Source organism: Anabrus simplex, chromosome 1, assembly GCF_040414725.1.
Source record: "Anabrus simplex isolate iqAnaSimp1 chromosome 1, ASM4041472v1, whole genome shotgun sequence".
Classification (NCBI taxonomy): Eukaryota; Metazoa; Arthropoda; class Insecta; order Orthoptera; family Tettigoniidae; genus Anabrus; species Anabrus simplex.
This window is the reverse complement of record NC_090265.1, coordinates 109,966,594-110,254,951: the sequence shown is the minus strand read 5'-3', so window position 1 is coordinate 110,254,951 and position 288,358 is coordinate 109,966,594. Positions and strand designations below refer to the sequence as shown.

Here is a 288,358-nt window from a genome sequence, read left to right as displayed (position 1 = left end):
TGGGTAACACAAACAGCACGATTTTGTATTATTTATTCCATTCATTAAGGTCATCTGTGGAGTACGTTTACACATGTCACCAGATCATCTCTCTCCTAAACGTATTAACTTTCTTCTACACTTCTTCCAGATGTTCTTAGGTCTTTGACTTCTCCTTTGTCGCTCTTCAACCGAGGTGTTGCCTGACTTCACGAGTTTCTCCGATGCATCCCTCATTCCCGTAATTTTATTCCTAAAGGTTGTTCTTTCTTGTATATTCCCTTTGCTGATCCACACATTTTCCAAGTACTTGTGAACCTCCGTAAACAATAACATTTGTGCCTTCCAGTTTTCTTGTAGATTAAGTATCCTGTGTGCCAGTCTCTTTGGACTCATCCTCTTAATGTGCCCCATAAAATGATATAGTCTTCTTACCTCATAGTAGCTGTTTTCTTCTCAACTTTTTCATAAATTTCTCGAATCGGTCTCAATTGGACCACGGGCTGTGAATCTAGTGACTTCTTTGGACCTAAGATTTTGCTAAAGAATACTTTATCTTATTTCAATAATTCGCTCCGTTACTTTTGTCATGGTTTCCGACAAATATAGACACTGTGCTCTGACCAACATGCAGTCATCTTTAAATTTTTATGGATGGTTATAGACTTGGATTATGTATGTTATGAAACAAATAGTCCGCCTCTGTGGTGTAGTGGTTAGCGTGATTAGCTGCCACCCCCGGAGGTCCGGGTTCGATTCCCGGCTCTGCCATGAAATTTGAAAAGTGGTACGAGGGCTGGAACGGGGTCCACTCAGCCTCGGGAGGACAACTGAGTAGAGATGGGTTCGATTCCCACCTCAGCCATCCTGGAAGTGGTTTTCCGTGGTTTCCCACTTCACCTCCAGGCGAATGCCGGGATGGTACCTAACTTAAGGCCACGGCCGCTTCCTTCCCTCTTCCTTGCCTATCCCTTCCACTCTTCCCATCCCTCCACAAGGCCCCTGTTCAGCATAGCAGGTGAGGCCACCTGGGCGAAGTACTGGTCATACTCCCCAGTTGTATCCCCGACCAAGAGTCTGAAGCTCCAGGACACTGCCCTTGAGGCGGTAGAGGTGGGATCCCTCGCTAAGTCCGAAGGAAAAAGCGAACCTGGAGGGTAAACAGATGATGATGATGATGATGATGATGATGATGAAACAAATAAAATTTGTACCATTCCATCGATGAGGTGAGTCATATCTCGCCATGTATTCTTCACCATTTGGTAGTTTCGTATTATGCAGTCTGGACAGCTACACCAGTGCCAAAATTCGATGTGTCTTATGCGCACAATTGTGTACAACATGTCTTGAAGTGTCTAAATCATTACTACAGCAAAATACCAGTTTCAAAATCGATGTGCATAAGTATGCACATTAAAGTTCAAATTACAACGTATCTTGGCTATGCAATATATTTAATAGTAAAAGCTTGTAAGACTCAGAAAATACGGTAGGAAATATTTTTAAAGTAATGTGCTTAGCTCGGATGGAGTGGTCCGTCCTCGAATACGAGCCTAGGCCTAATATAGAAATATAAATATATTTCTATCAATAACAGAACGTCTGTTCTGATGTTATGATTATTCCCAGTATGGAACCATAATTAATTTCACCTTTTAAAAATATATTGTCAATATTCAACATTTTTGAATATATGAAAGCCGAAGGCACGCAATTTTCGCTAGAAAGGGTCCATTAGAACATATTTACTGAATTGAACTTCAAAGGAAGTTTACAGTGGGGTCTCAACGGTGAACTAGCCAGAACTTTGAGAGGTGCGTTATTCAAATGACACGCCGCCGACTGGATGGGATGCCACACTGTGGCAAAACACTGGTTATTTCTCAGTTTGAAGAAGCCTAAAAAGCTTGAATTTTAATATTATACTTGGATGCACGAGTCATATTGCTTATGAAACTGTGATAATAATGTATAACGGAAAATTATAAAGTGTGTGTGTAATCAATGCAATTCATGCTGCTGAAAGTACGGAAGATGTTGTAGGATACACTAAAAGCACCAACCTGTTTATGAGTTGATAAATAAACTAAGAAAACCGGGCTTATCACTGATAAATGAAACTACCTTTACTAACTGAGATCTTATAAGTACTTTAAAAACTGGATTAATGCACTGACTTCAAAACCGAAAACTGGGATTTGATGGGAATCAGTATAGAGCATAATTTTAGAAGAGGAAGTTTTGAAAAAGGAAAAATTGTGTGTGCAGGTGTAGAGGTATAATATGTTTTAAATTATTTAAGATAATAAGGAAAATGAACAATACAGAAAACATGTTTCACATCATTTTATATATTATGATATACGGTTGCATTATTATTATTATTATTATTATTATTATTATTATTATTATCATCATCATCATCATCATCATCTGTTTACCCTCCAGGTTCGGCTTTTCCCTCGGACTCAGCGAGGGATCCCACCTCTACCGCCTCAAGGGCAGTGTCCTGGAGCTTCAGACTCTTGGTCGGGGATACAACTGGGGAGTATGACCAGTACCTTGCCCAGGCGGCCTCACCTGCTATGGTGAACAGGGGCCTTGTAGGGGGATGGGAAGATTGGAAGGGATAGGCAAGGATGAGGGAAGGAAGCGGCCGTGGCCTTAAGTTAGATACCATCCCGGCATTCGCCTGGAGGTGAAGTGGGAAACCACGGAAAACCACTTCGAGGATGGCTGAGGTGGGAATCGAACCCACCTCTACTCAGTTGACCTCCCGAGGCTGAGTGGACCCCGTTCCAGCCCTCGTACCACTTTTCAAATTTCGTGGCAGAGCCGGGAATCGAACCCGGACCTCCGGGGGTGGCAGCTAATCACGCTAACCACTACACCACAGAGGCGGACATTATTATTATTATTATTTTTATTATTATTATTATTATTATTATTATTATTATTATTATTATTATTATTATTATTATTATTATTATTATTATTATTATTATTATTATTATTCATGGTGTGGGTTACTATAGTCACACCCTAGTTCGTCAACAACGGACAACGGCTGAGTGGCCTAGTAAGTGGTCCTGAGAGTCGGGGTACCAGTTGCTAGGGAATCTCTGAGGCATGGACTTCCTTGTACTCAGGCGGCTAGAGCTATACAATCCACCGGTGGTCCATAACCCGTTAGAGGAGAGATCCTCACTTGGACTATGTGTAAGTTGGGTAGCATCCTGCTTCATGAATTTACCGAGCTCAGAACATATTAAGCAAGCTTCGGACCTATGGAAATAACGGAGTCCCACTCCCATTTGGCAGGCGAGGGACTCCTTGGAAACAACTTGGCGAACAAAATGGAATTCGATAGGGAGATATATGGGGCTTATGGAAAAAAAATAGAGAAGAAGTCACTGATTCAGCGAAGAGGATGCATCTGGATGTGCAAGGAGTAAGTCATATTCGGATAAGGGGAGATACTGAGGAAGAGATAGGAGATTATAAAGTGTACTCGACGGGTGTTAAAAGGGAAGGGCAGAGTGTGGGGTAGGGCTGTTTATCAGGAATGCTCTTGCATGCAACATGGTTTCTGTTAGGCACTTAAACGAGCAAATGATATGGGTATATTTGGCAGTTGGAGGAATTAGGGCGAGCTGTCTCAGTGTATTCATCATGTGAGCGTGCAGATGAGGATGAAATTGACAAGTTTTATGAAGCATTCCGTGACATCGTAGTCAGGGTCAACAGCAAGGATAAGATGGTGTTAGTGAGCGATTTCAATGCGAGAGTTGGTAATAGAACTGAAGGATACAAAAGGGTGATTGGTAAATGTGGGTAAGATATGGAAGCTAAGAGGAATGGGAGGCATCTGCTGGACCTCTGTGCTAGTATAGGTTTAGCAGTTATGAATACATTCTTCAAGCTTATGGCTATTCAGCTCTACACATGGAAGGGTAGGGCTACAGATCCATAATAGACTATATCTTAACCGACTTCAAATTCAGGAAATCTGATAGGAATATACGGGTTTTTCGCGGATTTTTTCGATGAAACAGACCACTATGTGATCTGTAGTGAACTAAGTATCTCTAGGCACCTATCTATAAGTAAGGGAACAGGAAGGGTTGCAACAACTATCGAGGTATCTCATTGATTAGCATACCAGGCAAAGAATTAACTGGCATCTTGGAAGGGAGGGTGCGATCAGTTGTTGAGAGGAAGTTGGATGGAAACCAGAGTGGTTTCAGACCACAGAGGGGCAGTCAGGTTCAGACTTTCAGTATGCGCCATGTAATTGAAAAATGGTACGAGAGGAATAGACAGCTGTGTTTATGTTTTGTACATCTAGAGAAAGCATATGACAGCGTATCGTGGGAAAATGTGTTCACCATATAGGGGGACTATGGGATCAAGGGCAGATTATTAAAATCAATCAAAAACATTTATGTTGACAATTGGGCTGCAGTGGGAATCGATGGCAGAATTAGTCTTGGTTCAGGGTACTTGCAGGGTTTAGACAAGGCTGTAATCATTCACCTATGTTGTTCGTAGTTTACATGGATCATCTGTTGAAAGGTATAAAGTGGCAGAGAGGGATTCAGTTCAGTGCTGACGACTTGGTCTTAATGGCAGATTGTACCGAAAGCCTGCAGTCAAATATCTTGGAACTTGAAAATAGGTGCAATGAGTATGGTATGAAAATTAGCCTTTTAATACTAAACTGATCTCAGTAGGTATGAAATTGAACAGAATTGAACGACACATTGGTGATTAAAAGCTGTAACAGGTAGATAATTTTAAGTATTTAGGATGTGTGTTCTCCCAGGATGATAATATAGTAAGTGAGATTGAATCAAGTTGCAGTAAATCTAATGCAGTGAGCTCGCAGATGCGATCAACAGTATTCTGTAAGAAGGAAGTCAGCTCCGGGACGAAACTATGTTTACATCGGTCTGTTTTCAGAACAACTTTGCTTTACGGGAGCGAAAGCTGGGTGGACTCAGGATATTTCATTCATATGTTAGAAGTAACAGGCATGAGAGTAGCGATAATTATTGCTGGTACAAACAGGTGGGAACAACGACAGTAGGGTACTCGGAATGAGGAGATAAAGGATAAGTTAGGAATGAACTCGATGGCTTCGGTCATGGGTCCGTATGAGGCGAATGGAGGAGGATAGGTTACCTAGGAGAATAATGGACTCTGTTATGGAGGGTAAGAGAAGTAGAGGGAGACCAAGACGACGATGGTGCAAGTACTGCTTTTGTTCAATCTGAAGGTACCTTACCAACACTCTGTGCTAATTTTATTTTAATCTATGAAGCAGTTTCATCCCTGCATTCCCACTATACTTCACCATTTCAAGTGTAATTTCATCTATTCCTGCTGCTTTATTAAAATGGAGTATGTTTACCATCCTTTCCACTTCTTCAAACATAATTTTACCAACATCATTTTCCTCCTCCCTATGAGCTCCTTTGTTCGCATCACCAGCATGGACATTTCCTTTTACGTTCAAAAAATGTTCAAAATATTCCCTCCACCTGTCCAGTGATTTCCTGGGATCTATTGTGAGTTCACCTGATAGACTCAATTTCTAACAATTTAAAAAAGATAAGAGGTATAGAACTAAATGAGGCAACAGCACTAGTTGCAAATAAATAATTGGGGCGACAATTAGTGAATTCACAGAGGCTTGCAGACTGAACACTGAAAGGCATAACGGTCTATAATGATCTATTATTATTATTATTACATAAATAATATTATTTAATTGTTGCCGGCCCCGTGGTGTACGAGTATCGTGTCTGCGTCTTACCCGGAGGCCCCAGGTGCGATTTTCAGCCTGGCCAGAGAAATTTATTTGGATCTGAGGGCTGGTTCGAGGTCCCTTCACCCTACGTGATTATAATAGAGGAGCTGTCTAATGGTGAGATAGCGGTTCCGGTCTATAAAACCAAGAATAACGGCCGGGAAGATTCCTCCTGCTGACCATACACCAACTCGTAATCCGCTGGCCTTCAGATTGAGCAGTGGTCACTTGTCACTTGTTAGGCCAAGGCCTTTCGGTGTTTTTGCGCCATTGTGCGGAAGGGGGTGGGGAATTCAATAGTGTAATTTGGTGAATCTCGTCGAAATCAAATATTTTTTCTTAGCAGGGATCGATGTACTTATAACCAGTCAACTGCTCATTATTGTAATGTAGTAGAATAAGAATATTTCGCCTCTGTAGTGTAGTGCTAATTGTGATTAACTGCCACCCCCGGAGGCCAGGGTTCTATTTCCAGCTCTGCCACAAAATTTGAAAAGTGGTACAAGGGCTGGAACGGGGTCCATTCAGCCTCGGAAGGTCAACTGAGTAGAGGTGGGTTCGATTCCCACCTCAGCCGTCCTGGAAGTGGTTTTCCGTGGTTTCCCACTTCTCCTCCAATCAAATGCCGGGATGATACCTAACTTAAGGCCACGACCGCTTCGGGAGCTAATGAAGATTAAATGAATGATGGAGAATTAAATTGGGTAAGGAGCTGCAAGGAACGTTGCGTATGACCGGCACGAGAGCACCAATGGTAGAATCAAATTTCTCCCTGCGAGGGGGTTTGAATACAGACCGCCGAGCTGCCAGGATCGCGACGAAGCAAGAACGTTACAGTGACATTGGCGGAAACCTACGGTGTGTTTGTGTTTGATGCTGATTTCTCGGCATGACTGTCAAGACTCTCTTAAGTTAGGTAAAGATTTAGCAACACCACCACGCAAAGCCCATTTGAATTCACTCGCGAAGCGATCGGGTTGGGTGACTTGAGCAGCTGATGAAATGATAACGGTGCCAGACATCTAATTATTTCTTTCAAATTATTTATCAGCATGACGAACCTTCTAACACTCATATACCCGGTTCACGTTGTTTCCGACAACGAGCGCCGTACTTTCTACATATAAATGGCCCGCGTTCACAAATGATGAATGGGATGTCTACTAACTGATTTTCACAGGGGAAGTACTACCAGCAGGCAGGTTACGTCAGAATATGAAGAGATAACAACCGGACGGTAGCTCGCAGCATGTTCCTCAGCGCTACCCGTCTAATTCATCCCCTTGCATTAGTAAACCACGTTTTCGATCGTATAGTACTAGCCTTGTGTATAATACAGCACCACTACGTTCACTCTATGCATATCGGCAATGGCTAGTTTGTTCAGCAACGACGAATAAACAGACATCATTTTAATCTATGGAGAATCTGGTCGGAATGCATTCGAAGCTCGCAGGCGGTATGCACAGGATTTTACAAGGTACACGCGTATTTCGCCGAACAGTACTAGTTTCTGTTTCATACAAACAACTCTTTTATAGGGTGGAATGTCTGCCCCTGTAAAAATTAGTAACTTATTACATTTTATTTTCTGCATCTCTGACGTATTTACAAATGCACCCTGTTATGGAACGTGTGAAGTAAAATGACTGCTATTGGTTTCGCAACATTCGAAATAGAGCACATTGTAGCGCTCCTTCGAAAACAAGTGATTAGGCATCCCATGCATCACGACTGCATGCGGGCATTTTTAAGTAGGCAGTATTAAATTAGAAAATTATTGTTAATATTAATATTATTATCGTTTGATCTCAGCTACCGAGTTGCAGATCGTCCCAAGTGGGACCATTTAGGCAGTCTTGAGCTACTAACAACGGAAACGGAATTCTACTGGAATGCTTCTGTGCTCGAGTTAATTTTTACTTTTTCGGGTGGCGCTCAGTATGTCACTGGATATGTTGAACACGCGAAAAACTATAACATGGAGTACCATCTTTTTCACCACACCCTTTTTAAATTGACTGCCATAGACGAGATTGAACTCATTAACATGGGATGATGAATCGGATACACTACCACTGACCCATCGAGGGAACAGTAATTGATTAGTGGATATATTTAACACGCAGAGAATTGTAAATAGTATTGCATTGTCGCTTATGTCATTGTTGGAACTGATTCGCATGCTCCTTATTTTCCCTACATACAAGAACTCGTTTCATGACATGAATGAGAAACCAGTGATTTGGTAATAATAGGACGCGACAGATAGTCACATAGGATAACACAGCTGCTCACTGACTATGCAGGCCTAAGAGCTGAAGCCGAGAAAATGCTACGAATAACATTCACTCTGCATTTGGCGTTCTCCTCTGTAACATCTGACTGATTTAGACAGGAGCTATGATTTGAACATTACACTGTGATTGCTGAGTTACGTGTCGCTGCGTTTTATATACGATATAAATCCTGAAGCACAGTGATTTTATGACTTAGAAAGAATTTATCTGGAAATAACGCAACTTAAAGTCTGAAAATTGTTAGTAAAAGGGAATAATCATCCCTTCACATTTTCTCATGTATTTGTATACGTCATACTATTTAGCTTTCCCCATATCCCATTCCATCAGATTCTCCTTTGAATGTGTACCGTCCAATATCACCAATTTCATAGTTTGGTTGGATTTACTGAAGCAGGAAAAATAAATAGGAATGAAGGCAAGCAATTTTGTCAAATGCACTTGCTTGTCCCTTTATCTACAAACTACATTCGATTCTTTACATTGTCCCGTTGTACTCTGAGGGCATGCTATCAATTACAGGTGCCTTGTTCCTATTTTCTCTAAAATCTCTCTCGAATTCTGACCTCACAATTTGATCTTTCATTTGATCAGCATGAACAGCCTCTTCTTGTTCCAAAATCTTATCATCTAAGTCTTCCACATCACACAATTGTTTAATATGTTCCTTGTCATACTTCTGCCTCATCATCTTTCCCTAGAAGTGATTTTCCATCTGAGTTCTAATATTCATTCGCATAGTTTTCCTTACTCCACAGATTTTCATGGTTTTCCTATATGCAGCATCTAACTTTCCTACAACCACACAACCTTCAACATTCTTGTAATTCTCTTTCAGCCATTCTTCCTTAACTGCCTTGAACTTTCTATCAACTTCACTCCTTACTCGCCAGTGTTCTTTCCTGCCCTCCTCTACTTCTAATCGCTAAAATTTCGCCTTGCATCATTCGAGTCAAGTATCTCCGGAGTTATCCGCAGATTATTACTGATCTTGCCTTCATTCCAAAATTTTCTTCAGCAGCTCTACTGATCTCTTTCTTCACGCCTGTCTGCTCTTCATCTATTGTGTTTCGTTTAGCATTTTCATTTATTTCTTGTGCAACATGTCCTTGAAACAATCCCCAACATTATTTTCCTTCAACTTGCCAAGATCCCATCTCCTCGCATTCCTTTCTTCAATTTCCTCACCTTCAGATGGGATTCCATGACCACCAAGTTGGAGTTAGAATTGTGGGAAGGTCTTGCAATCTAACACCTGGTTTCTGAATCTCTGTCTGATCATAATGAAGTATATGTAATACCTTATAGTGTTTTCAGGTCTTGTCTGCGTATACAGACGAATTTCCTCTTTAACTCCCTTGTTCCAGCCCGAATTCTCCTACTACATTACGTTATCTTCCATTTCCTACCACTGTATTACACTCTCCCATTACAATTAGATTCCCATCTCCGTTTACATATTAAATCTTCACTTCATATATTCTTTCTATTTCTTCATCATTCTCTGAACTTGTGGGCATATAGACGTGAAATATTGTGGTAGGCATTGGCTACCTTGACAACAATAATACTTTCATTATGTCGGTCATAGTAGCTTACCCAAAACCTGCATTTACCGTGTTCGATTTTTTGTTGATAACTCTGTAGCTTAATATTATTTTAATAATTCAATATCGAAGACCTTACCATTACCACAATCATTGATGTGCCGGGCTGAGTGGCTCAGACGGTTAAGGCACTAGCCTTCTGACCCCTAATTGACGCTTTAATATCTCGGAAAGTACTGAAAAAGTCGCTAGGAGGAATATGTGAATTCCATTATCAAAATGTAACTTTGTGTTGAAAAGGATGTTTCCTTAGTTTATTAGAGTATGTTTGTTCTCTTGTGTTCTTAAAGGTAGAAAGTCAGCTTTTATTTCCATGCTTCATTGAACACTGAAGGTTATTGGTGTTGTTCTTGTCCGGTACTGGCTTATATTACATATTTTTAATAAATTGAACGGTTCATATACACGAAGTATTGAAATAGTTTGTGAGAATTAAGTGAACCTACAAATAAAAAAAATCCTTATATTTTCTTACACTCTCAACAATTAACCTAGACGGAATTATGTCATCTTTCGACTATGCCAACAAAGTCGAAGACTTGGGCCTTAAAGCAGTAAAATGAGATGAACACACTGACGTGTGCTGTGATTCTATAACTAATTTTTTTCTGTTGCTCTGCATTCATTACATCGACTTACTAAGTGTTGTTCAAGATGTGTTTCCTAACCATAATATGCTAAGATCAGGTTTCAGTAATTTCGTTGTTTCATTCTGTCTCTGGCTTTATTATTAAGAACTGGTAACGTGTAAACGAGATAGTTGACTTCAATTTACTACAGATATGAAAAGTGCTTGCAGAGATTTCTATCTTAGCATTCGCGTTGACGGGGTTAGTTTTTGTAATTACAGCAGTAATTCCTACCCGAGAAAAGTGGCTGCAGAAGATTAATCGCACCTCAACTAACAATAGTCAGTTAGTGGTGGTGGTGATTATTGTTTTAAGAGGAAGTACAACTGGGCAACTGTCCTCTATTAACACTAATCAGAAGGAAAATCGAAGGCGCCCGAGATTTCAAAAAAATAAGGTGTCTGTAAAAGAAAGGAAAGGGTATGAAAATGAAGAACTCCTTAGGACCTGCAAACCTAATACCGTACGAGTAGGAAGATAACAAGAGTTGAACAATTGAGTCATATAGTAAAGGTGAAAGTGAAGAGATAGACACAAGAAAGTGGAAACAATACCAGACTCATCTACGAGAATACTGATCATCAACCCACACCCCCCAAGATGAAAGCCCTTGGTGGCCCAATTCGTCGCTTCTTGGAGCACAGGTACTGGTATCGTTTTAATCTGGTCATAGGAGATCTGAACACTGGTAATCCTTCTATTTATGCGAAGTATTTGTATATTAGCCCGCCTCTGTGGTATAGTGGTTAGTGTGATTAGATGTCACCACCGAACACACGGATTCAATTCCCAGCTCTGCCACGAAATTTGAAAAGTGGTACGAGGGCTGGAACGGGGTCCACTCAGTCTCGGGAGGTCAACTGAGTAGACGGGGGTTCGGTTATCACCTCAGCCATCATCGAAGTGGTTTTCTGCAGTTTCTCACTTCTCGTCCAGGCAAATGCCGGAATGGTATCCAAATTAAGGCCACGGCCACTTCCTTCCCTCTTACTTGTCTATCGCTTCCGATTTTCCCATCCCTCCACAATGACCCTGTTCAGCTTAGCAGGTGAGGCCGTCTGGGCCAGGTACTGGTCCTGTTGTATCACCCGACCCAAAGTCTCATGCTCCAGAACACTGCTCTTGAGGCGGTAGAGGTGGGATCCCTCGCTGAGTCCGAGGGAAAATCCAACCCTGGAGGGTAAAGGATTAAGAAAGAAAGAAGGAAAGAACATAGGTATATGTGTATATATACAATATTTGTTTAACTTCTTCGGGGTATTACTGGAGTTAGCCCTGCTCATTTTCGGTTTTGGGTGGTTTTACGTATGTCTTTCTTCACTCCATCTGAAATTTAAGGAGGCATTCCCCCGTAGAATTGTTAGTGATTCGAACCTCCCTCATATCTGCGGAAAGCCAGCAACTAAGTCACTGTGATAACCACGCCAATAACTAGAAGAAAAGCTATGTTCAGTTTATTTGGCTTATTTGTTGAGTCACAGCAACTATCCTGGCTCATGTTTTTCATTTTAACTAGGGTGTAACTTCGAGTTCCCTTCGGGATATAATGCGATTTCCAGGTGATTATTCAACCCAAGATCTTTCAGGATTCGAGCCTCGATCATTTGTGTGTAAAGTTGCTGTTCTCAACACATTCCTAAAATAAATAGAGAAGCATTTGAGAACAGAAAATTATTAATAAATATTTTAAATTAATATCAAACCTCCGTGGATCAGGCGGCAGCACGCCGGCCTCTCACCGCTGGTTTCCGTGGTTCAAATCCCGGTCACCCCACATGAGATTTAAGCAGGACAAAGCGGAGGCGGGACAGGATTTTCTTCGTGTACTCGTACTTTGTTTTTTCCTGTCGTCTTTCATTCCAGCAACACTCTCCAATAACATTCCATTTCATATGTCAGTCATCAATCATTTCCCCGTCCGGCTCCATGGCTACATTGTTAGCGTGCTTACCTTTGGTCACGGGGGTCCTGGGTTCGATCCCTGGCAGGGTCGGGAATTTTAACCATCATTGGTTGATTTAGCTGGCACGGGGCCTGCATGTATGTGTCGTATTCATCACGACGCGCAGGTCGCCTACGAGCGTCAAATCAAAAGACCTGCACCTGGCGAGCCGAACATGTCCTCGGACACTCCCGGCACTAAAAGCCATACGCAATTCCAATCCCATTAATCATTGCCCCAGAGGAGTGCGAGAGGCTTCGACAGCCAGCACAACACATGTCCTCGCCACTAGATGGATGCTTCATTCATTCATTCATTCATTCATTCATTCATTCATTCATTCATTCATTGATTCATTCATTCATTCACTCCATTTCTGACCCGTTCGAATGACTGGAAACAGGCTGTGGATTTTCATTTGAAATAATGTCAGTTAATTCAATTTTCACTCAAATGGATTCTGCTTCGTGTCATGAAATGTTTTTACTGGTAAGAGGAAGTAAAAAACAAATGGGTATACAGTATCTTTTTAATATGCCTATGTCCATATCAAAGTGAGATTTACCAAAATGTTCATTTTCTCTTTTCTGATGTCAGGAATATTGTATGCATTTTTTTCAGAGAGTGATTAATTAATTTCTGTCCCCGAAACTGGATAAATAATGCTTATGATGCACTACCTGGAATTTTGTTTTAACAGTATGTTGTTTGCGCAGGACGGCAGGGACGCCGGGCGCCAAGTCCCCGGCCGGGTCCGGCGCCACTGCGTCGTCCCTGGTCGAGAGCAAGTCACCGCCCACCCTACAGGGCAAGCCCCAAGCCAAGGCCGACCAGCACCCCTCGGTGAGTAACCAGTGGACCCACTACCTGTTCCCAGCGAAGTCCAGGCGTTTACTACTTAAACGTCTGCGCTTCGTCCATTCCTACGTAATCTCTCAATTTTTTCAAGTCAAACGATCATCTTCATGTTCGATGTTCTTTGTCGTCTTACCATTATATGTGGAAGGGGTATCAATATGACACTCTTAACACAATATTTCTCAAGTTAGATAAACAGAAATTTCAGTTTTCAAAGTCATGTCATTGTGAATATTAATTTGAATGGGATAATTAATTTCTGTTTAATATGAGGTAGTATTAAAATAAATGAACAAGAACTCGCACGGAGAAAATTTCACTTACAGGATGTACAGTACAGTAGCAGGGCACTGACACGCATTACTATTCAATATAGTCACCATTCTTGTCCAATCTCTTGTTCCAGTGCTTAACCAAGGCATCGATGTCTGCATGGAAGATATCTGTGACTAATACCTGAAACCGCAAGATGGCGGCATACTGAACTGCCGTACCCTCGTTGAATCTCTTACTAGCCAGGTGCTCCTTCAACGGTCCAATCACTGGGTTCTATGTCAGGAAAGTAAGGAGGACAGTCCAGTAACTTCCGTCAGAATCCCCGTAAAATTTCACGCGTGATGTTGGCTGCGTGGTGGTCTGGCGTTACCATGCAACAACTCGACACCTGCTGAGAGAAGTCCAGGTCGTTTCCTGTGAATTGCTACCTCAGCAACCGGCACCATTCACTGCCGCTCCTATGGCGATGATATCAACCATCTGAACCATCCTCCCTACAACCCAAACCTGACACTCAGCGAGTTCCATCTCTTCGGAGCGTCGAGGAACACCTGGGTGGTAACATGATACGGCCGTTCAAAATGTCATGATTTGGCTTCAGGGACTGAATGCAGATTTCCTCCGTTGTAACAAGTTGTAACAAGTGCTTAGACAAGAATGGTGACTATACTGAACAGTAATGTGAATGAGTACCCTACTACTGTTTATCCTTATATCTGCCTTAAAATAAAGTTTGTTCGTGTTGAGTTCCTGTTAGCTTATTTTTGAAGCGTGTATGTACATGTAAGGAGAATTATGTTATCCAATACTCCTCATTTTTGTAGTCTTTGCTTTTACAGTGTATTACTGTAATTGGTAGGCCTAATTCTGTCTTCATTTTTTTAAATTTTGGGAATTTTCCTCATGGTAGTTTATTTCGCTCTCAGTGCGCTATATCACTTTGTTTCCATTTTCAAGTTCTAGATGTTAATTTATTTCCCTTACACTGAGACAATAGCAGTATTCTTATTCAGATTCATAAAGTATACAACAAATTTTATACTGATCGTACTGAAGGACCAAGCTGCTACCAAATTCATTAACACCGTGAGGCAGTCATTTGATTTTCGCATAATATTTTTTCACGTGTAGGATTGCATAAATTCGTAAATATTTCATTTCCAAGTGCTCAAAATTTGAAATAGTAATAATGAATTGGTGCATTCACTCTTGGTTGATACAACCTGACACACTAGTCTGGGCGTCTAAATAAATAACACACCGGGCGAGTTGGCCGTGCGCGTAGAGGCGCGCGGCTGTGAGCTTGCATCCGGGAGATAGTAGGTTCCAATCCCACTATCGGCAGCCCTGAAAATGGTTTTCCGTGGTTTCCCATTTTCACACCAGGCAAATGCTGGGGCTGTACCTTAATTAAGGCCACGGCCGCTTCCTTCCAACTCCTAGGCCTTTCCTATCCCATAGTCGCCATAAGACCTATCTGTGTCGGTGCGACGTAAAGCCCCTAGCAAAAAAAAAAATAACAAGTTATTGCTGCCGTGAGTAATGGCTATCAACATATGATTAACTTTGTCAAAAGTTAATCAATATTTCCTTCAATATCGTTGTAATTCATAGCTTGTTGTTTTATTATATATTCCACGCATTTTATCTGCGATTTATCTGGTGATCATGTGGGCCACGTCACAACTGGATTGTTGTTATTCCATAACACAAGACTTTGGTCACCTTTATAATCTTGGAAGAATAATATTTTCGAAATAGTCTATGGCTTGGAGTTAGCCTAGAAGAGCGGAAGACCTACTGGACTTATAACTTCAATTAAATAATGTGCTCTCGTAATGGTGGGGCGAATACGCACATGAGGTTATTTATTGTCATAGTAAGTAGAATCCCGGATCGTATTGCCTTACAATACTCACCAGGTCCTCGCGTCACAAGAACGCGCCCGTCACATTCGTCTAATCATACGCGTGAATAACCGGAAAATAGTCCGACTCGTTGGCTGAATGGTCAGCGTACTGGCCTTTGGCTCAGATGGTCCCGGGTTCGATTCCAGGCAGGGTTGGGGATTTCAAACTTCATTGGTTAATTCCAATGGCTCTGGGGCTGGGTGTTTGTGCTGTCCCCAACATTCCTGCAACTCACACACCACACATAACACTGTCCTCCACCACAATAACACGCAGTTACCTGCACATGGCAGATGCCGCCCACCCTCATCGGAGGGTCTGCCTAACAAGGAAAATACAAAGTTCCTTCATTTCTTCTTCTAGCCCTGCACCTTTGTGACGTTGCAGTGTCCTAGTTGTTTGCTTCGTTACCCTGTGAAGGTCGTGACGAGTACATAAAGTATCAATGGTGATGGACTGTTTCTCAGGCATTATTGAATATGTTAATGACCTCGAAAATGGCAGTAACGTAGTCAGTAAACATATACCGATGGTCCATAATATTTATCAGTCGACTTCCATAAATCTCTACCTAGCAGAGTGCTCGGTTCACTCTGTGGGAATTCAGTTTTCGTCACTGTCTGGAAGTCGATGAACAAGGTATCTACTTGGGGAGAGGTACGTATAACAGGTATTTATTATGCAATAGCCTAAATAAGTACCAGCTTAGTTATTGTCCGACTCGTTGGCTGAATGGTCAGCGTACTGGCCTTCGGTTCAGAGGGTCCCGGGTTTGATTCCCGGCCGGGTCAGGGATTTTAACCTTCATTGGTTAATTCCAGTGGCCCGGGGGCTGGATGTTTGTGCTGTCCCCAACATCCCTGCAACTCACACACCACACATAACACTATCCTCGACCACAATAACACGCAGTTACCTACACACGGCAGATACCGCCCACCCCCATCGGAGGGTCTGCCTTACAAGGGCTGCACTCGGCTAGAAATACCCACACGAAATTATTATTATAGCTTAGTTATTGGAGGAAATTTATTTATCGTATGGCTTTTAGTGCGGGAGTGTACGAGGACAAGTACGGCCCGCCTGGTGCAGGTCTTTCTATTTGGCACCCATGGGCGACCTGCGCGTATGGATGTGGGATTATTATTACAATGATGTAGAGAGAGGGTGAAACCCGCTGAGGGCACGTAGCCTACTCCTGTCGAATAACACCAAGGGATCTGCTCAAAGCAGACGGACGAAGTAGCATCAACAGCGCCATTGGTGGAAATGATGGCCAGGTATAATGCTAAATATTGCCGACTTGTCATACAGTGTAAAGGTTTACCTTCCACTCTTTGCAAAGAATGAACTGTATTGTGGTTCCATGTTGATTTACAAATTCTTGGAATTTTACAAAATTTTATATGTTGCTCCACCTTTCAATACACTACTTTATAAACATTTTTCTTATAATTGGCTTTACACCGACACAGATTAGTCTCATGATGACGAGGGGATAGGAATGGTATAGGTGTGGGAAGGAGGCGGTCGTGGCATTAATTAAGGTACAGCTCTATCATTTGTCTGGTGTAAAATGGGAAACCACGGAAAATCATCTTCAGGGCTGCCGACAGTGGTCTTTGAACCCACTGTATCCCGGATTAAAACTCAAAGCTGCGTGCTCCTAACCGCATGAGGAACACCATGGGTCTGCGTTGCTTGTGGCGGCACTCTTATGTGAGGAACACCATGGGCCTGTGTCACCTTTCAGTGGTACCATAATGTGACCATCGGTCTACATTGCCTATGATTAGTACCACTATGAGAGCAACACCATGAGTATGGGTGGCCCGTGATTAGTTCCACTAAGTGGGGAACACCATGGGTCTGTGTTACCTGCGAGTGGTGTCATTACATGTCATATACCATGGGTGTACATTACCTCTGATTAGTACCACTGTAGGAGGAAAACCATGGTTCTGCTTTACCAGTAATTAGTACAATTTTGAGGGGCCTGTGAGCTGGATTTTAGATCCCTTTGGACACCAAGCATCATCTCAGAATATAATGCACTGTGAATTTGATGCACTGATTTTTTTGTTTCATAGTAACTTATTGCCCGATTCGTTGGCTAAATGGTCAGCGTACTGGCCTTCGGTTCAGAGGGTCCCGGGTTCGATTCCCGTCCGGGTCGGTGATTTTAACCTTCATTGGTTAATTCCAATGGCCTGTGGGCTGGGTGTTTGTGCTGACCCCAACATTCCTGCAACTCACACACCACACATAACACTATCTTCCACCACAACAACACGCAATTACCTACACATGGCAGATGCCGCCCACCCTCATCGGAGGGTATGCCTTACAAAGGCTGCACTTGGCTAGAAATATCCACACGAAATTATTATTATAGTAATTTATTCATCATCATTCGTTTTAGATTTTAGTCAGTGGACACATTTTAATGTTTTAACTATGGTTTCATTTCGTTGCACCTTGTACCATTCGTGGCCAGTGATCTAGCTATTAGGGCCGTCTAAACAACAATCACATATCAAACAACAACGATGTCAGTTTATGTCTGCTTAAAATTATCTACGCTAAACTGGTGACGGTAATTTCAGATAGACCCCACCTCAAAATATATCGTCGCTTCACCGGTAAAACGTTGTATTCCACAAAGCTCTTTCTATCCATTATTCTCCTTAAGACTGGTCACGCCTCCCAGCCACATATGGATATACAGTCCATCAGAACAATGTCCGTTGTGTTCGTTTTCCTATGCCGACGAGTAACCGAAAATGAACCTTACATTCATTATACAATAGGAGTGCGTAAATGCGTAATGCAAGCATACATTCGTATAGTACGGTACAGTAAGGTTCATTTTCCTTCACACATGGGCATAGGAAAATGAACACAACAAAATTTGTTCTGATGGACTGCATAACCATATGTGGCTGGGAGGCGTGACCAGTCTAAAGGAGAATAATTGATAGGAAGAGCTTTGTGGAATACAACCTTTTACCGGTGAAGCGACGATATGTATCGATGGCTTTCTTTAAAAACCTCGTAAGTCCGAATACTCTTCCTATCCATTATATTCCTTAAGACTGGTCACGCCTCCCAGTCCCATATTTATATGCAGTCCAAAAGAATAATTTTCGTTATGGTCATTTTCCACTGCCAATTTGTAAATGAAAATGAACCTTAAATACATTATACTGTAGGAGTGTGTAAATTTGCCATGCAATCAACATCCCTACAATACGCTAAGTTAAGGTCCATTTTCCTTTAGAGTTTAGCAAAGGAAAATGAACACAGCGAAAATTATTCTGATGGACTGCATACAAATATATGACCGGGAGTCGTGGCCAGTCTTAAGGGATATAATAGGTAGGAAGAACATTTGGACATACGAGGTTTTAAAAGAAAGCCATCGATATGTATGTTAATAGTACTTGTGTCAATACTAACAAACATTCGTTTGAAATTAACGGTCTTGTCCTGGTGTGCAAATGTTAATGTAGCATTCATATTTACCTTCCTTCTGTTTGTGAGAATATTGTGTTTATCTTACTGATACCTCTTACACTCTTTATATGTGTCTTATGTTGTAGAAATGAATCATTCATGAGAGTTCGTCAGAAACGTACTCCATGAATGATCTGTTCTTGTTTTATGTGCATTGATGGTTAAGTGCTTTCCTAAATGTCATTAATATTGGTGTTATTTTTTTCTCTATCTAGTATGTACGTAAGGTGTGCTCGTTCAGAGTCAGTATTCTACTAATCAAGCTTCAAGTCTCTGTGAAGTTACCGCTGCTCTTTCTGTCTGCACACATACCAGAAATCATGTTCTCATCACAACAGCTGCATACAATACATCCATTCTCTCATTTCATAACCAGTACATGTCTTACTCATTCATTTGTCTTTTTCATAGTTTTTGTGGTTACATTCGATCGATGTGGTTCAACTTACAGCAACAGGTTGTGTGTAGTGACGTACTTGTTATATTATAATGTCTTATTACTCCCGAAATTTTAAACAACACTACGTTTTATTGTGCATTTCTGTACCCGAACATAATGCACTTTGTTCGACAGCGATCATCGTCATTCCGATCTCTATCACTAGAAAGTTGTTACCACTTTGCTTTACATACCAGCTAACGGCAAGAAATTATCTCTCTAATCCATTCAATTTCATTCGTATAACACATTTTATTAATCTATGATTCAATCTCTTATTGTGGGACTGGTTTCCCTGCGCCACACTCAAATACTCGAGATTACTTTCCCGGCATTTCAGAGTACGGTATTCGTAGTATGAGAGTTGTATCGCTGTTCGCTCACCCTTATGAGGTTAAGTAAGCAGCGGTAAGGTATGAGAAACAGATAAACTCGTCGTGAAATCTAATACGGCTAATAAATCGTCACGCCGACATATTCACTTGAACATCTTCCCTCGTGTGGATGGGTAGGAGTTGTCTTGGAAGCCCTGTAAAAGATTGATGGACGTTTTCGCAATTTTTTATATTTTTTGCTTTCTTTCATTTTCTTCTGGTCTCCTAAACATCGCGGTAGACATCTAAACGTCTGATTAAATTTTCTGATCGTGCCATATATATGTCTTCATTTGACATAGATTTTCATTCCCATAGGGAACGCGAAATATTTGTCCTGAATGAGTAAATTCACAATTTCAATATAATTGGCCCTTTACTGTAAATTATAAATTTTCCCGTTAACTCACTCTTGGTTGGCAGTATTTCGCCCCAGTTTGCCAATTTGGGCTTATTAGTTGATAACTAGCACACCTACCAAGACGCATGACTAGTGCATGTAGTGGAGGCCACTGCACGGGCTATTTTGAGCCCCAGCCGTGCCTCTTGGTAGGTGTGCTAGTTAACAACTGATGAACCTAAATTGGCACAATTGGGCGAAATTCTGTAAGCTGAATGAGTAAGCTCACAAATTTATAACTTCCAATAATGGACCAATTATATTGGAATTATATCTTCATTATTTCGGTTGAAATATTAACACGAGAAATCACAAATGGCTATTCTACAACACGCAATTGTTTAAACTCTTTTCCAAATGTCAACACTTCACAAGAAAAACCTACTCAAGCAAGTCCGCCTTAACTTCCTCCGTTAGGTTTATTAATGAATTTAACTATAGACTCTTTCTTTCAGTAGTTAATTGTTATTTTTTATATACAAACTTACCGCCCAGTACATCAGTCTCGCAGTGTGTTTATAATGTACCCTACACCGTTTCAGAACGAAATGAGCCAAGTTTAAGAAACGAATGCATTGTGTAGTGTCGAATTTATAAAGCGACTTCAATTACAGCCTATAATGCATTATATTCATGATTTTGCATAGAACAATATTTTCAGTGGATGATATCTAATATAAATCTTAAATTAATGTTGGATAGAAAATCATAGTTTTCAGTGTTCTACATCCATCATACATCAGACCTGAAGGAAATATATTGAGAACTATACCTACATAAGTTGATCTTTTCTTTATTCAGTACACTTGTAGGCACTTTCTACGACGAGACGATGGATTTTGTGGGGAAGAAAGATAAAGCTGAGTTGTTGAAAACTACATCTCCTTAATCCCATTTCTTAAAATCATTGATTATGAACATGCAAATCAATTATTTCTCTCAGAGAAGCAATTACGTACACCACTCTATTGTTTCTGAGATAATACAACGGCACATATATTTTTTCTTTAAAACATAGTATTTTCAACTTCTTCATTGTCATTGCACTACCTGAACTTATAAGAATACGTAATTTTATTATGTTTTACGAGGAAGAACGCATGGGATAAACTGGAAAGTTTCTACTACTTACCATTTTTCTTTGACCCATAGCAAATGACCTCGATGAAAAGTTACTATTTATGAAAATGGGTCTAACAATGGGGCTGTGATATCAGTAATGAAAAACAGTTCCTACTTATCTTATCAGTCATCCCTGTGTCACTGTGGAAAATCCTTTCCACGTCGAAGTATGATTTGTGTTTTAAGTTTCATAAAACAATATGAGCGGGTAACAACTAGTTCGGTTTGGTTAGATATGTTTTTTTCGCTAATCTTAAGTGATTGGAGACATGTTACTCATTCCCTTATATTTGCAAAAAATATATATTATAACTGAATCTGCAGTAAATAGCACACTGAACTAACAGTTTACACTTCGATTAATAGTTGAAATAATTTGATTCTTGAAAGGCGTTTGTACGTTTACATACCTCCTTGAGGATATAAAATATCAATATCCTTTACTGAAACCTACGGTATTACATCGTCGTTGAAGAAACAAAACCTAGTATGCCAAAATTGTATTCATATCCTTTATTTTCCTAAGGACTGGTCACGCCTCCCAGCCACATATGGATATGCAGTCCATCAGGACAATGTTCGTTGTGCTCATTTTACTATGCACGTGTGTAAAGTAAAATGAACCTTACCATACTGTGCTATATGTTTGTGTGAATTATTCACTCACTCCTACAGTATACTGTACTTGTGGTTCATTTTCCTTTACACCTCTGTACAGGAAAATGAACACAACTAACACTGTACTGGTGGACTGCATATCCATATGTGATTGGGAGGAGTGACCAGTATTAAGGGTAATAATGGATAGGAAAGGCATTGTGACACACGAGGTCTTGTTTCTTTACCTACGATATATGAGTTCGTATCATTTTTCAGCTATTTAAAATCTAGAGTGGCTAGTGAATACGCTAATTTTCGTAAAACGAACATTTACCTTATGCTCGACGTATCTTTTCAACTGTTTTCTTTCTTTATTGAAGATCTGTATAACAGTCTGTATCTCACATGACTGATAGAAAATACTCTGTGTACTAGTCTTTGCGCGATAGATGATCCCATTGGTAACAAATAAAACATCAGATTTTGAATTAAAACCATGTGAGCAGTAGCTTAAATCTGAGTTCTGTGCAAGCACAGTTGAACTAGATGTGCACTAGTAGGATTTTGAAATTTATACAGCCTTGTGAAAATATACGCAGTAGCATATTGCAGAGTTTTGCTTAGCAATAAAACATACACGCAGCAGCAGTAGCAGTAGTATGTGTTCTATGCAGCCCTTTTAGCTGATGGACGATAGCCTAATTTTGAGTTTCTTGGAGCAATATAGTTATATGTATAGAAGGCTGAGTAAGTTCTGAGCAATGCAGAGAGGTTCGATTCCTGGGCACAACAGTGTTTGATGTCTATTCTTAGTAACGTTTATTTGTTGCGTCAGTTACCACAATTACGGTCTGATGCCAGCAGTATGCTTAAGTCTTTTCCGGCCTCATTGGGAGATGGCGCCAGCGAACAGTACGCAGCGTACGTATTTGACACATACCTCAGTTTATTCGCCTGACATTAACCTACTAACACGCACCAGTTGAGTTCGCCAAACGCTAGCGTCTGTGTTGTATCGTTCAGTGATCATGTCGACGTTTGTGCCTGAAAAAGAACATCTGCGGCACGCATTGCTTTTCTTATTTAATCAAAAGTAAAATGCTGTGGATAGTCATCTTTTGCTTGTAGAAACATATGGTGAACACACTCCATCGATTAGAACATGAGATGGTTTGACCAATTTAATCGTGGTGATTACAATGTGAAAACAGTACGCGCTCTGAACTCAAACCCAGCAGCAATTGGTACAAGCATTCAGTGTGTCGCAGGAAACAATCATCAGACGTTTACGACCAACGGGGAAGATCAATAAACTCCGTAAACGGGTCCCACGCGATTTGAATGAACGGCAAATGGAAAATCGCAAAGTCACTTGTGAAATGCTGCTTCAACGCCACGAAAGAAAATCATTTCTGTACCGAATTGTGACGGGTGACTAAAAATAGATTTATTTTGGAAACACGAAACCGAGAAAATCGTGGCTGTCACCTGGCGTAGCCGGTCCTTCAACACCAAGGCCAAATCGCTTCGGCAAGAAGACCATGTCTGGTAGGACCAGAGAGGTATCGTGTAATACGAACTCTTGAAGCCCAGCGAAACCGTTAACACACAATGCTATGGCCAACAAATGATCCATTTAAATCACGCATTGATCGAAGGACGACCGTAATGGGCCAGAAGACATTGCAAAGTGATTTTGTTACACGACAATGCAACGTCTCCCACAGAGAAACCAGTGAAAGACACCTTGGAATCGCTTCGATGGGACATCCTTCCGCAACCGCCGTACTTCCCCGACCTGGCGCCATCTGACTATCGCACGCGCTCGCAGAACAGCACTTCAGCAATTTCTAGAAAGTTAAAATGGCTCGAAGAATAGTTTTCAGAAAAAGACAAGCAGTTTTTCTGGCATGGTATTCATAACTTCCCTGAAAGATGGGCGAACTGTGTAGAAGCCGATGGCCAATATTTTGAATTTAAAAAAATTTCCCTTAAAAGTATGTGTTTTCTTTACCAAGAAACAGCTAAAACGTATGCATACATCTGGTATATGTCTTGGAGAAATTTCACTGTCTTCTCACATGGAATGTTAAAACAACCTAAATCCGTTCTTAAACCGCACCTGATGAGAAGGTGAATCTCAAACACTAACAAATCGCTATTATAACAAATTCACTACGTTTCCTCACCTCTTAATGCCACCCGTGATTGGTGTTGATGCATCTTCCTCTGATCTCATATCATATCTAAAGAAATAATTTATGTTTATTGTGCAGTTAAATATCAACTAGATATAAGAATGAGATGAGTCATCCAGTTGTAATCAAGTTATATCATATGAAGAATTTCTAAACAAAACACTTATAAAATAAAAAATCTAACACCGTACTTCACAGAATATCCTCCACGAACAGATATTAAATATGTAATGTACTGTATCTCAACAAGCGTTCATCTGAGCTAAATTCATCAAATTCAGTGAGCGAGTAATGCTAGATATTTTCTGGATTTTAAGACCTATCTAAGAATTAAATTGATATTGCTGTTGATATTAGAAACTTTGCGTGATGGAACTTTTTCCTACAGAATTTCTTAGACGTACTATAATAATAATAATTTGGCTTGACTACTTTCTAGCGTCTGCCATATATATGCCTGTTATTGTGGTTGAGGATAGTGTTGTGTGTGGTGTGTGAGTTGTAGATATATTGGGGACAGTACAAACACCCAGTCCCCTGTCAATGGAATTAACCATTTAAGGTTAAAATCTCCAACCCAAGCGGGAGTCGGATCCAGGACCCACAGAATCGAACAGCACTACGCCTACCATGCAGCTAAGGAGCCGTACTTCGACGTACTGAAAACCGATGACCCGGATTTGTCGCATTAAATCATTCTCAAATGTCATCGCCCTCAGCTAGGATCGAACGCGTCATATTGGGAACATAGGAAGACGGTTAACCGACCATAGCACTGCAGTCAGTAATATTAAGTCCAAACAATCTCTGTCTAAATACCAAAATATATTGTATATAAGAAGTAAATTTGGGATGAAATATAATTATTTTTGCATGGGTGTTAATCTCGTGGAACTCCTATGATAAATTTCAACTGGAACATGAATCCAGGTTATCATAGAAATATCACGTAGTACGAAGGAAGAACACATGGTGAAATAAATTCTAAATAAATATTAATATTCATACAATTTCGACGCAGGATCTACAGGTTATAAAATAGCGAAATACGTCAATGTAAGATCGCGCTGCCGTAGACTATTAAACTGTGTATGTGTGTATGTTCAGTTAATGCGCTGCTGTGCAGTGATATCATTACCATTGATGATTATGAATATTTTCAGGCTCCATGGCTAATTCGTTAGCGTTCTGGATTTTGGTCACAGGGGTCCCGAGTTCGATTCCCGGTAGGGTCGGGAATTTTAACCATAATTGGTTAATTTCGCTGGCACGGGGGCTGGGTTTATGTGTAATCTTCATCATCATTTCATCCTCATCACGACCCGCAGGTCGCCCACGGGAATCAAATCACAAAGACCTGCATCTGGCGAGCCGAACTTGTCCTTGGACACTCCCGGCACTAAAAGCTATACGACATTTCATTTCATTATGAATATGATAGTCATAATTCCTCAATTGCTTCGCACAGATGTACTATCTATAATCACGCTGTCGTGTGTATCGATGTGAATACTGGCGATGTTATAACTCTGTGTATGTATATTGATTTTGAACCTCAGCCCAAACAATGGTTGGATTCCCACGAGTTTCACCGTCAGTTTCTATGTAAAAATGTGATTCCAGGCAAGACTTTTCAGTGCTTTCCTCTTTTGATCGTGAGATACTATCCACCAACTCCTCTAAAACTGGCCTTAAAAGCCGTAGTTTCGCAACTTTTGTTACCGGGATTGGCTGTATAAGAAAGTAAGTTACGAGCATTTCTTACAAGAGTAGTTGTTGTGCACCACGTAGAGCGCGTTGCGTCTAAGCAGCTGTATGAGGTCGTGAAATGTCCTGCTGAAAAATCACATCACCTTCCTGTCAAAAAAATGGCAGTAGCACGGAGACAATAACCTGTGCGATGTTGTGGGCACTGGCTGCCTTACCCTGAAGAAACACCGACTGTAACCACGAGTTGTAACTGATGGGCCCCGTAACCATGAAGCCTAGGGTGGTGCCTGAGTTTCGTGATTGAGTTTACTCTGGAATAGGCAGCTCACAAGATCTACGCCGTATACGTGTACGTCCATCACTTGCATACAGACAGAACGTACTCTCGTCACTGAAGACAACAGAGCACCATTCCCCTCTTCAGTCAACTTTCTCACGACACCAGAGTAGCCGTGCTTGCTGGTGTTGTGGTGTCAGGGGTACTCTGGCCAGAAGCACACGTGATCGTATGCAAGCAGACGGTTTCCAACGGTCCTTGCTGACACAGCAGGTGAAACATGTCACCGGATTTCATTCCTTGATGATGTTCAGTCGACCACCGCTGCTCGCACAATGCGTCAATCTTGACGTGTGTCCGTACTACGCGGACGTCCGGAGCCTGTCTATGGGTGTAGGAATATTGCACACACCACTGCTGAAAGCTGCGACACAGCACTGGTACGCTGTGCGCAAGATGTGCAGCAATCCTTTGATACGTCCATCCAGCTTCTCGCAAGCGCACAATGCGACAACGTTCAATATGCGGCAGTTGTTCAACAAGAACACGTACTCGTCGATGGAGCATGGTTGTATCCTATAATTTATATTGCAAACCCAGTTCACCTCTAAACGCAGCAAAGTTACTGCCTGCAAAACAGAGTGTGCACAGACAGGCCATCTGATCGCCGATGTCCGTGACAAATGAATCATTAACACAACAACCCCTCAATATGCACGCATTGTACCCTGGTGACACTGAAAACAGTCCTTGAGAATGTTGCAGTTTACTTTTCGGCATTTTATTAGAGATATGACGAACATTCGTATAATTCTTTTTTCTGGGTAGTAGAATTTCAGATACACTTGGTGCACTCCATTGTTCAATAGGACTAACCGTTTAGTCAGTGTATAAAATCATTATCGTGATAAGAGTATGGAAAAGTGGATCCAGTAACCATAAGAGTATCTCGGCAAATCAGCTCTGTCTATAAGTTGTAAGATATTTAAGCATAATCTCTTGTAAAAAGCTAAATAAAACTTTGGAGCTATTCAAAAGTATTATGCTGATAATAGTATGGAAATGTTGATCCAATAACCATAAGTATCTCGACAGATTAAGACTAGTTATAATCAGCCTTGTAATAGCTCTTTGGTCCTAATCACAATCATTACGCTAATAATAGTATGGAAATGTGGATCCAGAAACAATTAGTATCACGCAGATTAACGCTAGCTATGAGTTTAAAATATAGAAAGAGGATCTCTCCTTTGCCTTGCTTACACTCACGCACGTGCCTACTTCGAACACAAGCCTTTTATTCTAGAACCGTTAAGTTGACGTTGCCATGGTTACGGCCGATCACTTGTTCATACAATTCCTACAGCAGAGGAGTGTGGTACCGGTTAGATTTAGGGCCTTATAACGTGGTTTTTGGTGTCCTATAGGACTTACCATGTCTTGTTCTTCGCGTCGTGAGGCTTAAAATGAGGAACGACAAATTCGATATTGCGGCTATATTAGTCTATGGTAATGTGTCAAAAGGCCCAAATCACGAGAACCATTTGATATTCTGGGATATATTACCTGAAATGATGATATCTTTCAAATGGTGAAAGAAATTTCAAAATCGGTCTAATAGTTTCTGAAATTACCCGTTACATAGCCATAACTTTATATATATATATATATATTAGTGTAGGTTATGTGTGGGTGCTCTGGTAGAGTGCTCTGGGTACCCCCTCCCACAACCCGAGTGTCTCAGGTTTGAATTCCTGTGACTTCGGGCAATATTTTCAACAGTTTCTGTGAGAAAGCGGGCCTCTGTTTCAAACCTCGAAGCCCCTCGCCAAGTCTTAAACAGAGACTATATATTAAACCGAACGCAAATAAACGTGAGAATGTGGAGTAAAGAAGAAAAATAAATTATTTACTCATAATATTTTCCAAAATGTGTCCCGTATGTAGAAGTAACTTCTCGAAAATTACTCTGATTTTGGGTTCAACATGCCAAATGAGTGATTATTTCAATTGTGCAACGGAAGAGGGTCATTTTTATTAAATTAATATTGTATTGAATATTTTAAAATGGTAACTTATTTATTTCTCGATAATTAATTATTCAATTCTTTCGAACATCTATTTCATAAATTGGTAAGTAAGAAGGACTTTTATAATTGCCTTCATTATGAGACATGTGATTCCCTTTGACGCCGTATACCAACACTGTATATCATCGTCTTCCCATTCCCCTATGATATTTTTCCCACGCGTATCCAATATATCATTATTTTGCTTACATATCCAGCGGTTCACCGACTAACAACCTAAAATCACTGGCTTTATATTTCTATTTATTTTATTATTATTTCGTATGACAGTTACAGTGAATATATCGGTATAAATAAAAAAGCATTTAAGCAGTAACAAAAAAAAGACATAGACATGGGCTATATTTGGACATCCAGATCTTTTAGATACTTTTCTGCTTCTGGTGTAACTCGGTATAATTTCGGTAGTCCTCCAGCAAAGTTTCTGGAAATGATGAGTGGTCTGGTAAGCTTTTCCACAATCGCTGGATGGTGAATCACCCAGGTCCCAATTTTTTCACTAGGTACGCACATCTTTTCTGAGTTGTTCGGAAGCGATTTAGCATTTTCATTCACTACGCGTTACATTGTAGCCAGACACTTGTGCAGTTTGTTTCTGAATCAGATGTTCATTCATAGGTAAGGAATCATTCCAGATTCCTTCCAACCTCTCTTAAGTCACTTCCGTCAGCGCGGGGTCTACGGTACATGAAGTTTCCAGGAATATAACCTGAGGGGGTGGTAGGTCTTGTAGTTTTTCAAACAACAGTGAGTTTCTGTGGGAATGACAGTTTACAAATTCGTGAACAGCAGGGACCTATCGTAGCAGTGCAGGTGTGGCTAATTTACTGAGGAATGGGAGACAGTTGAGTTGATTACACCGTTCACGAAATCAGGGGTGTGACAGAGTTAACACAACATCTGTTTTATCTACGTTTGATTGTTTATCCTTTACAGGCATGAAATTTACGGCAATTCTGTATTATATTCCATGTTATCGAACATAAGTGAGATACTATAGACTAAATTGAAAACATTTCATTCCGATACAATCGTAGATCCTGAGCCGGTCAATGACTGGAAAACAGGTTGTAGGTTTTGATTTTCACTTTCTCAATCGTAGATTTTGCTACACATGCGATTTCAATAAACGATATCAGAATTTTGTAAATAATATTTCCAAACATTTAATAAATTAGACTTTGATCGGTAAGTGAGAGACCAAATTCATAAAACAGAGTTTCCGGAAGGATAGCATATCATTGGTGGTGATTATTGTTTTAAGTGGAAGTACAACTAGTAAACCATCCTTATATAACATTAATCAGAGAGAAAATTGTAAGGGATCCGACACTTCGAAAAATGAAGGCATAGGCGAAAAGTAAGATCCACGAAGGGCGTGAAAATGAAAGACTTCGTAGGCCTTGATACCTAATACCCCAGAGGTAGGAAAAGAACAAGTGTTGACCAACGCAGGTTGGATAGAATAGATGAAAGTGAGGAGCATGGCACAAGTAAGTGGAAGCAATGCCAGAACTCAGCCAAGGGTCCCGTGGTCGCAATCACGCTCCCAATGTCAGAGCTGCTGGGGCCCGTTTCAGTCACCTCTTATGACAGGCGGGGGACACCGTGGGTGTTATTCACTTCTTAATTGATTCTAAATACACTAATGATATTTAGAGGCTAGCATGTGGTTCTTAAATTGAACAACTAATATACACTAAATTGCAGTCCATAATCTCACTCATAAACCTTTTAAATATTCCGAAATGAATAACCCGTTCGGACACAGTAAATCAAATATTTCGAACAAAGAGGAAAGTATTAAAATAACGTAGCAAGAAAGAAGATTCTAACTGTTGAAAATTAGGATCATTATATTTTTGTGGGATCATTCTTACACTCTGTGGTACATTCGAGTGGCGCTTGTCCTCTATGAACACTTAAACAATGTCCTCCTTGAATTATTCAATGGTTGCAAATAAGCGTCGGCTACCATGTCTGCGTTCTTTTGTGACATGTTAGTCGTGAAAATGTGCGAGTGCTTTTAATTTCAATTAAGGCTCTGTGCTGTTATGGTTTTTATGGGTCTCCAGAGATGCGACAGTGCAGGCTTGAATTTACGTGGGGAAACAGTGCGAGCTCTTGCTGTGTTTCCAATTAAAATGCGGCTATAATTCCATTAGAGATGCATACCATCAGCCGCAAATAAACAACTGCATAGTTAACACATCCACTGAGTGAGATGACCGAGCAGCTGTGGGGCTTCGTTCGGGAGACAATGGGTTCTAATCCCACCGTCGGCAGCATTCCGGATGGTCTCCCGTGGTTTCCTATTTTCATACCAAACAAGTGCTGGTTCTGTACCTTCATTAAGGCACGGCCGCTATCTTTCCAACCCTACCTCTTTCCTATCCTTCCCTCACCGATAACCTTCGATGTGTTAGTGCGACGTTAAACAGGTAGCAAAGAAACAGTTAACGCAACCCACTTGTTTGTGAACACACACCTTCTGTTTGTCCGGCTCCATAGCTAAATGGTTAGCGTGCTGGCCTTTGGTCACAGGGGTCCCGGGTTCGATTCCCGGCAGGGTCGGGAATTTTAACCAGCATTGGTTAATTTCACTGGCACTGGGCCTGGGTGTATGTGTCGTATTCATCATCATTTCATCCTCATCACGACGCGCAGGTCACCTACGGATGTCAAATCGAAAGACCTGCACCTGGCGAGCCGAACATATCCTCGGACACTCCCGGCACTAAAAGCCATACGCCATTTCATTTTACCTTCAGTTTAACTCATACACCAGAACGTTCTTAGCTGTTTTCCAATATTTACGATTATTATTATTATTATTATTATTATTATTATTATTATTATTATTATTATTATTATTATTATTATTATTATTATTATTATTATTAATCACAAAACAGTCGTATCAGCACACTATTTTATTATATAGCCTGTTTCCGGACTCTAAAAGTCATCATCAGTGTTAATACTATTTACAACATTTAAGTCCACATGAGTGCGTCGTCATAATGAATTAAAAATGAGTTATTACGTTACGTTTTGGTGGAGTATTTACATCGACGTTTCCTTACACCGCTACTAAACGCAACACTATGTTAGTTAATAAAAATAAAACAATCCTTGCTCCACAAACTTTTAACTCATTTAAATTCGTTTTGACGACACACTCATGTGGACTTAAATGTTGTAAATAGTTTTATTAACGAAAAGGCGCACAATGTGCAAAATACAAACACTATATTACATTACTCTAGTCCTAGTTTTGTTATTGGTAGTTGTATCTTTCTGAAGATATTTGCATGATATCTTTCACAGTGTTCATTGCACAATTCGCACACACAATTTCGATTCAGGCGATGAAATCTCTTACTTTTGTAAATAGTTTTAACACTAGTTATTGACCTTAGAGTCCGAAAACCGGATATGTAATAAAACATTGTGCTGACAGGACTGTTTGTGATTAATTACTATCATCGGCACTGTTAATATGGCTTTAATATGTTGTAATTATTATAATTTGTTTTTCATTAGACTCGTTATTATGTTACTTTTGGATGGAATATTTACATGGACTTTTTTTACAGCGCTACTATACGCAGCACAGTCTTAGTTAATAAGAATGGAAATGAAATATTCCTTGCTCCACAAACGTGAGAAGGAACAGGATAGCTGCTCACTGAAGGCTTGTCTACATTTAGTAGCGCTAGCCGGGTGAATCGTGTACAGAAATGGCCACGAACTTCATGCATTTATCATTTGACATTCTGCCTGTCCTATAAAGCTCAAAGCTCATCCTTCTTTATAGCACAAGTTTAACAACACACTCTTCCTTTTAGCGTTAAAAGTATCGTGTAGTAGATCTGCAACGTGGGTTGAAAACTGATTTACCCACCTCTGAGAAAGATTTCGTGAACTAGAACTTGTTTCACTGATGTTGCATCGTATTGGAAAGAGTGCTTCAAGATCCTTGGTAATGATTGTACTGTAGTTGACTGCTCCGCGACCTCTAAGTAAAATCTGTTCATGAACTCTGAGAAATATACCATCGAGTTTAGTGTATTTTATCATCAACGTAGAAAGCTAATTTGATAGTCTAACATATCGTCGCTGCCGGGACAAAACCTCCTATGTGAAATATTTTGGCTTAGAACTTTGGCCGGTAAGGTTCTGTCATCTAAGGTGCAATATTGTGTGAGCGTCAAGGCATTCTCGCTCTTCATAATGTATGTCGATGGCTTTCTTTAAAAACCTCGTAAGTCCAAATACACTTCCTATCCATTATATTCCTTAAGACTGGTCACGCCTCCCAGTCCCATATTTATATGCAGTCCAAAAGAATAATTTTCGTTATGGTCATTTTCCTCTGCCAATTTGTAAAGGAAAATGAACCTTAAATACAGTATACTATAGGAGTGTGTAAATTTGCCAAGCAATCAACATCCCTAAAATACGGTACGTTAAGGCCCATTTTCCTTTAGACATCAGTAAAGGAAAATGAACACAGCGAAAATTATTCTGATGGACTGGATACAAATATATGACCGGGAGGCGTGGCCAGTCTTAAGGGATATAATAGGTAGGAAGAACATTTCGACATACGAGGTTTTTTGAAAGAAAGCCATCGGTGTGCTGCGGGTCAGTATATCTCCAAAAATATTATCGCATAGGAGGTTTTATCCCGACAACGACGATATGCTCTAACCAATGCATTGTAGAGATATAATGAGATCAAAACGTGTAATTTAATTATGTTATACACAAAACTGAGTTCTTGTAAGTTATTGATGCGAAAATTTCCGAAATTTGCCTCAGAATTTAAAAGTTATGGAAATGTAGCCACTAGGCTTTGAACTTCTCATTTAAATCTTCCCAACAACTCAACTTGCGGTCAAGTGCTTTTGATGATGAATTCAATATTTTACATGTGCATAGACAAATGATCACCTTATGTTTAATTTATAATTGTGTTGTTAATATTATTATTATTATTATTATTATTATTATTATTATTATTATGAGCCAATTGTTTTAATTCACCATGAAATATCCATAATCCAGCGTCTTATATTCAATTCTACGTCCTCCAAGTAACATTATGGATTACGAGGTGTACTTGGTCAACAAAGCGACAACCGATAGCCGTTAATCTAGTGCTGGTGACCATGGATACCATTTATGTAGCCTATCAACTTCCCCGATCAACCTTCTAATGCCATAAGTGGTGGTGGTGGTGATTATTGTTTTAAGAGGAAGTATAACTAGGCAACAATCCTTTATATAGCACTAATCAGAAGGAAAAATGGAAGGGATCCGACAGAAAATGAAGATATCGGCCAAAGAAAGACAAGGGCCACGAAGGGCGTGAAAATGAAAGACTTCCTAGCCCTCGCAAACCTAATAGCGTCGGGGTCGGAAAAGAACAAGAGTTGACCAAGGGAGGTCGGAAAGGATAGATAAAAGTCAGGAGCATGGCACAAGTAAGTGGAAGCAATGCCAGGACTCAGCTGAGGACCCCGTGGTCGCCAACCCACGCTCCAGAGTTCAGAGCCCCTAGGGACCCTTTTAGTTGCCATAACAAACCATGTATAAGAGTATTAATGATACGAGTATATTGGCCAGTAATCCAATCGTCCCGAGGTGGTGAAGCTCTTTTCAGGCACACCTCCAATGGATATGACTTGCATGTACAATTTCAACCACATAGCAGCCCTCCTGCCATTCTTGAATTTCTGGCAGTACCGGGAATCGAACCCGAGACCCCGAGGATGGCGGCTAATAACACTACCCTTACGCTACGGTAGCAGTCTATTGACCAGTAATCCATTATGGCCGAAATTTAATTTTAAAAACCAGGTAATATCAAATCGTAGAAGAAACAGAAATTAACAAAAATATCAAAGAAGTATCACTTGCACGTTATTAAAATGTGATTCAAATAACATCCTTGGAATATAACTTACATTAACTAAGCGGTAATCCTTAGATAAATAATACTGCTAAGTTTGGATTCGTTTCCAACATAACACTTGAGTATAATTATTATACATACCGGTAGTTAAGTAATTATTACCTAACTTGCGACAACGCAGTAAACCCCCTTCAACATAGAACTAAGGCACACAAAGCAACAAATACTTCTCATCAGCGGCCTGAGTGTGCTTCGTCAGTGTTTTTCCACAGACCGAAGCACGTTAACGTATGTCTATTTTGTTCAAGGGGAAAACCAACCAAAGACGCCCACAACGCAATTTTGCATAAAATATGATCTGATGATAACACACTATATGACGTCGGCATGAAACATGTAGGCTGAGGAAAGGGTTATATCCTCGGATTCTAGATATTCATCTATCTATGATTACCGAGATGCCTTTGCTGGCAGGATCTAGTGTTTACAGTGCACTATGTCTTCTGGTATGGGCTAGAACAATTTTGTTACTTTCATTGATCTGTCTCAGTCTTATCCTTGGCTTTGACAATATGAAAGTGACTGAGGTATGAGCGATGCTAGTAATGCCATTACTTCTGCAGCCAGTCCCTGCTATGAAAATGTTGCTCATAGGGTCGGTTGGTGAATGCATTTCAGTGGGCTTGGCAGACTGATATGTAATAGTAACTTCTGGCTCGGTGAGGAAAGCAACGGGAAACTACCTCACTCCTCATTTCCTTAGTACGCCTCTTCCATGATGTCTTGACCATCTATGACAGCTGATGGCAGAGCTGTTGAGGATCCAACCAGCCTTAGGGCTGAAGACTGAACAAACTATGATTACCGAGGTTGGCGGACATATAAATCCGTAAAGAAAGAAATGTGCAATTAGGAAAGCTTGATTTATTAGAGGGAATTGAGGCATATCTGTAGGTCATGTCCGTAAGGCACCCATAATGAAACCCATGGAAGGTGTACAGGAGCCTTATATCCTTCAGCTACATACCAAGAAACCGTCATGTTCATCAAAAGACATTTTGCGTGACGTTCTCCTCTTTGTTCGCTCAGTCTGAATGATTTCAAATCTTATAGGAATAGACAAATCATACGACACTTTCATCTATCCTTAATCTGATTTAAGACAATCAATCATTCTTCTCGAACAAGATAATTAATTTCAGATCATACATACACCAGATTCATGAGCACTAAAATATACTTTATCTTATTCCCCTTGTCGCGTATGAGCGAGTGGATGTTTCAATAGCCACCTGATCCATATAGCTCGCCCAATGATGTGGTCTCTGCAAGTCTGCGATAAGCTTCAGTACAACATGCAGCCTGATTACTCCTTATACAACAGTAATTCAGTTTTAGTGCGCTCCAAGGCATCTGAATTATGTGCTGAACAGCGTATTTTCGTGTGTTGTAGATTTGTAAAGGCAATTCACACCAAAATATTGAAGACGCATGAGGCAGAATTGGAGAGAGTGAATCGAAATATCATCACAAGCTACAACACTTGTCTACACTGAAGGAACGCATTTTTAACACCTAGTGTACTGGGGAAGATTTAATTCTTTTTCTACCTAATTTCCAATATGATTTTCCATTCGTCGAATTTGATGAGTTTTCGTTGGCCATGTAGGAACGGTATGACGGCGACCGTACTCTCATTCACCGACACGCAGCATGCAGGATAAACGGTAAACTTTGCTGGACTCGCAGTGTATCTTCATTTGAACGCATCAAGTATACCTTTGAGGGGTGAAAATTATTCTAGGAACAGAGTACACGGTATATTTCAAAATATATATCTCCCACTATTCTCCCCATGAACAATGCCGAACAAAACTGACCATGTTTAATCTGCGAAATGAAATTTATTAACACAGTCGTATTGAAAATGAACATCTACAGCCTGTTTCCAGTCACTCGACCGGGTCAAGAACGGAATACATGAAGTCCCATCTAACGGCGAGGATGGGAACTTTGCCGGCTGCCAAAGCCTGTCGTATTCCTCTGGGGCAATGACTAATTACCGAAAAGTGAAATTATATTGGAGAGTGTTGCTGGATTGAAAGATGACAGGGGGTGGGGGGAACCGGATACCCGAATAAAACCTCTTCTGCCACCTCTTTGTCCATCGCAAATCTCACACCGAATGATCGGGATATGAACCATGGAACCCAGCAGTGAGAGGCCGCCGCCCTGCCGCCTGAGCCACGGAGGCTCCACTCTGCCATAATTGTAATGATAATTCAGTTTATACCGGGCGAGATGGCCGTGCGGTCAGGAGCATGTGGCTATGAGCTTGCATTCGGGAGATAGTGGGTTCGATTCCCACTGTCGGCAGCCCAGAAGATGATTTTAAGTTGTTTCCCATTTTCATACCAAGCAAATGCTGGGGTACTTTAATTAAGGCCACGGCCGCTTCCAACTCTTAGGCCCTTCCTACCCCATCGTCGCCATAAGACCTATCTCTGTCGGTGCGACGTAAAGCAACTAGCAAAAAAATTTCAATTTAATTTTTCTATTACTCTTCACCCCTGCTATACACCGAAGTTATAAGACTTTCTTGGAGTCCGATTCAGTAAAGATATCCATCTGTCTTAATCTGTTTACCCTCCAGAGTTGGCTTTTCCCTCGGACTCAGCGAGGGATCCAACCTCTACCGCCTCAAGGGCAGTGTCCTGGAGTTTCAGGCTCTGGGTCTGGGGATACAACTGGGTAGGATGACCAGTACCTCGCCCAGGCTGAACAGGGGCCTTGCGGGGGGGATGGGATGATTGGAAGTGATAGACAAGGAAGAGGGAAGGAAGCGGCCGTAGCCTTAAGTTAGGTACTTTTAAAATTTCGTAGGAGAAACGGGAATCGAACCCGGTCCTCTCGGGTTGGTAGCTAATCACACTAACCACTACGTCATATAGGCGTACTATTTATTTATTTATTTATTTATTTATTTATTTATTTATTTATTTATTTATTTATTTATTTATTTATTTATTTATTTGACTTTAGCTGTGGCGAAGTTAAGGCTCGTGTCCCTCTCTTAAACTTAACCACGTTAAAATGCAAGATAACACATGTATAGAAGAAATGTAATATTCTATTACAAAAATCAAGTGTAACTAAGCTAAATAACACATATAGAGAGCACATAAAGAATAATGAAAACAAATCTAAGCAAAATAAAAATAATATAAAAAGAAATCCGGAGCTTAAAAGTAAAGAAGAAGGGGGAAAGTCATAATGAAGAAGGTACATACAAACTAAAAAATATAATCAAAGCATAAACAAAACACAATGCATAATTGCCAGTACTGGCGAGTGATTTGTACTTAGGTGAGGCTAAATTTTGGATAAAATCGAAAGTGGTCTCTTCGCTCGGTTTCATCCCACGCTCTACCTACGCGTGTCAAAGTATTGAAAATCATCTTTAGAAATGTTAACATTCCTCTTGACTCCCTTTGGTTCCCGAGACTGGAAGTGCTTCGTTCCTGGTCCTCACGCTAGTGTTAAATTAATGGCGGAACCATGAATCGAAACCGAGAAACTAGATAATTTATTTAAAATATTATGGACATCGTCAATTATTTAATACTACTAAATGTCTTCGGATTAGAAACCTAAATGTTGGTATCAGCGATTAGGGGGAAGTACAAAGCATCCTAACCGCATGAGAAGGACGTCGTAAACTGTGAACAATAACCATGTGAGAAAGAGAAATGTTTGTGGGGAGGAAGGGTACACGAAATATGTATAAGTATATATAAGTATATAAGTATATAAGTATATGTATAAGATTCCATAAACGTCACAAATCTAATACCAGAGTAGTCGAAATGAAAAGATCGTTGACAAGACAGAGGTCGGTTAGATAAGATGAAAGTGAGGAAGTAAGCTCAAGTGATGAAAGTAATGCAAGACACAACTGAAGGCAAATTGGACGTCACTCTACGAATTTAAAAAAATCAAATAAACTTGTTAGACAGTATGGTTTAGGATATTTTCTTGAATAACCGGATAAGAGATAAAAAATTATATTCAGTATTGAATAAACAACGTGAAGTTTCCGAACACATTCCTGAAAAATTACTAATTAAATTTTAATATTTTAAATACTCATTCCATACGAATGCTGAGAATTCACACATATATTTGATACTGAATGGTCAGAAGTAACCAGGGTTTTAATATCACAAATTGTACAGCACCAAAATTGCCTCTGTTAAATGTACTTGCTAATAAAACAGCGTCTCTAATATATAAATATGATTCACGTCTATCGATACTGAACTTGTGTTGGTGAAGTTCCAACAGCCCAGTTGAATTCATCACATTAATTGGATTACTGAAATAAAATAATAGCGTTATCGTTTTATACTTCCTATCGTTTTATTGAAAACAATACCGACATCTTTTAATATTTTATAAATGAATCACTGCCTAAGAGTGCTGAAATTGCATCTGTATTGCTGGACCAGTTTACTCGTATGAGCACTAGATACATTACACATATTTCAACCTCAGTAGACTCACACACTCATTAATTCAGTCACCTTCCACGTCCACATAAAATACGATGTTTCCAAATTTCAGCAAACAAAATGGCCATCTCATTTGCTTCCATGGATCCCTGAACTCTTAAGGATTCACTAGCTTCCCACGGGCAATCAGACGTGGCTCTAAATTACCACTCGATGATGCCTCGATGTTAGGCCCTTTAAACAACAAGCCTCCTGCTTGAAATAATCCTCATTTTTGAAAATAATTCTGCACCTAGAAAAGACTGTTTTCAACCTGTTTATGGCTCTCCTGATGATATGAAGGAGGTCTCTTCCAGGCCCTAACTCATCATTGCCTTCTATTATCTAGTTCATTCCGTTCTTCCTTCAACCGAATAAATGGCTTGAGTCACGTAGCTCTCAGCTTGTAATCGGGAGATAATGGCTTCGAACCCCACTGTTGTTAGCCCTGAAGATGGCTTTCCGTGAGATCCCATTTTCAGACCAGCCAAATGCTGGAGTTGTACATTAATCATGGCCACGGTCGCTTCCTTCCCACTCCTATCGCTTTCCTGTTCCATCGTCACCATAAGACCTATCTACGTCAGTGCGACGTAATGCAAATTGTAAAAGAAAAAATCTCCCTTTCACTTATATTCGTAGATGGGTCTCTTCGGTTTCATGAAGAGACTGATATCGAGTGACGAAGCTCTTCTCAGATCTAAATAAATGATCACCTAAACATGTCTTCTACTTCAGTTTTGCTGTTCCTTTGTGGAAACCCGTGATGAGGCGAGCTCTTCCTTTCACAGCAACGCCAGACTGTATTGTGCAAGTCTTTGCTTCCCGAACTGAAGCTTTGTACTCAGTCACTGATGCGTCCAAACCCAGTGCTGATGTTCTTAGTATTACCGATTGCCTTCTCAAACAGAGTAAGAACTAATGCTATTCGAAGTTCAAAATTCTTGGGTGTAACGTGCTATTTGTGAAGCATACAGCTAATTGGCTTTTCCCATCCAAACTCTCTTGCACAACTGACAATCCCAATGATATTAAGTTTTGGAGACCTCAGAAGAATTTCAGTTCTCTCCCTTTTTACAGTCCCACCCTTTAATTTTCATTATCTGAAGGGCCAGACTTCCTCTTGCTTCGTCTCTGATCATTGTTGATATGAATCGCTAACACCTCTTTGTTTTTCACTTGAATCAGTACATAAAGCATTATTATTATTATTATTATTATTATTATTATTATTATTATTATTATTATTATTATTATTATTACTTCGTTATGCCCGACTAAGGATCTGATATCGTTGCCTTTATCTTCTCCCAAAATATGTTCTTCTTCTCGTTGTGGCTTTTCTTGTGATCTTATGACAAGTTTGTTTTAGTATTTTTTTTTGGTGGTACAACTTGGATGGTGCGTAAAGCGGTGACTGTCGACTAATTTTCTGAACTTTGATCTGTCTAATACAATATCATCCGTAATGCCCATTTCCTGGAGATCGTTTCCAACTTCGAGCAACCAGTTTTCTTTTTTAACTTTAATTGATAGGGCAGGGTTCCGAATTATTTTGGTCAACCTCCGATTACTAATTCTGAAAAAATAAATCCGTTAAATATCTTAAATGTGCCTGAGATTTTCTCTGAGTGTTGGAATAGGTCATAAGATTTCTTTAACATCCAGATTTTTCCCATACAGACTGGTCAAATAATTTATTATTATTATTATTATTTCTGTTATTATTATTGTTGTTGTTATTATTATTCTCTTTCATATTGCCTTTCTCACGCCTCACGTGGATCGTGGGTGAGAACTGTATCCCACTTGTGGACTTTTCCCTGTTGTACAGACAGATGCCCTTCCTGACGCTATGACGTTATGATTATTAGTGTGGCATGATGTGTGCATATGAATTGGAGTGTACTGGAAAAAATATAAATACCCAGTCCCCGAGACGGGAAAATTAACTAGTAAACTAGACACTTAAATTCCCCGGTCTAGTAGAGAATCGAATCTGGGATCCTTTGAACCAAAAGCGTAGTCGTTGACTATTCATCCAAGAAACCCTACAAAGGCAGTATATGGTGTAATTGTCTAAAAAAAGACTTCGAGGAAACAAGCTAGTCAGCGTTCAGAAGTCTATCTCATCAAATTAACAAGTCATCGATTCACCGTGAGGCCAACAACTGATGATAAGTGCGCCTCAAATATGCATGCACCTGACTGGTAGTACTCCTGTAAACAGCATGCATAATAAGTTACTGGTTAGTGAAACGGAAGATCTCATGTTTCAGTTTATCGATCACCTGCTTCTCTTCCAGTTCTTAAAGTCCATGAACCATTTAATATTGAAAGGAATCTACTCGTAACTCCTCTATTATTCATCGGATTTCTAAACGTTTCATGCTGGTGAAATCGTTCAAAATACAGAAACAACTGCAAAGTATTTGGTCACAAATATTTCTATTTGTAAAGGTTTTAATGTGGAAACATTTCTTAGCAGGCAATGCAGGTGTCCCCATACTACGAAGAAAGTCAAAATAAGCAATTTCCTCAATTTTGCCCAAAGTTGAGGGCTAAAAGGCTAGGAAAGGTTTCAAATTGTGAGTATTGAATATCTCTATCAAACTAAAGAAAACAATTCGAAAATCACTTCCGGTATAAATACAGTTCCGGATAAACTGCCTAAAATTACTTGTTTCTTTACTCGTATTCTTTTTTGCTCAAATCCTGGTGAAATTAACTTATTTAAATAATTATTTCTGTAATGCATTCCTTGGTTCAATACCCTTCGGAGTTTTTCAATTTTTTGAAAAATGTCCATACGGTGTGTAGTTATAAGGGCTTCAGTGAAACTCTGCATTGACTCACATTAGCGCTCGTAGTGGTAGGAAAAAGGTAAACCGCTGATCTAATTGACCTGATAACGACGATTAAGAAAAGGATTGTAATTTTTAGGAATAAATAAAGAACATATTCGCATATTTTTTATTATATTTAATATACCCAAAATTTGTAGCTCGTATCTCTACGATGTTTTCAACATTTAGTAGCTTGCCTGAAGGGCTAGAACTGTGGATTTTTATCCAAGAATAACTTCGCATTATTGGCCTTCTACGTCGGAACTACTCAGCTGGATCAAGCACTTCACCTGTTTATTCATGACGGCGAATCTGAGATCAAAGTTCGTTGGCATAGCGGGAAAGCCACGTCAATGTCCCATTGACTCAATCCCCTATGTTTGGCAGCCTCCTTCAGTAATAACATCAGGCTTTGCTTGTTGTTGGGAAGGAACATGATAGATCATCCAGCATTATTAGGAAGTTTGATGTTTACCATTACCGCTGCTTGCGACGTCCCCTGGGATTACAGTATATAGACTACGTTACAAACTGAAATGTTCTGCGGGTTGCCTACCATGCACGTTATTGTTTCTCGATTCGTTTGCTGACCTTGCCGTTCGTATGCCCCATCATCGTGTACGCCAAGTGACCTTAAACTGGGTCCCACCAGGAGCCAGACGAACCGGCCCAGGAACACCTGATCGTCAATCTCAATCTCGTTGGTGCAACATGTAACGAGGTATAATTGCTCACGGGGAACGATAGCTGTGAGAGACCTCGTTGCACGATGTGCTTTACAGTACGGGAGGATCTGAGACTGGGTCTGAGACTGAACTTTCCAAATCTATGATTACGCTCAGATAGTATTAAATGACGTCATAACACTGTCCCTAGTAAGTTCCTTTAAAAATTCGGCTATACCTACCACTTACAATTTTTATTGTTTGTATTTTTTTTGTTTTTTTTTTTTGCTAATTGCTTTACGTCGCACCGACACAGATAGGTCTTATAGGTCTTATGGCGACGATGGGATAGGATAGGCCTAGGAATTGGAAGGAAGCGGCCGTGGCCTTAATTAAGGTACAGCCCCGGGATTTGCCTGGTATTAAAATGGGAAACCACGAAAAACCATCTTCAGGGCTGCCGACAGTGGGGCTCGAACCCACTATCTCCCGATTACTGGGTACTGGCCGCACTTACGTACAGGGGATTTTCAGAGATCTGCATAGGTGATACTGTAATGACGTGTTGGATCGACTGGTAAGGACATGGATTTATTTACCTATCATGAAATCGAAACTTTAAAAGTGATATTTCCATTTCTTAAGAGACTTACGAGTCATGACCTTCGGTTCCATCCAGGCTACAATGAAAAGGTAACCACTCGATGGCACATGAAAGTCAGTAATGGTGAAAGCCTTTACTTTCCTTTCTTTCATGGGTTTTTATGGTTTTTTCGGAGGTTCCACTGGTAGTTCACCTAATGGAAATTCTTACCGTGACGTTTTGACTTCAATGTGATAAATATAGTATTAAGTATCTGAGGTAGTCGCAGATGCATTTCTGGAGAGAAATATTGTTTGTACAGGGTGTGCCGATAAACACCGCCAACGCTATACATGTTGTTCGGGAAAGCAAACTGATCGGTTTTCAAGAGGGAACCCATATCCAGAAACGCACGGCTTAGACGCTATAGCGTATCGAATTGTGATACGAGTGTGCGTTCCACATGTCGTCAATAAACCCTACATGATCAGCACTTTGGAATCATTACAAACGGGGTTCGAACTTTGTACCTCCTACGTCATTACAGAGCCTACATCGACGGTGCTAAGCCTAACGCACATGACCTGATACGTGAGGTTGTCTTTGAATAATTTCAATCGCTCCGTGGACTCAGGCAATAAGGTCCTCCGATGACGTTACAGGAGTGTCATACACCGTACTCTTGATACTACCCCTCAGAAAGTAGTCAAGAGGTGTCAAATGTGGTGGTCGTGCTGGCCATGGAACTAGTCCATCTCCACCAATCCGTAGATTTGGATATACGACGTTGAGAGGATTCAGCACATTTACATGAAATACTGCTGGAGCTCCGTCGTGTTGTAGGCACATTACCTGCCAAAAATTTAGTGACATTTCATACATGGAAGGCAAAATACCCCTAATAAATGTGAGGTAAATCTGTCCTGTCAGTCTGTCTGGCAGTAGATATTTCCCAATGATATGGTCACCAATTATTTCAGCCCAGATGTTAATACCGAACATGTGTTAGTGATTTCGAATCACCTGCGCACGCATATGTTCGTCCGCCCAAACAAGCATGTTGTGCAAGTTTAATACGCCGTCTCTGGTAAAAGTCCATTCACCCGTGAATAACACCAAGCTCGGGAATTATGGCTTGATTATGCATTGATGTAAATACCACTGCGCAAGCTGTACTCGTCGAGGGTAGTCTTCCTCCCTTAATGCCTGGACATTCTGAAGATGGATGGATGGTGCTGCTGTTCATGGACATCACGCCACACACTTTTACCTGTGTGCAGCGGCTGTGCCACTAGCCCAGTGCTGGTGGACGGGTCCTCTTCGAACATTGTCAGCACGTCCTCCTCAAACTTTAGTGTTCTAGCCGAGCATAGACAACCCGCATCACGTTTTGGCACCTAACAGAGGACAAACAGTAGAATGGGGATAGTACGTGTTCGTAGACATAACGTACCTACGTGGAACTGTCAGGCTTCTCTGAGTCGTCTATCGATGGACGCGAACGTGAAATGATGTAGGATGCGCCCGTTTGGAAAACGTTCCGCATTCAATTTTGCAACAGCTCTACCATTACAATCCTCTTTGCCGTATGCAAGCACCATGTCGGTAATTCCCGCAGCTGTGTACTGGTATATGTCGCACCGCTATTAACAACGTTACTGCACTGGCAAATTATAGTACACAAGTAACTCAGTAGGATGCGCGCCAAGGACTGTGTGGAGGAATGTAGCGCATTCACAGGAATGTTATTAGCCTGAGGTTGTCCATGCGCAGTACAGGGTTGCGTACCTTCCTATTAAGACATCAAATTGGAACAAATTGTCACAACCGTCCTTACACTTCGACGCTCTCCAGCGCCCAAACCGTACATTTCCGGACAGGGGCTCATTGTTTTAAAACGAACAGTTCGCCATCCTGCAAAACATACTAAGCCTTATCGGTGTTTTGGAGGTCACGCTGCAATGCACTACGTATTCTGGTATAGTCTAGAACAAATGTGCTACTTTTAATGACCTTTCCCATCCTCATCCCTGGCTTTGGCTATATGACAGTGAATAAGGTGTAAGCAATAGCAGTAAACTTAATGCTATTTCTCACCCAACTAGTCCCTATTATGAACAGTTGTGAAAATGTAATTCGTTGGTATGTGAATTGCAGTGGGCTTAGCAGAATGGTAGGCTACATAATAGGAACTATTGACTCAGTGAAGAAAACAATGAGAAACTACCTAACTCTCATTTTCACCTAAGCCTCGTATACTGTACCTAAGAACGGAGGTAGGTTACAAGCTGAAACTCAATACTAGCTGTTCAGGACAGGGAACAAAAGAAGTGGACCCAGATTTCTTTCAGACGTCAGACATGAATACAGACGAATGGAAACAAGCAGAATTTGCTCTCTGTCACTTGTAAACCAGGGCGACCGTTCATGGTTTCTGCTGTAGATTCTGTATCCAAAGAAGATATCACCAGTCATCAACTCATTGTTTGCATGCTGTCTGGGATCAGCTTTGCGATCAATGTCATATTTTCTCTTGGTGGGCTAGAAGAGGTTCTGTGCATATGACAGAAAATTTGAATGATCACTAATATTTACATATACAGTATCTTTAATTAATAAATAAATAATAAATAATAAGTATTGACTCATAATTTATGAAACAATTACTCGTCGGGCTTCGGAATGTTTCGTGCAATTACTAAACCTCTATTTAATAACTATTGTTCCAAGAAATAAAAGGTGAGCGTACACATTAGCACCATCTTTTGTGCAATCTAATCTCACATCGTTATCGCGAATTTCTGTTCTCATCAACCAAAAAGTCATTAACTCCGACGTACTGGATACAGTTTCTTTCCACTTTGATATACTTAAAATTTTCACCCTTCTAGTAGTCAGTCGGAAGTAAAGGACAAAATTCGTTATCAATTCACACTTTAATTAATCGATTATGGTGTGAATATCAAGTGAAGAAGAAGACGAAATGTTATACTGGTGTTCCTCCGTGGTTGAATAATTTACTTGCTTTCTCCTTCCCTTACACAGTCGATTTGTTTTGACAAAATCGGTTTGCTCTTATTGATGGCCACGCTGAGCAGCTCAGACGGTAAAGTGCTGGCCTTCTACCTCCCAACATGGGAGGCTCGATCCTGGGTCGACCAGGTGGTATTTGAAGGTACTTAAATACGTCAGCCTCGTGTCAAAATTCTGACACTTCGGTGTCTCCGAAAACAGTAAAAGTAGTTAATGGGACGTAAAATCAATAACAATATTTTATCTGATTAAATTAAATTTAATTTGTTTTTGATTTGATTTGATTTGATTTGATTTGATTTGATTTGATTTGATTTGATTTGATTTGATTTGATTTGATTTGATTTGATTTGATTTGATTTGATTTGATTTGATTTGATTTGATTTGATTTGATTTGATTTGATTTGATTTGATTTGATTTGATTTGATTTGATTTGATTTGATTTGATTTGATTTGATTTGATTTGATTTGATTTGATTTGATTTGATTTGATTTGATTTGATTTGATTTGATTTGATTTGATTTGATTTGATTTGATTTGATTTGATTTGATTTGATTTGATTTGATTTGATTTGATTTGATTTGATTTGATTTGATTTGATTTGATTTGATTTGATTTGATTTGATTTGATTTGATTTGATTTGATTTGATTTGATTTGATTTGATTTGATTTGATTTGATTTGATTTGATTTGATTTGATTTGATTTGATTTGATTTGATTTGATTTGATTTGATTTGATTTGATTTGATTTGATTTGATTTGATTTGATTTGATTTGATTTGATTTGATTTGATTTGATTTGATTTGATTTGATTTGATTTGATTTGATTTGATTTGATTTGATTTGATTTGATTTGATTTGATTTGATTTGATTTGATTTGATTTGATTTGATTTGATTCTATTCGATTTGATTCTGGGAAGTCAAGTAGGGTAACATTTTCCATTGCTGCAGAGGCTCAAGATTCACTCAGCCTGCACCAAGAATGAGTACTCGGTTAATTCCTGGAGGCAAAGTCAGCCGGGCTAACCACTCTATTCCACTTAATCCCGAGGTTACGGATAGTGGAAGCCTTTACTTTCCCTTTTCCAAGGATCTTCATGACCTGTTCGAAGATGGAGAAAAATAATATTCCCAACAATATTCTGGAGTTTGGAAACTACAGTCAAGCTGGAATAATGTGAGGATTGCAACTCTGAATACCCGAACCGAGTGTTATCTGGCTAGCGCCCTGCGCCATCTAGGCTATATACACGCACCTGTTTGATTTAATTTTATATCTAACGTTCCCTGTTAATATCCTTTTCCACATAAAATCAATAGACTTTTAATTAAGTTACTCAGCTTCATAAATTCACCGCCCTGATATGTCCTGATGAGAATAGCAAATTTTATTACTGTGAAGTGTCGACAAGTTCTTAGAAGTTGGTGAGGGGATGCAATCGGAGCAGTTAATGGAGCGTAGAAATCACCACTTGAAAGACGGAAAACCATTTCGAAGGTCACTTAATATTACTTTGTGTCATCGAGTGGAATATGAATGAAGGTATAATACTGTGATTACATTTGTAAGTGATCATCAGATAACTGAAATATGACATAGAAAATGTAATTTAATAAGTAATCAATGAGAATAATGGAGTAGCTGACAAAATATTTCAGTATTATTATTTAAGTAACTTAAGCAACTTAAAACGTAGCATGTTCTCTAAAATTAACTGAGGCCACAATTTAAATCACTCTACAATGATTTATAACGTATTTATCGCCCCTAAACTACTCGAAGATTTCGCTCGGCCCCACTCCCGCCAAAGAAATGAGCACAAGGCATACAGTACAGTACCTGAACGAGGAATGTGACGTTGAAGTTTACTCTCCTTGCATTTATCGGGAATTATGTACACGACTGCATTCAGGGTTGCCATTGAAAATCATGAAAGCACTGTCTCAATATATTCAACCTTCACTTCCGAGGCCTCTCATGTTACACTAGTGGTTCCTAACAAATTTTAAATGGTTTTAAAATTTTGGAAGTAAACATTTTTCTGATATAGATCGTCCAGTGAGCCAATTTCACACGTATTTAAGGTATTATTTCAGTAGGTAGGACGTAAATGGGGACAAAAGAGTATATTGAATGATGGTGAATCACTTTTTAAAAAAACATGGTGCAATTCCCTGGAAATTTTAAATCACACCTTACTTAGTTCGTACAATCGAAGACGTCTCATAGGTAGCTGTTGTTGAATACTTACGTGTTATGTCGAACATGTCGTTGATCATCTTATGAAGAGTTCTCTGTTCGAAATTGCACCCATATAGCGATAATATAGCATCCTTCTCTTTTTCTTTTTTTCCTTTATCGTAGCATAATCCCGATGAGAGACACTCATCAGTCCTCCTTACTCTTTAGGAATTTACTGTACATTCTGTAATATCCCTATAAAAGTTTCTGAAAAAGTAATACATATAATGCTACATTGTAATTTCCACTAGAACACATGATGTCGAAAAACGTACCCATGTCCTGACCCAACAAGAAGTCCTTTGTTGTATATAACGGAAATATGATATAATTTTAGGATTTTTTAAGCAGGAGCTGCCATTGTTTTGATACTGAATTGATATCTTGCATAGTGGCCATACATTTCCAGAGTGGATAGCCTTGGTAGTTGATGACCGTCATTACTCCGTGATGTAGAAGCATCCACTCTCTAACAAATAGCCCAGCACGTACTAACTGTTCCAGTGTCTAGTATGTCACAACGAGAATCTGAAATCTGCTTACGTAGTCATTCCTGACTTGCTAACTACAACAGTGAAATGAGATGAGACGGAGATCCTCCGGAATAGTAGCGAATGATCATTAGAAGGAAGGACATGGTTTTTGTATTATGTTGGCAGGAATGTAAACAGGAGGATATATAACATATAACATTGCAGGTATGAGTCCCAGCACAGTTCAGTAAACCGTTGTCCGTTTGTTTTAAGCACTAATATTATTACTCCTCAAACGGTCCATTTTTGTGCCTTAATATCTTCCTCCTTCCATTGGCATTATATATAATTCATTCACTTTAGGGTTAGCAGTAGGCCACTGGAGACATTTTGCGTAAAATATATTTCACTTGCTACTACTTCCGGCATATCCTGTGTAACCATTAACTTGTGCTATTGTGCAATATTTGGGATTAACATCTTGTATAATATCTGAATGAGCGGAAATGAAAACACATAGTTGTTCTCAGAGGTTTGCCATCAGGGATATCTGACACGCTATCTCCATTACAGTTGTGTATGGCCTGGGGAATTAGCTCGTTTTGTTTCCTCTTATCCTCGTCGCCTCATTACTCCGTGATGTAGAAGCATCCACTCTCTAACAAATAGCCCAGCACGTACTAACTGTTCCAGTGTCTAGTATGTCACAACGAGAATCTGAGATCTGCTTACGTAGTCATTCCTGACTTGCTAACTACAACAGTGAAATGAGGTGAGACGGAGATCCTCCGGAATACTAGCGAATGATCATTAGAGCAGCCTGTCTCACTGCCGTCTGAAGCCGCTCAGTAACAAGCGTGCTCCCGCTTTGATGCCACAGGAGGCTTTGGCGTGGAAGAAATGAATGCACAATTAGGTCAGCACACTCAGCGTCTACACAGTTTATTAAAACGTTATCTTGATTAGTAACATACGAATTATAAATTATAAATTACTGTATGGTTATAATGAATGGCTACTGAATGTGGTTATTATTATCCTTGAAACACAGTATGACAAGTTCTACTTAATTGAAGACCTCTCAGAATAAGGGTGTAACCAATACATTTTTAAATGAAATTTCTATGGAAATAGGATGTGTCATCACGCCTCTATGATGTGGTGTCATCTTATGTCCTGGTTTACAGCCAGCAGAACTTTGTGCTCCGTGGTATAAGGGTGGAACATCAGTTTGTTGACCATCAGGTGTAATAGATCATTCAAATAAAGGCTATAGGCGAAATCACACCAAATTTCCAAAATATTTTCTTGGCATTTTTTGTTACTGTTGTTATTTTTATTATTACACAAATATTATTTGCTATCATTTCAGTTCATACGTAAGACATACTTGAAGATTGTTTCCCACTAATAATAATAATTTCGTGTGGCTATTACTAGCCGAGTGCAGCCCTTGTAAGGCAGACCCTCCGATGAGAGTGGGCGGCATCTGCTATGTGTAGGTAACTGCGTGTTATTGTGGTGGAGGATAGTGTTATGTGTGGTGTGTGAGTTGGAGGGATGTTAGGGACAGCACAAACGCCCAGTCTCCGGGCCACTGGAATTAACCAATTAAGGTTAAAATCCCCGACCCACCCGGGAATCGAACCCGGGACCCTCTGAACCGAAGGCCAGTACGCTGACCATTCAGCCAACGAGTCGGACTGTTTTCCACTGCATTACTTCCAATTCATACATTATTTTTAGAACCTTAAGATATAACAATAAAATATTGTTTTTAATAGATGGACTCATCTGTACACTAGTATATGCAATTGGTTCAAGTAGTTAATACCATGAGCCGCTTCTGTGGTGTAGTGGTTAATGTGATTAGCTGCCACCCCCAGACCGGGGTTCAATTCCTGGCTCCGCCGCAAAATTTGAAAAGTAGTACGAGGACTGGAACGGGGTCCAGTCAGCTTCGAGAGGTCAACTGAGTAGAGAGGAGTTCGATTCCCATCTCAGCAATCCTCGAAGTTCCCACTTCTCCAGGCAAATACCGGAATGGAATCTAACCTAAGGCCACGGCCGCTTACTTCCCTCTTCCTTGTCTATCCTTTCCAATCTTCCCAACGCCCTGTTCAGTATAGCAGACAAGGCCGCCTGGCGATGTACTGATCTTCCTCCTCAGTTGTATCCCCAGCCCAAATTCTCACGCATCAAGACACTGCCCTTAAGGCGATAGAGGTGAGACCACTTGTTGAGTCCGAGGGAAAAAACAACCCTGGAGAGTAAACAGATTAAGAAAGAAGGTTAATACCATGAAATAAACCCAAAAAGTAAGTTTCCTCTCTCCTGAAGATTTACAGATTTTTGATTACATCCTTATCCCTTGTAGGTGTTCAATTAACGTAAATGAAGGGATTGAGCTTCGGTTCAGGTTCAAAAAAATAGGTGCTATGCTTGGCTCATACGCAAGACCAATGGGCAACCGCGGCGTATACATGGAGTAAAAGAGCATACTGAATGCATATGAATAATGATCCTTCCACTACTGTATTTCGAGTCTGGACATGTTTATCCACATCATGATAACGACGGAACGTGAGTCTTCCCAGCTAGTTCACACGTAGATCGGAGAAGTTCATTTGAGAAATTGATCCGTCCTAGCGACAGTGTGAGTCAGTATGTGAAAATGAAAACCTACAACCTGTTTTCCAGTCATTGACCGGGTCAGGGATAGAGTGAATGAAGCAGACATAGGGTATTAGTACGATGGGGTCGCCACTCCCAAAGTGATTTATTAATGAATGATAGCTGCTATGAAATGAGAATGGAGAGTGTTGCTGGAATGAAAGATGACAGGGAAAACCGCTTTGTCCAGCACAAATCTCACATGGAGTGACCGGGATTTGAACCACGGTATCCAGCGGTGAGAGGACGACGCACTGCCCTCTGAGCCACGGAGGTTCCCTGAGTCAGTATGTATCTGACCTTAAAACTATCACTCGATTAAGTGAAATTTGGGATCAAGTATTCATCTTTGTCTAGTATTGGCGTAGCAGACCCCTAATTTATAAAGTCACTTATTAGTTCTTCACACACTTAAGATCAATACTTAACATTTATTACACACGTTATAAATGTAGCTGAATGTTATAGTACCGTAGATCTGTAACAAGATGTACTACCTAAAAGGTACAGAAGTAATTACTTTCCAGAGATTCTGCTACATCCAGTACTCATCCACCACAAAGGGAGTTCTATACTTATTTTATAGCGATACATTTTTGATGAGATTCTATAGCTTTTACTCTGGACAATTCATTCCATAAAACGGGGAATAAATCTGTGTAAAGGCTTTCTAACTCATTTATCAAATACGTTTAAACAATTTTAAACATCTTCTATTGAAGTCAGTATTTCAAGTAAGGGAAATATTCTATCTACTGTAAGTGATAAATTAGTAAATGGAATATCCGCAGCTTAGCTGGCTAACATTGTGTTTAATTGGATAATATCGCCATTAAATGAAACCAAAGGGACTGAGTATTATTACAGGTATTTCGAGATCTAAGTACATCTGATGAGTCAGCAAGATCAATTTCTATCGCGTGTTAACAAGCATCCAATTCATTTGACTCCTACAAGAACTAGAAAAGGTCGCAATTTTTCGAAATATAAAGCTAGGAGTGGGAAGGAAGCGTCCATGGCTTTAATTAAGGTTTAGCCCCAGCATTTGCCTGGTGTGAAAATGAGAAACCACGGAAAACCATCTTCAGGACTGCCGACAGCGGGTTCGAACCCACTATCTCCAGAATGCAAGCTCACAACTGCGCACCCCTAACCGCACGGGCAACTCACCCGGTGACATTTTTCTTATCCCTACAACGAATATTCTCAAAAATTTAGGAATGTTTCAGTACGGAGAAAGATTTGAAACAACACATTGTACACAAGGTCTTTATCGGTTTCAAATTTAAAAAATCTATAAAACATGTTTCCTTTTTCAGCTGTAGACAAATTCTGGGGTGGAAAATCTCAGCGATATCCCTATTAAATACATTGAGGAAACTACTAGTTGTCATAGAAAAAGGTTCTGTTGGGAAAGATATTAATCAATGGAAGACAGGGAATTTTGTAAGATCAGGTCAAAGGAGGAAAAGACGTAGGAAGGCAATAAGAACAGAATGTAACAGCAAGATAACTCAGCATTCTGTAAAGTAAGTATAGACCTGTACGGTACATGACAATAAGAACCGAAATGTTAAAATCATACCAATCAATCAATACTGATCTGCATTTAGTGCAGTCGCCCAGGTGGCAGATTCCCTATTTGTCATTTTCCTAGCCTTTTCTTAAATGATTTCAAAGAAATTGGAAATTTATTGAACATCTCCCTTGGTAAGTTATTCCAATCCCTAACTCCCCTTCCTATAAATGAATATTTCCCCCATTTCTCCTCTTGAATTCCAGCGTTGTCTTCATATTGTGATATTTCCTACTATTAACTCAAACTTATTCGTCTACTAATGTCATTCCACGCCATCACTCCGCTGACAGCTCGGAACAAACACTAATTTCATAAGACCAATTTCATGTTTTTTCCGTATTGAACTTACTACTAATATAGTTAAAAATTCTTGGTTTTATATCCACCCCATTCAACACAGAAAACTCTTTATCGTCTCCTAAAAGACATCCACCACAATACAAACATTAAATGGGAGACGTCTCGCACGTTGTGTCGAGTATCCTCAGCTACTCCGCACAACTATCTCAAGGTTGAGTCACTATAATAAATCCCACCTTACAATTATTTGTTCACTAAAATGCCATTACACAATAAAACATCGCTACCATAAGAAAAGCAAGTGAGAAGAATACTTAGGTGATTAGCCCAAGTATATATATATATATATATAAGAAAAAGATATGAAAGTAGCTTCAGAGAAATCAAAGAAAAGTATATAAAAAATATAATTATGTAGGATACAAAATGAACTGAAACTTTGCCGAGTGAGTTGGCCGTGCGTTTAGGGGCGCGCAGCTGTGAGCATGAATCTGGGAGATAGTTGGTTCGAAACCCACTGTCGGTAGCCCTAAAGATGGTTTTCCACGGTTTCCCATATTCACACCAGTCAAATGCTGGGTCTGTACCTTAATTAAGGCCACGCCCACTTCCTTCCCACTCTTAAGACTTTGCTAAAGACCTGCCTGTGTCGGTGCGACGTAAAGCAAATTGTAAAATGTAAAGGAAATCATTTAAGCAGTAAAAATGTTTATAATCACAGTTTTTCTGTAAGCCCATCATGTAAAATCTGTTGAAAAGTGAACGAACATTTCATGAATCGAAGGCAATAATTTTCGGTTATAATGTTATATTTATACTGTAAATATCTCTGCACGCGTAGCAGTGACCCAGTGTGAAATACTTCGTATGTCAAGCAGCAACTGTTTACCATGACTGCTATGCTTGCCGCGACCTTCCCGTAACAGTCAGCGTTCTTGGTACGCCTGACCTAATCTGTTATATTTATGACAGTGTCTTCCGTTATTGTACTGATATTCTCAGTTCCCCCTTTGTCGCACACGTGTGTTACTTCAAACATTAAGCGACACATTTTGGTGCGACCTCTCCACAACGCGGTGAAATATACTGCAAACCGGGTGTCACCTGCCAGGATATAGCTGTACATAAAGCTCTTCTGCTTGCCCACCAATGCCAGTACGCTCTCCAAACACAACTACCAGATATCATTTTCATAACGTGGTCGATCCATTGTCACATATTTGACTGGATGGAAAGTTTAGATACTAACGACTTCTGAAAACTTGTACTTCGCAAAAATACTCCTTCCTTGCCCCAACAGCTTCAAGTACACACCTCCATACACGTATAGAACTAATGATTACCTTAATGATGCCCCATGCTTTGTTTTTGACTCGGATTACAAATTTAAGTTGAAAAATGTAATTACATTGTCGTATTTTTATATGCCTATCACAACTTCACTTGAAAACATGAGATCATATTTTTAACAAATTCAGTATTATAATATACTTGAAGAAAGAATGTAATTCAAGCTGTGCAATGCGAAGAAGTAATGTAATTTAAGTCGTACAGTATTTCGTTCGTGCAAGGATGATGGTATTTTGGACGTAGCATAAAAGAGAATTTGCATATATTTCCATTAATATTCGAATATATTCTAATATTCTAATATTTAGCGTATTGTATTCTTTTAAGTCGAACTATAGTTGATATTTAAACTATATTTAGTTTCTTAGTTCCACACTAGTATTTGTGAAAATTGCAGCACTATGAAAGTTAACGTGATGATCCAGTAGTTAGTAATTCTGAATCAGTTCCCATTAGTGCAAAATAATTACAAATTAGAGAACAACTTTATCTATTTTTAATAAATTTTAATCGAATTTTAGTGACGTTTAAAGGTAGAATTAAACATGAAAAATGGGCATGAATTAATGAGGTGGTTCCATAAGCATAATCGCGTTATGGGAGTTAGCATGACAAAATATGTGATGGTAGTGGTATCTCTAGCAACCGTGCACGCTATGTCTTATGACTGGTGGTCATCTGAAAATAGCAGCCGTTTATGGATGGTCATGACTGAGAGTCATATTCATTATCATTTGATTTTTGCAAAGGGAAAAGTGATTTCATTTGATTTGCATTTAGTAGTTCAATATTTAATTAGACTTCTTGCAATCACCTTATGATACGTCTGACACTAAGAAACAACCAATAAAACGATGCCATTGTTGTAATAAAATACATTATTATTACACTGTATGAATTTGTCTTATAACAATATAATGTGAAAAGCATTGAAAAATAAAAGTAAAATACTGCACTGTACATGATGTTACAAAAAGAATTCTAAGACAGTCATCAGAATCATTTTTCTTCAGTGAGTCTCTATTTATAATGCTACAGAAGCAATCTCACTGTGAATTTCACCACGTTTGTTATCATCTGTATCTAAAGAGCTATCGTCTAATTCGTCATCTAAATCAGTGATGTGAAGACTAGTTTCATCATCCAAATGAGCACGCTTAGCAATTATGTTCGAAAGAAAATGCAACGAAATATTGGCATGCAGTGTGGCGCAGCAAGTCTGGAACCGGTGGATGTCCATAAAGCGATAATAGAACAACAATCAGCAACAAAAGGAGACAAGATTACGCGTCCCACCAAGCAGATAACAGTTTTCGAAAGCTCTAGAAGAGTTAACTCGTCATTACACGGTTGATTAACAACTATTAGTATACGGCTTACCTCGGCATGACCGGTTAAGAGGTTAAGCACCCCTGATATGTTAGACTAGTGGGGTTTGTCACTAGCCATTCCTGGTATTGTCGTCAAATATTCGTAGCATTTTACGAGCATGTCCTGCATGTCGTATGTGTGCTGCTGTAGGCCCTCTCACGTTGCTAGTTCTACCACAAATTCTGAACTAAAGGAAAGTATATTTTCTTTTGTACTGTTCAGGAATAAAGCTCTGAATGGTTTCAGATGACACATAACAGGTTGGCTTCTTTGTGGATGAAACGTATGATTCTATAGGAACTATAGCACTGTAAATTGGTATCTTATTTTTCTAATAAGTATCCCATCCTGTCCAGGCAAAATTACAAGTTATTACACTCTGAAACTTTTCTGTCCGAAATTGTGGCCCTGAGATCAGAACAAGTTTGAAAACGTAAGCACATTTTTAACCAACTGGGAAACTCTATGTCTAAAGCGATGACATATTTTCATGGACATATAGTTTCCTTAAAATTCAAATCATTTTTTACAATCAAACCCCGAATTTCCAGTGAAGTGATCCCGTTTTTTGGCACTAGATGAGGGGGCCTGCTACAATTACAGTATAGACTAAAGTAAAAATGTAATCTGGTCCCGGCTGAGTGGCTGAGATAGTTAAGGCACTGGATTTCTGACTCAGTTCAGTAGTATTTGAAGGTGCTCAATTACGGCAGCCTCATGTTGGTAGGTTTATCGGAACATAAATTAACCACTGCAGGACAAAATTTCGGCACCTCTGCGCCTCCGAAAACCGTCAAAAATATTTAGTGGGGCGTAAAATATTAACATTATTATTATTTAATCTTGGATAAATGGTGATCGCCGCTGTCCGAATCAGTAAATGACAGAATCAATTAAAATAACCTAGTTCCATGATATAATGAACATTAAAACCACATGTTCATAAACAAAACATTCGCACTGATAGTTAAAATAATACGAATGTTACATAATTCTGTAGCAAAGAAAAAATGTATATGCATATCTTGAAAGTATTTTGGCACTTGAATTAAAAACGTTATGAACCTCATCGCCTGTTTATTAATATTATTTCATTGATAATGTGCGTTTATTTGTGAACATTTTTCTTAAAATTCAATGTGATTTGTTCATGCAACGAGTACCGTTAATGGTACTAGTCATTTGGAACGTTCTGCTATGCGCAGTGCAAACAAAGTGTTCTTTCTGTAAGTTACTCTCCCTTGTTCCATCAGTACCTAGCCGCTTGGAAGAGCTCCCAGAAGATGGATGGACCAGATCAAAGACGCAAGTCACACACCTCTTCGGGTGACAATCCAGAAAGTATAACACCGCAGACAGTGACGACTGCTAGTGGACTCAGTCGAATGGTAAAGTAAGCATGGAATTACGGTACTCTGCCATGTGTTACGCAACTGAGAAGATGATTTAGAGCGTTATAAAGTTTCATTCTTCACTGTCTTCCTTCGTCACTTCCTCAATTATTAGCGGTGAAGCTTTAATTTACCAACATAGTACGGGTCACTTGAGTTCCACAGCGAACATAGTGTTCTGTCATCCCGTAGCGGATAACCACTTGTTAGCTACAACAAATTTCTGCCTTACCCCCACCGCACTCCACGCACTTGTGTGGCGCCATAATTTGTTGAGCGTACTACTCCCCATAACTACTGGAACTATGTATACATGGGGCATGCCGGACTTCTCGTGGGAATTCTAGAAAAGTAATTACTCAGTAATTGTTAGATAGAAGTTAAAAAGAATAAGCAACAGTTGTAACAGAAGGGAATACTAAGCTGAAAATGCATTGTACACCTTCAGAGACCTCAGTTAAGGTAGAGAAGCAGAAAAAGTGACTAATACCGGAATTCGAAACCGAAATTCTCGTTCGCGGAGCAGATTAGCTAAACGACTTCACTAAGACTGTCTATATACGAGGGAAGAACATACAACTCCCTTGAAATATACCTATTAGTGAAAATATCCTCCGAGTTTTGTCATTTTGTTCGACTTTTTCCATTTTTAACATTCCACCTTCCCTTGTGTGAGCTTTTCGTTTCTAATTGTATGTTTAGTACTTATTTCGACACTATTATCTACACTCATACAGCCTCCGTGACTCAGACGGCAGCGCGTCGGCCTCTAACTACTGGATACCGTGGTTCAAATCCCGCTCACTCCATGTGAGATTTGTGCTGGACAAAGTGGAGGCGGGACAGGATTCTCTCCGGGTACTCCGGTTTTCCCTGTCATCCTTCATCCCAGCAACACTCTCCATTCTCATTTCATGGCATCCATCAGTCATTAATAAATCACTTTGGGAGTGGCAACCCCGTCGTAATAATAGCCTATATCTGCTTCATTCATTACATCCCTGACCCGATTAATGACTGGAAAACAGGTTGTAGGTTTTCATATCTACACTCATGTAAGTTTCCTGTCTACAAATCTATTTTAACACTTATTTGACCCTTTACACATTTTCCAGATTTTACTTGAAACCACTGTGTTTCTATCCCTTTCCAATCTGTTCTGGATCACGCTGTCCTGGTCCAGTGTGGTACTAGTAACTGATTGAAGTCGTCTTCCCATATTCTTCTTGGTCTTCCGCGGCTTCTCTTGCCTGTGTAGGCATCCCACATGGTTGTTCTTTGTGCCCATCTGTCCTGGTGTAACCACGCTACGTGCCCTGGCCATTTCCACTTTGCTCTTGCGGCCTGTTGCGCGACGTTCTCTGAGGATGTAATTTCTTGGAGTGTCTTGTTTAGAACTCTGTCTCTCAATGATATGCCTACTATTTTCCTTTCCATTTTCCTTTGACATACTTCTATTGCTCTCTTTTGCTTGACTGTTAGGTACCAAGCCTGACAGACGTACAACAGTACGGGAATGATGAATGAGTTGAGTACCTCAAGTCTGAGTTTCCTGTTTAATGTTCTATCCAGCAGTATTAATTTTAGAATAATACTGAAACATATAGCTTATGTAGCAAAACGTCCTTTTTTAAACTTCAACAAAAGAAATTAGACTGATAAAAGTAGCATTTCTCCAAGCAACCCTGTTTAATCAGAAGTACACAACCCCAAACACACACACTAACAAATTAATGTGTCAGTCTGTATGCCACAGCGTATGCAGCTGAATGTTTCAACTATTACTTTTAGACCAAAACAGGTAATTGGAGCTTGTCAGCAGTAGGCTCAGCGACGTGGGGAAGCACAAACCGACACAGGGGAAGCGACGCGCGCCTTCGTCCACAGGTATTTCTAACATGGGCACTGCGCTTACGGCAGGCAAGCCTTAACACCCGTGACGTAAAGGCTTAGCTTCTGGCTTTCCGCCCGGATGTCCGAGGTTCAATTCCCGGTCAATACTGGGTTGAAATTTACACCTGAACAACCGCGTAGTGTCAGGAAGGGCAAACATCTCTCCAAAAGCAAAAGTGAACCAGGGAACTCCATGAAGCCAGGAATGCGTGGAATAAGCTGAAGAAAGTTTTACTCTTGAGATAGTAGTTCATTGATAATTCTCGTCCGTTGTGCAGCCTTGCAGTATGTCACATCCTACGTGAAATGAGTGGGGAAAAAAAGACAGAGATGTGGACACAAAGTTGATTTACATGTGACAACACAGTGGCACATCGTTAACGATGTTCGTTTGATATGCTGGCAGTAAAGTGGCTTTTATGTATCAGTGTAATATTTGAGCTCATTAAATTAAATTCCAGTAGCATCAGCATTAATAACATCTGATTGACAGTGATCTGAAGTTATAATATTAAATAACCACTGGTTGACCTAGGGTTACCCTGTGTCCAGTTTGTAATGTTGATTTTCCATCGAAGATGGGTAGGCTGCATGGATCTCCCCACTGACTAGCGGGATTATCCCTGTTGGGAAAGAGATTTGTTTTGAGAGATTACACTCCTCTCCTCAGAATGGTTAGTACGTGGATTTAATGGAACAGGCTAACCATATCACCGTTTATGCTTGCTGAAATCAGTGTAATGAATCTTTCAAACAATGAGCTTGTTATATTGGAGTCCCGATCAAATTTAAGTATCTGGAAATACGCAACATTGGTCGAGATCGTTACTGAAAGATGACGTCGTACGTCTGGCTAATATAAGAGAAGAGAGTTAATTCTCCAAGTACATTTGAGCAATGGATGTATTTTTTTCTCTGTCATTCAATGTCCTATTAGTGGTTAGCGATGGTGAAATAACCGTAAAAATCTGGGTTTGCACGTGTTCTATTTCTATAAACTTATTACGTACAATAAACCATTTAGAGAATTCTATCGACCTTAATGTTGATGACTCACAAACACGTAGGCACATGTCTTCTAATATACAGTATGTACTTTAATTATCATTAATAGCTTCAAATTACTGTGTGAAACCTAAACACTCATATTTTTCTCACAAACATTACCAAATGACAGTTCCCATGATCAGTTATGTTTGGAAAAGGTTTACCTAATTAACATTCCAATTTATGTATGTACATGTTATCACCGTACTTCATACTCATTCACAAGCCGTCACAATAGATATTAATACATACAGAATAATAATAAGGTGAACGCGAAGTTTCATCGTCATGGTGCAGATCGATAGAAAATTACCTAGATAGGAAACTGGCGACGGCTAAGTGACCTCGGCATCACGCAGCGTCAGAGGAGCATTTGAAAGTGAATCTAACAATTCTTCCTTTCTTAATCTGATTATCCTCCAGGGTCGATTTTTTCCTCGGACTCAGCGAGGTATCCCAACTCTACCAACTCAAGGGCAGTGTTCTGGAGCGTGAGACTCTGGGTCTGGGGATAAAACTGGGAAGGAGAACCACTACCTCGCCCAGGCGGCCTCACCTGCTATGCTGAACAGGGCCTTGTGGGGGGATGGAAAGATCCGAACGGACAGACAACAAGGAAGAGGAAAGAAAGCAGTCATGGCCTTAAGATAGGTCCCATCCCGCCATTTGCCTGGAGGAGAAGTGGAAAACTACGGAAAAGCACTTCCATAATGGCTGAGGTGGAAATCAAACCCCCTCTACTCTGTTGACATCCCGAGGCCCGGTGGACCCCGTTCCAGCCCTCGTACCACTTTTCAAATTTCGTGGCAGAGCCGGAAATCGAACCGAAGCCTCCGCGGATGGCAGCTAATCACACTAACCACTACACCACAGAGGCGACGCAAGTGTTAACTAAGTGATTTAATTCTTTTGGGAGTATGGAAAATTCAACGAATTTAGTGCGACATTCTGTTAATTTCAACAAATTATTTATCTGCATTTTAACATGAATAATTGACTGTAATGTGGGGGGGGGGCGGATGATTAGCTCAGTGGCCTAACCGCTGGCTTACCACCTAGAAGGCTCAGGTTCGAATCTCGGTCGATCCTGGGTCGAGATTTTCATCTCAAGAATCACGTAGTGGACCGCCTCTGTGGTGTAGTTGTTAGTGTGATTAGCTACCAGCCCCGGAGGCAAGGGTTCGATTCCCGGCTCTGCCACGAAATTTGAAAGTGGTACGAGGGCTTGAACGGGGTCCACTCTGCCTGAGTAGAGGTGGGTTCCATTCCCACCTCAGCCATCCTGGAAGTGGTTTCCCACTTCTCCTCCAGGGAAATGCCGACATGGTACCTAACTTAAGGAAAAGGCCGCTTCCTTCCCCCTTCCTTGTCTATCCCTTACAATCTTCCCATACCCCGCTAGGCCCCTGCTCAGCGTAGTAGATGAGGCCACCTGCTCGAAGTACTGGTCATCCTCCCCAGTTTCATCCCCCGACCCAGAGTCTGAATCTCCAGGACACTGCCCTTGAGGCAGTAGAGGTGGGATCCCTCGCTGAGTCCGAGGGATAAACCGACTCTGGAGGGTGAACAGATAAGGAAAAAGAAGAAGAAGAAAAATAACGTGGTGGCGTCAGGTCCAGTCTTAAACCCGCGGCCAAAACCAAAATGAGCCTGGGAGGCTCCAGCGACCCTATGAATAACTGGGACAAGCTGAATAAGGTCTAATAATTGACTGTAACAATAATATAGGCTAAGGAAAATAAAACAAATAATAATAAATTAAATTAATAACAATTAGTGACAAGAACTCAAGTCAAGTTTCGTTTTTAGTTTAATTATGTCACTGAGCAAGAATTCAAAACATGAAAATTGCTTTTCAACACACAATGAATGTGTATTAAATAATGCTTGTCCTGGAACAGTAAAATTGTCATTACTTAACAGTGATCAAACCCGAAGCTCTTTATGTTTCAGAAACACTCAATTTACATCATAAAATTTTAAAGGAACAATTATAGTTTAAAGAAAGGAAGATTATGAGAAAAATCTTAGGAACAAGAATTAAAAACTGGAATACATTACCCCAAACCCAACGCGGAAATATATTTCAAATATCTAAACTTACTGATATAATGTGACTGCGACGAATTCAATTTTTAAGCCATTTCAAAAGAATGAATAACAAGAGCCTTACTTATCGAATACACAAATTTTTGCAAATCAAACGTACGAGATCAAAATGGTACAAGCAAGTAGAGAACAAATCTGTAGGATGGGTATATAATCAGGAAAATTGTTCACAAAAGGGGATTTGAGAAAGATGAGAAGGAACCAAGACGTACTTGGTAGGAGGGACAGAAATCACAGCTATCGTTGAAAATGAAGAACTATTGGGCAAGGAAGAAAGCTCCAAAATTGTTGATTCCTCGTGGGCCGAAGTGACCCATTCGCGCAGAAGAAGAAGAAGAAGTTATTGAGCATTAAACTATGATAATAAGTATTTTTAAATTCGTAAACTACTCAAAACTTGCTTCATTTAAACCCAGCTTACTCAGATTATACAGTCACGCAACACTACTACTCTATTAGCACTTTGCCTAGCCGCCTTTGCGCACGGGAATGTATCTAGTACATATGAGCCTCACGACCATACTGCATGTTTATTAAGCGTAGTAAGACTCGTTTCTAAACGTTTTGACTTTTTTACAGGAAAATAGAAGCCACATTCTCAAACTTGAAAGAAACATGCTTTCACACACCCTCGACTAGCCAGCTCCTACATTCAGCTACTATTAGTGTATACAGTATTTCCGTCTCACAATCCCAGATCCTTACAATGACCCGTCGAATGTTGAAGGTAACGATGAAAGAAGGACAAAGGCCATAAAAGAAGGGAAATAAAGGACTCTCTAGGCCCCTCAAAGTGAATCGGGATCGATGACAACAGTTGACCAAAAAGGATGTGCTGGTCGTTCGTGGGATTTTACTGGTGAAGATAGCTTTGACTGCGAAGACGCAGGTGAATACAAAGAATAGCGAGTCTTCTATTTCTGTTGTCATCTATGACTATGTCGTGTTATCTACGCGGAGAATTTATCCTAACCCACCGTTGTCTGATTCAATAAAATCTTTTTGCTTACTTTAATGAACATGTCATTATGAACAGAATATGAATGAATATAATTGAATATATTCATTATAGATAATAATCTATATAAATAAATCCAAGTCGGTTTGGAGCGATATATATGCAGATATAAAAATTAAAATAGACGTAAATTAATGGGGCACTTCCAGGCAACTCAGAAAATTACAACTTGGTACCAGAGAGACTGATGTAATCGGGATCCCTAGAAAAATCGAAAATTCTCGAAATTCCCTAAGGGAGGCATACTGGGGCGTTTCAAATCTGGAGCTCAGCAAAAGAATGCAGTCTGATATATACTGTATATCCAAAGCAATACAAACGTTCAGGATAGTCTTAATTGTTATCCCCAACCTTCCAAATCGTGAAGACGATGAAATGATGATGACGAAAAATATACCCAACCCGCGTGCCAGCGAGATTAGTTAATTATGGTTAAAATTTCCGATCCTGCCGGGAATCGAACCCGGGACCCCTGTGACCAAAGGCCGGCAAGCTAACCATTTAGCCATGGAGCCGGAACTTACTTTAATGAACAAGTCACAATGAACAGGCAATAAAAAATTCAGGTGGTCCATATTAATGATTAATTATTAGTTAATAATAATTAATACGAATTATTGGGTTTACGTCCCACTAACTACATTTTTTCGGAGACGTCACGGTGCCGGAATTTCGTCCGGCATGAGTTATTTTAGGTGCCATTACTGTAAATCTACCAACACGAGGCTGGCGTATTTGAGCACATTCAAATATCACCGGACTGAGCCAGGATCAATCGTGCCTAGTTGGGCAGAGAAGGCAAGCATCTCCTGAGCTACTCAGGCCGGCTATTAATTATTATTATGTATTCAAGTCTCATTTGTGCCAAGAAAATTACTTTCAGGTGTCTATTACCAATATCTCCACACTAATATTAGAATGGTAGTGATCACCTGAGTAGTATACTTAAGCTGTTGCACGAGCAATGCCCGGCGCAGCTAGTTGTCATTGAAGTGTACTTTACTTGCATTTTTTATTTTTATTTTTACAAGTTTATTTACGTCGCATTGACACAGGTAGGTCTTATGGTGACGATGGAGTAGGAAAGAGCTAGGAGTGGGATGGAAGCGGCCGTGGTTTGAAATGGAAAACCACAGAAAACCATCTTTAGGGCTGCCGACAGTGGGATTCGAACCCACTATCTCCCGAATTCAGGCTCACAACTGCGCTCACCTAACCGCACAGCCAACTAGCTCGGTAATTGTACCTTAATGTTGGTTTGTGGTTCGATACAATTACTGTGAAGACTCATCCGATTATTATTATTATTATTATTATTATTATTATTATTATTATTATTATTATTATTATTATTATTATTATTATTATTATTATCATTAAGACGAATCGGTTTACCGTAAGAAAACGATGTCTCGTGAACTTTTGAATTAATTACATTGTTTTAGTTTCTGTTATTACATGTACTGGTACAAGTTTTCAGTTGCAAGTTTTTCTTCCTTCATTCCTATAAATACTGGGAGAAAACATTTGTTTCTTTAGTTTCTTTTGGTTCAACTGCTAATGCATATCATTTAAGATACAGAGTGGTACGAGGGTAAAATAAATCATTGCATATACTGCTACGTTCTGTAAATTTTGCAAAATAAACACTGTAAAAAAATCATTTTCGAAGAGCGCAAATTATGGGTTTTATACGGTATTGATACTGGAGGCGTAATCAAGCAATGTGATAATAATTCTTTCAGAACTTTAATATAGAATGCCATAAATCTGATTTAAGTGGTATAATTATTCATTAGAAAAATGCCGAATAGCCAATAATGTATTCTCAGTTTTCTTCAGATACACTGTTTCACTTTCAAAAATGATCGGCCCCTCTCTCTCTCACACACACACACATACATACACATATATATACATACATACATACATACATACATACATGCATACATACATGCATACATAGATAAAACCCAGTTTATCTAAAAAGAAATAGGGAGCCTCCGTGACTCAGGCGACAGCACGACGGCCTCTCACCGCTGGGTCCGTGGTTAAAATCCCGGTCACTCCATGTGAGATTTCTGCTGGACAATGTGGAGGTGGTATATGGACATTTTTCTTCGGGGTCCTCATGTTTAATTCCAGTGGTACTCGCCAATTCTGTAGCATTTCATTTCATCTCTCAGTCATTAATTATTGCTCCAGAGGAGTGCGACAATTACAATACTTTCAGCCAACTTAAACGAACAACATTTTAAGACTAAGACAAGTAATGTATTTGTAAACTTAAATAACTTCAACCATTCCTTCTGGTCGTTACTAGGTTTAAAGTTTAAACTCAGGAAAGTCTGTCGCTTTTAATGTGAAGAAAGGAAGACTAACAGAAGGTTTCATTACAATTGAGAAAGGAATGGCCATCAAATGCATTTCTAAACTAGAGTGTTTTAAGTATTTAGAAGTAAATCATGCTGATGCAGTCTTGTTTGATTTATATATGTGTTGTGACAAGGATTTCTAGTCACCATTCCGAACTGCTCCGCTCCGGGAAAAGTACTGTGATAAGAACCTGTGATTTTGTCACAGTTGTGATTTTTTTTTTTGCTATTGGCTTTACGTCGCACTGACACAGATAGGTCTTATGGCGACGATGGAACAGGAAAGGGCTAGGACTGGGAAGGAAGCGCCCGTGGCCTTAATTAAGGTACAGCCCCAGCATTTGCCTGGTGTGAAAATGGGAAAACACGGAAAACCATCTTCAGGGCTGCCGACAGTGGGGTTCGAACCACCTATCTCCCGAATACTGGATACTGGCCGCACTTAAGCGACTGCAGCTATCGAGCTCGGTAGTTGTGATTTTACTTAACGTTGTTCCGTGTCCGTAAACACCTAGTTCTATACATCTATCTCAATCGACTAACGTGGGTGAAACTAAGAGAAGACTGTAAAACATTATCTTCTTCTTCTGTCGCTTTTTCCCACAACTTGTGGAGTCGCAGGTGCAAACTGTATCGTACATGTTGACTTGACCCTGTTTTACGGCCGAATGCTCTTCCTGACTCAACCCTATACGAAGGGATGTAATCACTGTTGCGTGTCCCTGTGAAGGTTGGTAGTGTGGTGTGTTATGCGAATATGAAGATGAGATTGTTGGGACAAACACAAACAACCAGTCCCCGAGCCAGAAGAATCAATCACACGAGATTAAAATACCCGACCAGGCCGGGAATAGAACCTGGTACCCTCTGAAGCTAAGGCCTCGACGCTGACCACTCAGCCAAAGAGTCAGACTCTGTAAAACATTAAACAAATCTGTAAAAAATCATATGTTCACAGGTTAGATTTTAAAAGTTTGAACATATTTATTAATAGGCTCTACATAATATAAATTACACATGAATAGGTTGTACGGTACATCGGAATACAAATTTTATGCAGAATGATTAGATGTTCGTATTATATAATTATTTAGCGTATAGTTATCAGCACCCACTCCAAAATTAGTCAACTAGTTTATAGTCATATTTTCATATATGCGTAGACTATAACATTAAAATGTTACTTCAAGTATTAACTATGCTATTTTGTGTCTATGTGTCCCTAAGCTTCAGATTGACATTCAAAAATAACAGTTGTCGAACATTTTCTGCAATGAGCCGGTTACGACGTTCAGCTTTTGAAAAGATCCGCTCGCATGGGACCAAAGTTCCTAGAGCACAATTTTTTTCCTTAAAAATGTCACTAAGATACGGTTATCATACCAATGAACATACAACCATTTCAACGGGTCTTCGTATTGATCGATAATGTCTTCTAGGTACCTCTGCATTTCAATAATAGCTCTTGATATTGTTGTACTCCTTGATTTTTTCGATTCCGTCTTCATTATAAAAGAAATAGAATTATCCGTTCACGTAAGTGGCTCTAAACTCTCATCGGAATATCAGCCTGTAGCATGTTCACAAGTTGTACCTACAGGTTGTGATGATCCTGCTATTTGTTGGTCCGCTATTTCATGTTCAGGTTGTGTCTGAAGATCTTTGGGCAAATTCATTTGCACCGTTGGGTGCTTCCTAATAATATGCCGCTTTAAATTAAATCCGACGTTTTGTAAGAAAAATGTCTGTTTACTCATATCGTATTTTGCCTTATTGCTGCACTAATTCATATTACCAAGAGGACTGCGGAGCTACAGCAGTAAATCACAGCAATCACAGCACTCAAGTTATTCAAATATTTGGAGATGTATACGATTGCGCCAGCAGCAGTGCCAAACGGTCTGGCTTCATACACAGACTGAAACACCTAACGCGGTGTTAGATTATTTTGAGATGTATAAGCATGCGCCAGCAGTAGTTCCACATGGTCTGGCCCCATACAGACTGGAACTAGAAAAGTACCGAGCGGATGTCTGTCGACTACAGCGATGCTAGTACCGATAGATCAGGGCTTCTCAGGGTGCATGCACCAGTGCATTGCACTGTGCACGGTGCAAAAGACGACTTCACTTGGTTGACCAGAGTGCAGACCCCCACTCCTCGATTTGAAGCAATAACGCTGTCTCTCACTTTCCTCACGCCTGTCTCGCTTACTCCGTCTGTCTCCCTCTTCCTCACTTGCTCCGTAGCGCTCCATATCCGAGCCGAGCTTAGCCGAGTAGCCGAGAGACGAAGCGTTGGTCCGAGCCGAGCTGAGTGGACCGATACACTGTGAACAGCATCTCTGCGCCTCAGTTTGTACGCGTGAGATTTGGGGCGTTCGAGAGACCCTGCGATAGATGATCGACTCTTGGAGGACACGCGCGCGCGTTGCACTCGTCACAGGGTCGGTCCTCGGAGCGGTGATTTCGTAAGCTCCGTCACAATTGTACACTGCTCAAACCAAATCACAGAGGTAAAATCACAAGTCGTGAAATCCATCCCTAGTTTAATTCGAAGCAAACAATGACACTCCTTCAAAAAAACACAGCTCATTATCATCTTCCTCATGGCTCCATCCAGATCAGAGATTTACCTTTCTCAATTCCGCAATATGTCCACGTTAACATATCAGTTCCTGAGCGTTCCTTTGCGGAAAGTCCCTCAGTGCTTCGTAGAAGATGCTTATAATGCAATAAAATGTACATTGAAGGAAATATTATCTCTTCCTACCGATGCTCCAGATTCAATTATCTACGCCGATAAACGGTATAGAGGTCATGGTGTGTTTCGAGCTAGCTGGGAGGCTGTGCTTCAACATATACTGTAAAGGGCTGCAATACATTGCAAAGGTCGGGAAACCAATATATTGAAGCCACAGAAATAAATGAAGAAATGAGCAACTCCGATAACATCAGCATTAAAGATAGGGATGGTACGTACAACGCCAAGAAAATTAGAACTGTACTCAGGGATCAGGAATTCGGAAAGTGGTTTCAGCTACAAAGTAAAGAGCAGGGCATTTGCTTTTATAAAGAATTCAATCCTTATAAACGTTGGATAACAAGGCATGAAGGTCTGGCTAGTTCAGAGTGGAGGGAAGCTCTGAAAAATGATATGATATGTTGTGCCTGTAAGAGCCTTATCAAGAAGATCCCATCACGATACCTACTACAACGAGATGTTGTGAGACCGAAATATGAGCTCAAATCCTGGGTTTCTGGGCTTTTGGTGAAACTCTTACATACACCCGCCATCGCACCATCAGGTTATCTATTGCATAGTCGCTCCGAAGCAAAGGCTTTCAAGTACATGCGGAGGTTCATGGTCTTGCAACAAATGTCAGCACGATCGCCATATTCTAGACCCCACTATAAGATACGAATCGTATCTACTGTAACTCAACCAGCCGAAGGTGACGAAGAATATAAACGTATATATCTGCCTACATTGCCATATAACACAAAAAGGAATACCAGCTAGAGGATATTCAAGTGATGGGTCTTATGATCGGGGTCAGCGGGACGATCCCTATGAAGGTGGTGGAAATCATGAGAGACTTCGGAATGGGCACTGATTAACATGTGGACTAGGGTATGAAAGTTCTCAGGGGTTATATCCTCATTTTGAGACATCACCTGTACTCATCGGATTAAGATCAACCCGCCCTCAAGCCCAAAGTTTGTTCTTGAAACCTTTCTAATGGTGTAAGTGGGTTTGTAGCGTTTCACTGATTTCTTTAATTAATTGTAACTAATTTAATTTTTCAGTATCGTTTGAATTTGTAGGTCTTCTTCATTTTCATTATAAACTTTTCTTAAATAAGTATTCACTGTATTGTGTCTTCTTTGTCTTCGGGCAGCCTGTAGGTGGAGGGAAAATTTATAATAAAATTATTTGATTAGTCATTACGTTTCTCTTCTTTCCGTCATATAATCATGGAATTTTCAGGTTATTTAATTACAATTATTTAATTGGACACAGCTCAATTCTTTTGTTATAAATAATGAATAGGAAATGGCCAAAATAGCGCAGCGACTTGGCTGAATGGTCAATGTTGTGGTCTTCAGTTTGATTCCTGATCGGGCCAAGGATTTTAACTGTATATGGTTCATTTTTGGTACTGGGACTGGGTGTTTGTGTTCGTCTCAGTACGCACAAAACACTACACTACTAACCACCACAGAAACGTGCAATAGCGAATATATTCCTCCGCATAGAGTTGGCATCAGGAAGGGCATTCGATCGTGAAACTAGGTCTGAAAGATAATTTAAATACTCAAAATGATTCCTTTCCCGTTTCTATATCCTTTGACATTAACATATCGTCGTTGCGGGGACGAAACCTCCTATGTGATAACATTTTTGGAGATATACTGACCCGCAGCACATACGTTATGAAGAGCGAGAATGCCTTGACAATATTCACACAATATTGCTCCTTAGATGACAGAACCTTACCGGCCGAAGTTCTAAGCTAAAATATTTCACATAGGAGGTTTTGTCTCGGTAGCGACGATAGTTCTTAACTAACATTAGCCACCTCTCAATGAGTTGTCAACAAGCCAAAAGAATTCCATTTCATCGACTTTTAGTTTCAACTCACGTTTCATAACTTCGAGTATGCTACTGAGAATTTAGAGATGATTTTAAGAAATCCGTTTCTACACTTCCTTCTTCAACACATTGGTTATTTCTTCTTTCAATAGGCGACAAACGTGACTAGGTTTTCTCAGGCGTTTTAGAAGCTATGTATCAGGAGCTTTACTTAGCTTTCAATAGACTGGCATTGGCTCGTAAGGAATAAAGAACTGGAATGGTAACTCACTTTAAGGCCAAATATTAAAGACGGTTCTACAGACATCATCAAATCATTATATATGTAGATCAACTGACTTTAAACTCCCGTCCTCTAATTGAAGAAACAATTTCATAAATTTTCAGCATTAAAGAAGCCAGTATAGCATCTTTAATTGAAACGGGCCCGGTTCACAATGTAATTTCTCAATATATAAGATGCACTTGATTGTCTGTACCAACACTTTCCCTAATATCAGGTAATATTCTTATCCTTGTCTACTTTTTCATGCATATCTACATGTATATACTGCGTCCGACTCGTTGGCTGAACGGTCAGCGTACTGGCCTTCGGTTCAGAGGGTCCCGGGTTCGATTCCCGGCCGGGTCGGGGATTTTAACCTTAATTGGTTAATTCCAATGGCACGGGGGCTGGGTGTATGTGTTGTCTTCATCATCATTTCATCCTCATCACGACGCGCAGGTCACCTACGGGTGTCGAATAGAAAGACCTGCACCTGGCGAGCCGAACCCGTCCTGGGATTTCCCGGCACTAAAAGCCATACGACATTTCATTGTATATACTGCGTACCTACAGTATAAATAACTTGGTGTTTAATAAATTTTACAGTCAGATTTACTTGGCATTTTTATCATTTAGCTGTACACATTTCCTCATCTGTCCTGGTGAACTATTGTCGTCTATTGCGAGGGTTAATCATGCATTGTCCTGCCCTTCACTGCCCTTAACTTTTCACGCCATGTTCTCATTATTCAAAAAATTAAATCCCTTCTTTCGCCTTCATTATTATTAATAACTATGTAATTATGGTACCCAGTTTATATCTCGTTCAATTTACTCCTCTGTGATACATTTTACATATACTTCAATTTTGCTCTGTTTCTAAGTAAATAGGGTTAACCCTTTACGATGGACTTGTGGTCTGTTTGAACGCAGCAGAAAAATAAACTAGACATTTCCCTCACTTATCCCTCTCAAGTCAAGTCTATCACTCTTGTTCATCTTGCTGCCGTTAGTATTAATGTTGCAGTTGCGTTTTATAGCGGTCCCAAAGCGACCGTGGTTTGTGGCTGGATACAGAGGGCAGCCAGACCCTATACCTAGTATCTATATAAAATAATCTTCATATGTTGTTTTGAAGACACAAATGCAACAAAAGTTCAATGGCTTTAATATTCAAATTAGGTAGAATAATAAAAGAAGAGACGAAGTGAGTTAGCCACGTGATCGGGGCTGTGTAGCTACCATATGTTAGAATGGCACACAGGCAAACTAAATGTTGCCAAATCGAAATGCCTTCATACGATAGCTCAGACCATATGATTATTGATTTATAGGTTTTCGGGCGAGAGGTGTATTAATAGACTTCAAAGAATTCAAAAAATTCAAGATTTGTCTTAAATCAACTGAATCGGTAATATTGCATAAATGAATATGAACTTAATTTGTACTTTTCGATTATTCTATAACTTAAGTTCATATAAGTTATTAAAAATGAGCTTGTATATTCAGTCTTTAGGACATGGGATAAATAAATGTTCTTGCTTCCGATAGAGAGGTAAAATTTTCGAGAAAAATAATACAAGCGCTCCTAAAATTTACAGTATAATCAAGAGGTTAACACTATTGGTACCCTATTGGTACACTATTGGACCTGACTTTTAAGTGCGATATTGAATACGAATTCGTGTAAATTTAATTAATTCCTTGTTTACTTCATAAAACAAATAACTGATATAAACTAGTAGCAAATTAATAAAGTATTATTTGCAATTCGTTGATATTAAATTGCAACTTTATGCATCACGAAGTTCGCTGAATGTTTGCAGTACCCCTTGCATTCATGTGTAACCTCTATGTGATTGTATGGTGGCCATTTAATTGTCTGTTTTTATTCTGTTATGGTTATTGTGGTTTCATTTAGAAAGTTGGACGAAACGTGATCATATAATTATAATTTCGTGTGGCTATTTCTAGCCGAGTGCAGCCCTTGTAAGGCAGACCCTCCGATGACGGTGGGAGGCATCTGCCATGTGTAGGTAACTGCGTGTTACTGTGGTGGAGGATAGTGTTATGTGTGGTGTGTGAGTTGCATGGATGGTGGAGACAGCACAAATACCCAGTCCCCGGGCTATTTGAATTAACCAATGAAGGTTCCCCGTGAGAGCAGGATCCCTGAATGAAACAGTTATTGTCTGTAGTTCTCCAGGGGATCACGCGAAAAAAATCCCTGACCCAGCCTGGAATCGAACCCGGGACCCTATGAACCGAAGGCCAGTACGCTGACTATTCAGCCAAACGAGTCGAGAGGAGGTGCTAAGGAAGATGTATAATCCGGTTCACTATTCGTTCTTTTTAAAATTTGCTTAGGGCGACGATGGGAGAGGAAAAGGCTAGTCTCTGGAAGAAAGCGACCTTGGCCTTAATTAAGGTACAGACCCAGTATTTTGAGGTGTGAAAATGGAAAACCACGGGAAACCATCTTCAGGGCTGCCGACAGTGGGGTTCGAATCTACTGTCTCCCGAATGCTGAACGCAAGCTAACAGCAACGTAACCCAAACCTTGCAACCACTCACTCACTTCACTATCGCTTTTGTACTACAACCGTATTCTGCTAACGACAGCAATTGCGCGTCCAGACCTGAAATTAAAGACGTTAGGACAACTGTCAGCCCTTAGTGACACTTATGACATGGTATGCACTTTAAGCGTAACAGTGAATAGTGGGTGTGTGTACGAACTTCTCGTACTGTAATGCGTAGGCAGACTGTTAATGAGAACAGGAGGAACGAAGGACCGGGCGAGAACGTCACAGCAATTGCTGTAGTGACTTCCGTCAGCACGCTAGAGGCAATGCAACACGATGCGTTTTCTCCTGCAACTTTGTTAAACTGTAATTAAGAAACAGTTGTGGTGTATTAAACCTTAATTCTTGGTTTGCTATCCTTCATATCATCATCCTAGTGACCTACCTGCGTTATGCCATATAGGAGAGACTCATCCTTTATACTTACTTCATGTTCAAACTCTTTTTACGGCTTTCTTTTTTTGTTCTTTTCCTACAACTTGCCTTTACGTCGCGCCGACACATAAGTTTTATGGTGACGATGGAATAGGAAAGGCCTAGGAGTGGGAAGGAAGCGGCCGTAGCCTTGATTAAGGTACATTCCCTGCATTTGCCTGGTGTGAAAATGGGAAACCACGGAAAACCATCTTCAAGGTGCCGACAGTTGGGTTCGAACCCACTATCTCCCGGATGCAAGCTCACAGCTGCGCGCACCTGACCTCATGGCCACCTCACCCGGTGGTCTAATAATTAACCCAATCACTTCGATATTTCCTAATCCATACTTTTGGTGGTAGAAGAGGGTGGTAGGTACATAGATCTTCTGTTATTCATTTAACTCATTTTGTTCGTTGGGGTTGGATTCAAGTATGACAGTTCGATCAATTATATAAGCATTAGAAGTATTGTCGGAGGCGATCATATCGATCCACGGGGAGCTTCCGTTGACCGACAGACCCTGCCTATACTTCCTCATGCACATTGTACCCGGAATCTCGCTGGGAATTAGCAATGACGCTAAGTATTTGATGGAGTCCAGTATACCGCAAAAGTTAGCCGTGAGGGCAGGATCCCAGAGTAAAACAGTTATTGTCTGGAGTTCTCCAGGGGATCACGCGAACAACTGCTATATTAGCTACCATTTTCAAGGCCTCCCGCCATTCACAGTGCGGTAGGCTTTTGTGGTGAATTATCCATCAGTTAGTAGGTGTGTACTCACTAATAAGACCTACGCCTTTTCATTTTAGGAAGAGCTGACATCATTTACTGTACTCAAGACCCCTAAGTTGATTTCTAATTTTCTTTGAGTCTAAGAATCCATCCATGGCGCTGTTCAAATTTTCAATACGACTTAAAGTATGTTTCTGTAGACATTAATTGCTCCCTTCTAGGAGATTTCTAGTTTGAAATATTGCGATAAGGATGTGTTGGTGATAGTGCCTGGAGATTTTGTAAACCCTTTCTGGTGATCACTGTAAGGCATTAACTCTCGCAATCTGCGATCTAGGGTCCGTTGCATGACTCCTTAATAAAGAACATAAATGGGTGTCTAGTTCGAGGCGTCAGTTTCATATTTTGACTTGTAAATTACAACGATTCTAGCAAGCTGAAGGTGACGACAAATATAAGATGTAGTGATGGGACATTCGATTCATTTTACTGAATCGATTCATTTGATTCCGTTCACGTTACTGAATCGATACAGTGATCCGATTCACGGCTCATTGGTCACCGCTCCTACTGCATCTGGTAAGACAGCAGCAACAGCATTCAGTGCTCGCAGCTGCCATCTGGTCTTCATACTATGAACTCATTTCTTAGAAAAAATGCTAGTTACTCTAATACATCGAAGGTTTCCGGCGAAGCAGGGTGGGAAAGGTTAGGATTAGGAAGGTAGCAGCCATGACCTGAATTAAGGTACAGTCCCAGCATTTCCTGGTGTGAAAACGGTGAAACTACGGAAAAACCATCTTAACGGCTGCCGACGGTGGGATTCGAACCCACCATCCCCCGAATGCAAGGGCATAGCCACGCGATATTAACCGCACGACAACTCGCTCAGTCATTTTTTAAAAAAAGTATTTTTCTATCAGCTGAGGATTTTTTTAATAGTCATATTTTGTATAGGCTACCCGAGATGTACAGTAGCCCGCTGGTTTTCTGATTCAACATACTGTTATTGCGTCTGTCCACATATGATTGAAGTCTTGTGCGACGATGTAACATATGAACTGAGAAAATACTGAGCCGTTCTTCCCAATATAAAACAGGTACTTTTGAGTGGTCATGAGCATGACTCATAGTCATAGGGCAGGCTAGAGTCGAGTTTAATTGTCAAATGTCAACTAAGTTATAATACTAAGATTCATTAAACTAATAAATAGTATAACCTAATAGCCTACCTACATACTAGCTACTTCAGAATTATGTTGTGACTACCTTTTTAACACTGCAAATAAATCCACCTATTATTTAAACCTCCCTGTAAGAAGAGGACAGTGAATGCAAATGGGTATTATTTTCAAATAAGCTGAGCTCGAGGGTCCATTATAGCATACGATTATTTCAGTGTAGCATGGCTCACTGTATTTCTCGCTGCACTGAGCCGATAAGGAGCCGTGTGTATCTTGTGTCTCACTGAGCCGCGCTCGTTCACGATTCTTTCGATGTGCTATGGCTCACTGTATGTCTCGCTGCAGCGGAAGCTCGGCTCTCCGCGTGTCCAGTGAGCCGATAAGGAGCCGTCTGTATCATGTGTCTCACTGAGCCGCGCTCGTTCACGATTCTTTCGATGTGCCATGATTCACTGCTCGCTGCAGCGGAAGCTCGGCTCCCCGTCAACGTCCAGTGAGTGCGCCACTCAGCACTGTCCGCTGGGAGTATGCTGAATCGTGTGCCGTGAGCTCGCCGTTCCTGTGAATCGATTCACTCGGACACTTGAATGAATCGATACACTGCTTCGAATCATACATTCAGTAGCCAACACTAATAAGATGACATAATGGTTCTTTTGGCAATGAGTGTAATTATTGCAGAGACACATTCGTCTTTCATAACCCGCAGAATAGCATGGTCTAGTCCAGGTTAGGTATCCACGACTACACCTTTATAGGCGTCGAATGCTTCTTCCCTGTAGTTTCTGAGAGGGTGGAATGCACCTAGATCACCATGATCGTTATTAGGTAAAGCCTTAGGATAGTCATCACTAGTACATGGGTTGTCGGTTGAAGTGGTTTTCAATGTGCTTAAAGGTAATTTACAGTGATTTTCCATCTTTACCGATAAATTTGTTTATTATAATTTTTCAAAATTTTTTGTTAATTTTTCGTGATATTTTTCTGTTTTGCAATGTGTATTATTGTACTATATTTTGTAGTGTCTGTTGTAAGTGGAGTGCAACTCTGTTACAGACATGTATCATAAAGAAATAAAATAAAATAAAATTTACACGTACTACTTTCTTTCTTTCAGTGATTATGAAAGTGGAACAGGGTCAACTGATAAAATATACTTAGCCTGCCTTCTGTTCCGAACTTTCTTGGGTCGTCTCTCAGGATTAGATAATTCAGCATATGTCCTCCAAACATTTAAAAGTTTCGATATTATTCCTAAGCTCGTAAAACCTAGTAGAGAGATATTTGGAACCAGTAACGTCATTAACTAACTTAGCTATGAATATCAGAAAGTCCTTCACTCTCCTCGAGAACTAAATTTCATCCATACCTTCCTCGAATAACCGTTTCCAGTTCTGAACATCTAATTTGAAATTATTGAATTGAGGATCACAGGAAGAGAGCAAAGTTGGAATTACAGGAATGAGTTCTAAAGGATGGCGGGTGGGTGGATTAAATTTCAAAGTCTTCCTAGAACTGACATCATTATAGAGGCACTCGCTGTTAGGTTGTCCTGAGACGATAATTTCTCGCTGATTGTCCGTGTTTGGCCCTGCTGATGTAAATAATCACCTCTCCTCTTACCGGAAAAAACATTTCCACAATGATCATAAGAAAGCTTGTTATCTTGTGAAGAAAACGGGGACACAGTAGGATGCTCCTCCACCTCCAACAGATAGTAGATTAAGAACAAGGGATGTGTAAGGAACAGAGAAATGTACAAATTAATGGTCATGATTTATTGATGTTTTAGTCAGAGCAGTATGAAAACACAAGCTTCGTAAGGAATATTTGTTGTCCAGATATAAGAACATGCTTATTAATAAGCCAAAGGACACACAATGAAGGGCGAAAGACATGGGTAGTCGGGTGTAGTGGTTTTCAATGTGCTTAAAATTAATTTACCGTGTTTCCCATCTTTAGCGATGCCACATGTTTTTATACTTGGTGGACGAATGATGAGGATTGTAAACCTGTTTCTCTGTGTACCTTCCTCTTCCCTTATCTAGTTTGACTTCGCACTGTCGGTTGGGTGGTCAGTTATAAAACCGAACATAATAGCTATTTGGGTCTGTCAGATTTGGCACCAGTATTCGTGTTACACATCTAAGTGTACGCACATTTCTATAAAATTACCTCTACGCGCATTGGGTTTTAAAAATAATGTTACAAATGTTGATTACTTACTGCTTGGTGGTTTTAGTGTGAAGTTTTACATTAATGTAATTTTATTTAGTGAACTATGGCCAGTGAAAAAGAAAGTGAGCGTATATTACTGGAGGAGATTTAGAATCAAACCCCGACGAATCAGGCAAGGAAGAGAAAGATAATGTGATTCGTGTTCAGAGTAGAAAGTAAAACCTTGTAAAAGGTTTTATGACTTCATCCATGCTGAATTTTCATGCTAGAGTTTTCCAGTTTCCAAATAGTTTATGAAGAGCAAATTTAATCATAGAATTTCAAACACAGAATGACTAATTTTGATGAAAATGTTTTGCATTCGGTGTTTTGCTATTTTTTTTTGCAAGTTGTTTTACGTCGCACCGACACAGAGAGGTCTTACGGCGACGATGGGACAGGAAAGGGCTAGGATTGGGATGGAAGCGGCCGTGGCCTTAGTTAAGGTACAGCCCCAGCATTTGCCTGGTGTGAAAATGGGAAACCACGGAAAACTATTTTCAGGGCTGCCGACAGTGGGGTTCGAACCTACTATCTCCCGAATGCTGGATACCTGCCGCACTTAAGCGACTGCAGCTATCGATCTCAGTGTTTTGCTATTTTAGAATATAATTTAATATCAAATAATTGCAAATGCTAGACACTAGTATCTCTTGTTATGTAACAGAAATACTAGCATTACACAAGTTTAGAGTAACATTTTGAATTTTAAGTGTGTCTGTAAAATGTAGCACAAGTGTTCGATTTATAATTTTGTCCGTCATTTACAAACCATTTAAACTATTAAAATAATTACAACAGTTTGTTGCCTATAATTTATAATAATAGTTTAAAAAGTTACAGAGTCTGTGAGACTAGGCGCCAGCACTCATGTCACAACGTAGAGCTGCAGTCCTGCAGGGTTAACCAAGAATTAAATAATATTAGCTCGCTTGTCATGACAACCGTACATCAAGAACGTAAACGGCCGAACTGAGTGGTTCAGACGGTTGAGGCACTGGCCTTCTGACCCCCAACTTGGCAGATTCGATCTTGGCTCTATCCGGTGGTATTTGAAGGTGCTCAAATACACCAGCCTCGTGTCGGTAGATTTACGTAAAAGAACTCCTACGGGACAAAATTTCGGCTCCTCGGCGTATCCGAAAACCGTAAAAGTAGATAGTGGGACCTTGTAGACCTTGAATACGAAGCAATTCACACAAAACGACTACATAAATTCACAGAAACCGTCATGAAGCACAGTAACAACAAAAAGAAACACTGTGGTGTATTTCCTAACCACAGTAACAAGTCGTAATAAGCATAAAGAACTATTACAATATCAAAGGCCGTAAATCATCTCAGTCCGTACTGTAATATCAGTCGGAAACAATAGAAAACCATAATTGTAAATAAAGCCATTGGAGGATCGTCTGTTCAAAAGGCGCTATTTCCACCATAAGAAAGTTATGGGAAAACTTAAGAATTGTATAATAAAAGGTGCATGAAACGTACCCGTGATCGGGTACGGTAGAACTTTTAAGAAATTAGAAAACATAATTTTAGTCTGGATTGACCCTGGCATTCAACAGTATGTAGCTCTGCAATGTTATTTACTTATTTAGAGTATGGCAACACATTCGAATATATAAACTATATACTGCAATGTATGTGGACGAAATCTTCTTCTTCTTCTTCTTCTTCTTCTTCTTCTTCTTCTTACTCTGTTTACCCGCCAGGGTTGGTTTTTCCCTTGGACACAGCGAGGGATCCCGCCTCTACCGCATCAAGGACAGTGTCCTGGAGCGTGAGACATTGACTCGGGGATACAACTGGGGAGAATGGCCAGTATCTCGCCCAGGTGGCCTCACCTGCTATGCTTAACAGGGGCCTTGTGAGGGGATGGGAAGATTGGAAGGAATAGACAAGGGAGAGGGAAGGAAGCGGCCATGGCCTTAAGTTAGGTACCATCCCGGCATTTGCCTGGAGGTGAAGTGGGAAACTACGGGAAACTACTTCCAGGATGGCTGAGGTGGAACTCGAATCCACCTCTACTCGTTTGACCTCCCGAGGCTGAGTGGACCCCGTTCCAGCCATCGTACCACTTTTCAAATATCATGGCAAAGCCGGAAATCGAACCCGGCCCCCGGGGGTGGTAGCTAATCTCACTAAATGTGGACGAAATAAGGAATATTTTTGAAGTCTAAATAGCACCTTTTGAACAGACATTCCTCATTCATAACAAAAGAGCAAAGAGAAAATATAGAAGAGTAAATTCACTAACACAATACGTCGTGAAAATTATCACGTATCTTCTCTACCTTTCTGTAACCCTACATCCATCCCACAGAGATCCTGGTATGTTTTCTCTTGAAATATTTCCGAGGTATTTCAAGTAATCAAGAAAATTAAAATGTACAGCACTGAACTTACAGTTGCTTATGATTGAGAACATTTACTAGACCATCACTATTACTGTGGAACATTTTGAATGGTTAACTGAAATCATATGTACAAGAAACGTTTCACGAATAAAATCAGAAATGTTCCAATGATATTTTTTATCCATCCAATAGTGCGAAGTTATTTTGAAAAGATTTTGCGAGTTTGTGCTAAAGAACTATCTATTAGAACAATAAAACGATCACCGTTCAAATTTCGTTCTGGTGATGGATAGCTCGTCGTTGTATTCTGAACGTCTTCACTGACACGTGGTGGCTTCAATGTCCCTACGATGATGGAAGAGTTGGCACGCCATCAGGTACGGTGTTCATTCAGTTCGGTAGCATGCCCCAGGTTGAAAGTGAACCCACCCCTGTGACCAAAGACCAGAACGCTAACCATTCAGCCACGGATACGGACATTTTTTGTGCTTGGCCACAAATACAACAACATCAAGAATGACTGTAGCAATCTTGTTCCTTATTTTAGATGACTTGACATTCTTACGTACATATTTAGATAATACCTTACTATATAATTCACACTAAATTTTAAGAAAACTTTGAACGGACCTTTAGTTGAATAATATTTATCACTTGGCTGCACTGCTGACGTGTGTTGAAGATATGAAGATGTGGCACTGAGCTAACGTTTGTGGCAGAAATACCCACATACAATATATAACTTGACCGGCATTGCCTGTTCTCGCCGTAATATTCTAGACTCCAATTCTTGTTGCCACAAGCCAAAGGTCTGTTTCCTCAATGACCTTTTCTCTCTAATGTATTATTTTTAGTTTCAAACAGAAATTTACACGTCCTTAACTGCCTAATTCTTAAGAACAATCGTAATTTTATCTCAATGCGTTGAATCTGACTGTGATTACCTTTCAGGAAATCTAGACCCGTGAAAATGTTCCTTGCAGGCTCAAATGAATGCCTATCAACTACCCGCATCAATTCATATTTAGGTCAAATCTTCCTTTAAAACGCTCACCAGTAAACGAAACCCCTCGATTGTAAAACGTCAACATGTGTCGTATGATTCATAAAAGTAGAATTTGTTCATTTAGCTACTTCACTGAATTGCACATAATTATTGGATCTGCCATCAGCTTGTGTCAGGATATGGTCAAATGATTCCAATTATTCCTATTTCTACATACTCGGCCGTATATTTGAGAGATAATGATTAAACTAGATATGTGTTACTGATAGTTCTGATTTACCTATTTACGTGGTTCCTGTTTATCCCGATGAATATCTGATATCTGCGACAACGTTGAATGTTGATGCTATTGCAGTTGTTGCTGCTACTGTTGCTACTGCTGCTACTGTTGTTGTTGCTGCTGCTACTGCTGCTTCAGCTGCTGCTTCCACTGCACAGTTTTCGTAAAGACTAGCGTATATTTAATATGCGTGAACTTGGCCTGGCATAACTTGTTGTTATGTTTATCTCAAATGCGATTTCTCGAATGCCTCGTGACATAATATGTAGGCTACGACCAAGAATGTCTGTGTTCCAATATTTCTTCTTAGTCTGCCGAAGTACTAAAATCGCTACGTTACGCTTTACAACTCAGTCTTACACATAATGCTGAGCACGCGTTAGAATTTTATATACGTTTATCACAAACTGTAAGTTACATACAGAATGAATCATAATAAATTAGTTGTATTATAATAATAGTCCATATTAACAATATATCAAGATACCTAATTGGTCTATGGGACGGGAATACAAACAAATTGTTGGAGGGTCAACTATTTTACGTTTCTTGCAGTCATTGCAATGACAAAGGAAAGAGGATACCAGTACAAAGAACAAATTACATACACATTTGACACTATGAGGGAAGAGCAGGTCACAGTCGGTCTGCAACCTACAGTGAACGTCCAAGAGCATATTAAGCAAGCTTCCTATCCATTGTCTTCCGAAGTCTGAGAATACCTTTCTTTGACATAAACATAAGCCTGTGAAATTCAAGAAAAATAAACCCCAGGAAACCGGAAAGTAGTTTGTATTTTCATGTCTGTGTTTTCTTTCTTTTTTCTCTATCTGTCTCTCTGTCTGTCTGTCTTCAAGGTGGCCAGGGGAGGGAGAGCCGGCGCTTCCCTTCAGCCAGCCGAGCAGAAGTTAGATACGGAGGTAATCTCCATTCATAACGAGGAAGGTTGTCTGTTTAGTTTCTCGATCGCCTGTACGCCCATGACGACTAAAGCAGGAATATCACTTAATGATCATACAGCAATTTCTAAATTGGGAACTTTCTAGATTACCAAAGCACTTGACACTGCTAGTGTTAGCAAAACAAGCATCGCATAAGGGGTTGCGGTCGTCATGTGCTGCACGGGTCGAACGAGGAAGTAATTTGGTCCCTCGAGCAAACACCGTAGTGGCACTTGGGTCTTGGTCTGGCTGGCCTCACTGAAACTAGAATGGCTCATTATTCGATAATGGCAAACTTCCCCAACTCGATCCCACTAGATGCCAATACATAATAGAAGATTACTTTATTCCATACCAACTTATATATTAATTCAATTTCTTCTCTTTGTTTAAATGTGATATGTAAAAGTGCTATTTCTATTATATTTATTCCAAACAAAATGTTAACAAGAATGTGTTAAAGTAAATAGTTTAAGTAACTATGAATGTTCTACTTTGAATTATAATACGTATTCAACCTTAATTCCAAAAAGCAAATCGGAAGATATAAAACTATTTAAATACTCTTCCTTAACTAATTGATTATAATTTATTGTTGTTACTACAAAAACCAACATCACAAAACCTTCAGTAAAATTGGAAATTGCTTATAGTGGATTTTGTGAGTCTTGTCAAGATTCTGAATTTCGTACTAATTTTTTGCTCATTTATTAATAACAAGGTCCTAGTTTCAGTACCAGTACTAATATTAGAAGTAACAACTTTCTACAACTCTATTTAAATAACTACAAGACTGGGGTCATTTATTATCTGATGCATTTTTCTTCCTTGACTGCTTTATCTATACTTACCGTGCTGTAACTAAAGTATCTTATGTGACCTTTTGTTTCAATTGAAATTGTTTTTGGTATTGTCTGATGCCTTGACATATTGTGTGATATTTGCTAATATAATTTAAAATAGGATCATTTTTACATTGCAGTGACAAATTAATTCCCATATACAGGGTGAAGCGAAATTCGCGCACTCGGGCGTCGCAGCGCGACTCCTCACATGCCAGCAATAAAAAAATGTCTCTCACAAAAGTTCGTCCTGCGAGTATATCCGGGAGGAAAAGGTCGTTTAAGAATGGCAATCTGGCAACACTGTAACCACATGTAAGGTAACTACCTCTGTCAGCACATGTTAGTCGTGCTGTACAGTTGGTGCAGTGGTTTTAGGTTAGCATGCAGGAGGTCGAGGGGTCGATCCTGGGTTGAGGCGTATGGTTTTTATTTCGTAAATGTAGTCCAGGTGGTATGGTATCTGGCATCTTAATCGTCAACAGCGATTGCAGCGGGTTTTCTAGAAAACATATGTTTTCATTGGTCAGCTTTGAAAGACGCCCTTTCCACGTCGTGGGCGTGAATTTATTCGCACCACTTCATCTACTAGATGCGTTACAACGTGTTCAACGTTACTAAATTTTGTAAATGTAAGGTACATGTGACCTAAGAAACGGTGTCTTACTGGATTACAGTATTAATTTCCGATGGAAATTAGCAAATAAAAAAGCGCCTCAACCCAGGATCGAACCCTCCACCTCCTGCATGCTAACCCAAAACTCCATCCACTGCACCAACTGCACAGCAGGGCTGACACGTGCTGACAGAGTTAGTTACCCTACATGTGGTTACAGTGTTGCCAGATTGCCACTCTTCAATGTTCTTTTTCTGCCGGATATACTCGCAGGACGATCTTTTGTGAGAGACATTTTTTTATTGCTGGCATGTGAGGAGTCGCGCTGCGACGCCCGAGTGCGCGAATTTCGCTTCACCCTGTATAAGAACATGACGAGTCATGATAGCAGTACTCATTCATCTCTCTTTAAACACTTATTTGAATTATCTATCTGAAAATATTGTATTTCCTTTTTGGCGAGGTTTCTATTTTGTATATTTTATCCATATGAGTGGTGTAGAATTTCATATTCATTTTACTGGCAGTGTCGTTAAAGTGTATGTTATTCTCTTATCATTCATATCACATCATTCACATATTAGCTGAGTTCCCATGAATAACTCTTAATGATCAGAAGAAACATCTGGACAAATTTTAATTAATTACTCTTTCAGCAAACTTTCATTTTTAAATCTTAAATCATTAGAAGAAAACACTCATAGTAAATTATACACTCTTAAATAACATTAAGATAATTTTATACCAATGATGATTTTATCACATTCTCAAAGCACCTTCAGAAATGAAAAATTTCAAATTCAACGCTCGTTTATCATCATATTTAAGATATATATTGAACAATTAGACCTAGCCATCTTATCAATGAAATCTTGTTGCTAATAACACCCTGTTCAAGTAATACCCCGTTCATATTTGCGGTATGGCGATAAGAGTTCTTATTCTTAACTGAGGTAAGTTAAACATTTATTTTCAGACCAATAATTTGACAGAAATATAAATAAATTTATTGCTTTAATTTCTTTGTTTATATTTTCCAATCCTCTGCTACTTAGTTATTGTCCAGCACGATACATCAAATTATTACACTTTATATTGTTTGATTACATAAGCAGTAGGACGATATCTTTGTAATTAACCCATTTTCGGCTGAATTTTTAAAAGTTATGGTATCTCAGAACATCTATTTTTCGTTTATAATGATCATTGAATTTCAAAGTTAAATACTGATTAATGAAAATAATACATGGAGTCGTCTTGAAAGAAACCTATAATATTGAAAACTACGTGTTCCTACAAAGAACGTCCAGAGCTAGTTTGGCGGGAATAAATAGTCCACCGATCGGCTGTAGGCTGTTGTATGTACAAAGCTTAAATTTCACACGTAGTTGTGCAAACACATTTTCTCTTATAAAAATTAAATTTAAGTCCGGTTAATTAAAAATTGTTATGATGCATAGTGATTTCCTTTCAAGAAGGGTGTGATTTATTCGACATATTTAAGAATTTACCATTTAATAATTACACGCCATGTCAAACACACACTACTGGTGAATCAAACTAAACAATTTTTGATACAATCATAAATGTTTGGACAGTGATTAGTTAGATGATCTATTACAAATATATTTTATATACAATATTGTTTGCAGAGTAACACGTTATATTGGTATAACAAATAAGGTTCGAAGGCCCTTGACTCGGACAATTGATTGACTATAACCGTATATTACATCATGTTAGGAATATTATGAAATATTCCAGTTTCAGTGAGCATACGGAGCCTATAAAGCCATTTCCTCTAAGAATATGAATGTGTACGTAGGTTGCACATAGTTTTAATTTTGAAGTGAAACAGAAGTGATTATATGTCTATTCTATTGGGGTACATTCCTCTCTGTATAGCTATTTCCACTTTAAATTCAATTTTCAAGTCCGAAATATCTCAATTTATGATATACTGAAGGTTAATTCTACATAGATAAATTCTAAATTATATCATTTCATAACAAATATATTTCTCTCATTAAAAATTATTTTCATCCTCTGGTCTTCTCTAATACACTTGTCTGTGTCAATGTTCTCTCTTTCTTTCCACCGCTACCTTGATCGTCTGGGTATGTTCACTTATACATGAAACACAATTTTACCCGAAGCTTGCAAATGGCTGAACGGTAGACTAGAGCCGTAGAGCTTGTATCACAGTCATATGTGAATAATATGAATGACATTCTGTAGATTGAGCGTAGTGGTGCCAGCTTGCTATCAATACACAATGAAAAATAACATATTTTGCTATGCAATATTTCTGCGCACATTCACAGTAAGTCAAACAATGACATGTTGATCTGTTCGCAAGGAATAAAAGGGTAAGTTATGTCTTGACTGAGCACCGCACGATTCAGTAAGTTAAAAATATATTTATTTTATTTTATGAGGGCTTTGCTTGTCGCATTTCACTTGTAGCATTATGAATACTCTGTCCCAAGATGGTGGCACTATACTTTGTTGGTAATTGCTATTGAGGCACTATTAATTATATGCACCATATTAAAATGCAAAAGTAAAATTACCACTGTCTGCCATATTGGGATGTTAGACTTAAGCACTTCACTAATTATTCGCATACTTTATGCCCATTTATATAGTTTAATATAAAAATTATCAACCATATTTTGAATATTTTAATGAAATTTACAATTTTTGACCTATTTTGCCAATATATTCAGTATTTCTTTCAAATTAACTAGTATGGTAAATAGTAAGTAAAATATGAACATATAGCATGCATGGGAGCATAGTGAAATAGCTTCAATGCTTGCTTCACAATTTGCATGAATCATGCCTGGCACTAATATGCATTCTCAAACATCAAACGCGGCATACAGTCCGCGACGTTTAGTCAAATATTATTTAACTGTATTGGTACTGTACAGCTGTTATATTATAACATTTAAAACCCAGTCATAATCTCCAGTAAATTTTTAGCTGAAATTATGATATTTGTACATTATATATGAAGTGCACGCATACTATCGTGTAGACCAAATGTTTATAGTTGAGACATGCACTCCTTAATAGGATTAAGACTGGGTTTCTTGTAGCAATATATAAGATATTCTCGTCATCGCAGTACCTTGGTTGCAGATGGCGTTCCTGCAGAATCGCTCCATTTCCTTGGTGGATATGTACATTGATAACTCGGAGCCGTCGGAAAATGTAGGCCAGATCCACTTCAGCCTAGAGTACGACTTCCAAAATACGACCCTCATCTTAAGGATACTCACGGTAAGTCACTTTATTCCTAATTATTTATTTATTTTATTTACACTTTATTCCTAATTAATTTTACACCCGCCAAATTAAATTTATATGTCAAAAGTTATTCTATAACATAAATATTGTGAATTCACGTGGCTATGCAGTATCATTAAAACTAACAGAAAATTACATACATCAAGTGACATATCACTAATCTCGGCATGCTCAATCTCTCTTTATGCTGTCCATTATTTTTGAAAATATATTTTAAAAATATATATATTTAGGGAAGGGTATCCCAAAATAAAATGCATTATAGTTCATTGCCATTCCATGACATAACTCAAGCATTCCTATAACAAGTAAATTTTATGAGAAAGCAATACTGTAGAAGTGTCAATGCACGCGTAAGTTAACGTTTTTGACACCGAAGTAAATGTATTGAAGAAACTGTGGAGTATCAATCACTCCGTTGACTGACTTACATAAAAATATCTGTTTCTACTTTAGTTTATTGCTTTTCTTATACTGTCGGTCTCAGGCTATGAAGCCTGCTATTATGCCAGACCATATTATATAACACAGTTATGCAATTTATAGAATAATATGAATACTATACATATAATCATTCGTTAAACATCATATTTCTATCACTAAAATTAATGTATTTAACCTCTATAATTCTGTACCCTTATTTATGATTAAGAATTCAATGTTCGTTTTGTTACGTTAAAGAGATCTACTTTCTACAGGTCTGAGTACCACATTAAACATTTCCTCTTTATATCTTCGGATTTCCTATGTCTCTAATTTCAGAAGGGAGTGAGTACCAAGAACGTATGGCAGCAGGTATAAATGAGTTGTTATATGAGTTACTATGAACAAGAGGGATCGAATGGAAGACCTTGAAGGAGCTCTATCAGAAAGGGAGAGGTATTTAAAGTCTGTTCTGAGATAGTTTGGTTTCCTTGTTTGCAAAACGCTATGGAGGAGGGAAACGGCGTGGTATTTACGTTGTTCGGTCAATCTTAGCCATGACAACTGAGAGAGGAAAGGGTTAATATGAGTATGGACTCGGATATTTAATACGAATCGAGCAGAAGCATTGTAGAGTAGCTGTAGTCGACATAAAAGTGTTTTGCTCATACTATTATAAACTACATATCCTTAGTAAAATATTGAGAAAATTATACTCTGAATTAATAATATTCTTGTTTTTCTTGGGAGGAAGTCCCTCGTCCTACGATATTTAAATGACATGTAATCAAACTTAGTTTATAGACGACGATAGGAAGTTATTTCGATAATTATGATTAACGCTTGTATTTTTATAATGCTAATACTGTAGAAATGTATATTTTAGTCTTTCTCCGTATTAACTGTATTCAAGAAGTTGGGATTCCAGAATACACGTATTTATTCTAGCTTTCTTCTTATGAGATAATGATTTTTTTTTTATAGAATATACATTATTACGTTCATGTGAATTCCTGATCACAAAACCGAACTCTGCGAGTCACTACATACTGAAGCACTTAATGATATCATTACGAAATATATCAATTTGTATCTCCAAATAGTATAACTTAAAAGTTATTTGAATAAACAGACTCCATAGGTGAGTAGCTGCGCAAAAATTAATAAATATTGCTACATTTTAAAAAATGCCAATGAAAATTAAATAAATGTATTTGCTTATTGTCCTTACGGATTAATCAGTAGGATGAACCGTTGTGATTTTCCTATTATTAGGGCAGCTATCCTAAGTGAACTTTCTCCCTCTGATGGATGCAGTAATTTTTCATCCGCCACTTGATAGAGGCCAGAGTAAAATGTAACTTCCACCGGTCTCAGTCTCATTTATGGCTGTGACTGTACCTATGCTTCTGAAATGTGGGTGGTGTATAATAATGACATTTAGAGCACGAATAGTGCGTCTGGATATTATGATAAATGTTACACATAAAGCCAGTCGTGCTGCAGTAAGATTTTCCAACACAGTGAGGAAAGCAATGGTAAATTATCTCTCTCTCTCTCTCTCTCTCTCTCTCTCTCTCTCTCTTCAGCATGCATTATTCGCACATTTATGGCACAGCCATCGATTTTTGTAGTTTCACTGCACCTTTGGTGGTGCTACTTGAGGATCCAAGCAGCCTTCGGGCTTAAGTCTAAGAAATAAAGTGAAAATTGCTGTAGGCAAATAGAATGATGTAAATTTGGTACTGCCGTAGTCATGGTTTAGATTTACACTTTGATAAGCGTATGCCTTAATTATTACTGCAAAAGTGAGTTATTCTTTATAAATAATTAAATCCGTTACCAGTCACAATTTTTATTGAATCTTCTTCACTAGGCGTTTCAGAGTCTAAGTTCCATCATCAGATGGCAAAATGATGACGTTCAATTGTTGATCTACCCGATGCACAACTGATTCCAAAGAGTATTAACCGATTTCATTTAGCGTATCGGCTATGTGCATTATGAATGCACAACATCAGTTATGTGTGTATGTCGTCTATACAATATACAGTAGTTGCTAAGGTTAATATTCGTTTTCAATTTTATCATTGAGCATCTGTTGAGGATCTATTAATTGATGTCTATACTTTTCTAGTGTTTCTAAAATATTCAATGTTATCACTTTTGGATGTGTGTGTAAACCTGTGAGAGAATTTTGAATATTTTAAATACACCAATCTGCTTGAATTTATCTGGTGCATTGACTGAGTGTGATACTCACAGAGTCTTACCCAAGTTATTTATGGTTGTGAAGTTGATGAATATAGTCGCTGTTCAGACAGAAGGTCATATCTCACAATGGTCTTTGTATCCATTATTTTCCTTAAGACTGGTCACTCCGAGCCACATATGGATATGCCGTCCATCAGAACAATTTTCGTTGTGTTTATTTTCGTATGCTTACGTGTAAATGAAAATATCCGTATGTGGCAGGGATACGTGACCAGTGTTAAGCCAAATAATAGATATAAAGAGCCTTGTGAGATATAACCTCTTGCCCCAACAGCGATGATATTATGTTTCATGAAGTAACAAATATTTGAAATTCTCACACAATTTTACACACACACATTGAAAACGGATAAAATTAAATATTGTAGAAACTCTAGAATTTACATACATCAGTTAATAGATCCTGAACACATTCTCAATGATAAGACTGAAAATGAATGTTTAAACAATATTTCACTTCAGCAGCTACAGGTACTGTACATTTTACAGACGACGTACACACATGATTGATATTGTAAATTCATAAAGCACATAGCCACTCCTCTTAAATGAAATAGGTTAATACTCTCTGGAAACATGTGTGTATCGGGTATAATAACAATTGAATGCCATCATTTAGCCACCTGATGATGTAGCCTAGACTTTGAAATGCGTTGTGAAGAAGATTAAAAAATTGTGACTGGTAACGAATTTAATTATTTATAAAGAATTACTTCACAGTCACGGCCAAGGTCTAAACAAAACGTGTTGATGTGTAAAACTGAGTTATATTTTCCAAACAAATGGGATGAGTAAAATTGTGTAAATTTAGTTGAAGAGATGTTCTTTTACTGAATTAATCAATTTTTCCACTTATTTTCTCCCATCACTTAGATTATAATCCAATGGCTGAGAAAATGCGAAGAACAATTTCCACCACAGTAGTCGATTAAGCTATGACAAGTGTATTATTTATTTATTTATTTATTTATTTATTTATTTATTTATTTATTTATTTATTTATCTTCATGAAGCCCAAGTCGGCCCCGCGGTCAAGGATTTGATTGTCTACGTCTCACCAAGAGGCTCCCGGTTCGATTCCCGACCAGATCAGGGATTTTTACCTGGATCTGAGGGTTGGTTTGAGGTCTACTCAGCCTACGTGATTACAATCCAGGAGTGGAAAGCCAAGGATAATGACCGATAGGATACATCGCATTTATCACTTTTTATCAGGGAGAATGTACAAAGACTTCCAAATTGATCGTCGAAGATAATTTATGATATGAACAAAAAGTTACGACATATGAACTAAAATTGAAAATAATATAATCAGACAGTTACATCAATCAAATGGACACCCTCGGTTTCCTTAAACGATTAAAACTAAAAGTCATGTTGGAAAATATCTACAGACAGCCAGCCTCATAAGGGTTGGCGTCCCTGTCTCACATCCGAAAATTCTGCGTTTGATTTTCGGCTAGTCAAGGGATTTGAATTCCTTATGAGAGCTGAAACTGTATTCACTTAGCCTCGCAAAACCAACTGAGAGGCTGAAACGATAGACTGCGGACTCAGTGAAGAAAGCTTCGGCTGAAGATGCTGTTAGACAGACTACGTATCACTCCGGTACCCACAGTCCATCTCGATGGGCAGTAGTCAATTTGTCAGGCCAAGGTCCTGATAGGTTATTGTGCCCATACAGATAGATTTGAAAATTATAAACTTACAAATGTGCTATAAAAGGAAATGACTAAATGATTGTAAAGTAATTAAACATGTGCAAATGCGTGCTGTAGACATCTTATTCCACATTTTCTGTAGTATATCCTTCTGTCACCGGTGAATATTGTCCGCCTCCATGGCTAAATGGTTAGCGTTCTGGCCTTTGGTCACAGGGATCCCGGGTTCTATTCTCGGCAGGGTCAAGAATTTTAACCATCATTGGCTAATTTCGCTGGCACGGGGGCTGGGTGTAATGTGTCGTCTTCATCATCATTTCATCCTCAACACGACGCGCATGTCGCCGACGGGCATCAAATCAAAATACCTGCACCTGGCGAGCCGAACATGTCCTTGGACACTCCCGGCACTAAAAGCCATACGCCATTTCATTACCGGTGATTATTGTTTTAATAGTAAGTAGGTCTACGTGTGTAGAGTTCAATCAGACGCAAAAAAAAAATAAGATGAAGAAGTCTGTTCCTTGGAAAAATGAATATAATATTGAATAATATTCAGTTGTTATCATCAAGTAAGGACAGGAAACTCTGTAAGATGTCGCCTGTCTGTTAGGTCATCAGCCCAGAGGCTGGTTGGAACATCAAATAGCACCACCAAAGGCTATGCAGTTATAGGGAAACTGCAAAAACCAATGGCAGAGCCCAAAGATGAGGAGTGAGGTAGTTTGCCATTGCCATCGCATCTACATTTAACACAAATATTTTATATTGTTGTCTAAAATAATAAAATATTTAGATAATCTGCTCCTTAAAAATTATTAATGTGTACTTGATATACTGTAGAAACTCATAACTGATATCTTGGAATTTGGATCAGAACAATATTTCTAGGGGCCGATGACCTAGCTGTTACGCCCCTCTAAATAACAAACATCATCATCATCATCAACAACAACAATATTTCGCACTGTAGTGAGTCTTCAGCTTTAATTATTACGTTCTCATCTTTTTTTTTTTTTTAATAGTTGCTTTACGTCGCACCGACACAGATAGGTCTTATGGCGACAATAGGACAGGGAAGGGCTAGGACTGGGAAGGAGGCGGCCGTGGCCTTAATTAAGGTACAGCCCCAGCATTTGCCTGGTGTGAAAATGGGAAACCACGGAAAACCATTTTCAGGGCTGCCGCGTTCTCATCTTGCCGGATGTGTGCGTCTCTGCATGGCTGAGTAATCTAAGCATATTACTCCCATTAATTGTGTCGTCGTGCTATATGGAGACTGGAATGTGCCTTGGTATTGTCTCCTACCTGGTAACTTAGCAACTGTGCTTGTCGCTGATAAGGCAAGGCTTGAGACGTAAGAAGCGTTCTGCTAATTCTAGGTTTGGTATGTATGGACGTGCAGTTTCCTATAACAGATTTTCACGGCACGGTAGTGCCTTGATACTGTTACAAAGCTGTAAATGAATAATGTCAGATTTTCAGGCCAAATTTTGTATCCGTGAGTTATATTTACATTTGTGGAGTATAATGAGTATAATGACACTATAATTGAAAACAACACATTCTACCTTACTTTCCTCTCGATTATATAGTTTACTGTTTCCATTGTTGCGGCACTAGTGGAGCTTCGGTCGCTCAGGTGGCAGCGCGCCGGCCTCTAACCGATAGGTTCCGTGATTCAAATCCCGGTCAATCTACGTGAGTTTTGTGCTGGACAAAGTGGAAGAAGGACAGGTTTTTCTCCGGGTACTCCGGTTTTCCCTCCAGTTTCATTCCACCAACACTCTCCAATATTATTTCATTTCATCTGGCAGTCATTAATCACTGCTCCAGAGGAGTGCGACAGGCACCCGGTACAATTCCTAATCCTCACCGCTAGGTGGAGGCTTCATTCATTTTATTCCTGACTCGGACAAAGGACTGGAAACAGACTGTGGATTTTCATTTTTCGGCACTCTATATTTAACTTCCTTAATGGAGGACAGGAGTATTATCAAATTTCCTTTTACTATTTAACAAGTGGCCAGAAGTACAGACATTACTCCCAATGTTACTTGATCTTACTTTGTAGTACTATTATATTCGGTTTTGGAACACTTTCGTGTGGGCGATTTTGTGTTTTTCTTGTTGTTAAAATTTGCTATACGCAGCACCGATACAGATAGGTCTTATAGTGACGATGGAATAGGAAAGAGCTAGGATCGGGAAAGTAGCGACCATGGCCTTCATTGACATACAACCCTAGCATTTGACTGGTGTGAAAGTGGAAAACTACGGAAACGCATCTTCAGTGCTGCCGATAGTTCGGTTCGAACCCGCTATCTCCCGAATGCAAGCTCACAGCTGCGCGTTCCTAACCGCATGGCCAACTCGCTCGGTATAATTACTAATTTAACATACCCTTGCAAATGCTCGTGTTAGCAGCATGGGTGGGAAATATGTAGGGTAATATTGGCACTTCTTTTAACAGTGACATACATACCTATAAGAGGCAAAGGATCGTCAATAATACAGTAAAATGAAGTGTCATGTACATAGTAGGAATTATTTCGTGAAATACACAATATATTTCTCTGAAATTTTTGTTATTTATAACATGTTTTAATATAGACTTTGTAGTTCTACATTATATCTTCAGATAACATGTCAAATTAAACAACGTCCTGCTCATGAAGGGCCACACGTTTTTTATAAGTATGCCATCGTTTTTAGCGTTCATTTCATACCCTTCTGAAAGCCATCTATTCGAACACTTACTGCGCTAACATACTGTTGCTCAGTCAAGCGGAATAATTAATTAATTAACCCACGACGTTAGGTCATTCGGATACATTGGCTCTGGGAATGATTCTCGAAGTACAAAATGCTAAACAAATTCACAGGCTCAAGTGGGATTCGAACCCACCTAGCAAACACAGCCGTATTAACAGCACCCCACTTAACCTATGACACCACGACGACTCCAGCGAGTAGGTTTCCTAGAACGCCACAAATGACCACACGTTTTTTATAAGTATGCCATCGTTTTTAGCGTTCATTTCATACCCTTCTGAAAGCTCATAAAAGGAACGTACTTTTAACACAGTCCGCCTCTGTTGTGTAGTAGTTAGTGTGATTATCTGCCACACCAGGAGGCCCAGGTTCGATTCCCGGCTCTGCCAAGACATTTGAAAAGTGGTACGAGAGCTGGAACGGGATCCACTCAGCCTCAGGAGGTCAACTGAGTAGAGGTGAGTTCAATTCCCACCTCAGCCATCCTGGAAGTGGTTTTGCGTGGTCTCCCACTTCTCCTCCAGGCAAATGCCGGGATGGTACCTAACGTAAGGCCACGGCCGCTTCCTTCCCTCTTCCTTGTCTATCCGTTCCAATCTTCCCATCTCCCCTCCATGGCTAAATGGTTAGCGTGCTGGCGTTTGGTCACAGGGGTCCCGGGTTCTATTCCCGGCAGGGTCGGGAATTTTAACCATAATTGGTTAATTTCGCTGGCACGGGGGCCGGGTGTATGTGTCGTCTTCATCATCATTTCATCCTCATCACGATGCGCAGGTCGCCTACGGGGGTCAAGTCAAAAGACCTGCACCTGGCGAGCCAAAGTCCTCGGACACATCGCGGTACTAAAAGCCATACGCCATTTCCATTTCATTTCCCATCCCCCAGCAATGCTCCTTTTCAGCATAGCAGGTGAGGCCGCCTGGGCGAGGTACTTGTCATCCTCCTCAGTTGTATCCCCGACCCAGAGTCTGAAGCTCCAGAACACTGCGCGTGAGGCGGTAGAAGTGAGAACCCTCACTGAGGGAAAAACCGACCCTGGAGGGTAAACAGATAACGAACACACTTTTTACATAGGCCCTAACCGTATGACAGTTCGATGCATTGTGCAAATGCCTGTCGCATACGGTACCGGTTTTTTTAGTGGCTTTACGTCGTGCCGACACAGATAGGTCTTATGGCGACGATTGGATAGGCCTAGGAGTGTGACGGAAGCGGCCGTGGCCTTAATTAAGGTACAGCCCCAGCATTTACATGGTGTGAAAATGGGAAACCGGAAAACAATATTCAGCGCTGCCGACAGTGGGATTCGAACCCACTATCTCCCGCATGCAAGCACGCAACCGCGCGCCCCTAACCGTACGGACTACTCGCCGGTTGGTACCTGTTTTTGCAAAGGTAATGGTGCAGGAGTGATTAAAGGCGATTGTTGCTTGGTATACCGTAGGAGAATAGACCGTAACGACACCAGTGACGTTCGGTGGGATACTTAACAAGGATAAAACGTCAGGCGTCGCTGACTCACCCGGTATAAAAGGATTCCCTGGCCATTTCATAAGTTAGTCTGGACGTCATGTAAAATAAGTCCTGCGGGACTAAATTCCGGCACCTCGGCGTCTCCAAAAACCGTAAAAAACAGTTAGTGGGGCGTAAAGCTAACAACATTATTCTTCTTCTTAATCTGCTTACCCTCCAGGGTCGGTTTTTCCCACGGACTCAGCGAGGGATCCCACCTCTACCGCCTCAAGGGTAGTGTCTTGGAGCTTCAGACTCTGGGTCGGGGATACAACTGGGGAGGATGACCAGTAATTCGCCCAGGCGGCCTCACCTGCTATGCTGAACAGGGGCCTTGTGGAGATGGAAAGATTGGATGGGACAGGCAAGGAAGAGGGAGGGAAGCGGCCGTGGCCTTAAGTTAGGTACCATCGCGGCATTTGCCTGGAGGAGAAGTGAGAAACCACGGAAAACCACTTCCAGGATGGCTGAGGTGGGAATCAAACCCACCTATACTCAGTTGACCTCCCGAGGCTGAGTGGACCCCGTTCCAGCCCTCGTATTACTTTTCAAATTTCGTGGCAGAGCAGGGAATCGAACCCGGACCTCCGGGGTTGGCAGCTAATCACGCTAACCACTACACCACAGAGGCGGACTAATAACATTATTACTATTATTAAATCTTGATACTTGCACCATTATGACAATCTCACTTCTCTCAATGATAATCATTTTAATGAGGAAAAACGGAGCTTGTGGTATTTCACCTTGCCCACATCAGATCTTTGCCATGCAAATACCTGTGAGTATAATGTCGTTTCTACACCAGACTGGTAAATATGATGCACTTATTTCACTGATAAAAGGTATTTTTCGCTAAAAAGTTCAAACACGACGGTAATCATTGTATTATTCTTGTAATCTACTCGTATATCTGGTACCAGTTTCAGGTGTCTAAACGTTCTCTTTTTTCTCAGTATCGCTGTTGAAGGTGACAAAACTAGGGGATGGACGTACGAAGAAAATTCAGTATATAATGGAACACATCTTTTCTAAAAGTAGGTTAGTTTCATTGAGGATTAAAATACACCATGTTATTCCCCAGTCCGTTTGCTACAATACCCTCTTTTTCAACATAACTTCCGATGAATGCTACGGCCTTACGCCAAAGTAATATGAGGGCCTGTATGCCTGCAAGGTGCCGCTCTAATGGTCCATGTCGGAGCTAACGCTGTGGTAACTTCCCCATCATCCATGTAGTGCTTCCCGCGGAGTGCATCCTTCACTGGGCCAAACAGATGGAAGTCAGGAAGTCAGAAGGCACGACAGACGGGCTGTACATTGGATGAGGAAGAACAGTCTCTTGTCGAGTGCGCAGACTTGTGTGAAGTCTTGCGTTGTTGTGAAGAAGGCTCGCCATGCTTTTATCCACTCTAAGTCTCCCTAGACATTCTGCAAGCGCCTTTGAATATCTATAATGCCATTGTTTTCAGCCAAAATGAAAGACAATGTCTGTTCTCTGTATGGTACGCACTTCCGTTACAGAGGACATTTTGAAGGCTAGTTAGAGCGCTGCCACCTACCGAAAATTAATTTATCGAGCTCGATAGCTGCAGTCGCTTAAGTGCGGTCAGTATCCAGTATTCGGGAGATAGTCTCACGACATAAAATACTAAGGTAGAGCGTATAGCACGACCAGGGATTGAACCAAGAAAACAAGAATAACATGAACCAGATAACTTACCGTGCAATCCCAATAGTAAGGTCGTCGCAATGTGTAGAAGCAACCGGGGCCAAGAGGCCAGGCGAATCAATAAAAAAAATTAGCTAAAGGCTGGAATAATAACCACTGAATAAAGTTTGAAGAAAAGAAAACTTTAATTAATATTAACCTCTAAAGAAAAATAACCGACCTCTCAAACTACAATTGTTTTAAAATTTAAAAGTTGCAACTGGATCAATTAAAAGGCAAAATTAACTGAAAATTAAACCATCAAGGTCGATGCATTAATTTAAAGAATCAAATCACAATTAAAATCTATAAATTCACAGTTACAGTCTTGAAGGTGAAAACTTCTCCAATGACAATCTCGGTCATACCCTACCAACCCATATTACTTCGGTAATCTTCAAGAAATAACCCAAATGAAGGTACATGATCCACAAGAAGGATAACTAAGAGAACATTACATCAGAGACCGAAACTTAAATCACTTGAATATCATCAAACAGCAACCGGTCCACCACAAGGAGACCAAATCAAGACCATTACATCACACGGTTCTACCCGTCAATAATCAACTCAGATCCTCGCCTGTCACAGGCAACAGGACAACGCCCACCCACGTGTGCATTCTATTACATCGTACAGAAACAAAACAGAGTCACCGTAATTCAAAATGGCTACGCCAGTACCGAGTAGCTCAAAAGAAAAGTTTTCATCTTAACAATATTCCAATATTACCAAACACCCTCGAATAGGTTTGAAAAATTTAGTAATCAAATAATTATTATTATTATTAAAAGGGAAATAAGAAAAATGAATTAGGTTACACCGATACTACATACATATTTACCAATGAGGAGCTCCCCAAATATAAAAATCTTGTTTCATGCGCATGAAACCTTAAGTGACAGAACCAAAAGTTAAAATTAATATCATAGTTACCATTGAACCTTGAAACCCCAAACCTAGATTGAATTTTACAAGCTCATAACAAGACCAGTAGGAAAAGTCCTTCACTTTAAATACGCAAAAGAAATGTCCGAAACATCAAATATTCCATTTCTCAGATTTCATAGCCATAAATTTTCTTCATGTCTTCAAACGTCATTATTAGTAGTTTCTTCGGCGATATCAACCCAATTCAGAAGTACATATGAATCTACTTACGAGGTCGGCTAGTTAGAAGAGAATATTTTTTTAAATGACAAACCAAACAACGAGCCTAAGGCTCAGGTGGAAGTCCTTTAACCCGGATCAAAATTCACCAACATCTTCTTTCTTGAATAAATAACTTGTTGTTAAACCACAACCAAGAGCTTAGCTTCAGAGCGTCTCTTCAATTCAGTCCCAAGAATTAAAAACAAAAACGCTCAGACATAATTGTCGAGGACGGTGCCTCGGCAGGTCAACTTCACGTTTCGCAGACAGATCGCAGCACACACTAGCCACCTCGTGTTTCTATAACCAAGTCCACCGCAAGATGGCTCCCCATGCGCAAATCCAAGAAGGGACCATGGTATCTCGAACTCTTAATTCGTGGACACGCACACCATAATATTAAACTATATAAATGGAATCCAATATATGTAGTTCTAAGGTAATGGAGTAATACAACTCCATTACAATAGTAGGTTCGAATCCCACTCCTAGCCCTGTTCTGTCCCGTCGTCGCCATAAGACCTATCTGTGTCGGTGCGACGTAAAGCAACTAGCAAAAAAAATTAATTTTAAACTCTACGAGATGAAGCGTGAATATTCAAGAAATAAAATGTGTTACAACTCATGCCGAGAGTTAGAGCTTTATGCGGCAGCGTGGTGAAGATGATACAATCAATTTGCTGAATGAAACGCATTTCTTTAAAAAGTGAAACAAATCATGATCCTAAGAGGTTCATTGTTTTTTCTTGTAAATGGGAAATAAGAACCTATACTTGATGCTAATTTCAGCTCTTAGAAAATTCTTATTTTGTCAATATTGATGTGAAGGACAGGTGGACTTTATGTAGAGAGAAGTAAAAAGTGATGCTAAGAATACCTAAAGCAGTCCGAAATATGCGCAATCGCTTGTAGCACATTATTACGTAAAACATTTTCACTGTTGAGAACTTGAGATTATTTTTCCTTCGGTTATTTATGGCACACTAGAAACGAAATTCTTCTTCTTTCTTTCCTATCTTTATTCTTCTTCTTGTTATTTCTTAACTTAATACAACCCAGGTATATGTGGGAATTAAAGTACATCCTTCAACAAACTGCCCAAGATGGCCATTTTCTCTCGAAATGTGCTGTTCACCTGAGGTCATCATTCTCTCAGTTACGAGTACAGAGAAAAAATCATTACGCGTACATAAAAATTTATAATCAGTAATTCGATTCTGAAAATAGTAGTAATTTAGAGAAACTAATATCCTGTCTGTAAGTATGGATCCCCTTAAATTCGATGTAGCTATATGCCACACACAATAGGCTGGACATAATCCTGGGCTATCTCACAAACGACTGAAGAGAAGTTCCACGTTCATGACGAGCCTCTCAGATGGGGTCAGTGACAATCTTATTAATCCACTCCTGCCCGTCACTAATTAGATGACGGGGCACTTGGCCACTTCAAGAGAGCCATGGCTACCTCCTATTGCTACAATGAGCTCTTATACGGACATAATCTCCATTATTGGACCATGATTAGAGTACCTCATTTTGACAATGTTCAACACAGAAACAACATAAAACATACAATATAATTATATGCAGCACATGCAGTAGTTCACTAATCCTCTTTTCATAATAATCGTCCTTTAAGTGATCACAAGCTTATGTCGTAAGTGTATAGAGCGAATAAAATGGACCTATAAAAGGAACCCAAGGTTCATCAAATACAACATTAAATTACTTCTTTTAGTATCAATCAGTATATGTTCTTGTCTATACGGCATGTAATTTTTAAAACACATCTCTCGGATACGTCCTCCTTCCAACATTTTCTCCGATTTGAGTAATAGCATTGGCTTGTTGCCGATACGAAAGACCTTATTCAGGTCCACGAAGTAACAGGCGGTCTTGTACCCTTTATCTACATTCTTCTACTGTTTACGTATAATATCAATTATCGAAAAAAAAAGCTTTCTAAAGAAAATCATATTTAAATTTGGAAAAGTGATTATTAGGTTTCCAGAACACTCACCAAGTCTGGTTATATGTATGATTTCAAAGATTTTTAGACGAAGGGGAACTGAAACTTATCCATATTTACTAGGATCATATCTATCACTGTTATTCACATTAATAATAATAATAATAATAATAATAATAATAATGTACCGAACAAGTTAGCCGTGATGTTAGGGGCGCGCAGATGTGAGCTTGAATTCGGGAGATAGTGGGTTCAAACCCCACTATCAGCAGCCCTGAAGATGGTTTTCCCTGGTTTACCATTTTCATACTAGGCAAACGCTGGGCCTGTACCTTAATTAAGGCTACGTTCGCTTCCTTTTCACTCCTATCCCTATCCTCTCCCATCGTCACTATAAAACCTGCCAGTGTCGGTGCGAGGCAAAGCCAATTGTAAAATAATAATAATAATAATGTACTTATACCTTACAATGTTATCCCTTCTGCATCAAATGAAATGTTCTAAACAACTGCATTCCTATATTCACCTCACTTCGCCCAATTACGGAAACTGATTCGCACGCTCAGTTTCATCTCATGTGTTCATTCATTATTTAGTCATTTCTTCGTTAAAAATCCCCTGCCTTGTTCCCATCGTTTCCACCAACAAAGGTTCAATTTGCATACATGCTTGTATCCTTACATTATGAATATTGTGATTATTATGAACATCCATCTCCCTGAAATAGCCTGAAAAATGTAAGATTCACTTTGCCTGTGAACTCACTTTCATATTCCAAAATAAAATGATCGCTATGTGCGCTCACTATATAACATAAAATATTAAAAAATACCTCCACTTTTGACCTTCTTCAGTTGTCTCTCCCCAACTTTCCAATCCATCCACTGCATCGTTCGTCTTCATATCTTGTTATCGGTCTCGTTATAGGCCTACGCAATTAATACCGTTGAGTTTTTACACACTTTGTTCTATTTTAAGTGGTAAATGTTTTATTATTTCAAGCTGCCCATATTCGTAAATTATGAGATCATATCTTACGGTTTGTGTAGCAATCAGATTATATTTTGGCATTTCTGTATATGAAATTTGTAAATACAGGAACTCTCACAACATCACACAGCGAAAGTTTGCGTCAGAACAATGATGTAATACCATCCTTCGCATGGTATGATTAATTCATTCGATTGAGCACTTGTCATACGGTTAGTGACAGATGGTGCACAGGAAGACGCAGGTGCAGGTCAATACCGGTCAACCGAAGTAGGAGCAGGCTATGCACATCCGCAAGACAGATATGTTATGGGTTCCCTCTAGAGCAGCGTCACGGCGTACATCCCCAAGAGATTTAGTAGATATATTTCTGCTTGGACTACTAGTAAATCATAGAACAGCCAGTCCACACGAAATTTATTGAAGAGATATTAAATATAACTACGTAACGATTGTTTTACGACTAAATATTTCTAATGGACATGACACATACCTTTGTTTACTAATTGAAGGACTCTCTACAATGAGAAACTAAGTAAAAAAAGAACAAGTTTGGTGCAGAAAGCAATTGAAAATGTTTTCACTTCTTAAATTGTTGGCAATACAATACCAACAACCAAACCCCATGCTGCAACATCCCTAGAGATCCTTGGCCTACCAAGCGACCGCTGACCGGGCGAGTTGGCCGTGCGCGTTGAGGCGCGCGGCTATGAGCTTGCATCCGGGAGATAGTAGGTTCGAATCCCACTATCGGCAGCCCTGAAGATGGTTTTCCGTGGTTTCCCATTTTCACACCAGGCAAATGCTGGGGCTGTACCTTAATTAAGGCCACGGCCGCTTCCTTCCAACTCCTAGGCCTTTCCTATCCCATCGTCGCCATAAGACCTATCTGTGTCGGTGCGACGTAAAGCCCCTAGCAAAAAAAAAAAAAGCGACCGCTGTTCAGCTGAATGATTATTATGAGGTGTCGTATGGCCGATACGACGGATCCTCTTGGCCGTTATTCTTAGTTTTCTAGACAGAGGCCACCGTCAGATTGCTCTTCAATTGTAATCGCATTGCTCAGTGGACCTCAAACCAGTTGTTTCGAAGCAATAAGCACAATAATTTTACATCATGATTTCGAATATATGTAGGATGGACTTTATAGACATTTACAAGTCGAAAATGACTTTAGGTTAATGACTGCACCACATACGAGTGTTTCCGTTTGTGCAACAACAGAGCAGGTGTAATTTACTTTATTTTCATTTAAGCGCATGTAAAACGATGGTAAGATGACTTGCCTTGTTATTAGAGAAGGCTCTTCAATTATATTGATGTAAACGTTTCATTCATGAAATTGTACTATAAGTTGGTTTCCTACCGTGTGCTTCAAATATGTGTGTGCACCGAAATACAGACCGAGCCTCACAAGGGTTGCCGTCCTTCTTGCGTGCTGTGAGTCGGTAAACGAGAGCGCGGTGGCCGTCACACCGTTTCTGTACACCCGTAGAAAGTGCATCAGCTTGGGTTGAATGGATAATCACATAGAGAAACAGATAGATAAGTAACGAAACTTACCCTATTACAAGTGTTGAAAATTCTCTCCCTCAGCCTGTACACAAGCATTGTAGCAAATGATGATATTCCAGTCCACTCTCTGCAATTCCATACCCTACTATGGATCGAGCTGCTATAGTATCGTCCACAAGTTTATACACGGCCCTGAAAATAATCGGCAACTCGACTGACGCTCGCACGTTTTGAAAATAACATATTATTATTATAAATATTAATATTGTTCGTTATTATTGTTCCTTGTGATGGTAATTTTCTTGATGCTGCTACAATTAAGGGACTTTGGACACCATAGAAAAGTAAACTCGTGTCCTCATCCCGAGGTGGTGCAGCTCTTATTTAGGCACATCCCCGATAGAGGTGAGCTGCATGTACCATTTCAACCACATACCAGCCCTCCTGTCATTCTTAAATTTCTGGCAGTACCAGGAATCGAACCCGAGCCCCCTAGGATGGCAGCTAATAGTGCTAACTGACACGCTATGAAGGCGGACACAGACAAAAGTAGTATGTGCTTACTGTCTGATAACCATTGAAGTAGTATTTTAACTGGAACATTTATTTTTAGTTAAATGGGACTGGGGTTGGGGAAATTCAGAGGCAGCCAGTATAACAGTTAATACCCAGATATTAGGCTGGCAAAGAAGTGATAATTACTATAATCATGTCACTTTTGTCTCTGCATAGCGAGACAATGCATTACTATGTAAAATACATTCACACTTTCTTAGTGAGTAATCCTTAAGAAAATTTACGTGTTTTCTGTGAATCATTGTCCTTTCACCAGTAAGTAGATTACCGACATCTAAAACTCTCATATTATGTTACACAAAGCTCTTCCCTACTCTACTGTGGGAATCGTGTTTCTTATCATTAGTACTACACTTCTTTTATGTGCGTTTCTTTGTTTATTAGATGAAAACGCTTACTCTCGTCCTAGAAGTCTATGTCCTGATATAGATATATTTCCTCATTCAAAACGTCCCCTCTGTCTAGGGATAGCCATCTTGCCTCTTACCTGCAATCCCTGGATTCGATTCCAGTAGAGATCAGGGATGTTACCCAGATCTGAGGGCTGATTTGAGCTCCACTCTGTCTACGTGAAAACAGTTGAGGATACATCTGACGGTGAGGTACCATTCCCGGTCCAGAAAGCCAAGAATAACAGCCGAGAGGATTCGTCGCGCTGACAACGCGTCACCTCGTAATCTGCAGGTCTTCGGACAGAACAGCAGTTGTTTGGTAGGTAAATGACCTTTCGGGCTGTTGCGCTTGGTGGTTATATCCACTTTTATGTCATCTTCCCTGAACCAATTATTAGCAAAGAATGTTTTACGTCTACCCTGCCATTTATTTATTTATTTATTTATTTAATTTATTTATTTATTTATTTATTTATTCTCCTTCTTTATCCGTTTACCCTCCGGGGTCGGATTTCCCTCGGACTCAGCGAGGGATCCCACCTCTAGACAGTGTCCTGGAGCTCCAGGCTCTGGGTCGGGGATACAACTGGGGAGGATGACCTGTGCCTCACCCAGGCTGCCTCTCCTGCTATGCTGAACAGGGGCCTTGTGTAGGGATGGGAGGACTGGAAGGGATAGACAAGGAAGAGGGAAGGAAGCGGCCGTGGCCTTAAGTTAGGTACCATCCCGGCATTTGCCTGGAGGAGAAGTGGGAAACCATTGAAAACCACTTCCAAGATGGCTGAGGTGGGAATCGAACCCACCTCTACTCAGTCGACCTCCCAAGGCTGAGTGGACCCCGTTCCAGGCCCTCGTACCACTTTTCAAATTTCGTGGCACAGCCGGGAATCCAAGCCGGGCCTCCGGGGGTGGCAGCTAATCACATTAACCACTACACCACGGATTATTTATTTATTTATTTATTTATTTATCTATTTATTTATTTATTTATTTATTTATTTATTTATTTATTTATTTATTTATTTATTTATTTATTTATTTATTTATTTATTTATTTACAAGAGGAAAAAATGGACAACTCTATTGTGAGCATCGTCTGGAATGAGCGATCTCTCGATCTCACGGACTGAATTGCGTAGACGACATTGTTCTACAACACCAATTTTACAACAGATCCCTAGGTAGACAATATGGCCAGTCTTTTAAGGCTGCGGATAAATACTGATAAGACGAACACGGTGTGAATAAAAAGTAGGAATGTATCCGATAAAAATGACAGTGCAACAGCGTGCACTGAAAGATGTTGATCGATTTCCACACATCCTTAGCATTATCTGAAATTCTAGAGACGTAGAAGGAGGAATTCTATGCGTATTGGTCAGAGTCCGTGCAGCTCCGGCTTTACTCCTCTGTCATCCTGAGCATCGTTATATACGCTTGTGAGACTTTGAAAGTGGCAGTGAAATCAGCGCACAAGCTCTATGTTCTTGAGACGCATTCTAAGCGTAAGTTATCGTGACCACATTAGGAATGATTAAGTTCTGAAAAGGAGTGGTCTGCATAGCCTTCAAAAAATCGTTACAATTCTTACATTGCTGCCTCTGTAGATCAGTGGTATAGCCGGCGGGTTCAATCCCGCATGTGATCTATTTTTAAAGGATTGCCATATCTCTTAGCATTCCAGGTCATTGTTATTGCCCTTGCCATTTTAATGCTTATTTAATTCTACACTGTAATGAATTGTCTCCTTTTCGACATTATTTGACTTTAACTCTACAGCCTAATGTTAGTGAACTCGACACAAAGTACGAGAACTCACTGTTTCAAGCAGAGAATCTCCCATGAATGTGTACAAAGGAGAATTCACCTGCTTGATATGCATTACCTTAGACAGTTGAGTGTTATTTCTGTTTTACAAGCTTGCAAAAGTTTGTATTTACTTTTACCTCACAGTTGAAATCGCTAGGTACTGCTAGTTTACAAATAATAACCATCTCATGTTTAAAGAAAGTTCTTTCTAATTACTTGGAGTTAATTTAAAATCAGCACAAATATAAGGTTGTCTCAGAGCTTGGGCATTCTCTAAGACTGAAGTGTGGTAGTTCACTGCTCAGCTTTCCCTTTTAAGTAATACATTCAAAACTCGTCATATTTGGACACTACAGATATTTTTAAATAGTTTTCTGATATTTTTGAGAGAAATAATGTATTACTTCGTGCGTGGATTCTCCGTTCGCTATTTTCAACGTTAGGCGGGGCCAGCGCACGTAAGTTGTGTGACTTCACAGGCCCTGAGCCTCGTAGGGGAAGGCCGGCGCCCATTGGTCAGACATCACTGCAAGTGCCGTCATTGGCTGCTACGTCTCCAAGGATGTCGAAATTACTAGGTTGTGAGGCGAGAGATTTCCGTATCTGGAGATTTCTGCGGGATTCGAGTAGCCGTCGTATCTCGAAAGTTGGCCCAGGTGTATATAAGGCAGGATCACTTGCGGAGTTAGTGACTGACACTCTCAGCCAAGCGTTCATAGTGAACACACGAAGGAGAGCCACGTAATTGAGCCAGCTACCTGATAACCGCCAGCTCGCCCGCTTCGCCCGTCAAGCATCCTGCCTGCCCCTGAGCCAGCACCGCATAGACTACCTGCCAAGCATATCCGGACTGAGCTAGCTCCTTGTCAATCGCCAGCTCGCCAGCTTCACCCGTCAAGCATCCTGCCTGCCCGCTGCCAGCCCCTGAGCCAGCACCACACAGGCTACCTGCCAAGCATCTCCAGCCCAGCAAGCCTGCCATTGTGCGGGCACACTACGGAGCCTTAAGGAAGAAGAAAGCAATTTTCTAGCGCTCAGTGCGTACCTGCTCGTGTCTTGTCCCGGCGTGATCCGTATAACTACACCTGACACGACTGGTGCCCACTGAGTGCGCCTTTTCAGACGCTGGTCCTCTTCGGAGTTTGGCCTTTTCTAGCGCTCCCCTACCGTACCAAGCACCCTCATCTCTCCCTCCACCCCTGCAATATGGATAAAGCATGGTGGATTGTGTAGCTGGGGCCCATATTCAGATTTCAACCTCGCTCTATCTATCACCTTCAGCCAAGCCAGTCCCCTCCATTACGAAAGCTATATACATGTCGATAAGCCAAACCCCTAAAGCCAAGCTTCTCTACGTCGCCTCCGCCAAAGAATTGCATCAACCCTCGAACCAGCAACCCACCTTATCCATAGAATAGCAGAAGATCCCGACAACTTCCTCTACATCTTCCCCGCTAACCCCTCAGACTGTCTTACTCTGTCAGATCTCCTTTCCAACAATGATATCCCCGCCGCCCCATACACCCAAACCCAAGAAGAAGAAGAAGAAGAATAACAAGAACTGAAGAAACCGAAGAAGAACATCCCTTAGAGCAACCTCATCACTCCACCAGTAAAGATACTCCATTCCCTATCGCCTCCAAGTGAAACTTCCTCATCATTCCTCTTACCAACCCAGGCCCTATTCCTGTCACCCGCCAAGCTGTCATCCAAGCCATCGAGCCAATCATCAGTAATTACATAGCCGTCATCGAGGAGACTCATAACAACCACCTCCTCATCACTCCCATACGTAACAAGTCATTATCCGTCATCCTCAGCAAACTTGAACACTCCGGTGTCCCAACCCCAATTACAGTCAATCCCGTTAATAAATCTGTAATCGAAAGCAATCACTCCCCCGCCCACCCAAACACCCGCACCAGCAATCGAACCAGGTCCTCTGGAACCCAAACCAAAACCATCAACTCTCGCCACTCCGAAGCTCAAACCAACCCGCTCCCCCCTCCGCCACCCCTTCCGCTCCCATCACCACCCACCCATAACACCCAACTTCAAACCCACGCTAACAGATACTGGTTCTGGGCCTGAACACCCAGTTCCCAGCTCACACAACACCACCTCACAGACCAAGAGCAGACGTAAAAAAACTGCTCCTAAGTCTACTCCACTCGCCAACACTGTTTCTCTCCCCCGCCCTCCCATACATCCACACTCCTCACTAGTCACTGTGTGCTATAATTGCCTAAAACTAAACCATACCGCTGCTACCTGCACGGGAGCTACCCGCTGCAATAGGTGTGGTAGTCCTCACTGCCACACAGATTGTAAGGTACCGAGGAACCAGGCGAAGTGTGCCAACTGCCAAGGCAGTTATGCCGCTTCGTTCCCTGACTGCCCATTTACCAAACGGGCAATTAGAGCACACTATAAGCACGCGCAACACCTGCACACCAACAACAATCTTCTCTCACTCCTAAGACACATTTCCCCCACCCGCTAGCCCCGCCAAGACAATACAACCCTCCTCCTATCACTGCTAAACCTTTTATCTCCTCTCCTCTCAATCCAACCACCCGTCATGCCAAGCAATCAAATTATCCTGCATTAACCTGCCCTGCCAAGAAACTCAACTTCTCAACGCCCTGCTAGCCCTAATCAGATCCCCCATCCCAGCATTTGCACTGACAACTCCCCCTCATCATCCTTTACCTACCTCGTCCTGCGCACCGTAATAAAATTAAGCGTCAAGATAGTTAAGCAATATCGGGCGTGGTCACCATATGGATGGGTGACCCTCCGGCTGACATCGCTTCACTCTTCACCACATCAAGATGACGTTGGACTCTGACTTCGGAGATTCAACGATACTCGCAACCGCCCCGCAAGGGGCGCAGGTCATATCCTGACTAGTGAAGCGAGAATAACAGCAAAACTAGCCAATGCCAACAAAGTTAAGCCGCAGAAGAAATAGCACTCAAGGCCCTATAGGGGTCGATGGGCTAAAACACTCATGGTGCAGGGCCTGCCTGCGCCAATGAGAAGGCTGCTACTAGTGACTCAAACAGTCAGCGAGGAGCTCAGTGTGAGCCCGACCAGTGAGCATCGGGACAGCTGGGTTGCCAGTCACTGTGAGTTACAGCCTGAGATTAGCGAAAGACTCGTCTGTTGCCTGTCGCCGTGAGTTGTGTCTCTTGGTGCAGGCTGTTGGGGAGAACATCGCGTATTCTGATGCAGCTGTGAAACAGAACACTAGAATGTCGGCATGGGACTGTGAAGTAAGTTCCATCGGAGGGTGGCCAGCGAACATCTTCCTGAAATTCGAGACTGTCATGCGCGGGCTGCGAACTGTGAACTGTGACAACGCCAACGAGTGTGACTGTGCGACTTAGTGAGACTGCAGTGCTAGTGACTGGAGTCTGTGTGTATTAGTGTGAATGAATAGTTGAGAAATAAGAGAGAGAACGTGAATGAGTAACGTGAACTAAGGGTGTATGCTAATGTGTAGTTCAAGTAACTAGATAATAAATTCTAGAAGTAAACCGCTACAAGGTTTTGTACTAGTTTATTTACCCCGCCAACACTTTACAATACTGTGCATTTAACGACCAACATTATTGTTATGATATTCCTGCACTACTTGTTCCTTCTTTTGTCTCATAATATAAGGCTATAAGGAACAAATTTTCTGGAGACATCGCTTATTGCAGATTGAACATTCACCTGTCGTGTTTCTTTAATTGTCAGTGGTACGAGTACCATGAGTGAATGACGAAAAATGTGATATTCATAGGATATCATTAATGATCCGTTCACATCAGCAACGCAGTGACTAGTTGAAAGCTAGTCCTGGCCGATAATTGTTTCAGAAATTCCAGTCTGCTGACATTTTCTGAACAAGAGATATGGTATGTAGGCTACACTCACATATCATTCTGTGTTTGTCATGAAATTCTACAGACTATTGCTTCTAGGGAAGCATTCTGTCAAATTTATTAGATTGTTTCCATGCAGAAAGCCAATTCTCCATAGAACAAACAATCAAAATGAGATCAATTTCCAGTAAAGAAGAGGGAAGCAATACGGAATCCAACGTACAAAGTGCACCAACTAAGAGAATATTGAGTGAAAAATAGACTAGTCTAACCAATAACGTGTATGAAAAAGGTTTCTACAGCTTTCTATCACTTACAGGTCAGTTAGAGTAGGTTACATGTCACCCGAATACACAAGGTGCTGCTTGACTGAGACGTAAGGAAAGATGAGGGTTCGATTCCCCGTCAGAAAGTCGAAAAATGTAAGAAACGAAATTTCCACTTCCAATGGTGCACATGGCCCTGAGGTTAACTCAGCCTAAACCAAACATGAGTACCAGGTTAATTCCCGGGGGGCAAAGGTGGCCGAGCGTAGAGCTAGCCATTCTACCCCACTAAATTTTGAGGTTACGGGGAGTGGAAACCTGTACCTTACAACCCTCCAAGGGTCCTGGTGGCCTATACCGAGATGAATTTGCTTTCGCCCAAATATATAATCATGATTCCTCATTCACAAATGTAATTAAATGCTTCCTTACAATTATGTATCTCAGTCTGAAGTAATTTGTCACCTAACACAGCTAAGAATAAATTCACCCTAACAATAGCATATTGTTTCTTTACGCCATCTCCAACCTGAGCTGAACCTACACTTACACTAGATGTACCTCTTGTAATTGTTCTCATTGGTGAATGTGCCGCATTATTCTTATTTCCTCACTCAGATACTAAGTGTTTCATGCTTTTAACTTATTTCTCTGCTTTGCTACTTGCTTTTTCTATGACGGAAGTATAGGAAAGGACTAGCGTTGGGAAGGCAACTGGCAACTACCATGACCTTAATTAAAGTGTAGCCTCAGTATTTGCCTGGTGTGAAAATGAGAAACCACGGAAAGCCATCTTCAGAGCTGCCGATGGTGAAATTCGAACCCGCTGCAGACACTGCTGACCCCTTAACTGCACAGCCAACTCATTAAGTAGTTGATTTGAATACAAAAGTCTGAAGGGATTGTGAACTGCCTTCTATATCGAGGTATAAGGTTGATCACAACTAATAATTCTTACATTGCTGCCTCGGGGGATCAGTGGTAGAGTTCGTGAGTACTCCCAAGTTCACGTGTTCGATCCCACCGTAGGTAGTCGAATTTTGAAGGACGGTCAGAACTTTCGGCACTCCATGTCATTGTTAAACATCTCTGGTAGTGCACTCAGTGTTTCTTGCAAAACTGAATTAACTCAACCATGGTAACTGTTTCAATAGAATTCCACTGTCGTTGCTATTTAGCAGCATGATCGTAATAACGAAATTAGTTCGCATGCCCTAGATAGCAGCAATTTTGGTCTCCACAATGGTAGATGAGGCCATACTGTACGCCTACATAATTTACCTAAATAACACAGTTCTGTACCTCTCTCAGTCGGGACTTCTTCTCTCTTGATAGTCATGCCTTAATTGTGCGTATCAGCTAAGCATGCATAGCCTTCTGGAACTGACCCATGAGCTTCCCCAGCATATGCGCCAGCCATATTGGACATAAAATAACCACCTTTGGACAATGGTATTCCCTGCTCATGAACACTACTGTTCCAACCCGCCTTAGGGGAACTCGAAATACTCTCCTATCCTTGTTTCCCATACATGCTACGATATTATACATATTAATAATAACTACTCCTCACGAAAACTAATCACTATGAAAGAAATGGGTTGTCCGGAGAGTTAGCTCCCTTGAATTTACGTTTTCATGACAAAGAAAAATAAATTTTCCATATTAGGACATGCACTATTTACAACATTTATGTATTACAACAGAAAGTCGCATCCTATGACCCGGTTATAATTTATCGCGCTAAGACGTTCTCGCTGTGCTTGCGAGCGCGTCGGACGTGTTTAGTAGTAGCGTGGTGAGGAAGTTACGAGTACCGTTGTATTGGTCGTGTTCGGACTTTGCAAACAGTGATCCTGTTACCAATTCCAGACAAGGTGTTTCTACATATTGGCAACGATAATTAGACACATCAACATGACAGCAATCGAAAGAAAAAACACAATTGTGATTAGTTTCATTGATCGTGATATTCCCCGACCGGCACCGTATGAAGTTCACGACTGGATATTCGACACCCTGAAACTTGAGGAAAATGACATCGAAATGCTCCAGCTCAACAGCGTATCAAGACAAATCTTCGTTAAATGCAAGAATTCCGAAATATCGGACCGATTACTCCAAGATTATTCAGGTGAGCACACCTTTCTTCATAGTAATGGTTTCCGAAGTAAAGTGACAATAGACTCTGCCGGCCTAGGCACCAAATTGGTTAGGATTTTCAACTTACCGATAGAAGTGCCACACAGACTAATTTCCGATCGGATAGGTAAATTTGGTACAGTGCTTTCCATTACTGATGAGACCTGGGGTTCAAGTTTTCGCTATCAAGTAAATAATGGTGTCCGTGCAGTTAAAATCATGTTAAAACAGCATATCCCTTCCTATCTTGATATCGGTGGTTTCAGAGCTTTAATCAGCTACGAAAGCCAGCCCATAACTTACTTGATATGCAGTGAAACAGGTCATCTGCGAGGTCAATGCCCCAAACGAAAACATCCAGTTCAAACGCCGGCCGCGGTCGATGCCCCGACATGGGCAACACTAGCGAGTGGCAAACTCCCAACCAAACGAGTTCCGTTATCAGCTGCCCAACTCACACTCGAGGACAATATCAACAACACACACACAGTTGACACAGTACTTGAGTGCACACCCCCAGAGACAGAGGACCCACAGAACTCCGAACAAGTTCCACTACCTCCCCTCATGGATGTTGATACAACCATTGAGACATGTATGTTAGATATGACAAGTGCAGACAAGAGGACTGTTGTACCGAACCTCTCCTCAACATCAGTTGATGAGTCTACGGAACAAGATTCTTCCCGCCCGGCGTTAGATGTCCCAGAACAACAACAACAACAACCCCATGAACTTCAATCTATAGGCGACCTACAACAGATAGGGGAAGACGAAGAACCCATGATAGCTGACCAAGCGGAACACCTTTCTACTCCAGATGTTCTAGTGCCGGAACAGATCTTGGATAATGGTCCAAGTCAACTACAAACACTTTCATTACCAACCAGCCCACATGAGAATACGGAAATTGATGTCCGAATAAATTCTCGGAGAAGAACTTGTTTACTTCTACTTCGCAGGCAGTTCACATTAAGGGTGGCGTAAGTGCGAAGGAGTATTATAAACAAAAGGAGAAATACTTTAGCCACCCACATTTTACTGACCATTTTTGATCTGGCCTCGAATTTTGTCTTGCGGGATGTTTTTAAGAATTTTCGATCCTCGCCCTTTACTAATGTCGTCAACCGGGCGTTTTAATCTGGGGTCCCTCGAACTGGTGCCCGAAAAACATCCCGCAAGACAAAATTCGAGGCCAGATCAAAAATGGTCAGTAAAATGTGGGTGGCTAAAGTATTTCTCCTTTTGTTTATAATACTCCTTCGCACTTACGCCACCCTTAATGTGAACTGCCTGCGAAGTAGAAGTAAACAAGTTCTTCTCCGAGAATTTATTCGCGATCACGACCTTGACATCATTTTTTTGCAAGAGGTTAACATCAGTAATCTATCTTTTCTTGGCCCATTATATGATTACATTGCCAACCCCGGAGAGGAGTCCAGAGGTACCGCTATACTGTTTAGAGCAAATATACCCATCAAGTTTACCGAATGTCATCCCAGTGGACGGATTACATCTATACTTACAGACGACAACACACTTTACGTGAACATTTACTTGCACTCGGGGACACACCGAAGACATGAAAGGGAGGAATTTGTTACCACACAACTACCATACTATTTGCGACACAACTATCATAGACTGGTCATTGGAGGTGATTGTAATTGCGTGTTGCATTCCAAAGATCAAAAAGGTCACTTCAATTCGTCGCCAGCGCTTGAACGCCTATATACGGCTCTCCAACTTCGTGATGTCTGGGAATCCAAACATGGCCCGCTTGTTCAGTTTACATATTTCCAAGGATCAGCGGCATCCCGTCTTGATAGATTCTATGTTAATAAAGATACTATTCCTAGTGTTCATGACATAACAGTTACTATCGTACCGTTCAGTAACCATCATGCAGTTGTCCTGAAAATGCGATCTGACTATTTTTTACCCAGGATAGGGAGAGGATACTGGAAATTAAACGACTCCCTGTTAAATACGGAGGGAATACAAGAAGAATTTAATCATATATGGACAGACTTAATTAACCGACTACAAAGGCAGAGGCCCCTCAATATATCAACATGGTTGTACAGACTGAAGCCTGCAATTCAATCCTTTTTTAAAAGACATGGGGTGGAAATGGCAAATAACAGGAGACAAACCCTACATTCCTACTATGTAATCCTCAATGATTTATTGATTCGCCAACAAGCAGGCTTTGATGCCTCCAACCGTATAGCAGCTCTCAAACGTCGAATAACATCTATCCAGGACCACATTCTTCAAGGTTCCCTTGTGCGGTCCTGCCCCTCATCCCTCCTGGCGGACGAGAAAGCTCAACTCTACCATATAGCCTTGGAGAAAAGGAAGGCTCAGAGGAAATTTTTACAAACCCTACACTCGAAAGATGGTCGACAGTTGAATGGTACGCAAGAATGCCTAGAGGAAGCAGAGAAATACTTCAAAGAAACATTTCACGATAACGGGAACTCCGTAGCCGAGCAACAAAAACTTCTATCATTTGTAGAGCAGCACTTGGGTGAAGAAGAGAAACAGGATCTGACCCGTCCCATCACTGAAGAGGAAGTATTTGAGGCAATACGCGCAGCTAGTTCCAAGTCCGCACCCGGCCCCGATGGCCTTAGCTACCTTTTTTACAAGACTTACTGGCCTATCATCAAAACTACTTTTGTGGAGCTAATGAATGTACTTCTCGAAGAACTGCCTGATTGTACCGGGTTTGGTGATGGTATAATAATACTCATACCCAAGGTTAAAATGCCCAAAACAATATCAGACTTCCGTCCAATAACATTGCTCAACACTGATTATAAGATATTCATGAAAATTCTTGCCAGTCGTATAATGCCTTTTATGGGAAGAGTCATCAAACAAGGTCAAACGTGTGGTATTCCAACTAGAAAAATAACACACAATCTTCAAGACATTAGGAACACGGTGCTATTTTATGCAAGGAATACAGATCTGGCTGGTGCTATTTTAAGTCTGGACTTTCAGAAAGCTTTTGATCGAGTTCATCACGGATACTTGCTGGGAGTTCTGAGACATATGGGTTTCCCCGACGCTCTCTGTAACATTATACATAATGTTTATCAATCCGCTCACTCTCGAATTCTACTTAATGGTTTCTTTTCTCGTCCGATTCCTATTCGGACGTCAGTACGACAAGGATGCCCCTTGTCTATGATATTATATTCTTTGAGCATAGAACCATTCGTACGTGCTGTTCACCACGTCCTTAACTCCATACCTAATCCAAATAATCTGTTTACCATACGAGCCTATGCAGATGACGTCATTATTCATCTTCGGACCCCAGAAATCGCTCAACAGCTAACAGGAATAATATCTACCTACGAAATGGCCTCCAACGCCCTTGTAAGTTATCATAAATCGGAACTTCTTCCTCTTGGTAGATGGCCGCAGGCAGTATCGTTAGCCGAAGTACTAACCAAAGAGCGTGTTAAAATACTAGGGATCATCTTTACCCCAAACATTGAAGAAATAGTCGATTTAAACTGGACTACTATTACTCAAAAGGTGCGCTCCACCCTATCGATGCACCTCAGCAGGAACCTCAATATAATACAAAAAGTATGGCATATCAACTTGTTTGCCCTGTCAAAACTATGGTACACAGCACAAATTTTACCGATGCCTGAAAGAATTGCCCAACGGATAGAACTTTGTGTCGGATATTACTTATGGAGAGGATATCCTTTTCGTATAGCCAGACCACAACTGAGGAAACCAATTGACCAAGGGGGATTAGGCCTCATAGCAGTCTCCGAAAAATGCAAAGCCCTCCTGATCAGAGAAATGGTGCAGTATTCGTCTTCCGACCACGCTAGAGCAGTCCAGTTTTCCCCCCTTGTGGAAAATAATCTTTACCTTCGCTCGTCTTGTTTTAAATCGCTTCTTCAGACTTTGTACAGCTTGCAACTTTCTGACCATAATATTCCCACTGTTAAACTACTTTATAATAAATTGCTACAGAAGCATGATCATCTTCCACACATCATGGTCAAATACCCCAATTACAATTGGACTAATATTTGGACTACTTTCCAAATGTCTTGCATCCCCGTAGAATGGAAAGTAGCTAGCTATAAGGTTATAAACGAGTTACTTCCGACAGAAGAAAAGAAATTCCGCCACCGGATGACACAATCACCGCTATGCAAGGAATGCGCGGTAATTGACACTCAGTTTCATAGACTGACTAGTTGTGGAGCCGTCAAGGACATTTGGCAGTGGCTCAGAGTAGCGTTCCACAGGTTGACGGGATCTAGAAACCCGAACGATGTGTATCGTGCAGTATTGACTTTGGACATTAGCAGACGTGATCATCGACATGCTCTGACATGGCTTAGTATGGGGTATCTCTCTTACCTTCAAACCAACGACAATGTATCTCTGACTTCCTTCAGAAGCTACTTACAAAAATGTAAATGGAAAATAGTAAGATGTGGTAGTCCCGCCACTAGTCTACTCATCAAAGACCTCCAAAGTATACTGTGATATATTCAGGTTTGTTGTCTCCGCCGTGTCTAAACCCTCCACCGATACCTCGTGTGTGTTATAATTTCTTTCTTTAATCCCTGTCACAAAGTTGCTGGAAAGCGGTGCGAGTGTTAGCGACGCGCAGGGTTACAGTGAAGATCGTGATTTCCGACAAGTTACATTGTATAGACTGTGTTCCTTAGTGAATTTCTTGTAACATGAAGTAATACATTTTGATGTAAGTGCATAGGCGTAAGAAGTAAGCACAGGACACTGCGGTGCAAGAAAAGTGCAAATGATGATATATAACGACATCACGTTTCTGTATCAATACATCATGTACCTTGTTAAGTGCTTATATGTATATTGTAACTTTATGTGTAAGTGTATAATAAAATAAATCAACAGTAAAAAAAAAGAAATTATATATGCCATCATATATTATATATGGCCGTCTTTCCTTCCACGGGAGACCCATGGTGGAGTTTACTGCCGCATCACCTCGGCGCTGGAGACGAGCGTGCTGTCCTTCGATCCTGGTCTGCAAAAGTCCGTCATCCTGGGAGACTCGTTCACTGCTACAATCTTAAAATAATCCAAAAGGGGTGTCAGCTCCAAACTCAACACACGTTCCTCTGTTTACAGCGACACAAACACAGAATTTACACCAGATATTTCCTTATACAGGCAGGTCATTCTAATCACAAGTGGCACGCATTTACAGAATGGATCGGGTGGCTCATAGGACTTGAGAACCCTGACTCAGAGTAGCGGATTGGATAACACCAATTTATTAATCCCACGTACTCATCTAGGCCGGCACTGTTCATAGCCGACTCCCGCTGCTCGTTGATAAATTTATTATGCTAGCAGCGTAATTAATTGACACGCGGCACTGAGACACTTGCCTAGGCTCGCTTGGCTATTACTCGACTTCCCACCTACAATTCACAAGATTTTTATAATTCACGCCTATGACGGACACAATAACTTTGTCTCTGTAAGCGGTCAACAGATCGCGTACGGTAGACTGTAAAAACTGGAACACAATGCAACACACTGTCCTCTCTCAACTCCCCTCTATGAACCGTACTCAGCGAGGGCAAGACCAGCTTAATATTGTTTCCACGCCGGAAGACTGGGGGTGTAGGCTTTTCACGGTTCATTAAGGACAACAGAACCTTTCATCCCGAGAATTAAAGACATTTAAATGGTGCGTATTTTAACCCTCTATTTCCTCTTCCATTTGAGCCAGATGTGTGATCGTACTGCGATCCGCAGTTCTCACGTAATTAGGCTCCCGGCATTAATTATTTAACTAGCGCCCGCCTGGGGGGAGGAGCCATCTTTTAGCGCGATTCTTAGCTTGGGTGACGCTCTACATTCACATGTGTTAGCAATACATTACAGCTGGACATCTAGTGACCTCATTTCGCCCCATGAATAAAGTATTCCATATTTTAAGTCTGGGATGCGCAGAAAATTCAGTTCTATTCATTGATGTGCCTCCGATAATTTTCCCATGTCTGGATCAAAATATCATGAAATTTTACGCGCCAAAATTCGACGTTGGCATCCGTGGAGCGTACATAAAATACCGTAAGTTCCTTCTGTTAGTGTGGAACCCTGAGAAACTACGCCACACCTCTGGGCGTATTAGACTACCGTAGCGTCGCGTCGTATCTCCAACTCTGTCTACAAGTTGAGAGAGCTTTTTCACGATGGCTTGGTTCAGCCCAACCTTTCCTTCGTTTTCCAGGCGATCTTTCGCGGGTTTCGTTCGGGCCACACGCCGCTCGACCACCTCGGACATCACCCTGCAAATGACGCGACTTTTGAACTGATTGTAATAGGGTAGAAAGGCACCAATGCTGTCAATGAGCTGTGCAGGATACTGTACGGTTTCAACACGATTATTATTATTATTGTTATTATTATTATTATTATTATTATTATTATTATTATTATTATTATTATTATTGTTATTATTATTATTATTATTATTATTATTATTATTATTATTATTATTATTATTATTATTACATTAATTTTGCGTCACATTCATACCATTTCTAGAACTGTACTCTCAATTTAGGACTACAACAAACCAAAACTAATCATTTGTACAAAGAATGGAAACCCATGAATGAATGCATGTGAGAGATTCACCGAGCCGTGTAGTAGTAAACTTATATTTGAAAGATAGTGGATTCGAACCACTTCGTAAGCAGTATTGAAGATTGTTTTCTGTGGCTTCCCAATTTGCACCCCATTATTTTAGGGTTATATTGTATCTTAATTACTGAAGGTCACGATCGACATTTTCCCAGGCCTAGAGTCCTTTCCTGTTCCTTCGTTGTCGAAAATCTAAATGAGTTTTATAACGTTAAACACATAGAAATAGTAAAGGGCTCCACTTTCCATAACCTCCACACAGAGTGTAATAAGATATGTTACCTCTATTTCTGCCTCGCTTTGCAACTAACAATTAACCTGGAAGTCATTTGTGCTCTACGCTGTGCCAGCTCCAGAGCTCTATGTCTCTCCCTGAAGATTTATCATTTCTATATCTCTGGACCACCAGATGGGTGAAAAATGTACGCCTTTATCATCTCGGCTGGACAGTCCAATATTTTAGAAGTAATGATATATACAACGTATAATTCTGAAATGGTCAGCCGTTGCTAATTAGTTCTCCGCTAATCAACACTTACTCTTCTGCAATACTTTCTCTACCGATATTATCAATGGTTTTTTACTCATCATCTTCTCCTTTTTAATCCGTTTACCCTCCGGGGTCGGTTATTATTATTATTATTATTATTATTATTATTATTATTATTATTATTATTATTATTATTATTATTATCGTATGGCATTTACAAGCATAATCTGTAAAAATATACAATTAACATACAATCCGGGGTCGGTTTCTTCCCTCGGACTCAGCGAGGGATTCCACCTCTACCGCCTCAAGGGCAGTGCCCTAGAGCTTCAGACTCTTGGTCGGGGATACAACTGGGAAGGATGACCAGTACTTCGTCCAGGGTTCCTCACCCGCTATGCTGAACAGGGGCCTTGCGGGGTATGGGAAGATTGGAAGGGATAGACAAAGAAGAGGGAAGGAAGCGACCGTTGCTCTAAGTTAGGTACCGTCCCGGCATTTGCCTGGAGGATAAGTGTGAAAGCACGAAAAAACACTTCCAGGATGGCTGAGGTGGGAATCGAATCCAGCCCTCGCACAACTTTTCAAATTTCGTGGCAGAGTCGGGAATCGAACGGGGGCCTCCGGGGGTGGCAGCTAATCACACTAACAACTACACCACAGAAGCGGACACTTAAATATCAAGTTAAAAATAACCACTAACCACTTTTAAGGTTTTCAGCATCACCGAGGTACCTAAATTTTGTCCCGCAGGAGCTGCTTTACGTACCGGTAAATCCACCGATACTAAAATGGCGTATCTGAGCACCTTCAAATACCGCCGGACTGAGACGGGATCAAAAACCCAACTTGAGCTAAGAAGGACCGCGCTCTACCGTCTAAGCCAATCAGCCCGGCTAAATATCAAGTTTACTGTCGTCACCGTGAGGACACCTGTTAACATAGCCTCCGCTGTAATGACCACAATGAGGTACATCTGCCTCACACCATTATACCTTAAAATACCATCAATACCCACTCCATCATTAACATCCTACTAGCAGACCGCGTAAACCTGAAAGACTTGTTTACCATGTAAACTAGTGAATGAGGATGTGATAGAAAACATTGACTATTTTTCAATTTCATTTTCTGTCCAACTCGTTGGCTGAGTGGTCAGCGTACTGGCCGTCTGTTCAGAGGGTCCCGGGTTCGATTCCCGGCCTGGGATTTTAACCTTCATTGATTAATTCCAGTGGCTCGGAAGCTGCCTCCAACATCCCTGCAGCTCACACAACACTATCCTCCACCACAATAACACGCACTTACCTACACATGGCAGATGCCACCCACCGTCATCGGAGAGTCTGGCTTACAAGGGCTGCACTCGGCTAGAAATAGCCACACGAATTATATTAAAATGTAATTTTCTCACTATTATGACAAAGTCGTAAGATAGCTGGGTTATATTTGAGACCGAATAAGTTGATATGCGTCATGTAGCTGTCAGCTTATCATCGGGAGATCTAACGCTTTAGACCAGCGATGGCAAACCTATTCCGACTAGCGTGTCAATCAAGGTTTTGATTGAAATAATAACATTAAGTTATTTATTAGACCACCTAATCAATACAAAATCGTCTTGGATGATTTACATAAATTTGTTAGCTAATGGTGGGACATTAGCTAACAAATTTATGTAAATCATCCAAGACGATTTTGTATTGATTAGGTGGTCTAATAAATAACTTAATGTTATTATTTCAATCTAATATCATCAATACGGACCAAAAATGATATTTTGTTACATGTAAAATCAAGGTTTTATTACTTTTTTACTGTCTAGTGCGCCACAGATAATTTTCCTTTAAAATCATTATGAAAACCCTCATTTGACTTCATTTATGTATTCGATTACATTACATATCAATACGTTCGACTAAATGCTTCATGATTTCATTTTGCAAACATCACTAAAAATTAAAATTAAAAATCTAGGTAAATGTTAAGAATAAGATACATACTTTTGCTTTAACCTTATAAAAAGTCTAAAGTAGATGTTGGACCAATTTAGTAAATGTTAAAGACATTAAAATGTTAGTATGATTTGTGGCTTGCCCCAGAAGTCGTATTCGCGTGTCTCATAGTGACACGCTTGTCATAGGTTCACCATCCCTGCTGTAGAGCAATCTTTGGCAGCTTTAAAAATTGTATTATTTTCATGCCAGGAAAATGTCAGAGCTGATTAAGATCAGGGACAATAACTTCTCTGTACTTACCCACCCCATCGGCCCCGAATATTTCCTGTATATTAGTGTGAGATTAGTCAGATAACTAACCCCAATACTAGACTTGGCTGGAGCTTTGAGGTCGATTGATTTTCCTGCTACCGCACGGTGTTTCTACTTTAAAAAGTAATTCGAAATTACGTCCGAAACTACCCATCTTTTACCCTCTACCACAGTGTTTCAAATGACGCAGGATACATATTACAACTTATATGAGGTTTCTTTTACACTGAAATTTGATTGGTTAGCTGAGATGAAAATGTTTTTTTTTTGTTTTTATACAACTTGCCTTACGTCGCACCGACACAGGTAGGTCTTATGGCGACGATGAGATAGGAAAGGCCTAGGAATGGGAAGAAAGTGGACGTGGCTTTAATTAATGTACAGTCCCAGCATTTCCCTGGTGTAAACGTGGGAAACCACGGAAAACCCATCTTCAGGGCTGCCGACAGTGGGGTTCGAACCAACTAACTCTCACTATCCCCGCGCGCTCCTAACCGCACGGCCAAATCGCCCGGTGAAAACATTTTAGAGATCATAATAAAGATAATTTGATTGGTTAGCTCAGGTTAAAACATTGCAGAGATCATCATAAAGTTGCATTTATAGGGCTAGATAGTTGAGAGACATTGGCACATAGTCACTGTGTTTTCGCCACGGTTACCTCAAATCGAATTCTAACCGATACAAGCGGGATATCTGAAATAAAAGTGATCTCTATATCGAGGGTCACTTAAAAATATAAATTTACCTTAGAAAGTAAATGTGTACGCCTCTGTGGTGTAGTGGTTAGTGTGATTAGCTGCCACCCCCGGAGGCCCAGGCTCGGTTCCCGGCTCTGCCACGAAATTTTTGAAAATTGGTGCGAAGGCTGGAACGGGGTCCACTCAGCCTCGGAAACTCAACTGAGCAGAAGTGGGTTCGATTCCCACCTCAGACATCCTCGAAGTGTTTCTCCATGGTTTCCCACTTTTCCAGCCAAATGCCGGGATGGCCAAGGCTGTTTCCTTCCCGCTTCCTTGTCTATCCCTTCCAATCCTCCCATCCCCCACCAAGGCCCCTGTTCAGCATAGCAGGTGAGGCCACCTGGGCGAGGTACTGGCCAATATCCCCAGTTGTATGCAGTATAATTGATTGCGTTTAAAAGGACCCTGCCCTTGATGCGGTAGAGATGGGATCCCTCACTGAGTCCGAGGGAAAAACCAACCCTGGAGGGTAAACAGATTAAGAAGAATAAAGTAAATATTTGGGTTGAATACATACTTTCAAATCCAGTTAACTGTCTGTGTGAATAGTAGACTATCCAAAATTCTTAAGAGCATTAAATAATATTAAAAGGGTTATTTTCCTCTTAGTAAATGACATATCATATATATAATAATACAACTTTAAATATGTGGAAAATGTATGCAGTATAATTGATTCTATTTAAAACTGAATTTCCATTTTATCCAAAAGATGCATAGTCCTATTGGTTAAAATCTTGATTTCATATCCCACACTCACTTAATATTCTATCTTGAGATCTTTGTATTACTGTGCAGATACGCCGTTCATTCCGGTGAGGTTACTCGTGAGTACAGTCGAAAGAAGACAGCGTATCCTCCATGTAAATGCAATGCTGATAGTTGAAGATCGAGTAAACTGCATACTGCAATCTAATATCACTGTAACATGCTCTGCTAGCTTTTATGATAATAGAGTCCATTACGTCTATTGTTGGGATGTTTCATACGATCCCTCATCAAAGTCGGTATTCTAAACTTCCGGGACTGAATAATTAAAGCAAGCAGGCTTATAGTCATACAGGAGTGCTGATATCGTGGTCATAGTGTGGAAGTTCCAGTTTTATGTGGAATCCAAACCACACGAACATGATATCATATTTTAAAACCTTTACGTGTATGGCAGTGGATTCGAAGCCCGGTCATATTGGTGAGAAGCCGGTGACGACCTCAATCGGCTTTTTTTCCCCCTGATGCCCTATGACATTTCAGGTGAAAATAATCGAAGACAGCATACAACAGAATTTGAACCATGGGCGTCCGGTGGAAAGCAAGGCAAATATACAACTGTACTAACTGCGCCACCCCCCTCTTCCTAACTTAAATGCATAAGCATTCATGAAAAATGCTTCAGATATCAAAACGCTGGCATATTCGATTTATGGATAGAATTGAAGTTTATAGAACTTATAACTTATAAAATTTTCAGTTTTCGCAACACGAAAAGCAATAGAACACTCTAAACTATTTTCCGCGGAAAATATTCGACGTACCTCCCTCTTCCTTTATAAAGTAACTCGTCAAGAGCCTTCACCATGTGTGGTAATCGCGGGTCCAGAGATGAGTCTGGGATCGCTTTCAAGTAATCTCACTAAAATCCATTACATCCCGTTTTATATCCCAACAAGTCTTTATCACTTCATACCCAACAATGTCAGATTTGTGAAGGCCAAATCACATACCGGTATAGTTTTCTTTTACTTCACTTCTCGTACGACTTCACTTTCTTTTATAAATAACTATTCACCCTCCGTCTCCAGTTGATATGCACCTTAAAACAGCAATCATTGTCACTGACTCCAAACTGTGACTGTTGGATGTAGATTCTCTGAGGTATGGGAGAAAAGCTTAATGTATATCCCAATAAAAGGAAGTAGAATTACAGCGGTACAAAAAAATAGGTAACAATAAAAATGAAAATAAACAAGACTCCTAGGCACTTGACAAACTGAAAACGTGGTGTCGTAATATTAATTAAAATATCTGCCTGTTTGCACTAATTGTAATTTACCATTAATGATTGTCCCAATTAGGTTCACAGTACCATAAAATGAATAATTAATCATATCACACTTGGGCGTTAATTGTAACAATAAAATATTACAATGAAAAATATATTAATTTTGCACCAAAAAAATAATTTAATTATCGCTTGGCGACTCACAATGAAATAAAATTCAATATAAATGAACAAATAACTTAAATGACGATACTTATAATAATAGTAATTTTTAATTTCCGTAAAATGCAGGTAAATGGGACCAAGAGTTCACTATAGGATTCTACAATTTAGAATATTAATAAAAAGAGCAATAATAATAATAATAATAATAATAATAATAATAATAATGGTATAACATGAAATATTCCATTCAGGTCACGTTCATAGAGCTGGAACACAGACCCTCTGCGGGTTGGGCCTTACCTAACCCCCTGAAAACGAATAAACAGGTAGGAACTGCACCTAGGGTCTCCAATACCTTCTCTACTAATTAAAAATAAACTTTCTATATTCTGCCCTAACCATAAACTGTACATTAGCACTTTATTAACACAACACAATCAATATTTATAACTGCTGGAAGACTCCCTATATACATTCCAATAATCCTATAATATAAGAAAAAGGCAGTTAATAACGACAGAAGACTGCACTACCTGGTACTCCACAAGAAGGTTGGTACGCTGCATCGTTCAGAAATACTAAATTTGAAACTCACACAACAGACATCAATCATCCTTTTCTTCATTCACTAAAAGTAACTGCTACAAATGTAGCCTATCTTACGTCACGTTTGGAGGTATATATCTCAACTCTGAGCCCAAATAACTATAATTATCAAACCAAACCAAACCCCATGGCACGACAGCACTTGAAGGGTCTTGGCATACCAAGCGACCGCTGCTCAGCCCGAAGGCCTGCAGTTTACGAGGTGCCGTGAGGTCAGCACGACGTGTCCTCTCGGCCGTTATTCTTGGCTTTCTAGACCGAACTGTAATTATCGTCCGCCTCTGTGGTGTAGTGGTTAGTGTGATTAGCTGCCACCCCCGGAGGCCCGGGTTCGATTGCCGGCCCTGCCACGAAATTTACAAAGTGGTATGAGGGCTGGAACGGGGTCCACTCAGCCTCTGGAGGTCAAATGAGTAGAGGTGGGTTCGATTCCCATCTCAGCCATCCTGGAAGTGATTTTCCGTGGTATCCCACTTCTCCTCCAGGCAAATGCCGGGATGGTACCTAACTTAAGGCCACGGCCGCTTCCTTCCCTCTTCCTTGGCTATGCCTTCCAATCTTCCCATCCCCCCGCAAGGCCCCTGTTCAGCATAGCAGGTGAGGCCACCTGGGCGATGTACTGGTCATCCTCCCCAGTTGTATCCCCCGACCCAGAGTCTGAAGCTCCAGGACAATGCCCTTGAGGTGGTAGAGGTGGGAACCCTCGCTGCGTCCGAGGGAAAAACCGAACCTGGAGGATAAACAGATTAAGTAAGTAAGAACTATAATTATACACACTACTAAATATCCTAAAAACACACATTTCCTACGTTGACAAATACCAGAACTGATTATCAGAATAGTCTCAAGCTCTTAAATAGAAACAACGTATGCAAATTAATAACATGGAGCCACATCGTAAAAGTGTTGATGTGTTATACACTCAACTCTTGGAGAGTGGTCAGAACCGGCATTAGAATTGCTAACGAATGTAGGGCTTGAAGTGAACCTCTTGAGGGATGGTCTGAAATATTTGTGCTATGCCTATGAGTAGACAATTAAACAGTCTGCTTGACTACATTATTTATAAATTCTTTCTAAATAACAAATAAGTTAGAAATAAAAGAACCATTTTAGCGTCTGGAGTTACTTAGGGAACTAAACGACATGTAGTATAGATTTTTTTTTCATTTATCGTACAGAAGCTTAGTAATCCAACAGATAGCTTGGAAGAGTAAGCATTATTTGATAGGGCAGTTTAAAAGATTTTCTGGAGTGTAGAATTGCCAACGGCCGTAGCCGTGTTGACACACCTGATCCCGTGAAATGTCCGAAGTTAAGCAACATTGGGCGTGGTCAAGATTTGGATTGGTTGCCACGCGCTGTTGGGGGAGGGGGTAAGGGAATGGAGGAACGGAAAGGAACTGGCCACCCTACCGTACGTAAACTCCGGCTCAGGCATACCTCTGCGGAGGTTCGGACCTGCCTTCGGGCAGAATACACCCTTACCTTACCTTAGAGTGTACTATTAATTTTCACGATGCTAACAAAACAAAGCAAATAAATAAACAAATAAATAAATAAATAAATAATGGTAGGTATTGATAGTCACAGTTTACAACTCCTGTTTAGCATCTACTATTTTAGTATTTGAAACAGTATTTGGTCTAACTGCGACAGCGTTGATGTCTTAAAGATATTCAATAGTCAAAAACTGCCTGAACAAATGGGATATTATGTCCATAAAATTAAAATTTCAAGACGCCAATATATTGTGATTTCTGAAGAAATAACTCTCTATATAAATAGTACAGTATAATAGGCCATATTATACGCCCTTGTTCGTACGGTAGTACATTGAACATACGCTGCCCAAAAGACCTACCAAGTATAATATTATGATCCATTGTGTAATTCACTTTGCGTACATTCCTTCTAGGATTGAATCAATATTACTGGTTTCTTCGTGCTTGTTACTGCCTTTCACGAAACTGTAACTTGGAATTAGCAATGCTGTGAAGTTCACAAAAAATTCATTTTCATTGTATGATGAGGCAATTATCTCGCAAACGACATAACGACCACAGTGTGTTGCCACAGCTATGGACAGTCATTCTTACTATTTTGAATTCTCACAGGACTCACAATTTGTGAACAGGAGATGAACCAAAAGACACTGGTTTCACTTACTTGAGCTACGCTTTTATCTTTCATGCAAATTTCCTCTAATGTCTGTGTGTATGTGATACATGTACTGGTGTGTCTATTTATTATAAAGTGTGGCTATGTTTGAGATCAAGCTGCTAATTCAGGCATGCACTGAACCTCCACCTTGGCAGGGAAACCGAGGAGAAACACTTGGAAGCTTACCGAGAACGAGATTCTAATCCACTTCTCTTCTCACTTGTCTTCATGAGATTGAGTGTGCCTCGTTTCAAATCTCCATTAAGGTGTAAATTATTATTATCCGTACTCCTATTCTTCTTCTGTTAGGTGTCGGGTCTTCCAAACTGTGTTCTTCATTTTCCCATCTCAACCATTCTGTTCACTTCGTGGATATTTTTCATTCTGAGTGCTGCAATATTCACCACATACGATTCCATATCTATAGTCGGATACCCTCTTCTATGACTTCCTTCTGGTCTAGATTCCATCAAATTTTCTGGTAAGAAAACTGCATGACTGAGTATGTAGCTCGTTGCTGTCACTTACTATCAACAACTCATCTCAACCAACTTGAACGAATTCTAACCCATTATGTATTACTTTGCTCGGCGTATGTGCTATAAACAAATCGCTGGTAAAAAAACGAGTAAAAAGCAAAGTCACCTCCGTACAGGCCATGAAGGCCCTTGGAGGAGTGGAAGGTAAAGACTTCCACCACTGTTAACCTCGGCACGAGATGGGGTAGAGTGGTTAGCTCAACGCCCGGCCGCCTTTGCCCCCAGGAATTTACGTTTGGCTCATTTTGGTGAAGGCTGAGTGACCTCAGGGCCATGTGCACCTCCGGAAGTGGAAATATCGTTTCTTAAATTTTACGACTTCCTGACGGGGATTCGAACCCACGTCCTTCCGGGCGAACAGAGCACGCCTTTACCGCCTCGGCCAGGCAGCCCCTAAAAAAAAATGATTACACACACCTAAATATGCCTCGTTCAAATAGGCCTATTATTTGTGTGACATTTCACGCGAACTTTCCACCATGGTCTAAATGACATGCATTACCTAGCATTCATCACAGCCTCGATAAATAAGGCACTATTCAGGTGCGATTCCTGAATATTTACCCTTCGCGAGAAGTACTGTCATTTCCCATCTACTGATATCCATCCTCATAACACGACTACGCTGCAGAAGATGGTAGTTTTCCAAGAACTTTAATTGGAATTATCCTCTAAGCATTCCCTCTTTTTTTACCAGCTGACTTTCAAAGCAACTGCAGTTCGACTGCTACTACTCTTCTTTCGTGCTTGTGTGAAAAGGATATGCTTCAAGGGGAATGTATGAATGTTGGAAGGAAGGTGGAGTTGTACAATCGTTTGTAGGTATCTTCACATATTTCACGTTTACTAACAATCTCGTAGTTCATGTACTGTAATACCATACGTGGCATGATTCGTGGGCTCTCTTGTTGACCTTACTATCCATCTTTCAGTTCAACGTAATATATTTGATTCAGTTGTTCATGATGATCCAGTTTCTGACCATTCACTCTCACATTTAGGTGTTCTTCAGGCTTCACACTCACTACCATAACTTCGCTCTTATTCGTGCTATTTCCATTTCTTTTATCGTGTGAATTATGTTCGTCCACTCAGTAAACACGTCCTGTAGATCATATGAACTATGAAAAGAGAGCTATACATGTACCTTCACAATTGAATACACACAGATCTCATATTCCTATTTCCAATCACAATTCTTCCACATCTCATCTTGCGCTGCTTTATGATATGCTGCATGATCTCACGTAGACCTGAAATTCCACAATAGATGAATTTCCTTATCCATAGAAATAAAATAATGGATTTAATTCTCTTACTAGAACCAATAGTAGAGAGACTAAGAGAGACTAAGACGACCACCAGAAGCTACACTGCGACTAAATACATATCTCAAGTGACGACGATCTCCAGTACAAACGAATGTAAAATAACCAACAAAGGTTGCTCATGCTTTTAGTGAATGTCTATGCCTTTTCAACTTCGCGTGTATTCTTTTGAGGTTTACTCTTTTGTAAAAGTTGAGAATGTGCTTATTCAGTTGGCAAATTTGAGTCACAAACGTCTTGCATATTTCCATCGATTCTGTCCACAAAGGAACTGCTCACCAAAGAGGTTGATCGCTCTCTTTGATTCTGATCACATGGGCGTTCTGTGAGACTCAGAGAGGCAGCAGTCAGGTTTCTCGTATAAAATTATTACCTCGTCTCTCGAAGGGTATACAAAACACGCAGAATTTGTATTATTATTTAATGCCATATATGAATATGTTTTTAATACCTGCTGTGAACAAATCAATGTTTAAACAGATGTTATATTGTATATTACTCTATATTCATTTCTGGGGTTTGACGGCAAACTGGGTTCTCTATTTCTATTTGGTGAAATATTATTTTTGCCGGACTGAGTGGCTCAGACGGTTGAGGCACTGGCTTTCTGACCCCAACTTGGCAGGTTCGATCCTGGCTCAGTCCGGTGGTATTTGAAGGTGCTCAAATACGTCAGCCTCGTGTCGGTAGATTTACTGGCACGTAAAAGAACTCCTGCGGCACTAAATTCCGGCACCTCGGCGTCTCCGAAAACCGTAATAGCAGTTAGTGGGACGTAAAACATATAACATCATCATCATCGAAATATTATTTATTTCACTTTCTGAAATATATCTGGTAAACTTTTACGTTTGTTGTACATTTGATAACTTATCTTCCTTTCTATCGTTTACAAGCATGTTCGATTATATGATATCAATTTCCTAAGTTTTTATAAACGAATTTTCTCAATTTTAATTATTTTATTTTAAAACCAATTGTAAACGTAATTGCACAACGAATATTTATAAGGTAAAGTATGTTTAGTTTAATAGAATATGAAGGTTTGTCTAAATGATCTTTCCTCGACAGCATCGAGCTTACTTGAAATTGTGAAACTATTCTGCCATGGTTCAATTCAACTTACGAAAATAATCCATAAAATAGTATACGTAAAACTAGCAATTACAATTAAGAAACCAGTTCTTGTTCTATTATTTCAGTACTCAAATGTGGCAGTGAATCCTAGGTTATGTATGCATTGAAAGTGATTAATGATTATACACTAGGCTACATTATTTAACAAACATTGCACAATTGTTTTGTTTAGCAAGGGAGTGATCATGTTTCTCTGTATGTACCTTATGGCTGCGAAGCATATCAGGTAAGGAAAGCAAACTTAACGGAAAGAGAAATTTTAGAAAAAGTAGATATTAAAATCCCCTTCTTGCAAAATCTCCTGACTTTTCCTTCCGTACATTCACATAAAATTATCTAAATGCTCTAGCAATTAAATTACAGTTGTTATGCCATTCTAGTTACTGATTCACTGTTCGTTTGTATGCGGTATATATTAATTGGAATTAGAAATGAGGACTGTTTGTTCAAAAGGTGCTATTTCCACCTAAAGAAAGTTGTGCGAAAAGCGCGAGTAACGTAAAGTAGAAAGCACGTGGAACGTACCCATGATTGGGTTTGGTACAACCTGTAAGAAATTACATGTTCCCGGTCTGGAGTGTATATGGCAATGGATAATATTTAACTACTGTAATGCATTTGGACGAAATACTTATGTTATAGAGCCCGGAACTGTATGCATTAATAGGTTAGAATGCGAACTTACTGACGCGAGAAGCAAGTATAATCTACCTCCACAACGATTATGCTATGGGGTTTGCGTAAACATTAGAGGTACGGGAAGGTACGGCCCATCAGAACCCCTGTAATTTATGTTACTCTTTCTACATTATGGAAGAGCGGGTTGGTCGACACTTCCTACTAACGAAATTAGTTTGCAATCTAACCTATTACAGCATGAAAATCCGGGCTTTATGGTGTAATTTTTGCAAGTGGAAATAGCAGCTTTTGAATAGACACTCCTCAATTTACCATAAATAGTGATCCATTCAATGCACTAAAGTGGCCGTGAAAAATACAGAGGAAAGTAACGCTCATTATGGCCTTCTAGAATCACCGTCGTACAAAACAGAATGTCTTACATTTTGTCTCCTCTTATTATCACAGAATGCCTCCCAGGGGCAAAGAAAGCTATGAAAGCAGGTGACGATAATTCCATGTGGTGAACATTCCCGATACAACTAATAGTCTTAAGAGGCACTCAAGTACAGGAATGTTGGGCAAAAGAGATGTTCACTCACTGGATAATCGACCTACGGACAATGTTTTCTTACATCTAGCATTTAAATATAATCTGACTGTGGAGAGAAAATTCCCCTTAATCTGCAGTACGTAGCAGGTTATTAAAGTAGGAACGACATATAAATGGCAATGATTAGCTTATAGAAACTTCAAAATACTATAAAACTCTAAATTGTTTCATATCCATAGACTTGTTAGACACCAAAATATCAAGAAGCAGAACGTGTTAAAACACTGCGGCTGTACCGAACACCCACATGCTCGAGAGACATGTAATGGTCATATTTTATCTGTACTGTTACAGTGGTCGTAACTGTAGTTTTTTCAAAGGTAAAAACATTGTAATTATTAGCTCCATGTAAAACTGACTGAGGAGGGAAGAAGAACATTTCCTGTCCTTCAATGAATGAATGTTTTGCGTTCAGAAAAGGAGAAGTTGTCAAAAACTGATGAATAAAAGACTCACTACTAGTTACGGTAGAAACTATGAGGTCTTAAAATAATTTGAGTTGACCAAGCGATTTTGGACAAAAGATGTATATCAGAGGAGCAATTCTAGGACTCTATGGGCCTCGGGATTTCTACCCACGTCTAAAAGAAGTAAACCACTAAGTTGGGGCTCAAGAGGTCGGAAGATTCGAAGCTTAATGTTGGCCTTAATTGAAATAATTTTTCGTACTTGTCGAATTCAACTCCAGGTAAATACTGTAATGAAATTTCTCACAGTAGGATCATTTATTTCAAATTTAACTTTTCAATAAATCACTGTTCTACGCCATCATGGTATGTTACAGTTACATATGTTCAAAAAGAATTCGCAAACGAATTGACAACTGAGTAGTCAGTTTTTCTAAAATCAACTCTCTTGCTTCAGAGTATGAAAGAACATTTCGTTGAACCTGGGATTGATATTTAAATATGGGCGACATGTTGTTTGGTGTAAAACTGTAAACGTCAAATGGAAAAAGTAATTTATATTCTTATCTCATAAAAGGACGCAATATTATTATTTTAAACTATGTAGAAATGTGACCTCCTCTTCCCTACCATCATCCACCAGTACTGTGTTCCCTTATAAATTATTGGACCTTGTCATGGCTGGATGATTTTGTCTGTCTCAATGAAGCACATCGTCGAGTCGTTCATGTAACCATGTCAGATGGGTGTATTTCGGAGATGACCATCAGACAGGTGAATAATTACATTTAGTGAATCGACGAACGGAATGTAGAAAGTCAGAATTATTGCGATAGATAATCACGTATCTAACATGAAATCGAGTACGGGAACTATAACGAACCCATGTATTCATGACTGAGAAAATAGGACAACATGTAAGTAAATATGACCACTATGACGAACTTATTCTTGGTTAAGTTTACACAGTGTCCGTCAGACCAGTATAGGTCTACACTGACTTAACAAATGTCATTGCATAGTCACCTAATAACGTGTGGGGCCTCCTCTGGCCCTGCGAACTGCAGTGAGACGCCGTGAAAGTGAGTCGACAAGTCCCCAGTAATCCTCTAGACGCAGCTGACACCAAATCGTTTGCAGAGCGGCCGCTAATGCTGGTCTGTTCGTGGGTGCAGGATCCATGGCACGGAGCCTGCGTTCCAGGACATCCCAAATATGCTCGATAGGGTTCATATCTGGGCTCCTGGGTGGCCATGGCAGTCGTTGGACCTCCGCTGCATGTTCCTGGAACCATTCCCGGGTGACGTGGGAGCGATGTGGCGGCGCGTTATCATCTTGAAACACCGCAGAACCGTCTGGGCGCTGAAAGGCCAAAAATGGGTGGAGATGGTCTCCGAGCAGCTCAACATACCGCGTACCATTCAAAGTCTCTTTCAGAACAACTACGCGTCCCATTCCATACCAGGAAAATGTACCGCAGACCATAACAGAGACACCAGCACCCTGGACCACACCTTCGAGGCAGGCGGGATCCATCGCTTCATGTGGTCTGCGCCATACACGGTGCCTCCCATCGGCATGGTGCAGTTTAAATCGTGATTCGTCCGACCATATCACGTTACGCCATTGTTCCAGTGTCCATCTCTTGTACTGGCGACAAATGCGCGTCGTTGTGCCCGATGACGTTGGGTTAACAGTTGCACCCGTGTGCGGCGCCGGCTCCCATACCCCATAGAACCCATGTTCCTACGGATTGTCCACTGGGAGACATGTCTAGCACGGCCTGTGTTGAATTGAGCCAAGATTTGTTGCACGATTGCCCGTTTGTCACTATTAACAATCCGTCTCAGATGTCGCAGGTCACGGTCATCGAGGGTAGCTGGACGGCCGTTCGTTCGTCTGTTGTGGACGGTGACACCCGTATTCAACCATTTACGATACACCTTGGACACGGTTGATCGTGTGAAACCGAATTCCCGCACCACTTCGGAAATCGCACTTTCCATCCGTCGGGCACCGACCAACATACCCCGTTCGAACGGTGTCAGCTCACGACGTCCTTCCATGTTACACCCGTCACATGCACAGCCACTGCTCACAAGGTCTCCTATACAACTACCGCTGGCACAGGGGGCGTGTGGTGCGCAGACAACACACCTGCGCATCATTGCTCCGCTATCCCATGACATTTGCTCAGTCAGTGTATATGCTTCCGATATCTGAAGATGATGAATAAATAGTAATTTTACAGAGTGGGTGGGGTATAACTAGGCAGTCTCAAACACGCGATGCCCCAGGTCATTAAGAGCTGAAAGACACGAAAACAGTATACTAAATTATGCGTGGTTTAGGAGAAAACAAGATGAAATGTACTTCACATGTGGCAACATCGGTCGCAGTAGTTAACTACAGAGTACTATGCATAAAACCAGAACCAGGTAAAGCTCTTGGGGATAAGTCAGCAGTAACCTCGTACTGTGGTTAGCACGAGAGAACGAAGTGTGAAAAACAGGTTTTCAGTATAAACATCGAACACACCCATCAAGAAATCTGAGAAACATAAACGAGGTTACACGTGAAAGGCATGCAGCTGACGGTCGCTTTCTTGAGTACCAGATGAGTTAACCTAAAACAAGAGCTAAAGGTTTCCACCTATTCAATACAATTTATTGTAACCTTAAAAATGTTACATATATTTGATGAAACTAGTTTCGGTCTTAATAGAAAGCATCACCAGTCATAATAAATAATGTGAAGGCAAGACATGAGTTATAGATAAAATTTATGAAGCAAGAGTGTGTTGTTGATATTCAGCGCAAGACAAGTAAAGATTTGGATGTTAAACACTCATTACGATCATACGTCTTGTGTAAGTTCTCAATATCTTCTTCTAATTCGAAGAATGCAGTTCACAGAAGACCAGGTGAAACACTTAAAATACTAGGACTTGAAGAATATTCTTGAATTCAGTTCAGCTGAAACTAGAGTAAACAGAATAATGTTGTTGTTGTATTGAATAGGTGGAAACCTTTAGCTTTTGTTTTGTATTATATTTCTCTTCAATACAGAATAATATGAAACTTATTACCTATGATTACCATATGATTTATCAAATTACACACAAATTCGCAGATGTCGAACGTATCTAAGAGGATTCCGCCACTACTATACCCTATATTTTACTATGACGGTGCTAATAACAAATAGCAGCAGATTACCGCATGTTAAGACGATACCGGTAGAATACGCCTGCAATAAGATATAAGGCTCCAGGAGAGAAGACTTAGAGGTAGAAGAAGAGAGAACAGTAGCCCCCACAATCAACTATGACATAGCCGAACAAGGCTCACGTTAGTGACACAGATATAGGAGTGACATCGCCATTCAATAGGGGCTCGGTAATTCCACGTGGACGGTATCGAGACTAGAAAAAAGCGGACCTACGAAATTACACGAAAAAGACTGTGCACACGAGAAATTTACTTATGTTAAACATTACATCACAGTAGCTTAGAAAACTAAAACATACATATTGCCTTGCACTAAAAGACATGTTCAATTGCCTTTTGTAAATGAAAAAAACACTACCTAGTGCCTATTTCAGTAGTGATGGATACAAAAATATTTCATTGAAGTTCATAAAGTGTGTTGTTGATGATGATGATGATGATGATGATGATGATGATGATGATTGATGTTTTGAGGTTATCGGGCCTTAAAAGCGTAAAGTGTCTTCTGTGAAGTAAGTTTAAGACAACAAACTGCTCGAACACACGTAATGAAACAGAACCACATGCAGGGTAGGATTGAGGAACTACCGCACTGAGTTCAAGGTTATTTTCTAGCGCGTCTTTGGTGTATTTTGTTCAGCTTTCTCCACTAATAAGACGCTCGCGCATTGAAACTGTCGATTTATAGTTTTTGTTACCGGTACTTCGATTTTTCTGCTCGGATTTATGGGAATATCGAATATTAAATTATCGAGACTCAAAACACAACGTGGAGTCTTTACTGTGTTCCCAAGTCAAGACGCTGCAGAAATGTAGTGTTATGGCGTAACATCTAACATACCAACTGAAACTCATAGCAATTGTACAAAGTGACCACCCTGGGCTTCTATGCAGGCTTAACTTCTCCGAAACCAGTTACGACGCATTCGAGCTAAGACACCAGGGTTGTTCCAAATATCCTTTGCTGCTTGAAACTCAAACGTTTTCGGTGGTCATCCGAAGTGGTTCCTTCAGTTCGACATACTTCGCTTTTCATGTATCTCTAGATATGAAAATACACTGGATTAAGTTCTGGAGATGTGGCGGGCCAATTGATGGGTTCACGTCGTCCTACCCACTGTTGAGGAAATGTCTGATCTAAATGATCGCTCACTAAGTGGCGTACATAAGGTGGTACAGCACCGTGTAAAAACTGCATGGTTCTGCTTTGTTGAAGCAACGGGTCCTCTAACAGCTCCAATAACGTACCTGTGAGGAACTCTAGGTAAGCCACACCGGTCAACCATGCGGGTAAGATGATTGGTCCGAGTAACCGATCTCCTACTGTACCCATCCAGATATTAACTGAGCACCGGTGTTGGAAGTTGCCTTGACGTACTCCGTGGGGATGCTCCACAGCCCATGGGTGAGTATTGTGTATATTGAACACTCCTTGTCGTGTGAAAATTGCCTCATCTGTCACTAATACATACGACAGAAAGTCTGGATTACATGCTTGTTCAATTAACCAGAGGCAGAAGTTCACTCTTGGCTAGTAATCAGCTTATGAGAGATTCTCCACGCGTTGAAGGGTGAATTCGCTCTTCATGCAGTGCCCTACGCAGGTCCAAGTTCATACACCAACAGCACTTGCTATACTACGCGTACTCCGCCCGGAATCGTCGTCTACCATTGCCAGGATGTCTTTTTCCAGGTCTAGGATTGCACGTTGCTGTTCAGGGCCTCATTTTCATAGCGTGATATAACACAATCGGTATGGCGAACACTCTGTACTACAGTAAGTATTGTTGCTGGATTCGGCACCCATCTACTTGGAAACCTTTCCCGATAGATTCGTGTAGCGCGACGCGTATTCTTTTGTACCTCACCATACGCTAGCAGCATATTAAGGTGTGGCTTTCATACACTGGCATCATTCAATACTACTACCACGAAACTCGCGTACGGCTGGTACAGACGATAATTCGCCACTGAACAGCTGTCATTCAAGGTAAAGGTGAGGCAGTCAGCTCGTAACTGTAGTCCGGTTTCATGGAGTTAGAGATAACCCGTCTAAGCACATATCCCCCTACCCGCTAAAAGCAGCAGAGATGCAAACTGGCACGTGATACTTCTAGAGCTGTTGCCGAACTGCTTATGTTCAACGTTCTCCCACGAAATGATTTCATTTACACGGATTTTTTGGGAGAACCACTCGACGTATGCAGAAACACCTCGGACTTCATTTCTTTGCTTGGTTGTACTGCTCAACATATCGCAAACACAAAGCCTGTATGTCGTCCGGGGTTAGCCTGCTAGATATCTCTAAATACCATAGCGATAACAATTGTTCCCGCTAAACTACGCATCTTTCACTATACGAGTTGCTCGTATTTCAACATTTATTGACCTGGGCCATCGTGTGTTCGCGGCTGCCTAGGTACATCCCACCCACCTCGTATACAGTATAAACAGATGTCTGTCTGTTAGGTCATCAGCCCAGAGGCTGGTTGGATCCTCAAATAGCAGCACCAAAGGTTATGCGGTTATAAGGAAACCGCAAAAACCAATGGCAGCACCAAAATGAGGCGTACTAGGCAAGACGAGGAGTGAGGTAGTTTGCCATTGCTTTCCTCACTGGGTCAGAAAGTGCTATTGCAGCACGACTGACCCTATGAGCAACACGTTTCATAACACTCAGATGCACTAGTCGTGCTCTGAATGCCATTACTCAGCACCACCCATACTCCAGCAGCTTCCATATTGTCACAGCCATGCATGAGACTGGGACTTCGGTAAAAGCTACACTTTACTCTGGCCTGTGCCAAGAGATGGATACAAAAGTACTGTATCCATCAAGAAATGGCAGCAGGCAATATAAACAGATAGAAGTAATAAAATAGTTATTCTAGAGAAAATAATCATAATAGCAATAGAAGACTAAAAGGCATCGGTAGGTCAGGAAAGCAATAGAAATACTTTGAAAGGATATAAGTCTTTCTTTCTTCTTTATTTCGTAATCTGTTTACCCTCCAGGGTTACCTTTTCCCTCGGACTCAGCGAGGGTCTCACCTCTACCGCCTCAAGGGCAGTGTCCTGGAGTGTGAGACATTGGGTCGGGGGATACAACTGGGGAGGATGACCAGTACCTCGCCCAGGCTGCCTCACCTGCTATGCTGAACAGAGGCCTTGGTGGGGGATGGGAAGGTTGGAAGGGATAGACAGGGAAGAGGGAAGGAAGCGGCCGTGGTCTTAAGTTAGGTACCATCCCGGCATTTGCCTGGAGGAGACGTGGGAAACCATCGAAAACCACTTCCAGGATGGCTGAGGAGGGAATCGAACCCACCTCTACTCAGTTGACCTCCCGAGGCTGAGTGGACCCCGTTCCAGCCCTCGTACCACTTTTCAAATTTCGTGGCAGAGCCGGGAATCGAACCCGGGCCTCCGTGGGTGGTAGCTAATCACACTAACCACTACACCACAGAGGCGGACAAGGATATAAGTCTGAGACAAAATAAATTTTCACCCAAGTATTTACAAATTTTGTAGTGTTTTGATGTCCTAGATGGAGAAACACATCGTATGTTAAATGTAACGCTACACTATATCTGAGGTTGCATTTGAACCTTTTTTTCATAACCACTCACATCTCTGGCTCCAGCACGACCGTGGTATTCTTAGCCACCGGCATTTGAGAAAGATCCATTAGCACTCATTAAGAATGAATGAGAATCAATTATTACAAGAAAGCTTTTTAAGCTCTACTTAACCAATTAGGGAAGAAGATAATAAAGTTCTATACCTCGTTTAATAACTCATGAAGGCCTTGATATCCTAAAAGGTAGTAAACCTATAAATTCGTGAATAACTATATTATCATACCTCGCACAATAAACGTGATTGGAAATTGTGTTCAACATTACATTTTTTATCTAAACGTATTCTAGACAGAACTAACATTTTTTTAAGTTTGTGAAATGAAATAAGCATTAATTTCTCCGTTATTATTCCTCACACTGTAAAACCGCATGAACTATAAGAGTCTGGAAATTATAATCTGTATAAATTATATTATGTATCATTTGTTATGTATTGTGCTTTGATACAGCTAATATTGACGGAGAAAATTTACATTTCTTGTTTAGGTCCCCTTAATATTGCTAAACCATTGGACACTAATCAAGTAATACGTAGCCTATTACACACCTCGACATACCGGGCGAGTTGGCCGTGCGGTTAGAGTCGGGCAGCTGTGAGCTTGCATCTGGGAGATTGTGGGTTCGAATCCCACTGTCGGCAGCCCTGAAGATAGTTTTCCGTGGTTTCCCATTTTCACACCAGGCAAATGTTGGAGCCACGGCCGCTTCCTTCCCACTCCTAGGCCTTTCCTATCCCATCGTCACCATAAGACCTATCTGTGTCGATGCGATGAAAAGCAAATAGCAAAAAACCTAAGCATCGAGTTTCGAGAAATTCCCTTTAGCTACGTTCCCGTAATGTCGCGACAAAATGGCAACAAAGATCACACACAAACAAATAATCAATCATATAGGCTGACAAAAATTAAACTGAACCGACTTTAAACTACTGCATACTTAATCTGATATAAAATAAAGGAATGAGACGAAGTTTGGAAGTGTATGGACAAAATGATTTTCTTATTTATATAAATGGCATAAAGGGAGAAAGACGACTTTACTTTTGGCTTCGTAATTTGCCTGTGTTGTCCGCCTCTGTGGTTTAGTGGTTAGTGTGATTAGCTTCAACCTCGGAGGCCCGAGTTCGATTCTAGGCTCTGTCACGAAATTTGAAAAGTGGTACGAAGACTAGAATGGGGTCCACTGAGCCTCAGGAGGCCAACTGAGTAGGGGGGGTTTCGATTCCTACCTCAGCCACCCTCGAAGTGGTTTTCTGTGTTTTCCTAATTCTCCTCCAGGTAAGTGCCGGGATGGTTCCTAACTTACGGCCACGGTCAATTTTTCCCCGCTTCTATCCCTTTCAATCTCCCCCTCTACCCCCAACAAGGACCCTGTTCAGCATAGCAGGTGAATGAAAACTTCAGTGGTGTTCACGCAACATTAGTACCATGGTTACCGCTTGCATCTCCAATATCTACGCGCGATACGACTTTCCTATGTTTATTTCTCGCAGATGAATTGCAGACGATGTGATTGAGTGAAGTACACCGCTACCAACCATTCTACATAGGAACCAGACCACCAGTGAGCAAACGGGGTCTGGGGGCATAAGCCTGAGGAAACACCATTGGTCTGCACTGGTTAGGGTAGGGCCTGGACAAGATCGTGTTTTTTTACTTCGCGGGTTGGCAACGCTATGTGCTTCTAATCACTAATGGCAATGACGTAACAACGCATTTACGACAGCCAATAGCAATGTGCGTAGCCATTCTAGCAATGGAAAATGGCGTGCGCTACTCTTCGTTAAGTTATAAAAGTAAATGTACGTTTCGGGGTGGGTTGGTGGGTCCCTGGCCATGGCAATGGACACAGCTCTTTCTCTAAAAGGAATTCCACGTAAGTTTTGCTTGCTTTATTGTACATCACCTCCTTATAAAACTTCCGTGAATGCGGCTGAAGTTTTACCGCACGTGAGGCCACCTAGATAGGATACTGGTCCTCCTTCACAGTTGTATTCCCAACCCAAATCCTCACGCTCCAGGACACTGCCCTTGAGGTGGTAGAGGTGCAGTCCCTCGCTGAGTCCGGGGGAAAAGCCAACCCTGGTAATGGAATGAAATGAAATTTGCCTTAGTTGCAGTCAATGTGTTTACATTAAAAGTCACAAATTTCAGAGTTGCCTAGTATGTAATAGCTTGCACTCTTATGTTTGGCTTCGTAAATTTTCCTTTCCACTTTAACGTAAGAGTAGAATGTGTACTATCTAATATTCGTACTTTAGTTGCAGGCGCTTGTCATTTTCTAAGTGCCATTTTCAGTATTTCATTTTTTGTGTCTGCAAACAATCGATGTTATTAATTTTATAGTTCTCTCTCCAACAAGTGCTTTCAGAATGTTTAAATTGGTAATCCACTCAAGATTAATTAGGAAAATTATCTTTTGTTGACTAACGGAAGAGCCGAAGTTATTATTTAACTCCAACCACACATCGCAAAGCCAGGTATCGTCAACTAAGAGCGAAATAACTTCAGAGCCAGCCTACACGGCACTTTGGAGGAACGGGAGGTGCTGACAGAGAAACGAAGAACGTGATGGCATGCGTACAGAAGCACACAATCAGTGGTGACCCAGGTTATTTTCCCACCACGCCACGTTCGAGCCCAGTCGATATTAAAGCATAACTTTTATTCATCATGGAAGATAGTTCAGTTAATGCGTAGGCTATCGACGTCAACAAGATCAACCCTTCATGGGAAGAAAATTAAAATTTTACAAAATTAATACTGTTTTTTTTTTGCTAGGGGCTTTACGTCGCACCGACACAGATAGGTCTTATGGCGACGATAAGTACTATTATTATCATTATTATTATTATTATTATTGTTGTTGTTGTTGTTGTTGTTGTTATTGTGGTCAGCACATGGTCCATTTTTATAGCCGTACGCCCTCCCTGAAGCCCCTCCTAAGTGGAGAGATATATTGACTATTGCGTATTTCTGAGGGGTTGGTAATGTGATGTGTTCTATATCAATGAAGGAAAGTGTACTAACAAGGGAACATCCACAATGGTGAAGTCGCCGATCGCGATGAAACTTAGCAAACACATTGAGGTACATGTAAAAACAATGCCAGCATCAATTTTAGGCGCCAACATTCATTAGCGCGTTAACTAAGGGGCCTAAAAGTTGCGCTTATGAATGTTGGCGCCTAAAATTGATGCTGGCATTGTTTTTACATATATCTCAATGTGTTTGCTAAGTTTCATCGCGATCGACGACTTCACCATTGTGGATGTTCCCTTGTAAGACGAACACATACACCCAGGCCCCGAGGTAGAGAAATTAATCATACACAGTCAAAATCATCGGTCCGTCTAGGAATTGAACCCGGGGCGTACTGCGACGAAGGCTAGTACGCTAACCATTCATCGAAGGAGCTGGACTAATCGTACAACAAAATGAAACATAAAAATATAGCCTATAATCTATACCAATATATAAAGGCAGACTGAGTTTATGGCTATGTAACAGGTAATCTCAGAAACTACTGGACCAATTCTGAAATTTCTTTCGCCATTTGAAAGATATCATCTTTCCGGTTAACATAGGCTATGTATCATCCCGAAATATCAAAGGGTTCCAGTGAGAACCACGATTTGGGCCCTTTGGCACATTTACATAGACTATTACAGGTGAAATATCGAATTTGTTGTACAAGGATGAGACAAAGCTGACTTTAATCCTCACGACGCGAAGAGCAAAACTCGATAAATCCCTATGGGACACCAGTCTCCGAGATGTAAATTAATAATACACAGGTGAAATCTTCGGTCCGGCTGGGGATTGAACCCGGATTTCACTGAACCCGTATGGAACATCGAAAAAAAATTGACATAGAACTAACCAATTTCGAAATACTGACACCACACTTCCCTTCTGCGGAAATCGTATGAAGAAATCACCGGTCGTAACCATGGTAACGTCAGCTCAAAGGTTCTAGAACAGAGGCCTGGCGTTCGAAGCAGCCACATGCGTGAGTGTAGGCAAGATCAAGGAGAGGTTCGGTTTAAACTCATAGCTCGCATTGATCTGTGAAGTTGTTATCTTTGATTAAAAAGCATGTTACTTACTATTATAATCTTTTTAAAAGGCTATCTGTCCGCCTCTGTGGTGTAGTGGTTAGCGTGATTAGCTGCCACCCCCGGAGGCCCGGGTTCGATTCCCGGCTCTGCCACGAAATTTGAAAAGTGGTACGAGGGCTGGAACGGGGTCCACTCAGCCTCGGGAGGTCAACTGAGTAGAGGTGGGTTCGAGTCCCACCTCAGCCATCCTGGAAGTGGTTTTCCGTGGTTTCCCACTTCTCCTCCAGGCGAATGCCGGGATGGTACCTAACTTAAGGCCACGGCCGCTTCCTTCCCTCTTCCTTGCCTATCCCTTCCAATCTTCCCATCCCTCCACAAGGCCCCCGTTCAGCATAGCAGGTGAGGCCGCCTGGGCGAGGTACTGGTCATACTCCCCAGTTGTATCCCCGACCAAGAGTCTGAAGCTCCAGGGCACTGCCCTTGAAGCGGTAGAGGTGGGATCCCTCGCTAAGTCCGAGGGAAAAACCGAACCTGGAGGGTAAACAGATGATGATGATGATAAAAGGGCTATCTAGGGAAATAACATGTGAAGCATTGTCAGACGACAACATACGCTTGGAAGCCTTGAAATTCAATACGCTTCCTAAGCGGTTAGTCCTATTGAACAATAATGAGCATCAATTGTACTCGAAATTCGACTTCCCTGGAAGTTTGTATGAATGTTCTTTGTATCTCTAATTGTTTTCGAGAAATTTTTTTTGTTGTGTTTACCCTTGATCTCTTTGTATTGGTTTTGCTTCTTGTACTGAATCCTTCAAGAATTAGAACAATCTTAGAAAAATGTTTCGAGCGTTGAGAGAGCTTCTGGCGTCACACACAGGCAGACATACAGAAGGGAAACTGGGAAACTCAATCACCTCAGGAAACGGTGAGATATTCCCCACAGACCACAGTGCACAGGTACTGCGGGATGGTATCTAACCTTCCACACACAAACAAACAAGTAACAAGCCCGACATTTTAAATCAAATCAACTCTCATTTAGGAGGGCTGACATTATAATGAAAACTCCTCAACACAATAGCAACCGGTAGTAGGCAATGAAGCCTGCCAATATCATTAAAATCTCCTATCCGGGCTACACATGAGAAACGGCGTACGGCGACCTGCCCGCGGTGTTTCGGGTAAAACACAGAGTCCTGCAATTTGATTTGATTAAATCTTACAACAATTCTGTATACAACGTAGAATTCCGTAGTTTGCAATAAAACTTTAAATCGTATGAAATTTAACTTGCACTGTTATTACTCATATTGTCATCCCTACAAGGATGATAAAATCGAAGGCTCGTCGCCATAAGACCTATCTGTGTCGGTGCGACGTAAAGCAACTAGCAAAAAAAAAAAAAAAAAAAAAATCGAAGGCCTGGTAAGGATGGCTTTGCTAGAAAAAGTATAAAGTAACATGTTTGAAGAGGTAAGTAAAGTATTACCTGCTATTCGGGCCAGCTACAAGATTCCTTTGCAGATAGGGAGTACTTTGTTTTCCGTATGGTCCATACTCCAAAACGTATGTTTTATTTGTTTGCTAATTTTTTACTTCACACCGACACAAACAGGTCTTATGCCGACGATCCAAAATGTAATAATAATAATAATAATAATAATAATAATAATAATAATAATAATAATAATAATAATAATAATAATAATAATATGTACACACAAATTCCTAACATATCATTATCTCCTTGCTGCTACTCTGCCACAGTGTGCATGATCCCTGTCAGCTGCTCTGTTCTCCCTCGGAAGTCAGCCGTTACGAGTGGGGCAAATAGTGTCTACTCCTTAAAGCAACCAGTTGTAAACCTGTAGAGTTGGCTACAAGTTATAGTGTTATGGTGCTAGAAAAATCATGAATTCGTGTATTTAACCGCTCTGATAACATCTATGTCCCTGTGTTTGGTCTGGTGAGTGTATTTACAAATAATTCGCTGCAGGATTTTGTGAAGCTTATGAGATTGCCACCAGTCCAGTATCTTCGAGGATTTTAATATAGCAAGTATATCAGAGAAAATTGTTTTAAGAATGACTGACGGTAAAATTTGGAACTCATCCTTCTCCCGAATCTGTAGAATAAACCACACTCACTGAAGCTTAAATCACTGACATATTTGAGAGACGAACGGAAAATCTCACAAAAATTGATGATGATGATGATGATGATGATGATGATGATGATGATGATGATGATGGTGGTGGTGGTGGTGGTGGTGGTGGTGGTGGTGGTGGTTATCACGTCGATATTATCATGTTCCTCCTCACAAATCTCATATTTATCAGGAACATTAAGGTCATCAGTCCCCCCTCCCCCCGAACTACTAATTGCATGTTTTGAATCCTTCAAGAATAAGAACAATCATACATGAACATTTTGAGAGCTGAGAGAGCTCCTGGCCTCAAACACAGAAAGACAGAAGAGAAACTCAGTCACCCCAGGATACGATGAGATATTTCCCACACACCATTAATACACAAGTACTGTGGGGATGATACCTAATCTTTCAAACCAAACACATACTCACAAACAGGTAACAAGCCCGACGTTCTAAATAAAACAAACTCTCATTTAGAACTATTATTAAGTGAAATACAATCTGACCCCCAGAAATCCACACTTGTTCCTGTGGAAACAGTAGTCATCAGCTGCTTCACAGGAAACCTCATATCTAAATTAGACAAACAACGACCGGAGAGGAGCACTGCATGCCGATCAATCCCCCCCTTCTCTGGAAGGAGGGCTTCTAACTAGGGGGATCTTTTAATTTCAGTTGATCATCATCTTTCAGGAGATTATTGATCACTCATCATCATCATCATCATCATAATCATATTATTATTATTATCATTACTATTATTATTATTATTATTATTATTATTATTATTATTATTATTATTATTATTATTATTATTATTATTATTATTAGAGCACTTTCTGGCGAACTGCATCATTCCTTATCTTGCCTAACACGTCTCAGTTTTGCACTGCCTTTGGTTTTTGCGGTTTTCTCTAATCGTACAACCTTTGGTGGTGCTGTTTAAAGATACACTGAGCTTCACGGGTTGATAACCTAACGGAGAGAAACAGGTATAGGTGTGCTATTTAATACTTAAAGGAGAGATGTGTCGCGAGTGAGTACCAACTTATCTCACGTTTCGATTTCTCAAACTCTTTATTCTGCTGCTGTGGTTCTGAGCGCTATTTATTCGTTTACAACAACGCGTTTACACTATTATACTGAATTATGTATTTAACGAGAAAATTGACGTGTAATAATGGTGCCTAAGAGGCGTTGCGTGCCCGGAAGCAAAAGTAATTATAACATCGAATGCACGATAGTTATTTTACTTCCTTCTAACGAAGTTATTATCAAACTATGGAGGAAGGGCGAAAAGATATATCTAAAAGTATGGACAGTAATAAAATATGCAATTATTATTACACACGCATAGATAACGTTTTTATTATTGTAGGCAGGTATCCAGTAATTTATTAATTCGAATGCAAACACACACAAAGGAAAAACTTCCAGTAAAATTAGTACTCCAAAATGAAAAAATAGCTACATTTGAAGATAATATACTCGTATCTCAGATCGTATCTGATTAGTAGAGGAAATAATTCCGATGAACACTAATTGCATCAAATATCTCAGTTTGTTGATATGTTAGTGTCGACTGTCTAACGGCTGTAAAGGGAGTAATATACTGTATATCACCAGAAACCTGAGATCATCGGTCGCCGTACTGTTAGACAAGAGATGGTTCTCACCAGTAGGGTTCGTCGGTGATTTGTACGCAAAGTGGCAGCTAATCGGTTTGGAACTCGGATGGTATGACACTATACAGTCCATCTCAACTATTTTCTAAGAATATATTGAGAAGAGAACTGCATTCGATAGACGTATGAAACATAATAGAAAGGAAGAGAATTCTGCTGAACGTGTCAAAAATTGGCTCGAAAGGACTAAAACTTCAGTCACAGCATTTTATTATTGGACAGCATTTTTCCTACAGGCTGTATATCCTGCATTGACTACCTTCACTTCGAGGCTCAAGAGTAAGAAATTCTCAACCTCACTATTGGTCGCCAACATATCCTTTATCGTACACATTTTCAACTATATAATCGCAAGTTACGACTAAGGATACGTCATGCTAGTATTTTTCTTTCTACAGGATCTTTGGGTAAATGCTGCGAGCTGCATTGACGTGTTGGATACAACTGAAGAACTTCCCGGGATAAGGATTTAACCAAGAAATCAGTAATTTTACAGGAGAGGGAAAATTATTTTTGTGGTTTATTTCATGGTACATACTACTTGAACCAATTATATATGTAAATGTACAAATGAGTTAATCTATTACAAATAATATTTTATTGTTATAACTTAGGTTTTTAAAATATGTATGAAATGGAAATGATGCAATGGGAAATAATCTGGAATATCTTAATAAAGGGAGTATGACCGACATTTGTTCAAGTGAACAAGATAGTTCAATGCAGAAAATCTATACGAAGTGTCATATTCATTACCAGAGGGCGTGATAACAGAGCGAAATACTTTCTGGCCTGCCACGAAGGCCACCACGGTTCGAAACCCACGTAATGCAAGTAGTATTATTACAATAAAAAGTCATATGCTTCATGGTTAAGATTGCACGTAAATTGGAGGTCCCGTTGTTACGTTCAAGATATCATTAGTCACGTAAAAGAGTGTGCTTGTTTTCTTGCTCGTAGATATCCATTACTGAACGCTAACGACCTTGTTTGTTGATCCCACTACTGAATGGAGTAGTAGTATCTACACAATCAGCAGCTATTTTCTAGTCCGTCTCAGTGAATTTTCTTTTCATAAATTCTTGTACTCGAACCCTTAAATCTGTGGAATGCAATTAATCTTGAAGTTCTTCATCAGTAATACCTCCCATAGTATTTAAGTTACCAAAAGGTGAGAACAGTTTATGTGTAATTAACAATCGTAATTTGAATAATAATAATAATAATAATAATAATAATAATAATAATAATAATAGTGTTATAAAGGACATACATTAGTTGAAATTTAAACGATATATTGTTACAGAGATAACTCAAACAAAGTTTTTTGCTGTTGAACTCGGTGCTTCGTTCCAGCCTCGAAAGTCTAAGAAGTAAGAAAGTAAACTTCGGCCAGTGGAGCGTTATCCGGAAACGAGGCCATAACGCTAGCAGCATTTCTTCGTTGGACACCAATTCCTATCCGCTGCCTCAGGAATTCTGTTAAAGATGGGTCTCCAATAATTCCAGATAATTGTTTGCCAAAATCTGAAACAAGTATAATTGTCGTTAATATCGAGGAATACAATAGAAGGTAATTAGACAATTTCAGGCTACGTTATAAAGAATTGTTAGATAAAAGGGATTGTACCAATATTTAGCGGTAGAGCAAGTTGTACGCAGGGACTCTCTTGCATTTTAAGTGCTCGTCTAAAAAACGAGTTGCAGCATAGAAACTGTGTTCGTAAACAGGTTCAACAGTGAAAGGAGGAAACACCTCTCTTTGTCAAACGAAATCACAATGATGCTTTGTGGAAAGGGTCAAGGTCAGCTACACAAACTTCAAGAAGTATTTTAACCATTCTACGCATTATTATAATTTAGGCAACTTTAAGCAACAGCACACTAAATTTTCCTGGGTGACATGGCGTTGTATGGTCCTTAGCTTGATTAAATTTGAGGCTGAATTAACCTCTTAGGCAGGAATACCGCAAAGAAAATATCTCACGAGGAATGAGTAAGCTAACTTTATTACGGACCCTGCATTTATAGAGTAACTTAATTGCTTAAACGCATTACCCCATACATTCTCATTCCTTGTTCGTATTATGGTTATTATCTTAACGGGGAACTGCGCGTCGACTCCAGTAATTGAATTCACCTACTATGTTCACTTTCAGAAGTCCTTCCTTTACACCTTATTCAGCCTTATTTTGATTACTAATTTTCAAAGTGTATTTTCCTATGTCTGCTGAGTGGTAAGGAGGTTATGAATACCCATCGGCCACGCTGAATTAGACCAGTCTATAGAAGAGCAGCTGGATCAATATCTCTTTCACTTTCATCTGCTGGGTCCATTTCTCTTTGTTCTTCGTCTTCTGCGTTTCGTCGCTCTCAATTTGTTGAAGAACTGTACCTTACTTTCTTGGAAGTTAAAGATTTTTATTCCTCGTATAACCTTGAACTCCTGGGGCCCCACATGGTGTTTTATTTAACAACCTTTAATAAAATCGCTCGTTAAACAGCTAATTAGATATAAAATTGACTTGATTTGATTCAAGTGAATATAAATGAATTCAGTTTGATTTGATTTGATTTGATTTGATTTGATTTGATTTGATTTGATTTGATTTGATTTGATTTGATTTGATTTGATTTGATTTGATTTGATTTGATTTGATTTGATTTGATTTGATTTGATTTGATTTGATTTGATTTGATTTGATTTGATTTGATTTGATTTGATTTGATTTGATTTGATTTGATTTGATTTGATTTGATTTGATTTGATTTGATTTGATTTGATTTGATTTGATTTGATTTGATTTGATTTGATTTGATTTGATTTGATTTGATTTGATTTGATTTGATTTGATTTGATTTGATTTGATTTGATTTGATTTGATTTGATTTGATTTTGATTTTGATTTTGATTTTGATTTCATTTAATCAATCTCCGATATATTAACCAACTTAATGAGTGTTTCCAGATTCTCCGAAATTTCGGAAGATCTTTCGATTTACAAAAATATGCCAGAAAATAAGAAATAAGGCTCGACAGCCCCATTCTAGACAATAGCCATGGTAGGCACATAAAGGATGATTGGTGATAATGTCTAATAACCTCAAATTACAACTGTAGGAGATCATACGAGGTTTTAAAAGAAAGCCATCGTCATGTACCAGGGTGAGCCAAATGAGAAACCTTCACTTTTTCTATGATCAAAGCGGTACACAACTGTGTAATTTTTCTACCCAGTCTCCTTAAGGTCATTCTAGCGCTTACAAAGAGCATGGGTTCCTCCAGTAAAAAAAACCGGCCTTATTTTGTCTGCACAGCCACTCGTACACCACCTTCATCCTGCGTTTTCATGCTATTGAACATCTCTCCTACCTGTGTCTCCTTGAGTGGCCCGAACATCACTCGGGGTGAGGTCTAGTGAATATGGTGGATGTGATAGGCACTCGAAATGCAGATCTTGGATTGACACGAGTGATGAATGGACAGCATGAGGCGAGCATGTTCATATCGCTGCTAAGTGGCGCCAAGTCAAAGGAGTCCTTTTTGATCGGAGTGTGCCAACGTGTCTGAAATCCAAAATTTATAGAACTATCAAGAACAACAGCTCCATGTCATGGAGATGAAGATGCTTCGCTGGCCAATGGGCCTTGCTAGACTGGACCACGTCAGAAATGAGGATGTTCGGATGACATTTGGTGTGACACCAAACCCTGAGAAAATGCGAGAGAATCGTTTGCGATGGTATGGTCACGTGCTATGCAGAAAAGGCTCTTCAGTTGCGAGAAAGGCATTCAAATTAAGTCCTGAGGGCCGCAGACCTCGAGGGCGACCAAAAAAGCGCTGGCTCGACGTTCTGCGGGAGGACATGCATGGGGCGAAATTCTCTCCTGAAGATGCATAAACCGGGCGAGTTGGCCGTGCGGTTAGGGCCGCGCAGCTGTGAGCTTGCACCCGTGAGATAGTGGGTTCGAACCCCACTATCGGCAGCCCTGAAGATTGTTTTCCGTGGTTTCCCATTTTCATACCAGCGGCCACGGCCGCTTCCTTCCGACTTCTAGCCTTTTCTTGACCCATCGTCACCATAAGACCTATCTGTGTCTGTGCGACGTAAAACAAGTTGTATAAAGTTGTATAAAGAAGATGCACAAGACGGCATCAAGTAGAAAAATAAGTGCAGAACAGCAGACCCTGCAATTAAGTACGATAAATGCTAAGAAGAAGATTACTTAGAACGATGTTATTGCTACTCTTATCAAAAATAAGTAATAGAGTATTAGTACAACACAACTGTGGTTCCCCGATTAACCAATCCTTACTCCATGCCTTTCAGTATTTATATTTTGCGCTACAATGAAATCTTCCTTATTGCGAAAAATCCAAATGTTTAATACTAATAATAAATGACAGTTGTCTAGGTTAGTATCTATATAAATAAAATAAATAAATAAAATCGTAACGACCGTGTGTCTGTACATTGACTTATTTGGCGAAATTGTCGTACAGTACAGCTTTGGTGTCTGTTTGTTGGTTTGTTTGTTTGTCTGAGTTCTTATAACTTGAAAACTGCTGGATATATATCTACCAAACTTGGTATTTAGAATCCATCTTCCGTTGGAGAGGTTTTAGGGCCAATTATTTCTGAATACCTAAATTTACTGGAGGTTTATACGAAACCGAAACCGTGATGTTGCACTCCCACAAAAAATAGCACGTCCAAATTTAATGGAAATTTACCGTCCTTAAAAGAAATCAATTTCTAAACCTTTCTTCTCTTGTGCATAACTTCAATAGGAGGATTAATAAGGGAGATATCATTGACGGACGGTTTTCCAGTACAAGTCCCGCCAGACAACTCGAAAGTGGGTGCGTGTAACGCGTATTTCTTATAACTTGAAAACCACTGGAGAAGTTTCAACCAAACTTCATACTTAGAATCCACCTGCCGAAAGGTAGGTTTTTAGGTCCATACCATGTCAAATTCCCGGAATAGATTGGGGTTTATAGGGAACCAAAGCAGTGATTTTACAGGACCACCCTGACTGAAAACCGACCAACCGTGATGGAAATCCATATGTAAAACTCATTTCTCATGCGCATTTTTAGATAGGAGGGTTAATAAGGGAGATACCATAAATGGTCGGTTTTGCACGCTAAGTCCAGCGGGCATAGCCCAAAAGGTGTTATACGTGAAGCAGATTCCTTATATATATATATATATATATATATATAATCGTAACGACCGTGTGTCTGTACATAGACTATTTGGCCGAAATTTTCCAATTACCCATTTCAGGTGTAATAATGACCATCTGCATATTTTTTGCTTTAGTGTCCGCTGTGTACTCATTTTACCCCCCCCCCAACAAAAGAAAAGAAATCAAGATTGCGGCACAACCTGCCAGACGAGCTTGAATACTGAAATTTGGCAAAATTATATGTTTTATATGTAACCGACGGAAAGCTTCGAAGATCTTTAAATTTTTCACCTTTTACCCCCAAAACGTATAGTAATATTGAGGCAATTTTAATGACGATGCAGACCTCGTTTTGAGGTTTTTCGTGGCTAAACGGCAAGTCGTATTACAAAACTGATGGCACAATCTCGGTTCAATTTGGAGTGATCTACAACTTTGGTCCTATGACTTTTTATCGTACGTTAGATATGTCCCTATTTCTTGATTCTACGTACGTTTTGAACTTTTTACACACATAATTCATAGTTTGAATCACTTATACTACAGATAGAATCGTCAAATTCTACACGAACATTGGCTCACCCAGTAGCCATATGTGAGCTGAATCCTATGTTTGTAGCTGTCACATAAATATCCGATAAGTAACGCACTGTGAGAGATCCTTACCGAACTTTCACCCTATTGAACGTTTCTACCTCAATCTCACCCGTAAATGGATGAGATACGAGGAAATGTCTAAGACCAGCCATTCAGACTACTAAATGAAGCGACTTTATGGTACAATCCGTTTGTCGATATGACGTACAGTTTAGCAGCAGTTAATCTGTAAACGAAGGTTTGTAATATTGTAAACATGCATATACTTCGTATGTCGATCTATAAATATTCTTTGAAATCAATTTCTAGCGATGTAGAAAGGGTGTGTTTGCCATTATAATTAATATTTTATATCGATAGTGACTCTCAGCAGGAGGGCATCTACTATTGTAATCATTACTCTCCTCATCGACTTTGACTGGCAGTAGGAATGAGATCCTTATCCAACTCCTGAATAATTGGCATTAGTAAAGAGGGCCTATCATTGTAATGAATAATTCCCTTCTCGATTTGACTGGCAGAAGTCAAGGGAGCATGTAATTTTGTTCAAAACTCGCCTAACCGATTGTATTTGGGAGTAGGCAAAGTGCCCGCCATTATAAACAAATTTACCCAGCTAAAATGTGACTGGCCTTAGGCATAGTGGCCGGCTACTATAATGGAAACTCGCCAACTCGGTATGACTGGCATTAAGAAAAGGGGCCTGTCACTATAATGATAAGAGTACAACTCACTTTTGACTGGCAGTAGGGAAGGTACCTGCCATTATAATAAAATCTCTTCAACTGTAAACTGTCTGGAAGTAGGAAAGGGGGCCTGTCATTGTAATAAAAGCTTCCCAAGTCAATTGTGGATGGTAGTAGGCAGGTGAAACTGCCATTATGATCACAACTCCGCAACTCACACTCTACATTGGAAACAGCGTATGGGAACCTCCCCCTGCTGTTTCTGGATAACGCTAAGAGACATGCAATTTTAAAAAATCTTATTCACTGCATGTACAGTGATTTAATTCGATATACATATACAATGTAAAATACCGTAGAGAATCATGGACACATTTGCTAATGATTATTAATATTATTGTTTCTATTCATATCTAAGTAGGTATTACTTCATGGTTGTGTTTTAAACGCAAATATTCCACTCATTTTATATATTATGTATTGAATTAGGTATTTTATGAATGTTAGGTTGTACAATAGGGTAGGAGGGAGTACCATTTTACTTACGGATTTACTGGTTAATTGTAAGGCAGGGACAATAAGTATCCCTAATTCACAAGGTAAAATTAATAATCTGTCTATAACACGCACAGAACAAAATCCATAAACAACGGTAGTCAATAAAATTAAATAAAGTGTGAGACAATAGCAAATGTGATTAATAGTACACATTAACAGAAATTTCATAATCGCACGCCCCAGCAAGTGCTTGAAACTAACGGACATTATCCGATTGTTCGAAACAAATACGTACTTTGTATGCATCAATTTCCAGGTCACTTGTGATGTTTCTAAAGCAATTGATGGAGAGATGAAATAGATATCGAACATATCATCCTTCTCTGTCGAGTGGTAAGTTTTCATATATCAATAAGTTATATCTCTATCTAATATGGCGGCAGTCAACTTACTACTCAACAGAGAAGGATGATATGATGATATTTTTCCCTGAATTTTGGTGTCTAGTCATATTAGAAATTCGAGGAAAATTTATTACTGAAGTTGTTTTCCCTGTTCTACAAGTCATCTTATTCATCAGCCATGAACCCAGTACATCGCAATTGGGAATTATCCCGATGGCTATGATCACTTGCAGTAGTCCAATAGTAAAGTATGATTTAAACATAATTACCCAACAACAACAATAAAAACTACAACAAGATTACAACAAGCAATTCTACGGAAAGAAAATATTAGAAGAAATACTAATAGATTAACATTATAAATCCAGCATCACTTGTACAAATTCCCACACAACTTAAGTGTTCCCAGTGCTTAACACTGCGGCTTACAATACTATAGGTTGAGCTTACTGCTAGCTTATCATATCAACACCGTTGTATACAAAGTCACACATTCCATAACTTTTACACTGTGACTTACAATAGATTGAGCTGTCCAAATACTATTACCTTAGCATTGTAAATACAGTATGTTCATATACAAATTCACACAAACCTTAAATAATTTAGTTGCGTTAATACTACAATTGAGAGTGGGTTGAGCGTTGCATTAATATATGACACACCGGGCGAGTTAGCCGTGCGGTGAGGGACGCGCAGCTGTGAGCTTGCATCCGGGAGATAGTGGATTCGAACCCTACTGTCGGCATCCCTGAAGATGGTTTTCAGTGGTTTCTCATCTTCACACCAGCAAATGCTGGGGCTGTACCTTAATGAAGGCCACAGCCGCTCCCTTCCCATTTCTAAGCCTTTCTTCTCCCATCGTCGCCATAAGACTGATCAGCGTCAGTGAGACGTAAAGCAATAGCAAAATAAAATACGACACCATCACATAGAAATTTACACATAATTTACAGAATGCTGGAGTCTACTCTTGAAGCATCTTACATTTTTGGGAAAAGGCTCTAAAACAGCTGCAGGTAATAGATTTATATAATCAGTTCCCCGATTCACAAACGAATATTTACCATAGTTAGTTTTATGAGATCTACTTGTTACTTTATTATGCGGATGATCTGTCCTGCTTATGTAGCAGGGCTTTTCTAGTCGACTGATCAACTCTCTCCATGTTGGCTTATACATGGTACATAACCGTGTTCGTTTCCTTCTAGTCCCCAGTGTCTCCCACCCAAGTTTTTCTATTATACTTGTCACACTGCCTCTAGGATTGAAATCGTTAAACACGGATCTTGTAACCTTTCGTTTTAGCATATCAGGTTCCTTCGAGGCGTCAAAATATCAAAGAACCTTCGAAAACTATATCATCAACATTCAAGCCTAAAAATATCAAAGATCTTCCAGAAGTTAAAATATTGACGACTTATCAAAAATTAAGATTTCAACATTATCAAAACTTACATTAACATCAGGAAATCGTAATTTACTTTCATCAGTTCCAATATTGAAACATTGGTTAGACTGTTTCAGTCGTGAATTAACAGCGTTACGCCCTGGTGTAGCAGTGGGCTTGTCAGTTGGGTAGTCACTCATTTCCAAGACGGTAGCGGCAAATGCGCCGTTGAGACTCCTCTACAATTCTCCTTTGTGAGACAACTCAGTGTTTTCTGCACTAGGGGAGATACGTACCTCCACTTGAATATATGTATTAGTCATCGTCTTGGAAAGGTGTAACAATCCAACAGATGATGCCGCCACCTCACTGGGACGAAACATTGGTAATTTTACGATTAGAAAAACTTAAAGAGCTTGAATAAGTTGATAATATAGTAGTTACCAAACCCAGCGTCAGTGTGTAGGGTCTGACACATCCCACTCTGACGAGTCTAGTGTCAGACCTAAGACGAAACGCTGGTTAATAGACCTTTTTTATTTTTTTTATTTTTTTTGCTACTTGCTTTACGTCGCACCGACACAGATAGGTCTTATGGCGACGATGGGGAAGGGAAGGGAAGGGCTAGGAGTGGGAAGGAAGCGGCCGTGGCCTTAATTAAGGTACAGCCCCAGCATTTGCCTGGTGTGAAAATGGGAAACCACGGAAAACCATTTTCAGGGCTGCCGACAGTGGGGTTCGAACCTACTATCTCCCGAATACTGGATACTGGCCGCACTTAAGCGACTGCAGCTATCGAGCTCGGTGGTTAATAGAGCAAACACCTGAAAAGCCTTACATCTGATAAGTTATGAACAAAGACAATCCAAAGTCTTATTAATAGATTAATTTTCAATTTATTCAATTCATCCACTGCCACCGAGCTCGATAGCTGCAGTCGCTTAAGTGCGGCCAGTATCCAGTATTCGGTAGATAGTAGGTTCGAACCCCAGTGTCGACAGCCCTGAAAATGGTTTTCTGTGGTTTCCCATTTTCATACCAGGCAAAAGGGCTGTACCTTCATTAAGGCCACGGCCGCTTCCTTCCCATTCCTAGCCCTTCCTTGTCCCATCGTCGCCATAAGACCTATCTGTGTCAGTGCGACGTAAAGCAACTAGCATCCACTGCCGAGGACAATTTTACAGTTGCGATATTCTATCACTGGCAATGTATAGTTATTGGAGTGTAAAATAGATTTTATGATGTTTCTTTCTTGACAAATTGTCATTGAACAATCACTGGTTATGTAGTTGTTAAAATATACTATTTATTTGTATTCATGTTCATTTTGTTCATTATGTTCATGTGGATAGTTATAATCTGTAACTTCAAAATATAAGTCCGTATCTACAAACATTTTCTATGAAATACTCACTAATAAAAGAGTGGATTTTTGTCTCGAAATTCGCTGAGGTAAACAATGACTGTCATGGCAAATTGTTTCAATCTAGAGATGGCTCAAAGACTGAGAAACTTTTGAAACATCTCTGAGGTGAACACGAAATGATCATTGATTTACATCAGAAAGTAATCCCCCAAACAATGGGGAGATGTGATTAAAAATCAATATTTACACCAATATTACAAGCCGGGCTGAGTGGCTCGGACTGTTGAGGCGTTGGCTTTCTGACCCCAAACTGGCAGATTCCATCCTGGCTCAGACGGATGGTATTTGAAGGTGCTCAAATACGTCAGCCTCGTGTCGGTAGATTTACTGACACGTAAAAGAACTCCTGCGGGTCTAAATTCCGGTACCTCGGCGTCTACTAAAACCGTAAAAGTAGTTAGTGGGACTTAAATCAAATAACATTATTATTGTTTTGGGTTAAAGAATAACTATATAGTGCTTGTGTAAAATTTGAGTGCTCTTTGTGTAATAGGATGAGAATAAGTAGCCTATGCATCATAAAAACAACTCTACCACGTGTCCTTATATTACACTACATAATATACACCTCAAGACGTCATAACACTATCAGCTGAGATCTCAACGTTCTGAGAATTACGATGGTTAAAATATAATATGGTTGCACAAGTAAAGCGCACTTCTCTACAGCAGTGAAGATTGGATAACCCTCAGCAAGCACTACAAGAAGAGACTGAATAGCTTTCATCCCCGTTGTCTTAGAAGGATCCTTCATATCTCTGGAGAGGCAGAGTGTCCAATACGGGAGTCCTTAAGCGTACACGTGTCTGCGGTACGGACACCACAGGCGGCTCAGATGGCTGGGTCATGTCAAACGCATTGATCCTCAATGAATACCAAAAGCCGTGCTATATGGAGAGTTACTCGAGAGTACGATGCCAGATCGAAGACAGTGTCTTCGCTTTTAAGATGCCTGCAAGAAATACTTGATGCACACTGGCATCAATCCTAGTTGTAAGGAAATCATTGCTGACGTCCGGGATTTCTTGCGGTTGGTTGTGTGAAACGGAAGGATAAGCAGAACAAACTTACCACAGAGGGAGTCACACGGAAAGAGAAAGCATCTCCTGTTTTACCTCTCAAACTTCACTTGCCTAAATTATGAGAGGAATTACTTCTTTACACTGGGATTTTCCAGTCACGCCAGTTCCACGAAATGCAAGAGATGAAACAATATGGATATACCATCGTACCATGGCGATAGCAAAATTTCTTCTTCTGCTGCTTCTAATATAATAACATACGGCTGCTTGTCTTCCGTCCGAACCTATACATCAATCACACCTTATTAAAATCAGAAGTATGAAAAGACCCCCTTAAGTGCATAATAAGAGTTTGAGGTTATTGTCAGTCAGTCACCATTGATCTGCATTTAGGGCTGGTCGCTCTTCATTAATTCAATAATTAATTCAATTAATTCAATCACGCCTTATTAAAATCAGAAGTATGAAAAGACTCCCTTCAGTGTATAATAAGAGTTTGAGGTTATTATCAATCAGTCACCATTGATATGCATTTAGGACTGTCGCTCTTTATTAATTCAATACATAGCCTGTTCTTGAATGATTTTAAAGAAGTTTGAAATTAATCAAACAACTCCCTTGACAAATTACGATCCAACCTCCAATTCCTCTTCCTATAAATGAACATTTTCCCCAATTTGTCCTCTTGAATTCTACCAACATTATCTTCACTTTATGATCATCCGTGTTTTAACAACACAACTCAAGCTTATTCGTCTACTAATGTCATTCCACGCCATCTTTCCACTGACAGCTGAAAACATTCCGGTTAGTCGAGCAGCTAGTCTCCATACTCCCAAGTCTTCCCAGCCCAAACTTGCAACAATTTCTTAACACTACGTGTTTGCCATGGTATGAAAATTAGCCTTTCGAAGACTAAATTGATTTCAACAGGTAAGAAATTCAACAGAAATGAATGACAGATTGGTGATACAAAGGTGAAACAGGTATATAATTTCAAGTGTTCAGGATGTGTGTTCTCCCAGGATGGTAATATAGTAAGTGAGATTGAATTAAGGTGCTGTAAAACTAATGCAGTGAGCTCGCAGTTGCGATCAACAGTATACTGTAAGAAGGAAGTCAGCTCCCGGACGAAACTATCTTTACTGTACATCGGTCTGTTTTCAGACCAACTTTGCTTTACGGAGGCGAAAGCTGGGTGGACTCAGGATATCTTATTCATAAGTTAGAAGTAACAGACACGAAAGTAGTGAGAATGATTGCTGGTACAAACAGGTGGGAACAATGGCGGGAGGTTACTCGGAATGAGGAAATAAATAAGTTAGAAATGACCTCGATGGACGAAGCTGTACACCTAAACCGGCTTCGGTAGTTGGGCCATAGGTGGCGAATGGAGGAGGAGGGTAAGAGAAGTAGAGGGAGACAAAGACGACAATGATTAGACTCAGTTTCTTTTTTTTTTTTTTGCTAGGGGCTTTACGTCGCACCGACACAGATAGGTCTTATGGCGACGATGGGATAGGATAGGCCTAGGAGTTGGAAGGAAGCGGCCGTGGCCTTAATTAAGGTACAGCCCCAGCATTTGCCTGGTGTGAAAATGGGAAACCACGGAAAACCATTTTCAGGGCTGCCGACAGTGGGATTCGAACCTACTATCTCCCGGATGCAAGCTCACAGCCGCGCGCCTCTACGAGCACGGCCAACTCGCCCGGTGAGACTCAGTTTCTAACGATTTATAGATAAGAGATATAGAACTAAGTGAGGCCACGGCACTAGTTGCAAATAAGGGATTGTGGCAACATTTAGTAAATTCACAGAGACTTGCAGACAGAATGCTGAAAGGCATAACGGTCTATAATGATGATATATGTATGTACTCGTTTGTCGAAAAACACCCATAACAAATCATGCTGCTTTCCTTTGGATCCTTCCCAGTTCTCGTATCAAGTAATCTTGGTAAGGATCCCCTACACTAGAACCATACTCTACTTGAGGTATTACCAGTGACTTATACACCTTCTCCTTTACATATTTACTACTTCCTTAAATACCCTCATCACCATATGAAGAGATCTGTAACCCTTAATAACACCCCCGTTTATGTGATTATGCCAATGAAGATCTTAACACCTAGGTACTTACAGTGATCCCCATGAGTTAGTGTCATCCCTTCAACACAGTAATTAAAACTGAGAGGACGTATCCTCTATGTGAAACTTACAACCTGACTTTTCACCCAGTTAATCATCATACGACTGTCTGCTGTCCATCTCACAATTTTGTCGAGTTCATTTTGCAGCCGCTCAAAGTCCTGTAACTCATTTATTACTCTATACAGTATAACATCATCCCCTTATCTGTGATTTTAGTTCGTTACTCATACCATAAGGTATAGAAATAGTTACACATTGAAGTGACGAAACGAGAGAAATATTTTCATAAGATCATCGTGGGTTTAATTCCCTGCATACACACGATTACCGAGTGGCATTTCTCCGCAGGTGGGTCTTGTAGATGTAAGTTCGCCTTCGAGAGGTGGTGGATTCGGATCCCACGTTCGGCAATTTGGAAGATACTTCTCCATTTTTTGCACCAGGCAATGCAGAGGCTGTACCTTAATTTTAAGTTCCACTTCCGGAGGTGCACATGGCCCTGAGGTTCACTCAGCCTACATGAAAAATGAGTACTAGGTGAATTCCTGGGGACAAAGGTGGCCGGGCGTAGAGCTAACCACTCTACCCATCAAGTGCCGAAGTTAAGGAGAGTGGAAGTCTTTACCTTCCAGCCCTGCCAGGGCCTACATGGCCTGTATATAAAAGATGACCTTAATAAAGTCCACAGTCATTACTCCAGCGTCACCGAAAATCTATCTATGTTCTAACTTAAATAGGTAGCAAAAGGAAATGGCACGATTTCATTGATAAGTGTATGAGATTTATCTCCTTCTTCGTCTTCTCTTCAGCACGATTAGTCCCGCTGACACGTGGGGTCGCAGATACGGATCAGACTCCTCCATTTATTTCTATTGTACACTAGGTTTTCCTCCAACTCCAGTTCTTTGAGATCCGAGATGACGGAGTCCTTCCATCTCCTACGCCGCCTATGAACGTCATTCATATAAAACCGTATTTCTGTCCGGATTTTTTAAATATTAACCCGATACTTTTTTACGTACCGGACAGGAAAAATAATGGCCTATGTCGGGTTTAGTTTATTTTTTGTCAACATGTCGGTTACAACATCACGGAAAAATGGATAGGTGGATTTTTATGAAACTTGTTACATGAGTTTAGGGTAACAGTGAGTAGGATCTTAGCTGTAACTTGTTCAAAAATATTCATCAGAAGGAGGGCTTCAGGAGAGGTGTAAACATCAAACTATATATATCTCTTGAAGCTTGGTTTTACAGTATTATTATTATTGTTATTATTGTTATTATTATTATTATTATTATTATTATTATTATTTAATCAATCAGTTTATCGTCCACATTTGGTATTCCCTCGGACTCGGTGAGCGATCCCACATCTGCTGCCTCAAGGGCAGTGTCCTGGTGCGTCAGACATTTGATCGGGGATACAACTAGGGAGGAGGATCAGTACCTCATCCAGTCGCCGTCACCTGCTGTGGTTAACAGAGGCCTTGTAAAAGTTAGGAAGATTGGAAGGGATAGGCAAGGAATAGGGAAGAAAGCAGCCGTGGCCTTGTGTTAGGTCCATCGCAGCAATTGCGTGGAGAAGTAGTGGGAAACCACGGAAAACCAGTTCGAGGAGGGAATCGAACCTCCTCTACTCAGTTGACCTCCCGAGGCTGAGTGGACCCCGTTCCAGTCCTCGTTCCACTCTTCAAATTTCGTGGCAGAGCCGGGAATCAAACCCGAAACTCCGGGGATGGCAGCTAATCACACTAACCACTATACGACAGAAGTGGGCTTACAGAAAAATTGCTCATGAAAAATATTATTATACTGCTCATAAACTCATTTGCTCCATACCATGTTCCGCCACAATGAAAAGTAAAGGAAATATCATTGGCAGCCGTGTGAATGTTGTCCAAGAGTCAATAACTAACTTTAAGAAGAGTTGCTATGTCAAAAATTTCGGCAACATTTTAAAGGCATTGTAACTAACATCTGTCTGTACGCTTTGAATATTAACGTGATAGTTTGTTTTTATTCTGAGGCCGGGCTGAGTGGCTCAGACGGTTGAGGCGCTGGCCTTCTGACCCCACCATGGCAGGTTCGATCCTGGCTCAGTCCGGTGGTATTTGAAGGTGCTCAAATACGTCAGCCTCGTGTCGGTAGATTTACAGGCACGTAAAAGAAGAACTCCTGCGGGACTAAATTCCGGCACCTCGGCGTCTCCGAAATCCGAAAAAGTAGTTAGTGGGACGTAAAGCAAGTAACATTATTATTATTATTATTATTATTATTATTATTATTATTATTATTATTATTATTATTATTATTATTATTATTATTATTATTATTATTATTATTATTCCGCAAGGACGAGATCAAATCACGAGCAGCAATAATGAAACAAAAAATTAAACTGCAAAAGGCCAGAGGGAGCCAGGAAACTACTACTTCACGACAAGCGGCTGACAGGGAAGGGCATGTCCATCCCAGAATCTCAGGAACAGCATGAGGGGTCGAAAAATTGTAATCATGCACATGATAAGTAACTGTACCATCAGTGACGAGTCCAACAGCTAGGGAGTATATGTAGAATGTTTTGTAATTTTATGTTCATTGTTTGACATCGAAGAGAGCAAAACACCTTAAAAATAGATCAACCACTGCAAACATTTTCGGGCTCCGGGTTAGATTCCCGACCAGGTTAGGGATTTTTACCTGGATCTGAGGGCTGGTGCGAGGTCCACTCAGCCTACGTGATTAAAATTAAGGAGCTACCTGACGGTGAGGTAGCGGCCTCGGTCTAGAAGGCCAAGAATAACGGCCGAGAGGATTCATCGTGCTGACCACACAACATCTCGTAATCTGCAGGCCTTGGGGTTGAGCAGCGCTCGCTAGGTTGGCTAAGGTCCTTCGGAGCTGTTTCACCATGGGGTTTTGGTAAGACTGATTATAGAGATATGTTTCCAAGCAACGATTTATAGGAGTTATTATAGCTTATTGCACGTTCCAATGCTGCATATAAAGAGAAAACCCTACAATGCAAATGCTCTTTATTACTATTTAATTTTCATCCCGTGCTTACTTCACTCCTTTGAGTGCCATGGAACTTTCTTAATAGGGTTCAGCAGTGAAATATACCAACAAACTAGAATTCGTCATTAAATTTTACTACTGTATTTTCCATGACTTCGCTTAAAATGAACCTCAGAGTACCACTTTTTGTCCGGTGTGTAAGCTTGAGGGCAGATAGTAAAAGGTCACCGCACGCAGCTGTGGATAATAATCGCATCACAACGGTGGAGTGGTTTGACATTTATACACGACACTCATGTAGCTAGGGAAAAAACAATGTTTCACATTTCTTGACTTGAAAAAGTTATTTTAAAAATACTGTTCCTCTGATACACATAACTCTAAATTACGCCCCTGTGATAGGTAAAAGCCTCGCTGAAAGCTAGGAATTCAATCCCTAAACGTACAATGTATTTCATAACTAGATTTGTCTCCATTTAAAACCCCCAGTTATAGGCGTCGACAACGTAATTCACATGCCATTTAGATCATTTAATGGCACCATCTCTTGTTCTTGACGCTGAACCTCGAAGGTCGAAGTATTCTATTAGAATCGATAGTGGTTCGGAAGTTATTGTAGTTACCAGAAGGCGGAACTCAATGTGAACAGGCATACAAGCAGAAGTTCTCTGCGGAGATTAAGGAACGAACGAATTGTAACACCAGTGTGATGAGTCCAATCTGGAAGCTTCCGTGAAAATGGAAGCATTTTAAAACATTTTCCACCAATGTTCAATTGCTTTCCATTTCATATGTATAATATCAATTTAAGAAAGTAAAAGAACAAGAGCCTCAAAGGCCTGTATTTCAATTTTCCTGTGTTATGAAATGAGGTGCTAGAGTTCCAGAAAACTTATATTTAGAAACGAAAAACTCTGATAATATATAACGGAAAATAATTTCAGCATTGAATGAATACAATGCAGCCATATTGATTGACGTAAAGTTCAGCTGATACTCAAATCTAATAAACCTTGAACATTTAGGTTTACAGAGCGAGTTGGCCGTGCGGTTAGGGTCGTTCAACTGTGAGCTTGCATTCTAGAGATAGTGGGTTTAAACCCAATTGGCACCAGCTCTGAAGACGTTTTTCTGTAGTTCTCCATTTTCACAGCAGGTAAATGCTGGGTCTGTACCTTAATGAAGGCCACGGCCACTCCCTTCCTACCCCCAGCCCTTTCTCATCTCATCGTCCATTTCCCTTCAAAGCAGATAAAATGTTGTACGATATTAATATCGTAAATAAGTAAAATGCAACTGATTTCCGAATTTTGATCTAGCACTTTTCACTTAAAGGCACTCGCATATTTTAATTAAATTGTATAATTGTTTTTGTTGTTGTTCACAATAAGTTCCTATTAGTTATCTTGCTACATTGCGTTGATTGGAGATTAATATCGAACTTGACTTAGCGCATCACGATATTTTATTAATGTTCTCCGGCTTTTGTTAACGAGTATTTTATGAATAAAACTAGCTTCTTAACCATCCATTGACGGGTTAGTTTTCTTCTGGTTGTACGTCGGATTAGCCGGTATGTCGGTTAATAGGGAAAGAGAAATAACAATATGGAGAATACTAACATATGTCTTACTATTGATACAGTTGATATTGTGAAGGTGTCCGCTATGTTGGTTCCGAACCGAGAGGAGTGAGCTAGCTTGCTCCCACTCACAAGCGACCGACGCCACAGCTGGGCTGTTGGCCGTTGTCTGCGCATTGACTCTAGGAAAGAGGAGTTTGTAGTGGGATGTACCGTCCTCTCGGGTTTCTCCCTGGGAGCTTCTGGTGATTACCAGAAAGCTCGAGATGACTGGGGCCGGAAGGTTTCTTGGCGTATCCACCTTCAGGCATGTTCTGAAACCACTGGCCTCCCTATTTAAGGCGGTCCAGACGAGCCTGAGAGGAAGTGCAGTCACTTCAATCTCAGAGTGAATGCTGTCGAAGAGTTTCACTGTTGAGCACTGGGCAGTAACAGACTGAGTTGGGGTTCAACCACATTTGAGGAGGCAGTCTGTCTGTCAGTCACTCTGAGTGTTCTGTCCGTGGAACTGAGTGCTCCTTCTGTCTGTCTGTCTGTCTGTCTGTCTGTCTGTCTGTCTGTCTGTCTGTCTGTCTGTCTGTCTGTCTGTCTGTCTGTCTGTCTGTCTGTCTGTCTGTCTGTCTGTCTGTCTGTCTGTCTGTCTGTCTGTCTGTCTGTCTTCGAGAAGTTCAATCTCTCAGTCCAGCTGCTGTGAAGTGAACGTTGCGTCTGGTGCAGCGTGGGAGAGTTCGACTTGAGATCGGCAAGGGACAGTGAATGAAGACTGTTTCGAGTGAACAGACAGTGTACGGCATACGGGATTGTGAGACTGTTTTGTTTTGCACGGGCTATGAAATGGGTGGTTTTAATGGTGACCGAGAGAATAACTGTGGCGTCTCCTTTTCCTTCGTTCTACGAAGAGTCGGACCTCTTTCTTTTCTCTCCGAATAGTTTTAAAACAATAATCACCTCCTACACCACCATTAGCACCACCTCCACCAGCACCTTCCATATTTCCACTTTTATGTCAGAAAAGTAGTGGTCTCAAGTCCCGAAGAATATATCTCGGGCACAATCATTATAACAATTTATCCAAACAATAATTACACGCTCAAGTACACAACCTGCATTACTCGGACCAATCAAGCGGCTGCGCGGTTTGCGTCATGCAGTTATCAGCTTGCGTTCGGGAGATAGTGTGTTCGAACCTCACTGTCAGCAGCTCTGAAGATGGTTTTCCGTGGTTTCTCACATTTATACCAGGAAAATGAAGGGGTTGTACTTTAATTAAGGCCACAGTCGCTTCCTTCCTTCCTTCCTTCCTTCCTTCCTTCCTTCCTTCTCCTAGCCCTTTTCTTTCCCATCGTCGCCATAAGACCCATCCGTGTCGGTGCGACGTAAAGCAAATTGTGAAATTTACTGTATAAGTCGGATTAGCTTGAAGCCGTGGTTTTCAAGGGCGATATGTTAACAAGTGAGAATGTGAAATATATCGTCGACAATTTTAAGATATGTGTGTGGGAGCCGATGACCTTTAAACAACAAGCATCATCATAGCCATCATAATCATCATCATTATATGTGTGTACTAGAGTACGAGACTATGGCCACAATGGTGGACGGTCCGCGATCTTCGCATAATTGTGCGCACTAACTGTGGTCAAAGAGTTCCTTGCCGCAGTGGCGAAGTTGATTAGGCGAGTGTACGTATATGTTTTTGTCTCCAGTACGACGACTTCGAGTTATGTGTTGTGCATTCTATAAATGATAATGAGATGGGAAGATTCCGGTGTTGGTGAATAGCTTCCTCCTGTCGAAGAACATCAATGGGTCTGCTGAAAGCTTGAAGGCATAACGTCCTCATCCAACGGACAAATTACATCAACAACTTCGCATTCCCTATTCATATGAGCACGCCGAAGAGATTTCGACTTGAACTCATTCTTTTCACACACAGTCTAGTGATTAACCTGACGACCGTCATTCTGATGGTGAATTCTTTGTACCAACTGGACTCGAACGACTAACCACAGTGTGGAACCATAAAGCCTTAACAATCGTGGCCATCAGCCGAGGCGTCACTGAATAGGCGTATAGGGAAATGAGTGAGGTAGTTTCCCGTTGCTTTCCTCACTGAGCCAGAAGTCGCTATTACATATCAGTCTGCCAAGCCCACTGAAATGCCCGCACCAACTGACCCTATGAGAAACATTTTCACACCATTCATAACAGGGACTGGCTTCCTGGCACTAATAGCATTGCTCATACCTCGGTCACTTTCATGTTGTCAAAGCCAATGATGAGACTGAGAGAGGTCAATGAAAGGTAACAAATTTGTTCAAGCCCACACCTGAAGACATAGTACACTGTAAACACTAGATCTTGCCAGCAAAGACAAAATGATTTACTTAGTAATGGGAAAGTGGCTTACTAGAGAAGAGTAACATGGCAACATTTTTCTAGTAGGACACCTATCATTAAGACCTAAATCCTAAATTCAGGACATTTAATAGATCAGATCATATAACGATCTGATTATGAGGTAATGGCTGCCTGTCTGTTAGGTCATCAGCCCAGAGGCTGGTTGGATCCTCAAATAGCATCATCAAAGGCTATGCAGTTATAGGGAAACCACAAAAACCAATGGCAGTACCAAAATGAGGCGTACTAGGCAAGATGAGGAGTGAGGTAGTTTGCCATTGCTTTCCTCACTGGGCCAGACAGTGCTATTGTAGCACAACTAACCCTATGAGCAACACCTTTCATGACACTCAGACACACTGGATGTGCTCCGAATGTCATTACTCAGCACAACCCATACCCCAGCAGCTTCCATATTGTCACAGCCATGGATGAGACTGGGACTTCAGTGGAAGCTACACTTTGCTCTGGCCTGTGCCAAGAAATGGATGCAAAATTACTGCAACCATCAAGAAATGACAGCAGGCTGGAGGTAATGGCTAGTTAGAATTAAATCCTTTGTTCATGAAAATTGCTCTGTGATACTTCTCAGAGGAGATTCTGATACATATAATCCTCGTATACATCAATCAATTTTCTTCGGCTTATATTAAAGTAGAATATAAAAACCTGAGGTTAAAAGTGATAATTATCAAAAAGCCTTCAAACGATTTGTCAGTGGTCTTTTACCCTTTGTGATGTCATCAAATCTTCAACAACGAATGACTCAACTACGAAGGGGCATAAATCCTAACACATATAGTCGTCATATTATTTTATCATCCCCCTACTCTTTTTGCAAACACACGGCAATTTACGAACGTTCCTGTTTGATTGGATCGGATGCTTCGTCTGGTTTTAATTACCTTCTCATCCACATGACGAGAGATGTAATGTAGCGTGCAATATCATCAGCTATAAGCTTACTCTGACGTCACGACTGGGGAGAGATGCAAGATATTGAAGTCAGTGTGTCGAGTCATCGGGCTATTACCACTGCGACTGAAAAACATGTCACTGTTAATATAATTATCATTACTATTATTATTAGCTTCCTGGCCGAGGCGGTAAAGACATGCTTGGTTCACCCGGGAGAACGTGTATTCTAATCCCCGTCAGGAAGTCAAAAATTTAAGAAACGAGATTTCAACTTTCGGAGGGGCACATGGCCCTGAGGTTCGCTCAGCCCACACCAAAAATGAGTACAAGGTTGATCCGTGGGAGCAAAGGCGACCAGGCATAGAACTAACCACTCTACCTCACTAAGTGCCGAGGTTACGGATAGTGGAAGCCTTTAACTTCCACCCCTCCAAGTGCCTTCATGGCCAGTTCGGAGATGGCTCTTTATCATTATTATTGTTGTTATTATTATAATTATTACTATTATTATTTTATTATTATAAACAAAATACATTTTAATTATACCTTTTTTTATCTGGCACATACTCTATTAAGTAGATACGGAAAATGTTTCACGAAAAAGTTCCACGAACGTCGTCAAGAGCAAACCAAACTACACTACATCATTTAATGGACCTTAGTCTACGAAGCGAATGCTGGTCAGGCCGAAGGCCTGCATATTACAAGGTGATACGTGGTCAGCAGACGAAATCTCTCAGGCGTCATTCTTGGCTTTTTAGGACAGTGCCACTATCTCACCGTCAGATAGCTACTCAATTGCAATCACTCACTTAAGCTGAGTAGACCTCGAGCTAGACCTCAAAACCAGGTAAAAATCCCTGACGTGGTCGGGAATCGAACCCGAGGCTTTCGGATGAGAGCCTGGCACACTGCCACTAACCCACGGGGCCAGCCCTTTGAAATCAATTTACGCAATATTATTGCAAATTAATTATCAGTAATATGTGTACTGGCCTTCGGTTCAGAGGGTCCCGGGTTCGATTCCCGGCGGGGTCGGGGATTTTAACCTTCATTGGTTAATTCCAATGGCCCGGGATCTGGGTGTTTGTGTTGTCCCCAACATCCCTGCAAAACACACACCATACATAACACTATCCTCCACCACAATAACATGCAGTTACTTACACATGGCAGATGCCGCCCACCCTCATAGGAGGGTCTGCCTTACAAGGGCTGCACTCGGCTAGAAATAGCCACACGAAATTATTATTATTATTATTATTATTATTATTATTATTATTATTATTATTATTATCACAAAGAACAATGTATCAGAAAATTTATGGGTTCCGTCACCGGGCGAGTTGGCCGTGTGGTTAGGAGCGTGTAGCTGTCAGCTCGCATCCGGGAGGTAGTGGGTTCGAACCCCACTGTCGGCAGCCCTGAAAATGGCTTTCCGTGGTTTCCTATTTTCACACCAGGCAAATGCTGGGGCTGTACCTTAATTAAGGCCACGTCCGCTTCCTTCCCATTCCTAGGCCTTCCTTGTCCCATTGTCGACATAAGACCCATCTGTATCGGTGTGACGTAAAGCAACTAGCAAAAAAAAAAACAACATTAAAACAAGATGGGTTCCGTTAGAGATAGTCATCAGCCACAAATACGCTTTTTCGCATTGATATACCGAGCCAGTGGTCGCGTATTTTGCGACACGCAGCTGTCAGCTTGCATTCGGGAGATAGTAGGTTCGAATCTCACTGCCGGCAGCCTTGAGGATGGTGTTCCTTGGTTTACTATTTTCACGTCAATCAAATGCTGGGGCTGTACTTTAATTAGGGCCACGGCCACTTCTTATCCGCTACTAGCCCTTTCCTATCCCATCGTTGCCAAAAGACATGTCTGTGTCGGTCCGACGTAAGGCAAATTCTAAAAGTAAAAAGAAAAGTCCCATAGATAATTTTCAAAGTATGACAAAATCCTAAAAATTGAGAGGCAAGCAGGTTAGTAAATAACAACTCTGGATAACAATATGTTAACTTGCCACCCGTTGTCACCCAAAGATGTGAAAGGAGAGAGGTTTGTTGAAATGCATGGCAGCCATTAATAAAACTTAAAATCACTCACAGTGTGGCTTCTGACTGTTTCTGATGGACTCAGCCGACTGAGTGGCTCAGACGGTTGAGGCGCTGACCTTCTGACCCCAAAATGGCAGGTTCTATCCTGGCTCGGTCCGGTGGTATTTGAAGGTGCTCATATACGTCAGCTTCGTGTCGGTAGTTTTATTGGCACGTGAATTAGCTCATGAGGGACTAAATTCCGGTACCTCGGGGTCTCCGAAAACCATAAAAGTAGTGTTTTTGCTTGTGGCTTTACGCACAGATAGGTCTTATGGGAGAGGTGTGAAACCACGGAAAACCATCTTCAGGGCTGCCGACAGTGCGATTCGAACCCACTATTTCCCGGATTCAGCTACAAAAGTAGTTAGTGGGATGTAAAAACAAATAACAGGGTTATTGTATTCAATTATCAATGCAACTTCTTTTGTTCTTTCACGTAGTACGAAAGGAACTACTGTACTGTAGATTCGTGCCCTTATCGCGAAATGGTGCATCTCATTTTGGGTACAACACCAATGGAGGTGTACCTTTCCTTAAATCCACCCCTCCTACCAATATTCAATTTCTGGCAGTACCAGGGACCGGACCTGGATGTGAAATAGCGATATGAGGAGTGAGATAGAATCCCATTGCTTTCCTGACCGATCAAGTAGGTGCTGCACACCAGCTAAACCTATAAAGAACATTGTACGCAAGGACTGGTTCTGTTGGGAACGGTGTTACTAACATTGGTCATACCTCAGTCACTTTTACTTTCAAGCCAGGAATGAAACTGAAACAGTAAAATGAAACTAACGAACTTGTTCCAGCAAACGAGAGGATAGATACTTAATTCAACGTCACCTTGAAGTAAAAATTACCACCCCACCACAACATTAACACGCGTTATTACTATAGTTACGGAACAATCAATCAATCAATCAACCAATCAATCAATCATCTGCATTTAGGATGGTTGACCAGGTGGCAAATTCCCTATCAGTTGTTTACCTATAATTTTTAATATGTCCGAATCGTTGGCTGAACGGTCAGCGTACTGGCCTTCTGTTCAGAGGGTCCCGGGTTCGATTCCCACCCGGGTCGGGGATTTTAACCTCCACTGGTTAATTCCAATGGCCCGGGGGCTGGGTGTTTGTTCTGTCCCCAACATCCCTGCAACTCACACTCCACACACAACACTATACTCCACCACAATAACACGCAGTTACCTACACATGGCAGATGCCGCCCACCCTCATCGGAGGGTCTGCCTTACAAATGCTGCACTCGGCTAGAAATAGCCACACGAAATTATTATATTATTTTTAAATATAGAACTCACAAAAATAAAGTGTGTATTTGTGAACTAAGAAGTCCCTAATATTGAGTGACCATTATAAAGAATAACAACTATAACTGACGGTAGCTGTTGAAAATCGTCAACAGATGCATATTTTATTTTTTATTTTATTTTTTATTTATTTATTTTATTTATTTATTTTATTTATTCATCTTTCTGCCTGATTAAGGCTTCTTCACCTGAAGTCGCTATGACCGCACTACCAATATTTTTTGAGGTGCTTCTCTTGGCAGCGTGATCATATTTCTAACGCCACCCCACCAACTTCATCATATTAGTCTCAAAATTAAAGTAGAAGTAGCAGCATATGTTTGTTTTGTTTTTTTTTTGTTTTTTGTTTTTGGTTTGTTTTTGCAAATGTTACGTAATCACCCAAAACAGACAATTACAATATTTGGGCTTCACACACTTCATTCAACAGGGTAGATCAAATGGGCATATTTCGTACATTGTACCTTTTACTTCTACAGAATCCAGACACGTTTTTCACTTTTCTACTCTAAACAATACCATATTTGGGTGAGAAGATGAATTGACTGGTGTAGATACAAACATGAGAGACAGCATATTACCAGAGAAAAACTTCATATCCCTCAAAGCCGGCTATGGCTGGATTTCGTGTACGAATGTATCCACATCAAAATTAGAATTTTCCTGTTTCTATGTCCACTTTTAAGACTTACAGCAACACACAACAAAGCAAGTCTGACCGCACTAAAACGCGCATCTCTTTGAAGAGTTCCGTTTGAATCCATTTAAATGCATGGTAGCACCACCAATTTGATGGCTTCAAAACTCGCTTTGACTATCATCGGTAATATTTTGCTTGCGCTTCCTCGCACAACACTATCCTCCACCAAAAAAACGCGCAGTTTTTCATACACAGCAGATGCCGTCCTCCCTTATTGGAGGGTCCGCCTTGCAAGCACTGTACCAGGTACCAATAACACATTAAATAATAATAATAATAATAATAATAATAATAATAATAATAATAATAATAATAATAATAATAATAATAATAATAATCTCCACCTCTGTGGTGTAGTGGTTATTGTGATTATCTGACACCCCAGGATGATAATAATAATAATAATAATAATAATAATAATAATAATAATAATAATAATAATAAGTGGTGAGGTAGTGGTGATTATTAGTTTAAGAGGAAGTACAATTGGGTAACCCACTGGGCCAATGATTAATAACTGATAGTTGACATGAAATGATATTGAAGAGTGACAGGGAAAACCGGAGTACCCGAAGAAAAACCTACCCAACCTCCGCTTTGTCCAGCACAAATCTCACATGGAGTGGTCGGGATTTGAACTACGGAACCCAGTGGTGAGAGGCAGGCGCGCTGCTGCCTGAGCTACGGAAGCTCTGTTATAATTTGGAATATTTTTCCAAAATAGTTGACGTAATGAATGCAGTGAGCCGTTCAAAAGTGGACATCAATAGAAACGAAATCAGAAAAAAAAATATTGAACTAGAAATCTGCGTTATTAAAGAGGAAAAATTATCATTGTGTGAGCAATAAGTATCTTAGAAGGAATGAAGAAATATGGTTTAGATAAGGAACTATTTGAAATCAAACACATCTCGTCAGAAGAGAAAAAGGGTTGGGTTCCTATGACAAGAAAAGTATTAAATTAGTAGAGATAGTGGAACATGGCACGTCGTACTTTTCTGTACTGTTGTAGTATATTCTGAACATAGTCTACTGAAATATTGACTGCTGTTCCCAAGAAACGAAATTAAAATGAGCTGACTGTTGTGTACGTTGTTGTAAAGTTATTTTGGTGGAGATAGGATTCAATCTGTCTTTGAAATAGCATTAGCTGGAAACAATCACAGGTACATTATGTCCGAAACACACACAAATGAAAAAATACCAACCATTCACTGAGGAGAATAATATATCTACAGAGTGGTCCATCAGCACGTTATAATTCTTGAAGATACGTAACCCGACCAACACTCTTATTCTTCAGGGTTAACATTTGCTCTGTTTGCTACCTCAAGTCAGCAACGCAAATAAAAACTTACCTGCACAGAAAAACTAGTAATTAAATTTTCGATTTAATTTTCGAATTATAGAATGAAAATTATTAAATTTAATGAATGGATCACAAACGGACTGTTTAGGTCAAACTGTGATTGTTTAAATACACTTTTTCAATGTACGAATACAGTAAAAATGTTAAATATTCGCTATTTAAGTTCAAATATAAACATTTTTTCGAGGAAAATTAACATATAAGTCCAATGATTCAAAATTTAAACACACATGAAAACACCCTGCTTTAACATGACCTGTGAAAGTCAAAATTCATTCTTACAATACGCATATCATTATTTAGCAAACACATAAACGACTTCCAGCACTATTATGGACGATAGATCAACAAAGCGATAGCTCATTTCCGGCAGTTGCATTAATTGTGTATCATGTTCCGCCCTCCATAATGCGACACTCAAATGACATGTATCAATTGAACAATGTCAGATACGTACAGCCTAAGTGCTAGAGTAGTTTCTAATTACAATAAAGTAGCAAGCAGCAACTGAGTCCACGTGGGACGTTAGTTACGGCCATTGTAGAAACTTAAGAAATTAAAAAGCCCGTTCCAACAGCTATAGACAACACTTACATAACGGTGGATTCAACACAATGACTCATTGTCAGGCAGATTTGGTTCAGGCCAGGAGAGGCAAAACATCTTGCTAAAGTCAAAATGGCAAAGTGATTCTTGCATGTCCTCTCCTGTGCCATCACCTCTCTGTCTTTGAATCCATCGGGGACAGTTTCTATACTTAGGAGGCTCTATAATTTATTTAATGTCTAGGAGGAGGGAGAATCCTCGAAGGATACCTGAACTTAGCCAAGGATTACCACGAAGTAGAGCCCAATAATTATTTTAAATATAAATCAATAATGTCAATATTTTGTCAATCATAAATGAGAAATCCGAAGGCAGCTACCCCGCACAGAAAGTGCTTTATTTTACTTTACACACGATGGTGTACACGCATGCCCAGTAATGGTGTCCCAGTATAAACAAGGCATGGCGCCCGCCGCCCCCCCACCCACCCACCCACCTCCTCGCTTAACGTTTTGCTGCAGATAGACAGCTCGCTACAAGTCCGTTGAGACTGAAATGGGCACAGAGGTGGATGGATCGCAATACACACACTGTGCCTTCAGCACTACCCGTTAACTCCCTTCCCCTCCTTTTCGGTTCTGCAGTGGCCTTCGATACTACCCCTTCCCTCCCTCCACTCCTTTCAGTACTGTAGTGGGGCAGTGTTGATAGTTTATGTCCGGACATCATTTCTATGCATGGATGTACAATGTGCAAATCATCTTTTAACAAACATAGGGATATTTCTTGTACTGTAGGTGAATTTAATTTAAAGTGTTTGAAAGAAATTGACTGATAAATTTGGAACTGTCCGAACAACATTCCTATGACTTTTTTACTTGTTCTCTTTCTTTCATATATTTGTAACAAAGTCCACAGTGCTTTTTCTTTCCAATATCTACCTCTTTGTCTTGCGAGCTGTCTCTTTCAATCTTATTGTTGGGTCATTTATCAAGCCTCTCTTCGGCTTTCTGTCGATAGCTGTTACATCCACACGTTTGGCAGTGCCTTCAGATGATAAGAAGGGCGCATCTTCATATACTTCAAATTTACAGCATACCTCACAAATTTGGGATTTGATCGCTTATAACAGATACATCCAAGAAGAATTTATGGGATTTGAATTATATTTTGTAACATTTTGTTGTTTGGAATATCTCTAATTAATAATTTCGTGTAAATATTTCTAACCAGGTGCAGCCCTTGTAAGACAGACCCTCCGATAAGGCTGGGTGGCATCTGCCATGTGTAGGTAACTGCGCGTTATTTTGGTGGAGGGTAGTGTTATGTGTGGTGTGTGAGTTGTAGGGATGTTGGGGACCTCACAAACACCCAGCTTCCGAGGCAGAGGAATTAATCAATGAACCCGGCAGCGAATCGAACCCGGGACCCTCTGAACCGTAGGCCAGTACGCTGACCATTCAGAAAACGAGTCGGACGGAATATCTCTAATATTGGTTGTATAAATAACTCCATATCGATGGCTTTCTTTAAAAACCTCGTAAGTCCGTATACTCTTCCTATCCATTATATTCCTTAAGACTGGTCACGCCTCCCAGTCCCATATTTATATGCAATCCAAAAGAATAATTTTCGTTATGGTCATTTTCCTCTGCCAGTTTGTAAAGGAAAATGAACCTTAAATAAATTATACTGTAGGAGTGTCTAAATTTGCCATGCAATCAACATCCCTACAATACGGTACGTTAAGGTCCATTTTCCTTTAGACATTAGCAAAGGAAAATGAACACAGCGAAAATTATTCTGACGGACTGCATACAAATATATGACCGGGAGGCGTGGCCAGTCTTAAGGGATATAATAGGTAGGAAGAACATTTGGACATACGAGGTTTTAAAAGAAAGCCGTCGATATGTGTAGTAACGATTATAGTAGATTAATTCCCTCTCCCTAGTTGCCACTCATCCTTTATTTGGAGAGGATTAAATTCCCTCATTCACAGTTTCTACATTTAAAACAAACTGTTGTACCTGTTGCTAACGAGTTATGTTGGTGAAAAGAGGATCAACTGTGTCTTTGAAATAGCATTATCTGAAGATAATTACAGGTACAATACTTCCGGAACACAAAAATCTACTACCATCTGAAACGTAACGGCCCCACACCCATTGCATATCAACATGACGCACAGCAATTACTTACCAACTTCAAGTAATAATTGCGGAGTCAAAAAAGAACACAGTGGAGTCGCTAGTAATATAATATGTAGGCCATGCCCTTTCAACTAGGGAACGCTGATAAACTACATGAATTTCATTTCGGCAATCCTTACTACAATAAACGGATAGTGTTAATATAACTGGCCCAACCTACCAAATGAAAGAGTAAAATAAGATCTATATTTATTGAAAATCAAATACCAAAACAAACCATGTAAAAGAAATAACAGATGAGGGGCAAACGAAATGCAGTGAAATGAAATGAAGCGAAATTAGTTATAGTTTCATACAATCGAAATTGTATGGGCAATGACATCAACGGAAAGTTTGAACAGCGATCACCTAGACACATTTTCTTGCAATAAACACATATTGCTACCTCAAGTAAAACCTTTTGTTAGTCGGAGATGGCAGCAGATGCCAGCATTGCAAATACAAATCGCGCTGCACGATACTTACGTACACAGTAAAATGCAATCATCAGTTCGGAGGAGCTGACACCGAGGTCGACAATTCAAACCAGTTTCGTAATATATAGCCGTCTATTTCCCAGGTGGTGCTAGTCCAAATTAGCAGCTTTGAGATATTTAAATATATTCGTTTGAACTCACAGTAAATTCTAGAAGCTTATAAGAAAACCTGAGTAATACGACATATTTTCATCTCTCTTGAAAAAATAAAAATGATGGGCTTTAGATATAATTTTTACCACGTATTAATTCATTTTAGGTGCTCGAGTTCGAACTTTAGTCAAATTCATCTTCAGCCTATAAATCAACAGAAATAACATGCTAAGATTTGTTACATAAATAAATCTATAGATTAGTCTTACGAAGTAAGGTGCCTATAAATATAAAACATAAATTAAGAAACATATTTTTAAAACCTCTAGACAAATCTTCTGTAGTGTGAGCGTTAGACATCAACACAAGTTACAGCCAAATAGGGATGAGAATTGGGTAGCGGTAATAAGTTTAAGGGTGGAATTGTATATTTTATTAATCACAGACTGTTCAAGAAGATATAACCAAGAGACGTGTATAAATGAACAAACATTCTACCTTTGTTCACATGTTTGTTAACAACAAGTTTGGCATTCACTTTACAAAAGAAAAGTTTTTCTTACATCCTCCTATTCAATACATATATCCATATTTTGTTGGAGTGATTTTTAATCAAACATGTTTCGGCTCATTTTGAACAATCTGCAGTGACAAAGTATTAAAAGCTACATGAATTGTTGTTGAAGGAGTGTCCTTAAAACCAATGAGAAAGAATATATATAAACCAAGTGAGACAACATGATGAATCTCAATCAATACGAGGTTGTGTTAAGTTTGAAAACCTGTTAGTCTTACCACAAACTCGTATTGTTTCATATTCATCATGTCTCACTTAGTTTTTATGTATCACTTCTCATTAGTTTTAATGACACTCTTTCAGCATCAATTCATGTAGTTTTGAATATATGTTATGCACTGAAGATGGCTCAAATTGAGCCGAAACATGTTTGATTAAAAATTACTCCATCAAAATATGGCTACATGTATTGAACAGAAGGACGTAATAAAAACTTTTATTTTGTAAAGTGAAACGGAATGATATTAATATATTTTAATAAACTTTGGCATTCCCTGGGATTATTACGCTACTAAATGCTAAATCTAATTATCCATGTGTGAACACCGATTTGAGAAGATGGATTCGTATTCTCGAAAGTATGTTCTTGAACTTTGTTTATTGTCATTGCAATGCCAGCCTGAACGGGAATTGCCTTCTTGTCATGGAGAAAGACATTTTGAGACCTGCAGAAACTAAATGTTTCCCTTGTCAGCACCTATATTAAATTCCAATTTTATAGATCGTTCCATTCGTGCACGTACCACCATTAGACCTTCATTAACTAATCCTGAGTCCAAGTTCATATTTTAGATGAGCATAACAATTGCACCAACTTTCGGGATGATTTTGCATGGCGGCATCCCTGAAGGTGATATGGAGCTGGAAAACTCTAGCTGTATTCTTAACTTCTCCGTTAGGTCATTTGTGATGTCTGAGTAGATGCTACAGTACACGTTGAAATCCCCAGGTATTAAATTATTTTGGAATTTCAACTTTGAAGTCAGGTGCTTTGGAGGAACGTTATATATATTTTTTAAGTCTTTGCCTCCATCTAACCCCACAATGCTTTAAAACTCTGTCTAAAAACATAAATATCGAATACATAAAAGAGCAGTCATTATGTGAAATTTCAACTTTCTTTGGCAAACGATTTTGGAAGTATCCGTTAAGGGTAAAAATGTTTGTATTTTTTGAGTTTCTGGTAAAGGTGCACACTTCTTGAGTTTATAACGAATCGTATGAGATACCTCTCACAATTATAGGTGCTATAGTACCCTCACAATTTCGTGCTAGCAACGGAATTAAGTATTTACGTAGCTCTGTATAAGATTCAGCACTTGATAAAAGTAACTAAACATATAAAATTTTAAATATATCTGTTATCACCTACCATAAGCAAAAGATCGATAATTATTTCTAGTTCCTTCCTTATCCAAAAATATTTTATTGTTTCGATACAAATAATATTAATGTCCGACTCGTTGGCTGAACGGTCAGCGCACTGGCCTTCGGTTCAGAGGGTCCCATGTTCGATTCCCGGCCGTGTCGGGGATTTTAACCTTCATTGGTTAATTCCAATGGCTCGGGGGCTGGGTGTTTGTGCTGTTCCCAACATCCCTGCAACTCACACACCACACATAACACTATCCTCCACCACAATAACACGCAGTTCCCTAAACATGGCAGATGCCGCCCACCCTCACCGGAGGGTCTGCCTTACAAGGGCTGCACTCGGCTAGAAATAGCCACACGAAATTATAATTATAATTACAATTATAATGGAAAAATTTTATGATTCAGTTCAGACCTTACTCTAAACCACCACCTCACTCAGTACTAATATTAAATAATTCACAGCCTAAGTTAAAATCACTCTTTCCGTCAACTTAAATATTTAGGTTCATAAAACTGAATTCTGTAATTTTTAAGCGATATCGTGACAGAAGAAATCGCAATTAAAACTACAGGGTGCGCACACATGATTGGAGCGGTTTCAAAAAATTCCTGTTTGTTTATTATTTGTTGTAACATTACAAAACAAGAGACCTTTTTAGGTCGACGCCCCGAATAAATAGCATTAAAAACATTACAAAATTATATATACAGACAGAAAAACTCGCAAAGTTTTTTATGAGCCTATAAGTGCTCCATGAGTGACTCTACACACATCAACTCTCAAGTCCCACACCCGACGTAGCATGTCGCTGTCAATTTGACCAAAGGCGTTGATGATGTGGGCCCGCCGTTCTGTTAGATCAGCCAGTAATGGTAGCGTAAAAACTGCGTCTTTCACATTACCTCATACGAAGAAGTCACAAGGGGTGAGGTCAGGAGAACGTGGAGGCCATGACATGAGGGCGTGATCTTCATTCCCGATACGACTGATCCATTTTTCTGGAAGTCTGCTGTTCAGTAAGTCACGAACATCAACATGGAAATGAGGTGGAACACCATCCTGTTGGTAGGTGAAGTTCATGCTATCGGTCTCCAACTGTGGCATGAGCCAATTTTCCAGCATATCCAGGTAGATGTGTCCTGTAATGGATTTTTCAGCGAAGAAGAAGGGGCCGTAAACTTTAAATTTCGAGATGGCACAGAAAACATTGGGTTTGAGAGAGTCACGAACGTGCTGCACACAGGCACGGGGATTTTCAGTCCCCAAATTGGTACATTGTGCCTGTTAAATTTACCACTCAGAAAAATTGCTGCCTCATCACTGAAGACAAGGTTGTCACAAAATTCACCATCTTCCATACGCTTCTGAAAACTTGTACAAAACACAAAACGGTTCACTGTGTCAGTCGGCGACAATGCTTGGAGCAGATGCAAACGGTAAGGGCGCATCTGCAATCTTTTCTTTACGACTTTCCAAATGGTTGAACGAGACATGTTCATTTCCCTACTCACTCGACGAGTTGACTTTTGCGGTCTACGTTCAAAACTGCGTCACACACGCTCAACCATTTCTTCAGGCACACTAGGCCAGCCTGTTGATTTTCCCTTGCACAGACATCCCGTGGTTTTGAACTGTTGATACCATCGGCGAATGTAGTTGGCACTGGGTGGATCTTTCCGATACTTTGTTCTAAAGTTTCGTCGCACGGTTGTTACAGTTTGGTTGGAATGAAATTCCAGAACAGCATACGCTTTTTTACTGTTACTCGTAGTCACCATCCTCGCAACTGTTGGAGTGGAGGACGCATCATGTCTGCCGGACGTTGCAACTGTTGCGCTCTCGCGGGCATTGGGGGAAGCACAATTTATGGAGGGCTATTCAAACAAAACAAAAAACAAAAAAATACACTGACTGACAGAGCAAATGCAACACCAAGAAGGAGTGGTCAGAACTTTATGCCAATTGCAGGGTAGACTGACGTCACTGAGGTATGCTCATGATGTGAAATGCGCCGCTGTGCTGCGCACGTAGCGAACGACAAATGGGACACGGCGTTGGCGAATGGCCCACTTCATACCGTGATTTCTCAGCCGACAGTCATTGTAGAATGTGTTGTCGTGTGCCACAGGACACGTGTATAGCTAAGAATGCCAGGCCGCCGTCAACGGAGGCATTTCCAGCAGACAGACGACTTTACGAGGGGTATGGTGATCGGGCTGAGAAGGGCAGGTTGGTCGCTTCGTCAAATCGCAGCCGATACCCATAGGGATGTGTCCACGGTGCAGCGCCTGTGGCGAAGATGGTTGGCGCAGGGACATGTGGCACGTGCGAGGGGTCCAGGCGCAGCCCGAGTGACGTCAGCACGCGAGGATCGGCGCATCCGCCGCCAAGCGGTGGCAGCCCCGCACGCCACGTCAACCGCCATTCTTCAGCATGTGCAAGACACCCTGGCTGTTCCAATATCGACCAGAACAATTTCCTGTCGATTGGTTGAAGGAGGCCTGCACTCCCGGCGTCCGCTCAGAAGACTACCATTGACTCCACAGCATAGACGTGCACGCCTGGCATGGTGCCGGGCTAGAGCGACTTGGATGAGGGAATGGCGGAACGTCGTGTTCTCCGATGAGTCACGCTTCTGTTCTGTCAGTGATAGTCACCGCAGACGAGTGTGGCGTCGGCGTGGAGAAAGGTTAAATCAGGCAGTAACTGTGGAGCGCCCTACCGCTAGACAACGCGGCATAATGGTTTGGGGCGCTATTGCGTATGATTCCACGTCACCTCTAGTGCGTATTCAAGGCACGTTAAATGCCCACCGCTACGTGTAGCATGTGCTGCGGCCGGTGGCACTCCCGTACCTTCAGGGGCTGCCCAATGCTCTGTTTCAGCAGGATAATGCCCGCCCACACACTGCTCGCATCTCCCAACAGGCTCTACGAGGTGTACAGATGCTTCCGTGGCCAGCGTACTCTCCGGATCTCTCACCAATCGAACACGTGCGGGATCTCATTGGACGCCGTTTGCAAACTCTGCCCCAGCCTCGTACGGACGACCAACTGTGGCAAATGGTTGACAGAGAATGGAGAACCATCCCTCAGGACACCATCCGCACTCTTATTGACTCTGTACCTCGACGTGTTTCTGCGTGCATCGCCGCTCGCGGTGGTCCTACATCCTACTGAGTCGATGCCGTGCGCATTGTGTAACCTGCATATCGGTTTGAAATAAACATCAATTATTCGTCCGTGCCGTCTCTGTTTTTTCCCCAACTTTCATCCCTTTCGAACCACTCCTTCTTGGTGTTGCATTTGCTCTGTCAGTCAGTGTATTTGAGGGATTCTTGCCTTACAATATCAAACACCATAACCATATCTCTAATAATATGGCTAGAAATAATTGACAAAACCGCTCAAATCATTTGTGCGCACCCTGTATTTTCCACATAGTTACATCTGATCCAAGATAAGTATGAAGTATAGGGCAAAAATAAGGTGTTCATGTGAAAGAACAATGATATTGTATGCAACTTTATAATCCATCCACTAAGATTAGATCACTCATTCAAAATTTTCGTCTGTCTACTGTGAACTTAACTTTATTCCTTTAAGCACTTATTTTTGTTGTTGTTGGTTTACTCTTCGATGTACTTAATCATCAATCTTCTCGATACATGCAGACGTTTTATCTGATCTCTCAGCTATGTTCTCTCCCTCACAGCGCGTTTAATCTTCTCTCCGTTCTTCGCTATTCATTTTCCTTCCATAAGGAAATGTGCTCCGTTAGAACAATTTATCATCCATCTCCTAACATGCACTTATATCAATATTGCGAAAGTATTACCATGCATAGCATTAAAACAGAAGCGGAGCAGATAAGATGCATATCAGGAATTCTACTCCTAGAGCTTCCGACGTATCTAAGAGCAATCATATATCTCTTTCCCGCAGAAATTTAATGCTCAATAGACTGAAGGAGTTTTAGAGCTATACTTTTATTGTTAAATCTTCAACTGCTTATGTAAAACACTAGCAATAGACTATAACCATGTTTTAATACGGTTTTGAATTAAACGTTCTCTTTCAAAATTTTAAATTTTGGAGATATCATTTACGGTAGAACTTGTATAATACGCCCTTAGTTCGTACGTCAAACAGTTTTTAAACAGTGAACATTTACGCTTCCGAATCTAACCTTTCAAATCCCGTAAAACTGACAAATGTTAATTCCCTTTCCTGTTAAACATGTAGGACACAGAATCCACCAACATGTGAAAATTCGATTTTGTACGTTGAACGGTTGTGGGGGGAGGAATATTTTTATTATCGGAACTAACTAGCATTTAAACCACTTATGGGCGAGTTTTTTTAAACATTTCTTGTTTCATATCTAGGACTTATGATTAAATATGTGTTACCCCTGAAGGGTGAAAAGATTTCAAACCTCGTCTTATTTAAAATCTAAGTATAGAGGCGACATTCGCGTGATATTTTAACATCTTACTTCAAATAGTTTCGGAATAATAAATATTTTAACCCCACAGGGGTGGAATGATTTAAAATATTTCTTATTTAACATCTAGGACATCAGAGAACAACAACCAAGTGAAATTGGACTTCGTACTCCAGACGATCTCGGAGATTGAATATTTTTGGTTTCGTGACATTGGCCCCTGTACTTTATGCGTGGAATTTAATATTCCTTACCGAGCAAGTGACCGTGCACTTAGGGTCGTGCAGCATTCGGGAGATAGTGGGTTCAGTGTCGGCAGCTCTGAAGATGGTTTTCCGTGGTTTCCCATTTTCACACCAGGCAAATGCCGGGGCTGTACCTTAATTAAGGCCACGACCGATTCCTTTCCACTCCTAGCCCTATACAATCCCATCGTCGCCATAAGATCTATCTGCGTTGGCGCGACGTAAGGTAAATTATAAAATACCGAGATCGATAGCTACAGTCGCTTAACTTAGGCCAGTATCCAGTATTCGGTAGATAGCGGGTTCGAACCCCACTGTCGGAAGCCCTGAAAAGTTTTACTTAGTTTCCCATTTTCACGCCAGGCAAATGCTGGGGCTGTACTTTAATTAAGGCCACGGCCGCTTCCTTCCCACTCCCAACCCTTCCCTGTCCCATCGTCGCCATAAGACCTATCTGACCGGGCGAGTTGGCCGTGCGGTTAGAGTCGCGCAGCTGTGAGCTTGCACCCGGGAGATAGTGGGTTCGATCCCACTGTCGGCAGCCCTGAAAATGGTTTCCCGTGGTTTCCCATTTTCACACCAGGCAAATGCCAGGGCTGTACATTAATTAAGGCCACGGCCGCTTCCTTCCCGTTCCTAGGCCTTTCCTATCCCATCGTCGCCATAAAACCTACCTGAGTCGGTGCGATGTAAAGCAAATAGCAAACAAAAGACCTACCTGAGTCGCTGCGACGTAAAGCAAATAGCAAACAAAAGACCTACCTGAGTCGGTGCGACGTAAAGCATATAGCAAACAAAAGACCTACCTGAGTCGCTGCGACGTAAAGCAAATAGCAAACAAAAGACCTACCTGAGTCGGTGCGACGTAAAGCATGTGAAATTTCAACCTCGTACATCGAACGGTTTCTGAAGAATGAATATATTTTTATTATCGTAGCTGAGTTTTAACCACCATTTCACCTCTGCAGAATGTACATTTTTTAAGTTATAGTGTGCTTAACATAATTTCGAAGTGACCTTCATTTGAAATTCAAACTTCTTACGTTAAGTACTTTTGGTGAAATGAATATTTTAGTTCTCGGTTCAAACCCTTTCTCTTTGAAGTTTAATATATAAGCCATAGGAAAGCAATTATTATCATGTGAAATTTCAAGTTGAACAGTTTTGGATGAATAAATATTTTGGTTACGGGTATTAACCCCCTATCTGATTCCCCAAGGAATGCATTCCTTCCAATCTGATCTTATTTAACATCTAGAAAAGAAAAAAACCGTTTTGTAAAATTTCAACTTTTTGCAGGGAAGGGTTTCAAAGGAATTAATATTTTGGTTTTCAGGCTGTAACACAGGTTTCTGCGTCAGTTACCTTTGCTTTTACCTTATATTTCCAAAACTTGGACAACATCATTAACTAGGATAACGCTCACTTCTGTATTCATCACATAATTAATTTTAAATAAATAATAATTATTATTATCACGCTTTCCAAAAGTTAGTTTTCGTTTCAATCTGAATTTTAAACTTAAATTTTTCATACTGATGCACAGAAAACAAATGACAACATGCTGGCGCCATCATGGAAAAGTATACGAATTTTTAAGTTGGTCCGATGTTTGCAAATAGTTTAATCTAAATTATCTCCGCTGTTGACCAGAATCGAAGAAAGACGTTCCAAGACAACGAATCGTTATTGATTTTGGTGGCAGAAAATATTTTCATTGAGAATAAGAAAATAGATTATAGCCTACACTTTGTATACTTACTCAAAAAATAAGGCAGTATTCATCCGGTCTTTCAGAAATCGTACCCAGTCATGTACCATACAAGATTTAAACTGAAATCGAGAATAAACCTCACCAATGTTTTTGGAATTCCAGGTTATGTTCGATCAAGGATAAGACTGACAGTATCAAAGTGTTAGATAACCAAAAAGGTGTTTCAAAATGAGTGTCATCGTAATCCTCAAATTATGTAGCGCGTTAATTTATCCCCTTAGGACATTTATTTGCATAATCTTGAGCATAGAGCCTCCCTGGTTCAGGCGGCTGCGCGCTGGCATCCAACCGCTGGGTTCCGTAGTTCAAATTCAGGTCACTCCATGTGAGACCTGTGCTGGACAAAGCGGAGGTAGAACAGGTTTATCTCGGGGTACTCCGGTTTTCCCTGTCATCTTTCATTCCAGCGACACTCTCCCATATCATTTCATCCGTCAATCATTAGTCATTGCCCCAGAGGAATGCGACAGGCTTCGGCAGCAGGTACAATTCCTATCCTCGCCGCTAGATGGGGGCTTCCCTCATTCCATTCCTGAACCATTAGAATCACTGGAAACAGGCTGACGATTGAGAGAAACTTTAGTATTTTCCTCGTTGCTGTGATTTTCTTTTACAGTTAAATATACCGGTCGTCTACGAGCTACCATCTTGAAAGTCTATTATCCTAGATTTTATATGTAACTGGTCAACTGATCACCGATAAAATTTGATTGGTTAACTAGCATATTCTTCGCACGGTAATTGGTAGTCGATTTCAGGATTCCTTCATGAATTTATGCGAAGTTACGTGTCTGCATTCAAACGTTTAATACGGCATGTTAAACTGATATTATTCTACAAAAGCACGTGGCAGTAACGTGAAGTAGGTACAATAAATTTGAACAAAGTGGAGACAGAATGGCGTAGATCACAGAGTTTATGGAACGATACAGTTCGTGGTCCGAAGTTGTGCTTAATTCTTCCTAATTCTCTGTTACATATTTTCGTTCATCTGAAACCGGGAGTGGCACTGTCGCTGAATACTCAAGAGGGGCCGATGACCTTTGATGTTTGGCCCCTTAAAACAACAAGCATCATCATCATCACGAATACTCAAGAAACCAATCGTTGACGATAAACTCCCTTATTATCTGTGCTATCGAAAAGTGTAAATTGGCTCTTTAGTTAAACCATTTAACACGCCTTGGAATAACATGACAGCCCGTAAATCAGTCCTTTAATGACAACTCCCTTGTTATTCTCCTACCGGAAAGGTGCACATGAGAAAAAAAATTGTAGAAATTGAATTCTATTAAGGCTGGTAGTTTTCCATTAAGGTTTGTCACGTATATTTCGTGAGAGGATAAAATCACTGTTTCGACTTCCTATAAAACCCCAAACCAATCTGGGATTTAGAAATAATATTGACCGTAACACCTACCCAAGGACAGATATAAAGTTTGGTAGAAACATATAGAGTAGTTTCCCAGTTATAATAACTCAACAAATGGACGAGCAGACAAATCGACAAAAGAAAGATTTTAAAAAGTCCGCTTGAACTTAGAGTGAAAAATGGTCCTTATTAATCCTCGTATCGGAATGATCCATATTAGAAAAATGTTTTAGAAATTGATTTCCATTAATGCAAGTAGATTTCCATTTTGTTGCGTACATTTTTGGGAGTGCAAAATCACGATTTCCGTTTCTTATAAACCCCCAGTCAACTCAGGGATTTAGAAACAGTATTGGCCCTGAAACCTACCCAAGTACATGTAGATTCTAAATACAGTGGGGCACTAAAGTCTACATACACCCCCAATTTGTAGCATGTTGTGTACAACCCTGGATGCACAGAGGTGGACTGCAATTCCATGTCTGCGTCCACGTCCAGAACAACAACATAAACCAAGATCTTCAGACCAGTATCGTGCACTACAAGCGTGATAGATGCAACAATGTGTGTTTACTGTGGTACAGAAGTCAACATACACTTCGAGTCTGTCGTCAGTTGTAGGAGACAAGTTGCAGAGAACACAGTGAAAGTGGTGCGGTTTGTCGATACAGTAGATGTTTATTGCAATACATAATTCGATCACGTAACATGGATCCAAAAAGAACTGAAATATCAGTAGAAGTGAGGAAAAATATCATTGAGCTCAGTAAAAAGGGATTTTCACTGCGGTAAATTGGAGAAATTTTTAGAAGGAACCATGTAAGTATCCAACCCGTAATAAGAAACTACAATAATCGAAGAAGTGTAGAAAACAAAGCTAGATGTGGACGACCACCAAAATTATCTCACAGGGAGTACTGACACATCATTAAAAAAGTGAATTCCGATCCCACAATTACAGAATTGGCGGTAAATGTCGCAAATACTACTGGCAATATTGCTCATCCCATCACAGTACGCAGACTTCTGCCCAATCATGTGTTTGACAGTAGAACAGCAAGGAAGAAACTGTTCATAAGCAATGTAAATGAACAGAAGCGCACAGAATTTGCAACTCTGCATCGCAGTAAATATTCCACATTTTGGAACACAGTGCTTTTCACGGATGAGGGTAAGTTCTACATCTTCCAGTGTGATGGAAATCAAGAGGTGTGGCGAAAAAGGAATGCAAGTTTGAAGAAGAAAAATCGTTCCCCATCCGTGAAGCATGGTGGAGGAAATATTCTTGTGTGGTGTGGGGTTGCATGTCTGGAGCTGGGATTTGTAATGTAGTATTTATTGAGGACATTATGGATAAATGGAAGTATCTCACCATCTTAAAGAAGAATTTCAAACAATCTGTGGATAAATTGGGACTAGGAACAGGCTGGGTGTTTCAGCAAGACAATGACCCCAAGCATGCGGCCTTTGTCTTAAAAGAATGGCTACTTTACAATGTACCAAAGCTGTTACATTTGCCTCCCCAGTCACCAGACATCAACCCAATGAAACATCTTTGGGGAGAACTAAAGCGTAGGATAAAAAGATACAACAGTAAAAACAAAGATGATTTGAAAGCAGCCTTGGTGAAAGAGTGGAGTAACTTTGCATCTGCGGGCAAAAAATGTTGGTGGAATCCATGCCTCGACGTTTGGAAGCTGTGATCGAAGCAAAAGGCGGCAATATAAATATTATATCGTGCATGAAACTTAACAACATCACAGTGTATGTTGACTTTTGTACCTGACCGTTATTTCATTTGTATGTTCAAGGTGCCGGTATAATGAACTAGGCCTATTATTAATTATGCAGTATATATGTTTGTTTTCAATTTGTAACATGTCTGTTTAGGACACAGCAAGTGAATACATAATTTTCTTGATTGATTTTGACTTGAAGTGTTATTTTTAGGGTGTATGTAGACTTTAGTGTCCGACTGTATGAAGTATTGGTAGAAATATATCCAGTAGTTTTCAAGTTACAAGAAGTCAGACAAACAGACACCAAAGCTATAAAATATGCACATGGTCGTTATTACACCTGAAGCGGATAGGTGAATGAAAATTTCGCAAAAATAGTCAATGTAGAGGCACACGGTCGTTACGATTTTATTTATATAGTTGCTAACTTAATTTTTATTTGGTATTTCTTACCTGAAACCAAGAAAAGAGCTTTTACTCGCTCTGGTGAATATGGGCCTCAGCAAGCACCTAACACACAATGTCACATTATAGTTCGAAATTGGAACTTCTTGTATTGAGAGATACAGTGATGAGTCTCTTAGTCAACGGATTTTCGCTTTTATAATAGGTATACATAACATATCCGCCCCTTATTAATTAGTTTTATGAAACTCAAACAATATAAAAATTATCCTTAAGGTCGATATTGCTCTGCTTGTGTGTCAGCAATGTGAATGAGCAATAGAAGTAGCAACGGAGACACGACTATTCATAATTTCCCCACCCATTTCCATGAACCATTGTACAAACAGGCTATTTATTGCTCCCTGAAATAACGCATGTGCCCGCCTCTGTGGTGTAATGGTTATTGTCATTAACTGCCTACACCGAGGTCCGGGTTCGATACCGGCTCCGCCACGAAATTTGAAACGTGGTGCGAGGACTAGGGCGGAGTCCATTCAGCCTCGGGAGGTCAACTGAGTAAAGGGCTGTTCGATTCCAACCTCAGCCATCCTCGAAGTGGTTTTCCGTTTCGCCTCCAGGCAAATGCCTGGATGGTATCTAACTTAAGGCCACGACAGCTTCCTTTCCTGTTCCTTGTCTATCCCTTCCAATCTTCCCATCCCGCAAAAGGCCCCGGTTCAGCATAGCAGTGATGTCACCTAGGCGCGGTACTGGTCCTCCACACCAGTTTTGTCCCCGACTCAAAGTCTCACGCTCCAGGACACTGCCCTTGAGGTGGTAGAGGTGGGATCCTTCGCTGAGTCCGAGGCAAAAGCCAACCCTGAACGCTAAAGGGTTTAAGAAAGAAACAAATAACACAAGACCCGTAACTAATTGCTACATGAACTGTAAAGGTAGAAAGTTAAATGAACGCCGCAAACTATGACTGAAACTTCTGACACGGGTATTAACTTACGAGGTGGACAGGCCGTACTTAATACTGTACTTCTAGTGAGTATCATGTGTGTTGTCCTTATGACTGAGTCGGTATTTTGTCGGTCACCTGTGGTATCTGCGTGCCGATAATGTAGTGGTTCGAATCTAACCTAATGCTTTTCTTGAACGACAGATCGTGCCCCATTGCAACGAGGCCACGGTGTTTATCCTCACCTACCAGGTCACATCACAGCAATTATTCGCTCATGATGTATTCCATAGATGACTACGTTTATATGGTGATAATTTGAGGAGAAACAAGGCAGAACGCCTGCATCACAAGAGGTTTCCTGACAGAAGACTACCGACTACAAATACGTCACGAAACCTTGAAAGACGATTGCGGTCAACTGGGAGACTTGGAAGTGTACCTCCTGTTAGAGATGCTCCTATAACGTCAGAAACGACAAACTGGCATTTAGAAATTTAATCAGTCGACAGCGAGGGATAGTTTACCAAACAAACTGAGGTAGAAGAGATAAATGGTAAGAGCCTGGCAGAAATGAAAGGTAAAATATGAGGCTCTACATGAGAATAACATTTTGCGTGACAATTATTGTTGACGATAACCGTCTAACTATCAAAGTTCATCATTTTGTAAAACAACTGATGTATAAAGCTGGAGAGGGCACATATTCTTACGGCTATGTCAATTCATAGACCAGTAATTTGCAGCAATTACCTCCATTGTGTTTGGAACCTCGGGCCTGATGAATAATAATGTACTCGTACTTGAGGCTGCCATTACACAGTCTGGCATATCCTGGGCCTTCCACTCACAAACACATAGTTCCGCTGCTTCTTTATTCCATGAACGGCAGAGTTCACCCTCCGACCACCCCTCTCCTTTCCATATCTCGTGTATCGATTTCCCATCTTTGCCTCGACCATATTTTAAAATAGCCGTTATATGGCACCTGTTGCAGATTTTCTTTTGCAGTAATTTATCTTCCTGCGCATAGGCAGTATTTACTGTTAGATTTCAACCATAATGTCAGCGTAAATATAGCGCTGGTGATGATTAATAGAAGGTCCTTAGGGTTATACCAATGTTTTTATTTTCATACTCACCTAGCAGAGTAGCTGCGGCTAAAAGTGGCCACGGATTTACCGTAGCTCTGCGTTCGGGAGGCGACAAACCCACCGTCTACTGGCCAGGTCTGCTCCCCTTTCAACTTCTCCGCACCTGAAATCACCGCATCAAATCTCCTAGCCTTAGAATGAGTGCCACCTTCTAGGAGCCCCACCTTCCCCATCAGGGTACGGAACGAAGACATTTTAGAAGCAGTAGTTTTCATATCTGTTCGCCTCTGTGGTGTAGTGGTTATTGTGATTAGCTGCCACCCCTGGAGGCCAGGGCTCGATTCCTGCCTCTGCCACGAAATTTGAAAAGTGGTACGAGGGATGGAACGGGGTCCACTCAGAGTCGGGAGGTCAACTGAGTAGAGAGGGGTTCGATTCGCTCCTCAGCCATCCTCGAAGTAGTTTTCCGTGGTTTCCCACTTTTCCTCCAGGCAAATGCCGGGATGTTAACTAACTTTGGGCCACGGCTGCTTCCTTCCCTCTTCCTAGTCTATCACTTCCTATTCTTCCATTGCCCCACAAGACCCCTGTTTAGCATAGTAGATGAGACCGCCTGGGCGAAGTACCGGTGCTCGTGCCCAGTTTTATCCCTCGACCCAAAGTCTCACGCTCCAGGACAGGACAGATTAAGAAAGAAAAAATAAAAATATGTCTTGTAATCAAGCCCGCAGAATAAATATTATACTACAGCATAAATCAAACGAAGACGTTTCCAATGACAATAGTAAGACTGAGGAAGCTGAATTGAAATTATATCGTATACAGGGTCGGAGAAAAGACCTCGAATAAGACTCGTAATGTCAGACAATGTATTTTGTTAATACCCTGGTTATCAACGACAGCCAAGTTTGGAAAAGCTTTTAGTTGTATCACGGTCTACAGTTCCTCTTCTTCCCCACACGTACTTCAATGTTATTAGTATTGCTGAAAATGCCACATTACAGTATGTGTGAACCTCCGGCACTCCTATATAAGTAAAATTATAGTCTTCACACATAAGTTGTTTTCCTTATACTTCATTTCTATCTCGTATTAGGCAGACAAAAGTCAAAAAAGAGTTTCCGATCAATTTTTTTCTGTATGTACTGAAACGTGACTGGGAGATGATAAATAAAGACACAACTGGTAGCGCTTAATTCTATGACTACCATTTGTTAGCTACTAATATTTATTTATTTATTTATTTATTTATTTATTTATTTATTTATTTATTTATTTATTTATTTATTTATTTATTTATTTATTTATTTATTTATTTATTTATTTATTTATTTATTTATTTATTTATTTATTTTCCTCCAGATCTTACAACGGATCTTTATAACGGAGGAAAATAACAACATATCAAAACCCAAGCAAACAAGGGAAATTTACAAGCTACACAAAAGTAAACAATAACACAATCAAGTCAAAACAAGGATTGTTCTCCTACTCGGAGAGAAGATATCCAAATGAACAAGAACAAAGAATACCTTACGGCATCATACTGAACAATAACATAATCAAATCAAAAGAAAAGTTCTCCTATTCGGAGAAAAGGACGGCAACGCGGCACCCCTAAGGATAAGCTAATAACCTGCCTCTTCTGACCTGATTGACTCAACAAGCCTTGAATTACCCACTATACTAATACTTGCTGATTCAATCATAACATTTCATCAGCCGCTGATTTCTCTTGAATTTCCACCTGCTGTCTTCGCAGTTTATAATACTACAGACACTGTTCTAATTTACGATTTAAATTCATGTCCACTTTTGTGTCCACACAGCCGTTTCTTATCTTTTTAATACATCCTTCATAAATTTATGTGCCCACTTCTTTTAATTTATTTACACATAATTTTTTGACCGCACACGAATACCGATTCAAATTCCCTTCCCTATACCATTCTTTAATCACCCATCCTAAAGTTTTTTGTTCATCCCTTTGCTTTATATCTCTTGATTACTGGTACTCAAAAGCTTCACTCTTCTCTGTTTCTTTGCATTGACCTACCAAGTGCAGGTCATCAATCATTTCCCCACATAATATATATAGTATATTATCTTTATTCTTAATCCACCCCTTATTTTTTACAATCCCATAATCCACCACAATAGACCTCCTCTCATCGTTCTATCCACGTTCCCAATATTTATCTCTGAAACTTGTATTACCTTATTAAATACATTAAGGGATGCTTTATTTCTGTATTAGCTACTAATAGGGACTCAAATTCACAGTGTGCGTTCTTGCTATCACTCACTCATAATCACACCACTTACACACTTACCACAGCGCAGTCGCCAGTAGCGCAGAGAGATCACTGCCACTCGACAATTGGACTCTCTTCACAACAGTCCAAAATTTCATCGTTACACAGGGTATCTCAAACCTCTTGGGTTAAATTGAAACAGGTGATAATGGGTGCACAACCGATTATATTGAAATAGGAATCCAATGGTCGGAAATGCATATTTATTGTGTTATGGACATGCACAGCGTACACCACATAACAACAACGTAGCTCATAGTAATAGTTCAAAGTGACGACCGTCAGTCTCAATGCATGCATTGCAATGGCGCTAGCAGTTCTGCCGTACTCTCGCAATGATCCCAGGAGAGGTGTGTTACTGCGTACAGTGCAAGATGCGTAGTCAAAGATGGAACGTTACTCGACACGAGAGTTGGCGGGCATGCATTTAGTGAACGGTGCGGCAGGATATAGTGCCCGTAAAGCAGCACGAATGTACAGAGAACGCTTTCCCAACAGCTGTCAACCTAATTGGAAGAAGTTTATCTCCGTGGATACCAACTTACGAGAGACGGGGTCGTTCACGCCACAGAGAGCTGGCCAAGGTTTCTACTAAAGACATGTCTGAGCATTAGACTTTGAAGAGATGGTGTTGGATCGTGTGATCGACCACCCAGCAATAAGCACCCGTCAACGTGCCCGTGAAACGCACACTTCGAAGGATACAGTGTGGAGAGTGCTGGCGGAACAGGTAATAAACTCCTATCATAAAGAACGTGTACAAGCACCTGGACAGTGGATTTTGTCTCCCCCCCCCCCCCACTCGTTTCACTTCTGTCAACGGGTTATCCTCCGCCGTGCTGTAGTGCCGAACTTCGTACAGTTTGTATTGTTCACGGATGAGACCTCATTCACCCGTGATGGTGCCTTCAACAGCCGCAACAGCCATGTCTGGAGTGAGGACAATCCCCACGCCACCCACATCGGTGGCTACCAGCAACGATTCTCTATCAACGTATTGGCGGTCATTGTCCAAGATCACCTAATAAGACCTTTTTGCTGCCTGCCCGTTTGACTGGCCCACATCACCTGATGTTCCTGCGAGATGTGCTGCCACAGTTCTTGGGGACTGTACCCCTTGTTGCGGTTTCAACACGACGGTGCACCAACCCACTTAGATGTTAACATCGCGAGCACCTGAACAACATGTAACTTCATCGTTGGATTGTAAGGGGAGGTCCTGTCCCATGGCCAGCGCGATCACCGCGGATACTTCAAGTCGTTGGTGTATGAAACCCCCATCGAAACGGATGAAAACCTGCTTGCTTTGGTCCAAGCTGTCTGTCTCCTGGTACAACAGACATCATAGATATTTGAGAGAGGGTGGCAGAACTTCATGCGCCGTTGCCATGCATGCATTGAGACTGGCGGTCGTCACTTTGAACAATTAACATGAGCTACGTTGTTGTAATATGGTGTACGCTGTGTATGTCCATGACACAATAAATATGCATTTCCGTTTTGTTCCCTATCTCAATATAATCGGTTGTGGACCCACTATCACTTGTTTCAATTTGACCCACAGGTTTGAGACATATAATTATGGCGTGTGGCTTCCAAAGAGGCGTAGTGCAGGTCTTCAGAATTATTTTTTTTGTAAATTTCTAAAGTTGGGGGAACTTTCCAGTATGTTTGTATATTAAGTAGGGTCAATTGATATGTTTATGTTGTACTTATGTTGACAATATGCGTAGATAATTATGATAACAGTACTGTAGATTGTTTATTTAAGTTCACTTTAGATGATATACTTCAGAAAAGTTATCTAGGTGCAGTTTCCGTTCTTTGTAGTTTTCAGGGCATTAGATCAGGGCCTCTCAAACTCCCAAAATCTCACGCGTGCAAACCGAGGCGCAGAGACACCGTGCACTGTGCATCGGTCAGACTCGGCTCAATTCGGCTTGACTCGAATGGTGTAGTGTGCTGAGTATGACGCAGCGTTCGGTGATAGACGGCTTCTTTGTCAGTGGAATAGAAAAGTGCAAGACAACAATATAATAATGGAGCAAACTGTTTCGAAGAAAGCAAAGACTTCCGAAATTCAATTTCGATCGAACTGGGAACTTTCGTACTTTTCTCAGTCGTGACGAGAAAGCCAAATGCTCAATCGGTAAGTCAATAATTACATTATCATCAGAAAGATCTATTTTTCAATACAAAGGCTTTGCTCGAATTCTACGATAATTTGTCGAAGGAAGATTTTCCTAAGCTGGATCGAGAAGCAGCTAAGATTATTTCTATGTTTCGTTGCACATGCATATGTGAAAGTTTTCTTTTTTGTTTTGACTTGTACGAAAACTAAAATGCGTGCGAGTATTTCTGATTGTAATTTAAAGGACGCTCTCAGAATTGCTGTCAGCCGGTCCCTTGTTCCAGATATTACCGGTATAATTGCAAAGATATAGGAAAAGGAGAGGTAGAAAAATAAATTGTCTGCTCAAACCAAACTAGAAAAGAATTTTTTAACAAAGGTAACGTTGTGCCATACAACAGGGAGTCTCCGCTCACCGCGCATAAACATTTCACAGTGAGAAGAGATCAGCAGGGAACGTGAAGAAGACGGAGACAGGCTGAACGTGTGAGACAGATGTAGGGAAAGAGGAGTGGGGGTTTGCACTCTGGTCAAGCTAGTGAAGTAATGTCCTGCACCTTGCGCCGTGCAGTACACTGGTACATGCACCCTGAGAGGCCCAGGGTTAGATGAACAAGCGTCGGCCCCACGGAGTAGGAGTAGCGTGCCTGGCTCTTACCTGGAAGCCTCGGATTTGATTCCCGGCGAAGTCAGGGATTTTACCTTGATCTGAGGGCTAATTCGCGGTCCATTCAGCCTACGTGATTAAAATTTAGGATCTATCTGACGATCAGGTGAAGCCCCGGTCTAGAAAGCCAAGGATAACGGCCAGAGTATTTGTCGTGTTGATCACACGACATCTCGTAATCTTCAGGCCTTCGGGCTGTGCAGTGATGGCTTTGGGGCTGTTACGCCATGGGGTTTGGTTTGGTTTTTAGATGAACCAGAACACAACCTCATGAACACGCCATGGGAGAGAAAATTTCGTGTTCATTTTCGATTAAATTCGAGGGATCCCTTCATGGTGAACACTGACGCCATAATCCCTGGATATTTTCATTATCCATATACACAAAGTCCATCGCCGGTCGTGCAGTCTAGTGGTAGCGTGCCTACTTCACACCCAGAGGCCCCGGGCGCGACTCGCGGCCAGGTGAGGGACTTTTACCTAGACCTGGACGTGAAGGTTCGTTCGAGTTCCACTCAGCCTACGTCAGTGCAATTGAGGAGCTATCTGACGGTGATATGGTGAACCCGGTCTAGAAAACGAAGTTTAACGGCCGAGAGAATTCAACGCACTGCTCATGCGTCACCTCGTAATCTGCAAGCCTCTGGGCTGAGCAGCGGTCACTGGGTAGTCCAAGGCCAATCAGGGTTGTAGTTCTATGGGTTAAAGTAAAGTAATAAAATTCATCACGCTTTCTGACTAGCAATGGGTCTGCTTGAGGACACCTACAGACTGCCCGACGAGCTAGGAAGTCCAAAGTGTGTATACTCATTCTTTCTACATTGTAGCTGTTCTCAAAATTACTGAAAGTGATGTATGTTCCTTTAAATAATAAGGAAACGTCGTGGTGTATAGCTCTCTTCGTTCCAGCTAACTCTGTCTTCCTTGCACGCAAGCTCATTTACCACAAAGCCCGCCTGGTAGCCACGATCGTAAAGTCTACGTTCTGGCAACGTGGTTAGCTGGTTCGAGTTCCGTCCGGTAAAATTTGTTTGTTTTTTTTACCATCTGACAGGGGTGGCCGTACCTTATGTGCCGAAGTGCTGCAGCCTATTTGAAAAATATACATTACTTTAAAAATGTTATCTGCAATGAAATATAGTGCATTGAAAAAGACGTCAACCAAAGAAGAGGAAATTATTCAACTACCCTCAAAACCAGGTAACTAGTCGTGTGCTCCACGCTGGGTGGCTGTGCTGGGCTGTGCGATCACAGCTCCGCGAGAATTTCTAAGCTTTTTTCCAGAAAGCAGGAACTCTGCCTTTTGCGCCTGCGTGCTCAACTTTTCTGATAGGCTGTGGAAACAACAGCCAAGACCGCTATTATTCGTTCGACCACAGAGAGGCAGCACTTGCATTACGACCGAAATGGGAACGTGGCAGGTGGCACCCTTTAGACTCAGCGGTAGTATTTAAGAGGGGATCGCTCAAAGCAAACCGGAAAACAAAATACTGTAGAGCTGTTCCCACCAGGTCTTTTAATACCAAAGAGGACAGAATACTCCCAACTTGCCTATTCCATAGCCACCTTTGTAAATCGATGAACTATAAAAATTCTATTTTTTATGTTGTCAAAATAAGGACATTCCGCCTCTGTGGTGTAGTGGTTAATCTGATTAGCTGCCACCCCGGCTCTGCCACGACATTTGAAAAGTGGTACGAGGGCTGGAACGGGTTCACTCAGCCACGGGAAGTCGACTGAGTAGAGGTGGGTTCGATTCCCAACGCAGCCATCCTGGAAGTGGTTTTACGTGGTTTCCCACTTCTCCTCCAGACAAATGCCGGGATGGTACCTAACTCAACGCCACGGCCGCTCCCTTCCCTCTTCCTTGTCTATCCCTTCCAATCTTCCCATCCCCCACCAAGGTTCCTGTTCAGCATAGCAGGTGAGGCCACCTGGGCGAGGTACTGGTCTTCTACCCAAATGTCTCACGCTCCAGGACACTGCCCTTGAGGTGGTTGAGGTGAGGTCCCTCGCTGAGTCCGAGGAGAAAACCAACCCTGGAGGATAAACAGATTAAGAAAGAAAGAAAGAAAATAAGGACATGATATTGTGATTTTATTTTGATAAAAATGTCTAGTTTATGTCACTATAAATAAATAACATGTAATTTTGCACGACGTTGCTGGTTTTATTTCAACGATTTTGCTAACATTGGGAAGTTTATTTGCGGGCTCACGCCAAGTGTTTCAGTTCGTGAATATTTTGCGATTGCAGCAGGTATTGTGTGTTTAATTATATAGTTTTATAGTTTTTATGAAGAATGAGGAAAGAAGGAGAATAGAAGCTTTTGAAATGTGGTCTTACAGAAGAATTCTGAAGGTGAGATGGATTGATCGAATCAAGAATGAAGAGATACTGAATCGTATTGGTGAGAGGAGATCGATTTGGCTAAATTTGACGAGAAGAAGAGATAGACACATCTTAAGACACCCAGGACTTGTTCAGTTGGTTTTTGAAGGAAGTGTAGGTGGTAAGAACGATAGGGGTAGACCAAGGTATGAATATGACAAGCAGATTAGAGCAGATGTAGGATGCAGTAGTTGCGTAGAAATGAAAAGTTTAGCACAGGATAGGGTGACATGGAGGGCTGCATCAACCCAGTCTATGGACTGATGACTTAAAGAACAACATGAGGAATGTGTATATGTGTTGGGGTTGTTTTCGTGCTTGTTCCGTGTGGAAAACTCAGTGGAGAGCCTCTTGAAAACCACATACCGTGATGTTCCTCAGTATTTATATTTGTGGAGGGGGGATGGGTTACAACACACAACTGATTTTCTGCACCAGCCGCCACTGCCATCTGAATGTTTGCCGGCTGGTGGTATACAATTCCTAATCAATAGACTGCATGCCAAACGCCTGGGTTCATTTCCAAACCTCTCCGCAGAGCTCATATGGAGTGAGTTGAATGGGAATGTTAAGCTTTGAGCAGAGCACTTGGTGTTTAGTAGACTATGCGTCGACAGCAAGTTTCACCCTCTTCCTACCTCATTATCATCATCACCTAACACTATAAAACATGCAGTCATCACACTGGACACAGGAACACATACTTGCGCATGGTAAAAATGTTCACCTCTGAGGCTAGGAGTAAACTAATTCCATGACCAAGGAGGTGTGCATAAACAAATGGAGATCACGATACGCCTATCATCACGGCCAAAGGATCGTATCCAAGTGCCTGGACATTTTAACTCTCTTTCTCACTTCCCAGATTCTGCAGCTCCTCGCAAACGGATTTGTGTAATAATAAAATACCAGCCACGTATATAAACTTCACTGAGGACTTCTAATTTGTTACGCCAGTTAATAGATTTTTTTTTTTAATTTCTTAGGAGGAATCATATTCTTTTTACAATTTTGCTGTATGTTGCACCGACACAGATGGGTCTTATGTCAACGATGGGATAAGAAAGGGCTAAGAGTGGAAAGGGAGCGGCAATGGCCTCAATTAAGGTACAGCCTGATATGAGAATGGGAAACCACGAAAAAGCATTTTCAGGTCTGCCGACAGTAGGGTTCGAACCCACTATCTCCAGATTGCAAACTCACAACTGCGCGACCCTAACCGCACGGCCAGCTCACTCGGTAGATGTTCACTGGTTAAGTAGGCCTACATACTTTGACGGTCAAGTCATTCGTGTTTATAACAGTATCAATGTGAGGACGGTTTCACTGTGAGATCTGGGCTAGACTTCAGTTCCTATTGGCTACAAAGAAGCCCAGCAAGCCTAATTTATTTATTGACTTCAGATTTGTCCCAGTTTCCTATATCAGAAACACATCCGACTTATGGGATTTCTTTCTAGTGGTTTAACGTCGCACTAACACATCAAAGGTTTTTTTAATGACGGAAGGATGGAAAAGGGCTAGGATTGTGAAGGTAGCGGCCGGCCGACGCACGGCCAACTCGTTCGGTCTTTTGGGAATTTTTATAACTATTCAGAAACGGGAATTCATATACGAAATATGTTTTAACACAGATTATATATTTTAAATAAGCTATACCTCTTGATTTGATCATAATAAGGATTCTCTGGAATATCTGCGAAAGTGAAGGGATCGGTTACGAAATAATTTTAAAAACGAGTTATGCCAAAACTACAGAATTTTGATGAAGAGATCGTCTATTGATGAATCACTTTAGGAAGCGCACAGTACATTTATGAAAATCTAGGCCCTACTCAAAACGAGGTCAGAAAACAGGAACAAAGGTCTCTGCAACCTCAAAAAGAAAGAGCGATTCCTTTGGCTATGAAACGATATCAAACACAAATTATATATAACGCGCACGCAAGGTGATGACAAAATTGAAATCTTTAACAGATAAAATCAAGCGTAATCCAGGTACTAATTCATTCTGGTGTTAATGAAATCCCTATCTATGGCATTTCGTTACATAAACATTATGTACGTGTATATATGAAGGTAGAGTATGAAGGCACTTACAATGGAAGCATTTCTTCCCCGTCTTAGACAGGCTTCTTGCTAGTTCTTATTACTTAACAGATGATATTATGGCGTGTGGCCTAAGGAAAGGCCTATTATAAGAAATATTTAAAGCCCATGGGTGATCTGAGTGTGATGATAACAATGGGAGAGGGTAAACCCCGGTGTCTGCTCACAGCCTACACCGGTCGAATAACACCAAAGGATCCGCTCATGGCTTAACATCTCCATCCGACGAACGAATCACCATCAACAGTATGATCGCATATTAACATTGGAAACGGGTATGTGCGAAATTGAGAATAAGATTTGTAGATCGTAATGGGTGGTTAGGAGATAGGAATCTACGCTCAGATGGCCTGATTTTAACCGCAGTGGTACGTATAATTTAGGACGTTTGTTTGGAACTGTTATACGGAGGTACATTTAGGAAAAGTAGAGTTTATAAGCTACTAAAAAGTTAAAGAGGACAAACAAGATTCTACGTGAAAAACTCATCTCTAAAGATAATAGTAAACTTACGTTTCGGGAGTGCATTGACCTGGAAAGGGTGATACAGACGCTGATTCGGAATTATTTGACGAGGTAATTAACTATGTGGGAAACGGTACGGAAAGGAACGTGATTGTAGCAGGTGATCTCAATTTACTAAATGTCATTTGGGAAGGTAATGCGAATGACACGAAACATGACCAACAAATGGCAAGGAAGGGTAGCTGAATCAGAAAGTGATGGAACCAGTAAAAGGGAAAATTATTCTTGACGTGGTGCTGGTAAAATCAGATGTGTTCTGTACAGAAACTGTAGTAATAGATTGTATTAGTGATCACGAAGCTGTTTTTGTCGTAGTTAAAAATAAATGTGATAGAAAGGAAGGTCGTAAAATTAGGACTATTAGGTAGTACCATATGTGTGAAAGGACAGGCATGGAGAAGTTTCTGAAAAGTAATAATGATCGATGGGAAACGGTAAATAAAAATGTAAACAGACTGTGATATGGGTTTAAAGCAATTGTTGATGAATGTAAAAACAGTTATGTACCTTTAAATGTTGTAAAGACCCGCTATATTATAACAGAGAAGTAAAGAGACTGAAAAGGAGGTGCAGGTTGGAATGAAATGGAGTTAGAAATAATTGTGGAAGTAAGGAGCAATTGAAGGAACTTACTAGGTAATTGAATCTAGCGAACAAGTCAACTAGGGATAACATAATGGCAAGCATAATTGGCAGTCATACAAATTTTAGTGAAAAATGGAATGGTATGTATAGGTACCTTAAGGCAGAAACAGGTTCCGAGAAGGACAGTCCAGGAATCATTAATGAACAAAGAGGCAGAAGTCTTCAGTCAGCAGTATGTAAAGTTTGTTGCTTAAAAGTATAATATCCAGATAGAGGAGGTGACTAATACTAACGAAGTATTGGAATTTACCTACGATAACAAGACATTTACAATAAGAAACAAAAGCTCAGAACAACAAAAGCTGCTGGAATTGATAAGATTTTTGGGGATACATTAAAGACAATGAGGTGGGATATAGAACCATATCTGAAGTACTTATTTGATTATTGTTTTCATGAAGGAGTTATACCAAACGGGTGGATAGTTGCTATAGTAGCCCCTGTGAAGAGGGAAAGGGTGATAGACATACACAGGCCAGTGAGTTTGATATGTATTGCATGTATGCTTTGGGAAAGCATTCTCTCTGATCACATTAGACATGTTTGCGAAATTAATAACTGGTTAGAAATAAAACAGCTCGGTTATAGGAAGGGTTATTCCACTGAAGCTCAACTTGTAGGATTCCAAAACGATATAGCAGATATCTTAGATTCAGAAGGTCAAATGAACGATCGAACTATCTAAAGCATTTTATAGGGTAGATTATGAACACTGGTGGAAAAAATAAGTGCAGTTGGAGTAAACAAAATAGTGACAGAATGGGTTGCTATATTTCTAGAAAAGAGAACTCAGAGAATGAGTGTAGGTGAGGCATTAACTGATCTTGTAATAATTAAGAGGGGAATTCCCAAAGGCAGTATTATTGGACCTTTACGTTTCTTACGTTTTCTTATATATAAATGATATGAGTAAAGAACTGGAACTAGAGAAGAGGTTTTCTGCTCATTCATTTATAATGTATAAAGTAATAAATAAGTGACAAGATTGTGAGCAGCTGCAAAAAGACCTCGGCAATGTTGTGAGATGGTACGATGATAAACGGGGTTAAAAGTCAGGTTGTGAGTTTCACAAATAGGAAATGATCTCTCAGTTTCATTAACTGCGTTGATGGGGAGAATGTTCCTTATGGGGATCGCTGTGAGTACCTAGGTGTTAATATACGAAAAACATTGGGGTAATCACATAAATATAATTGTAAATAAAGGGTACAGATCTCTGCACCCTGTGAAGGGGTTGCAGTAAGGATGTAAAGTAGAGGGTATATAAGTCTCTGGTAAGACCCCAACTAGAGTATGGTTCCAGTGTATGGGATTATTTGATTCAAGAACTGGAAAAAATCCAAAGGAAAGCAGCTCGATTTGTTCTGGGTGATTTCCGACAAAAGAGTAGCGTTACAAAAATGTCGCAAAGTTTGGGCTGGGAATACTTGAGAGAAAAGAGACTTGCTGCTCAACTAAGTGGTATGTTCTGAACTGTCAGTCGAGAGATGGCGTGGAATGAGATTTGTAGACGAATAAGTTTGAGTGGTGTTTTTAAAAGTAGGATAGATCACAATATGAAAATTAAAATCTCAAAGTTTTAATTCAAGAGGACAAAATGGGGCAAATATTCTTTTATAGGAAGAGGAGATAGGGATTGGAATAATTTTCCAACGGATATGTTCAATAAGTTTCCAAATTATTTACAATTATTTAAGAAAAGTCCAGGTAAACAACGGATATGGTATCTGCCAACTGGGCGAGTGCCCTAAATGCAGAACAGTGGTGATTGATGATTACATTCGACCCCGAAAGTACTAGATCATTTGAGGCCCAAGTAGTCTCTCTTTTTCCATGCCCTTCGTGGCCCTTATCTTTCTTTTACCAATACCTTCATTTTTTTCGAATTGTCAGACCCCTTCCATTTTTCCCCTTGATTCGTTTTAATAGAGGATGGTTACCAATTTGTACGTCCTCTTATTATAATAATAATAATAATAATAATAATAATAATAATAATAATAATAATAATAATAATAATAATCAGGGCCACCTTAATATCTCCAAGCTGGAAGAATAAAATATGTTGACCTAAAATGTCCTAAGCGAACAACATTATGCTGACTGAACTGTTTTCATTTGAGGTTACCTTGTCTTTCCAACCACCACTCATCTCAGTTAGATGGCATTGTTACACCAATTACAAAAACTACCCGACAACTTCGTGTACAAAATTTTATGCGTCACACTGGCCACGTAAACCTTCCGTAAATGTATATTCTACACATTTATGTCCTTTCTGCTTCCACCATCGTAGTTAATTTTACAACGCAAATAACAAAATTCATACGATTACTTTAATACTTCTTGTCCTGATATGTTTCTTGCCAGTACGATTTTATTGGTCTTCATTATAATGTTTTTGCCATTTGATTATTCATACCAGTTTTGTTATTTGTTTTCAAGCCTCTGTCTTTACCATCCAGGTTCTGCTCTAAATCTCTCACCGACTCAGACAAGACGACAATTTTATCCGAAAATAGTAAGGTTTTAATTTCCTCTCGGATTCGTTTTCCGAATGAATCTTTCATTTCCTTTATTGCCTGCTCCGCGGATACATTAAACTGAAGGAGAGATGGGCTATAACCGAGTCGCGACTCGCTAATATCTCTTGATGTGTATCACAACAGATTCATTCTTGTTCGTGCTGAGGATAAACATTCTCCCTCTGTACTTGACTCCAGTTTGAGCTTACACAGTAAAACAGAGATCATAATAACACATAAACTGAAATAACGTTTGCATAGACAGCGCGATGTGAATGGCCACTTATCTCTAAGTAGTCTAATAAAATAAAGCTATTAGACCTCGTTGTTCTTAATTGTTTCATATTCTCATTAGTTATCTGTTACCCCGAGTAATTTATCTCCCAAACATATCCCCTTCTGTACGTCTGCCTGCCCCCTTTCGTGATCCATGCAGTCCATGATAAAAGTAAGCCAGCAGTATTACGTGACTATTAATATCGTGATGACAGTCATAGGACTTTCAGTTTCACGCGGAATTTGAGCTATGAGGAAACGATTTTTCGTTTCTAAGAATTCCACTTACATTGGCCGAGATCCAAACCGTGACCGCTATAGTGAGAAGTCTGTGTTAATGATATTGACATTCGCTATCACTTTCCTCCCTACATTTACCTAGATGGGAAAAATGGCGTATGGCTTTTAGTGCCGGGATGTGCCCGAGGAGTTCGGCTCGTCAGGTGCAAGTCTTTTGATTTGACTCCCGTAGGCGACCTGCGCGTCGTGAAGTTGATGAAATGATAATGAAGACGACACATACACCCAGTCCCCGTGCCAGGGGAACTAACCAGTTATGGTTAAAATTCCCAACCCTGCCGGGAATCGAACCCGGGACCCCTGTGGCCAAAGGCTAGCACGATAACCATTTAGCCATGGAGCCGGACACCTAGACGATTACTACCCTGCTAGAAAGAGGACCACGTGGACACAGTGACCAATACTCAAATCCCTTACTTTTCTTGGATGCCCGGATTAACTACTTCTCATATTAAACAGCTACTCGGTGTCCGACTCGTTGGCTGAACGGTCAGCGTACTGGCCTTCGGTTCAGAGGGTCCCGGGTTCGATTCCCGGCCGGGTCGGGGATTTTAACCTTAATTGGTTAATTCCAATGGCACGGGGGCTGGGTGTATGTGCTGTCTTCATCATCATTTCATCCTCACCACGACGCGCAGGTCACCTACGGGTGTCAAATAGAAAGACCTGCACCTGGCGAGCCGAACCCGTCCTGGGATATCCCGGCACTAAAAGCCATACGGCATTACATTAGCTACTCGGTGGTTGAAGGATTCCCATTCCAAATAAAAGACGATTAAAATTTTTTGATGAGCGGGAATCGAAGGCAGGCCATACCGGGTGAGAAACAGAGAGGATAACCCTCCAGCACGGAGTTAATTGTACCAGACTTCTATAAATGTTACTAACTGTACAGTAAAAGATTCCTCATGAGCATTGTTAATAACACCACAATATTTTAAAAGGGGCTAATTTCCTGCTTATGTGATGATGAATCAGAATATTGATGCATATTAATTGGGAATGCCTTTAATTATTGTTATTATTAGTAGTAGTAGTAACAGCAGTAGTATTTTGTTTTTGTTATTCGAATTGAGCCTGTATGGACTGGCGAGGTAACAACCAATCTCATTTTCAGTGTCCGTGTCTTGTTCGTCTTCCGGCTTTGACGTCCTGCCAGTATCTCTTGAGCCTACCGATCAGCGCTTTCTTCCGCTCCTCCAGTAAAGGGCCTCTCCGTCTTCTTTGTTATGTCTCCACCATAAAAGCGTGACAGCTTTTCACAGTCCTTCTGAAACAAACCCTGTCATTGAGTTTATCCGCCGTAATGCCCACCTCTCTCAGCTCTTCCTCACACTCTTAGAACCATCTCAACTTAGATCCTTTTGGTTTTAGAAAATTCCAGATTAGTCATTGGGAAGATGTGCCCATAAAACATCAATCTTCTCTTTCTAATTCTTGTTATTGGTTCCATCTTTCTGTATACTTCTTTATTGGCTATCAGTCGAACCTGCCCGTCAAACCGTCTGTTGCTCAAGAGCTTCCGCCTGGTTGAACTATTATTATTGTTGTTGCTATTATTATTATTATTATTATTATTATTATTATTATTATTATTATTAATTTATGATCTTCCTAAGATCCATAAACACGGAGTTCAATAGCATAGGTTCCCCTACTTATAACCTATCCAAATACCTTCGAGAACTCCGTAAGATGGGCATAAGTAATGGAGCACCCATCAGGAATTCATCGCAATTTATTGGCATTTTATCCAATCTGCATGCCTCTTCTGGTGATATTCAAGACAGTTTTGATGTTATATCTTTGTTCACTAGGGTTACAGTCATAGACACCTTGTCTCGGTTGGATAAGATTTTTCCTGGTGACATCGTAAATCTGTTTCACCTTGTCCTCACCACCACGTATTTCAGTTTTCATGGTACAATGTATGAACAAATGGATGGTGTTGCCATGGGATCGCCATTGGCACCAGTTATGGATAATTTATATATGCAGAATGTTGAAGATCACATATCTTGCATATTCAAGCCTTCCATCTGGTTAAGATGACTCATTTATTATCTGACCCCATGGTGAACACGAAATATCCATATTTTTGGACCACTTGAATAACTTACATACAAACATTAAATTTACTATGGAGATTGAGCGTGGAGGATGTTTGCCGTTCTTGGATGTTTTAGTTTCCAGGAAACCTGATGAAACTTTTAGTCATTCGGTTTACCGTAAACCCACCAATACTAATAGATATCTTTATGAGTCCTCTCACCACTATCATTGTCAAAAGTGTGTAGTGCTTAACACCCTTATCAGCCGAATAAGGGTGGTTTGTGAGGAGGATAGGTTAAATGGAGAACTCGAATTCCTAATCAGAACATTCCTGAGCAATAGCTATTCAATAAAACAGATTGACGAAGTGCTACATCCTAAGCCGAAAGAGACATCGCCGTGTGATTCTCCTCATTTTAGTCTGATCGTCTTGCCATACATACAATCTGTCACGGATAGGTTTGGCAATATTCATAAAAGGCACAATATCAAGGCCATCTTTAAGCCTAATATCATCACAGGCAATTGCTTACGATATACTAACGATCTTCTTGGTTTAAACTGTGCTAGAATATATATGATTCCTTGTTCCTGTGTATCTGTTTATATTTGCCTAACATGTAGGATGGTATCAACGAGGGTTACGGAACATCGGAGGCACGTACGTCTTTGCCAACCAGAGAAGTCTGCTGTGCCATACAGAATAACCATCAGATACTTTCTGATGCAGTATCTGTCATTTGAAAGGAGAAACGTTTTACACCTACAATCATTCGTGAGGCGATAAGAATTGCTAAACACCCGAATAATTTTAACAAAGCGGACGGCTATATACTGAGTATTTTATGGCTACCCTCCATAGTTAGGGGCTGCCTGGCCGAGGCGGTAAAGGTGTGCTTGGTTCGCCCGGAAGGACGTGGGTTCGAATCTCCATCAGGAAGTCGTAAAATTTAAGAAACGAGATTTCCACTTCCGGAGGTGTATATGGCCCTGAGGTTCACTCAGCCTACACCAAAAATGAGTACCAGGTTAATTCCTGGGGGCAAAGGCGGCCGGGCGTAGAGCTAACCACTCTACCCCATCACATGCCGAGGTTAACAATTGTGGAAGCCTTTACCTTCCATTCCTCCAAGGGCCTTTATGGCCTGTACGGGGGTAACTTTGCTTTGCTTTTACCCTCCAAAGTTAAGTCTTCAACATCTTTCTCCTTAACTTTGACGGTCCTGGAATGAACTACATTTTTATAACGGAATCTTTCTATCATGAGTCGGCTTACCTTGGAGTGACAACTGCCATTAACAGTTTTCATTCTTCATTGCCATTGCGGCCCACGGGCTCTTAACTTGAAAGCGTGGGTTGGCGACCATGGTGCCCTTAGCTGAGTTCTGGTATTACTTCCACTTACTTGTGCCAAGCTCCTCATTTTCATCTATCCTATCCGACCTCCCTTGGTCAACACTTGTTCTTTTCCGACCCTTACGGTATTAGAGTATTCAGGGCCTAGGGAGTATTTCATGTTCACATCCTTCGTAGCCCTTTGGCCGATACCTTCATTTTCCGTTTTTTTCTCTCTGATTAGTGTTAATAGAGGACGATTGCCCAGTTGTACTTCCTTTTAAAGAATAATCACAACCACGACCACATTGCCATTGCTCTGAAGATGATATTGGTTGCAAGATTGAAACGCGTCGCTGTATGATAATGGTAACACGACTTAATATCCCCAAAATAATATGTCATTTTGTGATCATGTAAGTCTACGATTTGAAAATCTCCTCTCTAGGGTGTGTACTGGTACCCTCTGAAAAAGGCTAAATGGGCGTGAACTACACCAAGGATGAAATATGAAAATCCACAGCCCGTTGTCAGTTATTCAACCTAGTCAGGAATGGAATGAATTAAGCCCCCATCTAGCGGCGAGGATAGGAATTGTGTCGGGTGCCGAAGCCTGTTACGCCCCTCTGGGACAATGATTAATGAATAACAGATGAAATGATATTGGTGAGTGTTGCTGGAATGAAGTACCCCAAGTAAAACCGGAGTGCCCGGAGAAAAACGCCAAATAAACAATATCCGTTTTGTCCAATACAAATCTCACATGCAGAGGCCGGGATTTGAATCACGGAATCCAGCACTGAGAGGCCGGCGCGCTGCCGCCTGAGCCACGGCGGCTACTGCAGCAAAGTTATCTACCTAAAAGGAGACCTCCACAATTTTTTGTAATAAATAATCTTTATAAAATAGCATTATTCACGAAGGTACGTTTCATCCAACCCTTGTAACAAACACATGAACAACCCTTCAAAATAAGCAAAGTCTGGAAAATTTTCCCCTAACGCTTTACCTTATAAAACGTAGTACCATGTTTCACATGGTACAACACATACTAAGACACCTGATATCCAAGAGCTGTCGCTACAGAAACAGATTCAAAATTAGTACGAAACTTTCTCAAAGTGACTTAAGTGCCAACAAAGCACTTCTACATTATCAATCAATCACTACTGATCTGCATTTAGGGCAGTCGCCCAGGTGGCAGATTCCCTATCTGTTGTTTTCCTAGCCTTTTCTTAAATGATTGCAAAGAAATTGGAAATTTATTGAACATCTCCCTTGGTAAGTTATACCAATCCCTAACTTCCGTTCCTATAAACGAATATTTGCCGCAATTTGTCCTCTTGAATTCCAACTTTATCTTTATATTGTATTCTTTTCTACTTTTAAAGACAGCACTCAAACGTATTCGTCTACTGTTGTCATTCCACGCCATCTCTCCACTGATAGTTCGGAACATACCACTTAGTTGAGTAGCTCAGCTCCTTTCCCCCAAGTCTTCCCAACCCAAACTTTGCAACATTTTTGTAACGCTACTCTTTTGTCGGATATTACCCAGACCAAATCGAGATGCTTTTCTTTGGATTTTTTTCAGTTCTTGAATCAAGTAATCCTGGTGAGGGTCCCGTACACTGGAACCATACTCTAGTTGGGATCTTACCAGAGACTTATATGCCCTCTCCTTTACGCCCTTACTACAACCCCTAAATACCCTCATAACCATGTGCAGAGATTTGTACTCTTTATTTACAGTCATATTTAGGGGATTACCCCAATGAAGATCTTTCCTTACAATGTATTAAGACCTATGTGCTTACGATGATCCCCAAAGGAAACTTTTACCCCATCAACGCAGTAATTTCCTATTTATGAAACTCATAACCTGACTTTTAACCCCGTTTATCATCATATCATTGCCTACTGTCCAGTCATCTCAAGTTGTTCATAATATCACCAATTCAGAAGCATGCTGATAAGTTTACGCAACATAAACAATATTGTACACAATATACACATGGTTAAAAGTAATTTGAAAGAATTAACTGAGTCGGCAATGAAAAACAATGGCTTCCTCATTGACAAAATAAACACAGAGAACAATTTTTACACCAATGTTGACCGTTACTTTCTTAAAAAGGCGAATGAGTAACTTCATGCCGGGCTGAGTAGATCAAGCGGAAGAGCGCTGGTCTTCTAAGCCCAACTTGGCCAGTTCAATTCTGGCTCAGTCCGTTGATATTTGAAGGTGCTCAAATACGTCAGCCTCGTGTCAGTAGATTTACTGGCACGTAAAATGACTCCTCCGGGATAAAGTTCCGACACCTCGACGTCCCCGAAAATCATATAAATGTAGTTATTGGGACACAAAACCAATAACATTATTATTGAGTTACTTCACTGGAGCGCTTGCAATTCTTTCTTTTACAGGCCATCCTCGTTTACAGTATCTATCAGCAATCCTCAGTAGCTGAGGATGGCTTGTCTGAAAGCGATTGAAAACGCTCATATGAGGTAATACATTTAGCGTTTTAAGATACTTAACTTGAGATGACTTCACGGGTTATTGTTATATAAATATAACGTGGTGAAGGGATAAAATAATAAAGTCGGAGGTCTGATAAAACACCAGCGGAGAGTAATAATTTACTTTTATGATATGGGCAAAAACATCAGAGTTTAATGAACAACAGTAGAAAGATCCTAACTAAACGATAGTGGAGGATAATCGTTACGTTAGCCCTAACTTAAGTTTAAAAATGAAGCAATATGGCTAAGTCATTACAGAATAATATTTCAAACAAAGGGGGAGATTTGCGTATGCATTCCCTAATGATAATAACCATTAAGTTACATTCACGCAACATAGCCTCTGGTATTGATCAGTAATATGAATTCTTGAATTTACATCAGAATTATTCATCCGGATCTGTCTTTCGAAGAAAGTTAAAGATTATTCAACTGATAATTATTAATTATTATTAATCATCAAAAACATAGCAAAAGTTAAGTTGTAATAATTAGAAACGTCAAATATTAAGAGAAGAGATTGATACATTTATCTTCTTCGTACGTGGACCTCACTGAATATCTAGCTACTAATTAATCAATCAATCAATCAATCAATCAATCAATACTGATCTGCATTTAGGGCAGTCGCCCAGGTGGCAGATTCCCTATCTGTTGCTTTCCTAGCCTTTTCCGAAATGATTTCAAAGAAATTGGAAATTTATTGAACATCTCCCTTGGTAAGTTATTCCAATCCCTAACTCCCCTTCCTATAAATGATCGCATTACCATGAAAATTAAATGGGACCTGTTGGCCATAAAATCACACTCGAAACAAACCAAAACATCACACCACTGTGATGAAAACTCAAAACAACAACGCTGGATACACACGCATATAATCAACGTTGATGAGAAATACGTCAATATTCAAGAGTCATCGAACATAACACACTAGAAAACATGGCATAAATATCACAGATACAACTACAATGAGTAACTACCATCCAAAATATATACAAATGTCAATACAATACTTACAGATGAACATATAATATCCAACATGGCTCACGATCATGTTTCAGTCAAGCTCAGTAATTATTATTGTTATTTTCTACGTCACACTAACTACTTGTACGGTTTTCAGAGACGCTGAAAAGCATAACAGTCTATAATGAAAATGTATGCAATAATAATAAGAAGAAGAAGAAGAAGAAGGAGAATAGTGGCCGGGATGAATATTTCAGCTGGTAGAACGTTGACCTTCCGAGCTCAAATTAGTGGTTTCGATCCCAGTTTAGTCCGGTGATATTTGAAAATGCTGAAATACGTCAGCCTTGTGTTGGTAGATTTACCAGCACGTAAAAGTAATCCTGTGGTACAAAATTCTGGCATTCCATTAACGCGGCAATCAAAACTGAGAAGACTTTATCTCTTGGAGAAACTTACACCCTGACTTTTCACCCCGATTACCATCAACCATTGTCATCTGTCCATATCAAAACGTTTTCGAGGTTTCTCCGCAGCCGTTCACACTCCTGTAACTTACTTATTACAGCATACATTGATACGTGACCTTGGAAAAGTTCATATGCAATATTATGTAATTTCAAACACAGCCGCTGGAGATCCGTACCTATGATCATATATTACAGATTAATGTATATCGGAGAATATTTTATTATTAATCTGATATTAATATTTCGGAATCTGACATAAATTTAATTGGTCAGAAGACTTATGCTAACGCAAGGTATAGCTAAGTGAAATACTACCAAAAATAACAAAAACAACCAAAAATATAGTAACAGGTAGCTGATATACTTCAAACTACTCTACATTTCACGCGCAAGAAAGCAAGCCTAACCACAGTTTTACGACGAGATGCCCTTTCCGGCGCTATCTATTCAATTGAGTTTTACACTTACAGAAAAAGGGACATTATGTTTACTCATCCGATGGCTTACCGAGCGAGGTGGCCGTGCGGTCGGAGTCGTGTAACTGTTAGCTTGCATTCGGGAGATCGAGGGTTCGAATCACACCGTCACCGTCAACAGCCTTGAAGGTGTTTCCCCGTGGTTTTCCTTATTCACGCCAAGAAAAGTCTGGGGATACACCTTAATCAAAGCCTCGCAACCTTAGCCTTTTCCCATCCATGTGTTAGTGTGACGTTAAACCACTAACCAAAAAAATCTGATGACGTAGACAAAATCTCTCATGCAGGCTTCAATATGCTGGTTTCTTAGTGATGGTGACTTGAGATCCCTCCACGATTGCCTTCCATTCTAATAGCTCATGATTTAACAGTTGAACAAGTTGGAATCTTTTCTAAAACACCCATCGTGAAAAATTCTTGCATATAGTTATGTGGGTGATTCACTTGTCCTATTCTTTATCATAGGCTGTTAGTCTCGATACAAGATGTTTACCTGAAACCTAGAGGTGTTGATTAACTTTTTATTTTTTGAGGTATTTTCTCGTAGGCCTGTGTATCAATCTTGTATTAATTTTTACATTCGAACCCCACTGTCGGCAGCCCTGAAGATAGTTTTCCCTGGTTTCTCATTTTTACACCAGGCAAATGCTAGGGCTGTACCTTAATTAAGGCCACGGCCGCTTCCTTCCCACTCCTAGCCCTTTCCTATTCCATCGTCGCCATAAGTTCTATCTGTGTCGGTGCGACGTAAAGCAATTCAAATAAAAGTGTTTTTCCAGACTGGAAAAGTTAAAAAAATAACCCCTCCTGGTGAACATGAAGAAATAATTTCTTAAATAATAATAATAATGATAGTTATGAAGAAAGCAAGAATTTTGGAAGGAGTAAAGATATTTAAATATTGTCGAGAGATCAAATGTATATCTTAGCCCTCATAAAGGAGATTATTCCAGAACAGGAAAAATATCGTAACCAAAAGTAAACAATAAACTCTTAAGTTCTTTTACAGCAGCAAAAGACAGACAATAATCTGAAATCATTGTAAATTAAGTTTAGTCTAAAATATATTCGATCGAGGTCTTCATCCGAAGGGTTTATCTTATCCTGCAGGGCACGGGTGTTTGTGGATATGAGCTATGCATATATCCTGTGAATACTGAAAAACCTATGCTATGTAGACTGATTATTGAATCATTAGTGAAAGAATAAGAGTTATGGCTTCTTGAGCAATGCGTGATCGGTCAAGAAGATTTCTTTAAAAACCTATTTTTAAGTATGGCTTAGCAGTTAACTTGGTCCTTTCAGTCAGTCAACATGTATTAAATACTAAATTACACCCTTGGCCGTGTGCTTAGTATCGCGAAGCTGTGAACTTGCATTTGGGAGATGGTTCGAATCCCATTCTTGGCACCCCTGAAAATGGTTTTCAGATTTTCACACGAAGCAAATTCTATGACTGTAACTTGAAGTCCATGGCCGTTTCTTTCCTATTTCCTGCGTCGCCGAAAAACCTTCAGAACCACTAGCAAACAAAGAGAGAGAATAAAACTAAATCACCTTGGTGATCAAATTAAACAATTTAAATTCATTTCATATTGAAATGAGATTACAAATGCATTGTAACAAAGCCGGCTTCGTGGTCAATACTACCTCCTACAGAAGGACTGATGGTCGATTTCCGATGAGGTCTGGGAATTTTACCTGAATCTGAGGTCTGATTCGAGGTCCACCCTGCCCGGTTGAGAACAATAATAAAGGATCTGTCTGACGGTGAGCGTCCCAGTATAGAAGGCTGTAATAAGGATTAATCACGCTGAATGTGCATCATCACGTAACCTACGGGCTTTCGGATTGAGTAGAGGTCGCTAACAGGTCAAGGTTCATCGAGGCTGTAGCACCATCCGTTTTGTTTGCATAGTAATAAAAGGTCATTCATTTCACATTAATAACTAAAGATAAACTAATATACAATATGTGAAATAGCCCAGGATGAGAATTTATTTCAGCAAAAAAAGATAACCATTGGTCTGAAAAATGTATATAACTTATCAGAGGACTAATAGAGATTATTCATCACCGACAGGTTAGTAATATTATTTCACTCTCAAACAATGTAGGCTATAAGTACACAGCCGTCACCTATCACACGCTTTTCTTTTCCTTTCCCATTGACTCGTCCACATGATATATTTTCATACAGTTTGACGATGAAAGAAAAAGTCATTATTATGACATTTCTCCCAGAGCCATTAATCGTGAAAAAGAAAAAGTAGCTTTTGATATTCTGTAATCCCCGTGCTTCTGTTCAGTTCCACATTTGAATTGGCCGATTGTAAACATGAAGTTTTGTTGAAATTTTTCCAGACTTCGTAGAAACACAGTCTGCTTCAATAAATCGTTTTATCTATACAAATTAACAGAAAAAGTTGTAACAGAATTTCAATTGAAGTTGATCTACCGTTGAAATAAATCTCGAGGAAAATGAATATAACAATTAAAATCTTTGCATAAACTGTGATTTTGTAGTCATATAAACACTAAAACCTATCGCTGGAGTCGTAGATTCTAAAAACGTTGGATGAAATTATGTTCTGTAGCGTTCTTGTTATATGAAGCCGAAAAGAAATACAGAGAAGAAACGTGATACTCACTTCACTTATACATAAAATATGCACTACATCCATTCACAATATCGTAGATTATTTAATTAATTAGCAATACAAACACGTTCCTTTTGTTATTACGAATTTTCTTCTTTATGTCTGTTTAATAGAGTAAGTGAATTTGAAATTATTGTCCAATATGCTCAATTGCGCAAAATTATCTCGACTTGTGTCACGAACTGACCTAGTGAACGGCACCTAAATGGGCAAGGAGAAGGATAGGTCATGGAAGATAGGAAAATTAGAGATTTCACAGATGTCATAAGTTTGGAGGAAAACATGAGTTGACTGCGGGAGGTCATAAAGAAAACATTAAAGCAAAGAACCTGGAACAAGTATGGAGAGCAATATCCCTTGCCTTGATAGTCATCAGACAGACCATGTGCATGACTAGATCCTCAAAAACCAGGCAAATGCTGGGGCTGTACCTTAATTAAGGCCACGGCCGCTTCCTTCCAACTCCTTGTCCTTTCCTATCCCATCGTCGCCATAAGACCTATCTGTGTCGGTGCGACGTAAAGCCACTAGCAAAAAAAAATCCTCAAAAAGGACTGTGTTATTGCATTATCTGAAGTAATGAGTTGAAGTGCAGGTTTTGGTCTTGGAATTGAGGAGGAAGAAGATACTGTCGTGACATTCACTCAAAGTGAGTGATAGGGAAGCTGCCGTAGTGAATCACTGGCAGTGCGTCCGACCCATTATCCTAGATTCGTGGGTTACATCCCTGTCAAGACAATAGTTTTGTGAGGGAAAGGAAAAAACATGGAAATCCATGTCGTTGTTGTTGTTCTGATGGCTCATTTTGAGTCACCGAAAAAAAATTACTCAGCCTTAGATAAGGCCCAGGAAACTTCCGTTTTCTATGCTAGACATCAGCTCCATCATCGGCCTATCGAAATTGTTCGACATTCAATTCCACATCTGAACTGACAAATTGTAGATAAAAAGTTTTGTTGAAACACGTCCAGGTATCAGAAACCATTAATTTGAAACAGAAATCCAGAAAAAAACAGAAGTAAAAAATGTAATTAAATGTTGAAGGAAGTTATTGCCGCTAAAACACTACATATCACAGAAAAGTAAAATAAATATTATGGTATACCCGTAAACTTCCAGTCCGTACGTCTGTGTGGCCTATTCAGCACGGCTTTAGAAGATCTTCCACTCATCAGTTGAGGACATATTATTTTATTATTAACATCTAGCGACAATATATATGATATGTTATGTGTTTTATCTTTTTCTGGCTCAGTCAATTTGTGTAACTTGTTGCCCTTTTTTGTATCATACATAATACATTCTGCGTTTTATGTCTGTAATGTTTGTATCTTCTTCTATTGCAAGGTATAGATGGTTGCACGGTGTAAATGTAAAAACAAATGCAAACACCGTCCAAAAACCACTTTATCTAAAGACACAATTAAACCAACTGCTTTTTCCACCTTCACTTTCACTCAGGATGCTTATAAAATAACTAATATTTTTAAAAAACATAATATGAAAATTTCTTTTAGAACTAACAATAGAAGTCTTGATATCCTACACAACTCTAAATCTCTAAATAAGTGTAATGCTTTTTCTAAATCTGGTGTATACAGATTTAAATGCAACAACTGCAATTCCTCCTACGTCGGACAAACTGGCCGCAACTTCAATATCAGGTACTCTGAACATGTCAACGCCATTAAATACAACAGATTCTCTGCCATAGGACAGCACATACAAGACTCCAAGCATAGTTTCACCAGTATTGACAATGACTTAAATATACTTAAAATCATTAACAAACATTACTGAAAATTGCTTTATCCACCTTGACCAGTACTTCAACCCTAATTTCAATTTAAACGACATTTCTGAAAAACCCAATATCCGTTTTGACTTCCTAATTCTTCTTCTCAAAAATTCCAAATTCCAAAACCCCAATTCTATTTTCCATGCCTTACATAGCTCCCACCCACATTTTCTACCTCCAATAACCCACCCTCCTAACCCACCCTAAACTACCCCTCCTTCATTCCCCTATCTTATCCTTCCTCATTACCATCTAACTTCAATTTCTTTTATTCTTTCTCTTATTTCACTATCACTTTTCCTCGTTTAATTTATTCTTCCTTCTCTAAAAAAAACCCACGACCTTCATTTCGGTTCTCCTCTTTCAAATTTTAACTCTTGTCTTGCACCAACTTCGACTACTTCAATCATAACCTAAAAATTTTTCATTTAAAAATAGCGCACTGTGCATATAACTTTTCATTTGTTTTCCGATATTGCGCTTTTTACTACATTTTTTCTTCTCTCTACAATTGTTTTTTCAAGTCAACTGTTTTCCAAGAACTTAGCAGGAGTACAAGTACTCACTCAATTATTCTGATTTGCGTCGTATATTTTTATATACGTACTTAACTTCCCGCAACCGTGACAAATTCTAGACCTTCAAAACATTCTCCACTCTACTTTGGCGTTCGACCGCAGCGCATGACCTTGAATGTGCCGCGCTTATCACCAGGAGCTGGCGGCTTTCTACTACAAATCTATTCGTCTACGACTTCTAGTTATTTTTGATCTTCGTATATCAGTTGATAGTGTTGTGACTTTGTGCATACAGAATGTGGTGTCGTGTCTTTGTGCCTATCAAAGTGTGAAACTGACCTCCAATATTCATAAACATTGTACATTTTTTACGGCTGATGATGACCTGGACTAAGGTCGAAACCGGTCCCATTTAAATAGGAATGTGATTACTGCATTTCCTTCTTTTAGTATTGAATAGGTTGAACCTCCTTTTCAATTATTTAATTTTTAACATAGTCCCAGACATATCAAAAATAATTCTAAACCCCCTTCTAAATTATTCTAAAAATACTGATTTGGGAGGTATGTCATATTTTTCCCCTTAAGATCAAATTGAACAGAAAAGAAATTAAGTTAATGTCGAAATATTTCCCCAGAGAACCGCTAAAGGACACCATGGCCAAAAGTTTGTCCCCCGCCTAAAATATTATTTCTACAATGTTGTCATATTTTGTTATCTAAGAGCCCATTAAACAAAAAATGTAATGTCTAAATTTAGCCTTGGGTCTTAAGAGGTTAATGGGAGGGAACCACAGTCACTATCGCTGCCAAATACACAAACTAGAAGCATTAAACATCAGATTATCTATGTCCGGGGAAAATCTATGATATGACCAGAAATCGAACCTAGTACTTTTACAAATGTATCATTACTTATTATAACCATACTCATGAATGGGTTGTTGAATAACTAATCGAACAGTCCACATATTAATCCCGTTGTCTGCAACTCTCCAAGGGACAAATAACTCTCCCATTCCTAGAAACAAACCAACAACAGGACATGTTTAAATGAAGTAGTGAGCACACGGTCAATAGTCCTTAAGAACTGTGTTTGATACTTGTAGAAGTGTACTATGTAACGAGTTACTTACACTGGTCTTCACAACAAGCTTTTTGTCATTACAGGCCAAAGAGCTACCGGCGAAAGACATCTCAGGCACGTCCGACCCCTACGTGAGGGTTACACTGCTCCCGGACAAGAAGCATCGTCTTGAGACCAAAATCAAGCGGCGAACACTGAACCCACGGTGGAACGAAACATTCTACTTCGAGGGTGAGTATATTTGGTAATTCATTCAAAATTCTAAAACTTATACTGGTGTGTCGTTATAAAAGATGGCTCGGTAATACCCTGACCTATCTATATATCTATCTACATATATATATATATATATATATATATATATATATATATATATATATCCATCTATCTATATGCCTATCTATCTATATAACTACATGAATTCATCCCTCACAATTAGGGTCTCAGGATACCTGTCTATCTAGGGCAGCCATGGCGAAAATTTAGTAGTAGTAGTAGTATTAGTAGTACCAAAGTCGTAATACAATTTCAGGTTAGAAGTTCCAAAAAGGGCTTCCTATGAACAAAATCACCTATTCAAAAAAAACCTTTGCCTCCATACATTGGAAAAATGGCCTTCGGATAAAAATACGGTCCATAAATACGCTAGGCGTACGTGCGACGGGAAATGTATGTATAAAATAACAGTTGAATTTAATAATAATAATAATAATAATAATAATAATAATAATAATAATAATAATAATAATCATTAGCCACATTATACTTCTGATGTAAATACATGATAACGGTTTTACCTTTCATTCAATAAAAGTAAGTGAATATGTATAAAGTACAAGATATTTAAAATATACAGTACATTTATATATATTTACTACCAAGATACCCGTGCTTCGCTACGGTATTATAATGAAATTTATAATTGAATGCTTAACGTTTTATATATAATCCGCCGAAATTCGCGATCTAACTCGTTTTCTGAGAGAATCTGCCAAAATTCGTGATCTGACTCGTTATCTGAGAGATTACGGCAAAGTTCCTCCCATTTTTCAATCTTTCTTTCCAGCAATCGATTTCGTTCTTCCCAGCTAGGTCCAGGTATACCACCCGGCCTGTTGGGTCCCTAAATCTTTGTCATCTTTTCCTATAAGCATTTTAATATGGATCAAATCCTTGAGGATATCCGGCGTGGTGTCGTCTTGGGTGCCTTGGTGGTACTGAACCCGCGTCCGGACTGCAATAGTAATCATTACCCGACCAGAACCCGTTTCCAGCGCGGTCCGCACATTTTGACGACGGTCCAGAAAATTATTATTATTATTATTATTATTATTATTATTATTATTATTATTATTATTATTATTATTATTATTATTATTATTATTATTATTGGTCTGGAATCCACAGCAAGATGCAAGACCGCTACTTGGTGGTAAATTACATCCTCTGTCATTGTCATTGCTGACAATGTGACCAACACCATCGTCGCGCTTAGGCAAGTGCGCGAGATTTCTGCGACAGGAATGATATACTTCCGTGAATTATTGACCTTATTATAGAGGTGAACAATTGCACGGGCAATGTCATTTATAACGTTTATTTCAAATGTTTACATTTTTATTTATATGCCAGGAGAATCTACTCTAATCTAACTTTATGTACTCCAAATGAAAAGATGGTTCTTGAAAACGAACCCAGGAAAGATTAAAAATGATCAGTTTATGATCAGAATAAGTACATTATGAACAATAAAATCAGTTGGTCTCAAACTCCTTTTTCACCCTACTGCCGTTGAGTTGATTTACCCCCCCCCCCCCCCCAAATAAAAGGAGCCGTGTTTCTTTATTTTTAAAGGAGATTCCAAATACCAATATCCACGCCTGTGACCTTCAGTTTTGAGATATTTCTCCAGAAAAAGAACTCACTATTTTTACATCCTTTCACACTCCCCCCCCCCCCCCTAAGTGAATTTCCCGTTAAAAATACGTGTCTCTTTAGTAGTAAAGGATCTTCTAAATACCAATTATCACGACTCTAACATCTTCAGTTTTTTATATATGTCTCCAAATAAAAGGAATTCAACTCCTTTTCACCCCCGTCCCTCAAAATAATTTCGCCAAGAACGCTTTTTTCTTTGTTTTTAAAGGAGTTCCAAATATAAATTTTTACGTCTATAACGACTTTAATTTTTTATTAGATGTAAGTATCCTCATACAATTAATTCAATTTATTTTTCATTTCTTCACCTCCCACCCTCCCCCCTATAGGATTTTCCGAGAATACGTGTTCGTTTAATTTTAAAGCAGATTCTAAATACCAATTTTCACGTCTGCAAAATCTTTCGTTTTTTAGATAATAGTATCCTCATACAAATAATTCAGCTAATTTTTCAATTTCCCTTCTCCCTATAGGTGGATTTCCGAAAACAATAAATACGTATTCCTTTATTTTTAAAGGAAATTCCAAATACCATATTTCACGTCTGTAACATCTTCAGCTTTTGAGATATCAATATACTAATTAAAAGAATTCAACCCTATTTTCAATCACTTTTACCCCTCCAACCAAGTGGTTTTTCAGAAAACAAACAATACATGTTTCTTTATTTTCAATAGAGTTAACAATACTATTTTTCACTTCGGTCACATGTTAACTTTTTGAGCTAAACTGTAGAAATGCTCATTTTAAAATTTCACCCCCTTTTTAGTTCCCCTTAACTGGAGTTTCCAAAAACAAATCACCTATGCCTCTTTACTTTTACAGGAGATTCCGAATACTAATGTTTACGTCTGTAACATTTTAAGTTTCTGAGATATACTGTAGATATAGTCTTTCTAAAAATTCAGCCCAATTTGTCACTCCTGTTTATTCCCCATTAATTGGATTTTCCAAAAACAAAAAATACATCTTCCTTTATTTTTAAAGGAGATCCCAAATACCAATTTTTAGGTCCGTAATATCTTCAGTTTCTCAGATACAAGTATCCTCATTAAAGGCATTCAACCACTTTTTCACGCTTTTCCACCATTCCTATTGGGATTTTCCGAAAACAAAAAATACGTTTCTTTATTTTTAAAGGAGATTCTAAAAACCAATTTTTACATCTATAAACTTTAATAAAAGTTTTGAGATATACACACACTCATTTTAAAAATTCACCCCCTTTTCACCCCCATTAATTGGATTTTCCAAAAACAAACAATACACGTTTCTTTATATTTAAAGGAGATCCCAAATACCAATTTTCAGGTCTGTAATATCTTCAGTTTCTGAGATATAAGTATCCTCATTAAAGGCATTCAACTCATTTTTCAACCCTTTTCGCCCCTCCTATTGGGATTTTCCGAAAACAAAAAATACGTGTTTCATTATTCTTAATTAAAATTCTAAATATCAATTTTTACGTCTGTAAACTTTCAAAGTTTTGAGATATAAATACACTCATTTTAAAAATTCACCCCCTTTCACCCTCCCATTAATTGTATTTTCCAAAAACAAAAAATACGTGTTTCTTTATTTTTAAAAGAGATCAAAAGTACCAATTTTCAGGTCTGTTATATCTTCAGTTTCTGAGATAAAAGTACCGGTATCCTGATTAAAGGCATTCAACCCATTTTTCACCCTTTTTCACCCCTCCAATTGGGATTTTCGAAAAACAAATAAATGTGTGTCCTTATTTTTAAAGAAGATTCTAAATGCCAATTTTTACATCTGTAAACTTTAAAGTTTTGAGATATAGTTTTTAGTTTTTAAAATTTTACCCCCCGCCCTTTAACTCCCTTAGTGGCGTGATATCCAAAAATCGTCTCTTAGCGAGCACCTACATCTTAATATGAATGTATTCCCAAAATTTCATTTCTTTATGTCCAGTAGTTTTGGCTCGGCGATGATGAATCAGTCAGTCAATCAGTCACGACAAGTTATTTGATATATATATAGACTAGCAAGATACCCATGCTTCGCTACGGTATTATAAGGAAATTTATAATTGAATGCTCAACATTTTATATATAATTCGCCGAAATTCGAGATCTAACTCGTTTTCTGAGAGAATTCGCCAAAATTCGTGATCTGACTCGTTTTCTGAGAGAATACGGCAAAGTTCCTCCCATTGTTCAATCTTTCTTTCCAGCAATCGATTTCGTACTTCCCGGGCTAGGTCCAGGTATTCCACCCCGCCAGTTGGGTCCCTAAATCTTTATCATCTTCTCCTATAAGAATTTGAATATGGATCAAATCCTTGAGGCGATCCGGCGTGGTGTCGTCTTGGGTGCCTTGGTGGTACTGAACCCGCGGCCGGACTGCAATCGTAGTCATTACCCGGCCAGAACCCGTTTCCAGCGCGGTCCGCACATTTTGACGACGGTCCAGAACATTATTATTATTATTATTATTATTATTATTATTATTATTATTATTATTATTATTGATGGTCTGGAAACCACAGCAAGATGCAAAACCGCTACTTGGCGGTAAAATACATCCTCTGCCATTGTCATTGCTGACAATGTGACCAGCACCATCGTCGCGCGTAGGTAAGTGCGCGAGATTTCTGCGACAGGAATGATATACTTCCGTGAATTATTGACCTTATTATAGAGGTGAACAATTGCACGGTCAATATCATTTATATCGTTTATTTCAAATGTGTTTACATTTTTATTTATATGCCAGGAGAATCTACTCTAATCTAACTTTATGTACTCCAAATGAAAACATGGTTGTTGGTGTCCGGAGAGCAGGCTAATTTCAGCCCATTACCAGGAAATGTACGTCATCAAGCTTACGAGAGACAGTACCCCTTCCATACTATGAAGAGACAGTTGAAACCTTATGAAGGCCTACTTTTCGAAGTTCGCTACCTGACGCTTTATTTCCGCGGGAAAGTTCAGCCTTTGTGAATAGACGTAATGAAGCAAGATGATGGATTCACAGCAATACATAGGAGAAGGGATGAGACCTCGAATCTTACTGGACCATGTGATATGATTGATGAAGGGAGATTTTGGAACCTATATACTCGACGACAAGAGCTGGAGAGGACATTCATACTCGCATTCACACTCGTACTCGTACTCTTGGAAGACACTCTTACGACGATTCTACGTCTGCTCATCTGAGAAGATTTTAACTTGGTTCACTTCGCACCTGAGCAGTATACTACTCAAAAGTTACTCTCATTGGGACCTATTAACTCAATGACGAGAGGTCAAGTCAACGGGAGACCGGTTTTCACTAGTATAGGGCAGAAGAGCTTTTGTTATGAATTTAGTTACGCTACTGTTCCGAAAGACGGAAGAATACAAGTGTATTCTCCCCAACCCATGGTGGTTTTGCTTTTAAAATTAGGACTCGTTATGTAAGGAGTACAGTAGGAAGTGTAAAGGCAGGAAAGTCATAGTACAGCTAGTATACTATACACAAAGCAGAAGTAGGACTGGAATCCACAAGAGATGACGCCACCTGTACGAGAGATACATCAATCATCAGCTTCTACATAACAGAGTCTACAAATGGTGAGCTAATGGCATAAATTACTGCAAGTTTTCGCGCAACAGTTGATTTTTTTACAGTTTATTTCATTCAATTTTCTTTTCTTTTTTCGTTAGTTCAGATTTCGTTAATACGCCATTACGTCACGTTTTTCATCCTAATAAATAGCTGTTTTAATTTGTATTTTATGAAATTCTTATTAATGATCCTTAACTTCCAAGTAAATGTATTTAATGGTTAGTGTTCCGTCACCCCCACCCCTGGGAGTTTTTAGAGTCTCATTACGTCTTATTGTTATTATTATTATTATTATTATTATTAATTATCAACTTTCGTTTTCAAGCCATAAGCTTGAAGGCTGGCGCCCATGGGATATTGTTTATGGAGTAACAATGATATATTACTTATTTATATTAACATTAAAGTGACCCGACACGTCACAATTTTGTCACACATATTTGGGCAGAGTCGGTACGTCACATTACTGAAAGGTGATTGTCAAAGAAACGTATTATGAATGGTGATATTTTACATAGAATGACACCCTGATCGACTGCGTCCTTCACCTCATACAATAGCGAAGATCTACGGTGGTCTTGTAGCAATAGTAACCTGGAAACAACAAACGCGTCAACATACAATGAGCGCAACCACTGAAGGAAACGAAGTCTGTGATCTGGCAGTTGTAGCTACAAAACCTACACGCGAGTATACGAACAGTTTGCACGTGATTCTGGAATAAGTCCCGCCAGAGTCTGCTGCATTTTACACCGTAATAAATTTCATCCATACCATTTGCCACTGCATCAAGTGCGCACGTTATAATTTTGATGAACTGCATTATGTAGCACTGCACATCAGTCGTTGCTGGATAATAATTCATTTCTTTAGAATGAAGCTACGTTCACAAAGCATGCACATTTGAATTGATGGAGCATTCACTACTAGTTCGTAGAAAACCCTCACTGGCTGCGTCAGACTGACTATAAAAGACAGTGGAGTGTGAATGTGTGGTATGGTATCAATGATGACTTTCCCATAGGCCTGTTTTTCCTGTCGGGAACATTAAACGCATCGTTTCTTCGAAACATTTCAATAGGTCTGCTCGCGGACGTAGTATTGGAAACTTGTTTCTAAAAGTGGTTCCAGAATGACGATTGCCCTACTCTTTTCGCATATGTGAGCAGAGAGGTACTGAATGACAAATTTCCAAATCGGTGAATAGTTCGTGGTGGGTGTGTGGGATGGTCGGCTCGTTCCCCTTGACTTAGTAAAACCATTAGACTTCTTTCTCTGGGGCTAATGTAAAGACAGAGTAGATCCGAAGCTCCAATAACCACACAAGTTATGAAATAACGTATTTCTGCGTAGTGTGTGACAATATCCGGGAAAACATTGCGATCTGCACAACACTGTCCTCAAGAACGTCACCAAAAGTGCAAAGTGGTCATTCTGAATATCCTCTTAAAATGATGTCCCAGGTTTCAAGCGGCTATTCCTTTGGGAAAGGATACGTGAACGGAATTATATTATTGCCAATGGTAAGCCTACAGTATTCGAAGGCTGAATGAAATATTTTGTTATGTACACAGTAATTAATTTTCAAATTTGCTGTACAGTACCTTCGATACAATTTGCGAGATTATACTTGTTTTTTTAGCATTTAGGTATTTCATACGGTAAAGCATTGTATTCACATCTAATTACCGGAATGTAAAGCTGTACATAGTCACTTATTTTCAGCTAATGATAAAAAAAACAGGTTTTAATGTCCTTAAAAGTAGTATCTAGTTTCAAATCACGCTTCATGCTTACCACACTAGAGATGCAGTCTACCATTAATTACGTCAATAGTTATCTCTAGAATCACTTAATATAGGAACATGAAACAAAAACCATCATTGCTAAGTAGTGCTCCTCGTAATAAGAAATTAAACTTGTCTGGAGGAAATTAACCTACCTCACGACTTAATATAAATAATATATTTCTGGAAATTCGCAATACCTGCGAAGATAAGATAGTGATTCTTTTTAAGTAATGCTTAATAAACATCATTAAAGCCATACAATACTGGGAACTATGCATTTTTATTGCACTGTAGAAGAAAAAGTGGAGATATCAAAGGATTTTACCCTTTATTCATTTAAAGTATATTTGCTGACTAAGAATAATTTCTCATAGAGAACGGTACCAATAGTTTCATTCTTTCTGCATAAGTCACTACAAATCAGACAAAACATTTTAAAATGGTGTATATATCATATACTCTGCTATCACATGTACCTAATTTAGATAGAATGTCTTAAATCCGTTCTGAAAATCACCAAATCAACGTGTGGCTTTTTTTAGTTCACTTTTCCCTTCCATTTAAGTCACCGTCGTAAACATCAAGTTCGTAAAAAATAGTACTAGAGGAATGAGGTTATTATTTTGGCCTCAAACATTCGTAGCGATATTATTTTGCTACCCTGGTCTGGTAGATATTCCCACATCGGGAGAAGGTTATTCCTTTTCTTCACCCTGATGGGAAGTGTATTCTCATGAAGGCGTGGCAGACTATCAAGAAGAGGAAGAATGAACTCATCTCCCCGTTTTCTTCTTATTGCACATGTTTCCCACGGCTGAAGAGGTTTCACGGAACACTCGAGCTTCACACTCGTATGGTAATCAAACGATATCTCCAGCCACTTCGCCTGGGTTACTTTCAGGTCACAAATTCTTTTGCTGGTGTGCCTTCAAGTGCAGTGATATCCATGAAGTCATTCTGTCTTAAACAGCGTATGTGTTTCTTGATTTTTCGTAAATAAGTGAAAAATATCTCTATATATTAAAAGAGTTTACTAATAACAGTTTTGCAAATACGTCCGTCCGTCCGTCCGTCCTAATGGGCATATTTGCTTCACTTTTGTTTTATTCTCTCAGTAATTACCTGCAGGTGAATCATGATATATTAATAGGTCTCCAACTTCAGCCAAATTGAGTAATCAAAAAATCAAATCATTAAATGGTCACTCCAATAATTGCAGGCGAAGGCTTACCCTAACCCGCAACACATTATCTATTTAGCAGGTTGTTAAGCGACTAACACTTTCATTAATATTCCGATATGTGTGATTTTCATCTTTAGCAATGGCATTGCATGCAACCATGTTTGATTACTACCTGTTAAACCAGAGAGTATACACTTTCTCTGATCAAGGAAGAATACTATTCCCTGCAAGATACTCTTTGGTTCTCTAACCTTTCCCAGCTGCCAAATATATTCAACAGATGGCAGAGCGTTCCCAATAACTTACATGCTGCTAAGAGTAAAAAGTCTACGTACAAACAGACCCCATCTTAAAAAGTTCTCTGCCTGGCATAAAGCGATCCTCTGAGACTATGAGCTCACAAGACAACCGTTCTATATAGAACAGCGATTAAAAATACCAATGCTTTCTACGACACAATACCAAGCTTTACATCAAGAATTGCACAACAAAAAAGCTAATATCTGGATAGATGTTTACCATACAGACGGCATGATGACGTTACAGTGGATGCTATTCTTTTTTGCTAGTTGTTTTACGTCGCACCGACACAGATAGGTCTTACGGCGACGATGGGACAGGAAAGGGCTAGGAGTGGGAAGGAAGCGGCCGTGGCCTTAATCAAGGTACAGTCCCAGAATTTGCCTGGTGTGACAATGGGGAACCATGGAAAATCATTTTCAGGGCTGCCGACAGTGGGGTTCGAACCTACTATCTCCCGAATACTGGATACTGGCCGCGCTTAAGCGACTGCAGCTATCGAGCTCGGTACAGTGAATGAATTCTCACTACGAACTAAGGCATACCATAACGCTCTTCTTATTAAATGTTCATGAAACCATTGAGAAGGGCAGGCAAAACAATATGACTACGACAGACGTATCAAAACAAATTATCTGACATATTTATAATGAATACTGTGGCGCAGCACGGGTCCTCAAGTTGATTATTAATCATCATCATCATCATCATCTGTTTACCCTCCAGGTTCGGTTTTTCCCTCGGACTTAGCGAGGGATCCCACCTCTACCGCCTCAAGGGCAGTGTCCTGGAGCTTCAGACTCTTGGTCGGGGGATACAACTGGGGAGTATGACCAGTACCTCGCCCAGGCGGCCTCACCTGCTATGCTGAACAAGGGCCTTGTGGAGGGATGGGAAGATTGGAAGGGATAGGCAAGGAAGAGGGAAGGAAGCGGCCGTGGCCTTAAGTTAGGTACCATCCCGGCATTCACCTGGAGGAGAAGTGGGAAACCACGGAAAACCACTTCCAGGATGGCTGAGGTGGGAATCGAACCCACCTCTACTCAGTTGACCTCCCGAGGCTAAGTGGACCCCGTTCCAGCCCTCGTACCACTTTTCAAATTTCGTGGCAGAGCCGGGAATCGAACCCGGGCCTCCGGGGGTGGCAGCTAATCACGCTAACCACTACACCACAGAGGCGGACTGAGTATTAATAGTAATTGATATTATGAATTATTCTGGATGCACTACATTGTTACCAATGTCATATTAGCAGACCTATCATTGCGGTCCGCACGAAGCCAAATGGACAACATAAGTCCCCTTATTCCAGTTACCTCATTTGGTTTAAATTTTTCAGATGTCTGCTGCTTGTTTGTATGGTTGTTCAACATCTTTTAGTCTCTTTCATGCATTATCTCTCCAACTTTCAACGTTCACAGGTCGACATTCTTTTATTCAAGTGTTTTTCTTTAACACGCAAAACACTAGCGTGGGAAGCCTATACCATTGCCCGTTTGACTGATGCACGCAATATTTCATTCGCGAGAATGAGATAAAAGCCACACCACACCACAATATTAGCTTTTATGTTTCATGGGGAAGTTAAAATGAGGAAACACATGCAGATACGTACAAAGCGCCTTAATTCGCCAAAACACCACTCCAGCAAATTGTTTCGTTTACCTCATTATTCCGGGGAGATCTTCAATGTTCAACCTAGTGTGAAATTTGGCAAGAAAATATGTATGTTCCACTTTAAAATATATACGTATACTTGCTGAAGACAACAGGCTTCGCATGGTTTTTTTTTGGTACATCCGTGCGGTTTTCTCTATATAATATAGAAGACGTGCATTAAGAGACCACACTTTTTCTGTTTCTTCTTTTGTTTTTATTCTTTTTTCACGGTACATAAATATCTTATATTCTAAGTCATTTCATAAAAATGCATTCTTATATAGGTACTGCGTTTGATGTCTTGTTGCCTGGCGCATACACAAACAGATTTTCTGCTTGTCCGATAGGGGAGAAATCAACGTTGAGACAGGGATCCTTCAAATTAACTCCACTATTATGGAACATGTGACGCTGAGTCATACTGATAGTTATACTATACTCACTGGAAATTGGACCGAGCTCGATAGCTGCAGTCGCTTAAGTGCGGCCAGTATCCAGTAATAGGGAGATAGTGGGTTCGAGCCCCACTGTCGGCAGCCCTGAAGATGGTTTTCCGTGGTTTCCCGTTTTCACACCAGGCAAATGCCGGGGCTGTACCTTAATTAAGACCACGGCCGCTTCCTTTCAATTCATAGGCCTTTCCTCTCCCATCGTCGCCATAAGATATATCTGTGTCGGTGCGACGTAAAGCAAATAGTAGTAGTAGGAAATTGTAATCGTTTGACGCAAAATGACAAATCATTTGAGATCAATGGAATTCTTGGTATAATAATAATAATTTCGTGTGGCTATTTCTAGCCGAGTGCAGCCCTTGTAAGGCAGACCCTCCGATGAGGGTGGGTGGCATCTGCCATGTGTAGCTAACTGCGTGTTATTGTGGTGGAGGATAGTGTTATGTATGAGTTGCAGGGATGTTGGGGACAGCACAAACACCCAGCCCCCCGGGTCATTGGAATTAACCCTCTGAATCGAAGGCCAGTACGCTGACCATTCATCCAACGAACGAGTCGGACACTGCCTCAATGATATTGTTAATGAGCTGTTTCAGTAAGTATCTTCTTTATATTCATAAATTACAGGAAATACAGATTTACTCATGCAGAAAACTGTTATGGTTCTGAGATCCCCATATTCCTGCGAGATGACTCAAAGATTTTACATGAAACCAAGGAGTACACATCACAGCCTTCTAGAGTACATTCTCACTCCGATCCTTCCAGTACATTCTCATCCTAATTTTAATACATTCAGTTACTAAGTCAGCCAATTTTAAGCCCCACATCTCCCACAGCACCACAGCTACAGATACGCTACTGCGATACTGGACGATGGGTGACTCCTGGCTACTACCACACACAAACACCAGTGGTCTGCGATGTGTAGTTGTGGCTGCCACGGTAGCTAAAAGGGACGGTACCTAGGTGTCACGCGCAACCGGCCAGGAGCGTGACATCAGAACCGTGGACCGTCTGCCAGTCGCTGTAACTTACTGCAAATCAACGTGCCGAGCACCCCACTTATGTTCCTTATCACAATTACGTTTATGTCGTAATAAAAAAATTCACATGAAAACCACTAGAACTATTAATTTTATTATTTTCTACGTGTGCTTTGGTAAATATTGCAGATGTACTTTGAAATCCAGAATAGTGAGACCTTTTGCTAATATGTTTAAAAATCATTTTTAAATGTTCCAATATACCGGAAATGTTAGCATTTACAGTTCCCAATCCTATACGTGTACAGATTAAATAAATCAGAGCTTAACAATCAAGAAATAATATTAACCGAAACAGGCTATGGATTTTCAAAGTCTAAATAAAATACACAAGATTAAATACTGCATGCTGTCACTTTTCCTGAAAATAGTAAGTTCTCTACTAACATTATTGTTTTTATTTCTAACAAAATATAATACTAGAAATAATAATAATAATAATAATAATAATAATAATAATAATAATAATAATAATAATAATATTGAATAACATTGAATATCCAGTAGAGCATGAAGTCCTATTTGACAAACGTATATTAGGGCTCGGTTGGTTTGTATAGCCTGCCACCGCACAGCACGGCATTTTTACAGCACAAACACGACATATACACTGGAATTCACTTCATTCACGAACGATATGCACAAGTTCACGACTTTCAAAATATTCGTAAGCCTCGAAAGTAATTAAATAATTAAAGAAACAATGTGCAGACCGCAGACGAACAGAAATGCACCGAAATTCACTGCTTAGAATGAAATCACCGACACCAAAGAGTATATAGACTGATACTAACGCGTCAAACAATGCGTAGTGTAATGGGAGCGACGGTCCAGTGACGTCACGACCACGGCAGTCTACTGCGCATCCGTCTCGTGACACCTACCGTCTCTCTTCTAGTTACCGTGGTGGCTACAAGGTGTAATATACGGACACAGACGTCAATTTTTTTACATAGTCGGCCGTTTTCAAACCCACCCCCTTTCTCCCACACCATCACACCTACCGACATGCAACCACGTTAGTGCCGGATGGGAGACTCGAAGTTACTACCACACAGAAGCATCAGCGTTCTGCGAAGCGTAGTTGTGGCTGCAAGGTGAAATATACGAACATACATGGCTATTAATATTTATATACTAGACCGGGGGGAGTTGACGGTGCGCGTAGAGGCGCGCGGCTGTGAGCTTGCATCCGGGAGTTAGTAGGTTCGAATCCCACTGTCGGCAGCCCTGAAAATGGTTTTCCGTGGTTTCCCATTTTCACACCAGGCAAATTCTGAGGCTGTACCTTAATTAAGGCCACGGCCGCTTCCTTCCAACTCCTGGGCCTTTCCTATCCCATCGTCGCCATAAGACCTATCTGTATCGGTGCGACGTAAAGCCCCTAGCAAAAAAAAATTATATACTAGCTGATGTACCCGTGCTTCGCTACGGAATTCTGTGGACTGGTAGAGTACACGTTGTGAGGAAAACTGTATATTATATACTAGCTGATGTACCCGTGCTTCGCTACGGAATTCTGTGGACTGGTAGAGTACACGTTGGGAGGAAAACTGTATTAAATTGCATAGCTCTTAACGTTACCCTAGAAACGCGACGGAGAAATCACCAAACGTCTTTTCTCATTTGAAGACTGCGTTAGGGAATTCTCATTGTAATGGTAGGCCCGCTTGCCTACCATCAGTCACAATCAGGTTGGGGAATTGCATTATAATGGCAGACACTCATCCTCCACCTACCTTTTAACATCGTCAGGAAGACTGTCTTAGTGGTTTACCCAATTGAAATTAAGATAGGTCGTTACAACGACTTCTGGTGTGAAGTCCCATCTTTACACACAGTTGTTCCTGAGCATTCCCTTGCTGTTTCTACTACAGCATCCTTGTATGCCGCCCATTCACTTTCTATATCCTGAACCTGCTTACTGCCCAATGTTCGAAACTTCTCACTAATCATATCCATTTACTTCCGTCTAATTTCCTCGTCCTGGATACTTTCTACCTTTATTCGTTTGCAAGCAGATTTCATTTTCTCTCTCCTAGGCCTAGAGGTACTTAGTTCACTGCAGATCAGATAGTGGTCTGTATAATCGAAAAATCCGTACATTCCTAACGGACTTCCTGAATTCGAAGTCGGTTAAGATATCGTCTATTATGGATATGGTACCCCTAGCCTCCCATGTGTAGCGGTGAATAGCTTTATGCTTGAAGAATGTATCCGTAACTGCTAAACCCATACTAGTACAAAATTCCAGCAAATGCTTCCAATCCCCATTAGCTACCATATCTTCCCCACACTTACCAATCACCCTTTCGTGTCTTTCAGTTCTATTTCCAACTCTCGCATTGAAATAGCCCATTAACACTATCCTATCCTTGCTGTTGACCCTGACTACGATGTCACTCAATGCTTCATAAAACTTGTCAACTTTATCCTCATCTGTACCCTCAGATGGTGAATACGCTGAGGCAATTCTCGTCCTAATTCCTCCAACTGCCAAATCTACCCATACCATTTGCTCATTTACGTGCCTAACAGAAAATATGTTGCGTCCAATAGTATTCCTGATACACAGTCCTACCCCATACTCTGCCCTTTCCTTTTAACACCTGCCAAGTACTCTTTATAATCTCCTATCTCTTCTTCATTATCTCCCTTTATCCGAATATCACTTTCTCCTAGCACATCCAGATGCATCCTCTTTGCTGGCAGGGATAAACTGTACAGGGATTCGCATATCCAGATCGATAACATATCACCCAGCTCCAAGCGAGCATCACCCGAGACGCGAACACACAACAATCATAATCTCAGTCAAAAGCAGCATCTCAGAGAAAAAAAGAAAACGTTAGATAAAGGAATGGTTGCCATCTCAACAACAATCAAACAGATAAAACTAAAGGAAAATCACAAAATAATTAAATAGTCAGATCCAAAAATAGCCGAAAGCAAAAATAAAAGAGAAATGCATGTTAAATGAAAATAACATCCGTGAGATGCGGAGAATACCATAAACCACACAAGCGGACAGCACAAACACACACAGAGAGAGAATAGAGACACACTATAGGTCAGTGCGTCAAGGCGCATTACGAAACAATCCGTATAGCATGAAATGTAATTTCATTGACTCACAAGCTTGATTCAGACACCACAGATCGTAATATTGGGTCGCCGCAAAGGCAGACAAGACTCACGCAAACTACACTCGTAACAGTCACCATATGCACTCTGCGCGATATATTCATATCGCCTCGCATGGACGAACATGAATATCAAATAATAGCGTAATATAATACCATATTTCAAAAAGCTCAGCCATGAACGGAGACGACGAACAACAACAATGGTAGGTCTCAATGTAAAATCACAAGCAGGCACATCAACTGAGCAAACGGATAAATGTTATCCTCCGTTCTGACATGTATGTAAAGTACAAAGAAAAACAAAACACACAAAGCAGAAGACAAAGATCTGCAGTAAACGAAAGTAAACGGCCTGCAGAACGAAAATCTCATGAAGTAGCGTCGGCGCAACTACGGCAAACGGAGAGGCTCTACGTAACCGCGAACATCGACTCTAGAATGAGAGTCGGGTACAGAAGATAAATCCAAGTTAAGGACCACTTATAATTCAATACACTCATTTCAAACTCCTTTTTGTCCATCTTCCGAGGCCGTCCATTATTGGTCTCCCTATCAGACAGACTCCTCTCGAGGAAGTGACCTAGACAATCTCAAAAACAGATAGCCAAGAGCGCCATGTCAAGGAGAAGTACTACACCTCACGTTCGGGACACCGCCGTCTCGATCCTCCTATACTGCCTGCTCTATGCGAGGTTTTTGCGACTAGGCTGCGACAAAATTTCTCCGCTAGATGGCAGGCATAGATGCACAATGTTCCAACGTTATTCTAATGACTACAGCCTACAAAACACTGTGCAGTATGGTCATATGTTCACTGAAGCTCGTAAATTACATCAGTAATATTAAACATCGGCAATATTACCTGCATGAAGTCGCAGTTGGCCCCTTCGTGCACAATTTAAAGATTTTCCTGTACGAAGGCTTGTAGTGGTACCGTACTTTTTGTGTTCTTGCCAACGCAATATCAGTTAATATAGGTCTTACGAACTTGGTTAGGATAACAACACTAAATAACAGTTTGCTGATGTTCTTTGAGCTCACACTGTAACAAAACACATTCTGAAAGGGAAGACGTCGCGAGTCCTCGTATTACGCTAATACGTTTGAAGGACTTCGACAATATGGCACAGCAGCTTAAACGATCTCCTGCAGATACTTCACCAGAGCAACAAAACAAGGTTTTGGTTATCGAACTCCTCTTCTGACCTGATGCACAATCCCATTTAGCGGTTTCGAAGTTCTAGGCAGTGAGATGTTGCTCACGCAAATGTCACACTCCATCCTGTCCTCAAAAAACACGAACCAAGTACCCGCAAATTAGGATTTGATTTCCCGTTTCTAGTTTGATTGGAATATTATCGTCTAGATATCTGAGGTTGTCCAAAACGTATAAACATGAAGACGTTTGTTTTGTGATTGTGCGTCACAGTTCTTATCACAAGGAATCCACTATCCCCCTCGGCTTTAATCACCTTCTGAAACAAATCCGCATCCTGTTTTCAGTCATTCGACCGGGTCAGGAATGCAATGATTGAAGCCCCATCTAGCGGCGAGGAGAGGAATTGTGCCGGCTGCCGAAGCCTATCGCACTCCTCCGGGGCAATGATTAATGAATGGCAGATGGAATGGTATTCGAGAGTATTGCTGGAATGAAATATGACAGGGAAAACCGGAGTATCCGGAGAAAAACCTGTCCCGCCTCCGCTTTGTCCAGCACAAATCTCACATGGAGTGACCGGGATTTGAACCATGGAACCCAGCGGTGAGAGGCCGGTGCACTGCCGCTTGAGCCGCGGAGGTTCCATCACATTCTGAAATAAGGTGTAAAGTTTCAGATGCGCATGTAATCTGAGGTTTTCCAATGACTTCTTTTACTAGGTCCTTGACTAGATAAAGTCGACAGCCGCTTTTCTCTTACTTCCCTTCTAGAAGCTATTTCATGGAGTCGTATCTTTTCTGGCTGCGAACCACCTAGCCGAGATTGGCAAAATAGTACACAACAGTTGAATATTTCGAGGAAAGAATCTGAAGTTTCAGTTGTACAAAAATATACCTTGCACAAACGGAAAAAAAAAAAAAAAACAAGTGCCTACACCTTTTAAAATATCCATAAGCTGAACATGATTAATTCATTTCACAATTCTTTACCAAATATCTCTTGTACGAACGGAAGTGACCAGACACGTTTACTCATTGTACGAAATAAGTCAGGTTTTCACACACATTCATGCACCAATAACACAGTGTTACACCTACACTGACAGCGAAGATTGTGCGTCTACTGCTGCACTCTTACGGCGACTTGGAGAAATATTGGTAGTCACGCCTTCCCGTGTTAAACTAGTGGCATAAAGCAGGCAGTATAAGAGGATCGAGACGGCGGTGGTTCGGAAACACACCAACAATGACGTCGATGGCATAGCTACAGATATACGATGTTTACGAATGGTGCAACACAAAAGCTAGCTTGGTGTGGCACAGGAAGTATATGTGATAACTGATAAGGAACGCATAGTTGTTCTCTCTCTCTCTCCCTGGTTAGCAGTGGCGAACTGACAGAGCGAAGCCTTGCACACTTATCCCCTCGGTCCCCTCTACTATCGGATATCCAGTAGCAAGCCGCGCGAGGCGAGTCGAGGGAAGGGACATACCGCTTGGGCTGCAATGTCGGTCTCCGATGCCTTGCACTCAGAAATACGAGTGGCGTTTCTTTTTTCCTCATCGTTTTCAAGTTTTATAAATGGAACAATGTATCAGTGCTTACAGTATAATGTGCTTTAAGATTTCATTCGTTCTCATTTGAGGTTTGGGCTTCACCGATAGCCTTGGTGGCCTCAGTATACGCCACTGAAGCTGGGGAGTCATCCGAAAATGTGTGTAGAGAAATAGTGACATGTAATAAAATGAATGACGCGATGTTACATAGCAACAGTGCCTTGAGAGCTGCACAGGCCATGGATCTGTATAAAGAGAGCTTTACACGCCATGGATCTACAGGGTGGCGCACGAATAGTTGAAACATTTGAAAAGCAAAAATAAAATGCAACTTATGCACTATGCTGTTAAAATTTCGCGCACACCTTCCCTGTTTCATGGAAATACATGTGCAGGTGACACTGCTGCTTTGTCTCCAAATGCCTGCATTCCAATGAGTTTTCTGCCATGGCCGACTCTCCATTCAGCACCGCGCCAAAACAGTTATTTTTTTATTGCGAATCAAAAAGTGTTACGGCGACACAAAGGAAATTTCGAGTTGTGTTTCAGAGTAGGTGGGCACCAGCAAGGAACACCATCCTTAGCTTATACAAAAACTTTGAAGAACAAGGAAGTGTGAAGGAAGAAAAGCGACCACGTGCACCAGCAGTTCGGTCTCCTGAAAACATCGCAGCGCTGAGGGTCGCCATGAAGCGCAGTCCACACAAGTCAACATGGGGGAGCTTCAAGATAAAGTGGAATATCGCGCCATTCAGTTCACGGTAACCTTCAATTGTACCCGTGCAAAATGACTGTTCTACAGAAGCTAACAGATCTTCACAGGCAGAAGAGTTTGCAGTATGCCTTATGGACTAAAGATAAAGACGAAGAACTGTTTAACACTTGGTTCTCTGATGAAGCCTATTTTCATCTCAACGGGGCAGTTAATAAACAAAATGTGTGGTTTTGGGCTGCAGAAAAACAGACATTATTCACGAAAAGGACACGTATGGAGAAAAAATGAGTCTGTGGGTAGTTCTGTCAAGTCATGGGTTAAGGGACCATTTTTCTTCAGTCAGACAGTTAATGCACAGCGATAGGAGGACATGCTCGGGAATGAATTCATGCCTCAAATTCTCGCTGTCCTGATTCATACGCAGTAGTTTATGCAAGATGGTGCAACACTAAACACAGCTAACGATGTTCTTGAGTTTTTGAGGGGAGTATTTGGTGATCGTGTAATGTCTCTTCGTTACCCACAATACAAAAATAATGGCGGATTCGTCTGGCCTCCTTAAAACCCAGATTTAAATCCTAGCGTTTTCTTTTTATGGAGCTATTTGAAAGAAAACTTTTCTCTTCAAGACCTCGAAGCCGCATGGAAATGCGTGCTTGGATTGTACAGCTCTGCAGTGAAATTCATGAAGACCTGTGCCGAAAAATCGTCAGAAACATGCGTACTCGTATCGAAAAGGTTATCCGCCGCAGTGGAGGCCACATTTAACATGTGATATAGTGAAATGTATTTCCAGGGTCCAAGCTGCCTGTGTCTAAAATTTCATTAGTATTTTGTGAAAAGTAAAGTTGTTATTCTAAAATTAAATGTGTCAGCTATTCGTGCGCCACCCTGTATACAAGGAGAGCTTCACAGGCCGTGGATCTGTATAAAGAGAGCTGCACAGGCCGTGGATCTGTATACACAGAGCTTCACAGGCCGTGGATCTGTACGCCATGGCCATCAACACATCACAGGCTGAACTGTTGCTATTTAACGTTGCGTTACATATTTTACTGAAAGATTTACGAACATTTGTTTTTCTCAAAGGGAAATTTAATTTTCTTATGATATTTCTTTCATTACAACTCTGGGTAGTGTCTTTTCTGGTATTCTCACCACATTACCAACCCACCGGATCCGTCTGTTTCTCAGAATGTTCGTGATTCCATATCCAACCATCACACTGTGTATCTCTTTATCCTCTCCCTCCACTCTCATCCTTGATAGACCCGGGGATTCGCCTCATCGCTTTCTTTTCGAAGATATTCAGCTTGCCTCGTTGGCCTTCCTTGTTGACAATGTTTCGGAGTCATGCAGTAATATCGGCGATCTAGATCTTAATATTCGTTCGACATATTTCTATCAAATAACTGTATAGAAAAACACATAAGACATGGGAGTACAGTCAAGTAAGGCAGAAATATGGATTTCCGGATCCAAATTGATATTATCTATTTTCTGCCTTAACTGCCGCGGAATCCATTCTTTAAATTTGCCTCTGTACTGTTGTTAAATTCTTTGTACCGGTAACTCTCCTTCAACCTCCTCAATTCAAATGTGACTGACTGGAGGGGGAGGGGGGAGATGGATTATAGCCGATTAGCATTGTCACTGGCTTATCTACAAGACGGCCGTGATTCAAATTTCGGCCCATGCATGTGGGATTTTTGAAGTGAAAAGTTTCGTCCTTGGGGTTCGAATTCCACCTAAAACTGGAGGTCCTGTGGCTTTGATCACGATATCAACAGTCACGTAGAACTACATATTTGCTTGTGTTTGCTTTCTTTAATATAATTTCTATGTAATCATTCCAATGATTCCCTGGGGTAGCAGTAGCTTGCCTGCCTCTTACCCGTAGGCCCCCGGTTCGATTCTCGTCCAGGACATGGATTGTACCTGGATCAGTGTGCTGTTTCGAAGTCCACTCAGCCTACATGATTACAATTGAAGAGCTATCTGACGGCCAGATAGCGGTCTAGAAAACCAAGGATAACGGCCGAGAGGATTCGTCGTTCTGACCACACGACACCTCATACTGCAGGTCTTCGGGCCGAGCAGCGGTCGCCTGGTAGGCCAAGGCCCTTCGGGGCTGTTGCGTCATGGGGTTTTGTTTCTTGTTTTGGTGTTCAAAATACGTAGTGTTCTGCCGCAACCTATAGAAATAAGTGAACCTTACATAAAGTTCGTCAAAAATCTATGCATAATAGCGCCAATTTAAACGTTCCGGTTTTATCATACAAAGTAGGGTATTAAAATAGACTTAAAAACAAACTTCCCCTTCTGAAAAATGCTGAAGGGAAGGGAGAGTAAGAGGTGTTCGCGCGTGTTGAAGCCTTGCTCTCATCGTAATGTAAGGGCCTTCTTTCGCTAATGATGCCCTTATGTCGTGAAACATACCACTCAAGAGCGAACTACGCATGTCACCCCACATTCTCATAGCTGCATTTCAAAGTACCACTGTACCTTTCGGAATACGGGGAGTAAAGTGCAGGTCATCAGTGGTGATAAGATTTTTTTAAGAGCTCCAAAGATGCAGAAATGAGCTGCTTTACACGTACAACCATATGGGCCAAAAACTTGTGAAAATTAAACTTTCACCGTCACACCTGAAATATAAAGCTCATACTGGAAGAAGTGGGCGGTCCTAGATGTATGTAGGCGTACTTTTGTTTTGTTTTTTCTCTTGCTGAGATGAATACTGACGAGATAGATAGCCTGCGAACATTGAATTGCCACTTGGTCAATGTAAACGGGTTTTTCAGCTTGGTTTTCTCGACTGGATTAGCTGCCTCGTGTATCACACAGTTGACCTAAGACTGAGTGAATCCCGCTTCAACCCTTAGTCCGAAATTAAAATCCTTGGACGAGCCCGGGCTTTCAAATGTGAGAAAGAGTTGCTAATCCGAAACACGTGTTTAACTACTCCTTTCACCTTGCAACTCTTTCGCTCAATGCTACCACGCACCATGACTGCTCTGACTGACAGATAAACGCAAGTTGTTCAGAAGTCTACCTGAACACTAGAAACTTTACGTCTTCAACTCAACCCTTGATTCGCTGTAAAGTATGGTCAGATGGTTACTTTTTTTTTTTTTTTTTTTTTTTTTTTGCTAGGGGCTTTACGTCGCACCGACACAGATAGGTCTTATGGCGACGATGGGATATGAAAGGCCTAGGAGTTGGATGGAAGCGGCCGTGGCCTTAATTAAGGTACAGCCCCAGCATTTTCCTGGAGTGAAAATGGGAAACCACGGAAAACCATTTTCAGGGCTGCCGATAGTGGGATTCGAACCTACTATCTCCCGGATGCAAGCTCACAGCCGCGCGCCTCTACGCGCACGGCCAACTCGCCCGGTAGTTATTTTTCTATCTGGGCACCTTTTTCCCTCATTTCCCTTAGAATCGTTCTAACAATGCCGTTCTGTAATATTTAACTTGTGAACGTAAGTCAAGGAAGGCAGACTGCAACTTGAAATCCGAAGAGGAAGAATAAGAATTTTAAGACTATGTACAACCAAACATATTCAACCTCCGTAGCGAAACGGTTAGCGCTATTAGTACAGCTCTGCGCAGATATACAAAATATTATCTGCATTCGCACTTCCTTCATCCGCAACCGCATTCGCATCCCCGAACGGTTATCCGCGGATATGGGAAATATTTAACTACAGTATACACTAATGGTATTGAAACGGATAGATCGTTTAACATAATACCTGGCACTAGAACCCATACAATAACAAGTTTATGAGGGATTTCCTATTGCGACAACTACCGACGTATTGACCTTTGTTCCCTCCTTCCATTACTTGCGGGCGGGAGCCAGTTAGGTTTAAGTCAGATTTACGGCTTTATGGTCTCAAGGGTCTTTATAAGGTAATTTAGGGAGATCCTGACATAAGGGAGAACTCGACACTTTTAAGCTTAACGCCTCTGGTAACCGCAGTACTGCACAGGTCAAATTTGCAACTACATTTACTGGAGCCGTATGGTTTTGTGCTCATGGTCACCCTGTTAGCTGAAGATTATCACTATAAATACAAGGCATGTGAACAATTGAAGGTGGGTAAGTAAGTAATATATGATTTAAAAGTAACTTGCTATAATATGACGTGTAGGTTGTGTAACGAAATAGGTAGATATGCGATACTTTTAAGATAATATTTTAGGTTAGGCGCACTAAGCAAGTTTCGGAGAAGCGGTGATGTCATTTCCAAATCGCCAAACCTTCAGTTTGGTAAGTGTTGCGACCTCTTGCCTGCCAATGAAACTCGGGGAGATCTAGACACGACAAGCTGGGAGATCTCGACTGTGTCGAGATCTCCCTGAATCTCTAAACCGGGATACATTTTGGGGGAAAGGTTTAATGGTGCGTTATTTCTACAGTTTAGTAGGAGTAATAAATGATGACAATGTAATGTATTAGGATATGTATAATATTTTTGAAATGCGATATTTTTCAAATAATGTTTGTAGTGTTAAATTAAACTCAAATTACGAAGGTTGGAGACTGATGATAAAGTAGAAGTTTCGCATTAATAGTTTTGCATCCAAATGGTTATAGGTGGAGGATGCCACGTAAATATGTGTACAAAGGTCTGCTTGGACGATGGAATGCAGAAGATATGGCTGCTGCTGTTAATGTCGTGAAAGAAAATGGAACTACTTTAGCAACAGCTGCGAAGTTTTTTAGTATTCTATGGAATACACTCAGATCCAGAATAATATCTGGTATATCTACCAATAGAAAACTGGAAAAAGGAGCAACGATTGACAAAGCTATGGAGGACCATTTAGTCAAGCATCTTTTTCATCTCGATTCTAAAGGGTTTGGGCGAACAGTGACTTACAAGAACTGGCTTTTAGGTTCACTCAGAGGAATGGTGTTAAGAAGCATATTTAAAAACCAAAAGGCAGTGGCTGGATATGACTGGGTTTTTCAAGAGTTTGGCATATTTTGAATGTCAATAAAACTGGTGGTCAGCTCATATTTAAGGCAGGGAAGATTATCAGTGAAAAAGGAAAGAAAAACGTTTTTCACAGCACCACGGCAGAAAAGGGATCTACGGTAACAGTAATAGTGTGTGGTATTGGATATTCTATCCCACCCTTTGTTATAATGAAAGGGGTAAGGCAAAGATACACTCGAAACGAATGCCCAGTGGATCAGTTGTTAAAATGTCCGAATCATTATTCCTTTATCACCTAAACCGTTACAAACCTCAGGGCAGGATTCGGTTCATTATCGACGGACACTCAACGCACTGCAAAGATCCGGATGTGCTTGATAAGGCATAAGCTGTATGATTAGGGATGTGTTGTTCTCCCCCCCCCCCCCCACAACCACCACGGTAACTTCGCATGTTTATCGGAAAAATTGAAAGAATAGGAAACGCGAAAATGAAAAGAATCCTTCAAATCGAAGGACAAGAACGAGAACTCGGCGTGCGCAACGGGGAAGCTAGTTTCCCAAGCAGTCTTCTTTGCTCTGAGAATTACTGCGCAGTATGTGACGACAACCGTAATGAGGCATGGGTCCAATGTAGTGGGGAATGCAGGAAATTCTTCCACGAGATGTGTGTGGAAAATGGAAACGATGAGCAGTTTATATGTCCCCATTGTGTACAATAGTTGCGTAACTATTCGGAGGTCCTACCTAGTGTCAGGTTCTCCCTAAGTGCGGGAGAAGTGGACATTATTGCATCCTTTATTTATTTGATAATTTAACATGTTATGAAATGTTATTTTTTGCCGTAAATGATAGAAAACATAAACTAACTGTGTACAAAATCACCTGAGAAATAATTGAAATATTTTACAAATAAGGCATGATCAAAATTATGGGTTTTTGCTTAGCGTGTCGAGATATCCCTAAATTACTATATATCACCATTCTCCCATACCAATGCCAAGGGTCGCCTAACCACAAGAAAAAATAAGAGCATACCTGAGTGAAAAATCAATAAATGTCATTATTTAGAAATTGTCCGACTCGTTGGCTGAACGGTCAGCGTACTGGCCTTCGGTTCAGAGGGTCCCGGGTTCGATTCCCGGCCGGGTCGGTGATTTTAACCTTCATTGGTTAATTCCTGCGGCAGGGGGCTGGGTGTATGTGTTGTCTTCATAATCATTTCATCCTCATCACGACGCGCAGATCACCTACGGGAGTCAAATAGAAAAACCTGCATCTGGCGAGCCGAACCCGTCCTGGGATATCCCGGCACTAAAAGCCATACGGCATTTCATTTCATTTAGAAATTATCAGCCAAATTATCCGCACTGCCATACAGTTTGTATCCACCAAGACACTAACTTCGCGGATATATGCATCCGTGCAAGGCTCTAGGCCTATTAACTACCGTCCTCAGTAGCCCCGGTTCGATTCCCGGTACTGTCAGTGATTTAAGAATGGTAGAAGGGCTGGTATGCGGTTTAAATGGTCCCTGTAGCTCACTTCCAGATTGGGGATGTGCCTGAAAAGATTTGCACCTTCTGTGGATAAGGACACGAATAAACTTTATGAAACATAGGTATTTCCTCGTAGCCTTTGATGATATTACAAGATTCAGAACTGTACAATAAATCATGAAATACTGAATGTATATTTCATGACTAATCATAATTTTGGTTTTACAGGTTTTCCTATTCAGAAACTTCAGAGTAGAGTTCTTCACTTGCACGTGTTCGACTACGATCGCTTCTCCAGAGACGACTCCATCGGCGAGGTATTCCTGCCCCTATGTCAGGTAAATGTTATAATATTCCGTTATTATTCCATCACTGCGAGTACTTATGTCTCATATATTATAATATATATATTTTTCTCATAAGAACATCTGTACACGTACTGTGTGCGACAGCAAGGATCCTGAATTTTGAAGAAATGTCCGTAGACCTAATGTTACAATTCGAAAAGAAGATCAGTTATAAAATGCATACACAAATAAAGACCTGCTTGGATATGATTAAAACTCAAACTTAATATGAAGAAAATGCAACAGTTTCACAGGGAGATTATTACACGTAATACAAGAGAATTTTTCTGCTTTAGCGTTTGTCTCGCCTGGTGGCAGGGTACACTATGTGGATTCGTTGTCTCCATTTAATTCGGTCTAGGGCCATGTTTGGATGTATTCTTACAGCTTTCAGGTCGTTGTGCACTGTATCGGTCCATCGCTGTCTTGGTAGTCCTTTGGGCCTCTTTCTAGCGACTTCCAATGTATACGCTGACTTTGCCAACGTTCTACCTCCGTTGTAGCTGACCAACGCTCGGTGCCGTAGAAGAGACTGACGATCATAAAAATCAGAGGTGGTGGTACAGAATGCTCAACGAATCTTTGATAATGTTTATTACGATATTGTTGAGTGTATTTCGAAAGATACTTAATCGTTTCAAAATATTGTGGGTGTATTTTGTAATACCTCCCCTGCTATCAATGAACAGTACTTAAACTGTCCTCTTTAAGTCGGATTTTATAGATTTCGCTTACATACGAGAGGCATGGTGTTAAATACATTCCTTTTCTGAGTCATCCTCAGTAGCCTGCTCAATGTCTCTTTAAATTCGTATAGTTATCTAACATTAAAGCAGTGCGCTTTCTTGCATGAATAGCAATGATGTCGGCTCTTCTATTAAACTCCGCTGAAGACATAGTGAACGTTTTCGTAAACTTACCACTGCATTTCTCTTAATGCTGAAGACAGAGCTGATCTAACTCGGTGTTGGCCGTTATTCGTCTGCAGAGTTCCTTGGGACATATTCAAAGCACGTGAACTAAAGTTTCAATCTCACAGTCAGGATGGCGGCAGCCGGTTGTACTTGTGCACCTTCCAAGGACTGCTCCAATCGCCGAGATATTCGACGACGTTTTAAGGACGTTTGCGAGGTCACTTTTACAACAGTTCATTAGGAAGAAAAATTCGGATTCCTATTTTTTACCTTGGAATATCATAGAATCAGCTGAAGGAACTTGAAAAATAACCGTCCGCATGGATTCACACATCGCGCATGTGTAATTAAATTTCTAGTCACTTGTCTGTAAACGTGCGCAATTTTCATGTTCAGACCTACAGAGTAAAAAAGGAAATCTCACAGTACTCATAAATAGTGAACACACAGCACAGAAAACCCTGTGACCTGAAACGGGTGGTAATAAAGGGGGAAAAACATTGCCAAGATCTAATAAGACTACTTCTGGCTGTGAAAGTAGCTTTGAGGTCAAACCTTCCCAAGCTCCCAAATTCTTTTAGACACCTAAACCGATGGTAAGGACACCAAGTTCGAATTCTTACGTGGATAACCTCTTCCATTTTAAGTTAAGACTGGGATAATAATAATTTGATCATTTGACTATTCTATCAGACAATACAGATACTGAAACGGAACAAATCAATATTTTGAGACGGCAGAAAGAAACAGAGCTACAAATATAGAAGAATTTATAGCAACCATTGCAGATGCTCCAAATTAGCCTAACATGAAATATGGAAAAATTAAGAAAGTAAAGAAATTTAAGTACGTCAGAGAACTAACACATCAAAGGTTTTACTCGACTGACGTTGAGAAAGAACTTGATAAAGAAGCATATAAAACAAGATCACAAAAAATGTAAGTAGCTTATCAATTAACATAACGATATTAACAACAAAAAGTCATTGCCAATACAAGATAAACTTCATCATTACAAAACCATCATAAAACCGGAGAAACTTTATGCAACTGAGTGTCTGATCTTAAGCCGGAATGGAAAAATGTATTAATTAGAAAAGAAGGAAGTAGGCCAACTAAGAAAAATACTTCGTCCATAGAAAAATGAAAGTGGTGTAAAAGGAACAATAACGAACGTTAGTTGAAAATGAAAGCTTTCGGACAGTACCAGGAAAAAGAGGATTTCCTATTCTGACAGTTTAGTTCGGATGAATCCAGAGAAGCTAACGAAGACGATTTTTGATAATTTGATTTTTTAAATCCCAAAATACAAACGCGATGGTTAAACAGGATTTCGTTGACCTAGGTATCACAAGAAACGAGATGTTAGAATCATTTTCAGAAAAAAGAATAAGGGGTTTCAAGAGAAAGAGAATAAGCAAAGGAAATCCGTCTGGACGGAGGAAAGAAGGAGGGAACATAGTGAAAAACTGAGGAAATACTAGCAAGACAGAAAGGCAAGTTACTTCAGGGGACCACAGCTGACCAATATCGACGAAAGAAGACGAAAAATAATAATACCGAGTGAGTTGGCCGTGCGGTTAGGGTCGCGTAGCTGTGAGCTTGCATTCAAAGATGGTGGGTTCGAATCCCATCGCAGGCAGCCTTGAAGAGGATTTTCCGTGGTTTCCCATTTTCATACCAGGAAAATGTTGGGGCTGTACTTTAATTAAGGCCACGGCCGCTACATTCGCAATCCTAGCCCTTTCCCTTCTTTATGTCGACAAAAACCTTCGATGTGTTAGTTCGACGTTAAACCAATAGCAAAATAATAATAATAATAATAATAATAATAATAATAATAATAATAATAATAATAATAATAATAATAATACGTAGGCAAGTCAATAAGCATCTGCAATTTTGCTCTAATTGTCTTTAGGTTGGCTCTATGGCCGCTAGATGGCACAGTTGTCTATGTCTGTAGTCAAGGTCTGTCGAGGGAGGTCAAGCCACGAATGCTACTTATGGAGCCGCCATATTTGGTTTATAAGCGATCGTAACCAAAGGCAAGTGTATTCGAATTTAGAGGATTTCGGTACCGTACATTGAAATTTAAAAAATACCAACTTTTTTCATAAATAATTTAAATGGACATTTACTGTTCATGTATATATAACTGTATAACACTTAAATGATATGAATACATTCACAGCTATTTGAATAGGAAGATAATTAACAGAGCGTGAAATTCTTTTTTGAGAATCAAGAATCAACAGAAAAGCTCATGTTCTTCTCTTTTACTTCCTTACAATTTGGTCTTACTGTGTTTCTTATTAATATCATCTATCAAATACGTAATCTTATTGACAGAAACATAGAAATCTGTACAGTACCTGTGTCATATTATGATTATCGGTACATGAAATACTGAACTTGAAGTACCAAAAGACAGTTGTAATAAATTACCTTCAGCGTTTTTTTTTTTTTTTAAGAACGTAATTAGCGATACAGCGTTTCCAGAAGGTTACCCCAGTATGTTGACAAACACTGAATGCCTCTTGAGTTGACCATTAAATTATGTATGGTAACTGTTGTTATCCATTCATGTGGTATTTCTTTGGGTTCTAAGGCAAAAATACTCTGTACATTTGCAACAAGAGTGATGTTCTTAGCCACTCTTAACTAGTTTATTGATAACCCATGCAGCTATATAGTACAAAGTGGTGGTGGTGATTATTGTTTTAAGAGGAAGAACAACTGGGCAACCATCCTTTACAAACACTAATCAGAAGAAAACAAATGGAAGGGTCCAACACTTCGAAAAATGAAGGTATCGCCAAAAGAAAGATGAAGGCTACAAAGTGCGTGGAAATGAAAAACTTCTTAGGCCTTGAATGCGCTAATGATGTCGCGGTCGGAAATGAACAAGTGTTGACCAGGGTAGGTCGGATGGGCTAGAATAGGTGAGAGCCTGACACAAGTAAGTGAAAGCAATGTCAAGACTCAGCTAAGGGCCTCGTAGTCACAATCCAAAATAGATTTCCCCTTGTGGGTGGGGGCAATAGAATAACACCCACGTTATCCCCTGCCTGTCATAAGAGGCGACTGAAAGGGGCGTCAGGAGCTCCTAACTTGGAAGCATGGGTTGGTGACCACGGGCCTCTTAGCTGAGTCCTAACATTCATGCATATAATAATAATAATAATAATAATAATAATAATAATAATAATAATAGCTAAACCGGGCGAGTTGGCCGTGCGCGTAGAGGCGCGCGGCTGTGAGCTTGCATCCGGGAGATAGTAGGTTCGAATCCCACTATCGGCAGCCCTGAAGATGGTTTTCCGTGGTTTCCCATTTTCACACCAGGCAAATGCTGGGGCTGTACCTTAATTAAGGCCACGGCCGCTTCCTTCCAACTCCTAGGCCTTTCCTATCCCATCGTCGCCATAAGACCTATCTGTGTCGGTGCGACGTAAAGCCCCTAGCAAAAATAATAGCTAAGAAAATTAAAGCCATTGGTAGACACGATTCCATAAGAAATAGAAATTCAGTCACTATTAAGTTGAGTTAACCTAGGTTAGGCTATTTTAGGGATTACATTAGGATAGTACAGTAGTTGGTTAGTGCGAGAGAAGCGAGAGTTGTGATCTTTAAGAAATTGACCAGCCATATAATCTACTCTAGAGAGCATTTAAGATGAATGAAATATAGCTGTAAATAATAACAACAGTACGTATTAACAATTCTTGCAATGATGGCAAGCTGGACACAAATTGTTAGTTTGAAGTGATAGGCCTATTGCTTGTTGTGATTGTAATTGGAAAATGAACAGGAGAAAGCATTTCAAATATCTGTGAAACATTTCCACATTGCATTTAGGGTTAAAAAGATACTGTCTGTAGTATACATGAAAAGACGTGTTTGTGAAATTAATAACTAGTTCGATAGAAGGCAGTTCGGTTTTAGGAAAGGTTATTCCACTGAAGCTCAACTTGTAGGATTCCAGCAAGATATAGCAGATATCTTGGATTCTGGGGGTCAAATGGACTGTGTCGCGATTGACCTGTCTAAAGCATATGATAGGGTGGATCATGGGAGACTACTGGCAAAAATGAGTGCAATTGGACTAGACAAAAGAGTGACCGAATGGGTTGCTATATTTCTAGAAAATAGATCTCAGAGAATTAGAGTAGGTGAAGCTTTATGTGACCCTGTAATAATTAAGAGGGGAATTCCTCAAGGCAGTATCATCGGACCTTTATGTTTTCTTATATATATAAATGATATATGTAAAGGAGTGGAATCGGAGGTAAGGCTTTTTGCGGATGATGTTATTCTCTACAGAGTGATAAATAAGTTACAAGATTATGAGCAACTGCAACGTGACCTCGAAAATGTTGTGAGATGGACAGCAGGCAATGGTATGTTGATAAACGGGGTTAAAAGTCAGGTTGTGAGTTTCACAAATATGAAAAGTCCTCTCAGTTTTAATTACTGCGTTGATGGAGTGAAAGTTCCTTTTGGGGATCATTGTAGGTATCTGTGTGTTAATACACGGAAAGATCTTCATTGGGGTAATCACATAAATGGGATTGTAAATAAAGGGTACAGATCTGCACATGGTTATGAGGGTGTTTAGGGGTTGTAGTAAGGATGTAAAGGAGAGGGCATATAAGTCTCTGGAAAGACCCCAACTAGAGTATGGTTCCACTGTATGGGACCCTCACCAGGATTACCTGATTCAAGAACTGGAAAAAATCCAAAGAAAAGCAGCTCGATTTGTTCTGGGTGATTTCCGACAAAAGAGTAGCGTTACAAAAATGTTGCAAAGTTTGGGTTGGGAAGAATTGAGAGAAAGAAGAAGAGCTGCTCGACTAAGTGGTATGTTCCGAGCTGTCAGCGGAGAGATGGCGTGGAATGACATTAGTAGACGAATACGTTTGAGTGGCGTTTATAAAAGTAGGAAAGATCACAATATGAAGATAAAGTTGGAGTTCAAGAAGACTAACTGGGGCAAATATTCATTTATAGGAAGGGGAGTTAGGGATTGGAATAACTTACCAAGGGAGACGTTCAATAAATTTCCAATTTCTTTGAAATCATTTAGGAAAAGGCTAGGAAAGCAACAGATAGGGAATCTGCCACCTGGGCGACTGCCCTAAATGCAGATCAGTATTCATTCATTCATTCATTCATTCAAGGAATGGAATGAAATGGCGTGTGGGCTTTTGTGCCGGGAGCGTGCAAGGCCAAGTTCGGCTCGCCAGGTGCAGGTCTTTTGATTTGACACCCGTAGGCGACCCGCACGTCGTGATGAGGATGAAATGATGATGAACACGACACAACACCCAGCCCCCGTGCCAGCGAAATTAACCAATTATGGTAAAAATTCCTGACTCTGCCGGGAGTCGAACCCGGAACCCCTGTGACCAAAGGATTGTACGCTAACCATTTAGCCTTGTAGCCGGACACGTGAAAAGGAAATTTTCATTAACATCAATGCTACTATTACACATTTCCTGTTACTTTCCTTGCTTGTTTTGAAAGACAATTCTCTTTCTTTGGGAAGTTTCCTATTATATGTCAAAGACTTGGGTGGATTAGGGACGTTGAAAATTGTTGGGATGGAATTCCACTTCAGTAGTTTTCGTCCATCTGCCCTCTTTAGTTCAAATTGCGATTCTTCAAAATGATGCTAGAAGAAAATACACAATAAGACCTATAAATATAAAACATCGTTCATATAAATATATTAATATTCAGGAAAAATATGAATGTATAACTTCACTAGGTTGTCATTTGTCACGCCTACAGTTTTGTACCCACTGAGCTCTCCTTTGCTTATCTCTCGGGATGCGAAACACTCTAATTCCGTCAGTTGTCTTATTTTGACAATTTGGTGCGGCACAGTATACCATTTTCCTTCAAAATACAAGCAATCTCACTAAATTACATCGCGTACGCCCACATAACAACGATATTTAAAACCCAGTATGGCCGCCACCGCAAAGGATTGTGGTAGCGTGACTAGACCTCCCTAGACAGACCTTGTCTGTGGTAGGTTTCAGCGTTATCAGATCAGTACAGCTTGCGCCAAGGGCTTGTAACTCGCATAGATCCTACGCTTCTGAGGGCCTCGCTCAGACTGAGTACTTTACCCTACGATCGCCATGCGCGCTGTTGTACATCACGTCACCTCACCGAACCCCACGTGACAAATACGGGAGCTTCTATTGGTGGAAACATCTCCCGATTGCTATTGATCGATTTGAGTTTGAGAAATTCCCGCCCTGCTTGAAAGACGCAACTCAATTGCAACTCAACGCAACCCATTCTCTTTGTGTTGCATTGCTGGAGAAGAGAGCAAAGAGAGTAGGTGTGTTTTTGTGGTCAGTTGGATTGTAATAGAATTTGATGAAGTAGTTTCAATTGTTACGAAACGCACGTACGTTTTTACTAGTTTATTGATTAGATATAGACTAAGCATTGAACAGCCTTTTCAAATCAACAAAAAAAATCAAAATCTCTTTATTTGCAAATGAGGTGTCTACCTCGGTGGCAAATGGTACACTAAAATACATTATTGTCAAGCACTAAATTTTAAATTAACAAGAGAAGATTTTTTTTTTCTAGAATACAATAATATACAATTTATGCTAACAATTTTTTTCTATTAAACAAACAGATCATCCTTAATAAATTTATATTGTTTACAAAATTCTACTTATAATATCTCCTATACTTACAAACATAGTCAACTCATATACAGTATGTGGAATTACTTCAAATAATACTATGCAACTGGTATAAGATTAAAATTTACATTGCATTTATTTACTTTTTTTTACCCATTTTGGAACCTAAGTAGCATAACGACCTGCTGCGTCTTAACCAGAGCCCCCTTTTGCCACCACTTTTCAGAGTTCCTGAAGGGCCTTCACAGCTACCGTAGCGGTCCCAGGGTCCTCGAAGTCCCCACTGTACTTCACCCCTACAGGCAGTCCCCTACTTTGGCTGTCGAGTGCCCTCTAACATTTCATTTATTTTCCCTGTTGCTGTTTATGCTCTTCTTGAATACCTGTACAGATTTTGGAACAGGATCAAACACTACCCCTGGTAAACTGTTCCACTCCTTCACGCCCTTCCCAATGAATGAAAATTTACCCCAGTCACTTCTGCTAAAATTCCTTCTAATTTTATACTTGTGGTCAGTTCTGCCAATATAATTATTTTCCAACTGAAGCCTCTCACGGATTTCTCCCCATGCTTCTTCTCCTGTATAGGCTCTATATAACCCTATAAGTCTAGTTTTCTCCCTTCTCTTACTTAAAGTTTCCCACCCAAGTTCCTCTAACATTTCTGATACACTACTGTTTCTCCTGAAATCCCCTGTTACAAATCTTGCTGCTTTCCTCTACACACACTATCTATTTCTTTTATTAGGTATTCTTGGTGAGGATCCCAAACACTGTTTGCATATTCCAATAATGGATGAACCATACTTAAGTAACGTTTTCTTTTAATTCTTTGTTGCATCCTTTAAGTAGCCTCATTTGTCCGACTCGTTGGCTGAATGGTCAGCGTACTGGCCTTCGGTTCAGAGGGCCCCGGGTTCGATTCCCGGCCGGGTCGGGGATTTTAACCTTAATTGGTTAATTCCAATGGCCCGGGGGCTGGGTGTTTGTGCTGTCCCCAACATCCCTGCAACTCACACACCACACATAACACTATCCTCCACCACAATAACACGCAGTTACCTACACATGGCAGATGCCGCCCACCCTCGTCGGAGGGTCTGCCTTACAAGGGCTGCACTCGGCTAGTAATAGCCACACGAAATTATTATTATAGTAGCCTCATTATGACATGTAACGATCTGTATGCTTTCCCAACAATGTCATCAACATGACCCTTCCAGTGCAAATTACTTTCAAATCTCACACCTAAGTACTTGCACTTGCCATCTTTTGGGATAACTACCTCATCCAAAGTATATTCAAATTCAGTTTTAAAGCTCCTGTTTGTAAATGTTGTAACAGTTGATTTGCCTCCATTAACCTTCATATTATTACAACCTGCTGCGTCTTAACCAGAGCCCCCTTTTGCCACCACTTTTCAGAGTTCCTGAAGGGCCTTCACAGCTACCGTAGCGGTCCCAGGGCCCTCGAAGTCCCCACTGTACTTCACCCCTACAGGCAGTCCCCTACTTTGGATACTTTCAAGGTCCCTTTGTAATTCTGAACAATCCTCAATGTTATTTATTTCCCTATAAACAATTATATCATCTGCATACAATCTTATTTTTGACGTTATATTGTTCCCTAAATCATTTGTGTATATTAAGGAAAGTAACGGACCGATTATGCTACCCTGTGCGATTCCCTTCCAAACTTTCTCTTCCTGTGATATATTATTTCCTACTTTGACTTTCTGAATCCTTGAATTTAGAAGTGTTCTTATCCAACTTATAACCCTTACGTCCAATCCTATTCCCTCCAATTTCTTTAATTATATTCCACGTTCCACTCTATCAAAGGCTTTGGAAAGATATATGGCTATGCAATCTAACTGGCCTCCTGAATCCAACTGATCTGATATGTCCTGCTGAAATCCCACCAGTTGTGCCTCACAAGAAAATTTCTTTCTAAATCCATACTGGCTCCTCATGACCCAATTTTTATCATCACATATCCCTCTGATGTACTTTGCTATTAAACTCTCCAGTATTTTACAAAATATACTGGTCAGGCTGATTGGTCTGTAGTTCTCTGGTTTCCTTTCATCACCCTTTCCTTTATAAATTGGTATTATTATAGATTCCTTCAATTCTTTTGGTATTACACTATTATTTATGACATAGTCAAAGAGAAATTTTAAATAAGGCACTATGTACCACCCCATTATCTTTAGTACCTCCCCAGTAATTTGATCACTTCCTGCTGCTTTTCCTTGCTGAACCCCTTTCGGTGGGGTTGGTAGGTTATCCAGTAATGCATTCGTTAAACTTGTTAATCTTCCTATATTGTTTTTATATTCATTTCCTGCATAAGTGGCATATCTTGATACTGTTGACTGCTGAGGTTGGCTTAGATAGTGTTAAAGGGAACTGAGGTACGAGGTGATGTTAGTGTCCGTTTCCGTCGTAGTTCTAAATCAGAGATAAGGATTGCCAATCCCACTCGCCTTCTGGTTAGTTCCTTCCTTCCTTCCTTCCTTCCTTCCTTCCTTCCTTCCTTCCTTCCTTCCTTCCTTCCTTGCTTCCTTCCTTCCTTCCTTCCTTCATGGCTTTGTGAATTAGTAAAAATATTATAATAAGCAGCACTGGCTGGTAAGTTTCTTTTCTCCAACAAAAAAATAAAAAGAACAATAAATATACGAGTAATAACAAATAGTAATAAAAGATAATATTAATAATAATAATAATAATAATAATAATAATACAGCACAGGCCAACCTCCAGGTGTATCATTGTTCAGAATGAGGTATTTCGGATAAAGGTAAGAGAAAGATAGGAAAGAAAAAATATTTGAAAGAAAAGAAATGAATATATTTAAGAGTGGAGGGAGGATGAGAACCTGGGAACCCTACTCGCTAAACGATTTAAATCACCCGGCCGGTAATTTTAGTTTACCCTACGACGGCCAGAGGCGCTAACATGCGGCAGCTCCTGGCAGCCGTTGTGTACAGAAATAACGGTGAGAGTCGCCTATTACCCATTCTCTTTGGCTTACGCTATTGCGACGTAAAGATGGCGCGCCACTCTCTGTTTGCATCAAGGAAGAACAGCGTTCCGTAATCCGGTTTTTTTTTTCCTTTTTTTTTTTTTCTTTGTGGTCTAAGAGTTTACCAGGAGCGAAAATTCATAGAAGACTTTCAGCACGATACGGGGACAATGTTTTGCCACAGCGAAGTGTTTACCAATGGATTGAACAGTTCAAAAGGTGTCACACGAACGCGAAGGATGAGGAAAGATCCGGGCTTCTATCTGCACCCGTAACTCATGCCAGTATTGAACTAGTGCGTGATATGGTACTGAATAACAGACGAGTGACTGTTGATGATGTAGCAAACCATATGCACATTAGCCATGGTTCTGCTGTTCTTCCTTGGTGCAAACAGAGTGGCGCGGCCATCTTTGCATCGCAACAGCGCAAGCTGTACTGATCTGATAATGCTGAAACCTACCACAGACGTAGACAACGGTGCCATCTAGCGGCTGATGAGCACAGAACGCCATAGAGCAAGTAAAATTGCAGATACTTATTGACTTACCCTCGTAATAGTCGCGTGGCCCCAGCTACCATGTTGTAGATATTTTTAGTTTCATGCCATTTAGGCTACCTAAGTGTCAGTTTCTATGTTCCGTTTTACTATACTAAATAGCGAGAAACCGAAACTCTATTGGGCAATCTGTGACTAATTTAAAAAATTAATTAATTATCAGGTAAACACCAAATGTGTCACCAGAGATCTTTCACACGCCGACGTCGTACGACATGGAGTGCCTAATGGACTTCGTTTTCGTCCTTAAAAAATCCGACTACTTCTACCGAGTTTGAACCAGCGATCTTGGGATCCGGATGTCGACTGGTCCATAGAGGGGATGTTTACTGCAGGTGCAACAATGACACTGTTTATCAGACAACTTGCCTGCATTGCAACTAGGAACTAACGATCATGTTATCGTAGAATTTAACAAGAAGTCAGTTTCCTTCGGACTCCACTCACTCATTCAAAGAGAAAGTAGGAAGTGTATCTCCCCTGAGGACTGAGGCTGCCGTCCAGAACTGTGTGATGTGTTTGCTATGGGCTTGTTAGCCAATCAGTCCAAAAGTTAAACAAAGAGTTATATGAAAACTAACAGCCTTTGAAGAAATACAGAGAAATCTCAACTGCACTGCTGGAAATAACTGCATTTGAATATCATATAAAGAACGTAATCATGTTAGCTAGTCGCTTCTTCGATAATTTGATGTTTGGGAATATGAAGTACTTTATTTTTCTGAGTACTGGGCTGAGTGGTTTAGATTGCCATTCGAGAGATGGTGTGCTCGAACCCCGCCCTCGACAGCATTGAACATGACTTTCCTTGGTTTCCTATTTTTCATACCAGAGGATGTACTCTAATTACCGCCACGGACGATTTCTTCCTGACCCTTTAGGGTGAAGTTAAATCACTAGCAAAATAAAAAAATTAGTGGCTCAGAAGGTAGAGTACTGGTCTTCCCAGACAAGGTTGGCTGGTTCGATCCCGGCTCAGTGCGATAGTAGTTGAAGGTGCTCAGATTCGCCAGCGCCTTACAGAAAGATTTAACGGCACGAAAAAAGAGCTACTGCGGAATAAAATTGTGGATCCTGAGTGCCTCCGAAAACAATGAAAAAATAGTTGCTGGTATTTAAAACCAATAAGATTAACCTATTATTATCATTATTATTATTATTATTATCATTATTATTATTATTATTATTATTATTATTATTATTATTATTATTATTATTATTATTATTATTTCTTCCAAACCAGAAGCACCTAATCTCCTTAAAAAATACTTTTCATGTGCCAAAATAGTCCGCTCCGTCTGTGGGACTAAGAGCCCTGGCCTGCCAAGGTGACTGCTGCCCAGCCAGAACGCCTACATACTGTATATGGAATGTCATATGACCAGCTTAACATCTTCATACGTACTGTTTGGCTTTCGTGACCAGGTTCGCTGCTACTTGTATCAGACAACTCCTCAAGTCGTTTTATGAGGCCAAGTTAACTCTGTTCAACACTTAGTATAGATTCAGGACCGTTCCCAATATTCAACTAAGGGATTCTAGGTATGCGAGGCTATATACAATGATTTTTATTATAGTCAGTCCAAAAAAAGCTGAGATAAGGACTTCAAATTTGAAACTTTCCAGTGTGAAATTTATATTTGCCCCCTCCCAAATTAATAAAATAACCCCCTTATTCTGAAAGAGTATATCTGTGTTATGAATTAATAAACTCTCTTACTTAGTTGTTCGGTCCTTATGTTAACATTTTAATCTCGGCTCAGGATTCCCTCCAAAAAATATATAACATTAACAAATACCTAACTACAACAATAGAATTAAGACAAATATTTTACGCGCGCTAAAAAATGAAGATTACTTCTACAGACAAAAGGAGTATCTTTGCACAGTCCATTCAAATGCATTGTTTTCTTGCTGTACTCCTCGATTTCTGAGTCCTGCAATCTTATTTTACGTCTTTTTTTCTTTTTTTTTTCTTTGCTAGTTGCTTCACGTCGCACCGACAAAGATAGGTCTTATGGCGACGATGGGACAGGGAAGGGCTAGTAGTGGGAAGAAAACGGCCGTGGTCTTAGTTAAGGTACAGCCCCAGCATTTTCCTGGTGTGAAAATGAGAAACCACGGAAAACCATTTTCAGGGCTGCCGACAGTGGGGTTCGAACCTACTATCTCCCGAATAGTAGATACTGGCAGCACTTAAGCGACGGCAGCTGTCGAGCTCGGTTTTAAGTCTTTTATTGCTCCACTTCTTTCACTCATGTTGCCTTACACAGATGTACTCTTACCGTACTTTTAGCAAATACTCCATGAAATTTCATAGAAGTGAAATGAAAAATACACTACAATACAAAGAGAAGTCTAGAACGGCTAACATATAGGCTGTCAAACAGAAAAAATCTGAACTATTGCAACATTTGTAATTCAGTTCATATTATTTTGTGGGCTAGTTCCCAAAATTATTTCCAAGTAACTTCAATTGTACCAGTTTCATGTAACTTTTTACTTTATAAAAGAACAAGGCTTTAGAGGTGCGGCTTTGACTACGCCAAGCGAAACAATGCAAAGACATGCTTCACATCGTTTAAAAAATTTATTTGTCATTTTCTGTTATTCCTCTTCGGTAAAAGACTGTATTGCACGTGTTATTTTGGCCTTCAGTTTTCCTATAGTGCAGAGTTTGTTTCGGCCATTTTTTCCCTTTAGATTTCCCCAAATATAATAATAACAATAAGTTAGGTCAGATGTTCTAGAGGGCCATAAACCTATACTCACTTTCCGGTCATCAAGAACTGGACGTAAAATGTCTATAGAATTAAAAGAGGTATGGGCTGTGGTACTGTCCTATTGAAAATATCCACCTTCCCTTTCTTACTGTGTCATTTCATTAAAAATGGATGCAAAATTATTCTCTGAACTCACGCAGTCATCGAAAAATATGGTCCCAATTATCCGCCGCGCGCTTACCGCACACCATATTACTATTCTAATGGGATGCATGTGTGGGTTCACGTTATTTTACAATCGCACGTTTTGAGAATCTACATGTTCATAAAGATGAAACCCTGCTTCGACAGCTATGGATCCAAAATTCCATTATAAACACTTTCACGAAACTGATTAGAAAACTTTATTCTTGCGGCGAAATCTATCTGGTGAACTTCCAGAACAAACCTGATTTCATATGGTCGAAATTTCAGCAGTGGACCGGTCGCTTTGTAGACCGCGATACGTTCGTTTCCTGTTCTAAACGATTAATTGATTTTGGGGGACTTGCTTCTAACCGCACCCGAATATACCCAACTTTAATATTCAGTTAAACGTGTATTTTCCGCTTCCTCTGTGCACCAAAAACTGAACCTGTTGCACACAACGTTTTCATCAACTTCGAAAGGCAAGATTTTTCAGGAATTCTGGAGTCAGGATATTTACGAGCAAATCTCGGACGCATCCCCTATAGTATTTTTACAAGTAATATCCCACCGAATAAATTCTCTGTTTAACCAAATATGTTATTTTCCAGCCGATTACTTAATACGTAAGCAATTTACACCAATAACATACAAGCAACAGTCACACACACACTGTCAGGTACAATTCCCAGCAGTAACTAACTGCTGGAATGTTTTGTGCGGTCAGGAAAGCGAAAGTTGGCCGCTGAGTGAATGATACGGATGTTTCCTCGTAAAATGAGAGCAAAACAATCGATATGAACTCCAGAATGACCAACGTACCAGGTACCGTCCAGAAAAAACAAGCAATAAAAATTAACAAGCAAAAGAAAAAGAATCGAAGCTAGCCAAAAACCGTCGATATTAAACCCCCATACAACCCTATGCGTTTGGGCCCCATAAACGTCTATCGCTCCCCCCTCTTCAACATTGGCTTTTCAGTTCATAAATCCGTGCCTGGACATTTCATAACGCTACAATAATCTCAATTATTGTTTTTTCATTCAATCATTCGTTTCACAACGTCAAGTTTTTATCTTTTCTTCTTAGAAATGGCTTTACGTCTTACCAACGCAGATAGGTTTTATGGCGACAATGCGATAGGAAAGGCCTAGGAATGGGAAGGAAGCGGCCGTGGACTTAATTAAAGTACAGCCCCAGCATCTTCAGGACTGCCGACAGTGGGGCTCGAACCCACTATCTCCTGGATGCAAGCTCACAGCTGCGCGCCCCTAACCGCATGGCCAACTCTCCCGGTAACGTCAAGTTTTGTTGGTACGGTATCGTACATGTATTCCCTTGATACAAAAGTTTCACAGAATATGGTTGAAGGATTATAACACCTTCAGTATCACAGAAACCAAGACCAATGTTGAAGTCGTCGGTACTAAAGTTAGCCATGCAGAAATGAAATTCAAACAAATCCCACGTTTACCTCTCAATTATTCGTAGACTTAACTGGTCACGCAGTTTTCTGTAGAGTAGAGAAAATGTATGCAAAGGATGAAACTTCCATGTGATAGGCCCAAAGTAGATCCACTGACAGTTACCCGCACAAAATAGGACAAATGAGAGAGTGATTCCTCGCTAATTTGTACAATTTCTGTGGCAGATGTACAATCCATGATCCTAAGTTTTGAGGCTCGATGCCAAGGAGTGGAATCGGAGGTAAGGCTTTTTGCGGATGATGTTATTCTCTATAGAGTGATAAATAAGTTACAAGATCGTGAGCAACTGCAACGTGACCTCGAAAATGTTGTGAGATGGACAGCAGGCAATGTTATGTTGATAAACGGGGTTAAAAGTCAGGTTGTGAGTTCCACAAATAGGAAAAGACCTCTCAGTTTTAATTACTGCGTTGATGGGGTGAAAGTTCCTTTTGGGGATCATTGTAAGTATCTAGGTGTTAATATAAGGAAAGATCTTCATTGGGATAATCACATAAATATGATTGTAAATAAACGGTGCAGATCTCTGCACATGGTTATGAGGGTGTTTAGGGGTTGTAGTAAGGATGTAAAGGAGAGGGCATATCAGTCTCTGGTAAGACCCCAACTAGAGTATGGTTCCAGTGTATGGGACCCTCACCAGAATTACCTGATTCAAGAACTGGAAAAAATCCAAAGAAAAGCAGCTCGATTTGTTCTGGGTGATTTCCGACAAAAGAGTAGCGTTACTAAAATGTTGCAATGTTTGGGTTTGGAAGAATTGAGAGAAAGAAGAAGAGCTGCTCGACTAAGTGGTATGTTCCGAGCTGTCAGCGGAGAGATGGCGTGGAATGACATTAGTAGACGAATAAGTTTGAATGGCGTTTATAAAAGTAGGAAAGATCACAATATGAAGATAAAGTTGGAATTCAAGAGGACAAACTGGGGCAAATATTAATTTATAGGAAGGGGAGTTAGGGATTGGAATAACTTACCAAGGGAGACGTTCAATAAATTTCCAATTTCTTTGAAATCATTTAGGAAAAGGCTAGGAAAGCAGCAGATAGGGAATCTGCCACCTGGGCGACTGCCCTAAATGCAGATCAGTAGTGATTGATTGAATGAATTGAAGTAGCCAATTTTTGAATGGTAGGAAACATTCTTGGAAATCTATAACATATATACTGACATGTTAAAAACTTATGTAGACGTACAAGCGTCCACAGACAAAATTACCTACCTACCCAAACTTAGAAGAATTATGTTTTCGTTGCTAAACAGTAGCACTGGTGAAACGACCGAAGTTGTTCGGTAGGGTGTCATCCCACCACTTTAGGATGGAAATAAGATAGTGCTTTGCATTAACATGCATGCACAGATCTTAGGAACATAAGCCGAGGTTATATTTTAGGCAAGAACCATTCCTGAATGTGGAATTTATTTTTACTTCATCATTTTGATTAAAATGAATATAGGTTAAGCATGGTGTCATTATTGTTAGTGTGTCTGCATGCGAACTTTGAAGAAATTATTCTTGTGCAACAAAAACTTTGTTATGGTACCTATTTCTTTTTATCTTTAGGTGGACTTGTCAGAGAAGCCCACATTTTGGAAAGCCCTGAAACCACCTGCAAAGGACAAGTGTGGAGAACTATTGACCTCACTCTGCTATCATCCAAGCAACAGTATTCTTACCCTCACCCTGCTGAAGGCCCGTAACCTCAAAGCAAAGGATATCAATGGAAAGTCAGGTAAATATTAATATTTTTATCCTTGTATCATTTTCAGAGGTACAGTATTTCGAATATCATCGTTAAATATAACAGATTTCCCTGAACCGCTCAAGTTAGATATGCATTTTGAGTCGTGTAGTTTTGAGCTTGCACTGAACTTGTTTTAAGACGAAGTATAACTAGGCAACCATCCTCTATACAACACTAATCAGAGAGAAAAGATGGAAGAGATACGACACTACGAAAAATGAAGGTACTGGCCAAAAAAATACAAGGGCCACGAAGAACTTTATAGGCCTCCATACATAATACCGTCAGGGTCGGAAAAGAACAAGAGTTGACCAAGGGAGGTCGGATAGGGTAGATAGTGAGGAGCTTGACATAAGTGGAAGCAATGCCAGGACTCAGCTAAGAGCTCCGTGGTCACCAACCCACGCTCCCAGTTTAAGAGACTGTGGAGCCCCTTTTAGTCATGTCTTACGACAGGTAGGGGATACTGTGGGTGTTAACACCACCCACAGAGGAACATAGAGGCCAACTACATCAGACTCTGTACCATTTCCAACTTGGCATTCCAATCTCCGGTCTTATTGTTGATCACAAAAGTCCTACTATGCTCTCTTTGATTTTTATACCCTGGGTATAATATTGAGTATTCTCCTGATTGAAAATGGCTAACTCTACATCATTTCTTCCTTTAGAATTTCGAATTAGCCTTGACTCATGCATCACCTAAGAGTCCCATCTGCTGGCAATATAACTTTATTCATCTCGTCCATTTTCTCCATGTTTTCTTCGTAAGATACAGAAGTGGTTTACCATTGCCTCCTCCCATATTGTGGCCCTTGCCTTTGTCACCCAAGTGATCATCTACCTTAGACATACTGCTGTACAGCTGCTGCCTAGCATAGGAACCACAACCGCTCCTAACATGGAGAATAGGTGCTTCTTTATGGATTTGAGTTGCATTTCCTCCACCCAGAGAACCATCACCCCAACTTACATCCTTACTACAACCCGTAAATACCCATAAAACCTTTGTTTACAATCCCATTTATGTGATTAAGCGAATGAAGATACTGCATAAATTGGCGGGGGGTTTTCTATTCCACGTAGTTCTCACTCAGTCCACTGGACCAAAGCAGTCATTCATTCCCATAAAAACATAACACCGGGTGAGTTAGCTATGCGGTTAGGGCCGCGCAACTGCGAGCTTGCATCCGGGAGATAGTGGGTTCAAATCCCACGATCGGCAGCCCTGAAGATGTTTTCCGTGGTTTTCCATTGTCACACCAGGCAAATGCTGGGGCTGTACCTTAATGAAAGCCATGGCAGCTTCCTTCCCACTCCTAGACCGTTCCTATCCTATCTTCACCATAAGACCTATCTGTACCGAGCTCGATAGCAGCAGTCGCTTAAGTGCGGCCAGTATCCAGTATTCGGGAGATAGTGGGTTCGAACCCCACTGTCGGCAGCCCTGAAAATAGTTTTCCGTGGTTTCCCATTTTCACACCAGGCAAATACTGGGGCTGTACCTTCACTAAGGCCACGGCTGCTTCCTTCCCACTCCTAGCCTTTCCTGTCCCATCGTCGCCATAAGACCTATCTGTGTCGGTGCGACGTAAAGCAAATTGTAAAAAAAGATCTATCTGTGTCGGTGTGACGTAAAGCCAATTGTACAAAAAACATGAACACGATTCACGCCAGTAGCTTCCCCTTGGGTAACGACTTTCTTCTTAACCTTATACACATTAAATTCTAGAAGATAATAATCATTAATTCCCATGGGTCTTTAATTGTGAATGGTTAATCTTCCTGTCCCCAACATTCCTGTAACTCACAACACTATCCTCAGTCCTACTAACATAACGACTAACATAATCTTAAAATAAAGGCCAGTAAATTCAATATTCGTGCACTTAGTTGCATATCTATATAAATAAAATAGTATAGACCGTGTGTCTGTACATCGAATATTTTGGCGAAATTTCCGTACAGTTATCCGTTTCAAGTGTAATAACGACCATCTGCATATTTTTTAGCTTTGGTGTCTGTTTGTCTGAGAGCTTATAACTTGAAATCTACTGGATATATTTCTAAAAACTTGAAATTTAGAAAACACCTGTCCTTGGATAGGTCTTAGGGTCAATGTTATTTCTGAATACCTAAATTTATTGGGGGTTTACCCGAAACAGAAACCATGATTTTGCACCCCACAAAATATGCACATCCAAAACTAACGGAACTCTACCATCCTTAATGGATCAATTTCTAAAACTTTTCTCTCATGTCAATCTTTTCTATAGGAGGATTAATAAGGGAAATATCATTAACGGGCGGTTTTTCTGCACAAGTCCCAAAGGGCTTAACCCAGAAGCCGGTTCCTTGCAAAGCGTACTTCTTATAACTTGAAAACAACTGATGATATTTCAACCAAACTTTATATTTAGCATCCACCAGTACAAAGGTAGGTTTTAAGGTCCATACCATTTCAAATTCCCGGAATGGACTGGGGTTTTATAGGGAACAGAAATAGTGTTTTACTCTCCCACAATATATACAAGACCAATCTGACTGGAAATCGATCAACCTTGATGGAAATCCATTTCTAAAACATTTTTCACATGTGCATTGTTTCGACAGAAGGATTAATAAGGGAGATATCATGAACGGTCGGTTTTGCAAACTAAGTCCAGCGGACATAGTTCGGAAGGTGTTGTTGTGGAGTAGATTCCTTATCTATCTAATATAAATAAGATCGTAACGACCGTGTGTCTGTAAATTGACTATTTTAGCTATCCGTTTAAGGGGTAATAATAATCATCTGCATATTTTTTTTTAGCTTTAGTTTCCTGAAAGTCCTCATTTTTATCCCCCTCCCCCAAAATTAAGATTTCAGCACAATCTGCCAGACAAGCTAGAAAATTGAAATTTTTAGCCTGTAACCGACAGAAAACTTCCAAGATCTTTAAATTTTTCACTTTTTATCCCCGTAGAATATCGAAATATGGAGGCAATTTTAATGACGGTGCAGACCTTCGTTCCGAGGTACATCGTGGCTAAACGGTAAGTCATATCAGAAATGAAATAGCGTATGGCTTTTAGTGCCGGGAGTGTCCGAGGACAAGTTCGGCTCGCCAGGTGAAGGTCTTTGGATTTGACTCCCGTAGGCGACCTGCGCGTCGTGATGAGGATGAAATGATGATGAAAACAACACATACACCCAGTCCCCGTGCCAGCGAAATTAACCAATGATGGTTAAAATCTCCTACCCTGCCGGGAATCGTACCCGGGACCCCTGTGACCAAAGGCCAGCACGCTATCCATTTAGCCATGGAGCTGGACAGTCCTATCACAAAAACGGAGGGCACAATCTCAGTTCAATTTGGAATGAGTGGGCAAAATGCTATGTTTGTAGCTGTCATATAATTATCCGAAAAGTAATGCGCTGTGAGACAAACTTGCCCAAACTTCACCCTATTCAACGTGTCTAACTCAATCTGGGCCATGAATAGACTAGATACGATAAAATATCATAGGACAGGCTATTTAGACCGTTAAGTGCGGCGTCGTATGTTACAATCCGTTTGCCGATATGACGTACCGTTTAGCAGAAGTTAATCTGTAAATGAAGGTCTGAAATTTTGTCAACATGCATATACTTTCGTATGTCGATCTGTACATATTCACTGATGTCGATTTGTAGCTATCGTGTGAAAGGGTGTATCTGCTATTGTAATCGGTACTCTCCACTTCAACTTTGACTGGCAATAGGAATGGGGTCCTTCTCCAACTCCTGTGTAAGTGGCATTAGTAAGGAGGGCCTACCGTTGTAGTGAATAATACCCTTCTCGATTTCACTTGCAGAAGGTAAGGGAGCATGCAGTTTTGTTCAAAACTCCCCTACCCAATTGTGTTTGTCTGTAGGCAAGGGTGTCCGCCATTATAAACAAAGGTACCGATCTAAAATGTAACTGGCATTAGGCATAGTGGCCTGCTATTTTAATGGAAACTCAGTAACTCGGTGTGAGTGGTGGTAAGCTGGCTGGCAGTAGGAAAAGGGGCCTGTCATTATAATGATAACAGCACTACTCAATGTTGACTGGCAGTAGGGGAGTTGCTTGTCATTATAATAAAAAACCCTCAACTGGAATCTGTATGGAAGTAGGAAAGGGCGCCTGCCATCGTAACGAAAACTTTCCAAATCGATTGTGACCGCGCATTAGGCAATGGGGCCTGCCATTTTAATGTAAACTTCCCAGCTCGATTTTGATTGACAGTAGGCAAGTGAGCCCGCCGTTATTATCACAACTCCGCAACTCACACTTTACATTGGAAACAACGTATGGGGACCTCCCCATGCTGTTTCTCGCATAATGCTAAGTGATAAGCATTTTTTTAAATCCTATTCACTGCATGTACAGTAATTTACTTCGATATCCGTATACAATATAAAATACCGTAGCGAAGCAAGGGTACATTTCCTAGTCATATATAAGTCCAGAATAGGTTGTGCACATGTTGATTGTTATGCCAGGATTACAGCATGGACTTATTGTAAATTTACCACGAATGTCTACAACATTATCGAATATACTTTCCTTTTCAGATCCCTATGTGAAGGTATGGCTACAATTTGGTGACAAACGTATTGAGAAGCGTAAAACTCCAATCTTTAAATGCACTCTGAATCCCGTTTTCAATGAAACATTCAGCTTCAATGTACCATGGGAGAAGATTCGAGAGTGCTCACTGGACGTCATGGTAATGGACTTCGATAACATTGGTCGAAACGAGCTCATAGGCCGCATCCTACTTGCAGGTGAGTATCCGTAATAATAATAATAATAATAATAATAATAATAATAATAATAATAATAATAATAATAATAATAATAATAATAATTTTCTACATTGATACAATCAATAATTGTGGGCTACAAATACCCATTACCTGACATTGTTTATTCTCAGACTTATACATTTTCCTTTTTTGAAGTTTTATTTACAATGATTTGCACCCTCTTACTCCTCCTCTATCATTCTTACGCCGAAATATTCAGGTTGTTCCTTCGAATTATCCCTAATCTGAAAATCACTCCGTCTTTAATTTCTGCTTATTTTCTTTTTTCTTTGAGCACGTCTTTCCGCCAGCAGCAATGGTATTTTGTTTTAAAGTGCACGGAGTCCTTGTTGGAGGATTGAATTTTAAGAATATTTTCACTCGTTTAAGCGTTGAAAAACTCGTTCTGCCTCTAATGTAATCACCTGAATAACGATGTACCAATTCATCAAAATAATATTGGCTTTTTAAAATAATAATACAATTCAGAAAATAGAATGAATGATATTACTTAGGGTATTATTAAGAACATTACTGTGCATCATCGTAATTAACGTTAATCATGTGGTCAAGACGAATAAAACACACCACCAAAAGGAGTATATAGTCCCTGAGACTTATGTTGCCGCTCAAGACATGCAGTGCACTGTTCCAATGGAGCATGCGCTGTAGCAGTGTTTCACTCGCAGGTTTGCGTGGGGAGAAGTGTGAGAAAGTGTAGCTAGGAACACTTGTTCCTGAAATCATAACTACTACTACTACGTATTATGCAGGAATCAATACTGCTACGCACAGAACTGGGAGTGATTAATTGTAGGAACGAATTCAGACGTGCATCGAAAACTGTAACATTGTACTTATTCAAACATGGCATTAACTTGATTGAAACAATTGGAGAGTGCGTAACTCCGTACGGCTTATGAGAATTATCATTGCAATTCAGTTAATAACATCAGAGGCAGAAAGAGTTTTTCAACGCTGAAACGAGTGAAAACCTTTCTTAAAAATTCAAGCCTCCTAGAAGGACTCGGTGCTCTTTCCGTATTATCCATAGAAAGGAAGTTTATTTCTGAAATCCCAGACTTTAATAAGATAGTAATAGAGAAATTTGCAGAAGATAAAGAGAAAAGTGGAGTTCTTGTACAAAAATGCTTGTGAATTTGGTTGTAAAACAACATTGCAAAGAACAATATTGCTATAGTGTACTGATAGTTGAAACAGAACACTTTACGTTATTGTATTGAAGAAACTGCAATTTAACTTACGTTTTCTATTAAAAAATTATGTCTCGTCATAACAAAGAACTTAGGTTAATAATAATAACAATAATAATAAAGCTATAATTACAGTAAAATAATGCTAATAAATATAGTAACATTCTGTACACCACCAAAACATTTTACTAGCACATGCCACTGGCCAACAGAGTTGAGTTTTCCATTTCTTTCAGTGTATTTCATATGCCAGTCTCTCTAGTTTCATTTCCTTCAGGTGTCTATTAAAGGCAAACATCAATCATCAGTCACTACTGACCTGCATTCAGACGCCCAGGTGGCAGATTCCCTATCTGTTACTTTCCTAGCCTTTTCTTAAATGTTTGCAAAGAAATTGGAAATTTATTGAACACCTCCCTTGGTAAGTTATTCCAGTCCCTAACTCCCCTTCCTATAAAAGAATATTTGCCCCAACTCCTCCTCTTGAATTCCAACCATATCTTCCCTGCTATTAAAGACACCACCCAAACGTATTCATCTACTAATGTCTTCCACGCCATTTCTCCACTGACAGCTTGGAACATAACACTTAATTGTGAAGAATTTAATGGCCTTTGAGAGTCCACCTACTCAATACAAAATACACTTTAATTATTTGTTAACTAAGTCACATTGACACCCGGGACATGTTTTGTCCTGAAGTGCAGGACATCCTCAGCCATAGCCTGGCTAGAGGTAAAAATCAACAAACATGTAAAAGAAAGAAAAAACATGAAATTGCTACAGTAAAATCATTTTGTCCACTAAAAACAGTTCAGATTTAAAATTGGTCTATTTTCTGTTTAAGAAAGTTATTCCAAAATCTTGTAGTTTGAAGGGAGTACAAACTTACTGAACAGCACTTGTTGCATTAAAAATTCATCATGATAAAATCCAGGCGAAGTTTTAACTATATGGGAGAGAGGGGAACTCTCAAAGGCAAGGCTTGAAAAAACGCTCAATGAAAAGGTGCCAAATGCGGCAAGATCTTGCGTCGTATAGAAAAAGATCTGTAAAGAACAAAAAAATATATCGGTGAACGGTTGAAACTGTGAGCGGAAACATAATAACCTATCGGTGAACGGTTGAAACTGTGAGCGGAAACATAATAACCTATCGGTAAACGGTTGAAACTGTGAGCGGAAGCATAAAAACCTATCGGTGAACGGTTGAAATTGTGAGCGGAAACATAGTAACCGACTAGTAGGTTTACGCTCATACTTTCAACCGTTCACCGATTTCTTTGTTGTTTACAAATCTTATTCTAATACTAATATAGCTGATCCGTCATTGGACATTATAAATTTTGCATTATAAGTGTCCAATAACGGACCAACTATATTCATATTATAATGTACTCATTCGGGAAAAATATTTCAGGTTCCCTATGAGAATCATCATCTATATCATCTGACCTTATTCTATACGACGCAAGATCTCGCCGCATTTGATATTGTTTCACTGACCGTTTTTTCAAGCCTTCATTTTGAGAAGCCCCCTCTGCAATAGAGATAAAAATTCGGCTGAATTTTAGCATGATGAATATTTAATGCAACAAGTGCTGTGCAATAATTTTTACTCTCTTCAAACTACAATATTTTGGAAGAATGTTTTTAAACAGAAAATAGGCCAGTTTTAAATCTCAACTGTTTTTAGTGGACAAAATGATTTTACTGTAGCAATTTCATGTTTTTTCTTCCTTTCTTATGTTTGTCTCCTGTTCGCGAGAAAAAAAAGTTGTTGCCATGACTTATGACTAGACATACGTATCTCTAGCCAGGCTACGGCTGAAGATGACCTGCACTTCAGGACGAATTCCGTGTGTCAGTGTGATTTAGTAAACAATTAAATAAAGTGTGGGTATTTTGTATTGAGTAGATGGACTCTCAAAGGCCATTAAATTCTTCAAAATTATTGAGTCTCAATACAGATCAAGTAATTAATTTTGTAATGTGCAACATACCACTTAGTCGAGCAGCACATCTCCTTTCTCCCAAGTATTCCCAACCCAAACTTTGCAACATTTTTGTAACGCTACTCTTTTGTTGGAAATCACCCACAACAAACTGATCTGCTTTTCTTTGTTTCCAGTTCTCGAATCAAGTAATCCTGGTGAGGGTCCCAAACACTGGAACCATACTCTAGTTTGGGTCTTACCAGAGACTTATATGCCCCTACATCCTTACTACAACCCCTAAATACCCTCATAATCCCATTTATGTGATTAACCCAATGAAGATATCTCCTTATATTAAACACCTAGGCCCTTACAAGGATACCCAAAAGGAACTTTCACCCTATCAATGTTGTAATTAAAACTGAGAGGACGTTTCCTACTTGTGAAACTCACAACCTGACTTTCAACCCTGTTTATCATCATACCATTGCTACTGTCCATGCCACAACATTATCGAGGTCATTTCATATTTGCTGACAATCCTGTGACTTATTTATTACTCTGTACAGAATAACATCATCTGCAAAAAGCCTTATCTCTTATTCCACTTCTTTACACATATCATTGATGTATATAAGAAAACATAAAGGTCCAATAATACTGCCTTGAGGAATTACCCTCTTAATTATTCCAGGGTCTACTCTAATTCTCTGAGTTCTATTTCTAGAAATATAGCCACCCATTCTGTTACTCCTTTATCTAGTTCAATTGCACTTATTTTTTCCAGCAGTCTCCCATGATTTACCCTATCAAATGCCTTAGATCAATCACAATACAGTCCATCTGACCTCCTAAATTCAAGATATCTGTTATATCCCGCCGGAATCTTATAAGTTGAGCTTCAGAAGAATAAACTTTCCTAAACCCAAACTGCCTTCTATCGAACCAGTTATTAATATTTCAAACATATCTAATATAATCAGAAAGAATACTTTCCCAAAGCTTGCATGCAATGCATGTCAAATTGACTGGCCTCTAATTTTCAGCTTGATGTCTATCACCCTTTCCTTTATACACAGGGGCTACTATATCAACTCTCCATTCATTTGGTATAGCTCCTTCATGCAAACAATAATCAAGTAAATACTTCAGATATGATAATATATCCCAACCCATTGTCTTTAGTATATCCCCTGGAATCTTATCAATTCCAGCTGCTTTTCTAATTTTCAACTTTTGTATTTTATTGTAAATGCCATTCCTATCAGAAGTAAATTTTAATACTTCTTTAGTATTAGTCACCTCCTCTAACTTGACATTATCTTTGTAACGAACAGTCTTCACATACTGCTGATTGAACACTTCTGCCCTTTTGAAGATACTCACATACACACTCCCCTTATTCATTAATGAGTCCTGGAATGTCCTCCTTGGAACCTGTTTCTGCCTTAAAGTACCCATACATACTGCTCCTTTTTTTTTTACTAAAATTTGTATGATTGTCAATTATGCTTGCCATCATGTTATCCTTAGCTTACTTCTTTGCTAGATTCAATTTCCTAGTAAGTTCCTTCAATTTCTCCTTACTTCCACAGCCATTTCTAATTGTATTTCTTTCCAACCTGCATCTCCTTCTTAGTATCTTTACTTCTCTATTATAATATAGTGGATCTTTACCATTCCTTATCATCTTTAAACGTACAAACCTGTTTTCACATTCCTCAACAATTGCTTTAAACCCATCCCAGAGTCTGTTTACATTTTTATTTACCATTTTCCACCAATCATACTTTCTTTTAACTCCCTCATGCCTGTTTTATCAGCCATATGGTAGGTACTGCCTAATAGTCCTGCTTTTAAGCCCTTCCTTTCTATCACATTTAATTTTAACTAATGACAAAAAAAGCTTAATAATCACTAATACCATCTATTACTTCAGTTTCTCTACAGAGCTCATCTGTTTTTACCAGAACCACATCAAGAATATTCTTCCCTCTAGTTGGTTCCATCACTTTCTGAATCATCTGACCTTCCCAGATAAACTTATATGCCATTAGTTGGTCATACTTCCTGTCGTTCGCATTACCTTCCTAATTGACATTTGGTAAACTGAGATCACCCGCTATAATCACGTTCCTTTCCATATTGTTTCCCACATAGCTCAGTGTCAAGAAAGCAAGAAGCTACTGCCAAACTAAGAGAACAGCTGAAGACAGGAATGCATGGAGAGATGATGTGTGAAGACCTGCGAAAGGGCAGAAAACCTCCTGATCCTGGCTGGTCTCTCAGAAAAACTTTTCTTTGGCGAAGGGACTGCTGTTTTAAATAAAGCTTCCTAAATATTTTTATATACATTTAAACTATCTTTCCTAGCATTAGTCTTCTTTCCGCTCTTTGAAGAAGGGAACCACTCCAGGTGTCACCCATCAGGACGTGCATTGTAAAACAACGTACTGCACCTCAGCTGACTAATGTGACACTTCCTAATAGCATCTAATTACAATTTTAAAAGTACACGATATTGCCTAAACTTTCCATTATGCATAATAGGGAACCAATTTAACAAACCTTTTCGAGAATTCATTTTACTCTTTCTTGTTAATATTGATGTTTCTTAAAAACTGAGTCTTGCATTTTTTTGGCACCATTGTCACCACAAGACCTGTCTGGTTCAGTGTGACATGAAACATGTTGCAAATCTCCAAGCTGTCTGATGTTGACAATTGTTTAAGGAAAATTACACCAGTGCTAATAACTACAGTACATAGGTATGTATGTCATATCGTGTATTTAATTGTCTGTTGCTTGAATGGAGTTTACCAATTGATAAGTGCCATTCTAGGCAACACCTCATGTTTGATCTTGCATATATCTGATATTGGATCCTATACCTCAATTTTCATCTCTCCATCACATATAATAAAAGTTGAGAGAAGAGCTTCTAATCACACTGCTATAATAGTATTCATATGTCAATTTTAGTGGCAAATTAATGTTAAAATTTTCAAGAAGAAGCATATCAAAGAAATGTATGTGTATATAACCATGTTTTATAACATATCCTTCACATTTTGGTCAATGATAACACAATTCTGATCTCTATTCAACAGGCAAGAATGGGTCTGGAGCATCTGAGACGAAACACTGGCAAGACATGATCACCAAACCACGACAAACCATTGTGCAGTGGCATCGACTGAAACCCGAATAAGCTACCATATTTACCTGCAAATGATGTGACAGCTGTGTCTTTTTATAAATATATATACATACAAACATATTAGTTGTGATTGTTTATTATCTAGACAGTGCATGCATCTAGGAAGCTGTGCTGATCGTCTAGCAGGCTGTGATGACGTGTTGCAAAAATCATTTGAGAAAAGAAAGAAGTAAGTGAAGAGAAAATAAATGCTCTCCTCCAGCCCTAGTCCCCAAGTTACATGATGATAAATGCAGTAGTCAACCGTTAAGCAAAAGCAATAGATGCCTACAAGAATGAATCACACTTAGGGAAAAAGAAAATGTGATTGATTCTTGTGCACAGTTGTAAAAAAAAAAAAAATGTAACCTATGAATGACTAAACCTGATCTAATTTTATTTACATTTACATTATTTGAAAAATATTTGTAATTTGGAAATTAAGAAGTCAAATCTCCCTGTATGTAGAAAATCAGATCACATGTATCACTAAATGTGTGAAGTATAATTTATTCTCATTTTGTAAAAGTTTTATCATGGAACTTGACACTAAATATTTTCAAAATAGATTTCATCAATTTCAAATTACTGGTGTGTGTTCCATAACCTGTTAAGGAAAGATTTCTTTTTTAAGATATACACTATCACATAAACCTTTACACTATCAGTTTTATATAGCTTCTCCCAAACAATACATGAGACATTTTAAAACTCTTGACTCCTACTTTCTCGGCATGGTTTTTCAAATTTCCTGCTTAAGAGGAAATACAAGCTTCCAAGTGCAAAGCCTTCTGAATTTTCTCAATGCCATATGTAAAACTCCTTCACCATTTTAAATACTCCTGTTATGTGGAAATTATATTCAAGCACTGTGTTTTATAATAAAGAACAAGAATGAATTTATTCCACTATGCTAAGTTTCAGTGCTGTCTTCGGGCATATAAGGTCTAATAGAGAATAAATGGCCTCTCCAAATGTGGCTCCACAGTTACATCAGCTGTTGTTGATAGATATAAAAATTCAAAAGATTACAATCCATATAAATTATTAGCAATTGCTATTTTATAAATTGCAGAATAACCAATACACTAAACGGTCTTATAACATGGAAACATTCATCCTACATAGTATTGCAGCTAAACTGGAGCATTAATGACCTCTCCATAGCATAGTGAACAAAGAAAGATTTTCAAAGATTGAGGAGGGGAAATTATGTCAATGATCCTGGCAATACCATGCTAAACATGTAAAATATACAATGGTCTAACTTATGTCTCACTGTGTTTTATTTATATTCGACTATGTAATAGATTACAATGTTATAAATTAACTGATAAAAGTGCATTTCTGCCTTTACATAGAAATACTTTCCAAAGTAAGCAAATACTATACCATACTATTTATTGACATGTTAATCAGCTGATGATGACATTGAGCCAGTAATTTAGGTTCTCTGTACTGGATGTCCCACTATTGGTTTATATGCTCTAAGAATGCTATGTGAAACACTTGCTGTCCCATTTTCCTCCTACATAAGGAAGAACAAAATAATGTTGTGGTTTCCCACAGCTGTTACTATGCTATAGCCTACCTGTAACTCTTGGTAGTCATCTCTACTATCCCTGTCTTTAGTTTAGGAAAGAGAAGAAATTTATAGTGTTGAAGAATATAATATAATAAGTAAATTGTCAGAAACTTTTAACGTACCGTATGTAAAAATAGAGTTTTGTTCAGTGTACTCTTTGACACCCGTAGGCATTTCAGTTAAATATCTTGATCGTTGTTTACATGATGTCAGTGTTTGATGAGAAGTTCCTTGAGTGCAATGTGATGAAAATTGCATGCATGGTCTCTTAATGGATAATAAAAATACTTTCATCTTTTGTTATGCATCATAGCATTGAAAAAATGTAATGATGTTGGAATTGTCTAAGGAAGGAGAAATTTAGCATTACCATGTGAACTGAACTGTTACTGGAATCATGTATGAAGTAATGTACTGTATCTAATTGTTCTAAATATGAGATTAGGTCAGGTATAGTCTCCATTACATAAATGTACACAATTTTGTACAACAAAAAAAAAATAGTTAAATTATCACTTGAAGGACATTATGAACCTTTTATGTGTTTTTCTATTTTCATAATTTTTTGTTAAACAGTGTGTATTTATAGAACATAAGAAATCCAAGAAATAGACCTGTTATTAACTTATACATTTTAAAAAATGTTATTTCAAAAACGTTGTATGTGAAACTGCTTGCAACGTTATGTTATGTTTTACTAGTGAAGAAAACATAGTATTTAACAGAGGAATCATGATTAACCTACATTGTAACTAAACGGATATCCTAAAGATCCACTTGCTTACTTATTTCACTACTGAAAGGATTTGTCAGTTTAGAGGAGGGGGTAAGAAATTTGATAACCTAAAGAAAGAAACCTAGAAGTTATCATTAAAAAATAGAAAAATCTGGCTTCTGCATATCCCTCATTTTGAAAATTAAAGTTCCCCTTTTTAAATTTTTTTTTGTGCCCTAATGGTTTCTGAATCATTGTGTTAGGTAGTATGCATCTTTAAAAGTCAGTTGAAACTGTGGAATAATTTTAAACAGGTGTCTCCAAATACACACAATTTTCTTTTAGTTAAGGTAATTTCTAATATCACTCTTTGAAATGCTCAGGGCTGAATTTAAGTACGAAAATGCATTTTATATATTATAGAAATGCTACATAAATTCTTTAACATTGATGCTCATTACATTATTATGATTGATTGATTGATTGATTGATTGATTGATTGATTGATTGATTGATTGATTGATTGATTGATTGATTGATTGATTGATTGATTGATTGATTGATTGATTGATTGATTGATTGATTGATTGATTGATTGATTGATTGATTGATTGATTGATTGATTGATTGATTGATTGATTGATTGATTGATTGATTGATTGATTGATTGATTGATTGATTGATTGATTGATTAAGTAAACAAATTATTATATTGGAGCACATTCTATTATGTCAATATATTTGTCATCAACAACTGGCCCTGAGGCAGAAATATCTGAAGGATTGTGTCTATTTCAAATATTGCACTTTTTTAATACTTTGAGTACCGTATTCTTGGAAGACTGTCAATTGCTGATTTTTACCTACAAAGCTTAGTTGTATTCACATGATATATAAAGTGCTCCAACAAAGTATGCTTTCAAAGAAATGATGTGAAATAGGGTGAATTAAGTGTACAGCCAACTAAGAATATTGTGAAAATTTCCATGATTATGAAATAAATTACCAACTTGAATCTACTTCTGGGCTCTGTATAAACTTTTTAGTTTTTACTTTATGGCTTACCAGTAAAATAACTTATGAATTACTCTTTCTGTCTTTCTTTCTTTATTTCTTTCTTTTTTAGGTCTGTAATGGTCTTACACGCACAAAGAGCATAATATTACAAAAAAGCTATACTTAGATTTACTTTCAAAACACATATGAAAATTGTAGTCCGTAAGTTATGGCTCAAATAATTAAAAAAAGAGTAGATTTGACACCTCTTTGGAAAAGTACAAGGCTGTCTTCTTACATAGAACCTAATAGAACACTGTATATTTGTCAATAATGACTACCTACTATTCTCTCTTTAATTCCTTCTAATCGTGATGTTGAAAAGTGATGTGAATAGTGTGTAAAATGAAATAACTCAGACTGTCCATGGTAAAAAGGCTGAAGAGTTTTTCTTTCTTTAACTGCTGCATATTGAATGGTTTGATTTAGGCTGATCTATAATAGCTTATGCACTGTATACAATAGGTATCTAATTTCTATAACGATACATGTTTAAAGAATGGTTTATAACAGCTTTTCCAAAGTTAACTTCCCACTGATGTAGCATAAATGCCTTTGCTCGTGAGATGTAGTGCTTATAGTGTACTATGTCTTCTGGTGTGTGCTATAATAAATTTGTAGCTTTCATTGACTGGTCTCAGACTCATCCTTGGCTTTGACAATATGAAAGTGACCAAGGTATGAGCGATGCTAGTAACACCATTCCTTATGAAGCCAGTCCCTGTTATAAATGGTGTGAAAATATCATGGTGCATGCATTTCAATGGGCTTGGCAGACTGATATGTAATATCAACTTCTGGCTCAGTGAGGAAAGCAACAGGAAACTACCTCACTCATCATTTCCCTAGTATGCCTCTTCAGTGACACCTAGGTTAACTACAATAGCTGTTGGCAGAGCTGTGGAGGATTAAACAAGCCTTCGTGCTGAAAAACGAACACACAACATACTTGTAGCATAACTGATTAACTACTGTTTCATGCGTATCTAATTTAATTTCATATTACTGTCACAAAATTTTGATGTCAGTACTTATGAAATATTCTGTATTTTCTTTTTTTTTCTTTTTAGATTTCCATTACCGGTATATATAATTTTCCTAAACCAGTCAAAGCTTAATAAAACATATCATAGATGTTGGGGCAAAGATTTTATTCCACTTTGGTTTATATTATTTCATCATACTTTACTCAACTTGAAGTTATCCTTGAAGTTACTTTATTAAAATGCATTATCACTTCACTATTTCTCCAAAGTGTTTCAATTCCATGTCATTTTCTTTCTGTTTCTTCATCATCATCATCGCCCACATTTATTTTGGACTGAATCAATAATAATGTTTATTTGCTATGCTGTTGTCAGCTGACTTGACTTGACTTATTTCCTGTATGTCCTAAGTGGAGCATAGGACATTAATGAACTTCCGCCACCGGACTCTGTTCCGGCTTCTATTCGTTGATGTTTCTGTAATAGGTTAATCTCGGGTGTGTAGGTTATTGGCCTTCAGCACCCAAAGCCTGGTGAAGGGGCTGCCTTCTAAGTAGCCAGGCCTACTGATTTTCTGTCGGGGTTTCTTCCCTTAGCCTTTGAAGTTCCCACTTCTGACTACAAGGCAGCAGTTCCTATTCTATTTTCCCCGCATAGGAGGGTTGCCTCGTCCATCAGTTCCACCATTCCGAAGTCCGTCTTCTCCACCTTCACTGCCGTTGAGGTCTTCACCGTAACCCTGGCAAGGGACCCTTACATGGGACTACCAGCCTGGTCAGATGGACCAAGGTTTTTTAAAGAGGTGTTACTCCTCTATCACTCGCCCTTTGTCCTGACTTGTGACAGGCAGAGCCTGGCTTCCCAGACATTGGGCCCAGGTTGATGGGTTTGTTGTCAGCTGCAAAGTCATTCAAAATGTCAAGAGTAATATTGTCATATAAGATAGGACAAGGCAGAATGTAAGTAGCCTGAATAAGACAAGAAATAATATTTCAACAATCTTTGAGAAAAAATGTTATGATTTACTGCCCTCCAACTTTCAACACGGTATTTTTGTTTCTTAGCTGTCATGGAGGTTTAGACGTATACAGTTTACTGAATTTCTACAAGAATTTCACTATTAGTGATGATTTTCTTTTAGAAAACATACTTTTCATCACAGTATAATAAAATCTCTGCCATATTTTACCTGACTATTAAAAACTAACCCTGTACCGTACTGTATTGTATGTGACACTCTAAAAGCTAAATCATATGTCAAAAATTACTTTACATTAGTTCATATTTAACTTACTTCATTTGAAACTGTTAAGTAAATATTGTTATGGTATGTACCTCTAAAATTCATCTTCTCTACAGAGTACAAGCAATAAAAATCATAAAATCATAAAATCATTTTAAAGATGAATTTACTTCCTAGGAACAATTTTCATAATCAAAACATAATGGCTTTAGTAACAGAGTAAATAAGTACAGGAACAAGAGCAAGAATATTATGCAAATATTAAAATTGAACTGATTAGTTTTCAAATACCAAAAATCTTTATATAACTTTTGGAACAGAAACACTCTTTTATAAGATGACATTATACCCTTGGAGACCATAGTAACGGTCAAGAACAGTCAAAAAATACCGTGATGTACTATGCAGACACAGTCCCGTCTTCCATACCATGACTATTATTTATATCATCAATGAAAATGAAATGATGACAATGGAAACCTACAACCTGTTTTCCAGTCGTTCACCGGGTCACGGATGTAATGAATGAATCATGTATAGGCTATTAGTACGATGGGGTTGCCACTCCCAAAGTGATTTAGTAATTCATTCTATGAAATGAGAATGGTGAGTGTTGCTGGAATGAAAGATGACAGGGAAAACCGGATTACCCAGATAAAAACCTGTCCCACCTCCGCTTTGTCCAGCACAAATCTCACATGGAGTGACTGGGATTTGAATCACAGTATCCAGCGGTAAGAGGCTGATGCACTGCCATATGAGCCACAGAGGCTGTTTATATCATCAATAATAATGTTTTATACTATATCTTTAATTTAAATACATTAATATTACCTTATTCATTTGCTTAATTTACCTGCTTTTTTTAGATTTTTTAAGCACAAAAATGGGGGCAGAAATATACAGATTTAATTTTGAATCTAAAACATTGATGGAATTCCACCACTTTTGCAATATGCTTCTTTGGCCAGGTTGATCTTATTTATGAACCTACACAGCCACCATCTGCTCTCTTTAAACTGTTAGATTCCTATATTGCTTTCCTTAGTGATCTTCAGTGCCTTTCACTGTAACATTTTGTCCAAAACTGAGTAGCCATTATTTCTTAATCCAGTTAAATAATTTAATAGTTCTTTTTCATTTTCTGTACTCATGCCTGAATGTGGTCTTTGGAATGATAGTGCTATCTTTTTTTGGCATACTGTATTGTTCTTTCTGTTAATGCCAGTAGTGTACAAGTCTCATGCTGCAGCATGTTTACTGTTATTTTCTTTGAATATGATCACTGTTAATTTAAACAGTGCACCATAACTTCCATTTTTCTTACCCATAGCTAACCATTATATGTTTACATATTATGTATAAATAATTAACACAGAGACTAATATGCATTATAGACCAGGTGTGCATCTCACACATAGTTAATATACAGTAAGCATACTAGCGATGCGCGCATAGACCAAAACCCTGAATAGTGTGCCAAGCAGTCCCATTACTGCAGCATTGCCACTTGTGGTTCTCAGTCACTGCCAACAACCCTAATGACTGGCTGTTGAATCATATTTTACAAAAAAAAAAAAGTATAAAGTGCACTGATGATGGAAAAATTGACAGAAAAATTATGCAAACTTGTATTTTTCTCCAAATATTCATCCCTAAATTAAGGGAGTGAAAATCATGCAAGTAAATACAGTATATTCCTTGTCAACAGATATTACATCATGTTCACTGATTTAATATATAATATTTTTGTTTTGGATTCCTGGATTATGCCATTTCTCTTTGAAGTTCAACAGTTGACAGTGATGAAGAAATAAACACTTTTCCTTTACCTTCAAGGTGATTTCAGTTGAACTTAGGCTGAGTAATAAATGGGATTCAAGGAACATTTCTAAAGAGGATTAACTTTTTACGTGCAGCATATCACAGACAATATTAGGAGCCTTGCCTCCTACATCCCTCACTGCCCATCAGATAATAAAGGATAATTAACTTTAACTTTCTTTACAACCAACTGTAATGAACAGCCTATGAAACACATAATTAAATTTTTCTTTTAAATCTCTCATAACAGAATTTGTCTAGACACTTAGTCCATAGTTTATCTCAGTTACATTTTAGCCCTTCTTACTGCCAGATTTAATTCATCTACAAGTACCCTCTCACCTGTTTGGAGACACCTGGTGTAAAAAATATTTTTAAAACATTTCTCATTTTAAAGCAAATTTATATAAACTTGATATTTTGAAGCCTGTTGCATAAAAATAACAATGTGACATTTACTAGTGACAAATAGCTGATACAAGTTTTTGTGTGATGAATGGATGTCTAATTGATCTTACAAAGTAAATGACAAATATTTTACTGGACTATATCAACTACTGTTTGTTCACCTGTTAAAAATAATAAATGGTACAAAGAACTTTGAGTTATTTCCACTGAAGAAATTACATTAACATTTGAAATTAACAAAATGTTAAAATTACATTTTCAAAAAGATTAGCTCTACCAAAAAATGTTAAATGTGATGCAGACACATTATTTAATGATATGACCAAATACACATAGAGGATTAAAAATAGAAAACTTTATCATATTTTCTGTTAATAAGAACTTTTCATATTTCGTTACAGCACCAAGTCCTTAGACAGTCACAGATTGTAATATTTTATATAGTTGTAATATTAAAAGAAGCTTTCCAACAATTAGCACAGGAGGGAGGGCCTACTGTAGTCACTTTGCTCAATGTTGCCACATTTTTACACTCATTTCTCCTTCTCGCTCTCATGTTTGTTCTGTTGTAGTGTGCAACAAGTTCTAACTGAGAAGTGAAAGGTTTGGCAACTCCAAGCAACTCCAGAGAGGCAGTAGGCACGTCTCCGTGGCGACAACAGTGGGTCCGCCTATGTTTCCATGGCAACCGTACCCTTACTCCCTTCTGTCCAGCCAGGCAGGCAGTAAACGGACCCTCCCTGCGCTAGCTGATAGAACACTTCTTTTAATATTAGGACTATAGCTTACTTTTCAATAGCTGTGATATTTATGTTACAGTATTTAAAAAATGTGTATGTTTCATGACTGGGAATGTTCAGAGCTTTTCTAACTCTAGAAAAGTTATTTTAAAAATGAATGCTATTATTCATTTCTACATTTGCTAGATCTAAACAACATTTAGCCCATGCAATCAAGAATAGCAGTGTGGTCTTTCATTAAATTTAGTCTTTAATAGACCTACATAATAATACCACAGAAATTTGGTCATACTATTCCAGAAATTGCAGTACTGGTATGTAGAAAATAATTATTTTTAAAAGTTTGATTACTGTACTTTTTTTAGTCCCAATACAAAGATGTAATGCAAACTGGTCAACACTTCTTACTGCTATCAAACATATCAATGACCTTAGATGTTAGGCCCCTTTAAACAACAAGCAAGCAAGCAACAAGCATCAAACACTCTATTAAAACAATACTTCAAAATTGTTAATTTCTATATTTGCACATCATTTAGCCCATGTAACCAAGAATATCATTGTGGCCCAAGATTCCTTAAATTCAGTTTTTAACAGACCTACATAATAACACTACAAAAATTTGGTCATACCCTCTTTTTAGAAAGATACAAAAATCAAAAAAATCTAAATCTCTTTATTTGCAAATGAGGTGTCTACCTCAGTGGCAAATGGTACACTAAAATACATTATTGCCAAGCACTAAATATTAAATTAACAGGCGAAGAAGAAATTTTTTTCTAGAATACAATAGTATACAATTTACACTACCATAACAATTTTTTTCTATTAAACAAAGAGATCATCCTTAATAAATTTATATTGTTTACAAAATTCTACTTATAATATCTCCTATACTTACAAACATAGTCAACTCATATACAGTATGTGGAATTACTTCAAATAATACTATGCAACTGGTATAAGATTAAAATTTACATTGCATTTATTTACTTCTTTTTTTTTTTTTTTTTTTTTTTTTACCCATTTTGGAACCTAAGTAGCATAACGACCTGCTGCGTCTTAACAATCTATATGTGAGAGAACAATAAACAAGTCTTAGTGAACTCTTGCATTCCTGGAATCTATAATTGGTTATTGGTATTTTCAAAAATTTCAGGTCTTCTATATATTGAGATATAACATTCGTAGACCTTGTTGTTTTTTTACAATTTGCTTTATGTTGCACCAACACAGATAGAGGTCTTATGGCGATGATGGGGAAGGAAAGGACTAGGAGTAGGAAGGAAGCAGCCATGACCTTAATTAAGATAAAGCCCCACCATTTGCCTGGTGTGAAAATTGGAAACCACTGAAAACCATCTTCAGGGCTGGGACAGTGGGGTTCTAATCCACTATCTGCCGAATGCAAGTTCACAGTTGCGCGACCCCAATCACATGGCCAACTCGCTCGATATATATGAACATTGCAACATTAGCAATTCGGACTTTACTTCAGACATGAGATACATACCGGTACCATACATCATGATTGTGGTCTACCTCTTTCAAAGTATTTCTCATTCTGTAATTGGCTTAACCCAAAGTTAACTATGATATGTATAATGTGTTCACTAAGTTTCTCTTTCATTTCTAGGGACTTAATTCATTACCACTACCCCTTCTGCATCAATTTGATGTATGGCCCATACTAGAGATAATGCCAGTAGTGGTGATTGGGAATTAGAAGTGTTGGTGGTGGTGGTGGTGGTGGTGGTGGTGGTGGTGGTGGTGGTGGTGGTGGTAGTGGTGGTGGTGGTGGGGAGCAAAAATATGTACAGACAAAAAAATATATCCAGGATTGATAAGATATAGCAGGAGGAGGAAGGTTATATACAGAAAAATTGAAAGAAAGCTAATTCTTAAATTATAATTTTTTCCACTCATTCAGTACAAAGTTGTTACCATTTCAAATGGTTTGTCTAAAATATTACATTATAAAAGAGCATGTTTTGACCTTACTAGAGGTCATCTTCAACTTAAAGAGAAACAAGATATACATATAAACCAATGGTAAAGAAATAACAAGATAAAAAATACACAGATACTTTAAAACTTAATATTTTGAAACGTTTATCGTTCTTCAATCTTGTTGTCATGAGATGAAATACTTGTTTGAACAAAGTGGGTACCGGTACATGTTGTGACAAAAAATGGATTAACTGGAATAGTTCCTTGGAAAATTGTATGACTGTAATCATTAAATTATCAAAACAACAGGAAACACTTGACAATTTAATCTCTTGCTGATACTATCCATTCTGCAGTAGATAACCAGCCAAAGAGACTCCAAGACCGTGTGAGTGCCAATGATGGACACTCTGAAGACAGAATAATTCAAATGGTGTGCAACCATATTCCAGCTATTCAGAAAAGTGTTTGTGACAGTATTTATGGCTAGACTAGGTACATCCTGTTATTATGTAGTTCAATATTAATTCATTGTTTTTCATCTTTGGTTCTCACCTATATTTAGTAACATGCATCAAGATAAAAACTACGACATAGATTTTTTTGTTAAGAATTCTTAGATTACTTGCTCTAAGATCCCATGATCAAGTATTAATAAAGGAGATATTCTTCCCTATAGGCATGGTATCAAGATATATAATTTCCATGCAAATAAAACACTGTGAGAACATAAATTTTTTATAACACTGAATATAATTCATAATATGAACAAACATGGCTACCTGACAGATCTTAAACTGTTGCTGAGGCAAATGGGGTACTGGAACTTATCTTTTGCTTTCCTTAAAGAATACATGTTATTGTGAAACAAGGTAATCAGTCTGATATAATAGAACGAAGAACATGAGACCATCATAAAACAAAATTACTGTATTATGAATCAAAGAAATTGAAGTATGTACTCCTCTGATCTTTGTAAATGATTTGAAAAAATGAATGGCAAATGATTGAAAATGTATGCAAATTTTTCATCTTTTCAACTTGACTATATTCATTCAAATGAGAATGATCTACAATTACATTGTTAATAATTCAATGACTAGGAAGCTCATGAAAATACAGTTATTGTGTTAAATTTCATTTACCTGATGTTTGAAGTTCTGTCTAGGATCACTTCGAGGGAATAATGTCCATCGTCTGGAAAAATCTGCTTGTGCAAAAGCAAATACTTTACTGTATTTTTTTAATCATAATACACTAGAAGGTGCACTGATAACTCCCATGTACAATCTAAATCTGCTCTTATCTGTAATCTACTCTTATACTTTCCTCTGTCATTAATATTGCACTGGTGTCACATCTCACTTTCTCTGTGCTAAAAGATTTTGGATTTATTGTTCTTTGAATACTTAATTGAATGAATGGATCAGGATTCATAATGGGATTTGCAATTAAAAATTACTCAATAGTCAAAACCAGAGTTCCATACATTGATATACAAATCATCTATCTTTATACTCAAGAGCAAGTGTTCCCAACTTATCTAGTTTCTTTTAATGTGTAATGAAAAAATCCACAGCCCCTTTCCACTCATTCAACTGGGTCAGGAACAGAATGAATGAAGCCCCCATCTAGCAGCAAGGATAGGAATTGTTCCAGCTGTCGAAGCCTGTCGCACTCCTCTAGAGCAATGATTAATAACTGACAGATAAAATGAAGTTATATTGGAAAGTGTTGCTGGAATTAAAGATGACAGGGAAAACTGGAGTACCCAGAGAAAACCCTGTCCCATCTCTGCTTTGTCCAGCACAAATCTCACGTGGAGTGACTGGGATTTGAATCATGGAACCCAGCGGTGGGAGGCTAGCACACTGCTGCTCTTTTATGTGTAATATATATTGATTATCTTTTATGAAATAAAAAAGAAAATTTTTGAATTAAAGGGACTGCACAGATATACACAAATCAGAGACTTTCTACAGTAGAAGTAAGGGGTCCAGTAAATCTTCATGTAAATCCTAAAGAAAGGCAAATCTGATTCCATTTTGAAAAATTACAACATTTGTAAGCGCATTATACTAATATGATTTACTTACATTGCTATGGGCCATTATGCATTTCATCCCAGTTGAAATAAATTCAGTTCAAAACATAATTCAATCTGGCTTTATAGTAGACCATCCTGATTCTTGACTGGTATTTTAATGGCAACCAGAATTTGAAGTAGTTGTAATATGTAAGTAGTTGTTAACAATATGATTGAACATAGTTCAATATAACAACTCTCCAAAAAGCAATGGTCACTTTTGAAGAAGTGGATCAAAGTTTTCACAAAACATGAAGATTCCCTGCAGTTAGTCTATTTCATATGGTAGGATATACCAAAGAAATACGGTACCTATCAATTTCTCATCAGTTCATGAATTTTGTTTGAAAATGTTTGTGTGAAATTATATTTTTTGCATTCTCTGCTATTGGGGAGGTCAGGCTAAATTAAAATCAATCCAAACCTATTTAATCCCATTAGTAAAATTTATCATACTCTAGGCTGTGCCAGCTGAAGTCCACGTTCCCTACCTGCAGCACCTAGATAGTTTGCTAGTGTCTATAACATATAGAAATTATATATTCTAGTAAATGGTTGATTTTTAATCATTTCCTATCCCTATAGCAAATAGCAGATGATTGTCCAGTGAATTGTCATTTACATTGTCAGTCTGAAGAAAGTTCATTATATAGATATTGTAGAGGCAAACCTTTATTTCCTTTCACAAGTAACTACATCTAATCCACAATCTTAACCAACTGCATTCTAAAAATATGAAACTGACAGTCTGCCATTTGACACAGATCTGTACTGGTAGTGTCATGTAAATACTTTGATATGAACTGAAATTTGGTTAGTGCTGAGCTTTTGAGTAAATTGATCCACAGTGCATGAATAAGTGAAGAAAAATGTACCTTATTCTATAATTTCATTTGTAAATGTGAATTTTAATATTAGTTTAGAAAATGTTTTCAGTGATCACTTGCAGCATTTATTCTTATTCACATACTAAATAATTTTGTTCAATATCTGTAAGGTAGAATGATATAACTTTTTGTATCTGTTTAGGTCTGCTAAAATAATTGAATAGTAGACTACTGTGGCTATATTTTAACCTAAACATAAACCATTTGTTGAATTTTGGATGGATATTCTAGGTTGAATTTTAGAAAATATATTCTATGAAAATCTATGGAAATCCTTGTACAATAGTATGGCAGCTGATATCAGGAAAAAAATTCATACATATTTCACCTAGCAGTTTAAATATACACGTTTACTTTCTTTATATATTATGGCATTTGAGGAGTGTTTAATTTTTTATAAATGCTTACATTATTTTCTAGTGCTTAGACTAAATCATCAATGTTGGAATATTTTAGATAAGTTTAATTAGAGAATTACTTTTCGTAAAACAGAACTTTGAACTGTCCGACTTAGCAATGCATTTTGTTTAAGATGAAAAAGATAAATCTCCAATGCAATTCTTCTTTTGCTGAAAAACAATGACCACCTGAAAAGTGAGACATTCATTACCAGTATATATTATCTTCTCTACTATTCAATGCTTCTTTCAGTGTGGACTGTGTCTATTATTTTACACTGTGTGAGCTTGCATCCGGGAGATAGGGGGTTCGAATCCCACTATCGGCAGCCCTGAAGATGGTTTTCCGTGGTTTCCCATTTTCACAAGAGGCAAATGCCACGGCCACTTCCTTCCAACTCCTAGGCCATTCCTATCCCATCGTCGCCATAATACCTATCTGTGTCGGTGCAACATGAGCCCCTAGCAAAAAAAAAAAAATTTACACTGTCAGACATTTCACCCAAGCTATTATGTGGCACTTTCAATGATAAATTGACATGGTCCACAGTGGAAAAAGCATTAGATTATGACACCGGCCGTGTAAGCCTGAGAATTAATATCTTCTTTATTGTTAGTTAGAAATGGTGATTTAACATGGACTATATTATTATCATTTATACATAAAACAACAGGCCTGTATTTGGTGACATACAATGATAAATATGATTTATTTCTCTTGTATTAACTAATAGTTTAATGTAGAATCAAAAGGTAAATGGGGATGTGACAATGGCTAATTCTACTGACAGGATCTGTAGTCAAAAACATAACAGATGTAAGGCTTTTCAGACGTTTGCTGTATTAACCAGCGTTTCGTCTTAGGTCTGACACTAGACTCATCAGAGTGGGATGTGTCAGACCCTACCAATTGACGCTGGGGTGTATGCAGGTGAACTTATCAGAAGCCCTTATAAGAGGCACAGTCTGATAACTGCATACGGGAGATAAATCTTCACAATGGAATTATTGCACGCCTAGCAATTCCGAATGGAAAATTCTAAATTCCCATGGAGGGAATTCTACTTATTCGTGCCTTACTTATTTTCTTTGTTACGGTACTAAACAAAGCAAAGCTAGTTCAATTTAGATTTATTGGGCATGCTCACCTGTAAAACTTTGAACAGTTACCTTTTAAATTTCAAAAACCCCTTTAAACAACAATCGGCATATTTCAAAAACATATTTATTAGTTGAATATCTGTACAGTATTGTTTTTGATACACTGCTATAAAATTGATGATTTTAGTAGAATTTAGTGATTTTCTGTCACCAAATACAAGTGTCACACAAAATGTGGTGTTATGCAGGTACCAACAAGGAAATCCTTCCAGCTGTACTGTAAGCCTCCAAACTGATTTAGATTTGGTACAACGACTTCAGTAGGAAAGCTTTACTCAGCCATATAAAAATTAGATGTCCACTCGTATGTTTAGCACCTGTTTTGCGGTGTCAAAATTTGCTCATTTAAGCACTGCATAGACAGGAGTGAGTGTCAGGAAGCAGGTAGAGATGGGGAAGTAATGTGTGTGTACAAGAGAAAAAGAGTGAGAGCATGACACATGAACTGGCCAGCCACCCTGCTAAATATACGACTGGGCATCTAATTTTGATATGGTTGAACTATGCATTCCTACTGAAGTTGTCATACAAAATCTTAATCAGATTGGAGATTTACAGATGGAAAGGTTTCCTTCTAAGTAGAAGTGTTCAAATTTTTGTTTAGTTCGTTACTGTAACTTTGCATTACAACATTATAATTTGGCTAATTTACTTAACAAATATCTCATTTTGTAGAAACCGACTCTGAGCTAACCTGTTCGAAAAAGGAAAGATTCACTCTGTAGATTATTTTATTCTAAATAATTTTGAACTCTTAAAAATTCTGCTTGGTGAAGTATTTCATTCTTGATCAAATCAGCAGCAGAAAACATCTAAACACAGTGGATCCAATATTCTCAAATCAAATTAAAAACTATACATTTGTAATAAATGGGAAAAAAGTCACTAAAAGCTGTGAACATTTCTAATCCCCTTGTAAATAAATTAATGCAGCATCAAAACCTTTTCATAGTAATGATGATGGGTGAAATCATTAACAGCCATTGATGTTGGATAAAATCTTTCAAAATTTCCTGTTTACAGAAACAACCAGGCTCACTTATTATTCACTTGCCCCTTCCTTTGTAAGCAACAAAACTGAGTTGGCAATGGTAGAGTATTATCACTTTTCCAGCTTACTCAGCAGCATATTACATTCAATTAAGATCCATTTGGTATAAATATTTTAATGCAATGAAATATTCATTCTGACACTGAGGGCCTTACTATGGTTTAAAATGCAACCTCTGCTTCTCATTGATTGA

The 288,358-nt window shown here is 39.8% G+C and overlaps 1 protein-coding gene across 1 annotated transcript; it reads left to right on the top strand.

Moving 5' to 3' along the window:
• Nucleotides 1-86,663: 86,663 nt before the first annotated feature.
• Syt7 (Synaptotagmin 7) lies at nt 86,664-272,087 on the top strand. Its single transcript, XM_067138880.2, has 6 exons — nt 86,664-86,804; nt 218,368-218,515; nt 243,480-243,589; nt 260,733-260,901; nt 265,493-265,705; nt 271,987-272,087. The coding sequence occupies exons 1-6, from the start codon at nt 86,664-86,666 to the stop codon at nt 272,085-272,087; spliced, it is 882 nt and encodes a 293-aa protein (XP_066994981.1).
• Nucleotides 272,088-288,358: the final 16,271 nt, after the last annotated feature.

What these genes read in the sequence shown, in the direction of transcription:
- Syt7 (XM_067138880.2), top strand. Translation starts at nt 86,664, where the DNA reads ATGGCGTTCCTGCAGAATCGCTCCATTTCCTTGGTGGATATGTACATT. An exon ending in CGAAACATTCTACTTCGAGG is followed by an intron (nt 218,516 to 243,479) that starts GTGAGTATATTT and finishes TTGGTTTTACAG; the next exon opens with GTTTTCCTATTCAGAAACTT. An exon ending in GGATATCAATGGAAAGTCAG is followed by an intron (nt 260,902 to 265,492) that starts GTAAATATTAAT and finishes TTTCCTTTTCAG; the next exon opens with ATCCCTATGTGAAGGTATGG.